The 281,333-nt window shown below is 49.3% G+C and overlaps 12 protein-coding genes across 27 annotated transcripts in view; 4 read left to right on the top strand and 8 right to left on the bottom strand.

The window, feature by feature from the left end:
* The window catches only part of WDR59 (WD repeat domain 59), a 50,238-nt gene extending 5,470 nt beyond the window's left edge, over positions 1 to 44,768 (bottom strand). For 3 of the 8 annotated variants that reach the window (XR_012652227.1, XM_075040380.1, XM_075040381.1), the window contains exons 1-21: positions 44,689 to 44,768; positions 40,660 to 40,709; positions 38,595 to 38,730; positions 34,994 to 35,079; positions 34,038 to 34,118; positions 32,031 to 32,068; positions 29,935 to 30,023; positions 29,382 to 29,498; positions 28,355 to 28,432; positions 27,164 to 27,320; positions 25,355 to 25,434; positions 23,027 to 23,159; positions 19,784 to 19,908; positions 18,742 to 18,906; positions 17,833 to 17,928; positions 16,282 to 16,438; positions 14,917 to 14,986; positions 14,492 to 14,645; positions 4,461 to 4,594; positions 2,981 to 3,062; positions 1,002 to 1,114 (exon numbers count right to left, since the gene is read on the bottom strand). Coding sequence is in view for 5 of the 8 variants with exons in the window: in XM_075040380.1 (XP_074896481.1) it covers positions 1,002 to 1,114; positions 2,981 to 3,062; positions 4,461 to 4,594; positions 14,492 to 14,645; positions 14,917 to 14,986; positions 16,282 to 16,438; positions 17,833 to 17,928; positions 18,742 to 18,906; positions 19,784 to 19,908; positions 23,027 to 23,159; positions 25,355 to 25,434; positions 27,164 to 27,320; positions 28,355 to 28,432; positions 29,382 to 29,498; positions 29,935 to 30,023; positions 32,031 to 32,068; positions 34,038 to 34,118; positions 34,994 to 35,079; positions 38,595 to 38,730; positions 40,660 to 40,709; positions 44,689 to 44,742 (2,195 nt within the window). In the remaining 3 variants the exon portion in view is untranslated. The other 5 variants (XR_012652228.1, XM_075040384.1, XM_075040382.1 and 2 more) reach the window with 5 other exon arrangements.
* A 477-nt stretch (positions 44,769 to 45,245) lies between these two features.
* On the top strand, positions 45,246 to 65,776 carry ZNRF1 (zinc and ring finger 1). Its single transcript, XM_075040379.1, has 5 exons — positions 45,246 to 46,202; positions 63,252 to 63,347; positions 64,053 to 64,158; positions 64,271 to 64,361; positions 64,503 to 65,776. The coding sequence occupies exons 1-4, from the start codon at positions 45,749 to 45,751 to the stop codon at positions 64,326 to 64,328; spliced, it is 714 nt and encodes a 237-aa protein (XP_074896480.1). The 5' UTR covers positions 45,246 to 45,748; the 3' UTR covers positions 64,329 to 64,361; positions 64,503 to 65,776.
* A 301-nt stretch (positions 65,777 to 66,077) lies between these two features.
* LOC142036785 (putative D-lactate dehydrogenase, mitochondrial) lies at positions 66,078 to 70,434 on the bottom strand. 3 transcript variants are annotated; one of them, XM_075040377.1, is made up of 11 exons: positions 70,335 to 70,434; positions 70,066 to 70,178; positions 69,154 to 69,295; positions 68,904 to 69,045; positions 68,089 to 68,248; positions 67,817 to 68,016; positions 67,611 to 67,739; positions 66,870 to 66,997; positions 66,694 to 66,784; positions 66,491 to 66,602; positions 66,078 to 66,403 (listed from the first exon to the last, which is right to left on the bottom strand). In XM_075040377.1, the coding sequence occupies exons 1-11, from the start codon at positions 70,395 to 70,397 to the stop codon at positions 66,238 to 66,240; spliced, it is 1,446 nt and encodes a 481-aa protein (XP_074896478.1). In that variant the 5' UTR covers positions 70,398 to 70,434; the 3' UTR covers positions 66,078 to 66,237. The 3 variants fall into 3 exon arrangements, with proteins under 3 accessions (XP_074896478.1, XP_074896476.1, XP_074896477.1); XM_075040375.1 differs by having other exon boundaries at positions 67,817 to 68,248; XM_075040376.1 differs by lacking the exon at positions 70,335 to 70,434 and having other exon boundaries at positions 68,908 to 69,045; positions 70,066 to 70,325.
* A 538-nt stretch (positions 70,435 to 70,972) lies between these two features.
* LOC142036267 (chymotrypsinogen 2-like) lies at positions 70,973 to 73,567 on the bottom strand. Its single transcript, XM_075039391.1, has 7 exons — positions 73,519 to 73,567; positions 73,275 to 73,378; positions 73,074 to 73,153; positions 72,882 to 72,960; positions 71,852 to 72,032; positions 71,422 to 71,555; positions 70,973 to 71,336 (listed from the first exon to the last, which is right to left on the bottom strand). Exons 1-7 carry the CDS (start codon positions 73,565 to 73,567, stop codon positions 71,175 to 71,177), a joined length of 789 nt encoding a protein of 262 aa, XP_074895492.1. The 3' UTR covers positions 70,973 to 71,174.
* Positions 73,568 to 74,303: 736 nt separating this feature from the next.
* Positions 74,304 to 76,856, top strand: LOC142036266 (chymotrypsinogen 2-like). Its single transcript, XM_075039390.1, has 7 exons — positions 74,304 to 74,352; positions 74,493 to 74,596; positions 74,718 to 74,797; positions 74,911 to 74,989; positions 75,797 to 75,977; positions 76,274 to 76,407; positions 76,493 to 76,856. Exons 1-7 carry the CDS (start codon positions 74,304 to 74,306, stop codon positions 76,652 to 76,654), a joined length of 789 nt encoding a protein of 262 aa, XP_074895491.1. The 3' UTR covers positions 76,655 to 76,856.
* Positions 76,857 to 77,394: 538 nt separating this feature from the next.
* Positions 77,395 to 80,612, top strand: LOC142036198 (uncharacterized). Its single transcript, XM_075039319.1, has 7 exons — positions 77,395 to 77,494; positions 77,651 to 77,763; positions 78,645 to 78,786; positions 78,895 to 79,036; positions 79,428 to 79,586; positions 79,986 to 80,042; positions 80,125 to 80,612. The coding sequence occupies exons 1-7, from the start codon at positions 77,432 to 77,434 to the stop codon at positions 80,610 to 80,612; spliced, it is 1,164 nt and encodes a 387-aa protein (XP_074895420.1). The 5' UTR covers positions 77,395 to 77,431.
* BCAR1 (BCAR1 scaffold protein, Cas family member) lies at positions 80,443 to 87,678 on the bottom strand. 3 transcript variants are annotated; one of them, XM_075040372.1, is made up of 7 exons: positions 87,482 to 87,678; positions 85,711 to 86,403; positions 84,223 to 84,384; positions 83,879 to 83,983; positions 82,272 to 83,420; positions 81,931 to 82,038; positions 80,443 to 81,574 (listed from the first exon to the last, which is right to left on the bottom strand). In XM_075040372.1, exons 1-7 carry the CDS (start codon positions 87,650 to 87,652, stop codon positions 81,059 to 81,061), a joined length of 2,904 nt encoding a protein of 967 aa, XP_074896473.1. In that variant the 5' UTR covers positions 87,653 to 87,678; the 3' UTR covers positions 80,443 to 81,058. The 3 variants fall into 3 exon arrangements, with proteins under 3 accessions (XP_074896473.1, XP_074896475.1, XP_074896474.1); XM_075040374.1 differs by lacking the exon at positions 87,482 to 87,678 and adding an exon at positions 86,890 to 87,358; XM_075040373.1 differs by having other exon boundaries at positions 80,445 to 81,574; positions 81,949 to 82,038; positions 87,482 to 87,667.
* Positions 87,679 to 95,039: 7,361 nt separating this feature from the next.
* Positions 95,040 to 162,118, bottom strand: CFDP1 (craniofacial development protein 1). The gene is made up of 7 exons (XM_075040371.1): positions 161,970 to 162,118; positions 161,773 to 161,878; positions 160,907 to 161,135; positions 158,875 to 158,993; positions 142,177 to 142,281; positions 101,429 to 101,587; positions 95,040 to 95,810 (listed from the first exon to the last, which is right to left on the bottom strand). The coding sequence occupies exons 1-7, from the start codon at positions 162,022 to 162,024 to the stop codon at positions 95,720 to 95,722; spliced, it is 864 nt and encodes a 287-aa protein (XP_074896472.1). The 5' UTR covers positions 162,025 to 162,118; the 3' UTR covers positions 95,040 to 95,719.
* A 346-nt stretch (positions 162,119 to 162,464) lies between these two features.
* On the top strand, positions 162,465 to 166,881 carry TMEM170A (transmembrane protein 170A). The gene is made up of 3 exons (XM_075040370.1): positions 162,465 to 162,634; positions 162,748 to 162,918; positions 163,545 to 166,881. The coding sequence occupies exons 1-3, from the start codon at positions 162,508 to 162,510 to the stop codon at positions 163,673 to 163,675; spliced, it is 429 nt and encodes a 142-aa protein (XP_074896471.1). The 5' UTR covers positions 162,465 to 162,507; the 3' UTR covers positions 163,676 to 166,881.
* A 587-nt stretch (positions 166,882 to 167,468) lies between these two features.
* On the bottom strand, positions 167,469 to 176,457 carry SLC12A3 (solute carrier family 12 member 3). 2 transcript variants are annotated; one of them, XM_075039389.1, is made up of 27 exons: positions 176,158 to 176,457; positions 175,705 to 175,851; positions 175,383 to 175,458; positions 175,127 to 175,222; positions 174,838 to 174,977; positions 174,512 to 174,622; positions 174,209 to 174,320; positions 173,824 to 173,954; positions 173,478 to 173,562; positions 172,923 to 173,077; positions 172,482 to 172,589; positions 172,102 to 172,225; positions 171,896 to 171,997; positions 171,646 to 171,801; positions 171,469 to 171,568; positions 170,936 to 171,047; positions 170,230 to 170,370; positions 169,945 to 170,051; positions 169,696 to 169,778; positions 169,439 to 169,510; positions 169,311 to 169,330; positions 169,144 to 169,216; positions 168,832 to 168,943; positions 168,441 to 168,527; positions 168,215 to 168,350; positions 168,050 to 168,117; positions 167,469 to 167,769 (listed from the first exon to the last, which is right to left on the bottom strand). In XM_075039389.1, exons 1-27 carry the CDS (start codon positions 176,455 to 176,457, stop codon positions 167,628 to 167,630), a joined length of 3,096 nt encoding a protein of 1,031 aa, XP_074895490.1. In that variant the 3' UTR covers positions 167,469 to 167,627. The 2 variants fall into 2 exon arrangements, with proteins under 2 accessions (XP_074895490.1, XP_074895489.1); XM_075039388.1 differs by lacking the exon at positions 169,311 to 169,330 and having other exon boundaries at positions 169,144 to 169,245.
* Positions 176,458 to 183,747: 7,290 nt separating this feature from the next.
* Positions 183,748 to 272,614, bottom strand: NUP93 (nucleoporin 93). 4 transcript variants are annotated; one of them, XM_075040367.1, is made up of 23 exons: positions 267,780 to 267,796; positions 263,156 to 263,264; positions 262,110 to 262,323; positions 261,456 to 261,573; positions 217,280 to 217,342; positions 214,764 to 214,892; positions 207,883 to 207,957; positions 205,621 to 205,710; positions 204,110 to 204,249; positions 201,783 to 201,915; positions 200,644 to 200,801; positions 198,775 to 198,940; positions 197,871 to 197,964; positions 196,610 to 196,801; positions 196,241 to 196,367; positions 196,056 to 196,128; positions 195,679 to 195,723; positions 193,916 to 194,032; positions 193,177 to 193,295; positions 191,098 to 191,215; positions 190,502 to 190,585; positions 189,012 to 189,140; positions 183,748 to 183,981 (listed from the first exon to the last, which is right to left on the bottom strand). In XM_075040367.1, exons 3-23 carry the CDS (start codon positions 262,286 to 262,288, stop codon positions 183,871 to 183,873), a joined length of 2,460 nt encoding a protein of 819 aa, XP_074896468.1. In that variant the 5' UTR covers positions 262,289 to 262,323; positions 263,156 to 263,264; positions 267,780 to 267,796; the 3' UTR covers positions 183,748 to 183,870. The 4 variants fall into 4 exon arrangements, with proteins under 4 accessions (XP_074896468.1, XP_074896470.1, XP_074896467.1 ...); XM_075040369.1 differs by lacking the exons at positions 263,156 to 263,264; positions 267,780 to 267,796 and adding an exon at positions 272,597 to 272,614; XM_075040366.1 differs by lacking the exons at positions 263,156 to 263,264; positions 267,780 to 267,796 and adding an exon at positions 268,662 to 268,706.
* Positions 272,615 to 278,990: 6,376 nt separating this feature from the next.
* LOC142036264 (metallothionein-1) lies at positions 278,991 to 280,480 on the bottom strand. Its single transcript, XM_075039387.1, has 3 exons — positions 280,281 to 280,480; positions 279,819 to 279,884; positions 278,991 to 279,231 (listed from the first exon to the last, which is right to left on the bottom strand). Exons 1-3 carry the CDS (start codon positions 280,309 to 280,311, stop codon positions 279,137 to 279,139), a joined length of 192 nt encoding a protein of 63 aa, XP_074895488.1. The 5' UTR covers positions 280,312 to 280,480; the 3' UTR covers positions 278,991 to 279,136.
* Positions 280,481 to 281,333: the final 853 nt, after the last annotated feature.

The raw sequence follows: 281,333 nt of genomic DNA, 5'->3' as shown, positions 1-281,333 counted from the left end.
GGCAACTAATTTCGAGCCTGTTGCATAAATCCATTTGGGTCACATTACTGCCCACAGGAGGCATGTGTGTTCTGCAGGACTGGGTTGTCTTTTCCTTCATACCTTTGAGGAGCCAAGTCGTCCTCCTGAAAACACTCGTGGCCTAACAGGTGGGGGAATCCAGCAGTACTTGTGGCCTGATTATCCCAAGTTTGCGCAGCTTCAGGAACAATGCCCATAGAACTGATTTTAACTGGATGTAATGCTGGAGCCATTAGACTCACTCCCAGCCACAATGTCTTTTTGACAAAACCCTCTACAAGCAAGCATCCTGCATCTAGATCACAAGGCAAAACCCCACCACACGTTTTCTGGATAGCTGTGAAGTTTCTGGATTGCTCTGAAGACTCAGAGTGACGAAGAACTACCTGTGTTCCCCCTCCCACTGCTGCCATACAGCAGGAAAGAGCTAGGTCAAGCAACAATATACAAAGTATACCACACAAATCCTGTACCTCCAAATAGGGTGTATTGACAGATAATATCAATTACTAATTATGTCCCCTCCTGAACAGATTCACTGGCAGGAAGACATTTGCAGCTAACACTTGGCTTTGAGACCAGCTGAATGATTTCCCAGTAATGCTATATGGCAACAGCGAATCTGGAGGTGAAAAAAGCAGCTGCACCAACATGCTCATTTAGGAGGTGGGGAGCACAAAACCAAAATCTCCAAGTCAGGCATTGTGGGCATGCTGGAAAGCAGAGCTCCAACTGCACCTGGCCTATTGCTCAATGTTAGCCAAGGAAGACCTGGGTGCTAGATGGGAGGCCAAATGCTGCCTCCTGCATGTCATAAACACACTTGCAGCTTCCCTTCTTGATGCATCTCAGGCTTGAGAGGGGAAAAAAAAAATACATACTACTCCAAATCTGAAATGATGCCTTAGAATGTACATAGTTATGGAGGGCTCTGCTTCAGCAACCATTCCCCAACCCCTCCCCAGCATTCAGACACCTACAAGGACTCCAGTAATTGGCGTCCAAATGGATGTTGTGCCCAAGGTATCTCCAAATCTGGGTCAGACTTCGGTCCAAGACAGAGATCAGTGGCGACCATGGCCAGTGACCAAACCTGGCAGACAGGAAGGAAAAGCATCAAAGCTACAATTAGAAATAACCACACTCCCAGGGCATAGGTGTGCACAAATTCACTCACAGACAGATAATAATGGAGCTTGCTTTTTTTTTTTTCTTTTTTCTGGCAGCAGGCAGCAGTTTCAGCCTCCGTGTCACAAATAACATGTAGAGTAACACAAAACCGAAGCTTTCCCTGTCCCACGTGCTTTGAGTTTGGGTTAAACTTTGAAGAAGAATTGTCTATAGTCTAACAGACGTATCAGGGTAGCCTAACAGACCTATTAGTGCATTTTATATTCACAAATCTCAAAAGGGTTTAGATTTGATACAGTTCTTGGGTTCAGAGATGTCTGGTGGCAGAAAGTTTACTGGTGAATGTATTTGCATGAAAAGTATCTTTTGATTAGTTTTGAGTGTTATTGAACACCTCTGTTCTCCTAGCATAGCCCAGCACAGACGGAAGTACAATTTGCCATTTCTACTCCAACAGTTTAACTGTTAGATTTCATGTGAAACTTCTCCTTCATTTATGATCCTCTGAAAATGGTTCCATCTTTTCAGTCTCTATACCACTGATCTAGAACTGTTTTTTCTTCTGTGCCTTTTAAAATGGGGCAATTAGGATATTCCAGGGAAAAGCAAAGCTCCTAGTTTGGCATGAAAAAAAGAGCAGGAAAGGAAAAGGAGCATAGTGCTGGAAAGACAGCAGAAATCAGAGAGCTGACAACGTGGAAAAGTAAAGAAAAAACACATGATCCAAGTACAAAGAACAGCCAGGAACAGTAGTCCCACAGCTGCTCACTGTGCAACCAGAGAGAAAGGAACAGGAGAGAAACTGATAAAAGGACAGGGCTGAGTACAAGAGAGCACAGAAAGGAAATGGGAAAGATGCCAATTCCTACACTGCTATAGAACACATCTTACATGTAACCTGCAACTCAAGCCTCCACGTCTTCTAGGAACAAGGCAAGCTGCAGTACAAGCTGGAGTTGCACAGGACAGGGAAAAACAAGCAAGAAACAGAGGTATCTCAGAGAATCTTGCTGAAGTTATTCCACCCAAGCCCTGGTCCAAGGTGGGCAAACCAGACAGCAAGATGAAGCACAAAGGGGAACTAGACCTACCTTCTCTCTCCTGGTCTAGCAGAACCAAGAAGCAAGACAACAGCTTGAGTTTGCTTCTGCTTAGATCAGGTAAGCCTATCCATGTTCCCTGCCCACGTCTAGGAAGAGCCAAACGCTCAGGAGAGGTGCACAGCTCCTCTGGCAGTGCCAGCTCCCATCTCTTTCAGGCACTGCTGCGTCCTCAAATGTTGTGCCTGTTGCAATGGACTAATTGCACAGAAAAGGATGGGCCATAACAGCCATTTTTCTCCTATTATTAGCTGAAGGCAAGTAGCCAACCCCATTCTGGGCCTGGGTCCCTGGGCTCAGACTCTCTTGGAGAGAAGCTAGCTGCAGTCAGCACCCAGTGCCAGCAGAGATGAATACCAAACAATGAGAACAATTACATAAGTAAGAAAAAATCACCGATCAAAATGCTGACAGCAGCTAGGCAACTCTGTGCACAGCTACTCCATTTGCTGACTCAAAAGTAGGCTGCATTCCTTGCTTTGCCTGCAGGAATTCCCTGAAAAATGTGCTTCACTCAGTTTGGCAAAGGGCATAACACAATCTGCTTGCAGCCCTAGGAAGGGATTTCTCGATGCCAAGTGTCAATGAGGTAGAAGTCACTGCCATGGCTGTTCAACAGGCTTTGGTTCACCAAGAACCCAGATGGCTCTTTGGGTATCAAGGTGACAGCACAAGCCATTTGAGGGTAGTGCAGCACGCTGAGGAAGAGGTCTGATTTAACGTCATACCTGTACGAGATCCCTCCGTCCCACAGCCAAGGCTGAGGCGGCATTCTTCTGGCAAGTCTCCTGGATATTATTCACATTCAGTCTAAAAAGAAAGGAGATAGCTCAGCTCTGGCTTGCATGTTACCTATGAAGGTGGGCTGGGATGGGGGCAAAGTGGTACTGGCAGCAGTGAGCAGCTCAGAACTTTCTGATCTATACGAGCATGCTAGCATGGCTAGGATCCCATCCCTTCCTTCTCTCTTATTCAGGGATCACCTCCATCCTTCTCCCACTATTCATCTTCACTAACACACCGCATATCAAGTCCAGTGCCAAACTAGCTGGGATTGATCTTAAAAAACACCATTTCCAAGGAGATATTGGACTAAACTTGTGCCAGGATACCATCAAGCCAAGATGCATTCTTGTCCCTAGAAGCTGGTGGTTACATGGTCCTGTTCCCCTTCAGCCTGTTGGTCTGCTCTCACTGACCTGGAGGGAGATGGTGGTATGCTGTGGAGAAACAGGTTGGTCTTCAGCCTATTCCCCAGTAGGGTAATACACCCACCGAGGAGTCTCCAAGACGCCAGCAAGGTGGGCTGAGGAAACCCACATGGGCTTTCCTGCTTATCGTGAGAAATCTTCCTGAGACACTTGACACTTTTACGGCTTAAGGTCTTACAGCAAATGGAAAAGAGTCAGGCTGTTTACACATGAGATATCCAGAGAAGAAAGGTCCAACACATCTTTTTAAAGAACATTCTTTTTAATAATATAGAAAAGAGAGAAGGAAGATTTCCAGCCCCCCTGGAAGAGAAGCCTGCTTCTTCCCTGAATGTCCACAGACTGGAAATTCTGTCAAGGACCAGACAGTATTACCAAAGCTAAGGAAGAAAAAATTTAGGAGATTTTGTAACTATCTGAATTAGATAGTTTGGAAAAATAAGCCCCACCCAACAAACACCGCACAGAACTTCTCCATCCTTTCCATTAAAGCAGAAAAACTTCCTGGACAGACACTCGCCTGTACAACCAAGTCTCCAAGTGAATGGGAGTTCCAAGTACTTCTGAAATTAAAAAGCCTTATGAGCTACTAACACTTTTATAGTTTGAAAATGAGCATTTATTGGGATTTTTAAGCCTGTGCATTTAAGTGTGGAGTTTAACATGAGATTTAAAAAATAATTTGTACTGATAATCTCTCTCTTTAGCTGGCAAAAACCTGAACCTGTAAGATTTGCAGTGATGATGCTGGAGCACCAGTTCAAACTGTGTACAATACCCCATCACAAACTTCTTCCATCACACTTTTCAAATTTATAGGAAGCAAGTGCCCTCTCACAGGCAGAGAGGGATACAGTAAAAAAAACCAGCAAGGCAAGAACAGAGGAAGAAGGTAAGGAAACATTCAAAGATCAGTGCTGACTGATTTCAGTATTAAAGCACAGCAATGCCAAAGATGGCTGTTTTCATTTGGGAAAGGATGCCAGCCTGTACTCACATGTAGAGCTCTCCCAGCAGCTTGTGGACAGGCAGCAAGCAGGAAATATCTTGGATAATAACTTTCCCAGCGGCTTTGATGGGTCGGTTGTTGGCATCTGTCCCTTCTCGTTTGCTTTTCCACCTCCTTGATTTCTGCAGAACAAATGGCAACGTGTTACTGGGGAGGAGGACAGCAGGCTTCTTGGGCCAGGGAACAAAGCACTAGGGTCAGGAATAATGCAAGCAGCACCCAAACCTGCCTTTCAGAAGGCTCTGTGTTACCCTGGAAAACATCCGTGACATGCCCAGGAGAACAAGCATCTCCATCTGTAGGAAGTGAAAAGCAGGTCAAGGCAGCGAGCTCAAGGTCAAACTCACTCAAAAAGTATTTTGTGAGTTCCCCTGTGAAAGCCAATAAGAGAACAAATCAGCATCGGGATGCCAATCAAACCTGGGCAGGCTTGGCAGGACAGCTCAATTATTCTCATTAGAGGTCTGGTCTGGGAACCCTCTGCACACAGACCACTGCTGACTTCACCCAACATCAGCACAGAGGCATGTGGGAGGCAGCTTCTGCTTGCCCTGAGTGAGCTTCAGGGCAAGCTGACAGCTCCAGACTGTCTCTTTTGGTCTCTTCTTCCAGTGTTTGAGTACACCCCTGTTTAGCACCAGGACAGGGCTCCCAGCTCCTGCTTTATCAACAGCTTCAAACAAACAATTGGCAGATGATAAAACAGGGCCCAAGTTTTCCTAGCAAGGATCCTTAGCTACCATGCTCACAGCTACTTACAGCTAGCTCAGGACATAAGGTGGGGGGAGAAGAAAGGAGAGGAATCAACACAAGGGAACAAAACCATGAAGCCAAGATGATTCCCAAATACTCCCAGTAATAGACAGAGGCCATCTAAACACCAAGCTGCATAAAGTTACTTGGCTGTATGAAACACCGTAGAGTATTTGGCTGGTATCCTGGCCCCTTCCAGCTCCACACTCTAGGAAGGTGAGGAGGAGGGATGAGAGGATGTGCAGCAGCACGACAGGCAGAAGGCACTGGAGCTCTACCGAGGGAAGCACTGGCTGCTATGCAGGGTTCCTAAGTGCAGCAAAGGATGCTTTGCAATGCTGCTCCCCTGTGGCGTGTTCCCTCACAGACAGACAGAGTCCACGCTCCTATGCAGAAGCGTCTCCTGGTCATACTGAGTTATGGAGAGTCTCCTGAGACACTTCTGATGGGGCTTCCTACACCCCCCGCTGAAGCAGAACAGTACCTTTGAAGAAGCCAGCAAAGCAGCCCTGTGCTGATGGCTCCGCAGCGCAGGCAGAGCTAGCACAGGCAACACATGGGTGCTCCTAAAGAGCAGGCTGGGCTACAGGAAGGGCAGGACTTGGACCTGCAAGCAGGGTCACTTCTACTGTGGACGTCGGGCCAGCTTTGGGATGGCTGGGTGCGAAACTGCCTTTGACCATGATCAGGCAATCCTATGAGAACCTGGCAGGCTTATCACAGACACAAAATTCCCTTAAAAAACCCAACTACTGACCTTAAGAAATTAATTCCTTCTTCACTGCCTGCCTGGCCCAAGCTTAGGCCCATGTGCTGAGGGAGGTTTTGCCGCACTGAGCGTACTGCTAGCACATGCCACAAGAAGCAAAAAGGATGTGCTCCTGAAGTCACTTTGGATGCTGGGTGACCAAGGCTCAGAGGCTCAAGCACAGGCTTGACAGTAAGTGAAGGAGGTGTTTCAGACTTGAAGGCAGTGAAGGTGGATTTTTCGAAGGATGCTTATGTGACAGAGCATCACCACGGTTCCCTTGGTCTTCCACCATTCCCCAGAGTAAAGAGAAGCAGAGTGTGCATGCTACCCAACATTCAGAGGTGCCAAATGCTGGTGGAAACAGGGCTGTCAGCATTCAGTGCTATGGAAAAAGCTGTCTGACTAGGGCATGATTCTGTTCTCTGCCACGTCCCCTCAAGTTGTAATTCATCCAAGCAGAATTCACCTGCACTATTTATCTGCTAAATCACTCCAAAGCTGAGCAGTGCTATGCAGTGGAAGGTGGCTAGAACATGGTCAGGTGGGAGACCAAACTCTTTTCAGTCCATCAGTTCCTAATTGAGGCGCTGCCTGGATCAGCTCTGGCTCTCTTGCCATTGGGCAGACTATACTTCTTTTGATAACACCTAAAGATGTAGCTAGCCTTCCTGTGCTGAAGGATGTGGGCTGTATTACAGCCAGGTTCCCAAATAAAAGCAGCACCTGTACCTCACTCCTTGTCAGGGCAGCCAAATGCTGTCTCCTACGTGCAGCAAGAAGCTGCTGATGCTGCCAAAAACAATACTTGAGCAAAGCTTGGGAGCCCCAGCACAACAACGTGCCATCAGGCAAGAGCTCAGGCACTGTCCTGGAAGGGCTACCAGGCATCTCACAACAAAAGCTGTTATTTGTGCTGTGTCTGAGCAGGTATTTGAACCCAGGCTTGCAGATGCAGAACCACATTCTGCAGGTCTATCACCAAGGGCTTCTAGAGCTCGGCAGGTAATCTGGAGAGCAACTTGCCACCTCCTGACCATCTGTAAGCCAGCTGTCCCCAGGACTTGCAGCCGACGCAGGTTCTCTGACCCATCATCAGCAACAGATTCAACCTGCTCCTGCCCTCTGCAAGAGCGGACTGAAGAAGCCTCCCAACAGGCATTTCAAAGACTAGAAACATGGACAACACATATCACTTTCCACAGGTAATTCAGTCACTTTTTTTTTTGGAGGAGAATGACAACAAATGAGGATGAGAATGGAAAAGAGATCCCATGAATGGTTTCCACTACTTGCTGTTAGCGTATCACCAGACAAATGAAGACACTAAATGTATCAGAACCCCCTGAAAACTTGGACTCACAACAACATTGTCCTGTTTTCTTCCTCTTAGCACTGCCTATTTACTGGCAAAGAGGGAAGCCCTAATTCTTCACTGGCGCAGCTCCTGGAGTAGAGTCAGTCGATGGCCATATGCCCTGCCAGTACTACACTTCCATGACCACTACTTCCTGCCCCTCGAGCTGTGACAGAAGAAAATCATAAAACCACATGTAGAGTCACCATTAAAGATGTCTGGTTTTTGCAATTCAGGTTTGCCTCAGCTACAGCAACAAAGTGTTAGAAAAAACTACGATCAGAAGTATGGGAAACATCATGGATGAGGTAAAGCTCATTGCCATTGACAGCAGAAGCTCTACTTTGAACCAAGTAATTGCTGGCGTTAATTACAGGAGTAGCTCTCCACCAGGCAGTATTTGAACACTTTTAACAGGGATTACCAGAGGCAAGGAGAATTGTAGCCTGGGTCTGTCTGGCCAAGGTCCACCACAACGTTCCTCCCTCCCTTCTGCCTCACCTCTTCTCCCAGAAGCAGCTCCCACTATGGTGTTATCGAAAGGTGTCACTGAGGCTCACGGGCATTAGGGTAGAACAGAAAATGTGTCTCTTCCTAGGGGCTGGAGCACAGGTCATGAGGGGGAGCAGGGAACATAACGGTTGGAGCTGAAGCAGAAATCAACATGCATGCACCAGGCTAACTATTGACAGCTGAAGGGCAAAGACATAGGTCTTCTGCACTGCCCCCAACACGTCTAGCTCTTTCTGCAGCCTAGAATCCATGCCAAGGAGAACTGCATCTACCCAGCTGCTCCTGAGAGTTTAAGGAGAGGAAGAAAAGAAAGAAAATAGCTACAGTGATAGTAAATTAAGACTCATCAGCTCCTCAGAGCACCAGAAGGAAAGAAACCAGAGCATTTATGACAATCATGGGGTTGGAGGTGATAGCGGGTAACAGCACTGAATAATGACTAAGAAAGCCAGCCTGCACCTGCACTACCATACCCAAGGCTGTAATTTGCTGCAATCTGAGGTGATAACGATGGCAGTAAATGGGTTACATGTAGAAACAGATAGCCCAAGAATAAGCCACCAACTGCTTCGTAGCAACCACCATCATCACTGCATACTCAGCAGAAGTAGTTAGAAAATGCTGCATGCCTGCTTGGAAAGGATGCTGAACAGTTGGGTATGTGTGTCTTTGGATCCTGCTGAGGCAGGCAGTGCCGTAAGTAGCATCATGAAATGTGAAGTGCCTGTTTCACATAAGCGTATGCAAAATTTCAGGGTTTGTGGTATAAACTGGTATTAGTAGGGCAAAGAGAAAGGTTGCGGACAGAAGGGAACAGACTTGATGCCGAAGATTAAGCTGCAATAAGGCATTTATGAAATAAAGAGTTAAACCTGCTAAAAGTCAGTTTCAAGCTGCTTCTAGTATTATTTTTTTTAGATAAAATTTAAAAATTGCTGGCTCCTTAGAGAAAGCTATGCTCCTTTATTCTGAACAACTGCCTACAGATTAACTCCCCCATGCAGGTCACGCAGCACTGCCTGGATTTTCTCTTCAAAATAATCAACATTTACTATTTCCAGCATCTCCCACAGTACCAGGCACCTTCCACAAAGGGGCTAAAAAAACAATCTGAGGCACTTTTGAATCAAGCACCCCACAGCAGGAATATTTCTTTATAGCTTACATCAATTAATAGCTGGCACCTGCCCTGAAGCACAGGGATTTCTGAAGTGGAGGCTAGTCATTACCTAGAAAGAAGGAGGAGATATTTCTTCTTCTAGACTTGCTAAGCTCTTGCTTCCCTGAGCACCTTGAGCAATGCTGAGCAATTCTTCCAGAAGGAAGGTCTGCACAAATAATCCACACCTCTCCTCGTGCATGCCCACATCTTCGCCTTGGGCACTATTGCCAGCTTTATAGAGCGTGATTAGCCTCTTCCAAAGGTTATCCACAAATACAATCAGTCCTTCAAGACTTGGACTAATCCATGTATCATTTTTAAGTATACATTACACAAAATTATAACTTTATCACATCGCTACTTGTTCTTCCTTCCAAGCCAGTGGTAAGGGAATTAAAACTGTGGCCCTTTGTGCATCACAATTTACCACACCACAAGCTGGCAAGTTCCTTGCTTGGTTTTCTTTCTTTCAGTCTGTTCCTGATCCAAGACAGAACTCCATTTCTTGTCTCCACTGCTCACATTTCTTCATTAGTTCTTTGCAAAAAGCCTTGATGGAGTCAAGTAAATTACTTCTGGTTTCTTTCACCTATTATTTGCTAGTATAGCCTTAGAGCTGTTGTAATTAGGAAGGCTTGATCCTATTATACCAAGTTAAATTAGGTGTTACAGGATTCTATTTTATTCCCTGCTGTCTTATGAAGAGATAGCATGAAGGACAGCAGCTGTGAAAAAACAGTTGTTCACACAGACATTAAGAAAAACGGATCTGAAGAGATCATCTTTAAATTGAAATGGAGTTTTCTAAGCTTTGCCTATGCTTGGCAGATGAGTGATGAGATAGTAATTGCCCAAATTTACAGCACAGCTTGAGCAATGCTGATATCATCAAGATGTTCACATGAATGATGTTCAAGCTTGAGGGACACGTGGACCTGACTAATGGAAAATGACTGTCAAAGCAGTCTCAAAAGGGCAGGTGCCAGCAGGAGGGACTACCTGCCAGGGTGGCTGGAAGTGCAACCACTCGAACTGAACGCAGGGTGGTGCGATTCCAAGGGCTGGGAGAAGATCACAAATTAAGGAGAAATTCTATTTATTGCTCCAGGAAATAAGACTTTATGGTGCATTGCACTGAGAATAGGCAGCTCATTTTAATGAGATGACGGATCATTGTCAGCAACTCAACCAGTTTGTTTCTTCCACAGCTCTTAAGTAATTCTCCCTCTTCAGCAAGGCTTCATCTTTTTCAGAAACAAGGTGCTCTAATGTTAGTCTCATCAGTTGGTTGATGATGCATAATAATCATTCAGCTCCTCTGCAGCGCACACTTTGTTTCTTAGAGGTTGATCTTTTCTTACACTTCAAACTACCCCTTGGCATCCTTTCCTGACTGCTAGACCAAGTAAAATAGGCATGTTGTAGGTCGGTATTTGTACCCTGCAAACTAGTGTCTGCTCCTGTCCACTTACGCGTGCATTCACTCTTACTGAAGCCCTGTGTGGAGTGCAAGTCCCCCACCTCTGTGCAGGTTACTCAAAGGCAGGCAGGTGGCATTTTATTCTTGGGCCTTGGGCAGAAGACAGGGTTATATCAAGGACAGTATTAGCACAGCGCACAGTACCGGGAAGTCGTTAATTGCTTGTATGGACCAACGTCGCCGGGCAGAGCGAGGAGACATCTGTATGTGAAAACGTTATACCCAGGAAAAGGGAAGAAAGACACCAAGAAAATTAAAGACAAAGGTAAATAAACTGAAATGAAACGTGCCCTGAACCAGCAGAGTAAAAGATACTGTTCCCAATGGTTCTGTTACACAACAAACAGTTGCAAACCATGATCCCCACTTTCATCCACACACAATTATACTATACAACATCACCTACAGCCCTGGCAAAGCAAGGGCTGCTGTGTCTGTGCTCCACACAGACACTGTGGAAGACTTTGGCAACCACAAATCGGAATAAAGTCTTCCACACAGAGTTATATTGCTGCAAGAAGCACTGAACTGCTTCATGTGACCTTGTTCATACCATGAATTGACAGCAGAGCAGAGGACAACACCCTGGTGTCCCACATGCCAGGCTCTTCTCTAACCAGTTTTAGTCCTCTTGGTTGAAGAGGAAGGCAGCTAAGTGCAGACTGCATTTAACACATCTGTCCAGCACCATGGCACAGAAATCTGCAGGAAGCTAAATAAACACTCCTGCTTACTCAGATATCCCTTTAACATCCAGCATCCTCCAGGACTTCATTCACTGGAACCTGCTGTAACTGTTCACTTTCATTTTAAAAAACAAAAGCCACATGTCAGGATATTAGAAGGATGTAGAGACCCAGCTACTTGGCAGGGCCATGTAGAAATTGTCATTATAGGTTGAGGAACTCATTCAGGTTGAGCGAGCAATCAAATTCACTGACTGTCTATGCAGAATAGGTCCAAAGTAGGCTTCCATTATGAACTTGCAGACATTTCATTAACTACTCAATGCAGTATTATAGCAAAAATAAATGGAAACCCTCAAAGCACATTACTGTGCACTCAGTTGAAAAAAAAATTCTGTTATAGTTCTGTAAGAGTCAACACAATAAAAAAGGTTATTTGTATTGTGTGCAATGTATTTTACATTTATTTCCAGCTGATGATAGGCAGTTAGGACCATCAGCCATGCCTTCAGCCTCTACCTTCCCTTGCATCTCACTGCTGGGAGAACCCTGCAGTCAGGGAGCCGAGGGATTAGCCTGGCTGCAGAGCTCTACAGAAAGAGAGAAGACTGTAGCCTTGTGCTACAGGGTCCTCCACCAGGCCTCACAAGAGAAGAAAAGGGTTAGTTGAAGGAAATGAGGTACAGTGAAGAAGAAACAAAACTAAGCTCAGTCCCCCCGGCAAAGTCCTGCTCTCCTGTAGGCAGCCACTGCTGTCAGACTATGCTCCCATGTGCTGTGAGTTTGAGAGCTCTGCAACCGGGTGGGCACCAGGCAAAGCCTGAGGGATGTCCTGAGAAGCAGCAGTTTCCAAGCCCTGCCAAATTCCCCAATGGGAAGCATTGAGGACACTGCTGTCACCACCCCTGTGTACAGCTGTCCTTCAGGCAAGGCTGAGCTGTTCCCAGGTCCCCACTGGCATGACCCTCTAACTAGGGGGGAGAAAAACACAGCCATGGCACCTTCTTTAAGAGACATCCAGGTTTGAAACACTGATGGCATTGCCACAGTAAAGATACAGCTTCTCCTTTCTGCTGACTTCTATTCTTTAGTGGTTTTTTTTTTTTTTGAGGAGTGAAAAAGAGGAAGGAAGAAAGGAGAAGTGTGCATGTGTGAATAAAAAGATATATATATATGTGTGTGTGTGTCTCTCCGTGTGTGTATATATATACACACGCATTTAAATGAGCACAGAAAGTCTCGTGCCAGATTTAGTTTCATTTTGGTTTACTAAGGAGATCTCTGCTGGGTTCAGCAGCTCCCCTGCCTTTATGGGAACATGACATATTTCCTGTCTAGCAATGGGGAAATTTCATTTGTTTGCTAACGGTGGCGATGCCTGTTGTTGCTACATGGGATTTAAATATCTGGTTATTGCTGACAAATTCAGTTTTGGGGTTGAAGTTATATAATATCAGAGTTTAACACACAAAATTTTAACTTTTATTTAATGCAAATATAAAATCCAAGCTTCAGAGAAAGGAGTCAACTAAATTCAGAGTCTGGGCTTTTTAAAATCCTCACAATGAAATGACATGAAAATATGTAGCATTGATCTAACAGAGGCCATGACATCAGCTCCTGAAGAATCAGAAAACCTTTGCTGAAAGGGGATGCATTTTGGGGTTTTTTTTGTTTTTTTTTGTTTTGTTTTGTTTTTTTTTTAAACTATTTCATCTGCAAGAACATTGGAGCTAGTTCCCTACTAGGGCCCTTAAACTTCTTCCAATCCAGCATGTGAGGAGCTAGCTTGGCAGGGGGAAGGGGAGCACAGGAATTTTCTCTGGCTTTCAGCAGACATGGCTAGACACATGCTTTGTTCTCTCAATTTTTCTTCCCCGTGACAAAAATCTTGTCGCCATCAATACAAGGGCTGGGGAGACAGGTCACATGAAATTGCACCAAGCTGCTTCCACATGTTATTTTTAGCCTTGTCTGTCATCTTAGAGAGCTGTGTGTCAGCGACAAGCACACTGCAGAGGACAGAGGTAGCTCTTTAAATAAACTCTCCTGCAAAGACTAGAACAGGCTGTAATTCTTGTACCAGGCAGCACCATTTTCTCTTCTCATCAAAAAGAAGTTTGTGTGGGGAAAAAAACCAGAATGAGGACTCTGAGAGTCTTTTGGGGTCTGTATGCAGGCAAAGCTTCCATGGGGACAGAGACTCTCCCCACAGCTGGTCGGTGTAATGACTAACTCACATCATGTAAGCAGGACAAAGTCCCAGAGGCTGTCATGTCCAGCACTACTGGAAAATCAAGACCTCTTTCAGTGCCAAGGAAGGATGAGAGCTCAAGGGTCTGACTTTCCCTCTGCTTCCGGGACAGGAGTTCCCAAGCTCCGCTGCAGCAGAGTGCAGGCAGCTCTCGGTTTTCCTTGGGGTACCTGGAAGCTCTCCATTGCTGCAGCAGATTAGTGCCCTCAGCATGGACAGTGGGCAAACTACGTGTACGCTCCAAATTCTCAGGCTCTTGGTAGAAGCTTACTGTATTTCTGAAAGCCACTTCACCCCCTGCTGAAGCATAGAGAGTTTGTTTCTGAGCAAGCTGCACAGCCTATTACTCCCACAACATCTGTTCCAGGCACATCGTGCCCTCAGCTGCTTCAGAACTACCCTACAGTCACCGTACAATTACCAACAGATCTTCCTCACTCTCTGTGTCTCAGAAGGAAACAATCCCACTCTCCCCCAAAGACTTGCTTGTAAACAGCAACAACAGCAAGACCTACACCTAAACCAGAAGTATGTGGACTGGAATATCTTTGAAGAATCATGTAGGAATTATTTTTATTTGAAAAAAAAAAAAAAAGTCTAAAGGGGCACATATCCCTGAAAGAAACTTGTAATAGAAATAACCAACTATACCCCATAACCCAGGAGAGGTTGCCAGTAAGCTGCAGAGAGCCACAACTCTTGGCAGTGAGGGAGTCAGGGAGTACTGAGAAAAGCAGAGCTGCCTACTTGTACTTATCTGGAGACTACAACTTCTTAAGTGTGAGATTTTAACCCTACGTAATGCACAGTGTAATGCACTGAAGGAAGCTGTGATGGTCAGTGTAGAGAAATATCAAAATAAGCAGGTCAAATGCTAGAGAGGATTAGTAAAGAAGCTACTAATAGGAGATAAACCCATTTGACATTTTTACAGAGCTGCCTGGAAAAAGATGCCTTCTTAAGAGGAATATGAAGGTTCTTTACTAGCAATGCTCACAGCTATATGGAAGGAATACAGATCACAAAAGCTGAAGTGTTAGGAAAGGTTTTTTGGTCTGGTACTTACCCTCTCTTTGTAGTAGAAGGAGCTAATGGAGACCTGTTCTTTCTCGCTGCGTGTCGGACTCCCACTGTACAAACGCAGATTGCCTGGAGTCTCTGTGCGGATCTTCATTGGAGTAATGAGGCCACTATGGTACGCTGATAAAGCTGACAGGGACCTAGAAACAAGAGAATACACTTTCAGGAGCTTTCACCGTCCAGATTGCTCTGGAGGCTCACACTGACATCATCACTAACCCAAGCTGCTAGCAATGTTTCAGGTGTTTTGAAAGAGTCTCTGCTAAGGGCCAGTAATAGAAGGGACCAGGCTCTCTGTGTCAAGGGCACAGCTAACACTAGAGGTCAGTAGCTTCAGTGCAGGATCTGATCCTCTTGCTGCTTTCCTGCCCATGACAGCAGCACACCTCAAATGTGACTTAGGGTACTCACCTGGGTGTGGGCTCCGTCGGGGACACTGCACGGTGCATGGTCATGGGTCTCGTGAAATACACCAGGTACCCTGAAGAGACAGGACATGGCATAAAGATCATGCAACGAGGAGCAGATTACCCAGGGGTGGATTACACAGGGAAACCCAGCCATTTAAGGTATCAGAGTCAAGGGGCTGAGTGCCCATCCACTACCCTGAGAGTTTTTAAACTACAAGTAGACAACCACATTTTCTCAACCCAAATCCACTCCCTGCAACCCCATTAAAGAGCATGTTTTGTTGAGATGATTGTCTTAAAAGCACCATCTCAAGTGGCTTACAGATGTTAGAGAAAAGACAGGAAAACAAAATTAACAAATACATACTCATGTTTTAACTCTTCACCAGCACTTGTCAAGCACTGATACTCCAGAGGCAAGTGAGGTGATGTTTGGCTATGCAGAGAAACCATTGCAGCTTGTACAACTCTCCTCTTCCAAAGGATAACCCCAGCCATCTGGGGGTTTCAAAGCACTCTCTCACAAGCCTTACCCCATTTGTTAACATCTCAAGTGTCTTCAGACGCCCACTCTTGCAAGAGTTTCAGGACTTAGGAGGTTTCACTGAGCCTATTCAACGCAATACTACTTTGTTTTACTTTTGCTGGGAATTTGGTGAGGCCTGTATGAAAAGTAGCTTTCAAAACATGCTCAAATTGGGATGCAGTCAGGCCTGGAGGAGGCATGCTTGCATCTGAAACAGCTCAGTGAAACTTAACAGCTCTTACTCAGAGCATAACCTGTTTTTTAAGGATGGTCTTTGCACTGTACACTCTCCTGGAAACCTGGACGTGATTGTACCCCCTCTCCCACTTAGAAGAAGTTTCCCAATGACCTTGTAAAAGCTATTTTGGACAACAGAAAGGGTGAAAAATATGAAAAGAGCGGTTAGTAACAAGAATATGGTTTCAGCAAGGGGTAAGTTCAACCCCAAATCACAGGAATTTTGTGAAGACTGAGCACCAGAATACGTCCAGCAATTTGATGCCGGTAGGAGAGAACTAGGCAAGGAAAATAGCTATTTCCAGTCTTCTGTAAAAGACAGGTCTGCCAATACCTCTGACATGTCACAAGCCAAAGGCCATCTCTTTAACTAGCCCTGGATTTCCAAATCCTAAAATCCCGCATGCAACACCAACTGCAAACAGTTGCTAACTAGTCTCATTATCTGTAAATTTATCACAACATCACTACTTTGATACCATTTCCTACTCCTTGCATGGCAGTGACCAAAGCCTCGTCTTGTTCAGAGGCAACTGTTCCCCAAGACATTGAAAGGACCGTTCCCCAGGTAGCTGTTGTAACATAATCAGCGATGGGGCTAACCTGCACCACAGAACCTGGCTCCAGAGGTCCGTGGAAATGGGATGTTAGAGTCCTGGTAGGAGCCATAGGCATTGGAGACCCGGGCGAACGTGGGCAAGGGGGGTGTTACGGAGTTTGACAAAGCGTAGGGATTGCTGGATGTGCTGTCCTCTTGGTTCTGAAACAGAAGTTACCCAAGAAGTCACACAGGAAGGAAACCCAGCTGGAGCACTAGGCATCGCAGGGCCAAGCAGCCTCACAGAAGGTGCTTGCTCTTTGAGCCAGAGCAGATCAAGCACACAGCATGGTTATTGCTCTGGCTGCAAAGGCACTTACAAGCACATTTACCTTTGAGGAAAGGGCTTCTTTCCCACCATAGCTATGTTGAAATACAGAGCTTAACTTAGGGTGAAACAGTGGGAAACTATACAGAAAATCTGACCTTCAGACTCTGGATATGAATCTCAAGACAGGGAGTTGAGCTAAACCTGATACCTCAATGATGCAAGTGAGACACAAAGGCTCCTTAAATAGGAATGCCATACAACTGCAGGGGGTCAAATGCAGGCTGGGAGTCTTGACGTGAGGAAGGCAGGTGGTGCAAAATACTGGGGGACCTCAGGCCCATCCATAGGAATTTTGGCTGAAATCTGCATTTATTTGGATAAAGAGTACTATGGCTTAGGTCTAAAGAATTCTTTAAAGGCAGCAGTGCATGGCTTGAGTCATCAGATTTCCATACAATGGAGAAAGTTCCCACTTTTACAACATTATTGCTGAAATCAAACAGAATTAAGCCTTTCCATGTAAAAAAAAAGCCCTTTATTTGTGATGAATAAACAAAACCTCTTGGAAAGGAAACCTGAGGAGACTCTCCAAGATTTTCCAGAATGCTAAAATCTCCCACTCTGACACACATCACCCACACACAGACCTAATACCTGACACAGGGATGCTGAGTAGGTATCACAGATCTCTCAGCTAAGGGCAGAGCGTGACTTGGATTTATCTGCAGTATCATCCCTACAAAACCTCAGCACAAGGCTTCAGAAAAAACAGACTTTCACAGCTTTTTTTTTTTTTTTCAAGGGAAGAAAACAAAGACCCTAGAATAGGACTAGCAGGATCTTTGACTAGAACTGAGGACGTAAAGACATCTGCCACTGCCTTTCAGACAAGAATGAGTCCATCAGCTCCCTGAGACCTCTTATCTTCTCTCACAGATGATAACCATGCCCTGGCACTCAATGAGATATTCTCTGAGCTGGGAAACTACCAAGCACCACTAAGAAGCTCCAACCCCCAGGCATTCCTGCTAACCTCAATATCAGTGAGCATGCAGAGTTCCCCAAAGCAGCAAATCTTCAGGGCCTGATTTTCAGAAACAAACACATCTAATCATCTGCTCAGTTTTCTTCAACATTAACCAGAAGTGCTTACACAAATGTAATGGCCAGTCACAGGGGTCTATTTACATGTCTAATGAGGCCGGACTCTCACTGCAGAGTCATAAGTGTGGGATGTGGGAGAAGACAACAAACTAGGGCAGAAAGCCCACGCAGTTCTCCATACCACAACAGACTCCAGCCAGGAGACCAGCTGACGCAGGCAGGGCTCCAGGCAGCTCTGGTTCCGCTTCACTTTCTGCAGAGAAGTGTCTTTCAATATCTGGAATTCATACAAGATGCAGCTTGAATCATGGTTACATCCACACCTTCCCCACATCCTTTTTGGTCTGTAGAGCAGCTAAGATGCCAGGATCCAGAGAGGCCAAAGACAACACCTAACATCCACTGGAGCCACACTGACCCACTGGTGTGCTGTTTGCTTTGAGGAACAACTGTGAGCTTTGATCAGAGCACCGAGGGTTCACCTAGATTCAGCACACTCTGAGCCAGGATTTGGGCTTCTATACTACTGTAGCCCATATGTTTCATAGCAGTTTGTGGCAAATTGGATCAGGAAGGAACCCAAATTGATCCATCTACTTACTGCTGGGGAAGGGATTTCATCAGCAATACAACTTCTTACACCAGATGATCAAACACCTGCTCTGGAATTAGCAGGGCCTGTGTAAAAAGTCCCCTCATTTTTAAAAGTTTGTGGAGGAGAGCAGGAGGCAACATCCCAGCTCAAAAATATTATCTTTCTGCAGCTGGATGCTTAGCTGGTCATTTTGTCTATTATGGTGTTGGAGCCAACTGCGTGAGGAGAAGGATGTTAGGGATCCTCAGGCAATACGCATCACACCAGAATAGAGTAGCAGTGAAGAACACATGTTTAAAAAGCAGCAGTGGAGAAAGGCAAATACTGGGATGCAAGGCCAACAAAAATCTCACCCTAGGAGCTCCACAATGTATCAGTTCAAAGCAACCTGTGGTGTGCCTTCAGGAAGGTCAGATGTTTTATTGTGTCAGTAATCTAGACATCAAGCGTCCAGCATTTATATATTTATAAAGACAGTGTATACTCCACACACACCTTCAGCAGCTTTGCTTTCATGGAGGCAGTGATCGAGGTTGGGTTGATGAACTGGAAGGACGGTGCAGCGTTATTGGGGTACTGGACAGGGAACATCACCAGCATCCTGACTCTGTGGTTGCCACAGTGCACTGACACTGTACAGCTACGACTCACCGCATCCATCTGTGAGGAAAAGCAATGGCTCTGTAGTTAGACCTCCAAAGACTTTCAAACTTATAGTGGCTTAAGTTCATGCTGAGGGGCTGATTCCTCTACACACCCATAAGATGAAGTCATGCTGTTTCCAAGGGTAGTGAACACAGTGACAGCAAAAAACCCCAGGCAGATGGGGACAGAGTCAGCTCACACCAGCAGACTGCCCATCCAGCATCCCAGCATCTGGAGACCACAGCCAGCCAGGAATTAGGCTCTACTCCCGACAGCCACTGCACCCCAGCCCACTTCACTTGGCCGTGGAGAGCTCAAGGCCCAGTGCAGCAGTAACAGGCACCATCTAAGATCACATACCACTGTCTCAGAAAACTACATCAGGATCATGTGGTGAGCTCTGAAACCACAGGGGTGGGGAAAGGAGACAGGCAGCTGCCTCAAGCCTCCCATCCCAGCACAGTGCTGTGTCTCCAGCCAGCTTCCATGCACAGAGGAGTATTTGGCGTGCAAGGGAGATGCCAAAAATGAGAGAGTGAGTGCAGCATAGGGAAGGCTCAGCAGATCAGGTTCATAAAGAGTTGAAATGAGATCAGCTGCATGTAGTGGAACAAGTCAGTTTCCACTCTGCCATTGAGGCAGAGAAGAGAACACCATCCAGCCTTCTCGGGACCAGCCAGTGTACTTACTGTGCTGAAACACCTCCCTCACTCCCAGTGTCTAGGATTATCCTCTTTCCTACCATCCCTGGCCAAGAGGATCTCTATGGCTCAAAATAAACCTTGTTTACAGAGAGCAGTCACTGCAGCAAAGAAGGTTCCCCTCTAAAGGCTCCGATGAGCCAGCCTGCCCACATCCCCTCCTAACAAGCCAGAAAAAGGAAACTCTTTACCTCCACATTGACATTTCGGATCTGCACATTGATCAGTGAAAACTCCTGCTGCAGTGTTTGAGGCAGTCCCAGTTGGTCCGTTTTCTCTCCCACCAGGGGGTCATTCAGGAAATCTTCTTTTAAGGCTGACAGGAAAGATGGAGAACAGGTTGAGAAAAGCTGTAATAGACAGACTTTTGGCATGCAATGCCAGGAGGCAGCCAAGACGGCAGGCTTTCCTCTGCTCTTCTGACACATGGAGGTTTGAGTTTTACCTGGCAAAGACCTGTGAGCTGGAGGGTCTCAGCTGTTGTTTAGAGGCAGGCTTCTGAGCCTTGCTCTTCAAAAAAATAAACCTGCCTGCACATAGGTTTCCAGGAAGTTTACAGAAGCTGCCTGTACTCTGTATAGCCCTAAATGGTCTGTCTCTGCTCATTTGAGACCCCTTCTCCTCCGTACACAGTACTGCCAGAGTCACAAACAGCTGAACTGGAGCCTCTCAGATCAGCAGGAACGAATTGCTGCCGAAGCAGTCTCCAGGAGGAGCTCTGGTCTTTGGGATTCACACCCCACTGCTCTTGGCTTTCATGGAATGCTTCCAAAGCATAATAAGGCTTTGAGAGAGAGAAGAGGGTATTTCTGGCCCTAGTAGAGGCTTAATTCATTTGTAGCAGCCGTTTGCATTTAACATCGCAAAGCACTCTAGTGTTTTAACGGTCTTTAACTCATCTAAATGTTGAGTCTAGCCGTCCAGTTCCAACAGTTTTCAGGAGTACAATAACCCCTGAAGGCCAGAATACATTTAAACAGCCAGGCAAGAGCTGCAGGACACAAGGAATTATGGTTAAGATAGCAAACTTGACTGAGTTTCAGAAGAACTGGTCCCTGCCTGTGGTCGTGCCTGGCTTTTGCCGTGTATCTTGCTATGTACCCCCATTAGGGCACGGGCAGCTCCTTCGGAAGGGTGTTTTGCTCTGGCACTACTTCTTAAGAAGAACAAATGTATTTTTTGATGATTGTTCTAAGGACACAAGGGAAGTCCCGATTATTCAGCTGTCATTCTTGAGCTTGCAATATCACATTGCAGACTATTCCTAGCAAAAAAATAAATGACAAGAAATGCAAAAAAAGCTATTCTTTTACAGGCATTTGCCTAAAAGTTACTGACTTTGCTGCTGGGACAAATATATCTCATTTTACTGCTGCCCAGTGGGTTGCTGAATTTGGATAGGTAGGATGCTTAGCTACTCATTCCTGTTTGAGATTTTATTATAGTGCTTAGATATACTTCACAAAAGGGAGCTGAAAAGGGGATTAAAGGAAGATCAGTAGCTCTCAGGGAAGATAATTATTTCTAGCTCAAGACACCACATAGCTTACTGAAAAGCCATCTCTGAGGTTCCCAGTATGGGCAGTACCCTCCCTTTGTCTTCTTCTCCCATTCCCTTCCAATTAGTTTCTAACCTCCCAAAGCCCACATATTTGTCTAGATTCCTAAAGATCCTTTATAGGCAGCAGCCAGTGAGGAGAGCTGTACACTGAAGACACAGCTGGTGGGCTTTCTGATTTACCTGCAGAGCACTGTTCTCTTCAAAGATCCCCCCAAAGTGCTTTACTAATGTAACACAGACTTTGCAGCTGAAATGCAGCCACCTCCAGGGTGAAACATCGACAGTCCACAACAGCTTTTAGGCTACAAAGAACTGAAATTCCTACCTAGGGACTTGCTTGTGCATGGATCCAGCAGTCATGGCACTTACAGCAAAATCTACCCTGCTACAGAAAAGCCATTTTCATTCCCTTTGGTGGCAAGGGAAACCCTACCAATCTGAACCACAAAGCCAGACCCACACAGAAACCACATAGGACATATGAATGTGACCTCATCAGGGACAGTGAAAGAGTTAACTCTCTCCTGTGGAAAAAGAGAGGTCAGGCAGCCAGAATGAGAACGCTTAATGCTCCCAGCTGCAGCAGGAGAGGCTGTGCTTCCCCCGCAGTACTGCTCACAGGGAACACAGATAGCCAGGGCTTTTTCTATCATATTATAAAACCCTCATGTAGACAGAGGTGCTGATGTCTTTTAGAAACTTGTTCTGCTGCCACATAGGACAGGTGGCAGAGAGGAACTTCACTGGGATTTGCTGGACAGGAAACTTTCAGTTAGGAAGAGATGAAATCCCTAAGGGACCTCACAGCTGGCTCCTTTATTCAAAAGGACAGATATTGGACCACTTCCTCCCTTTCTCTCCAGTTTGTTGGCAAGTCAACAGGAGAATCAAATCGCTTTCCTGTAAGCCCCTCACATGGGGATCCATTGTAGCGCCCTGCTACAGTACAGAAAGGAACCGTGAATTTAAACCCAAGCTGACACAAAGACATGGGAGCACCCAATTCTTCTTCCTCAGTATTAGATATAGAAATCTAGATAGCTTTTTCACATGCACGTCATCATCATGGATCTCAGCTGCTGCAATCTCTTCTATTCTGGTATTTACACCCTTCAAACATTAACACCCTGAATGTTTAACCTGGCCAGAGCCTTAACCACATAAACCCTCCTTCACATTTCTTCCCTGTATGCCTTCTCTTCCACAAAGCCAAATCAATGCTTTCTGTTAAAGCTTCTGACCCTTTCCCATCCACCCATCTGGTACTCAGAAGTCGGAAATACCATCCCTCCCCCTCTGCTCTGCCAGCCTCCAGCCACCTCTCATCAATACCTGAACAAAAATTCACAAGCTCTCTCCATACCACTTCTGATGGATGGGAGAAGACATCGATAAACATCTCCATGTTAGGTCAGTTCACACAGTGATCCCAGCAGAAATGTTTGGGTACCAGGTGTGATGCAAGCAACTTGTGTTAGAGTGCCTTACCCACACACTCTCCCCTTCTGTGGGCTCATCTCTCAGCTTAAACTAATCTACCTTCTTAAGAGCCAGAACTTGTGTTCTGATTGCCTTATTTTTGGCAGCAAGCCACAACTATGACCTAAAGAGAATGCAATTAAATAGCATTAGTGACAAGGAAGAGCTTCATTTTACAGCTAGAATCATTGTGTTAGAGGAGAAAAAACTTGGGAGGACCATCCTGAGGAACCCCTAGTGTTCTTCCTCCTCTCAGATGTGGAATCCATTAACCTTTGAAACAGCACCAGTTTGTGCTTTGCCTACAATGTTACTTTCTTATGCCAAAATGCATCTTCTTCCCAACACAAAGACAGCTGGTGTTTGAAATTCCATGACCCATCACTTGTCTCACCTTCCTCATCCCCATGTCCAGAGTTATGCTGGGGCTCCGAGTCCTGGGGGTGAAGGGTCTTGTCTGGCTCTGGCAGATGAGAAATCCCATCGATGAGGTCCTCAACTCCATCCAGGATATCGTTAGCACACAGCTGAAAAGAACAAACATACCCACATGCTGCACAACAGAAACCAAGCTGCGGAAAGAGCCACCACTGAACAACTCATTTGCCCAGGGAGCTGGATTTACAAGGTAGGTCTGTCCACGCAACAGGCATGACTGAGACCTCCACATTGTTTCTGTCAAAGACAGGTGATCTTCCACTTTCCAGCACACTCAGCTCTGTCACCTCAGACAGCCTGGCCAAATCTCCTGCTCACTTACAAAGCCACTTAATTGACAAGGCCAGTCTAAGTAACAGAGGTTTTACTTAAATCAAAACTAAAGCTGACATGATTTTAATTTCTTGAATTAATTTGTCAAAACTGGTTTATTTTTTTAGATCAGATATAATAGTAGCACACTTTCTGCTTTTGATATTTACACTCCAGTAGGATCTAGAGACCCAGGTACATACTAGGGGACTTAGTGTTCTAGGTCCTGCACCAAAAAGAGACCATGAAAACTTGTATTTTAAGTTCAGCACAAGAAAACAGGGAAGATGGAAGAGAAGAAATATAGGAAGGAGAAAGGACAAAGATGCAATGTAGCAAATTACAGCATTGGTCACCAGCAACATACCATCATGTGTGTAGTTTGATCCAGACAAAGACAAGGACAAAAGAGTGGGAGCCAGCAGAGGAAGAGTAAAGGCTTTGACATGGATGAACAACTGATTTAAAGACAAGAAAGAAATAAAATATTTGCAAATATATTAGGTAGCAGTAACGGGTCATTTTTCATAGAGGAAGTTTGTTACAGACCTGCAGGATTCCTGCAGGATCTGTGCTGGGACACATGCTTCTCAACATATTCATTAAAAACCTGGAATAGGAGGTGAATAGCGACATGACCAGGTTTGCTGATGCCACCAAGTTTTTCAGGGTAGTAACGAGAGTGGCTGACTGCAAGCAATCACAGAAGGACCTTACAGGAGTAACTGTATTAAAATGAAAGATGAACTTCAGTTCAAATAAATATAAAGCAATGCACATAGGGGAAAAAATGGCAAGTTCAAGCTGACTGAGGAAACAAGACATACAGGCCAGGCTAAGCTGATGTCTTCATGGAATTATGCCTGACAATTTAAAAAACAAACTGAGTACTGAGAATTCTTTGGAAAGAACAAAGTGCAGATCCCCATCCCAAGAAGTATACAGTAGAACTGAAAAAGGGATGTGAAAGGCAAAAGGACAATCTAAGTTCTCGTACAAAGGAGGAAGTAAATCAAGACCTTTTGACTTGAAAAAGGAGGCAGCTGAGGAGGGATATGATGGGAGGTCTACAGAATATTCAGCACAGACAAGATGGCTGCTCATTTCATCTTCAATGTAAAGAAACTAGCAGGTTGCAAAATAAACAAATGAAAGGAGCTGTTTTTCCACACAACATGCAGAAAAGCCATGAAACTCCTTGTTGATAGGATGTTTAAGATGACAAAAATTTAGACAGGTCAAAGAAAAGACAGAAGAAGTCTAGGGAAGTGAAACTCATCAAGCTCCGTCAAATACAAGGATGCCAGACTCAATGAGCCTCTAAGCTGCAAACTGCAGGAGGCTGGCAGGGCATCTGAGAGAAACATCACTCCATTCTTGCCTTATTCTTATCCCCTTCCAAGACATACACAGCCGAAGATGAGACAGAGCAATGTGGGCCATCGTGGCCATAGGAACCTCCGGTCTGACCCAGCATAGCTGTTCTAGTAATTGCATCAGCAATTTGTAACTGCTGCCAGAAAGCAGAACAAGATTTACACTGCCTGCACCAGGCTAAGAGGCTATGGAAACAAGGGGAGGAAGTGGAGGGCACAATCCCTACATTTACCTGATACCTAAAAGGCCAAGAGTCATACAGTCTTGCAGCCATGGAGGTGGCATCCTCAGAGGCAATGCAAGCTGTAACTGATCTCCACCTTCCCCAAATGACTTCTACACTTCCTGTTATACAACAAAGTGGCCTTGCACTTCCACAGAAGCTTTTGAGGCACAGACACAGAGAAGCCTCATCACAGGTCTCCCCGGGGATGTTTCTGGGCTGGGGCTGAAGAGGAAAGTGAAGCAGAAGCTGGCTGCAGCTGTGTCTGCAGCTCTAGGATACCAGACAAGTGACTGGGAGCACAAGGAAAGGGAGGTGAATCCAGCCTGTAAGAAAACTGTCTACAGTTCAAGAGCAAAAGTGCTTACGTACCCTCTGCAGCTGAGAGTCAATCCGCCACATCCGCAGAGTCTGATCACGGGACCACGTAACCAGCTGGTAGTCTTTAGAACCTAAAAAGGAGAGAAACAACTTACAGACCCCACTGAAGACAGAGACTCTCTCAGCCCTGTGTTTAGTGTAAACAGATTCAAGCAAGCCAGCAGGGAGATCCAATGGATAAGGCACTAAACTGAAAGGCAGAGTGAGTCCTCTTCTGCTTTGAATTGACCTAGGTGCATCAGCCTTTATGCCTCCCTGCACCACTGTTACCACACCTCTAAATGGGGTACAATCTAGAGGTGAAAAGCACAAAGTAAGTATAATGAACGTGATGCAAGTTTTCCAACAAGGAATTAACAAGATCTACTACAATACTTATTTAAATAGAACAAATAATAGAGTTGAGAAACAGATTTATTTTTACGGTAACTGTAAAGTTAAAATATCTTTTAGTTCATCATATCTGTTTCAAGATGCAGATGTTTTAAAACATTTCTAAGCTAAGAGAAGCTGGTTCTACCCTCCCCCTTTTTCCTTCTGAAAGGCTTGGATGATGCCAAGACAAGTTCAGGTTGTAATGAAATATATCTAGACACATACTATCTATCAACAGATAAAGGTACACAGACTTATTTATGCCCATGTTTAGGCCTTGTGATACAGTTTAAGTTTCCCTTGTCAAACAGCTGCTATACACTTAAAAATTTGCTGCTGCACAGCTGCTTCCTACAACTCTCTGCTGAGGCACAGGGGCTGTCTAAATACAGCACAGCAGACTCTATGGAAGGAGATTTGTGCTATCGTGGTTGTCTCTGCATTGAAGCAGACTTGGAATGCTTGTATGATTGATTTATGTTGCTTAAGACAAGCACAACTTCTGTCCTTGGATATATATCTATTAACTCAGCTAAGACAACACAACTGTGGTTCAAGCCTGGTTAAATGTTCATTCACAAGCCGTCTTAGACTGTGCCTCCAGATCCTAACACAGTTCTATATTGCTCTCCTCTTTCTGAAAGAGGAAAAACAAGGTATAGAGAAGAAGGCGACTTAACTAAATTGCCCCAGCAGCTGGTGGCAGAAGGTTGGACCAGAACTTTTACACGGCACTACAAAGCCATACCACAAGTGACACCAAAGCCAGACATGCATTTTCTGTCAATGGCAGCTGAGGTGCTGGAAACAAAGCTGTGGTCTGTGTGGTTATCCAACCTCTAATATGGAATCTCCTATATTTAGCTGCCTACGCTGGAAAATTCAGTCAGAACTGAACTCTAATAGCAGCCTCTCTATCCCACACTCTTCCTCCCCTGCCTTTGCCGGCACACAGATAAGGTGGGTTCGCTAGGTCTGTGGTCTGTGATATGCTGGCAGCTGCTGATCCAGGCAGTGATGTGAGGGGTTAACTGGTTAGCCTGCAGCTCTGAGCAGGGGGAGGGTGTCTGCACTCATGCACCCATCTAAGAGTTTGTACAATTTATTTTGAAAGATCCATTTAAAAATAGAGTCACAGGAGAGTGGAAGCAATTAAGAGTCACCATTGACCCACTCAGCATTAGGTGGATTTGCTTTGTTAGCATGGAAACAACAGGGCAATGCTTCTGTGGACAGTGCCATAAACCAGCTATAAACCAGCTATAGCTTGAGGGGAGGCAGGAAAGTGGGTAGGAGCTACTCCAAGGAAAGGCAAGAGTCAAATGGTGATAGCATAAGCAGTGCAGCCGGGAGCCAGGCCTCCGCACCCCTGGTTAGCTGATGGCCACAGCGCAGGGGAGAGAGCACATCCAGCCCTGAACTCACCTTCTTTCTGCTTCCTCCACTGAAACTCCAGCACCACGTCATCATGTCCCACAAAAGTGTGGACAGGCGTGTTCAAGTCAAAGACATTCCAGAGAAGGAGACTGTTCTCCCGACGGAGCTGAGGGACCATCACTGTCACCAGCCCATTGCTGAAAGGCTTGAGAGAGAAACACCCTTCCAGTTAGCCTTGGGGAGTTATGCTCCCATGCCACTGTTATCATGCTCTAATTTTTAACTTTTCCTACCAAGAACGTGTGGGTTTTAAAGGAGCTCATCACAAAACAGAACCAGGCCTAAAATTGGGGGGGAGGGGCAAGGCAATTGCTGTGCAAAACCAGTATCTTACAAGGGAAAAGATGTAGTACACTTCGAGATATTCAAGGCAGCTCACTTAACTATTTCTTTCTGCTGCTTCCTCACTTTTCAGCTGTGAGGCTGGAAGGATTCCACCCTTGATTTTTCCCATGGGATCTTTACTGCAATATGCCTAGAGCTGCAAGAACTGCTACCTGGGGATTGAGCCCCAGCAGCTGGTCAGGGTCACGACGCTCAGAGGAACACTGGAACCCAGTCCTACATCCTCCACCATGGGGACAAGAAAAGAGGATCAAAGATTCAAGGCCCAGCACTGGCTTCAAGCCACATTCAGACGTCTGGGGAAGAGAACGGATATGGCTGATGTTAAGAGCCTTAGCTTCACATGGCTGGGTGCTTGCTCTATAAAAGGCAACAGTTCTTAGATTTGATATGCTGTAAGAGCCCACTGTGGCACACTTGGAAACACTGGGAGTAAAAGAGGCACTCAAAGAGGGAAGAAGACCACTGCACTGCTCTGTGCAACAGGTACCCATACTGGATCCGAGTGGAAAAAAAGAACAGCAAGAGCAGCAGCCACTTTCTAAGCCTCCTGCTCCCAGAGCCAACCACCTGCACCTGGGTTTTCACCCCCCAGGAGGATGATACCCAAGACTGGGATCTCACGCTGCTAGTCGTTCCTTCTCCTGAGTGCCCCCCATTAAGGATGTTGCTTTTCTAGGCCTTTTAAGCACCAAGAGGGATTTTTAAAATCAACTTAATTATGTCCAGCAGTAGAACTGGTGAGAAACCCTTCAGCAGCTTTTCTTTATTTAATGTTCCTTTCTGCATTTGCTCTCACAGCACAAGCGGGGCTGGTGGGAGTTTCTCACTCACCGTGTATCTTGCCTTCCAGACGGGAACCTGGCAGGGAAGGATATTGAGGTATTTCCGAGGCTGACGGTAATCCCAGAACTTCAAAAAACCAAAAAGACAAGCAAAGGCAGGAGTCAGCTGGCTATACTTTCAGGCTGCAGTTTTCCATGTGGCTTGCAGGTATAACAGAGCAAAAAACATGCCAGGGTGCCCACAGCATCGTTGGTAATCCCATTCATTAGCAGCAGAGATGGCCCCAAAGGACAAATATCAAGCTACCAGCATCTGGCAGCATCCCTTAGACGAGTGACTTGGGGTCATATTCACAGTGAACATGGTTTGAGTAATTAGAGCAGGGAGACAGGCAGCCTGCTTGGGCTTTCAGAGCTACAAGGTACCCTGCAGGCTCCCAGCCAATATGCCAGTTCAGACTGGAGGCAGGCCCACCCTGCTGTTACTGCTAATTTTGTAATGAAGAATCTAACCTTTTGCTTTGCTAGAATACACATCAATTGCATTTGCCTCAGAGCTTAGCTAAATGTGAATGAACTCCATTTGGCTGACATACAAAGCACACTATTTCCCCACAAGTAAAAGGCCCGGCATAGCAATGCTTGCAGGCAGTCTCTTATTGATAACCTGATTTGACATGAGTTTGGGAACCCCAGGGGCTGGAGTATGTCTCTCCCCAGGTTGCTGTAATCAGCCTGAGACTGGCAACACTGCATCTTGGGGAGACGGCTCTTCTGACATATGTGGCCAGCCCCCTTCTAGCAAGCAACAGGCAGAGGTTGTTGTTTTCAGTTTCAGTACTGCCCAAACCACCACAGATATGTGGCAAACATATGTGCACCTATCCTGCAATTACTTCTCTGCCTGTTCTGTAAGCATACCTCTAGCTCAACAAACACAGCCTGCCAGAAACCAAAAAATAAGGGTACAGATCTTGCCAATGGCAAGCGCTCCCAAAGACTTCAGCAGTATTAGAAGGGGATCTGCTCCACCATCCTGACATCTCCCAAGCAGGAGTCCCAGAAGCAACACTTACCCTGACAGAGTTGTCCTGGCTGGAAGTGGCCAGCGTATACTCATTGTCAGGATGCCAATCCAGACCGTGGATTTTAGAGAGATGAGCTGCCAAATACTCTACTGCAGTGCTGGGTTTCTGCAAGGAAAGACATTTTCCTTTTCAGTACAGGACTCCCAAAATTTGGTCTAGTTCTTTGCCATAAAAAAGACACTTTAATAAGGGCAAGAGAGGTAGAACACCCTCCTGCTGGGGAAAGGCAAATAGCTCAGCAAAAGTAGTTGAAGAAAAGGTCCTGTGAAAAGTGTGGCAAAGTCCAGTCACCAAGTTCAGCCCTGAACCATACTTTTTACTCAGTAGAACAGTTAAGTACTATGAGATCAAAAGCAAAGTGTTAATGGGCTCAGCTCTCTTTAGGCTCATGGGCTCCCAAATCTCTCTAGCTTAAATCAACCCACAAGAGAGATTTGGGATGAAGCAGTACATTTTTCTCAGTATTATTCTGTGACCAGAGGGATGTCTGTATCAGGTAGGTGGGAATATGCATAGACTGCTCAAAAACCCCTCAGCTTACCCTTTTGTCCCATATTCGGACATCCCCATCGTGGCTTGTTGCTAAACAGTTGGTATTTTTCTTGTTCCATTTGACCTGGGAAGCTCCAGCTGTAGCACAAACAGAGCAGGTCAAAACAAGCAACTAAAAAGTAAATGGCACAGTAGACCCTTGACCTGGGCTTGGAGCTGCTCTTAGCACAGGAAAGGCAGTTCAGAGGAAAGATATCCCAAAAGCCAGCATGAAGGATGGCATGAAAATGACTAACTCCTGATTCCTCAGCTAGCATTTGTGTCCTGAAGACCTCAAAGCAAGAGCATTCCAGTTACATGCTTAGAGATCCTCATTGCAATTTCTAGCCATTGGCTGTACCCAATTAAAACACTCATGTCCATTAACTCAGATGGAGCAGCTTCCTCCAGACAAGAACTGCAGGTTCATCACCTCCCTCCCAAATCCCTTCTGTTTTCATTCAAGTTACTTCCAGGTGCTTAAGAATTGATTCATTTGTCTCCCCAACACCCTCTATACTATCTGATGCTATACAGGGAACCAGTGTTATTGATCTATTATTAAAATACAGGTGTAGGAGAAGGCTGCAGTGCAGGTGGTCCTTGTGTCTGGCCAGCTGGAGGTAGACTCACTGGGTGGACCAGAAGGCCCAACTGTCAAAATATAACACAGAAGTCGAAGACATCAATGGCATTGTAAAGAAACTGGAAGATGATCCAGATATGATTATATGGTATCATAAGGGACTCAGTCAAGTGCCTAAAATCAAAAGTTGGTTGGCTATTTCTAATAAGCAGTAAAATATAGTTTCAGTTGATGTGGATTGTTCAGATATTGTAAGAGAAATACATGTTCTGTTCATCCTTACTCTGTTAGTATTTTCAAAACATTTTAAGCTCATCAGAAAGGTGAGGTCCATGAGAAAGCTAAACAGATCTCAGCCTGCTGCTATTCCCGACCTTCACTACCCACCTGCTGCTGCACAGTGAGCAGATTCATCCTGACAACCTGGCAAAATACTAGTCCAGGGGAAAAAAAGCTGCAAATAGGCTGCCAGTTAATTGAGTTGATTCATTCACTGAAGGATACACAAATGCTTGGATCAGCACTAAACAGAATTGGGCATGGGAGGAAGGAAGCTTTCTGGGGAGCTAGCTGCTGGGCTGGCTCAGCTGACCCGTGAAAGCTCATCCCAGGCATCAGACCCAAATGCTGCTTCTCTCTGATTCACTAAGGTTTTTGCGTCGCTGTGATAGAGAGGTTTTCTGGCTGGGAGGGAAGGGGGAGCCACTGCAGATGTGTAGCCTAAGGAGATCCAAGCAGTAGAGCATAAGAGACATGTGTTACGAGGATTGCTGTAATACTGGGGGCAGTAACTCAGGAAAATGACGTTTTGCTCGTCATCCGTACTTTGCCCAGTTCCAACACACAGCCGCTGAGGACTGACACACAGCACCTGCCAGCAGGCGGTATTACAAGCGGCTGGACAGTTGCACTGCCAACAGCCATGACAAGTGCCTTTCCAGAACAAGCGCAGCCCAAAGAGAGCACCTTCATGTCACCTCTGCAGCTGTCTGCATGTTGAAGGTGCCCCAGGGAAGCAGATACAGCCGCTTAATGTACACAGCCCCTCAGTAAGTAAGGGGGCAGGCTGGCAGTCGGCAGCATTCAACATTGCTGCCTAGGGTGCAATTTAGTTTCTCAGCTGATTCAATCAAACATAAAAGGACATGGATAAATTACAGACAGGCAACACAGGACAAGCAGTGCAGCAGGGTGGTTAAGCAGGGAAGAAGCTATGTCTAAAAGGCACAAATGCCATGTGACTGTCCACCAATTTCAGAACAGCCAGTCCAAGTACCACCACTGTCCTCCATGCCTGGGAACCTCCAAGGGCTCCACATCCTCTCTGAGTTCTGCTCTTCTAAAAGGAGTTGTGAACTGCAGCCTCTCAGGCTGCTCCTACACAAAACAATCACAAGTGGTGGCACTTTTGTACTTCACCACGTTCAGCCTCGGAGTGTGAAGGGAGGGAGGAATAACAGCAGGGGCATACAACAATAGGCTTGTTTAATGCCTACCTCACACATACACGTCATACTTACCGACTGCAGAGAGTGAGACTGTAGGCTTCCTGGTGTCTCTGAAACACAACATGGCTAATATGAGTACCCACAGCATAGCCCAGCAGGTCCAGCCTACCCAGTGAGCTCCTTGCTATTCCAGGACTAATTTTATTGCTGCTTCTTGGGAGCTAATGCGCCTTCAGCTTACCAAAATGCACCACACTAAATGGAACAAAGAAAGAGGTGACCAGCTGGAGGACAACAGCCATCCTGTCTTGCCACCACATACAGGCATCAAGTTTAGGACACAGGATGGAGTTGGAGGGGATTAGAGGGAGGAGAAACATGTGCAAAGTGTGGCATGTTGCAACTGGGCAGGCAAGGAAACTGGGCTCACAAAGTGTTGCTGCAGAAAGCAATAAAACAGCCTTTCCCAGGAGGATTAAAAGGAACAAACAGAGCTGTGAAAAGACAAAAGCCACTGATGTGTTTGTCAAGCTTTTGCACACCCTGATTCAAGGCAGATGGAGCAGTGACTTCAGAGCAAAGACTTCATGTCTAGCATATAACAACAAAATTAGTAAGAAATAAGCCCAGCTGTGTGCAGACTCTACAGACCAAATTCTGTGGTGGTGGAAGCCAGTCCAGCACCATGACAACTCCTAGCAGCCAGGGCATGGATCAAGGCAATAATTCACTCCTTGACCTTGCTCCTCAGGAATTCACCTGCCTTTTCATAAAAAATGCCAGTGAAAATAAGGAATATTGTCTTCAGCTTTTTGTGTTTGCCGAAAAGCAGAACATTTTCTGGAATGGACTGCACCTCTCCCTCTAAGAATTTCTGCCTAATCAAAAAGTTATTTGGTATGAAAAATCAAGTGGGGAATTTCCAGCTGCCCTTACCACAGGGCTACCTCCCTAGGGTGTCATTAGAGACAGTCACTTCAGCAGGATGTTCATTTGCTGGAGGCCAGCAGCCCCAGGACCTCACTGCCCCAGCAAGCTCAGAGACCTTACCAGCACAAGTGGGATGTAGAGGCTAGTCAGCACAAGTGGGATGTAGAGGCTAGTCAAAGACTGCCTAAGCAAGCATTTCTGGAGAAGCAATACACACAGACATAAAATGATGGAAGGGCACAACAGAGTTAAAGCAGGGCTTCTGATAACAACCTTCAGAGAACTCTATTTTTTGCTTGGCACTAAGATAGTATCACAGGAAAACACAACCAGCAGTTATTGTCTCTTCATGTCTTTTAATTACACATTAATAATATATTGCCATTCTCAAGCACCATTTAACCAAGGATCTAAGTGCTTCATAGGAGCTAAACAAGCCTCAGGGTAGCCTGGTGCAGTGGGGTTATATAATTATCCTCCTATTATTACTGAGCAAGGGAGGCAGAGAGGAACAAAGTGACTTGCCGGGGGTCATAAAGAGTTGCTGTACAGCCAGCAAGAGAACCCAGCAGTCCCAGTGCCAGCTCCTTGCTTCTCAGCTGTAAAATATGGGGTTTTAATATTGGTGGTTTTGGAAAGATCTGTTATCCTGAAATTACTCATGATAGAAAGCACCAGGAATCAAGGGAAGGCACAAACAGGAAAAGGTTCCTGAATACCACTGCGAGTCTTCTCACCAAGGGAGAGCCAGCAACAGTCACTGAATTTAGTGGAAAATGGCTGCAGGATCATGAAATGGTGCTCATTCACTCAGCTAAAAAAACCAAGAAGTTGAGGATCACCCCTGGATTCCAGGAAAAGCTCCCGAGGAAAGATGTGAACAAGTAGCGAGTGAAGCCAGTCAGTACTTTTTCCAATCAGGAGCATGACTGTGGCTTAACTGTATCACTCTACTGTCCTTCATTGATTCTGAACTGGCTTGAAAATAGGGGAACAGAAGCCATCTTTGAGATTAAGGGAAGCAGATAAAGCCCCTGCAAGCACAGCTGAAGAGCAGCACCCATCAGTGCACACTTTGCCCTGCAAGCTGCTAATTATGGAAAAGAGTGCAATGATTTCCCTGCAGTGCAGAAACATACTGATTCTTACTTGATGTCCCAGATGTAGATGTATGTGTCAACAGAACTGGTGACCAGCAGGTCTGGCTCAAACACCGCCCAGTCCAAGTCACTGCAAACGCAAAATCATAGTAGGTCAGCAAAGAAAAGTGCACACAGTTTGTATCAACTTCTCACAAGCCCCCAGTACATTTCCCCAACAAATTCATGGTCACTCCATGAAATCTACTGAAACTTTTAAAGTAAAAAGCAAGATCTTAATCATTTCTCTAACTAATTCCAAGAAGCAATTAAATGTTTCTAAGTAAATTCCAGTGAAACATCCTCCTAGCCCTGAACTTTACAGCTATCGTGTGTGCTCTTTCCTCCCAGTTAACACACATTCTTGACATCAACACCTCACTCTGGGATGCCTTCCTGTTGGGCTCACCAGGAGCACCTGGGACACAAATAGCTTCCAGTCAGCCCAAACAACTGCCATTTCAAGGGCTGTGATTACTTTCCACAGTCAGAAGCTGGAGTAAAAACAGCGCTTCACCTCATTTCCAGCCCAGCAATAAAGTGCACCCCTAGAACCAGAGGTAGAAATCTCCCCTGCACCACTGTAACTTGCTGTGAACTTCATCTTTGGGATTACCTGCTTTAATTAAGCTGCTATCACACAGAAACACAGTAATAAACATGCTGCTGTTTCCCAAATGATGGTTGCTGTTCATGACATGACAGCAGCCTATGGCAATGACACTTGAGCCATCAAAGGCTAACTTGATATACTGGGGGGAGCCATGAGAAGGTGAGCAGCTTTACATCTCCTGTGTCACCTCCAAATGGGAAGGCAGGACAGAGAGGCATGCAGTACAGCCCAGGAAAGTAAGTAAAAACAGGCTCAGAGCAGAGCCTGAGTGGGGCCAGGACTGAAACATTCATCTTCTATGAAACAATCCATTGTTTTGCACCCAGCAGTCTGCAGCATTGCTTGCTCCTCACCTGATCACACGTGTGTGTCCTTGCAGAGATGTGCAAACTTCACCGTTACCTTCCTTCCACTTATACAGGTCAACTCGCTGATTGCTCTGAAATTAGGTGGAAGAAAGGAGACAGTGTCAGGCAAACAAGGTAGGACAGGAACCCATGTGTCAGGACGAGGTTCCCTTCACTTTGAACAACCTCAGTTACTAGTGAGTCACACTGTGATTAGCAAAGTCCTTGCCCAAAGTAGGAGAGCAAAGATGAACCTACAGGCTGCAAGGACTCTTAAAGCTTACACTTTAATTACACCCACTTAAAATTGGAGATAAACAAAAATGGGAGAAAAAAAGTCATATTGCAAAATGTTTCCACGAAATGATGTTCTCAGGGCTTTTATTTCCTAACAACATGCTGTAACTGTAGGCATCAGGCAGCCAAATTCTCTCTGCAGGAATACCCTGCAAGTCTGTTCAGATTCACAACTGGAGTTTTCAGTGAGGGGGATGATGGATCACCACCAGTTCTCCTCAACTCTACCTCGATTCCCTTCTGGGATAATCAGGGCCATTGCCAAACATGAACAATACATTTTAATGGCTTCAAGGTCACCTCCTCAAGGGTACTTCCCTCCCTGCCAGCCCAGGAGAAAGCCTTAAGTGCTTATCACTAACTGTAAACCACAGAAGCAAACCAGATGAATCAACGACAACGTTATTTAGGGCTCCTTCTCTCATTCCAGGAATAAATCCTCCCCCAAATGCAGCCACACACAAAGTTACTTGAAGCTAGTTATTGTGCTTTAAGTTCATGTTCTGCCTCAATCAAGGTTCACTTCAGCCCAGGACGACTGTAATCTTTCTGGGGCAGGAATGGCCTTTTTGGGTGCATGTACAGCACTAAGCACAGTGGGTCTTGGGCCCTGACTGGAAATTCATGTTGATTTTGCAAAAACAGAAATAACACAACTTCAAAATCTGATCTTCATTAGCCCCTTGTTTTCAGACTTAGAGGTAGATGAGGGAAAAGATAATAGAGAAGAGACTTATTTCTCGTGGCAGTTTTTTGTGGCGGTGTTTTCTTTTCCTACCCCAAAGCTGCTTCATATGAATTTGAACTTGCAGATAGATAAAACACTACAGCCTTCCCTGAAATGGAAGGTCTCCTCCCAACTCAGCAATAATATATGGCATTTCTCTAACAGCTCACAGCAGGGCTGCACAAGAGCTTGGAGCAAGGAAAACTCCTTGCGTGTTTCTCATTGACAGAAGGATTTAAGGGGGTAGAGTGAAACTACCCAATGTGATTTCTCCAGAACTCCAGAGTTGATGCTACAAGATAAGGATCACCAGAAGCTTCTCAGACTCTTAGTGGGGCAACTCACATGGAAATTGTTGCCCCTAGCACCAGGTGTGGGGGAATGACAGCTCCTCCTATCAGGAGCATTTTCTAAAAAATGTCCTTCTCGTGATAAGTATCAGTATACACTTCCAACAATTTCATCATCCTCTTGTTCAAGCATTTGTGACCACACAAAAGAAGTAACAGGGATCTAGGATTGAAAACAATGGCATTTCTGAAACAACAGCTTAGGAGTCCTCAGAAATGTGCTTGCGCCAGAGGGCAGACACAGCCAAGCACAGCAAGAGGACGTTTCAGCTCTTCTGGAAAGAAGCTAAAAAAATAAGAAGCCCTTATCCAAACACAAGGAACAGACTTCCCCTCTGCCTGTACCACTTCCAATTAACGGCACTGCAAACTGGGTGAAGCTGTTGGCAAACAGGATGGTAGCCTTTCACACTCCATTTCCATGCACAGGGATGCAGAGGGATAGGACCCTCAGGGCTGCCTACAACACTTGCATGGTATACCTGAAAATACAATGACCTCAACAACAGACTGATGGAGGACTGACAGCCAGCTTGAGTCCAGAAGCAGCAAATCACATCTTCACAGTGCTGAATCCAAGCTGATTTAGCCTTCCCAATGCATCTTTGCCCCCTTAGTTATGGCCCTCAAACACATCCACACTGCCTCCAGACCTGACCTGGGACACAGAGGCCTGAGCACATGGTATAAGTGTGCTTTCCACCCCTAAACAAGACAGGCTAAATTCTAGTCCTAGGACGGGGCTGTAACGCATCAGCACCTAAATGCCAGCCAGCTGTGAGATGACTGGAAAGGAGGTGTTTCTGTCCCAAACTGGAAAAGCTGCCTGACCTCATCTTGGGGATTCCTCGCCTGATGCGTGTCAGCAACTACGTCTAAATCACCAGACCATCTTAGCATCCTCATTTATAAATAGGAGCAGCAAGGTTTGATGCCAGCTACACCTAGTTTCAGCCTGGAAAAAGATGGGTTCCTGTGTCCGCTCAGGGCAGCAAGAGATGGGAGTGCTCAGATCGGTGAGATGGGCACAGCTCCACTTTGCAGCAGGGTCCTGCTCAGGTCAGCATTAACCGACCACTGGATATTGCCTTCAGACTGTGTTTGAAAAGAAACTTTCTTGCTCTACTCATGGCCTGCACAGCACATTTCCTTATTTGGTTTTGATTTTCACAGACGGTATCCAGGAGTGGCACTGAAAGACACCTTTTTGCAAGTTTTACTAACTCTCCACTCAGAAGCAGACAGCTGCTGAAGGCACCTTTAAGATGTCGGTCATGTGCCAGAACTGGGAGGACACAGACTGGGGAATGTCAGAGAGCAAACAAGCAAAGGCTCCTAACTGACAACACTGGTCCACTTCTAAGACAGCCTTTAATTTCAGTCCAGGAAGCAAAAGGAACAAAAACCCCAGGAAACCACCTTCAGCTAAGTGTTTTCCCCCCAAAATAAATGAAACCTCTCCACCCCCAGCTATTCCAGGACTCTCAGGCTATAAAAGTAAATGCAACATGGCAGCAAAGGCACCTCGCCATGAGAACAGTCTGTGCCCCACTAGTGCCAGTTGCTGCAGCACTGTGGTTGATGGCTTAGACTGCTGCTAGCAGAAGCTCAGGGCTCTGGGTGAACAAGCTACAGAGCATTATAGACCAAGTAAAGATTAGAGCTAAAAACTGCGCTCAAGTCTCATATGGCCACTACTGCTTCTTCAGATCAGCCTATTTACTTCTCCACGCACTTCTCCTTGCTGACTCGGTCCCTGCCTATCTGCAAACCTAGACTGTTACAGCGGTGAGCCAGTATTGACTTGTGCTATTTACAGACTGCCTGGTGCACCACATCCCACCAGGAAGGCGGGAGGTGAAAATAAAACAGTACAAAGCAAGAAATTCAATAAGCGCACAAATCTCATAACAGAATGGAAGTTAGAAAGAGAGCATGTCCCCCCCTTCCTTCCAGAAAAGGACCATTTGGATCCCTGATTTATTTGCGAAGTTGTTTTATAAAAAGACAAGCAAGCAAAACTAGATTCAACACTGACCAACCAATAACTGAGAGACATCAAGCCAAATAGCTCACTGGCAGTAAATCAGAGTTAGGCCTTGATCTTGCAATGTGACTTGCAGAAGTCTGTGCTGCCTGTGCCAGCTCCATACAGCCTTCCAAGTCTGCAGAAGTCCACCCATGAAAGACCAGGGAAGATGACGAGTTACAGCTTTTAAACGAGTGAACTTACCGAAGCTGCAAAGTAGTAGGCATAGCTGTCATGCGGGTTCCATTGCACTGCCCCAATGTCCCACTTGCTCTGTCGGGAGATCTTTCGATGACCCTCATTTGGTGCATCCAGGTTGACTATGTAGAGGAAACGGCGGCTGCAAGACACACAGACACAAAGGGGCTGTATCGCACAGGACTGATCTCAAACCCCCAAGCTCACATGGAGCTCACAGCCTTGTGCCTAGAGGACCAAGAAAGAGAAGCATTTGACAAGACAGATGAAAATACTATTCCTGAGAAGGCTACGTTTAACCACGTACTTCAAAAAGGACTACATTAAAAAAAAAAAAAAGACACACTGAAATTAGACAGGATCTGCAAATGTAATGGGTAGCTCAGGCCGCAGAAAACACTGGATAACCAGGATACAAAAGGAAGTGTTGGGAAATGGTGCAAACACATCCAAATACACACTGCTGGCCTAATGCTGCAGCAGCAGAGCCAAGGTGGCACAGGGCTGGGAGTGCAACACAATAGCTTCACAGGAGCCAGCTTCAGGCTGGAGAGGTTACTCTGAGCAAGAGTTAATGAGCCTTGACAAACATAAGATGATTCTACATGGCTGCCTGTTTCCACACCACACTGTTTGGGGGGGGTTGGTTCCACAGACAGTACAAGTACACCCGCACAGAGCTAGCTCAGCTGCAGCAGCTTATTAACCTGGGTGGACACAGCACTGCACTGATCTGGTTATATTACTTACCTGAGCTAACCCTATACACAGCAGAGATATATTTGCATGATGCTAAACCTGAGCTCATACACCCTGCTGGATGTGGCCAACTCCCCACAAAGCTAGGCAAGGTATCACTCCCTCCACAGTGTGATTCATCTTACAAGCAAGATAAACCGCCCAGAAATAATTGTGAGCCAGCTGAACTCTAATGGAAGACCAGCACCAAAACATATTAAACCATATATAATTAACAACACCAGCATCACATATGTCAGCTGCATAGCAAGCACACAGCTGCTCTGAGCACTGTGAATTTTCCCAAGAGAAAGAACATAAAGAACATCTTCGCTGCTTTTCCAGACCAAAGTCCTCAGGGCTCCCTACTCTGAAGAGCGAAGATGCTGAGCCCTCTAAGACTCTCACACAGCTTTAAAAGAAAGGAAGCAAATCCTGAAGGGCTGCTGAGCATGCAGGAGAAGCTTGAAAAGCAGAGGGCCAATGCTGAATTGCAGACAGGCTGTCCACAGCTTGCTGTTGGCCCAAATAAGCAAGCTGTGAAACAGGGCAAGTGTAAGGAGGAAGAGGCATCAAGTTAGACCCAAACCAGCTGCTGAGCTAGTTATTCCTGCGCAGGGCTGCCAGACTAAGGGTTTACATGCAAGCAATCGGGCCTCTGAGTTGTATCAAAGGACCCGTTTCCTCTAAGGCTGACCAAAGGTCAGCCATACCCATGCGATCCTGAATTTGAAGTGAACATCTTAATTGGTGCAGTAATTGTGTCACTGACAGGGGCACAGGAATAGCGGTTAGTACTAAAAGGTGGCAGCTGGGCAGGCAACTGCTGAGCTGTTTGAAGACTTGCCCTCAAGGTGGCTACGTAATACCAAGCCCTCCTGGGAGCTCTGGCAGCTTGGAGTCTATGGCACCTACTGCTTCATTGAGTATCATCCTGCACTGAACCAGCAGAGAAGCAGGTGAGAGAGCTTGGCTCCTCAAGTACACCATGGGAATATTTGGGGCAAATTTTGTCTTAAGGAAATGATTTAATCTGTATTTCAAGTAGAATCCAAACAGTATTTCACGATGCTCCACCTCCCACACGTGGATTTGGGAAAGCGTGTATCAGGAAAGCCACAACAGTATTTTATTGTGCTGCTGTTGCTGACTTCCCACTCTGCATCCCATTGGAAATGTGACCCAGAATCCTCTTCATCAAGCCTTGAACAGAATTCAGCTGCACCTTTCTGAAACAATACATCAGCCCTTCAACTGAGGTCAGCCTGAAGGTTGCTGATTTGGCTTGTGGAAGTGACTGTCATACATTTCTAATGGGGACTGTCACACTCACCCTGAGAGTACCGCACGCTGTCCCAGGCAATCCACTGACATCGCAGTTGCCTGTTAAAGAGAAACAGAGAACAAAACTAAATTATACCTGTCAGGTCAGCTTCTCAGACAAATACACAGCTTTGGGGAGTTGTTCAGGAAAACCCGCCAGCTCATCTTCAAGGTATAAACTGCTATGGCAAGAGTCAAGGTTGGTTTCTGTCAGGGATGGCAGAAGTAACATCCCCTTAAAAAAGCACAGATGGGTGACGGGGTATAGTGGTTGATTTTGGGATGCAGGACAGCGCACGGAAAACATCTTTGCTAGAGTAAACTGAAGACAAGACCTGGCAGACACCATTACAAGCACTGAGACCTTGCTCCCTTCTCCCCACTATGGCAATCACAGCTGCAGCCTTTCAATCAGCAATCTCTAATAATCCGTATTAATCAGCCTCTGCTCCTGCTCAGGAGCTTTCTCAGTGTCTCTCTCTTCCATTGCAGGGCCAGATTTAATTATATATGTACTGGGAGATAGAAGTGCAACCATTTGTGTACGGCTGGTGTCCAAAAATGAGAGATGGCTAAGAGGCATCAGAATTTACTTTGGCATTGCTTGTAAAGAAGGCTAAGAGGTAACTTAAATGCCACAAGAAGATAGACTGTTTGAACATTATGTCCCCCCCTTTTCGTTCAGAATGGAATTGGCCAATCATCTTGTTTAATTGCCAAGAGAATAAAGGAAAATTTTACTTGGAAAGCTGAACAGTTCAGCCCATAAACATAGATATGACTTTAATGCAGTTTTTAGCATTCACAGTACAAAATCAGAATATGCCCCATATTCTTCAAACTAACTGCTGTCATGTTCAAAGCTACCTCTGTGAAGGCTCAGGATGTCTCTGCTGCTGTTCAGGATTCTGTTAAGTACTCTCAGTGTGGATGTAACAAGACTTCAGGATGTCCTACAACTACTACTAATAAGCATCACTAAAACCAGACAGACCATATGGCAATCCCACTCCATTTCAATCAGATTTGACAGGAGAATAACCATCAGAAAAACCTATTTTTTTCAACCAGGGCCCCATCCCCTGCTTGCAAGTACCCCAGCTAAGGGAAAAACAGCATTACGGGCTCATTCTTCACTAGAGACCAAGAGTCCACATGGCAAAGAGCTACAAATGCCTCAGAGTTTCAGCAGGAGTCCACAGTAAACCCCAGGCCTACAACCATACAGCAACCAAGCCGAGTTTCACCACTTTTGCTGTTCCAGGAACGAGCTGCTTTCATTGCTTTTTTCCAAGGTAGCAAAGCCAGCCTGCTGGCAAGGTTTTCCTAGTCCTAAAACTAATGCTGTGAATAAGAAGCTAGTTTTAAAATTTCTAAACGGTAAAGAAATAATTGCAGCTTCCTAGATTTCACAGCACCTTGCAAAACAACAAAGCATGCTACTAAATTTATAAAAAAAGCAGGCAGGAGAAGGAAGTTTTCCCAGATGATACACATTTCACTTCCAAGGAATTAAAATGAGGATCACTAAAGCCATTACTGGAACCAGAACCTTCTCATGTGATGAAGAGCTCATCAGCCATCATATTTCATACAACTGTGGCCATCTTTCCTCAAGACAGAAAAAAATTCATCAATTTAAAGTGATTGATAATTTCATATATGAGTTTATTTTTTCTGGTGTTGGCACCAGGATCTCATAAATCCTTACAAATTGTTTTTAATAATGAACATTGGTAAACTGTTTTTCCAGGCACGTCATAAAATGTAATGAGTAATTAGAATGAAGCAAAAAGCGTCACACGTCAGGCTGCTACTTCGGTGGGCCACAAAGTCATTTTATGGCAATAAACAGTTTCCTACAATACTACAGTCTTATCTGGGCAACAGGAAAAAAACCCAAACAGCTGTCATTTAATGTGCTTGTGTATATTGATATGTCAGTCTTCACAGCACAACCTTCCAGAAGGGGGGAGTTGAAACTGAACAAACCAACTTGAAAGCAGTTTTTATCCTATAACAACAATCAGGACAGCTAGAATTGCTGTTTATGAGTAACAGTTATGTGAATAAGCACGGTAGGAGTACTGCACATTTGAAAACCAGCTCTGAGCCCACAGCCCAGGCAGCATCTTCTCAGACTTCAAATGTCTAGTTTGGCATCTCACTTGATTTCTGCTAGGCAAGCCAAAGAAAAACACCTCTTCATGTCTGAACTTCCATTAGTTTTGAATCTAGCTTCATTCTCTCCACCTGAAAGGCAACAGACCAACCCAATCTGCCAAGGCTATACTGGTTTTCAAGAGCTGCAAACTCTTAGCAAGAAATACCAGTTCCCTGCGTACCTAACTTCCCGTCTACACGCTGAGTTGCTACAAATGGTGCTATTTCACCATTGGACGTGATGAGCTTTACTCTCCTTTTGATAGCGCGGACAGCCTGACAAGAGCCTGTGGGTCACGTCTAAACCAGAAGAGTACAGAGACTGCCACCTCTGTCAGCTTTACAGAAAGATGACACTTGTAGGCAATACTGGCCCCAAACTACCTAGATATTTTCTGAAGCGTTACAGGTTGGTTGCTGTAGTTTTTCACACGACACACTCTGGCATGATGAACAAACACAGCTGCAGTGCTTCCAGACATATACACACTATAAATGCAATAGCTGCCCACTCTTTTGACTCTTGCTTCCATTTAAGTTGGTTTTGGGATAGGGATTTTGGAGGTAACTCGGCCTACAGGCAGAGCTCAAGCCTAATACAGGATGATTACAGCCAATGTGTTTCAATTTCTCAAGCTCAGGTTTCCCATCTGCAAAAATGTTCGTGCAGGCTCCTAAAAAAAGCTCAAGTACAAATACATAAATGAGTTTAGCTTGAAGCAGTAGTCTAGCAGCCCCAGCCACTGAAGCTCTCTGGTTTCATACGAGAGCAGGCAGGTCAGAACGGCTCTAGAAAGATCATACCAGAATACACCAAAGGACCGAAATACCAGTGGTTAACCTCTCTATTAAGGTATACGCCTGCACAAGTGAGATTGAAACCCACTGCTGCAGAAGGGGATGGAAACACCTGTTCTCTTCCCTCTCTGCTCCCACACACCAGCCATTATGAATAAGCAATCAAATCATGAGGCCACATATCTCCTGAGCCAGATGCAATCTGAATCTGTGCTCTAGAAAGACATACCTTCATATCTCATTACCGGTTTCCCGAGAGCAAATCTTCAGCAGCAGACAAGGCTGCTTTAACATTTCTTCCAGGAGGAAAACAAAACCAATATAAAGCTTTTGAGGTATAAAAGCAAAAAGCTTTGTGAGCTTGCAGAGGACAGGCTGGATATAGCACAGAGGATTCAGTGCCCCTATTTGCAATGGCAAACACAGAGCTGACATTGCTCCAGCACAAGAGGACAAACGAGATGAGAGAGTTTGCAGACTTTTTTTTTTTTAACCTTTCTGGATTTCCTGCTGAAGTAGCTCATAGTTCACCCACCATATCCAGCTTTGCTAAGCAACAGCCAACAGCCTAAGAAAAGACACATTTCTTAGAACGGCTTCTAAGAAAGCACGTAAGCAAGCTCTGAGGGGAGTTCTGTAACCAGCAACTTCAAAACAAAAGCTGACCTTTTTTCTATTTTAAAAAGACATAACCCGCTTTTCCTGCTAATCGAGGAATACTCAACAATTTATATTGCAACTAAGAAAGTAGCTATAATGGTCTCAGAGGAAAAATGAGGAAAGATGCGTGGGAAGTGGTAATGACTTCTATCAGGTCTGCCAGTATACTTAAAAAAATATCCAATCCAAGATCTAATTAAGATTAGAAATAAAGCGCCTCGTGAATTAAGGCGTTATCTCCGCGGATACGGCTCCGACACCGGCTCAGCCCCGTCCGCAGCCGGCGAAAGGCCCCGCGGGGCCGCCGAGCCCGCCCGGACCAGGAACCCCTCCCGCTCCTCACGAGAACGGCCCAGCCCGCCCGGGACGGCCCCCCGAGGGCCGGTCAGAGCGGCAGCCGCCCCCCTTCCCCCCCGACCTGGGAGTCGCGGAACTCCACCACCACATTCTCGCTGCTCCAGCGCGCCGCCATCTTGGGCCGCCCCAGCAACCCCCGACGCCGGCGGGGCAGGGGAGGAGCCGGTGGCAGCGCGCCTGCGCACGGCGGGGGGGGGGGCACCGGCCGGAGGCGGCTGGGAAATGTAGTCCTCCCCTTACACCCCCCTCACACCCACCCCCACCCCCCGGTGAACCGAGGGCAGAGCGTCCCGAGCAGCCGGCGGGGCCTCACGGCCCGGGCAGCGCAGCGGGGCCCGCGTGGGCCAGGTCTCCCTTGAGGGGCTCGCTGCGGCGGCCTCCGGGCGCTTACGGCCCGGCTGCAGGCCCTTGCGGGGCGGCATGTTGGGGGGGGGGGGGGTCGAGGCCTGTGCTACGCGGGGCAGCGCCCACCCGGGCAGCGGCGTCTCCGTGACCCGCAGGGCCGCGGCGACGAGCGCAGGCCCGGCCGCGGCGGCCGGCAGCAGCGCAGGGGTTAAGGGCGGCGGGCCGGGGGGGCCGGGGGCGGGAGCATGCGTGCTGCCGGCCTCTATTGTCTCCGGCGCGGCGCCGAGCACCCAGGCGGCTGGCGGCGGCCGGCAGCGAGGCCGTGCCCGGCGCAGCGCAGCGGAGCGGAGCGGGGCGCGCCGCCCCCGCCGCCCCCCGCCGCCCCATGGGCCGCAGCTGATCGTCGCCCGGCTGCCGGCCGCGCCCCGGGCAGGAGCGAGGCGGGCGGAGCGACCCGGCCGGCGTCCACCCCCCCCCCCTCCCCTCCCCCGCCATCCCGTTCCCCCCCCCCACCCTCCTCCCCCCCTCCGCGGCCCCGGAGCCCTCGGCGGCCCCCGCCGGGGGTGACGGCGGCGGCGGCGGACTCGGGGCGCCCTCGCCCCTGCGGGCCCGGCGGGGGGAGGATGCCTGGGGCGGGGATGGGTTTTCGCCCGTAGCTCCCCGCGCCCCCCCGCTTCCTTCCGCCCCCTCTCGCCTCCCAGCGGCGGCGGGGGCGGCGCGGCCCCGTTCCCCGCGGGGGGCTGTCGCTCGGCTCCCTCCGGCCCGGCGGCGCCCATATGGGGGGCAAGCAGAGCACGGCGGCCCGTTCGCGGGGCCCCTTCCCGGGGGTGTCGACGGATGACAGCGCCGTGCCGCCGCCGGGAGGAGGGGGGGGCGGGCCGCCCCCCTTCGGCCATTACCGGGCGGGCGGCGGCGGCGGAGCCATGGGGCTGCGCAGCCGCTCCGTCAGTTCGGTGGCCGGGATGGGCATGGACCCCGCGGCGGCCGGCGCCGTCCCCTTCGGGCTGTACGCGGCGGCGGCGCGGGCGGCGGGGGAGGCCGAGCGGGCCCCGGGTGGCGGCAGCGGCGGCGGCGGTCCGGGCTCCGACTCCACGTACGCCCATGGCAACGGTTACCAGGAGACGGGAGGCGGTCACCATAGAGACGGGATGCTGTACCTGGGCGCCAGGGCCTCGCTGGCCGACGCGCTGCCCCTCCACATCGCGCCGCGGTGGTTCAGCTCGCACAGCGGTGAGTGCCGGCTCCCCGGAGCCTTCCCCCGGTTTCCCTTCCCTCCGTGGGTACGGTTCGCCCGGCGAGGGGGCGGTGGGGGGCTGCCTCCCGCTTGGCCGGCCGGTCAAGCCCCATCGTGCCAAGCCCGAAGGAAGGACCCCCCCGTCCTCTCCCCGGCGTGGACGGGTGGGTGAGCGCTGGGGCTGGCGTCTGCGTCAAGGTCAAGGGAGGAAGGGGCTGTGGAGGGAGGAGGCTTCCGAAAAGGGAGGTGTTTTGGCTCTGGGGTGCGAAGCAGTGGATGTGGCACCCCCTGCCCCCCCCCCCCCCGACTTGGGGGAAAGTGGTCTGAGAGCGCTGTAGCTCCAGCCCTTGGTTTTGAAGACGCGGCTGAGCTCCTCGTGCCTCTCCTGAAGGGGTTTGGAGAGCGCTGGTCAGGTATAGCGGTTCCTGTGCCTTAGAAACTGGGAAAGGGGCAGAGGCGGCCTTTGGAAGCGAGGTGTGGGAATCTTTTTCCCTTGTTTCGTCTGATAAAGGGCTGGGGAGAGGCCAAAGCAGGTTTTCTCATTCAAGCCAGCTGGCACCGTTGCGGTGCCGGGGAGGAAGCAAAGGAGGAACTGCCTGCCTCTTTAACAGGGCTGGGGAGCAGGCTGGGTTCTCTTGCAAGAAACGTGTCAGGCGAAGGGAGGGGGCAAGGTTGCCCGCATCCTCACCCTTGTGGCTGGACCCCTCCGTGTGTCCTGGTGTCTGGAGAGGAGCCCTGGCTGCGCGCAGGGCTGTGTCACTGACCTAGTTTTGGCTGGGTACAGGGAGCGAGGTGGGAGGTCCTCCCTTCCCCTTCTGGCTAGAGGGGAAGTCATTTCAGGGATGTCTCCTTGCGTTTCCTGGAATAGTCTGGGATTTCTCTCCCACCCAGCCCCCTTGCAAAGGCTGTTAGTGTTCTCCTTGCATGACGTGGTCTGGGAATTTCGTAATATGCCTTGGGACAATGCCTCATTTTCAGGAAGGCTTGAAACTGAACCAGTGGGCAAGAACAAAGTGCAAAATGAGGCTTGCAGGGCCCATTTTCCTACTTCCGTCTTGGGATATTTCCTCTTTACCCAGTCTCCGGGGGCTGCTCTTCTCAGTTAAATCAAAGCTGTATGTCTTGCCTTACATCCTCAGTGGTGGAATGCCCCAGGCCAGGTTCCTCTTGATCCAGATAAGCCAGGCGCTTGTAGTCCTCCCTGGCAGATAGGGAGGGCTGGCTGGCATGGGGCACTGGCGATGAGACCCAGCGCCTTTGCAAACTTTCTTGGTCTGTGACCTTGCGCGGACTGTGCCGCTACTCTGGTTTTTAAACACAGAGACTAAGGCGCAGCGTCCTTCCAGGTATTCCACAAGCCTCTGTGCGAATGAGTGCCACGGGGCCTTCTGCTGCACCTGGTCCTGGAGCAAGGAGGGTTTCGTTTCAGAAACACCCCCCCCAGCTAATCTGTACATAGAGGTGGTCGGTCAGAGACTATCAGTTACATTAAATGATAGTTCTCAAACTGCAGCACTGAGAAGCAAAAACCTGTTCATAAAAATAAACCAGCTGCAAAATGGAGTAAGCTTTTTTCGGCTGCTCAAGTGAGTTAGTGTGATGCTAAGTTAAAGCTGGTGCCCTTGGAAGATTGCAGTGTGAGCTATGGGAAGCGCTGCAAGAACTGGGTTTCTCTGATGCCTCTTTTGGGGCTCTCTGAGAGCGTTTGAGCTGTGCTGAAGCGTGCGCGGGCAGCAGCGAGAGTCGTTCAGTCTGTGCTGAAGCCTCTCCCGATGGTGGTTCTTCCTCGTTGCTAATTAATAGCAAAAGGAGCAGTGGATGCTTAAAAAGCATTCTGAAAACTTGTCGGAGCTCATTAAACTTTCGCGTTCTTCTTCTCAGTGTAAGTGGTTAATGGAGGACTTGGAGACCGAGAGGAAGGGGAAGCAAGCCACCTCAAGATTGCTAAAATTCCTGCTGATCTCCCATTGCAGCTGGTTAATGTATAGCAGGGCTACTTGCTTCTTCCCCGCTGCCTCCCCATCAACCCGCTCCTCTTGCGGCACTGAGCCACTCCATTAGCCACTGGGAAGTGCTGAAGCAGCAGCGCTCCGGTAAATGGAGAGGAGCTTTGCCATTGCTGCTTGTGACTGTCCCTGCTCCTTTTGAAGGATGTCTTGAGGGTGGGGATGAGGGGACCCGCCGACACACTGAACCCACTCAGGAGGACACGTGCCTGGGGGTCTTGGGTATCTGCCCAAGTTGCTGTACTGCTGCAAGGAGAGGAGTGCCCCAAATTCTGTGGCTAACAGGTCTGGAGAGTGGATCCTTGCGCTGCCTGCCCTTTCCTCCTGCCTCTGCACAGACTGGAGACCTGGACAGTGCCGATCTCGGCACGTGAGGAAGGTTTTGTTCGTGGGCTTGCTCTTCCAGGAGTTCTTGGGTTTGGGGGAAGAGCCAGGATCCTCAAAGTGCAACCTGGGTTCTGCGGGGACCTCAGTGGGACAGTGAGGAGCCCTGGCTTAACGCCAGTGATAAGGTGCTGTCGCTGCGGCAGCATGTCCGTGATAACAGGAGCACACAGATAGGCTTGGTGCCTTGTCGCTCCCTTTATCTGCGATGCTGATTTTGTGTGCCTCTCCGGCTGCTTCGTGGCTCATCTGTCCCCTCAGCAGGGACCCCGAGGAGTGAGCTGGGACACGCTGAGCTTCTTTTCCCCTGGCTAGTGTCATTCCTTCCCTTCTCTGCAGTCGAAGGCTTGTGGAAGAGCCAGGTGTGCCCAGGAAGGGAGAGAGGAGGGCTGTGCTGGGAAGCCTGTGCAGAGGGAGGTTACAAAGCGGTCCCCAGGGCCAGCATGTGCTGTAGCATCACTGTAGGGTGCTGTGCGTTGTGACGGTCGTTGAGAAGAGCCCGCTGCCGACCGAATCCCTCTGTGCTTTGCCACGGCTGCTGGGGTGCAGGGACAGAAGGAGTAGTTACGTACTGATGGCCTCTAGCCCTTCCAAGGTCGGGGAGGAGAGCTGCTACTCTTACGAATAGCAAAGCCTAAATGCATCTTTCAAACAGGGCGAGCGAGGGGGCTCTGACCTCTGAGGTGGACCTCGTCGTTCTCTCCAGGGGGACAGCACCTCCCTGGGTAAGTGGATCCTCTTTCCTGATGGATTTTCCCAGGCGTGTCCGCCATCCACGTGAGCGACGTAACTGCTCCGGCTCCACCTGAAAATGCTCTGGGATTTCCCTGGCTGCCCAGGGTTTCTGAGATCTGCTTCCTGACCTATGAGGGTGGAAGATGACAAAATATCTTTTGCAACTTGGGAGTATGTCTGTAGCACTTGACCCTGTCTCTGTGGCTTCATGGCCAATTAGGACTTCTCAGCAAAGCCAAGGCTAGCAGGAAGAATGGAGAAAATGGAGACATGTGGTTTAATGCTGCCTGTCTCCAGCTTTGTATGGTTCTCTTAGTATCACTCATGTTACTCATCTTCATCAGAGGATCTCAGAGAGTTTGCAGAGGCTGTAAGTAGCTTAAAGTTTATCTGGAAATCCCCCTCATCACTCAAAGCCCTTGAGTGTTTGAAGCACCAGTAAATCCATATCTCCTTGTCTGCTGGCTAGCCCAAGGAAACACCTAACTCATCCTTCTGTGTGGTGCCATCAGGAATGTCGCAGGCTTTCCATGCACTGACAAAACAAGCTGTTTGTCCTGGATACTGGCAGCAGTAAGGTCGGGAGGCCTTCTTTGCCAAGTGAGCTGCTGCGTTCTCACCAGTGCCTTGCCCAGAGCAGGAGGGCCCAGCCTGGGGGAGAGGGGTGTCTGGTGCGGAGGTGGCAGCCAGGGTACTGGGCTGGGTCCTTCTCCAGACAGGGTTAGAGAGTGAATCGCGCTGGAAGCACTCTTTGATCCGGCTCTGGAGTCAGGAATGTGAAAGGATGTGTTGGAGGATGAGGTGAAGGGGTGTGTGAACATGCGCGTTGGGCAGCCCCGGTCTCTGCCCAGCTGGGAAGAGGCATGTCTGTGGTGTATCCTTGCTGTGCTCTGACAGCTTCAAGTCCTGAGCTTTTTCTTGCCGGTGCTTGGTAATCCTCACTCCTGAGCCAGTCCTGCCATTGCGGTCTCTACACCAAAATCAGAAGGCCTAATTCTAGCTGGCGAGCTGCTGGAGGGAGTCCACTTTCAGCCCTGACTTTCCTGCCACCAACTTTTCAACATGCAGACATCATATGTGCTCCCCTCCCCCCTTACAGGGGCTAGGCCAGGGGAAGGGCACCCCAAGGTCTGCAGGAACTTGCTGTTGTGAATCTGGTTTTGCCAGTGGAAATTTCCAAAGGAGACTGTCCTCAAACCGTCTTTTTGTGGGTTTGGTGCTGGTGGCTGCCTGGCAGCCAGGTCAGGCACCCGCAGCATTGCCAGGCCTGTGGATCATTTGGGAATGGTCCTGATGACTTCCCCGGCTCATGATATTCAGCTGTTGACCCGAGGGGTCTGGAGGGGTTGCTCTTCCAGTTCTGCCTTCTCCGAGCTGGCTGCAGGATAGCATACACCCGGGGCCAGGGGAAGAGGCAGCAGCACCAAATACCAGAAGATGGGAGACTCAAAGGCAGCTTTAATGCATGCCAGACCCGCAGCCTGGAGATGAAGTTTAAGTGTGTCAACGTTGGCGTTGTGCGTGAGAAGCCGGCGGCGGCGGTTATCTTCAGTCTCCGCAGCGAGAGCTAGCGCAGGCTATCGCTGCGCTGCCTTGCCACTCCAGTGCCCTCTGAAATCTCTTGGCCGCCTTGCCCAGGAGTGAGGCACTAATTGCTGTGTGTGCTAACTGGCCTGGCTGGGCTCGTTCATCTCTAAACCTGTGCATAAATCGGCGCAGGGGAGCCGAGCGCCCTCTCCCCCCTCCGCACACATACACTCCAGAGATACTGAGAACGATGCTCTTGTGCTCCCTGGGCTGACCCACTTCCCAGCCAGGGTTGTCTTCCCGGCCCGTGACGTAAGTTTATCCCATGCTGGTTTGTTTTGCTGAAATGTTTGTTCCGGTGACTGGAATAACCGTAAAGGCTCCTCTTATTTATTAATGTGCTATTAGGGCTGCTCTCCCTCTCTCTCCCCCTCTCTCCCTCTCCCCCCCTCTCTCTCGTTTGCTGGCCAGAGGATCAATCGGATGCAGCCGTCTTTGGTGGAGGAGTGGTACCAGGGCTGGCACCCGGCCAAGGGAGCCGCGGAGAGTCATGGGAAAATGCTGCTAAATGCCGAAAATTAATTTCAAGAGAAGCGCAGGGAGGGAGAAAAACCCACTTTGGGGGGGGGGGGGGGGAAGAAAAGAAAAGCTTTTTTTCCTCCGATGTAATCTCCTGTGTGACAAATCAGACAGGCAGCAAAGAGCTCTTTGAATGAATTCCCTCTGCAGAAACCAGTCCCGTGGCACCCCAGCGGGTCAGTGGGCAGCCACGAGGCGTGTCTCATTGCCTCTGCTGCTGGTACACCGAAGCCTGATGTGTCAAATACTTGGGTTTGAGTAAACGTGACCTGGCTTTCTCCTGCTTCCCTTGAAAATTGAAATCGTAAGAACTTGCAAGTGATTTACACGAGTGGCCGAGTGATGCTATAAAGCAGCAGGCCCTGATGCAGTGTTTTACGTGCCTGCTCTGGCGTGGCTGTGTATCGGGGTACAACAAGCCTCTCTCTGTAGCGGCAGACCCATTTTTTTATTTCAGATAGAGCAGGAGTGGTTAAGTTGGGCCTTAGATGTCTCACCTTCACTGGTCCCACCAGGCAGGTTTCACCTGCTGGGGGCTGGGGTCTCCCCACCCAGGGATTCTCCCGCTGTGCCTTGTGGGTGCTGTTTGGCCAAATACTTTTGGTTGGTGCTTTCTGGTGGGAGACTGTCGGGAGGTGCAGCTGTAGGAAGCTCTGCTGGCCTGGGGCCTCTTCGTGTGCCGCTGCACTGTGTTTCCCGTGGGCAGAGCCCGGCTGCCGGTGGGTTTCCTGCCCTGCCGGGCTGCGGGCAGGGGAGGGGAGTGACTGCGGCAGGGGACAGAGCCTGCTTTTTCTCTTGGTGTGGTTTAGCTTTCCAGCCTGCTGCGGGGCCCATGCAGCCCAGGGTTTTGAGGAGGGTGGCAGGAAGAGCTGGGGAGCCGCCAGGCGGGTCCTCGCAGCTGGTCTCTGTGCTGCCAGGATGGAGCTCGGTCCATCGGTGCTCCCTGCTGTGGTCCCCGTGCCTGTGCGCTGCCGGGTTTGTGCCACTTGCGGCTGGCTGAGCTTGAGCAGATGCATCGCTCGGTGCTGGTGTCGTCCTTCCCCAGGCCCCAATGGCGAGTCTATGGGCAGCTGGAGGTGTTTGATACAAGGTGTATTTTGCCGGTGGGGATGGTGCCTTGTTGTTGGAGAGGCTCCAGTGCACCTCCAAGATGGAGCTGACTCTTCTTCCCCACGGAACTGACCTGCACTGGCCAGTGTGGGCAGCAGGTTGGCCCCTGGGGCAGCTGCGGTGTTGTGCTGCTCAGGAGGGCGCAGGCTGAATTAGCTTGGGAAATTCCTGGCTTTCTGCACTTGTGCACACTCGTGCAGCTGTGGGCCTCCCATCAGCGGCACAGAAACGAGACCGTGTGCCTTGTGCAACTGTCTTGTGGTGCTTTGTACGGGAGCGGAGAGATGCAGTGGAAATATTTACCCTTTTGCTAGTTTTAGCAATGCTAGCAGAAATTTCACAGGGCTGTATATTCCCAGCAAGCACTCATTGAGGCTGCGTCAGGTTGTGGCCACGGTTCCTGAGAGACTGTCACCTACCAGGCACAGAAATGGGGCTGGGACAGGTCCTGGCGAGGGAAGCACAACGGCACAGATGAAGAATTGAACTGAAAGCCGCTCAGAGCTGTTTCCTGGCCCTAGCAGGCAGGACAGCGTGACAACAGTGGGTATTTTTAGAGGCCAGCTGCCTGCAACGCGAGAGAAGGAAAGCAGCAGTCAAGCAGGAGAACTGAGTGATGCTTCCCCTGTCCCGCATCCCTGCCCAGCATTTTACTTCCTCCCAGGACGGGGCTGCTGGCATTAAGGAGTTTCCACATCCTCCATGCCTCTTTGCCTGTTGCCGCCTTGAAAGGCGGCTGGCTTCATTCTTCCCTCGGCTTTCGCCATGGCTGCGTGTTTCTGTTTCTCTGATCACAGCTCCGCAGCTCGAGGGTGGTGCTGGGGGCTCTGCTCTTCGCTTCCCAGACGATTGCATTACAACTTGGTGTGGTGGGCGTTTTGGGGATTGTTTTTTGGAGAAGTCTTTGTCGCCAGGGAGGGAAAACCCGCAGTTTCTCCTGCAGCCGGGGTAATTGCAGTAATTCATTTGGGAGCTCTCCCTACAAGGCGATGGAGCTGTGTTTCATCAGAAGTGCTGCAGGGGAATTAGATCCACCTTTCAATCCATCCATCCAAGGCCTGTACATCTGTAGCTGGGGAAAATGATGGGGGGATTGGCTCTAGCCAGATGGCTTAAATTGCCATCTGCAGGGAGGTCAAGTCAATATGGGTTGAGATCAGTTTTGGGGCCAACTTCTGTTAAGCTGGTGCTGAGGGGGACAGGGTGAGGCTGAGCACCCCGCCTGAGCTGCCTTGGCATTTCGGGTTATCCCCACCCAGATCTTGCTGCTTTGAAGCTATTGTCCGTCCGCTTATTTATTGCAATGTTGATTTCATAGCCCTTGAAGTCTGCTATTTGCCTGGATCTTACCCTTCTGAGGGTGGTTGTAGATGCCTTTGATTTCTCTTTGCTCCCCGTAGACAGGTACAAAGCAGGTAGCACCCTGTGGCCAGCCCTGGGTGAGTGTTTCACAGGGGCACTCTGCTTCCCAAGGCCCTGCCCATCTCTGGAAGTGGGGATACACTGTGCTCCTCTGGGTGTTGCAGCGGTGTTTTTCCTTTCTCCTGGGGAAGGGAGAGCTTGAAATCCCACAGCTGGGATTTTTGTCATCTGCAGCCCCGCTATCTCCCTCCTGCTCCCAGTGCCTGCTGGCTGCGAGACAGCTCGGCCTTTCTGGTGTTTGAGGGCGGCACATGTTGAAGTGAAGGGGAGGCAGGAGTGGAGAAGGTGGGACAGCCGGTAGGGTTGTTCCTGCCTGTTGCATGGTGGGCAGGCCCTCCTGCTTCCGCTGGCAGGATCCAGCGTGGGCAGACCCTGCCGCTCACCGAGGTGTTCATTCTTCCGAAATGTTGTGCTTTGTGTTTTGGAGGTTTGGCTCCTGGAGCTGCAGAAAGCTGGCTCTGTCTGCCAGCCACCTCCATGCTGCAAGGGCAGCCAGGAAGCACACAGCGCAGGGCTGCTCCAGAGCGAGAGTGAGTTGTGTGATGTGGTCCCATTCCCGGCACGGGGGTATCTTCCAAAGCCCCAGCCTCTGGCTGGAGAAGGGGAGCTGATGCTGCCTGGCTAAGCAGCTTGGTGCTGTTGAGCATCCCTCCCCTCCCGCACCATGCCCAGCAGAGGTGTGTGATTAAACTGCAGGTCTGCACCCCACTCTTTCCCTTCCTGCTGTCCTGGTAGCCTGGGGAATTCACTGGGCAGCCCTCAGCAATTGCAGACCCTTCTGGGGAGCACGGAGATGTTCTCTGCCATGCATCTCTTCCTACCACCCAAGGGGCATGTGAGGTTAGGGCTTGCTCTGCAGTGTGCTCCTCCCTAGGATTTTTTTCAACAGTGTCTGTCTTTCTGCAGAAACAACCAGTGTTAACTGGCCATAAGCATTTCCCAGCCATGCGCTGCCTGTGGGTCTAGCTCTGTGTGCCTTTTGTGCTCTGTTTGCTGCCCACTACATAAAAATTGCCCTTTCTCTACCCTGAAAAGCAGTGCTTCGTCTTTCCCACGCACCCTGGAGGCCAGGGGTCTCGCACTGATGAAAACCAGTTGCCCCAGTAACTCCTGCCACCACGGCCTAGGCATCAAGTGCCATGGGAGACCCTCCACCACGTTGTTTGTGCAGTGCTCCAATGCCATACCCAGGGAGGAGGTGTCCCAGGAGCCGGATGGGATTGCTTCCCAGCAGGAGCGGGTACGTGGGTGAGATCAGTGCTCCCTCTGCCAGCATTGCGAGGCCAGGGCATGTCATTTTGTGTCTCTGGAGTGTCCCTTCATCCTCCCAGCGAGATCAGCTGAAGCTGAGGCATGACGGAGCCAGGACAGCATCAAGGCACGAGTTTTCTGCTTTGGAAAAACCCAGGGGTCAGGAGGGAGGTAGCCAGGGAGCTGCCACTTCACCCCACGGGGTCAGATCCGGTTGCGTTTGGGAGTGGCTCAGGTCAGGCTTTTGTGCTTAAGCCTTTCCGAAAGTGGGAATTCCTCTGGCAGCTCAGTGGCGGCTGGAGCCTGATGGCGGGGACTCCGTGGGTGCCTCCCCAGCGGATGGCTTAGTCAGAAGTGACTCACCCCGTCGGTCCCCGCGTGACGTTGCCTCGCTGCTCCCTCCCAGCCACTGCTAAGCCAAAGCGTCCAACTTTCCCCTTCTGCTCAGATTTCCCAGTCGCCTCATCCCACTGTGCTGCTGGAGGATCCCTTGTGCTCCTTTATTTCGGCACCTGGGACGCCCCCCGTTGCCCCGTTGGCTCCGTGCATGTTGTGGATGATTGCTGCCTGCAGCAGAGCTCACGGTTGGGCTTCCTCCTTCGCACAAATATTCAGGAAGAAAAAAGCAGGCACACCCTTTGGAAATTCCCAGGTATGCCTGCAGGATCCCTTTCCTCTCTGGGCAGTGAATTTGAAACCCTGAGCATCCCTTCAGAGGTGGGGAGGCAGCACCAGGGCATCCTTGCAGCACTTCCATGCAATGAGATGGCCCCAGGCTGGTTTTGTGACTAGCAGGAGCCCTGAATGAGCTTGTAACTCGGTAAATTCAAGCCCTGCAGCCCAATGAAAGGAGTCTAAGGTGTTAATGCCTTCACTGGGCTATCGCCCAGGACCCCTCTGCTTAACTTTGCTGATCTCCGGGATGCTAAAATTAGCTTTGGGCTACACACTCTTCCTTATGAAGCCTGTTCCCAGCAGCTGGGGGAGTGTTTCTGCAGTAAACTAGGACTAGCTGGAAGGCAGGGTGACCCCGGGAGGTTGCCTTTCTCATCCAGATCTGGGGGAACTGATCCTGTGGCATAGCCTGGGGATGCTGGGGAGGGAGATACTCTCTACCTGTAGCATAGGTACTTTTGTTCAAAAATTACAACTGCAGCCACAGAAGGGGCAATACTCAAAACAGCAACAGCAGTGGGGGTGCTTGGGGTGCAGAGGCTGTTTGCACATCTTCCCTAAGGATGTGTGTGCAAAGAGGGTGGCTCTGGATGTCCTGCGACTGTATAGCTGGGCCTCTTTGCCCTCCTGCTTCTCAGTGTTCATGGGCTGTGCTGGAGGTGTCTTGTAGGGCTTTGGTGTGTTCGTCTGCTGAGGCTCAATGGCTTTGGGTGCTCTGGAGCAAATGTCCCTGTGGGTTCCCTCTCTCGTGTTTCCTGCCCTTTCCCAACTCTTCGGCTTTCCCTAGCCCCAGTATTGCAACCTGTTCTTCTTCCTGTCCTCCCCTCCAGCCGCATAAGAAACCAGCTGGCTAAAAAAAAATCTCTGCCTCCTGGCTTGCAGCAAGCCAGCCCTGGTCTGCTGTGATGTGATGCTTCCCAGCCCCTCTGCTCCATGGCCTGCATCCCTGTGGCCCTAGTGGCTTCCCCACATCCCACCTGGAGCACTGATGCCTTTTCCTTGCTGCTGCATCTCCTCTTCATGGCTTGAGTAGGGTGGGAGTGGGCAGAGGTGTCTCCAAAACCCAAGACCTCAAGCGTTAGGGCAGTGCTGGCCTTGGCCAGCTTCGTGGTCCATGGCATGTCTCTGCCACCCTGGACTGGCATGTGGCTGACCTGACAGCAAACACCTGCAGCGTGGGGGCTTTGCCAGGAGCCACTGTGAACTAGAGACAGCTTTTCTTCAACGTTGCACAGGAGTGGCTTCTTTTTGGGGTGCTGCTTTATGTGCCAAACATCTATTTTCTCCCAGCTCAGCCAGCTGAACTGACTCAGTCAGCAGGGAAACAGTGGGGGGGGATGGGGATGGAGCAGGACCATCTCTCTGCCGAGGCAGCAGCCTCCACTGTTGGGTTTCTCCCCAAGCACTGCCATCCAGGGATGTCCCATCCCAGCCACGTCCCTGCTGCCTGGCTGATCATCTGGGGCTGGCCTCCTGGCATCCCCCAGCCCTGCCTCCCTTCTGCCCACAGGAAGGTGGGATGTCTTGTTTCTACCCTGGACCCATCCTTTATGCTCTCTCCACTTCCCTGCAGCCTTGAATTGGGAGGAAGGACACTCGTATGGCCCTTTTTTGGAGCTAGTAAATGAGGCTGCTTAAGTGCTTTACTCCTTCCTGCCTACGTGTCCCCGCTCATGTCAACCCTTGTGCTGCACAATAGCTGAGCACCGTCATGGCATTCAGCCGGCACCTTGCGTCCTGCTGGGGCAGCAGGCCGCGGGCTGTGTTGGACTTTGGCTTCTGCATCTGCCTTGTGCAGCTGATGCCATTTCCTTCTGCAAGGGGAAGTTGGTTCAGGCCTGATCCTGCTGGGTGCCCTGGCGTCCAGGCACTCAATGAAAGCACTTTGCTGGCAGAGGGAGCGTGGGATTCCTTTGGGGTCCTTGGTGGGATGGGTCCTTGGCGCAGCTGTAAGCTGCCTCCTGGCCCTGGTGCGAGGTGGCATCGCTGGCTGTATCACTCAGAGGCTGGTAGAGTGTCACTTCCACAGTGGGTGATGCTCTCAGAAGAGAACACCTGTGGAGGTCCTCAGCTACCAGGTCCCTGCCATGCCCAAGTGCTGGAGATGTGCTCTGTGCACCCCATGTGCCATCTCCAATGTGCTGTCCTGTGTGACCATCACTTTCAAAAAGAGGCTGCTTTAAGCCAGTAGGGTATTTATTCTCCTGGAGATGTTGGGTCTGAATATCTTGGCTCTGCAGGTTTCCTTTGCTTGGCTGGCGAGGAGGACAACCCCTCCGTGATCCCTTCCCTCCTGGGGCTGTGCTGGAGCCCATGAGGGCTAAGGGAAGGGGAGGACTTGGACCCCCTTTGCCTCACCCAACCCCACATGCTTCTGCTTCAGTTTGACCAACTGGGCCCATAGACATGGTCTTTCAGTTTTTCCCTCTTCTCTGATCACTAGCATGGTTTTTTTAAAGATGATCCATCTCTTCCAGCTTCCACCTGGTGCCGGTTCAGTTGGCGATGTTGGGGAGCCACGGGGGGAGTTGTGATGCTCAGGGTTTGCTCAGCAAGGAGAAGGCACCAGGGCTCTGCTTCAGCTGCATGCTTGGACCAAATATTCCCTGCATTTGTCTTGTGCTTGGATGCATCCTCACCTGGTGTAAGCCAGCTCCCTTGGCTGGGTGCCCAGGATGCTCTCTGGAGGCAGGGAGATGGGCTGTGCAGCTGAGGTTTTGGGATCTCCCATGGACGTCAGGCAGCCTGGGGCTTACCCCTGAGCTACCTGGTGCTCACGGTGTCCCTCGCAGGCACACTTTGGCAAGTTGGTGTAGTCGCTCCCACACGCAGGGCTCCTGGCTTATCCTGCTGCAGTAGCAGGGCCCTGGGCAGTCAGGGATCCCTTTGGTGAATGCTACTCTGTATGGGGTGGGTTGCTGGGGTTGTACCCGCTTGCTTGTGCCTGGGCTGCTGCTTCTTCCCCCTGCCTTCAGGGCATGTCATCCCCCACTGGCCTCTTCCTCCCACCACTGGAGGTGCCGCACAGCAGTGAAGCTGCTGCTCCCTGCATTTCGGCCATCTGCTAGCAACAGAGCCAGGGTCTTCTACCGCTGGGGCGATGCCAAGTCTCCTGGTGGCACCACAGCCTGTAAGGCACACCGAGTTAGCAGAGGGTTTGGTGAGTGAGTGAAGAGGTGGCACATGCCTTTCCCTGCCATCAAGGACAGGGTTGCAGCTCCTGTGGACGCTGTCTTGCCTGTCCCCGAGGCAAGCAGTCGTTTCCACTCCCAGGACATGGCGTGGCTGACCTCGCTGTAGTGCTCAGTGGCTTCCCCAAACCACAGAGGTTGCTGCGGACTTCACTTGTAGACACAAGTGATGGCAATTTCCTATCCCAGCTTCAGAAGCAATTCCTAATGGGTATGGCCACGGCTGTGTTTGAGGCCGTGATTACAGATGGGTTGGAAAAGTGTCTTGACCCTTCTGCCACTACCAAAGCTGCCCCGGCAGCCTGTGTGGTCATGGTTTCAGCACTGTGAGGGTTAACCATGGGGCTCTTTCAGCTTGCATTGGACCTGCTGGAGGTTTTCAGAGATTCCCAGCTCTGCTTCGCCTGGCTCTCTAAAATTAACCATGTAACCTTCCTAAAAATACTCAGAGGGCAGTAGCCCCCGGAGAGCACCAGCACTGCTTGCTCCCAGTTTCTAGACCAAGCCATCGGAGAGATGAGATCACCTGCCAACATGTGTCTTGCAGCCCTGGAAAGCCCTTGGCTTTCTCAAGTCTCCTGCAGGATACAAGAGTCCAGGTCTGGATCTGAACCTGCCTTTCCAGGCCAGCCCGCTTCCCGCATCACCCTCCTCTTCCTCGCGTGCTCCTGGTGAGAGGTGGTGCCTGCCTGCACATCTCTGCCTGCAGTGAGAGTGCCAGCTTCAGGTTTAATGTGCTGCAGGCAGGAGCATCCATTGCCAGCTGCCCTGGGTGCCTTGGGAGGGAGGAATGGTCCATGGCCTTTCTTCAGAGATCTCCCTAGCCTCCCCGTGGGTGTGGGAGGCCCAGGCGAGGAGGAATAGCTGGGCCCTTCCTCTCTCATGGTTTGTTTTTTTTAGGCATGTGGGAGGAGGGCGGAAAGGGCTCGAGGAGGAGGGAGGGAGCTGAATTTTCCATGAGCAGCTGTCAAAATGTAATCTCTTGCATTGCTTGGGCTGGCAGCTTAGGCAGGATAAATTAACAGGGATTTCGGGGAACGTGGAAAATACCATGGCCCGGAGGGGGCCGGCCGCGTGGGGAGCGGCCCTTTCATCTGCAGGACCAGCTCCGGGCCCCAGCACCTTCCTGAACCACAGAGGGATGCTCTGAGACGCTGGGCTCGGCGCCTGCCGCTGCCAGGTGCCGGCTGTCCCCTGGCCTCAGTGGTTTTCCACCCACCGCCTTCTCCCAAGGGTCATCCAGAGAAGGGGTGAGGGAGCCTGACCCCCTTCTCTGCCTTCCCTTTGCTGCTGGCAGTGGGCTCCCCACGGCTCCAGTGCCTGCAGTGGAGGGGGATGCAAGCAGTTGCTCTTGCAATGCCAAGTATTTGTGCCGACAGCTGGGATGGAGGGCGGCCCCCCACCCCGGGGGCCTTTCCATGACAGCTCCTCGCTCCCGCTCAGACCCAGGAATGTATGCAATTGCATTTTCATGATTTTTCCCACCCCCCTCCATCTTGTGAAATGCAGAGCCAGGAAAGTGTGTGTGCTTCTGCGCTTGGCTCAGCCCCCAGACCCGTGTGGCAGCCAGCGTCTGTGGCTGGAGCACACCGTGCACATGCTGGGGTTTGAGCCCGGGCCCCTCCGTCTCTGCAATGCCCCCATGTCCTTGGCACGGGGACGCGATGGCGCTGGGGGTCCCTGTCCCCCAGCCAGCTGCCTGGGGAGCACCAAGGAGCGTGACGGGTGTTCGTGCTGGCTATTTATAACTGTGCTAAAGCTACCCTAACTAGCAAAGAGGTCTGGAGATATGGCAACAGCCGCTCACCAGAGCCTGCAAAGGGCCCTGCTCTTTCCCTGGCTTCTGCTGCTTTGCCGGCAGTCGTGCCCTGGCAGCTGTGGGCCAGGCAGTCTCATCCAGGGCCCTCTCCCTTTACCCTGGTTGCACGTCTTGTAGGATCCCTTCGGGTGCTGCCGGAGCCGGCAGATCTGGGGCAGCTGTTTAAAATAACATATTGGCACAGAAAAAGGGGGAACCGGAGAAAACGAGGTCTTCCCATACGGTGCATGGGGGACAGTACCTAACCTCTGCAAATGCCTTGCCCTGACACCAAGTTTGCAGCCAAAACCCTTTTTCCAAAGGGAGTCTTTTACAGCTGCCCTGTGCCAGGGGCTTGCTGCTGGAAACTGGTCCCCGGACCTTCCTCGGTAGGGACCAGCACCCGTGGTGCTGGCAGACCGTCAGTGTTCAAGCAGGTTCAGTTCAGCCGGGGACAGGGGCAGGCGGGCTGCCAGGGCAGCTGGCGGATGGGAAAGGTGTCTCACAGGGGGAGGCTAGTTGGGTCTTGCAGAAGGCAGGCTGGGACGCTATCTGAGCCCGCTCTATAAATACACCAGGTGGGTAAACACTTGGGAGGAGAAAAAACCCAACTATTTTAGCTAATGGGCACTGCTGCCACAAGGTATAAATCGGTCACGAGTAAAATTAGGCTGGAGCGGAGAAGGCAGATTGGTGCTGCTGCCCATGAGTCTTTGGCTGCCAGTGCTGTCCTTTCGGCCGGGGCTTGGTGTGATGGGGCTGGATTCGCAGCAGAGATTCTGTGGCTCGGCCTGGTTGGGACAGGGATGTGTCTCTGCAGTGGCACACTGTGGGCCAGCCTGACACCCTGCTGGAGGGGCCCCTGGGCTCAAGGGCTCCTTGTTTTAGCAAGTCCCTTTAGAGTCAGTCCCCAACCATCCACGACAGTCATCCTTGCTGTGCCTTCCTGGGAAATAACCACGGCGGGGCAGGAATCGGCATCCCTATCCTAGGCTTTCATCCGGGGAGCTGGGATGTAATCTGCATTTATCACCACTGCTAATGAGAGGGTGCTCAGGTGTTGAGCCGTTATCCTGGCTGTTTGCACGGCAGAGGTCTGAGCTGCCTCCCGTTAAAGCCACCGGCACTTTCTGCCTTCCAGGAAGCAAAAAATTTCCCTTGCCACATCCATCTGGTGGCAAACAAGAACCTGATTCATTCTTAGATAATTCGTGTATGTTCCTTTTCTCTTTCCTGAGCAGCCTTTGCGTATATATGAAGAAAGCTCTTAAGCGGCACTGCAGTCAAACCTGATCTGCTTTTAGAAGACAGGTCCTTAAATTACCCTCTCCCTCTCTGCAGGCAGGCAACTGCTAGATATTCTGGTGCAAACCCATGGTGGTGGTGGTGGCATGCGCATGTTCGGCTGCATCGGCTTGAGCCCCACTGCACTGGGCAGTGACAAACCGCATGGCTTCAAGCTGGCTTCAGTGGGAGGCCAGGGAGTCCCGGGTGGGTGACCTGCAGGGCTGGTTGGGGATTTGATCCCTGGGAGTTTGGGGCTTGGAAACCTGGGTTTGGGGCAGCCTTGCTCGGTGGTGCTGGGGACTATGTCGTGGCGGTCTGCATGGCTCGAGCAGGTGGTGGCACCGGTGTGATACCGGGGCCCCATCCTCATGCCCAAGCAAGGATGCAGAGTGGGTCTGGACATCACGGCCAGCTTCACCCAAGAGTCCGGGTCACCAGGCAGGTCCAGGTGACAAGGCAAGGTCAAGCTGGGACGTCAGTCTGTGGGGTCCCCCTGCTCCTGGGGCTGCTGGCTGGCATCAGAGGGGCAAGCACCCACCTCATTCCTGCAAAAAGCTGGAGAAAGCAGCAACTTGGGCTCGTGGCTCCGGCCTGCCAGTCCTCTGCTGCGGCCCTACAGAAAAACCTCCTTCCTTGCAGCTTTTCTGGCTCAGCCATGCAGGGCTGAAGTACAGCAGCGGGGACAGCACCATCCTGGCACAGGGACATGCCCCTGCGCTCACCAGCCCCGGGATTCTGCATGCCCTGGGCTGCTCCTCGCCCTTTAAGGCCCAGCAGCAGCTGATGGCCACGTGTGTGCTGCCTTGGCACACTCTCCGTGCCCTCTGTGCGACGGCGGGCACTGGGACCACTGGCGCGCCGGCTCGGGTGGCTGTCCCCCACGCCGGCGCTGCTGGCGGCCGGCACAGGATGAGCAGGTGCCCGGCGGGCGCTGCGTGGGGTGCGTGCCACCATGCAGGCAGCAGGTGAGGGGCTGCCCGCTGCCGTGCCCCGCCATGGCCTCGGGGACTCCCTGGGATGCAGGATGGGCTCTTCTCCTCCTCCCCTTGCTAAGGGCTTGTCTCTCTGCTCTCCCTCCAGGTTTCAAGTGCCCCATTTGCTCCAAATCCGTGGCTTCTGACGAGATGGAAATGCACTTTATCATGTGTCTGAGCAAACCTCGCCTCTCCTACAACGGTAAGGGCCGGCAGCCAGGCTGTGTGGGGACACGGCGTCCTGCAGGCTTGGGATGGCTCTGGGCAGGCTGGAGAGACGCTTGCCGCAGGCTGTGCGGGCAGGCGGCTCGGCTGGGCTTGCCAAGAGGGCAGTGCTCCAGCGGACCGGTGCAGCTCACGGTCCTTGCTCCTCTCCTCTCCCTCGGCATGGCTCGACCCCACCAGTTTTGCCTTTGGGACCCTTTGTAACACAGCCCCGTCCCCGTGTTGCTCACCCCGGTGTGCTGTGCTGGAGGGAGCCGTCCTGGCTGGGTGTCGTGCCCAGTTAGGGCAGGGGACGTGTCCTCCTGGGCTGCCTCTCTGAAGGGTTGCTGCCTTCCTCCCCTCTGCGCCGGCAGTGAGGCTTACTGGGCTGAGCACTGGTCTGCAAATGCCTGCATCTCCCATCCTCCCTCCTGACCACTCACCGGGGAGTGGTGCTCACCTCCTACTCAGTGGTGCTTTTTTGGAAGCCAGGGGTAGGGGGTATGTTGGCTGCAGCCGCCCCAGCCCCACCTCCCCACCGTGCCTCCACCTGAGCCTCCTGACAGTGCTTGCTGGCGCTGCTGCCACTTGGCTGCCCCATCCCGGCTGCCTCCGTGGAGGTGGCCATGGGCTCCCCTCCATCCCGGGAAGGGGAATGCCACGGTGGACTGTGTCTCACCGCTGCCCTTGCCTCCCCTCCCAGATGACGTGCTGACCAAGGACGCCGGCGAGTGCGTGATCTGCCTGGAGGAGCTGCTGCAGGGGGACACGATAGCCAGGCTGCCCTGCCTCTGCATTTATCACAAAAGGTACTGCATGGGCACCGGGAGCGAGGGGACACAGCCAGGCAGGTGGCAGGGGGGCAGGCGGGGACAACCTGAGGCTCAGCAGCACGGTGGTGACACACTCTCCTCTTTGCAGCTGTATAGATTCATGGTTTGAAGTGAACAGATCTTGCCCAGAGCATCCTTCTGATTGACCTGCCGGGCGTGCTTGCTGACTTCTCTCTAAGGTGAGCCTGTGGCGGGCTGTTCTGAGGTAATTTTCCCGTGCTGGGTTTTTAAATCCTGGGCCAGGAGGGTAGGATGGGGTGGGATTGGGATGGCCATGGCTCCTGCTCCTCACCTGGGATCATCTCTCTTTGCCTTTGCAGGGCACCTTGCTATACCTGCTGTACCTCCTCTCCCTGTCCCCCCCTGCCCCGCCTGGAGTTTTGGGCTGACTTTAAATTCCTCGAGAAGACAAAAATAAAACCCAGAAACTTGAATCCACTTGGGACAACAGCGAATTTTTTTTATTTTATTTTATTATTTTTATTTGTTCTGTTGTTTGGGGTTTTTTTTGTTGTTTGTTTTTTTTTTTAATTTAAATGAATATAAAAAAAAGAAACATCCAGGAGAAGACAGTGTGAGAAAAGCAGAGCGACCTGCTCTCCCCTCCACAGCCGCTGGTCACCAGGAGAGCTCAGCCTGCCAGGGAGGCCCCAGGGACACCCTTGGCCAGAACCCTGCCATGATGTTTGGCTTTTCTCCCCAAAACGAAGGGGAAAGCTGCCGGGGGACAGCCGGCCAAACGGAGCACGCAGCATTTCTCACCGGCAACCCCCCCACCTCCCACCTGGACTCGCCCGGGGGCTCTGCTCGGTTTTTTTGCACTGACTAAATGGGAATTTTCTCTTCTCTCCCGTCTCCCTTTTGGAGATCTCCACCCCAGCCCCGGGAGCGCGAGACGGGGACTCTGCCCCACGCCGAGAGCGGGGCCACTGCTCCCCCCTGCTGAGCCGCGGGGGTCCGTCTTTCAAGTGTTTACAACGAGAGAAAAAAAAAAGGAAAAAAAAAGAAGAAAAAAAAAAAAGAGAAAACCGAAAAAAAAAAAACCAAACCACAACTGAAGCTTTGTGTTGACTGGCGTGTTCTTCGATTTGAGCTTCCCTGCCCCGGTGATGTTTACAGACTGGTCACTCTTTAACTCAGCTATAACCACTCAGAGACTGGAAAGCCGCAGCATCCCCGCCGCCCCCTCCCGCCGCCCCCCCCTGCCGGACTCCTCTTGCCAAAACCACCCCCCTTCTTTCTTTCCATCGCCTTTGAGTCAAACCCTTTTGGGGAGGGTATGGGGAAGGCCCCCGATGGCCCTCTGGCCACGGGGGTGGCTTTGCCAGAGGTGCCAAGACGGAGTCATTTCACGGCAGTGACCCCCTCCCAGCCCATCCCCGTCCCCTCCCGGCACGGCGGGCACGTTTTCGTTGGTGAGACCTCCCCTGCTGGTGGCCGTGCCCCTGCGGGAAACCTTTCTGTATTTATATATTAAAAAAAAACGGGGGAAAAAACCTAAGAGTTCAGAGCTTGGGGGGAGCTTCCTTCATTAGTCAAGGTGTTTTGATATGGTATTAAAACAATGTTCAATAAAATATTCACTGTTATTTTATTTCACTGGCTTTCTTGGTAAAGCAGACTATGCCTGTGGGGTGCCGGAGCCCCCCCACGTGCACTGATGCCCCTTCTCCATGCCTGCCTTGGCATGGGGATGGCCATGGTGGTGCTCAGCACGTCCCAGAGAGCTCCCAGCCCTGCACTGCCGGCACCACAGCTCTGGGGATGTGGCTAAACTGGGATCCCGCACTCCCCCTTCCTTGTGGGTGTCTGCGTGTGCACTGCTTGGGAGAGGGACCCCTGGGGAGGGGCTGGGGTGTCCTATCCCCCCAAAAGACATCATGGCGCATGGAGACTGCTGGTGCAAAGGGGTTTATTGGGGGTTTGGGGGTCCCCGACCCACAGAAGTGAGGATGGAGGGATTTGGGGGAACATGAGGGTGGCAGTGCAGGGCAACCCAGCAATGACTCTGGGGGCTTCTGCCCCCCCACTGGCTTGGTGTCGGTGCCCCCCCCCTCAGACCACCTTGCCGGGGTTCATGAGGTTGTGGGGGTCCAGCGCAGCCTTGATGCGGCGCAGGGTGTCCAGCCCCTCCTGACCCAGCTCCTCCAGCAGCAGTGCCCGCTTGCCCAGCCCCACGCCGTGCTCCCCGGTGCAGGTGCCCCCTGCTGCCAGGGCCCGCCTGTGGGACAAGGGGGGGGGTCAGGGGATGGCATGGGGCTTTCCCCCTCATCCATCCCCATCCCACCCAGGGTGTTCCTGTCCCTACCTGCCCAGGCGCTGGGCGAAGGCATGGACGCGCTGGGCTTCAGCTGGGTCCTGGGCGTTGAAGATGAGGAGGCAGTGGAAGTTGCCGTCACCCACGTGTCCCACCATGGGGCCTACGGAGCTGTGGGTCAGGTGGGGTGCGGTGTGGAGGACGCCAGCCCCCTAACCACCACCCCTGCCCAAGGGGGCTGCGGCCCCACTGACCGGTAAGGCCGGAGTCCTGCAGGTCCCGCTTGGTCTCCACCACCACGTCGGGCAGGCGGGAGATGGGCACGCAGACGTCTGTGGAGTAGCCCTGGGCCGGGCAGGGCAGAGCCGTGGCACCCGCAGCTCCATGGGGCGCTGCCGCCATTGTCCCCATCCCGCTCCCCGTCCCTCACCTGGCAGCCAGGCCGCAGGGCCAGGGCAGCGTACCAGGCACTGTGGCGCATGGCCCAGAGCCGCCCACGCTCCTCCGGCTCTTCCGCCCAGGCAAGGCCGGAGCCGCCGTTCATCCGCACGATCTCCTCTGCCGGCAGCCAGGAACCCTGGGAGGGGGCCGGGACGGGACCCGCAGCAGCCCCGGGCACCCGGCCCTCGCCCTGCGACCCCCAGTCCCCATCCTGAGCACCCATCCCTGCTCTCCCCATCCCTGGTCCTGGGCACCCGTTCTCATCCCCAAGACCGCCGGACCCTCAGTCCTCAGCTTTGGGCACCTGTCCCTCAGGCCCTAGTGACCCCCAGGCCCCCCAGTCAATGGCCCTGGGCACCCATTCCTCATCCCAGGACACCCCTGGTCCCCTGTCCCTGGGCACCCAGCACACACCCCAGAGCCACACCATGGCCCCCCCAGCACCGTCCCTCACCCTGGGACACCCCTGGTCCCCCTGTCCGTAGGCACCCATCCCTTGCCTTGGTGACACACTGGTACCCCAGCCCTCAGCTCTGGGCGCCCATTCCTCACCCCGGTGACCCTCCAGGTCCCCCAGATTCCATTCTTGGGCACCTGTCCTTCACCCCAGGACACCCCTGTCCCTGGGTGCGCATCCCTCACCCCCGGGTGCCCACCACGTCTCCCCCAGCCACGCTGTTCCCAACACCGGTCAGCCCGTCCCTGTGCTGGTTGCTGGTGACATCCCTACCCGTCTGCTGCTGCTGCTCGGCCAGGCCATGCTGGGAGCCGTGCAGCTCCAGGAGGAGTGTGGCCGCCACCGGCAGCTCCAGCCCGCTGAAGCGGCTGCAGGCACCCACCATCACGTCGTCCAGGAACTCTGGGTGGGAGAAGGTGGCGCTGAGCCCCAACGACGACCCCCAGCCCCCGGCCCCACTGCCAGCCCCTGGCACCCACCAATGCGAGCCACGGGCACAGCGGCCTGCAGCACCTGGACGGTGCAGGACACTGCCGCCCGCACGCTGGGGAAAGTGGCGGTGGTGGCGGCGGTGGCCTCGGGCAGGGGGTGCAGGCGCAGGGTGGCCTGTGTCAGGAAGCCCAGGGTGCCCTCAGAGCCCACGAAGAGCGAGGTCAAGTCGTAGCCGGCCGCACGCTTCCTGCAAGGGGCCAGTGAGTGGGCACCCACATGGCCCCCCCACCTGGCACAGCCCAGCCCCTCCGGTGCCCACCTGGCCTGGCGCCCGGGGCCGGCAGTGTGGAGCAGGCGCCCGTCTGGCAGCACCACACGCAGGTTGAGCACGTTGGGCCGCATGGTGCCGTAGCGCACTGCATTGGTGCCTGAGGCACCTGTGGCTGCCATGCCACACAGCGAGGCATCTGCCCCGGGGTCTGCGGGCAGGGGACGGGTATGGGATGGGAGTGGGGACGGGGCCCTGGGACGTCCCTTTGGGACCCTACACCGTGCCCAGCCGGCACCCTGGGAACCCAGACCCATGGCAGCCCCAGTGCGCCCCTGGGACCATGGGGACCCCAGCACCCCTGGGACTATGGAGACCCCAGTACTCCTGGGACCATGGCACCCACTCCCCCATTGACAGCCCTGGGACCACAGCACCTCAGTGGGGACCGCCAGCACCCTTGGGACCACAGCACACCCATGGGAACCCCCCAGCACCTCTGGGACGACAGCATGGCCAGTCCCATGAGGAGCCTGGCACCTCTGGGACCATGGAGACCCCAGCAGCCCCAGCACCCCAGCAACCCAGCCCCATGGGCTCTCCAGCATCGCCTGGGATCACGGCACACACATGGGCATCCCCAGTAGCCCTGGGATGATGACAGCCACAGCCCGCATGGGACCCCAGCCATGGCACCCCAGCCCCATGACCACCCCTGCTACCCCCCTGGGACTACGGCACCCTTGGCCCCATGGGCACACCCAGTGCTCCCAGCATGCCCAGCCCCACAGGTGTCCCCCCACACCTCCGGTGCCACCACCCCCAGCCCCGGGGCCCCCCTGGTTGCTCGCTGGTGCCCACGGTACCGACAGGGAACCAGAGCCCGGTGCCACGCAGGTGGCTGTTGAGGGCCTTGCGGGTGACGCCGGGCTCCACCGTCACCGAGAAGTCCTCGAGGCTCAGCTCCGCGATGGCGTCCATGCGGCTCAGGTCGAAGCAGACGCCGCCCTGGCACGGGGGCACCGGCGTGGCTGGGCACCGGCGTGGCTGGGCACGGCCGGCCGCCGAGAGCCCGCGGGCAGGGGCCGGGCAGGGGGTGCCGGGGGGGGCCTGTACCTGCACGGCATTGACGCCGCCCTCGAGGCCGGTGCCGGTGCCGAAGGGCACCATGGGCACGCGGCAGCGGTAGCAGAGCGCCGCCAGCTCCTGCACCTGCCCCACCGCCTGGGGCCACACCACGGCGTCCGGCGGGGCGCAGCTGAGGGCACAGGGCGGCACCGCTGCCCCACGGGCCTCGCCGTCCCCGAGACCCTTCCCCTCCCCAGCCTCTTCCCCCCTCCCGTGTCCCTTCCCCCCCGCAGACCCTTTCCCTGCCCAGACCCTTCCCCTCCCCATGCCCCCTCCCGGCCCCACGGCCCTTCCCCAACCCAGACCCTTCCCCAGCCCCGTGGCCCTTCCTCTCCTCAGACCCTCCTGCTCCCCGGACCCTTCTCTTCCCCACGGCCCTTCCCCGAACCGGGACCCTTTTTTTCCCTGCCCATGGCCCTTCCCCAACCCACACCTTTCCTCTCCCCAGACCCTGTCCTTCCCCACGTCCCTTCCCTTTCCCGTGGCCGTTGCCCTCCCCAGACCCTGCCCTTCCCCACGTCCTTTCCCTTGCCCGTGGCCCTGCCCTTCCCCACCTCCCTTCCCCTCCCCAGACCCTGTCCTTCCCCACGTCCCTTCCCTTTCCCGTGGCCGTTGCTCTCCCCAGACCCTGCCCTTCCCCACATCCTTTCCCTTGCCCCAGACCCTGCCCTTCCCCACCTCGGACCCTTCCCCTCCCCAGACCCTGCCCTTCCCCACGTCCTTTCCCTTGCCCCAGACCCTGCCCTTCCCCACCTCGGACCCTTCCCCTCCCCAGACCCTGCCCTTCCCCACGTCCTTTCCCTTGCCCGTGGCCCTGCCCTTCCCCACCTCCCTTCCCCACCCCAGGACCCTTCCCCTCCCCAGACCCTGCCCCCTGGGGGTCCCAGCCCTGGGACCCACGCGTGCATGGACTCGTCGTGGCCGTGCTGCTCGCGCACTGCCGTGGCCGTGGAGACGTTGGGGCCCCCGACCACCGCCCTCAGGGCCTCCACGAAGTCGGGGGGCAGCGGGCGCTGGCGGGGGGCGAGGGCCCGTCAGGGCGCGGGCAGCAGGGTCCGGCCCGGGGCCCAGGGGCCCAGGACCCCCCCTGCAGCTGGGCGTGCGGGGCCACCCGGGGGCCCCCATCCCGCCGTGCCCCACGGGACCCCCCCGCCCCCGCCCGGCCCCACCTTGGAGCAGCAGCTCCGGCGCCCCAGGGCCCCCCCCAGCCCCAGCACCCGCCGCAGAGCCATGGCGGGGACGGCCAGCGCCTGCCCGGGGCCCGGCCCCCGCTCCCGTCCCCTCCCGCCCCCTCCCCTCCCGCCGCCACCGGCACCGCCACCGCCGCGTTAAGGTGGCTCCGGCTGGCGGGGCCGCGGGGCCGCGACGAGCGTCCCCTCCCCGCCGGGGGGGCCCTGCGCCCCCGGCCCCCGGCCCGGGGCTGTTCCCCGCAGCTGGCCGGGGGTCCCCAGAGCCGGCCTTGTCCCCACGCGTGCGCCCGGCTGCCCCCGCCCCCCCCCCCGTGTCCCCGGCCGGGGCAGGTGCCCCCGTGCCTGGCCAGGTGTCCCGCTCCCCGGCCGGGTGTCCCCGTGGGAGCTCCCACACCCGGCCTGGCCCCACGCCTGCTCTGCAGCCGGCGTCCCCGAGCCCGCTCAGGCGCCCCTGCACCTGGCCGCCCGCCCCTGCCTCGCTCCGGTGTCCCCGGAGGAGGCCACGGCTCCCCAGGCCTCCCGTCCTCCTTGGCCAGGGGTCCCTAAGCCCGGCCGGGTGTCCCTGCAGCTGGCCGGGGGTCCCGACCCCCCCCGCGGGAGGCCACGCGTCCCCAAGCCTCCAGCCCTCCCGGCCAGGTGTCCCCTTCCCCCCCGTCCACCTGTCCCCACGCCCGGAGAAGCGTCCCTAAACCCACCGCGTGCCCCTGTCCCCAGCCACGCGTCCCCCAGCCGCTCGGCTGCCCCGCGGCCCCTTCCCGCCCATCCCGGCGCCGCAGTGAGGAAGCAGCGTGGTGAGTTTGGCAGCGTTTATTGCCGGCCTCAGTTGGCCGCCAGGATGGAGTTGATCCAGTTGCGGAGCTTGGTGACGCGGGCGTAGACACCGGGCATGTTGGGGTCGCAGGTGCTGCTGCCCCAGGAGACGATGCCCACCAAGTTCCAGACGCCGTCCTTCTGGCACACCAGCGGGCCCCCAGAGTCGCCCTGTGGGCAGCGGGTGAGCGCAGGGGCTGGGGGGTGGCGGGGGTCCGTGGGGCAGGAAGGGGCAGGGGGAGCTGGGGGCACCTACCATGCAGGAGGAGGCACCATCAGCACCGGCACACACCATCACGTCCGAAATGCGGTATCCCCAGTACTGCTTGCACTGCGGGTTGGTGAGCAGGGGCAGGGCTGCCTGCTGCAGCACCGTCGGAGTCTCCGAGGCTGTGGGCAAGCGGGGCGGTGTCAGCGCCGGGGACGGGGACGAGAACGGGAACTGGGACGGGGATGGGGACTGGGATGTGGGAAGGTATGCGGAGGAGGATGACCACGGGGGTTGGGATGGGCGTGGAAATGAGGAGAGGAATGGGTCAGGGTTGGGGACTGGGGATGTGGATGAGGAAGGGGACAGGGATGAGAATGGCGATGAGGACAGGGATGGGACGGGATCGGAATAGGGAATTGGGTTGGGGCTGAGGATGAGGATGGTGGATTGGGATGGAGACAGGAAAGTGCAGTACCATTGGGGTCAGTGAGCCCCCAGCCGGTGGTGACGCAGGTCATGCCCCCTGGGAAGTCATCGGTGGGCTGAGGCAGGCAGACAGGGGACACGCGGGCCGACAGCCGTGCTGGGGTGGCCAGTTTGAGCAGAGCGATGTCGTCGCGGATGGTCAGCATGTTGAACTTGGGGTTCTTGAAGACCTGGACAGGCGGCACCACTCCCAGTGCCCACACCCTCGGCCAGGGCGCTGGGCACTGGGGACTCCACAGGGACTGACGGGGACCGAGAGGGACCCCGGGGACGGATGGGAACCCCATGGAATGGCCCCGTGGGTCCCAGGCTGATGGGGTCCCTGGGGTGCAGATTCCAGCCCCTGGGGCACAGGGGAGCAGGGAGGCGACAGGGACTCACGGGGACCCCAGGGAGCAGACCCAAATCCTGGGCTGAAAGGAACCCAGGAAGCAGATCCCAGCCCTGGGGGCAGATGGGTGGACACCCCAGGGACACCCCAGGGACACCAACAGGGACTCGGGGGGATCCCCAGCTGAGGTGCCCCCAGGGAGCAGGTGACAACCCCAGGCACCGACGGATGCCAGGGACCAGGGCGCAGACCCCAGTCCTCAGGATGATGGGGTCACCAACGAACCCATGTCCCACCCGGGGTTGCTGCCGGCCGGGGACCTTGGGGCTGCTCAGGGCTCCACAGGGACACCCCAGGTCACACCACCTGCTGGGATGAGGGGACCCTGGGGGCCTGACCCCATCCCTTGGGGGTCCTGGGGATGGGGATCCTGACCTGAGGGATGAGGGAGAGCAGGGACGCCCCAGGGGACCCCAGCCCAGGGATGCAGGGCACCATGGACGCCCTAGGGACCCTGACCCTCAGAATACGGGGAACCATGGACGCCCTAGGGACCCTGACCCTCAGAATACGGGGAACCAGGGACCCCCTGGGGACCCGAGCCCCAGGACAAGAGGACCCAGACCCCCAAGGTTCCCCGTGGTGACTGTGGGACCCCACAGGCACACAGCCCCCACACCGGTGGTACCTTCTCGATGGTGAGCTTCTGTTCATCAGGGGTGGGTGAGGCCTGGTCATATGCGCCCACCACCACAGTGTCAGTGGTCCTGGACACAAGCAGGTGCTGAGCACCAGGCGCTGGCACAGGGATGGGGGGTTCCTTGGGGACCCCGTGCCCACGCCCAGCCCTGCGCCAGCCAGTGGCAGAGCTGGTGCCTACCTGACGCCGCAGTGGGCAGCGGTGACCACCCAGTATTCGCTGATCAGTGACCCGCCGCAGAAGTGGAAGCCATTATAGCGCTGGTGGGGAGAGCTGCCGTCAGCACCGCCGGCACTGCCGCCGGGGTCCTCTGCGCCCAGCTCCTGCCCCGGTAACCATCCCGGCACCCAGTATAGCACCCGCCCCACCTTGGGCACTTACCTGGAGGGAGACCTGCCACGGCCAGGACCCTGGCACCGCCGGCTCCCCGTTGACGATGCGGTTGTAGCCAGGGATGACGGGTGCGATGGCGGGCACACCGCAGCCTGTGGGGCACAGGCAGACGTGGGACGGGGGCGCCGAACGCCCCAGCCCCATGCTCCCCCGCCGCCGCCACCCCCCTGAGCCCCTTGCCCACCCCCCTGAGCCCCACAGCCCCACGCACTGTCCAGGGAGAGGGTGGCACGGGCAGAGCCCGCAAGCGCCAGGCAGCTCAGCAGCCACAGCAGAGCCATCGCCACTCGTGGGGACAGACCCTGCCTGGGGCCCAGTAGCTCTTATACCTGCTGCTGGGCACGTCCCTGCCGCTGGCCTTGCCGCCACGGCCTCGGGAGATAGCGTGGCGCCCGGCACGCTGCTGCCAGCACAGTGCCAGCCTTGGCATCGTGGCCATCACCCAACCCCTGGGAGATATGGAAGGGACAGGAGCATCTCTGATGGCAATGGAAGGTGCAACAGGACACAGCTAGGCTGTTTCCACTGGTGCCCAGTGCCAGGACCAAAGGCAACGGGACAATCTGACAGGCAGGAGAGTTCCTCTGACTGTCAGCAGACACATTGTCACTGCAGGGTGAACAAGCACTGGCACAGGTTGCCTGGGGCGGCTGTGGCGTCTCTGTCTGTGGAGATACTCAGAAGCCACCTGGATACGGTCCGTGGGTGGCCCCGCTGGGGTTGGACCAGGTGAGCTCCAAGGTCCCTTCTAACCTTAACCACCCTGTGACAGCTCACCCCGTGCACCAGGCCAAGGAGCATGCTGAAGCCAGAACTTAGACCCCCACCAGCACCACCCCATGACCCAAGCCAAGGCCACCGGGTCCAGGTGCCATGCTCCCAGGGCCTGTCCTGGCACTGTGCCGGGCGCCACGCTATCTCCCGAGGCCGTGGCGGCAAGGCCAGTGGCAGGGACGTGCCCAGCAGCAGGTATAAGAGCTACTGGGCCCCAGGCAGGGTCTGTCCCCACGAGTGGCGATGGCTCTGCTGTGGCTGCTGAGCTGCCTGGCGCTTGCGGGCTCTGCCCGTGCCACCCTCTCCCTGGACAGTGCGTGGGGCTGTGGGGCTCAGGGGGGTGGGCAAGGGGCTCAGGGGGGTGGCGGCGGTGGGGGAGCATGGGGCTGGGGCGTTCGGCGCCCCCGTCCCACGTCTGCCTGTGCCCCACAGGCTGCGGTGTGCCCGCCATCGCACCCGTCATCCCTGGCTACAACCGCATCGTCAACGGGGAGCCGGCGGTGCCAGGGTCCTGGCCGTGGCAGGTCTCCCTCCAGGTAAGTGCCCAAGGTGGGGCGGGTGCTATACTGGGTGCCGGGATGGTTACCGGGGCAGGAGCTGGGCGCAGAGGACCCCGGCGGCAGTGCCGGCGGTGCTGACGGCAGCTCTCCCCACCAGCGCTATAATGGCTTCCACTTCTGCGGCGGGTCACTGATCAGCGAATACTGGGTGGTCACCGCTGCCCACTGCGGCGTCAGGTAGGCACCAGCTCTGCCACTGGCTGGCGCAGGGCTGGGCGCGGGCACGGGGTCCCCAAGGAACCCCCCACCCCTGTGCCAGCGCCTGGTGCTCAGCACCTGCTTGTGTCCAGGACCACTGACACTGTGGTGGTGGGCGCATATGACCAGGCCTCACCCACCCCTGATGAACAGAAGCTCACCATCGAGAAGGTACCACCGGTGTGGGGGCTGTGTGCCTGTGGGGTCCCACAGTCACCACGGGGAACCTTGGGGGTCTGGGTCCTCTTGTCCTGGGGCTCGGGTCCCCAGGGGGTCCCTGGTTCCCCGTATTCTGAGGGTCAGGGTCCCTAGGGCGTCCATGGTGCCCTGCATCCCTGGGCTGGGGTCCCCTGGGGCGTCCCTGCTCTCCCTCATCCCTCAGGTCAGGATCCCCATCCCCAGGACCCCCAAGGGATGGGGTCAGGCCCCCAGGGTCCCCTCATCCCAGCAGGTGGTGTGACCTGGGGTGTCCCTGTGGAGCCCTGAGCAGCCCCAAGGTCCCCGGCCGGCAGCAACCCCGGGTGGGACATGGGTTCGTTGGTGACCCCATCATCCTGAGGACTGGGGTCTGCGCCCTGGTCCCTGGCATCCGTCGGTGCCTGGGGTTGTCACCTGCTCCCTGGGGGCACCTCAGCTGGGGATCCCCCCGAGTCCCTGTTGGTGTCCCTGGGGTGTCCCTGGGGTGTCCACCCATCTGCCCCCAGGGCTGGGATCTGCTTCCTGGGTTCCTTTCAGCCCAGGATTTGGGTCTGCTCCCTGGGGTCCCCGTGAGTCCCTGTCGCCTCCCTGCTCCCCTGTGCCCCAGGGGCTGGAATCTGCACCCCAGGGACCCCATCAGCCTGGGACCCACGGGGCCATTCCATGGGGTTCCCATCCGTCCCCGGGGTCCCTCTCGGTCCCCGTCAGTCCCTGTGGAGTCCCCAGTGCCCAGCGCCCTGGCCGAGGGTGTGGGCACTGGGAGTGGTGCCGCCTGTCCAGGTCTTCAAGAACCCCAAGTTCAACATGCTGACCATCCGCGACGACATCGCTCTGCTCAAACTGGCCACCCCAGCACGGCTGTCGGCCCGCGTGTCCCCTGTCTGCCTGCCTCAGCCCACCGATGACTTCCCAGGGGGCATGACCTGCGTCACCACCGGCTGGGGGCTCACTGACCCCAATGGTACTGCACTTTCCTGTCTCCATCCCAATCCACCATCCTCATCCTCAGCCCCAACCCAATTCCCTATTCCGATCCCGTCCCATCCCTGTCCTCATCGCCATTCTCATCCCTGTCCCCTTCCTCATCCACATCCCCAGTCCCCAACCCTGACCCATTCCTCTCCTCATTTCCACGCCCATCCCAACCCCCGTGGTCATCCTCCTCCGCATACCTTCCCACATCCCAGTCCCCATCCCCGTCCCAGTTCCCGTTCTCGTCCCCGTCCCCGGCGCTGACACCGCCCCGCTTGCCCACAGCCTCGGAGACTCCGACGGTGCTGCAGCAGGCAGCCCTGCCCCTGCTCACCAACCCGCAGTGCAAGCAGTACTGGGGATACCGCATTTCGGACGTGATGGTGTGTGCCGGTGCTGATGGTGCCTCCTCCTGCATGGTAGGTGCCCCCAGCTCCCCCTGCCCCTTCCTGCCCCACGGACCCCCGCCACCCCCCAGCCCCTGCGCTCACCCGCTGCCCACAGGGCGACTCTGGGGGCCCGCTGGTGTGCCAGAAGGACGGCGTCTGGAACTTGGTGGGCATCGTCTCCTGGGGCAGCAGCACCTGCGACCCCAACATGCCCGGTGTCTACGCCCGCGTCACCAAGCTCCGCAACTGGATCAACTCCATCCTGGCGGCCAACTGAGGCCGGCAATAAACGCTGCCAAACTCACCACGCTGCTTCCTCACTGCGGCGCCGGGATGGGCGGGAAGGGGCCGCGGGGCAGCCGAGCGGCTGGGGGACGCGTGGCTGGGGACAGGGGCACGCGGTGGGTTTAGGGACGCTTCTCCGGGCGTGGGGACAGGTGGACGGGGGGGAAGGGGACACCTGGCCGGGAGGGCTGGAGGCTTGGGGACGCGTGGCCTCCCGCGGGGGGGGTCGGGACCCCCGGCCAGCTGCAGGGACACCCGGCCGGGCTTAGGGACCCCTGGCCAAGGAGGACGGGAGGCCTGGGGAGCCGTGGCCTCCTCCGGGGACACCGGAGCGAGGCAGGGGCGGGCGGCCAGGTGCAGGGGCGCCTGAGCGGGCTCGGGGACGCCGGCTGCAGAGCAGGCGTGGGGCCAGGCCGGGTGTGGGAGCTCCCACGGGGACACCCGGCCGGGGAGCGGGACACCTGGCCAGGCACGGGGGCACCTGCCCCGGCCGGGGACACGGGGGGGGGGGCGGGGGCAGCCGGGCGCACGCGTGGGGACAAGGCCGGCTCTGGGGACCCCCGGCCAGCTGCGGGGAACAGCCCCGGGCCGGGGGCCGGGGGCGCAGGGCCCCCCCGGCGGGGAGGGGACGCTCGTCGCGGCCCCGCGGCCCCGCCAGCCGGAGCCACCTTAACGCGGCGGTGGCGGTGCCGGTGGCGGCGGGAGGGGAGGGGGCGGGAGGGGACGGGAGCGGGGGCCGGGCCCCGGGCAGGCGCTGGCCGTCCCCGCCATGGCTCTGCGGCGGGTGCTGGGGCTGGGGGGGGCCCTGGGGCGCCGGAGCTGCTGCTCCAAGGTGGGGCCGGGCGGGGGCGGGGGGGTCCCGTGGGGCACGGCGGGATGGGGGCCCCCGGGTGGCCCCGCACGCCCAGCTGCAGGGGGGGTCCTGGGCCCCTGGGCCCCGGGCCGGACCCTGCTGCCCGCGCCCTGACGGGCCCTCGCCCCCCGCCAGCGCCCGCTGCCCCCCGACTTCGTGGAGGCCCTGAGGGCGGTGGTCGGGGGCCCCAACGTCTCCACGGCCACGGCAGTGCGCGAGCAGCACGGCCACGACGAGTCCATGCACGCGTGGGTCCCAGGGCTGGGACCCCCAGGGGGCAGGGTCTGGGGAGGGGAAGGGTCCTGGGGTGGGGAAGGGAGGTGGGGAAGGGCAGGGCCACGGGCAAGGGAAAGGACGTGGGGAAGGGCAGGGTCTGGGGAGGGGAAGGGTCTGAGGTGGGGAAGGGCAGGGTCTGGGGCAAGGGAAAGGACGTGGGGAAGGGCAGGGTCTGGGGAGGGGAAGGGTCCGAGGTGGGGAAGGGCAGGGTCTGGGGCAAGGGAAAGGACGTGGGGAAGGGCAGGGTCTGGGGAGGGGAAGGGTCCGAGGTGGGGAAGGGCAGGGTCTGGGGCAAGGGAAAGGACGTGGGGAAGGGCAGGGTCTGGGGCAAGGGAAAGGACGTGGGGAAGGGCAGGGTCTGGGGAGGGCAACGGCCACGGGAAAGGGAAGGGACGTGGGGAAGGACAGGGTCTGGGGAGGGGAAGGGAGGTGGGGAAGGGCAGGGCCACGGGCAAGGGAAAGGACGTGGGGAAGGGCAGGGTCTGGGGAGGGCAACGGCCACGGGAAAGGGAAGGGACGTGGGGAAGGACAGGGTCTGGGGAGAGGAAAGGTGTGGGTTGGGGAAGGGCCATGGGCAGGGAAAAAAAGGGTCCCGGTTCGGGGAAGGGCCGTGGGGAAGAGAAGGGTCCGGGGAGCAGGAGGGTCTGAGGAGAGGAAGGGCCACGGGGCTGGGGAAGGGTCTGGGTTGGGGAAGGGCCGTGGGGCCGGGAGGGGGCATGGGGAGGGGAAGGGTCTGGGCAGGGAAAGGGTCTGCGGGGGGGAAGGGACACGGGAGGGGGGAAGAGGCTGGGGAGGGGAAGGGTCTCGGGGACGGCGAGGCCCGTGGGGCAGCGGTGCCGCCCTGTGCCCTCAGCTGCGCCCCGCCGGACGCCGTGGTGTGGCCCCAGGCGGTGGGGCAGGTGCAGGAGCTGGCGGCGCTCTGCTACCGCTGCCGCGTGCCCATGGTGCCCTTCGGCACCGGCACCGGCCTCGAGGGCGGCGTCAATGCCGTGCAGGTACAGGCCCCCCCCGGCACCCCCTGCCCGGCCCCTGCCCGCGGGCTCTCGGCGGCCGGCCGTGCCCAGCCACGCCGGTGCCCAGCCACGCCGGTGCCCCCGTGCCAGGGCGGCGTCTGCTTCGACCTGAGCCGCATGGACGCCATCGCGGAGCTGAGCCTCGAGGACTTCTCGGTGACGGTGGAGCCCGGCGTCACCCGCAAGGCCCTCAACAGCCACCTGCGTGGCACCGGGCTCTGGTTCCCTGTCGGTACCGTGGGCACCAGCGAGCAACCAGGGGGGCCCCGGGGCTGGGGGTGGTGGCACCGGAGGTGTGGGGGGACACCTGTGGGGCTGGGCATGCTGGGAGCACTGGGTGTGCCCATGGGGCCAAGGGTGCCGTAGTCCCAGGGGGGTAGCAGGGGTGGTCATGGGGCTGGGGGTGCCATGGCCCCAGTAGTGCTGGGGTCCCATGGGGATGCCATGGTCCCTAGGGGTGTTGGTTTCCCTATGGGGTGCCATGATGCCAGGGGCGCACTGGGGTACCCAAGGGGGAGTGAGTGCCATGGTCCCATAGTTCTGGGTTCCCCACGGTCCCCGGGGTGCACCAGGCCCCTGTGCCCAAACCAGCCGCCCATACCATCCCTGTCCCCTGCCTGCAGACTCCAGGGCAGACACCTCGCTGTGTGGCATGGCAGCCACGGGTGCCTCGAGCACTAACATGGTATACTACGGCACCATGCAGCCCCATGTGCTTAACCTGTCTGTGGTGCTGCCGGATGGGTCCCTGCTCTACACCGCCAGCTCTGGACCCAGGCCAGGTGGGCACTGGGAGGCTGGGCTGGGTGGGGGCTGCAGGGGCACCCACTCACTGGCCCCTAACAGGAAGCAGGCTGCCAGGTGAGGGATGGGCAGTGGGACAGGGACGATGGCAGCAGCGCCCCATGGAGCTGCGGGTGCCACAGCTCTGTCCTGCCCAGCCCGGGGCTACTCCAGACATCTGGGTGCCCACCTCCTGCCTGCCTGACGTGGTGGTGGAGACCAAGCGGGACCTGCAGGACTCCAGCCTCACCGGTCAATGGCACTGCAGCCCCCTGATGCTGGGGGGGTCTAGTTGGGGGCCTGCCATCCTCCCGCACACACCCCATCTGACCCACAGCCCCACAGTAGGACACAGGGGTGACAGCAACTTCCACTGCCTCCTCATCTTCAAGCCCCAGGACCTGGCCAAAGCCCAAAGCCCAGCACGTCCATGCCTTCACCCAGCTCCCGGGCAGGTGGGGACAGGGACATCCCAGGTGGGATGGGGACAGGGCAATAGATGCCCCCATGCCATCCCCTGACCCCTCCGTCTCACAGGCAGGCACTGGTGGTGGGGGACACCGCAGTCCCCATGTGCCATGCTCTTTGTGGGAACGGACAGGACGACGACACACACAACACAACAGGATACCCCAGCGGCTCCCCAGGGTGTCCCTCCCCCCAGCAGGCACACGCAGATACCCAGCAGAGGTGGGGGGGCTTCTACGCAAATCTTTATGCTGCTGGGGAGGGGCAGGGGGCTGAGTTTCAGGGGGCTGCAACTCCATAGCTCTGGGAACCAGCAGAAGCTTCCCCTGTGTTCAAAAGGCACCAATTTCGGTTTGCGTTTCAATTACAGCTGGTACAGTAGCAAAACCCAAGACGTGAGAATGCACAGGTTAGACCTCTCCCGCCGCAGCCCCCACCCCCCCATCACCCCTTACCCTCCTGGGGACGCTTACCCACAGCCCCCGGCACACAGGGGGACAGCACAACCCATCCCTGCCCCACTGTCCCACGCCGAGGGGTGGCTTCCACACCATTAAAATCTGCTGGCCACCAGAGACTGCTCAGGAGCCCCGCCGAGAGTGGAGCAGCCACAGCATCGCCCCAAATTGCCAGGTGCATCCCTGTCTCGATTCAACAAGGACATGTCCCCATGGCCTCCAGGCCAGGAACGGCTGCCAGTTTTGTACGGCGAGACGACAGCAGGGAGGGAACGGGCACAAATCCACCTCCCAGCTTTGCTTCATTGTGGGCACAGCTCCGAAACCAATCCTGGCCTCTGGCTGGAGGGAGGAAGAAATAAGAGGAAGGGGGATGATGGCCACAGTCCCTCACCCCTCTACCAGCAGAGCTCCAGCCCCCCGGTGCGCATGGGAGTCTCTATGTACATGTCCGCTTACACCGGGCAGAAAGGGCTCTCATGGAACAGGATGCATGTCTAGGGATAGGATGGGGGCCATGGGGAGGGAACAGCAACCCAGGGCCATCACATGGCTGCCAGCTGGCCCAGCACCATCCTGAACTGCTGCGTGCTGTTGGCAAGGTCCTTGACGCGCTCCACCATGTCCTTAGAGGCAGCAGGAGAAGGATAGTGGAGGGCGGCCGCCTTGGTGGTCACCACAATCTCCTTGAGCATCTCGCAGAGGAGGTTGCTGTAGTGCATCACCTTGTGCTGGACGTCCTGGGCCTTGGCCTGGCGGGACAGCGTGTCCCCGATGAAAACGAGCTTGTGGGCACTGAGGATGACGAACTTGCTGTGGGCCACAAAGATCTTGGGGGGTTGGTTGGTGCTGACAGCGGTGAAGAAGGCGTCAACAGCATTGGTGAGCGTGGTGAGGTTGGCCTCGCACTGCTCCAGGTAGAAGAGGAGGAGCTGGCGGTCGGCAGGACACAGGGCCCCGCCACCCCGTGACGGGCCATAGTGCTGGGGGGGGCTCCAGTTGGACAGGTCATTGTCAATGGGGCGCGTCACCTCCTGCTCCAGCCGCTCGAACTGCTTCAGCTGCGGGAGGGATGGGTGTGAGGCAGGACAGCCATCAAGCCAGCACCCACTCCCCTCCCTGGAGCCACCAGTACAAGTGGCTGTGGCCACCAGCCCTGGGTGACAGCTCTGCCCTGGGGAAAACAGCAAGGGACAGTGCCAGCCCCAAGACAGTTGTGCCAGGCTCCTCTCCAGGAACAAGGCACCGATGCCCTTCTTTGCTGGCACAGCGCTGGCATGGGGAGGTGAGCCAGAACCCACCGTGAGGACAGCCATGCAAGAGGGAGCTGTGGTCCAGACCGGTGGCAGGGGGTACAAGGGGAGCAGAAACCAAAACCCTGCTGCCCACTCCAAGAGCTGTGCCCAGCAGCACCCACCTGCCCTGGCTCCGTTACCTGCTGGTGCTCCAGCTGGTCCTTGCTCTGCCGGATGATGTTGCCTTTCTCCAGCAGCTCCTTCTGGGTCTTCTCAAACTCCTCCTTGCCCTGCAGGGAAGGAAGGGGCACGACACAGGGGTCAACAACACCAGCTTTGCTGGGAGCGAGCCCCTGCCTGCCCTGGGACACCCCTGGTCCCCACAGTCCTCAAGAAGGAGGCTAAAAGCAAGATGTGGGTGGCAGAAGCACCACCACAGCCAGAACTGCCCGATGCCCCTGTGCCGGGGAGCCACTGGCACAAAACCCACCCATGAGGAGCAGCCCCCCCTGCCTGCGCCCACCTGGAGATGAACGTAGTCGTAATCCTCCATCCAGCCGCTCTCGCTGTTCTCGTAGGGCCCATCGGGCGACTCCTGGGCCAGCAGCTTGGGCGGGGAGGGCAGGGGCCGCGACTGGATGCTGCTGGCCTTGTCGGAGGGGTGAGGGGGCCCATGGCCACCGCTCTCCGCCACCGGCTTTGTCCGTTTGAAGAGGAGGGAGGCATTGCCATGCAGGAAGGAGGCTAACTGCTTGGTGTCATCGGGGACGCCACGTGAGTGCATGACAAAGTGCTCCAAGTCATCCGTACCCGGCTTGCCGCCGGCCAGGGCGCTTGGGGCCCAGTGGCAAGCATCCAGTGCTTGGCCATGCCGTGCCAGGGCCTGGTAGACCTCCTCCATCTTCTGCAGCTGCTTGCTGAGCTTGGCATACAGGGAACGGTCAGAGGCCTGTGCAGCATTGCCCACTGCCCCCCGGGCAAACTCCAGCAGGTCCCGGAGGGCCGTCCGGACACCCTCGGCTGCCCCGCGGATGCTGGCGGCATTGGCCTCCATGTGCTCAGGGCTGCGCCAGTTGGCACCGATGAAGGACATGAGGTAGGAGACGGCGCCGCCGACACCATGCTGGAGCTTGGCCAGTGTCTCCATGGCGGCGTCCAAGTCCAGGGAGAACTCTTTGCTGGCTCCCTTGGCCGGCTCCTTCACAGGCACCACGTCCAGCGAGGATGTGGAGATGTTGCTGCGGGTGCTGCCTGTGCTGGAGGCCGAGAGGCGTTTGGCATCAGCTCCCTTGGCCTCACGGTCCACTTGTGGTGGGACATCATAGATGTACTCGCCCTCTGTGTCCAGGGAGCCCTTGCCTGGGGCGTGCAGGTCTCGGGGCACGTCGTACACCTCCTGGGAGGGGAATGCCGATCCCCCCAGCTTCTTGAGGCTGGGGGGCACGTCGTAGATCTCATGGGTGAGTGGTGGCTCAGGGACACCTTTCCCGGCTGCTGGTGGCACATCATAGACATCCTCTGGCAAGTAGGGCTCCTGCTGGGCCAGGATGAGGGGGTGGCGGGAGGGGTCAAAGGCTTTCTGCTTGGCAAAGGCAGGGGGCACATCGTAGGTCTCCTCCCGTGCCGGGCCATCAGGTACGTCCTTGCTCACCGATGGGGGGACATCGTACACCTGTAAGGGCAGTGGCATGCACCATGAGCGCTGCTGGGAGAGCCAGCCTGGGTCACGCATGGATGCACAGGCGAGCTGCAGTGCATGTAAGCACCAGCTCCAGGCATGCAAGACGGCGCTGGGTGAGCACCGGGAGCCATGCACCCCGGGGGTGCCCCTGGCCCCATGGAGACTGGCACAGCCCTGTCACAGCACCCCCAGCCTCCCACATCCCCTTTGGGGTGAGAATCAGAAAATCCTAGAGCAGTCCAGGTTGGAAGGGACCTCAAAAGATCATCTGGTCCAAACCCATCCCTTAGATAAGATCATCCAGCACACTGTCCCCTCACATCTTGAAAGCCTCCAGTGCCAGGGACACCACCACATCCCTGGGGAGGTTGTTCCAGTGAGCAATTGTTCTCACTGTAAAATGTGTCTGTCTTATATGGAGAAGCTGGGACCTTCCCAGTAGCACTTACAGTTTGGTGCAGGTTCTTCTCCACACTGGGGGGCACGTCATAGATCTCCTGCCCCGGGTCCTGCCCGTTGGGACCCTTCACTGCCATGGGGGGAGTGTCATAGACCTGGAGGGGGGAGGGGGACACATAGGATGGTGTGTCAGTGATGGCATGGGCACCCACCTCCTCCCAGGGACAGGCAGGGAAGGACGGAGGTGCCAGAAGCAGCCCCGAGGCCCATAATGTGCCCAGCTTTGGGTGTGATCTGCCCAGGTTTGGATCCCAGGCTGTGCCGGAGCACCTCCTGTGCCAGGGGATGGAGCCAGTGCCCCCCCCCCCCCCGCCAGCCCCCTGACCAGCCTCACCTCCTGGCTGAACTGGCTTGGGACCCCCCCTCGGACAGGCGGCACGTCATATATCTCCTGGGAGCCCGCAGAGAGGAGGTGACGAGGGAAATCGTACTCATCCTGCTCGCCCTTGGGGGAGTCGTAGACATACACTTGCCCAACGCGAGTGGGTACCAGCACCTGGCAAGAGGGAAAGGGATGAGGTGGGTACCGCCGAGCATCCCCCAGCCTGCCCCCCACCCTGCATCATCCCCCTGCATCACCCCCCCCCCCCAAAACCCAACGATAGGGCTGGAGAAAGGATGGGTGCCAGATCTGGTACCAGACTGTCCAGCACCGGGCAAGCCAGTGCCCACGGGAGGGCGCTCCCCGGCCGGGTGTGCACGCTTCTCGCAGCAGCGACGCCGGGGACAGGGGATGATATCACCGGTTATTTATAGCGGCGAGCCTCGGTGAGAGACAAAGCCCAGCCGGCACAGCCACAGCGTGCAGAAGGGAACGGCCAATTCGGGCACGGAGCCGCGGGCAGGGATCTGCCAATGCCCGCAAGGCATTGGCAGATCCCTGCCTGCAACTCTGTGCCCACCTTGCTGTACCCTGGGGACACAAGAACTGCAAATAACCAAACCCAGAGGGACATGGCACCCTGCCCAGGTGATGCCGGAGGCAAGAAGGGCTGAGCAACTGGCAGAGATGCCAGGCTGTCCTCTTTTTTTAGGATGCTCGCTGTGCCCTGGCCATGATTTAGCAGCCCCCCCCGCTCACCGGCTGCTTTCCAGGCGTGTGAGTCAGGGTAGTCTTCCCGGAAAAAGCGATGCCGAAAGCGCCTTGCTCCTCTTCCCCAGGATGACGTGCCAGGGAAGGGGCAGAGCCGGGAGGAGCCCGGTGTCCAGGATGTAGCTGTTAGGCTGTCCTGGACAGCATACCCATGCTGGGGACAGGCTGGTGGCTCACTATTGCCTCGCCGGTAAACCCAACTGGCAAGCACTGGCAGGCTCCCTGGCATGGCCAGGACATGCTGGTACCGGTTGCCTACCCCTGCCCACGTTCCCATAAGTAAGAAAACAGTTCAGCATCACACGAGGTACCACAGCCTCCTCCCTAGCTGCAGGGTCTGGCCAAGGGGCATCTCCAAGCAGCTCTTGGGTTACCAGCACCTCACACCCACCTCAGGCACAGCTGCTGTGCCCTTGGTGATGCCGGCAGAGCCCATGTGAGAGACCAAGAGGACCTCAGTGCTGAACACTGTGCCAGCCCCGAGCTGGATAGCCCACACCAACAAGGGCACCTCAGCCACCGCAGGGACGCCCCTGGCATGCCCACTCCTGCCAGTGGCGTGGGGAAGGATGCCCATGCACCCCCCACGACAGGCGCAAGGGCTGCCTGCTCCAAGAAACAGTGACAGGCAGATAAGCCAAAGCCCCACAGCTCTGGCGCACACTCGCCATTGTGGACCACAGAGCACCCCGCAACCATGCCGCCACCTCCCCAGCCCACCTGTCCTACCTTTCCCTGGGGCTTGTGCCCTTCCCAGCTCCTCATGTCCAACGACGGGGGCACCTGGTAGATGTCTTGAGCCTGACTGGCCGAGGGAGGAACCTGGTAGACATCCTGGGGGGGGCTGGCAGAACCCCCGGGGTACGCCTCTGCTGCTTGGCCCAGGGAGGGGGGCACCTGGTAGATCTCCTGGCCAGGGCTGGGGAAGGCGTGGGGAGGTGTCTGCTTCGGGTAGGCGGGCGGCTGCTTAGCCGGGGCAGGCGGAAACTGTCCAGTGGGCACCGAGCCAGGGTAGAGACCCTGCTGTCCCTTGCTGGGGACCGGCATCAGGTAGACGTTGTCCCCTTGAGGGGCATAAGCAGGGTGCATGGGGGTGTACTGCGAGGCGGGCGACAGCGGGGTGTAGCCCCCTTGGTGGTGGTAAGGCAGAGCCGGCTGGGGCACAGGCGGCTGCGGCGGTGCCTGCCCCTGTGCCGGGCCAGGCGCTTGCTGCTGCTGCTGCTGCTTCTTGTCGTACATCCCCACCAGGATCTTGAGGCGGTTCCCGGGGACGATGCCCTGACGGCCGTGGAGCGAGCAGAGCCACCAGCCGTCCAGCCCCTGCGTGTTGCGCTCCAGCACCGTCATGATGTCGCCCTTGCGGAAGGAGAGCTCGTCCGGGGACTCGGCCACGTTGTCGTACAGCGCCTTGGCCAGCACGTTCTGCAAGAGAAGCCCGCGCCGGGGCGGTGAGCCGGGCCCCGCCGGCCGGTGGGGAGTCATGCCGGCAGACGACGGTGCCCAGCGCCGGGCCGGAGCCCCGGGGGCCGGGGGGGGGGGCTTCGCCGAGCGGGTCCCACCGGCTGGATGTCCCCGCTGCAGCCGCCTTTTCCTTCCCCGCTGGAGTTCAACCCATCCTTCCCGGAGGTGGTGCTAGGAAGGGGCCGGGCCCTTCCGCCTCCCCGGTTTCGGGGGGACCTCCTCTGCCTTTCCCTCCCCTTCCCACCGCCGCCGGGGAGGAAGTGCCAGGGCGGTGAGTCAGCCGCAGCCGTAGCCATCCCCACGCCAGCCACCGCCGGGCCCGGGCCCCTTCCAGCCCACGGTGCCGGCCGTCCCCGCGGCGGACGCGGGTTGCGTGCCACGACGTCCCGCCCGGGCCACGGCCCACGGGCACCTTACCGGAGCTCCGCGGCCTCCGCCGGGACTTACCGGTGCCATGGCGGCGGCGGGACAGGCCACGGCCTAGCCGCGGGTTCCCGCCGCCGCCCGGGACGGCGGGGCTGAACCCGCCGGGCTCTCCCGCCTCCCCGCAGCGGCCGGGCAGGGAGGCTCGGGCCGCCTGCTCCTGCCGGCTTCCCCCGCCTGCCGCCGGCGCCCCCCCCCCCCCCCCGCCTGGCAGGCGGCCCGCGGCCCGGGGAGGGAGGCCTGTGGGGCTCCCCGGAGCTCCCGGTCAGCCGCCGGGCGGGAGGGCCGCCGGGCAAGGCCTCACCGCCGCCGGCACGGCGGGAGCCGGGCCAAGGTCAGGCGAGGGGGCCCGGCCGCCCCGGGGGGAGCCCTGCCCGGGCTCGGAGAGGGAGGTGGGGGGCCGGCCCGCGGCCTTCCCCCCCCTCCTCCTCCTCCTCCACAGCGGGGCAGAGGCCGGGGGGGGACCGCCCCGCGAGCCGTTGCCCCGGGGCCCCGCGTCCTGCCTGAGGCGAGGAGCGGGGGGGCCACGCGCGTCCCCGGGCCCCGCGGGGAGCCTCGCCTCGCCTCGCCTCCCCACCCCGCCCCGCCCCTCCCTCCCCGGTCGTCCCCCGCTCACCAGGTAGTTCATCTTCCCGCGGGGCTGCTCCGGCCCTAGCGCCGGTCGGCCGGGGGCCGGGGCCGGGCCGGGGGCGGCGGGGCGGGCGGGCGGCGCGGTGGCGGCGGCGGCGCCGTAGGGATCATTATAGCGCGGTGCCCGCCCGGGCCCGGCGGCCCCGCCCGCCCCCATTGGCTGCGCCCGCCCGGCGGGGGGCGGGGCCGGGAAGGGGCGGGGCCGGGGCGGGGCCGGGGCGGGCACCGGGGGAAGGCGGGGGGACACACACACACTCACGGGCCCCCGCGGGGGCGCGCCGAGGGGCAGCCGGGGCGTAACGGGGCTGTAACGGGGCTGCCGAGGGTAAACGGGGTGTAACGGGGGTGCAGAGGGCGAGCACAGGGTGAAGGGCGTGCAAAACGGCCGTGCAAAGCGTGTGCGGAGGGTAACGGGTGTGCAACAGGGGTGCAGGGGGTGTGCAAAGTGCGGAGGGTAACGGATATGCAGAGGGTGTGCGGAGGGTAACGGGTGTGCAACAGGCGTGCAAAGGGGGGGCAAAGGCTGGGCAGAGCGTCATAGGTGTGCAACAGGAGTGCAAAGGGTAACGAGTGTGCAAAGGGTGTGCGACAGGCACGAGGGGGGGGAATACTGGGGTGTATTTGGTGTCTAACAGAGATGCCGGGGAGGGGGTGCACCGGAGGTGAAACGGGGGTAAGGGGACATCTGATGGGTGTGGAACGGGGGTGCAATGGGGGTGTTGTAGGTGTGTAACGGGCAGGGGGTGCTACAGGAGTGTTACAGGGGTGTAACGGGCAGGGGGGTGTAATGGGGGGTTACAGGGGTGTAATGGGGCTTTGCAGGGGTGTAGCAGGCAGGGGCGTGCGTTACAGGCGTGTAATGGGCTTTGGGCACATACGTGTGTGTGTAATGGGTGTGTAAGGGGGGAGGTGTGTGTGAAAAGTGTGCGGCAGGCATCTGTGCAACAGGCGTGCAGCAGGTGTGTAACTGGGGGGTGTTCTGGGCAGGTAATGGGTGTGTGACGGGCAGGGGGGCATAAGGGGGCTGTAAGGGACAGGTAAGGGGTGGGTGCAGGTGCAATGGCTGTATGAGGTGGAGTGTAATGGGTATGTAAGGGGGGGTTAACGGGTGTGTAAGGTATGGTGTGCGTGACAGATATGTAAGGCGGGGGGGTGATGTGTGCAATGGGGGGGGTGCGCAAGGGGTGTGCGCAGCAGGGGGGGCACAGTTCGGGGGGTCAGCGGCGTTGCTCCCCCGCAGCCCCTCACCATCCCCGGCTGGTGCAAAAATGAACCCCTTGGGTTTAAACCTTTCTGCCCTCTCGCTTGTCTGTTTTCCCTCGGCTGCGTGTCGCATGCCAGTCCCGGTGCTGCTCTGGGGAGGCGGCACACCACGACACATCATGGCACACTACGGCACACACTGGCACACCGCAGCAGCCAGCAGGCTGCTCACCTGGCCTGTTCCAACAGCCTGGCCACGTGGCTCACGGACGCCTCGACGGCTGGCGAGCCCGGGCTTGATGCCGCTGCACGCTGAGCCGCAGTCCTTGCTGGCGCTGCCGGCATCTGCGTGGAGCCAGGAGCAGGCTGGGAGGGTGGCTGCGGGGCTCCCTGCGAGCTGGCAGCTCGTGGGAGGCACGTGTGCGACCTGCACGGATGTGTGAGCTGCAGGACATGTGCGAGCTGCATGGGCCTGCACGACCTACCAGATGTGCAGGCTGCGTGGGCATGCACGAGCTGCAGCACCCCTGCGAGCTGCATGGGCCTGCACGAGCTGCAGGACCCCTGCGAGCTGCACGGAGGCACACGACCTGCAGGACACACACAAGTCGCACAGACCCGCGCGAGCTGCAGGGACGCCCACGCCGCTCACCGAGCGAGCGCGGCCCAGCGCAGCGGCGCGCAGGAGCCGGGTGCGTGTGGGCAGCGGGGAGCGTGGGACCGCACGCGAGCGTGCCCGGAGCAGAGGGAGGGGACGTGGGGGTGCCCAGCGAGCGTGCGAGGCCCGCGCGCATGCCTGGCAGCCACGTGGGCCCACGTGCGAGCGGGTGGCGAGCGAGCCTGCGTGAGAACCGTGGGGCCGGCGAGCGGGCGGCGCTTGCGGAGGCAGGCCAGGAATGCACCTCTGCCTGTGCCCGTGCCTCCTGGGCCACGTTCCCCCGCCATGGCATTTCCTCTCTCGGCTGTGCTCGCCCTCGGGGATTACCTTTGGGCCACACTGGTGTGCGGCGGTGGAGGCACGGCCAGATCGCAAACACATGCCCTTCCCTAAAAAGCAGGGCTTGTTCCACTCCCCAAGGACCACCACCGCCGTCCACTGGCACCAACAACCTCCTCGCACCGTCCCCTGCTCGGAGGCAGGTTCCCCAGTGCATCGCTGGCAGACGGGGAAACTGAGGCACAGCCGCGGGTAGGAGATAGCTGGCAGCAGGGACTGCGGTCACACCCGCAGACCGCAGCCACCCCGGCAGGCGCAGCCGGAAGACCGCGGTTTCCTCTTGTCGGTGGCAGCGGTGACACTGCCAGCACTGAGCCCTGCGGGCATTCCCAGGATGGGCTCCGAGCTCTCCGGCCCCTCTCCCGCCACCACAGCCAGTCCCATGAGGCCACGGTATGTTCGCTTCGGAGACCCCGAGCCCGGCGAGGGCCCACCCGGCCAGCAGCGAGGATCTCCCCTGGGATCCCCGGGGTGTCCCCAGGGTGAACCTGCCCAGGTGCCAAGGGGCCGCAAGCTCCCCACTTTGGTGCTTAAAAGCAGCAGGGATTTTATTTTTCCCGCTCCCCGTGGCGACACTCAGATCAAAGCATCCCCCATTGATACTTGATCCCAGCCATTTTCGGTGCATCAGAGCCAAAATTGCTGCTCGCATCTGCTGAGTGCCCTGAGCTGGCAACGGCTCCTGCACCCCCCTGTGTCCACAGCCAAGTGCCTGGGGGGGCGACAGGTACCAACAGGTCTCCTTTTGGCTTCTCCCACCTCTAAGGAAACGAAATGCCAAAAAGAAGATCAAAAGTGGAACGTTACGGGGGCCCTGCAGCGCTTGGGATGCTCAGAGCCAGATCAGCGCAGCCGGAGCATCCCTGTGCTGCTGGCAGTGTGATACTGCGAGGCCCCACCGGTTCTGCACCGTGGTTCTTCACTGGCTCCAGCTCCGGCACACTGGGTGTTTCAGGATGGATGCTGCTCAGGATGCAGGTTGCCCCAGCAACGGTTGCTAGGGAAAACACTTTGGCGGCAAAATATCCAGCCATATTCATGTGTCCGTCATTGTCTTGGGGAGAGTCCCTGGCGTCCGGCGAGCCAGGCACGGCCGGCTCCGCACCGGGCAGGCTGCTGCCATGTCTGCGGGGGACTGTCTGTGCTGGGCCCGGCTTTTCCCGCTGGGTCCTGGTATGGGAAGGTGTCAGAGGACCCCAAAGGGGGGGTTTGGGGGAGCACGGTGGATGTGCATGGGGCCGGGGGAACAGGCTGTGCCATGCCATGTTAATTGGCTAATTGCCGATTAATGCCCTGTTGGCCCCGTCATGCCCCAACAGTCAAACAAGATATGTTTTGGTGAACACACGCAGGGGCACAGCTCTGGGACAGTGGGACGTTTCGGGAAAGGGGCTGGCACTGGGACACTTGTAGGGCTGGAGCCATCCCCAGCAGGGACCAGCGGATGGGGCTGCCTGCTCCTGCCCGCAGCACCTGCCTGCAGCCCTGCCAGGGCTGTGCTTCGGAAAGCCGCCTCCCATCTCCTGGAGCAGCAATAGGATTACACGGGACTGAGTCTCCTAGCAATGAACAGAGAAATAAATCCTATAAGGCAGGACGGGATTTATTAGACTTCAATATTCTGGAAATAATGAGGACATTTCTCTTGGCTTGTAATATCACGGGACCCAACAGGATCACAACAAGGATTTATCCCCATGCCTTTCTGTGGCGCTGGGTTGGTTTTTAGCTGCAGAGAGGAGATGGAGGGGGAGACCGCTCGTCCTTCCGGAGAGCAGGATGGTGGGGCGCCCCCTCATCTCCAGAAAAGCTGAGGCGGAGCACAGGCCTCGGGCTGCCCCAACAGTAGCAGCTCTGTTCATATCCCCATTCATCCTCCGGCGAGGGCTGGCGCTAATCCTCGCCCCCGGCCGGGGCTGGCCGCTGGGAGTGGGAAGGGCTGGCTGTGCCACCACCGCCAGCTGAACTTCAAACGCTGGTGCCAGCACCCACCACTGGCATGAGGATGCCCCGGGGTGGGGACCCTCGCTCAGATGGGGTGGGAGACCTGCAAGCCACCCCGTTACTCCCCATTAGTCCTGAACCCACCACAGCCAGAAACCCTGCTCTGCTGCCTGATGGGACATTGCTGTGAGGGAAAAAGGTGGGAGAGGCTGAAAACAGCAGCTTAGAGAAGAGGATGAGGTGCCCCCAGCATCACCTCCCAGGCATCAGCCCTTCCCGGCCCCGGTCCTCGCAGGGAACTGCTGCCGCAGCTGCGGGGAGATGCGTCCTGGGGCCAGCCCCACGCTCTGCTCCCTTATTCTGCCTGACAGCTGTGGCATGGCACACCATCACGCTTTGCCCCATAGTGGCTCAGCCAGCCCCGAATCCCATTACGGTCCTTGGGATAGCCCGGCAGGGGCCCACAGGATGCAACCCCTCGGCAGCCAGCTCTCAACCTCCTCCCTTGCCGAGAGCTGGACATTTATTCCTGCATCCCTATCACCGAAGCAGCTTTAAATGCACGGCATTACCTCCCTGTCCGCGATTCCCGTCACCCAGTAACAGCCTCCCCTGGGCGGCCTCCCCAAACCCCACCGAACAGCTCAATAAAGGTGAGCCCGTGGGCGTGGGTTGGATGTAGCCGGTTTTACCACAGCTCTGGAGCGTGGCCGCCGTGGCAGAAGCCCTGACTGTTGGGGCACACAGACACAATCGCTGCCTTGTTCGGGGACCAGCCACACAAGGGGCCCCTTCAGGCGGCCAAGGAAGGGGGAGCTCCTCGGGGCGAGGTGATGCTCGGGCCATGAGGGACTCCTTGCAGCACCAAAATTATCCCAAACAAATGCCCCGAGTGGGTCCTGACCCACAGAGGATACGTGAGCTTCCCAGAGAAGATGGCTCAAGGTGGGAACATCTTAAAGGAGGGACTTGCATGTCCTGGGAGATTTGCTTCTTCCAGAAAGCTCAGGGCTGGTGGGGAAGTCAAGGGCTGGTGGGTGCTGGGGCCACCTCCCCTTCATGGGAAGGCGGCTGGGCAATGGAAATAGCAAGCGGAGAGGGGTTTGGGCTTTTTTTTTTTTTTTTCCTTCCTAAGCAGCCAAGCTGTGTTTTCTGGAGACCTGTAAATCACTCCTCATCTTCAGGAAAGAGAGGCGAGGAATACATGATCCAACCAAGCAAAAACGTGGGACGCTTGGAAGTGCGCATGGTGAAAGCCAGGAATCAGCCCCAGGCTGGAAGCTGCCTCCCGGCCGTCCTGCCAAGCCTGTCCCAGCTTGCTGGGCCGGGAGCTGGCACCGCAGCCCAGTGTCCTCGAGCTGAGCCGGGCACACCACGCTGCCACGAGCCAGGGAGCCCAGTGGAGAGGGGAGCCGAGGCTCTCGGCCACCACCGTTAAACTGCACTTTTCCAGCAGGTCAGGTTGCTTCCAAGATTTCAAAATTTTCCACGCTTGCTCAGCTGAAGGAGAAACCCCAGAGAAGAGAGGCTGGAGAGTTTGTGGAGAGCAGAGCTGGGGCTGCCAGGCAGGATCCCGTAAACAGGAGGTCACTGATTTTCCCAGTTTACCAGTGTGCCAGTGGAGGCTGTGCTGGCCAGATCCCACTAACACACCATTAGCGTGCATGTAAATCCAAAGCCATCTCCCCAAGCCATCCAGAACCCAATGCTGCTGCAGGGCCTGGACATAGCCTGGAGCTCTTCAAGGCTTTTAAGAGCAGGGCTGGGTTTGGTGCCTCTGGCCTTTGGGATCTCCAAAGATTCCCCTGTTGCATCAGCTCTCGCTCATGCTACAACACACAGAATTATCTTCCATTTCTAACCTACTTTTCACACCAATGCAGCTGCACTGGAGACCCGACACAGCAGGCGGCCCCCAGCAGCAGCCTGGATGACTGTGCCGCGGCTAAGATTTCAGACGGCAGTCCCTGGAGAGCCAGATGCCACAGCGACCCAGCCTGTGTGTGGGTGACAGGACCCTTCCCCACCTCAATTCAGTGTGCGAGGCCCCAGGACCACAGTCATGAGGGGACACAGGGCAGAGAAGATCCACAATATCCCCTCAGCTCCTCCTCACCCCCAGCAAAGTGCAGCAAAAGGCAAATCGTTTCCCCTGCTGCCTGCTCAGCACTTAGAGCGGGCCCAGCCCTCCAGCCCCACTTGTGGCCGCCGTGGCTGAGCTGCTGCCCGTGCATCTCACCGTCAGCGAGGATCTACTGCAAAACAAGGCTGGGTTGCCTTGAGGTCCCTGCTGGGAGGGACCCTGCAAGCAGGGCAGGACCTGGCTGCCTCCCCGGCCCAGCACATGGGAGGAGAGAGGGGGCCAGAGACGGTCCTGCACTACCACCCTGAGCAGGACAGCAGCCCAGCTACCAGAGCACCACCTGCCTTACACCGCAGCCCCCTCCGAGGTCCAGCCCAGGGCTGCTCGCTGCCAGGCAGGAGTCCTGAGCTGAAACCTCCCCACAACAGTGCCCTGGCCAGGGACTCCAGTTGTTTTTGCAACCAAAGCCAAAGCAGCAACTGGCTTGGAAGCGTTTGGAGATGAAAACATGTCATCACCCCTGTTGTTTTGTTTCTGTCCAATTTCAGGCTCGTTTAAGCAGGTCCGTAACAGCTGATTCTGTACATAACAAGGCACCAAAGGCTGCAGCTCCCCCTGAGCACGTGGTGTTTTGTTCTCGTCTATCCCGCAACACGGCCGCAGAGCAAGGGCTGACTCAGCAGCTGACACGTGAGTCCAAAGCTGAGACTGCGCTCAGAGCTGTGGGCAAGGGGCCAGTGGCAGCATCGCTTGCCCCGTTAGCAGGAAGGTTGGGGCTTGTGCCGCTTTCTGGCTTGTGTGCCACCGAGCAGGCTCAGAGCACCCCGTGGGGAAAAGCCAGTAAGCACCTCTACTCTGAGGATGTGCACAAGCCAAACATCAGGAGCTGCTGAACTTGGTCAGCACCAGACAAGAAAGGACAGCTGAGATGATGGTGCGTTGCTGGCCTCCAGCTCTGGCCGCTTGCTCCACGCCCAGGCGCCTTGGTCTGCCCTCCCAGGCAGCTTAATTTGCTGAATGTCCCTGCATGGTCATGCCTTGGGTGGGTTTCCTTACTCCTGCAGCACTGCTACAGGAGGACTACATTGTCCCCTTCGCCCCCCAATCCTGGATTTAATCCCACTGCCAGCCCCAGTACTGCAGAGGGAAAGCGATCCAAGCACTTGCTCTGACCCTTAGGCTGCTATCAAGACAGACACCGGGCACCTCTGAGCATGGATTTTCACAATCACAGTCAGACACTCCTTACTGTGTGTGACCCTTAATTTCTTTGTCCTCTGCTTCCCGCATAAACGACGCTGCCAGCATGCCAGAGCATTTGGATGGAATACTTTATTCATGTGAACACTCAGATCCTGGCCTGTCCTGCCTGCTGCAGCTGCTCCCATCTTCTTGAGAGCATGAACAAGGAAGGATTTCTTCATTGGCTTGCTTAACCCCCCCCCCAGCATCATCAGACCCCACAAACAAGTACAGACAGTTCGGCTTTGTCTGGGCAAGAGCACAACGCAGAGGGGCAAGGAGCACTGAGGGGCTGGCAGAGTGGGGAGAAGGGCTCCAGCCCACAGCTTGCACACGCACAGCAGCCACAAAACCTTCCTGCAGCTCCATTCTCACAACCAAAAATGCCAGCCGAGCCTTAACCCAGGCTCCAGCACTCTCCCAGCTTTGGCGGCTCCTCCTGCTGCCAGAAGCACCCGGGGTTGGCAAAAGATGGGTGCCACCATCTCTTCTCCTTGGAAAGCTGCCTGCCAGAATCACACCAGTCCCTTCTGTCACCTGCTGGGCCATTTAACCCTCGAAGAGCCCCCTGCCCACTGACAAATACCCTCCCCAAACTATTACAGTAAAAGGAAAAACCTGTACATTGAGACATACAGGCTGAGTCTTGGGTAGAGAACGGTTTCCGTGCTTGGTGGTCAGGCGGTGGCTGGCAGCCCCCAGCCAGTGCTCAGGCACAGAAGGGAGCAGGGTCCCCCGTGGCCACCCCCGGCACATCAGGGCTTCATCCTGCTCAGTCTGATGTCACGTTCGATTTCAAACTGCCTGTGATCCACGCGCTCCAGGAATGCTTTCCTCTCGATGTACCTGCAGGGAGGCAGAGAGGCAGAGGCTGTAAGCAGTGCCCATAGCAGCCAGTGCTGTCCCCAGGCCGGGGCAAAGCTGACCTGAAGGGATGAGCAGCCTCCCTTCCTCTCTCTCCATGAGCTGATCACTGCACTGAGCATCTCCTATGGACACCAAAACTGCTCTGTGGCCTGCTGGGTGTCTCCTGGGGGACTCACAGAGGTCTGGGGTGAAGTGTCCCTGCAGGCTAGAGATACGGGCTGGCTGCTTCTGGTTCCAGCTCTTCTCTTATGGCTGAGAAATGACCTTCACATACAACTTGAACAGGCTCAGGGCAGGTCTTCGGCAGGAGAGGCAGCTCTGACACTCCTCCCTGGCTGCCCAGGTGACGCTGCCCAGGTGACCCTGCCCAGGCACCCCCCAGCAAAGCATCTCAAACCCAATGACAGCAGCACAACCCACGATACAAGCTGATAACAGGCACAGGGAGCATTAGGGACACAAACAGCATCATCCAGCAAGCCTGCAGCAGCTCAGGGATTCAGGTCAGGGGTTTCCCAGCCACAGACCAGTTCCTAACCACCGCTGAGTATTTACTTCTCCCTCTCAGCGAGGCACCTGAGTGCTTCAAGGAAGAAGGCAAGCATGCCTATGCCTGGAAAAGCACCTTGCCACTCATTAATGGCATGCAGCTGAATTTTAATGTACTTTGATGCAAACCCTTGCCACAGATAGCCCAGGGCTGTGCTACTAATTAACCTACAGAGGGAGCGAAATTGCAATTCAAAACAGGAGCTGTAATTGAATCATCACAATTGTTTTGCATTTGTTCCAGGGTGGCAAACACTTGGCTGTCATGACAAGGTCATTACGCTCGGCACCGGCACAAGACGCACAAACCACTGCATTCAGCGCTCTGCCGGTCACTGCTTTTCCTGCACCGTAGCTGGTGCCTGCTAACCAGAAAAGCCCATTGCTTGAAAGCAAGACCGCAGGCTGCAGGAAAGATGAGCACCATAGGCTCTGCGCGTTTTCCAGGCTCCTGGGTGGCTGGCAGCGTGCATAAAGATGCCCAAGACCCAACCTCACGGGAAGGTTGAGGCCCCCTCCCACCACCAGCTGTGGTCCCTCTAGCACAGAGGGGCTCCGCTGCCTTTGGTGACAAGGTCTCTACTTTATGCTGCAACTATTGAACCAGCACTGAATGTGCTCCCAGCACCAGGGTGCTTTCGCCCTTGCTGCAAGGGACAGCCCTGACACTCCTGCCCACCCAGTCGTCATTGGAAATGAATTAATCCAAATTCATTTCAGTGAGTGATTCCCCTGAGCGGATGAACAGCGCCGCACATCCCTGCTGCCACCCTATTCCCATCGCAGCCTGAGCCCATCTCACGCTGACACAACTGGGTCAGCTCATCTCCGCCGGCTGCGAGGGGCAGGGGCCCAACGTGGCATAACGCAGACAATGTGCTGGCTGTGAGGAGGTATTTTTCTGGCCCCCTGCCTCTCACTGTCAGAGGAGGGCTGTGCGACAAGGCCCCCTCCCCACGCTGGCTCAGGAAAGGCGGGCAGGGGAGTGTCGCTTCCCTTCATCCCAGCAAGCAGGGAGGTGACCCGCTCCCGGGGCCGGGCTCGGAGAGGCCATGGGAAGGAAGTCGGGGGGGGGGGGTCACATTGTATATTACAGTGTGTCATATTGCTGGGTGTGTGGTTGTCCTCCCCCTCTGCTGCTGAACACCAGCCACAACCATGGGTGGGAAGGCAAGGGACAGGGGTTACTGCCATTAGCCTGGGAACACCCCAACTGCTTGGGCAGCAACAGCCTGAGCTACTGAATTTGAAGCTCCTTCAGCTGCTCTGCGAATCCTTTCTCCCAACCCCAGCAAGGGGTCAGTGCCTTCCTCCTCCTCCTCCCCCCCTCTCCTACGGGCAGGCACTGGCTCCTGGGGGATCGATATGGATCATGAGCCAGGAATGTGGTCTCACGGCCGCAGCCAGCGGCTCTGCATGGAGGAGGAACCATGACGTTACCCTATGGCGTTGTCCTTGGCCAGCCACAGAAAAATGCCGCAGGGGCCAGAGCAGACCCCGGAAGGCACTACCCGTGCATACGCTGGGGTTTATGGGGCAAGCAGCCTGGGAACAAGCCTGGCTGGCTTGTACTGCATGCACATGGAGGCTGGAGGTGCTGATGGACACAAGCAGGGAAGTAGCAGGTCTGCAGGTCAGCACAAGCCCCCCTGCCCCACTGCGCCCCAAACCGTGCACCCAAGCTGCGGCTCTGGCTCCGGCTCCCAACCTGGCCCTGTGCAGCCGATAGCACGGTGCTGCCAAACTGCAGTGCAAAGTGCACAAGCAAGGCACAAACACCTGTCCTGTGCTTGTCTAAATAACCTTTGCTACCTGAATCAATACCCTCCTGTAAATTATCAGCCCGTGCGGAAACAGGGCAGCTGTGATCCACAGCAGAGGACGGTACATTTGTTGGGAGAAGAGACGGTCTCTGCTAACGAGGGCAGCTGTGAACTGCTCTTGGGAGGGTTTCATTGGTGCTGCCTGTCCCCTGCCCATCACCAGTAGTCACCCAGTGCACAAGCGCACAGGGCCAGCCCGGCACCCAGAGCAGGGCTGCTCCCCCACTGGGCCTGCCCTACAAAGGTGGCCCAATTAAGAGGCCACTACACCTTTCCATTTATAAAGCACATCAGAGAGATCAACAGTAAAGTGGATAGCTGCCTCCACTCCTTACTTCAACCCCTCCTGTCAAATCCAGGACAAGCCCTCAGGATCTGACACAACCAGGCTGCAGAAGCCCAGATCCTGCTGCTGGGGAAATGCAAATCGCCGTCTGGGGCTGGTGATAGGAGAGGCGGAAAATCAGAGGCAAAGGTGGACACAGCCATGGGGCAGCATGTGTCCCCTCTGCCTCGGGAATCCCAGGGCCAAGCTGCAGCTGGCTGATAACCGGCATCAGCAGAAAAAAGATGCCAGGGCCCCATTGCTCAGCTGGACACCAGTGCACTGGCTGAGCACATATCACTGCTGGCGAAGGGCTGGGGAGGTCCAAGGCATGAGGAACTCTGGACTGTGAACAGCAACTTCTGCAAAGTTACTGCAAAAAAGAGAAATTCAGCCTGCCTTCCCTTCTGAGCAAAAAGAAATGCCTCCTGCCTTCCTCGAGACACACGTGGACCATCTCTGTAGTGCGCAGGCATATGTGGCATTGGGCAGATGCTTCCAGGAGCATGTTGTGGCTTTCCTCATCAGGCAGACATTTACAATTACAAAGCAGGACATGCGGGGACCAGAGGTTTCTAACGCACATCAGCACCAGGGATAAAGGGAGCGCCCCCCGCTCCCTCCTGCCTGGGTTGAAGGGTTAACAACCACTCATTACAATTTTTATAGAGATGTGTAAATGATTGTCCACTGAAGGGTGAGCAGAGCCTACATTATTAAAGGAGAAGAGGCAGCTGCGGAAAGGACAACAGGCTCCTGCAAAACGACCTGAAGCCGGCAGCTGCTGTGTCTGCGTGACCTGCCCCCGAGCAGGCTGGCTGCTCTGTAATGGTGCAGCACGCTTCACACCATGAGCATTTACAGGTGGCCTGTAAACAGAAATGCAGTGGGCTGCGCATCCATTGGTGCTCCTCCATTCTCCCTTCCTTTACCTTGAAGGTGGAAGTAATTCACAGCGAGCAGATACTCGGTTGATCCCCTCACACTGCATGTCTGACTAGCACAAACAGATTTGTAAGGAGTGTCTCAAGTCATCATCGCACCACGTTTCTCATTTGTTTAAGGACAAAAACAGCTTGCCAATAGCCCAGTGGATTTTCTAGCCTGGGATGTGACAGGCAGCAAAACCCAAAGCTGTCCAAGCTTACAGATGCTCTTAAAATTGCTGCTCTGCTTTGCTCATCTTCTCAATGTGCTGATCTGTTTTTCAGCCTTCAAGGACCATTACGTTAGCATCTCTGGAGAGGTTTGCCAGGCATCAAGAGTGAGCTGTCCTGCTTGTATAGGGTGGGAAAGGAAACAGCACTGGCCAAGAAAGGTTGACATACTAGGTTTGAACAAGCAAGTGATGCCACAAAACGCTCATGGAAGGCAGCCTGGCCTGTTTGGGGTGTGTACAGTCCAGCTGAGAGTGATGGACGCTGATTTAGGCTGATTCCACTGACTGTGCAAAGAAACAGTGTGTCCTAGCAAGCGGCAGGAGATGGTCTGGCTTTTAATGGTGGTACTACCACCACCAGCCCAGTCCAGAGCAGTGAAAGCCCAAAGCTGTTAACATACTTGGCAGCTGCTCAGATGTCTGTGTAGGGGAAATTCTCACTCCACATCCCATCGGGACGAGCCAGCCAGGTGCCACAGACAGAAACAGGACCCTTCCCTGGAGGTGGGTTCTCCCAAAGCAGCCTGCAGCTCCTGATGGGGCTCACCCTCCTCCTCCTCCTTCTCAGACAGAGCCTGGTACACAGCCTGGCTCTGCTTCCAGATTCCTGGCACGGGCCATTTCAATGGAGACTCTCACGTACAGGGCTCTGACCATGACATTCACCATGCTGCAGGTGGCATCAGCGATGATTTGGTGCACACGTGCTCTGCCACACCTGTAAGCAATGTAAATTGCTCACCTCCCTGGATTTCAAGGATCTCAGAGGAACGCCCTGTGCCTCTCCAGCACTCCTACTGAATTGCTCTACTTGTTCAAGAGCAAGTGTCCAGAAACAGATCAGGGCAGATCTGATGGCGAAGGGGTGCTGTGGAAGGGTGCAAGGCCAAACTGAAAAAACCCACCAGTTATAAAATATCTATTTGAAATACAAAATCCAATCTGTTGGAATGCAGAAGCTCTGAGTTTTTACCAAAGAGTAAAAGAACAGCTTACAATAAAAATACATTTTATGAGCTGTCCAGTAAGCCGGTTACGTTTTCCCAGAGCTTAGCAAAGCACTTGAGTGGAAATGCCGCTTCTGATCTTATTATCCTTCCCTGCAGTGCATGTTATTAACTTTGTTTTATTTACAGCGTTGCCATTTACTTTTACGATACTTCCATTAACTTCATCGGAGTGAACATTGCTTGATGCACACAACCAACGCCCAGTGCTGCCATAATCTTTAACGCACCTTGCCAGCTGTTCTGGGTTTGCATACATCTTTACGCAGGAGGAGGGACGACAGATGCAGCTGGAACATGTCATTTGAAGAACGGAACAAAAACCATACCTCCTTCCTTTTTTTTTCCTTTTTTTTTCTTTTTTTTTCCTTTTTTTTTCCTTTTTTTTTAAAGAATACAGGACAAAGGCAATTGTGTTTCCTCATGGGAGTGCTGCATTAGACCGGTTCACGCTGCATCTGTGCCACTGGCAGGAGAGAACATAAAGCACAGCCAGACTCTACTTTAGCTGGACTTGAAGAACTCATGAGGTTGTTAGCAGGGAGACATAGGTGCTTGCAGACTTACCTGTCTCCCTGTGATACCTAGCGCAGCTACTGGTTTTATGTATCCCTAGGATAAATCCTTAAGAAATCCCATGGGTTTGCTGAACTCTCTGTAGCAAGTGATGGGGCTCCTACATGTATAGGAAGCGGTGGGAAATGCTTGACTACTATTAGGTAAAGTCCTCTTACCCGTCTTTCCCTCGGTTATGGATTGCCAGCTCCTCCACAATCCCCTCCTCCTCCTTGAAGTTCTCCCAGTCCAGTTTAGATTTCTCCAGTGTGCTCATCTTCTGCTTTTTGGAGCCAATCTTCCCCAGAAGAGTGCTCATACCGCTTGGCCTCCTCACCCTGATGGAGATAAGGGAGCAAATGTTACTTAAATGCAGAGAGACAGCATCAGTTAGCAATTAAAAACGGAGCTGAGAAACATCACACGTAAGAGTGGTGGCCTTGATGGTAGTGAGCCACCACCACTAAACAGATGGCCACCAACTTCAGGCAGCCTGCAGGCGGCAAGGTCACGCTTCCTGCAGATCCTGCTCTGCCGTTCCCCTGGAAGCAGCAGAGTTCATTACACACATATCTCAAGTGCCTGCTTTTTGTGAAAGGGCTTTTTCATCTATCTTCTTAAGAGAACAGAAAGCTTTCAGGCCAAAAGAGATCATTAAATCATCTAGTTTGACCCCTTGTACATATCAGGCCAAGCCCTTCCACTGATCACCTCTGTGCTAAGCCTGGTTCTTTGTCTTCAGTTTAAAGTGTTGTTTTCTGGAAGGGATCCAGCATCAGTGCGTCACCAGCACTGACAACACATCTAGGAATTAACCATTTCGTTGGTATCAACATGCCTGTTTTCAACTTGATTCTGTCCAGCTTTAGGTTCTGGTTGCCACCGCTTATTCAAAAACCAAGAGAACTTTGGTGCCCAGGCAGGTCTCATTAGTAACGTACTCATACACCATAATGAACTTGCATCTGAATTATTTTTTTTGACAAACAGATGGAGCTCTTTATGCCTCTCATTGCAATGCACTTTGTCCCAGCCCATACGTCATTTCTAAGGTTTTGTCTCCCTGCTTACGTTTTCAACGCTGTTTGAAGATGGGGGCAGCAGAACCATGTGTAACCCCCACCCTTCTCCTGATCAAAAATATGTTTCTGTCCAAGGATCGCCTAAATCCCGTTAGTTACACCATCATGCAACACGTTGAGTCCCAGTGCACGTGCGCTGTGATCCCACGCCATCTCCCAGGTCCCTGTTTAGCAGGAAGACCACCTCGGTCTTTCATCTCCTTGTTCGTAAGAGGACCAAAATCCCACCCACGTGGCAGGGCCCCCAAATCTCCCCTTTATGCTGGGAAATGCACACACAGGGATTCGGCTCAGCCAGGTTGCCCTCTGAGGAAGACAATTCTCAGGGCTAGGAACACGTAAAACAAACTCATATTAACCCTTCTTAAACCCCTGCAGGAGAGGGGGGCAAACAGCATCCCATTGAACTCGGTGTTTACACACATTCCAGAGATAACTTCAGGTCTGCAGGGCTTTTGCCTCTGCAAGAAGCCAGAGAGGAAATGATTCTCGTTCCTGAGAGATGGAGGAATCTTGGGGGAGGTGGGGAGAGGCAAGGGAGGCAGCCAGGTGAGTGCCACAGACTGCTCTCCATCAGTTCTCCTCAAGCACAGTCCTGCCCAGGGGTAGCCATTCTTGGGAACATATCCAAAGCTGTCCTTATCGGATCATTAGCGTGGTTTATGCTTCCATAATTCACAAGCCTCTGAAGGAAAATAATTCCACAGTTTATGTGGAATTAAATCAAAGAAAATGACATCTTTGTAAGCCTCAGCCAGAAGATTCTCAACGCAAGAATGGCTGGCCATGGTCACTTGGGGTTGCAGCTTCCTGACGTAGATATATTTGGGGTACAAACCGTGGATTAAGGGCATCCTGGCAGGCTCCATAGCCACCAAACAAAGCTGCATGGCCCTCCTCATACTGCCCAGCCAGATGAGCAGAAATGTCCTAGGACCTGGCCCTCTTATTTCTTTCAGTCCCTGCCCACTGCTGGAGAACGTGCCAGCAGCCCACACTTTTCACCCTGTGAGGACACAGAGCAAGCTGGATGCTCTTTTATTCACCTTTATCCCTGAATGTCTCATCAAGATGTCTACAGCCCTTACACCACCATCATGCAACAAAGCCTTGATCCTTGCCCAGCCCCCAATTCTCCCTTACTTTTCAAGACATGATGGTTCTGTATGTCCCTATCTGCAGGTAGCAGGAAGTGGTGCAAGGGGTCAAAACATGCAAAGATGTTCTCAGCACAAGATAAAATTGGAAAGATTCGGTTCCTACACCTGGCTATCGAGGACTACATGTGAGCCTTGTGCAACCACTGAGCCCAGTATCAGATGCGTGTTCAAGTTGCGAGGGAGTGGGAGGAGAGGAGATATGACAAGTAAGAAGGCAAAACCAAACAAAATATTGGGCAAGCATCCCCCGTGGCATTCCCTGCTGAGCAGCCACCTGGACGGCAGAGCCTGGTGTTCATACATGACAGTTCCTTATGCTGCACTGGGACACCTTGGGGTTTTAGCACAGGACTCAAAGTAAAGATGCTCTGAGACAGATCTTGAGAAGTGCTATGGCTGATCCAGCTGGCAACGCTCCTCTCCCCCCAGCCTGGCAGGCAGAGGGTGTTTAAATTAACACAAGGTATTCACATTTCTCTGAATACACTTAACTTTCCAGACTCACTTGTGCTTACAGATTTGCCCACCTTTGAAGCAGGAGAAGCAGGGATGCAGAAATGGAGAGAGTTGTCTCTTGCCCCTAGATGTCTCCAAAACAGTTTTTGGGGCAAAGAACCCTGATGGCATGAGAGCCATCTCACCTGTTCAAGCACACTCACAGCTCACCTGCATCCACCAACTCTTCCGTGGGTGGGAGCCTCCAGCCACTGTACAGCTGTACTACAGACCGGCCTGACTCTGCAAAAGACACAGCATGCACCTGGAAAACCCACTTGAAACCATTTCAGGATCTCTCCTGGGTGTTAGAGGAACGTCTGCCCTGCAGAGTGACAAACAGGCTCAGAGGCAGGCTCGCACACGCCGAGACTGATGCCTTTTTGGCTAAACTTCGGGCTGTCAGCTGCCGGTGGGGAAGAGCTGAGTTGGGACAGGGGCCAATCGGCCAGGCTGGGCTGCTGCACAACATCCCTGCATGAAACGCAAACTGGGACATACTGACAGGCAACTGCTGTCCCCAAACCACACTGGAGGATATACACGAGGGAAGGGAACCAAAGGCAAGATGGTTTGTGGCCAGAGGTGGAAGCAGAGGCGGTGCTGGCTTCACAGCAGGGAGCAGGGACGGCAGGCTAGATGAAGGTCGCTTGTCACACATCTTTTCTCCCGTGGTAATTCCTAGCATAAATTAATAACGTCTACATGCACACATCCATCTGGAACAGTGCTCAAGGACTCTGCATCTCCTCTTGGCCATGCATCTCAGGAATATCCCTTAAATTACACAACTCACCCCATGTTTGAAGCTACAGAGTCTCTGTTATGGATATGGACCTCCATCAAGGGCTTCCAGATAGCCACAAGAATACTTGCAAGTCAACAGTTCCCTCAAGGCAAGGGAACCTAACGAAACAGGGCAGGCCATGCTGCACCCTCGTGTTGATGACTACTCCAAAAATACTGCTAATATCTAGTGTCATCCCCATGCTGGGGATGGGCCCTGGGCTGGGTGATCTGGCTCTACTCCTGCCTTGACAATTCTGTGCTGTTTGCAGCAGGACCAAGCCTGGGCCAGGCAACGAGACAGGGCCAGGCACAGGCTGAAGGACATGTTCAAGTCTGCTGCTGAGTCTTCATTCCACGCTGAGCCTTTCATCACCCTGAATAAATCCAACAGCAAACCTGGGGGTGGGAATTCCTATGCTTGTGCCAAAATGAAGTAAATGAGAGACATTAAAGTCCAATTAAAAACTTGCTTGGCCTTAAATGCCTCATCTGTTTAAAAAGCCAGTAAAGGGGCCTGATTAATTGCATTCAGTGCCAACAAGAGGAATTATTACCCTTTTTGTACTCATTAAGGGTATCTGCTGTGGCATCTTTAATCACTAAGGCATTTAAAAGAGAGAAAGTAATTTGCTAAGACATAATGGATCCCGGGGATGAGAATCAGGACAATCGCCTATTTAGGACACAAAGACACGCTCTCACTTTCCACGATTAAAAAGCATGGCCCAAATCAGCCCCTGAACCAGCAAATTAACGTGCTGGTGAGCTCTGCCTTGGCGGGGGCATTCCCCTGCACCCATCTAGTGTCTTCAGGACAAGGACTGTGCCTGTGCAGTACGGCCACACACTGGGACAAGCAGCAAGCCAAGGACTCCCTTGCTGTCCTACCAGAGGTGAACACTCTCTGTATTCCTGTCCTCAACAAAGAGGCTTCCCCCCTTCTCAGTGTGAGCCTGCAGCCTGACCAGGACCTTGGAGGATTGCTGCTATACCAACAATAAAGTGGCATCATCACATGTAATCCCTGCTGTCTTGTAACGTGAAGGTTGGCAGCACCTGGCAAATACGCGCCTGCCTCCAAAGAGGGAGACTTCATCACAAGCTTTATGAAATAATCTTCAAGCAATAGGAAAACAGGGCTACAAAGGTCTCGTAGTGTGTTCTGACAGCCAAAGCAAGATGAGTTCCTCTCCCACCCACCCAGAGATGGGTGCTCCGAAGGCCTCCTGACACTGATCTCACGTGCACTGGAGGTTTCAGTACTTCATCAGCCTTTCACTTATGTAAGTTTTCCCCAATGACTAAATTTCCTTGCTCAGCCCATGTACTTGTTATCTTATTCCTAGTAGCGACTAACAACAGATCATTCAATTTTCACAGCAGCCTTTTACATCTTTGAAAGCTTTTCATATTCCCCTCCCTGCTCAGCTTGGTCTATCCTAGACTAAACAATCTGGAGTCCTTTCAAGCTTTTCTCATTCCTCACAGTTTCCAGCCCTCTGACTGCTCTTGCTGCTCTCCCTGGACTCTCTGCTATTGACCCACAGCTTCCTCGAAACGCAGCATCCAAAATGGGAAAGAAAGGGCTCCAGCCACGGCTTTACCGGCACTGGGAGCAGGAGGAATACTTAGAAGCCTTACGAAGCATGCAACTCTTTACACGGCCTCCTATGACGTGTGCCTTTTTCACAACCATGTGACAGCGTTGACTCATGTTGAGCCTGTGATTCACTGAGATTTTTCTCTGCTCCGCTGCTGCCAAGCCAGTTATTTCCCTCCTCGATTGGTTCAGATGATTACCACTACCCAAAGGCAGAGCTTTGCACTGGTCCTTCTGTGCTGTTCCTCCTGTTTGCCCTCATGTTTCCCTCGACACAGCAGATCCTGGATGTCTTCGCAAATCAGCCTCTCCTATTCACAACACCAATGCTGCAGCTGTTAAAGAGTAACACTGGGGAAAGTACCTCCTGTCTTTGTGAAATACCTACGGAGACAATTTAGCAGCTGCACCAGCACCAGCTGGCCAAACAAGATCAAGCTGATGGCCAGAAGCAGGCAGGGACCAGCAGGGTCAGGCTGCTGGAGCTGCTGTTCACGTTGTCCGACTCCAATGAACAAAGGGTGCCCAAAGGACACCTACTCACATGTTGATAAAGGAGCCAGCAGCATCCCCAGCTCCAGCCTGACCTCCACCCTTGGCGATCACAAACCCTCTGCTGCTCTGTTTCTGCTAGCTCTGCAGGAGGGTGCAGACCGCAAACCCTGTGCTGCTTCTCCATCTGCCTTGTATCATCCTCCTTGTTGTCGATAACAACAGCTTCTGTAGCAGGAAGATACTACTTCTGTTTCCTATCAATACTTTTAAGAAGGGCTCAATTCGTAAGAAGCAAACACTGAACACAAAATAGGATGTTACTAATGCTTAGCTAACACCCCAACACTCCCCCACCCCCCTTCTTGTTATGTCAAGTTTTGGGGAAATAGTGTGAGCAAAGGCACTTAAGAGGACAGTCACTGATGTACACAAATCACGAGCGAGATGCTTGCTTTCCCTCCCTTAATGAAATCCAGCCCCCCAAGCCCCTGTTAAACAGAGTGGCTAATAACCTATTTTGTCAATGAGGATCTTGTGACAAAGTGGCTGCTGCTGCAAGACTTGGACCAAGCAGCACATTTTTTTAGATGATGCTGATTCCACCAAGGCATCCTGCACACCCAGCAGCTATGTGGTGGAAGAGACAAGACAACAGAGTGGAGCATCTTCTCTGGCCTTATCACAGGCTTTTGCACCTCCCAGAGCACAGACAATTTGGTGCTGGGCACTCTATCACCTTCCAGCATACATCCAAAAGATCTGGTGACTCTCCATGAGGCACTGCAGAGCAACCTTTCTTTTTGCAAAAATAAAACTGGACTCACAGAGATGATGTGATTTCATCACAAGGAAATCTTGTGAGGCCAGGAAAGACCCCATATCTCCTACCCCAGCTTTTGTACAGCGATTATCAAGGAAACCATCTTTACCACTTACCATTAAAAAAGGCAGGTTACACATACAACCTAAAAAATCCACTCTCAAGGAAGGTTCAGAAGCAAGGTGGATAGTTTTTGTTGCACGTTAAATGACGAGACCATTGCAACAGGCAAGGGTGCTTATGCTGTCTGACACAAGAGGACAAGCAGGACGCATCCACTCAGCATGGCTGAATGGCTTTGCAAATCCTCAAGCAGAAGAACCCAACTCAAACCTAAGCTATAACACAAACCGCTTCTCTGCTGGCTCCCTGCAATGTAGAGCAGCACGTCAGATGCCACTATCAGTGAGTAAATATCACCAAATGCAGAAAGATGGCATCTCAGGCCATGCAGCCCTGAAGGTGCCACATTCATCATCAAACCCTGGCTCTCCTGCAGCCCCTCTCCTGCCCACCTCCCTTCCCCACTGGTGCCTGTGATATTTACTTGCAGCACAGCGACAGCAACTCTGTTCCTGTCACCCCAAGCACTTCAATGCCAGGGATGCAGGTGAGAGTCTGTCACTCAGCAAAGAGAAGAGCACAAGGTTTTGTAAGTAGTAGCATCTATTCCTGCCACGAACTGCTGTAAAGCTGAATAGTTTCCTTAACGGCAGGAAATGGTTCTCATACAAACTAACCACAGCTGGGCAACTTGATGCAGCCAGTAAATACTTTCATTTTAATAAAGTGGAAGATTCCTGCCACGGATCACCCGCGCCGCTGTCCTCCCTTCCAACAACAACGTGCACGGGTGTGTGAAGGAAGTTGCACAAGGAGGATGTATGCAGAGACCTAGCTGGTGGCCTGTGTGCCAGCTCTGCTGTTCACTCCCAGCCTCTCCAGACCATCTTCCTCGACAGAGGAGCAAAAAAGCTGGAGAGGAGGAAGAGGGGCATGTGGCAGGAAGGGAAGTGCGGTGCCATCTGCTCCTCAAGGTCAGGGTGGTCTGTCTGGACCGTGCAGGCGGCAGCAGAATGATGGTGCCCGGTATTGCCAGCTTGCAGGAACCTTCTCCGGAATGATAAAACAGGTCTGCCTCTCCGGACCCTAAAACTGACCCGCTTTTCCCATTCCTCATCCTGTGTAACCAGCAGAGGACAGAAAAATCTCCCAGGCCAAACCCAACTGCATTTCTTTTTTTGTTCTCCCACTTGGCATCATTTCCCAAATGGGCTCTCCAATGGACATGGAGAGCAGCCCAGCTCGTTCTCAGCCCTGCCTGTCACAACAGGTATTTAACAAAACAAACAAGAAAGCCTCCCCAGTGCCAAACAAACAAACATTTAAATCCCAGGTGGAAAAAAAAGAAACCAGGAGAGGAGGAAATGAAGATAAAAGCAGGGTGGATGCTGCTGGAGGGCTGGCAGGGTGGTGATGATCCTGTTTGGATGGCAGCGCCCAGGACAGCAAATGCGGGGCAGGCTGGCAGGAGAGGACCACCTGATTCCCACTGCCTGGCCAGGGCAGCGCAGGCTGAGGAGCTTGCTGCCAGCTCAGATAGCGGTGCCTGTCCATATGCTCCGCTTGCTGAGCTGGTAGCAGATACCCTAAAGCATGCATAAACTGAGCCAAAGAACCTGCCTGAAATGCTCTAGGAGTAGCAGTGATTTTTGAGGCAGGGTTATAAACCCGTATCTTTGTAGTGAGGATCATAAACCTTCTTGCACTCTGAAGAGCGATGTGCACCAGATCACCATGGAAAAGCAGTCACGACTGGGGCAACACCCATTTGGCAGTGCCACAGGGCACAATGGAGCATGCAGCGCAGGCAGCTACATCCAAAGGTAGCAAGAGACACAAGTACACTAGCAAAATGCAATTACCCTGCCTGCAATCCTGCCAACAGACTGAGGCAAATTTATTTCTACTGCATGGAGGTCTTCGCTGGCAGGAGCGATCAGCAGCTCCCAGTGAATGTACAATTAGCCTGCAGAAGGTGGCTTGGTCTGACAGCAGCAGGGCCAGCCTGAAATACTTAGAGTAACAACAAGGAAATGTGAGTTAACTCTTCTCGAGCTTTTGTTCAGGCTTGCCAATCCAAGAAAACCCCAAGCTGCTTTGCCATCACTGCTGTTGCAATGCAAGCTAGCAAAATCTGAAGAGCTAAGCCAAGCCCCAGGTCCATTCTAGTTTCTGACGTCACCCCATGCCTCCCAAGACTTCAGGACAGCCTCATGGTGAAGACCCCTGCATGAACACTGTTGCTCACAGCTTCTTTCCACTTGTAGGAAGTCTTTGACTCGGCTGAGCTGAGGAGGTAATCCAGGATCACAGCACAAAGCAGAACTATTGTTAAAATAAGCAACGTGTCAGACACATACGGAAGAGAAGGTGTAACCTCTCAAAAAGCGAGAGTGATAGCTCTCCTTCCCACACACCTGCCTGCCTTCCTACAGCCAGGGTCTACAGGGAAAAGAGTTTAAGATGGAGATAAAAGGCACTGCCAGGCAAGGACAGACAGACTGCTACAGCCTGGCAGCCCAGCAATCAAAGTCTGGCCAAGATGACGTGGTTTCCATCAGCATGGAGAGGCAAGGGCAGATGTGACAGAGTAAATGCATGCATGATGCTGCCCTGGTGAGGGCTGCTGCAGGCAATGGCAGAGCTTGCCATGGGCACAGTTAATTCTGGATGTATTTGTGTCTAAATATAGTCAGTGGGGGAACAGAGATTTGTCACAGGGGAAAAAACATGTCACTCCCACCTCCCAGCAGCAATGAGCAACGGCCCGCCAAAGGGCAATGCTCTGGTATTCCAGCTACTGTTTTACTGCTGGATTTGTTATTAATCCAGCACAGTGAGTTTCTGTGTGACTTCACAAGCTGTGCAATGCTGCTCTGCTCTGGCAGAGTGTACCTCACCTTCAGGAGGGAAATAAGTGTCACGGTACCTGCTTATGAACAGCAAAACTGTCACAGCAGGTGGTGAAGGGGCTTACACAGCATCACGCTATGGGGTGCCAGCGGAGATCCCAGTTAGTGACTTATTTTCTCGTGCAATCTCTAAGACATACAAATACTTCATGCTCATCTCCATGTCGTGAATCATGCTTGATAGGCCTTTCCAAAGTGCAGGGCTGAAAAAACAGACCTAAGGGCTGCCTTGCTCCAAAACAGGACAGCACAGATAGGGTACCACCTTGTTCTTCAGTCTGCTTTCCAAACTGGGGAACAACCCAGGTATAAATACACAGTAATACTGCACACACAAATATAGTTATTCCAAGAATAAAATCAGAGTTGGGTCTCTACATGCACCAAGAGCCAAGTCTGCTGAGCAGGGAAGAGATGGGATGCTTTGGCTCAGGAACAACAGAGAGCAGCAACAGTAACACAGGTGCACAGCTCTGCCAGAGCTGGCCTTTCCTCAAGCAGGTCCCATCCCATAGCATCTAGGTCTGCACTCACCTCTCTGGAGGGCCTGGTCGGCAAGCATGGGCTGGAGTCTCATTTTACAGGCTTTGGAGGACACGCTCCCCAAGAAGCACATCAGTTCTCGCGGAGCTGGCTGGCTCAAGCAGAGCCCCTGACCTGCAGGTCCCCTTATCATCAGGAAGGGCTCATTAGGGAATGGACCAGGGTTTCCTGCTCAGGACCAAACTTTGTGAAGGGACTGCTGCCATGGACAACCTGCTTCCTAACAGCCAGAGGAAGCAAAATATTTTCCCTGGGCCTCTGAGACAGAGTTGCTATGGGGTGGTTGTCAACAAAATAAAGTTGCACTTGTGGAGCTGGGCAGCGCACGCCATGCACGGACTGTTACTGCAGGATAAAGGTATTCCCAGCAGCATCACTGCCTGCCCCCAGAGCCAGGGACAATTCAGAGTGGCATAAGGCCCCTCTGTACCAGTATAACTGCAGCTGCCCTCTGGGCTGTACTGGCAGAACTATTTTAGCAAAAACAAAATCTCACACCCTCCTAATCAGTATGACATTGTGTGGAGACCACGGCTAGCTCTGGCTCCTCTCCAGCTCGGAGCACAGACAGAGGCTGTTTCAGAAGCAGACTCTCCTAATGCATTTGCAGCAGGCCAGCCAATTATGTTACAATATCTGCGTATGGAGCTCAACAGGAGCTTAATTGAAAGAGCTGTAGCATTCAAATGACTTTTGATACTATGAAGACATTAATGATTCTGACCCAGCACTAACCAGCCCTGTCTGATGCTCGGCTGATGGGTAAAGACCTGTAACTCAGGGCTTGATCTGCAGCCAAAAGCTACACCCCTATTAACTCAGCACAGCACTGCAGCTGCGGCCAAACGCTGACAGAGTTGCCCCTTCCCAGCTGGCAGCTGCAGCAACTCCTCATGTGAGCTCTCCTCTGCCCAGGGCATCCACACAATATGAAACAGACGTGCTCCTGCCACTGAAGGACCATGTACATGCACCAGAACTCCCAAAACTGTTCCCATATGGACTAATTTGAACCTGCAAAGCACTGCTTGAATTTATTCTTTTTGTTGAAAAATATCATGCATGCTCTTCATACTTATTTCATGTTGCTCTTAAGTTCTGTCAATGTTTTGGGATAATAAATGTGCCAGTTTCAGATGGATTTTGTGACACCAGCACAGAACCAGTACACCTACCCCACTCCAAGGTGGTGGGCTATATTTAATTTGGTATCTTATCTTAGTGCTGCCACTGAGAAGTGGCCAGAAATGCCTTTTATAAAGCTGTAACTGTCCACACTGTGTACGTGTGTGTGTGGGGGGGTGTCCTGCTTCTACTAGTCTCATTTCTGATCCAATGCACAGAAATCAGCAAAAATGCACACACACAAATTGCCAGTGAGCTTACACTCCTATGTGGCTGTGAGGCATCTCACACCCCAACAGCAGGCAAGAGCAAAAAACAGAAGTGAGAAGACATGGTGCTTTTGGTACCCACGTCTAACATCTAACAGATTGATTGACCTGAAAGCTGCCAGAAGCTACTGCAAGTCAGTAGCTGTGGCATATAGCATGTTTGCCGGGCTACATCTTGGGTCACACGCTGGAGCATTTTAGAGTAACACCCTGTATTACGCCCATATTTAGCCATGGTAATAAGTGTGACGACTTTCAAACACTTGCAGCTCTCACTGACTTCACTGGGTTCAGTTGAGACGTTTCAAATAAAACAATAATGACCAGAACTCTGGGCTGGGACAAAGCACAGACCATTTTTATCTTAAAAGGCATTTGTTTGAGAACATTTGGAGCTGCTAGAACCAACAGCACTGAAGTTATTTCACCATGCAACCTTAAAAACGTTGACAGCTTTGTCTGCAAAACAACACGGATTAATTGGTGACCAATGCTTAAAAAAAAAAGAATAGTTAGAAAAAAATTGCTGGCAAACAGAGGAGAAATTCTTCCTCTCTTCAGAGGCTCACTCCTTCCTCCTTTGTCTAACAGCAGATCTTTTGTTCAGGATTTCAGTTGCAAGCAGCCCCGAGGTACGTGGGGAATGTCTTGGTTATGACGAGCCCTCCAGACTGCTGTGCTGACTCGGTTTTAATCGTCAGAGAAACCACTCCAAATCATGCCTAAGAAGTACTGCTAATGGAATTGTTCCAGCACTAAAGGGATTTCAAAGTGAATGAGTGTGGATAGCAGAGCAGCTGGTGTGACTCCCAGGTTGCTCTTTACAGTGCCTTGTGCCACGCAGGGAGGATCTAACAACCCAACCACCCTAGCCTTGAGAAAACAACTCTGTGTCCCCCCCAGCAATGTAGAGTCCCTGGCTCTGTCCCTGTGATTCGCAGACAGCCCCAGCATTTAGTCCTGATTAGCTACCCACTGTATCGGATCAATGCCAGGCTTTGATCAAAATGAAGTGAGAAAGGCAGGACAGAAGTAGGGAGGGACCCCCCTCCCCCCCAGCAATTAATCTGACAGCTTTAAGAATAGTTCTGATTAAAACAAACACACCTCCTTCCACTGGCAAATGTCTGCAAAGCTCAGCAGCCTAGGACAGGGGAAAGTTCCCAGAAAATTAAGTCAGGGTAAACAAGCGTCAGGGCTCCCTGGCACAAATGCATCACTACAATGAGCAACAAGCTAGAGCCCAGTGGAGCAGTTGCTTTGCAGTGTCATGCAAGTTAATAAATAGCATGAATACAATGTATTGTCTTCCATGGAAAGCCTCGCCTGGCAGCATGTGGGACTATGGGGGACAATAAACATTTGGGCACTGCTACAAGCAGCCATAAAACAAGAACGAGGGTTTGATCACATTTAATTGCTTTTGGGAAAGGTAACATTACTGGGGTATCCATCACAATTACCTTCCCTTCCCCAAAACTGTTCCATCCCAGACTAAGAGCTGGCCAAATGATCCAGATCAAAGAGGGTATTTCAGGGGGTAAAGGAGGGAAATACCCTAAAAGCTTTAAAGATGTTTGCCATATAAAACCTGAAGTCCAACCCATGAGAAAGCAGGCAATAAAAAGTTACCTGATGAAAGGATGTGCTTTTCTTCTCAACTACAACTTTCTAAGGCTGGTGACTGAAAAAAAAAGCTCAGTAACAAACCAGAGGACACCGCAGAGAGCCCAAAATGTATGTAAGAAGAGAAACTAAGATTATCCCATGTTTTTTTTCCAGGGCTTGACTGAAGTGTTTTAAATGCCTGAGGCTGGCAAGGCTACCTCTGAGTGCCTTCCAGCTTTGGCAGCAGCCACTTAGAAGAGCTGCCCTTCCTCCTCCCAGGGACCCACCTCACTGGAAATAGATTTCAAGTCCCCAGAGGAAGAACATGGAAACAGCTGACTTCTCCCAGCCACAAGCTCAGTTGTCACCTTCCAGCTGGAGGCAGGCAGAGGGGTAAGAGCAAGGGTTCCCTTCCGCCCACGCAAAGCGAGAGGTTCCCAAACAGATTTTGCAGCTAACATCCACCTACCAAAAGCTGCTCGGGAAGCCAAAGCTCTCACTGAATGTGGGGACTGCAACCCGGCAGGGCTCCCACTACCTCCAGCAGCCCCATGCAGAGGGGGGTGGCAGGGCCAGCGTTTTCATGACACACTGTCTCTGGAATTTGCTGGTGAGCATCCCACAGCCTCTGCTTGGTACGATGCCAGAGCCATTTCTCAAATCCTGCGTGACCTACCAGCTGCTGAGGGCAAAACAGCAAGGCATATATCATCCAGGAAGGAGTCAAGATCAGCAGGCTGCTGATGAATGAACAGACAAATGCTTCACAAAACTCACTCCCGTACTCTTGTTTGGAGGGAGCAGGTTCAGGTCCCTGGCTCTCCTGGACAGCCAGCATGACCCCAGGCAGGTCATTTAGTTCCTTTGTAGCAAGACTTTTGTCTCAGGAGGCAGAAAGCTATGCAGCAGCACTGAGCAAGGCAGGCAGGCTGCCAGCTGAGGATTCAAACTCCTTCAGGGAACTGTAACAGTTACGCAGTAAATGCATTAACCATGGGAACAGCTTCCCAAAGGATGTGGTGGATCCCAAATTGTAAGTCTTTCCATTGCAAGTGGATGCCTCTTTCAAAAATGCAGGCTGTAGTTCAACCACAAGTGCTCACAGGGAGCCCTGAGGGAAACGCCATGACCCCAGCAAAGGCAGGATCTCAGACTGGGCACCCAAGCAGCTGCTTCTGACCTTCAGCTGCAAACCTATGAAATCCCTGCCCTTTGCACGCTGCCATGGCAATTCAAGACACCTCCTGGCTATGCTCTTTCTTTGTGTCTCTGTCCAGCCCAATTTTCGGCTGTTTCTGTGATCTGCCCCAGGCCACCTAAATTCCCTTTTACTCAACCTGTTGAGCAATCCCTCTAAACCTTGTCACCCCTCTAGCTGGTTTTGTTTGTTTGTTTTTTAATTACAAATCAGATCTCCTAGTGAAAGTTTCTCTGCCTCTTTGCTTCAGATTCTGTTCCCCCAGCACCAGTTTCTTGGTGAAACTCCCAGACGAGGACTAGCGAAAGCCTTCACAGCATGCAGTACCCAATGACCCACACTTCTAGAGACAGGTCCTTCACCATTCTGCCTACTCTCAATTCCTGAAGAGTATTCCTCAGCAAGAGAGAGAAGAGATTGAGTGTCACCCATAGCACAAGCCCTCATTTTCTTTAACTTCATCCGTGACAACTGCATCAAGTGTCAAGGCTATCATACTTTGCCTAGGAGCTGCCTCAGGATACCCCAACACATGTACCGCAGTGTGCCGTATGATGCTAAGTACCCAGTTACATGTGTATTCAGAGTCCTCTCCTGCCAAACCAGATACCTCAAGCTGCTCCAAAACATTTGGTGGTTTCCAGTGGTTTGCAGTGGAGAATCTGCCTGTGAACAAGTCTGATGCACTTCAGAGGCTACTGTTAGCAAACAGGGAGAAAAATACATTTAAAGGGAGGAGAGAGGTAGATGCATTGCTCCCTTGGACTAACCAGGCCCATGATCTCCTCTCATCCCTCAAGCAGGGATAACACTTCACTTTACTGAAGTCCACCTAAACCAGCCTGTGCTTGTCAGGAAGCTGTAGCAGCCAGGTGCTGTGCCCCCCTCCTGACTGCAAACCACACTGCAGTGCTCTCCAGTGCCAGAACCAGGCTCTGCAAATAGCCAGGTGCAAGGAGGTCATGCTGAACATCCCAGGAGACCAGCAAGAAACAGGAAACTTTCTGCAGGAACAAAAAAATTCCTTTATCTGCCTCAATCACAGTAATCTTTGGACAAAGTGTTCTTGTCTGTATCTGGACTGTAATCTAGTGTTTCAGCAGGCCTGCTCTCAGGTCTCTAGCAACACTCAGCTGATCCACACGTGTACCTTGGCAGAAAAGGTTATTGTATCATGTACAAAGTTGTTTCTCCTTTTCTTATCTCTGGGGTTTTGAATTTCTAGTTTTATTCAGGGTCTATAATCAGGGATTAGAGGAGTTATTTATTCCCAGTAAAAAGTCATAGCCCCCTCCAGGATATCTCTGCTACAGCACTTCTTCTGAGACTCTTCCTTCCATTCACCAACCTAAACTATCTCCATGAGCAGAAAAAAGCCCAAGCAGGGTAAAGCCTTGCCAAGAGAAGAAACTCTCCCATTATTCTCATCCAAGAAAGTGGCACAAAGGAAAAAAGACCAGAAGAGATGGCTCACATCCCTGGGTCATGGCAGAGAGCTGGAAGAGGCTCATCTCCAGGAGGACAGAGTGCCAGCACTTCTTTTTTTAACTTAGCCAGCAGCTGCAGAATTTAAGTTTTATTAAAAGCCTATTTTGCCCTTGATGCTGCAAAGGAAACCATCTCCCTCCTCTCTCCTCTCAAATAAAAGGCCAAAGTCTGCAGACAGACATCCTGTAATGTCACCTTAGAAAGGGGTGGCAACTTGACTCATCTCAACGGGACATGCAGCATGGAGCAGCTTTACTTCCACTTCAGGTTACAACAGGAACACACTGCTCCCATGGCCAATCCTTGCTTTGAGGTTTTATTATGAGCAATAGAACAAACCTTCAATATTCTCTGATTACAAGTGTCTGGAGCAAGAAAGGAAGAGATAGGCAGGGAAAACACGCAGGCTGGATTTTGAGGCTCTAGGCACTACTTCCCACAGTCTCCCATATACTTTGTCTGCAGTGCTGCTGCACACAGAAGCCCTGTCTCCTAGAGATACACACTGCATGACAGGTCAGAAAGACCCCATTTAAATGGCGTTCCTACAATCTATTTTAGTATAACACAAGAGGCCACGTTATTTGTCAGGTCAGAACAACAAGAGATGTAGAGCACTGAACTAGATACCATTTACTAAACACTGTTCTCCAACAGCAATTCTAAGCCTACCTCAATTTATAGATTAATCTGCTGGATCAGTAATTTAGACTATTTGATGGTTAGCATTCAGAAGTGCATGTTTCTGGGAAGGCTGAAAACCTGCTTGTGATTTACAAAATTACTGCAGGGTCTCTAGTGGCTTGGGGATTTGTCAGAGGCAGGTGTTCTGTGTTAGCCACATTCTCCCTTCTCTCCCCTCATCCAGGTTTAATATCAGCAATGAAATACCAACTGCTCCTGCAGCATTTACTCTAAAACAGCAGAACAAGTGTGAGTCTTGTCCCCCTTCCCATTTCTAGCCTGCTGCGTCAATTGCCACGCGATATTAAGGCTTTAGGATGATGTATATCAACCAACTGGGGTGGGGGAGAATGGGACTGGAAAGCATCCAAATAATGTGTGCTCTCCCCACGCCCTGGGGAGGGTGCCCTGAGCCTCCCAGGGCAAGGAGCATTCCTCCCCTGCACCAGTGCTTGCAGAGGTCAGTGCCAGGGGCTGGCCTAGCTGAACAAAACAGAGCAGGATTTGAAGAGGGAAAGAGCAAGCCTGCCTCTGTTTGCAGCTAACCCCTCCTTTTTGCCCAGCCCTTTCTGACTCCAACCTCAAGCTGCTGCTATCTTTCAGGCCTGGGTTGGGATTTTCTCTGGAGTATGTCAGCAGAGTTCTTTAAAATGGCAGTGGGAATCCTCACTAAACAACAGGACTAACTGTCCTTCCTCAAACACTGAGCACATCAGCTCCAAAATCCTCCTGGAGTCTGCAGTGTCTGCGAAGGGAGCTGTGAGTGTTACTTCAGCTGGCTCTCAGTGTAGCCCGTTTCATAACACAAAAGGAAACTCGAATCCCTCAGGGCTCAGAATTTTTCCAAACTGGGTAAACACACGCAAACACACATTATTTGCATGCACAGCAACTGGGACAAAGGATCTGTGGCCAGGTAGGTGTCTAACCGGTGGTCCAGGCATGCAGTAACATGTGTGCAATCCTAGAAATCTTGAGCTAAGAGACTTACCTCTAGACTGACTCTGTGCTGCTTCCAAGTCTCGCTTTGAGATTAAAAAGCAGCCTTTGTTGTTTGGAACATTATCATTTCAGATAACACCCACCCGCGCTCGGCCCCCCATCCCGAGGGTTTGGTTTGTAACCCAAAACATTGGCGCCTTAATACCAGAAGGTCAAAGCCCTGCAGTCATTAGGCAGATTATATTTAAGAGCCCTATGTGCAGCTGATCAGAGACTTATTCCTTAAAGGATTGAAACGGCAAGACAGCACACCTCAGCAAGCAATCTCGTTTAATAGTCAATTAGCAGAGATGTACTCTTCTGAGCTACAGATCACTGCAGACAAAAAAAATGCACCACCATCAGCTTTCCTCTGCTTCTGCTATTAAATCAAGACAGCTGATCTACTCTTTCAGCCCATTGTTAACTGGCAAGACTGGGATACATCTAAAAGTCACCCAGCAGTTTTATCCCAACCAGGACAGTAATATTCCTGATAATAAACAATATTTTAGACTAAAGGGGGAGTGGATGGACTCAGAAGCCAAAAGAAAAGCCCCAACTTTTTCATTAAACTAGCATGAATTACAATCCTCCAACAGCAACCCCCCTTGCAGATCCAAATACCTAAACCTCACATGCACTATCATACATCTGGGAGAAGGAAACAGCTAACTAAAGGCAGATTTGCATTGGGTTGATGTATTAGCACCAGCCAAATTACAGATGAGGGCAGGCCACCTACATCCAGCCACATGTTGGTAACAAGCAATGCTGCGAACCAGAGCACACACCCAAATTTCATAGGCACACGGACATCAGTGTAACCAAGAGCACATGGGAGCTCTTCTCTAGAGCTGCCAACCTCAGTGTTCAAAAGCCATGAGTCAGCCTCTGCACCCCCTCCAGTTGAGGTTAGCTTAAAAGCGAGACATTGCAGAAAAGTAAGAAAATCAGAAACAGTATTAACCTGCCTCCTGGTTTCTAAGCCTTAGGTTATGCCAGCCAGAGTGGCTGTCCTTTCCTTCCAGCCATTAGAGGCAGAAACTTTCTTTTCCTTGCTGGAAAACTAAGGTTCTTACCTGATTGCTTTCCCCCTGGACTTGAGCATTAGTAGGAAAATTTGCCAAATATTTTAAGACTTTGCAGTTCATTCAAAGCTACCATTGCCCCCTCCCACAATCAATCAAATATGACACTGGGTGACTTAGGATTTGCAACAAGAGGCTTGTGCTAGCTGGTTAAGAGTAGAGGAGAGCTGTCATCCACAACGCAGCCCAGACAGTTTGATGGAAAGGTTTATGCCACCACATCAGTGCTCTTCACTGAGTCCCTTTTTAAGGGTTTCAGCAGGGAGACTAAAAGCTTAAACTGTTCAGGGACTCTGAATGACCATGTTCTGAGCACAGATCCTCTAAATGACCTTCTAAAATCCTCTATGTTGGAGAAAGCACAGTGCAACATCACGCTGCAGAAAACCAGTGCAATCCTCCAAGAAGCAGCAAAAGCAGGCTATGAAAGCTGTCAATACCAGCACAGCAGTATTGACAGAAAAGAAATCCCGGAGATTTCAGAAAAACATTCCTCTGATGCAATGTGAACAACTGGACACAGCAGAGCGGCAATATGAAAGGGTCTACGTGTCCAATTAGGGTTCCTCCTAGCTTGTGGGTTACCACAAACATCTCTGCAGGCTGAAACCTACCCTGGGGACTCTGATTTACTCTCCTGCCTTGAAGAGCAGAGACAACACAAAGATAGCCAGTCTGGTGACAATGTGCAAGGAGAAATCAAAGCTTACTTTCTCCTCTTATTGCCATGCTGACTCTGCAGGGAGGTAACAAAAAGCAAAGCAAGACTGCCTGAATGTCCCTTTTCAGCAGTGGAGCTAAACAAGGCCAATTCTGAATGGCAAAAGCCTGCAAAGTGAAGCTGCCACTAGAGATGATCATTTTTCACAGTATACCCTTGCTTGAATGCGGCAACAAGAAGAATAAATTCTGATGGAAGAAAAACTGACAGCTCTTGCCATTTGAATATATGCCTAAAGGCACAGCTTAGAAGCAGGATTCTTATGTCACGAACAAAACACCCTTTCAGTTTTATTCTCCCTCACAGTAAAATCCTACAGGAACGTCTCCCAGGTGGGGTGATGCTTACTTCAGCAGACCCTGCTGCATTCAGCTCCGTGGAGAACAGAGTAGATGAGAAAGTCTGCGTCGGTACAATCCCAAGTAACCACTTCAGAAAGCAAGTGTTTATTTTACCTGGTTCCTCTGCTTTATGAGTTTGAGGCAGAATTTCCCTGCTGACTTCCTGACCTTGCACATTTGGTTGAGATGAAGGCGTGAAGTGCCAAGCACTTCTTTCACACTCAGGAGGAGCAAAGGACTGCTGGGGCATGAACACATGAGCAGAGGGACCAAAGTTACAGGTGATGCTGGTTTATACCAGAAAAGGTGACCTGATGGTATTAACTCTCAAGGGTTAAACCATCACAAGAAATGATGCTGCATTTCAGAAGAGGACAGACACAACCCCTCAGCCCTCGGGTGTGAATGAGGTACACCCTGGGACCTGGGCGAGACAACAGTGGTATGGAGAGATGAAGTCTCACAGCAAACTGCGTACTGGCTCCTAGCTACACCCAGCTACCAGGATCACCTCCCTCTTCACCTCGCACTTCTTGCCTTCAGGCCCTGAGGCTATTACAACTGAATAAGCTAAAAAAGCAAAAGGAATCAATGCATAGCAACAAAAATCCCCAATCTGGATTAGGCACGCAGCTGAGTTACTGACATTTCCACAGCACAGCCAGCCAAGCTGCACATACAGGTAGGGTACAATCCAAATGAAAAATCAAGACAAATAAAAAAAGGGCACTCTTAGCTGCAGGGTCTCCCCAACACCTTCACTGGCTGTACCCAGAGCCACATGGAAAACACAAGCTGGCTTGCAGCATGCCAGATTCACTCTGTGTCCCCAAAGCAGCGCTGTGCCTGGGCTGCTTGACACTTCGACCACCCTCCACTGTTGCAGACATGCTGCCTTAGTTTGGGCTGAAGCTCCCCATATCCTCCTCAGTCACATCACGTGCAACTGGTGATATAGAGGGTGCTGGGTCTGGTGTGCCCAGCTCAGCACCACAACTCCCAAGTCCACTGATCATGAAGTCAGAGCTTTCTATGACCAGTCAAGCTATTAACAAAGCAAGCATCTGAACACATCAGTTAAGTCTGCCATGCCACACACAACCAGCTCGCCATCAAATTCCCCTGAAGCAACTCCATCACTTGTTTCAACCTGCTGGTGTAAAGATGAACGGCTGGCAGGAGGACATTAAATACTGTTTCAGGCTGCTTTTGAGAAGGTTGTGTGGGAACTGTTTACACCCTTCTCCTGAGCACATGCTGGTGCAAATGCAGTCTGTACACTACTCATTTCTATGATGACGTAGCTACAGCAAGGGGAGCATCTTTGTTCCTACCACATGTGTCTGCCTTAAAGGGGACACAAAAGCTGCTGGCTTTGTTCTACATTGGGATCCATGCCTTTCTCCCCGCTTCCTGCATTTTTCAATACAGACAGCCAGAAGCCCTTCTCCAAACTATTTTCCCCTGCTTCTTTCTTTTTTTGTTTAGGACAATGCTAATCTGGTCCTCTCTTGATTTTGCCAGATAATTTTCTGGAGATCTCAGGGATGGTTATTTTACGATTGAAGGGCTAGAGCACCACAAGGCTAATAAAGACATCCTTTGCCCAAAAAGGGTTTGATAGTTAGTGGAGACAGCAAAAGCAAGTAACTACAGGAATCTTTCAAAGCTTCTTGCATTACAGGCAGAGAGAAGAGATCATCCTCCCCTTTGTTGTTCACGTTTAAAGCGTACAAAGCCCCATATATTTAATTCCCACATACATTGCTCAGTCTCCTGCATTGCAAGCAAGACTATGTCATGAGAACTCCAGCACAGCACATCCTTACCCATCAATTTTGGGAACTGGGGCAGGGCTGTGGTAAGCAGCAGACCAAGAGGGACGTGGTTTTATTCCCTGTAGGATTTCCACACGTTCCCCCACCCCCACCCCACTCTGAGGAAGCAGCAGGGAAAAGAGGAGCATGTTAGACGCTTCAGTCTTTGGTCTTTTTCATATCTGCAAATACAAGTTTCTTATTAAAAGATAAAGAAAAAACCCTTTCATCTTCTACGCCCCAACCTAATCTTTAAATACCTAGTGAAATATAAGTAATTGAGAGATGCTTTTAGCAGCTGTGGGCTCAGTCATCCTTTTCATGTACATAGAAGCTGAGTAGGACTAAGGGTTGCTTAACTTAAAACTGACAAAGTTTGATCGCTGTGCCTGGCAATGAATATTAAAAGCAATGACAAGATTGACATTATCTAGCTGCACTGTAGCTTCTATTTTTTTCTTTTTAAATGCTCCATTCCTCAGTTCTTACTGCAAGGATCTGAGTCAGGAAAATACAGCTCAGGCTGACATCTTCCAGAAGTGCCTGCTAAAGCCCAACTTTCAGGGTGCCAAACTTAAGACACTTAAAAGGGCTCAGCTTACAAAGCAACACGATTTCCTGAGAACACACACAAATAAAAACACTCTTTGCATGTCATATGCTGCACACACATTCGAGGCTTCAAAGAGGCACTGCTTGATTTTTCTAGATGTAGGACAACGTTGCTAAACCACCTTTTCTTTACCTTTCACAGCCAGCTCTGTTCTCCAAGAAGTGTCTGCAGAGTGGCAGTAAGGAACTGGAGCTCTCCCACACGCTCCAGGGACTGCGTTAACGACAGTTTCTGCTCCGAATGATGACAGATGTTTCCCTGAATGTGTAGAACTCATCTTTTCCCCTAAAGAAATGTCTTAAAAGCTGCTAAGTGGCTCTAACTGAATGAGTGGTGGTTAAACTAGGGCATAAGACAGAACAAGCAAGTTGCCAAAATGCTTTCCCTCTTTAAATAGGAGGGCAAGGCACCATTGCCTGCACAGACTTGCACCAAAGCCCAAATTGCTCTCACCATGAAATGTATACCTTATTTCTAGCTCCAGCTCTTTCAATCACTGCTTACAGTTGCTTCTTGGTGGGCTGGATTAGAGCACCTCCCTCAACTGAGAATGATGTCCTTGTGCAGAAAACTACAGGCTAAGGTCAAGTCATATCCTACAAAATTCCTTCTAACCCGTAAGTCATACTTCAGCTCTCATGTTAATCAGAGCCACCACGTGATCAGATGACAACTTGTGTTGTATTTTGTAGTGGAGGTGGGAGCTGTTTCCAAGTAACAGGGCTAAAACCTTGGGCTGCCCAAGGTCACATAGGATATCTCTGCTGCAGAGCACGCTTAGGCATTTCTGCAGCTGCTGCCCTGAACTCCACAGAGAGCGTACAAAGCCTCTCAGGGGATCCCCTTGTATGTTAAACCTGGGCCAGCTGGTTTCTCTGCAGCTGCAGAACAAATCTAAGCAGAGCTCTCGTGTGCTGACAGCCCCACCTATTCTGCAGCAAGGATGCAGGCAGCAGCAGCACTGCTTGCCTCTCCCCAGTCAAGATGTTCTCCCCCAGCTCCCCGGGTTTCGCCTCTCCACTGCTCCTGCCACACGGTGATTCATGAGCATTGCTGGCAGGCTGGTCCCACACTGCCACCAAGCCTCAGTGCTGTTCTAGACTTACCTCTTCAGGCTGCCTCATGGTACCAATTTAATCACTACAACTCCAGAGAGGCAGGGTCCCACCCCTTGCTACCTTTCCCCTCCCACCCCATCCTTCAAAGAAAAAAAGACATTTGCTATCAGTCAACCAAGAACAGTGTTTTTGTCAGCAGATATTCTCCTTGAGCATCTTGTCATCATAGTTTGTGCTCTTAAATCTTTCTTAAGTAACAAGATGCTTGCTGAAAGCTGATGGTCAAGCACTTACACAGCAATATCTAGCTTGGCCTGGCCAATTTGCAAGTAGGATATTGTTGTATTGTACATGAAAAAAGAAAGAAAACCCAGCACTGGACATAAACAAGCTGACTGTACATAATGGACATTGTTAGGTGTCTGAATAGGTCACTGACTCAAAGGAAAGTTCAGCTCCACAATGCAGGTCTTGAGCTCTGAATACCAAGCAGAAAGCATCCCTGTGCACTCATGCCCCATGCATTCAGCGCAGCTGGATCTTTTTGTATTTCTCACTGTCCATTTCCTCCTGAATTTCCCTAGTTTCCTTCCATTCGTATTATGGGCCTTTGTTCTTTCTCTGCTCTCTTCCTCCTACTATTTTGAAGTGTACAGACGGAGTCTAAGGGTGGGGAAGCAAGCAGAGTCACAGCACGTTAGAAAAACAACTTTCGCAGCTTAGTAAAAATAGGACAAACCAGCTCTAGCACTGTATAGAAGTAGTGACCCCTGTTGCAAGAGGTAGGACCCTGCCAAAATGCAGCTACAAAGAATTTTGTATGTTAAGAAGTTAAAAATAGGACCCTTCATGGAATTAATTTCATCCTAGTATTCGCTAGTTGTTCAAACTTTGCACAAGGAGCTTTCCCCCAGGACTCCCATCATCCATCACGGTGGAATATTCTTCTTCCCATCAACAGGTCTCAAAGTATCACAGTACTCTGTGCAAGAGTAATCCCAACTTTAAACAAGGCTTACCTGAGACATCCTGAGCAACCAGTCTGAGCAACCCTACAGTCCTTCAGCATAGGAGGAAGGTATTCACACATTGACAGCCTGGGTTTGGGTCTGATGCAGATGAGCTTCTCTATTGGACTCAAGACAAGTCACAGATTACCCACTAATGACACAAATGTTCTAAGAGGCACTCACTGGGAAAAACAAACCCAGAAGCTGGAGTCACTGATGCATGGCTTCAGGCATGTGCACTGGCATTGGAGAAGCCCAGTGGGAGAAGGACAAGCTGAGAGAGGTACTCACCTCAAACGTGGAGGGTTAAAAAATAGCACTAAAGACAGAGCCAGGGAAATGCTGAAAACACCTACAGAAGGGGTTGTCTAGTTGATGTCAGCCTTGCTTTGCTACAGATTTCATGACTAGAAGTGCTCCCCACTGAGGGCCAAAACACCCTGTGATCTTAGGGGTGCTCTGGGACCAGGGTAGGTCCTGCCCTGACAGAGCAGTGCTAAGCACTTGCACCAGCGCAAACGAGCTTTGTATCTTGCAAGTTTTCTACAGCCTTTCTTTCCAAATATTCAAAGACAGCCCACATACATTACAACTAGCATCAGGACTTCTGCAGCACTTGAGACTACCAGAGCTGTCAGCTTTCAGCAATAATCACCTGTCAAAAATGCAGATCAGACTGGAGAAGAAATAAGGGTTAAAAGGAAAAAAATATGAATAAGTACCTGGAGCTGTAGCCAAGGCAATCAAGAGACTGAATTCAGCTGCTTTGCTAAGTACCTTTTAATGCAACATGTTCTTTCTCCAGTGCAGGGGTCCTGGGGTGACTCCACAATAGTTTTGTGTCTGTGGCTTTAAATTTGCTAATAAATAGCCTATGCACTCACGCAGATGATAGATGTGGGGGAGGGAGAAAAGAGAAAGATTTCAGATTACAACAAGAACAGCATTTTGTCACTTGCTTTAGATGGTGTGAGAGGCAGTTTCCAGGCTTTTGGACTCAGGAAGAATATTTTCTGTTCCATTCCTGATGTGCTTGGCTGCCTTCTGCCAAAACCTGTTTTAAATCCATTCATGAAACTAGGCCGAGTCTGCAACAACTTCTTAACTCCCCGGTGGAAAAAGGGCACTTGAGTATATTTCCGGGAATGACAGACACCCACAGTTCTCACCGTTGTCATGCGAAGCACTGCTCTCTGGCCACCTCCCCCCTCAAAACCCACTTTCTCCCTGGAATATCCCCCCAAGTTGTCACTGATTGCTTTATGAAGAACACTGGAACTTGATGAGATTTGCTTTTGTCTTTATAGCAGCACCTCACTACAGGCTAGTCCAGCATTGTTGCTGGTTTTGCATCCAGTTTCATACACATTAGCGAGATTGCACTCGGGCACATGGATCAGGTCTTGACACCCATCTGCTCTGAGGTCGCGAACTGATCTGCTCCAGGTAGTAAGGATGATGGGAATGATAAGGAAGGCTTTTTATTCCTCTGTTGCCCTGTGCCGGCTCTAAAGGGACCCACCCAGCACCAGGTCCATGCCCCTTCTCCTCAAGAGAGGAGGCATACAGAAGAGCAGTGATGCATCCCTACAGCTCCACACAGTGTGGAGGAACTAGGGAGATGCTCCTAGCAGGAACTAGGTCTGGCAGCTCCAGAACTGATCCTGCTTCCAGGAGCCAAAATGGTCCCCAGCAGAAAGCTGGTGAGTGGCTCTTTGTAGATCCGAGCACAACCTGGAGAAGTCCCATGGGGGAGAGAAAGACCTGGTCTACAGGACTGCAGGCAGCCCTGAATGTGTAAAGACACACCCATGGGCTGACATTCAGTTTATAAGCAAGGCCCATTTACTTCCATACAGCAACTCCCAGGACTTCAGTTTGCATGCAGTTGAAATCCTTTAAGGACAGGGGCCACTGTTGGTAGCAACATGAGCTGTGCCTAGGACACAGCCTTTCTCCAGAGATCTGGAGAAGAGATGCCAAATGCTTCTTATAGAAAAAACAGAATTATTCTAGCATGTGAAAAGAAAACTCTCTTTCCCAGAGTGTTAAGGCACAAGTAGGCTACATTCTTTAATAAACCAAGTTAAAGGACACAGCAACAGCTAATAAAATGGGCACCAGTTCCATTAAAGCAGCAGTATTTTTTGGCAGAAGTGTTTTAAGGCTAACCTCCTGTTCCATGAACAGCAGCAGCCTAAATGGGAAGGATCGCTGAGTCAGCTTTTGCTTTGGGCTTCACAATGTGATCTATGTTTTCCAGCAGGCTATAATCTACTAGGGAAAGCTGAAGTGGGGGAAGAGGGTGAACATAAGAGCTTTGAAGAAATGTGGAAAGGAATATATGAAATTCAAGCCCCTGTTTAATTAAAAAGCTGAAGAAAATGGTATCGCGGTGTCGCAGGTCTGAGTGAGCTGTGATTGCAAAGACCTCGGGCACTAGCAGTTGCATGTATGTGACTGCAGCAATGCTCTGTTGAGACATGAAATATTTTTTCTTGCAACTCTATGCAACAAATAATGTTATCCTAATAGACACCTTAATATACATGCACACAGAGCAGCTTTCAGAACAGGAGATACCGCAAGTCACCCGTTGTCCAAAGGTCGTGTCTAATCCAGGACCTTGTCTCTAGCACTGCCCAAGAGCACGCATGTAGCAAAAGATTAAAGTTGAAGTATAAAATGATCCTTCCTCAGTGTACCTTCCCTGCCTCGGGAAATCAAGCTCACTTGGGAAAGATGAGGATCTTTAAGACTGAAGTTCCTTCACAATTTAAACCCCATCCACCTCTTCCCTGACATTGGCTCCAGCACTCAGCTGTTGCACAGCTGTTTTAGCATGCAATGTTGGCAGTCAGGCTAGTTCCAGCTAAGTGCACCAAAATAGCTCAGCAAAAGATCCAACAAGCATAGATGTTAGAGGAATAGTGGGAACACAACAGCCAATGGCCACATCTTCTGGCTGACACTGCAGTGGAGCCTCAGCCTTAAAGGGGTGTCATGCACAGGACCAGTCTTCTACAGTATCTTTTGCAAGTAGCCAGGAAAAGCCTTTATGTTTAAATAAAGGACTTGGCAGAGAAAAATCACTTCCTCTCATTTACTCTCTGCACATTGAGTAAAACTTCAGTTGAATTAAGAGACTGGGTTGTTGCCCCCCACCCCCTGCCTCTCACTGTGGTTTGCTTTTTTACGTGAACCAACTAAACATACTAAGGCACTCAAACTCTACAGGGCAGCGGATGCAACTAGTGTGCACACTAACTTATGACAACGTGCTCCCATGTCGCTACCTGGTACACCAGATGCTAAGACCCCTGTGGCACAGTACAAAAGGCAAGTCCACTCCTGCACAGCTTTACCTTGCCCAGATGAGTCCCAGCTGTGCTGTGATGTTCTCTGCTACCCTCACCAACAAATACCCCTATATTTTGAACATTTCTCCCAGCAAGGGCTATACCCTACATTGGAACAGCCTGCAAAAATTAAATAACCATAGTTTACTAGTTATGTTGTAGACTACACTTATTACAACCAGTTAACATAAAAGCCAGCACTGAGATGCAGAAAATATCCTACAGTCAGCTCCCCATCTTCACAACAACAGGGGAGGAAGGGCGGGCTGCAATGCCCAGACAAAGCACCGCTGCTATGCAGCCAGCCTGCGTGCCTCGACAGGCACTACCCAGCAAATCCCATTCGGAGAGAGCGTATTAGACCAGGCACAGCAAGGCACAAAGCCAGCTTGGATTTGGAAGCAGCGCAGCTCAGCCTGCACAAAGCTGTGCCTTTGCTCGTAAGTCCTCCAAGAACTGGCAGGTATGGTCTGCACGGAGCCAGCTCAGGGGTCTGCGGGCCCCTGTTAACAGTTTATCCACAAGCCACGTGATGGGTGCCTTGATGGGGAAGGGGCAACTGCACACACAGAAACCCAGCGTGTTCTGACTGTGTATTAACTCTGCATGTGGCTCAAAGTCCTAAAAGGATCAGAGAGATGAGAACAACACTGAAAGTTACTTTAAAAAGTTTCTCAGCCCTTATCATGCCTTCCGAATAACTGTTCAACTTGATAAGCTGATGAAGAACCACACAACAAAGCTACTTGGTACTCTCTGAACTGAGGCTCTAGAGATGACGACGACCTACCACATCCAACTCGCCATGCCTCGAGCATTTCCAAGGAACAGGGTCTTCACCTCTTCCTCCACAGCAATCAATCCATAGGTGCCTGGGTTTCTGGGCAGCTGCCTTCTTTTCAGTTACATCACAAATCAAAGTAAATAAAAAAAACTCTGTCAGGGGCCTCTTCCCAAGGCTCAGGCTGAATCTTTCCTTTCCCATTCTCAGCCCCACATATCCACAGCCTGTGGACCCAAGGGGACCCTGGTCATTACTTCTGCATCTGAAGCATGTTATCGCTTTGCAAAGTCCTTTCTTTTATTTTGCACAATAATGAATTCCCCACGGCATTCAGCATAATCTCTGAGCTAATGCTTCAAGGGTCCCAGACTGCCACAGCCACAACCTTGTTATACTGGTGTCAATACTTAAAACCAAAAGGCCCTCTTCCTCCAACATAATCTGCATTTCCAAGTTTATCACAAACAGTAAAAAATGCATGCACGTACTCTTGGCTCAAGGTGCACATAGGAAAACAGATTCACTCATGCATTGGGCAGACAGCTGACATCCATCCTGACATTTATCTCCATGTACAAGGAGGAAAGATGAATCGCTCACAGCTATATGGCCCTGGAGTTTGCCCTTGGTCAAGCTGGTAAATGTCATAAATCAGCCACTGTGCATCCTCAAATACAGAAACAGGCACCTAGAGAGCGCTAGAGAGCAGGAGGGGCAGCAGCAGCCTCTTCTGAATTAAACAGGCATAAACACAACCATGTCCTTGTGACACCTAAATAAAACCCATGAGAGCAGAGCTCAAGCAGTTTGCTGTATTCTGGGAAGTTCTGGTGTATTTGTAACTTTCAAACAATTTGTTCAAAAATTAGCTGCCACAGTTAACTAACCTCAAAGAAAGGGGAGGATACTTCATTTATTGAGGTCTTCAACTCAAGATTAGCTAAAATCCTTAACCAGAAAGGCCAAAGGCGACTGGTTTGGCACAGGGGTGGCCGGGGAGAAGTGTGCCATGCAGGACTTTAGGCCAGATGAACTCATGAGTATTTCTGGCCTCCAGCTCTAGCAGCCAGGCAGAGGTTGTAGCTGAAATTAGTTCATTAAGGAGCTATTTTGCAGGTCTGCCACACTGGGCATGCCCAATTCAGACCGGGTTTTTGGAGGTTTTGTTATTCTATTAAAAACCTCTTTCCATGTACACTCAGACTTTTCACGTAAAAGCAGCAGCATTTAATCCAGCAGACACAAAGGCTACCTGGAAAGCAAGTACTATAAGAAAGGCAATCCAGAAGCTTGGGATCAGCCTCAGATCTGGGAAACCTCATCCGCCAGACTTTCCAGGTAACCTCAGGCAAGCCAGCCTGCTGATGCCTTCACTTCTCCATTTAACGGTCAGGATGAAGACATTAGCCACACCACAGTGATGAGGACTAGGTAAAGGGCATCTCCAGGGGGGTACACAAACAGGACAGTTTGTCCCAAGCTTTTTTACCCATTCCAGTAACGGTTTCAGTACCTTCAGCACACATCACAAACCCACTTATTTTGGCTCAAATTGCCTAGAGAATGATGCTAAAGCCTAGAGTCCCTCCTGCAAAGCACAGCTCCTGGCAAAGAAAGGACACTGAGGGTTTGCATTTTTTCATTGCTACTCAAGAAAACAGCAGCAGCAAGAGGCCAAGTGGGCCCGTAAAGGCACCATGTTCCCAGTGCAGCTGTACATACTGCCCAAAGCTGCTTCAAGGCTGAGAAGTCTGCAATGGTTTAGTCTGCCAGTGTGGACAAATCTGGATGGCACTCAAAGTTGTCCTTTCATTTCAGGAACAGATCTCACTCCAAATAATCTTCTAGCGTGACTTGGAACCCTGCACTTTTACTGGCTAAAAAGTATACCAGCTGATTGAGGTCCCCATCCCAACGTAAGCAGGGTTTAGGATTCACCCCACTGAATCTCCAGCTACTGAACTCTTGGGGCTTCCAAGGGGATGAGGGGCTCGGATCTTCTTCTGGAAGCCATCTGTCCTACAGAGCAGGTAGTGGCAATAAATCTGCATGCTGTGAAGGTTTTTTTTCTCCCATGTACTATACCTAGCTGTAAACCATGAAGCCAATCCACTGACAACAAATGTACAGGCACCCTCAAAGGTTTCCTCGTCACCTTGAGAATGGGATTGCTGGAAAGCTCATCCTGCTTACCTTGCCAGGTCTCTAGTTCAAGGTTGTGCCCCATAGTAAAGTTACACCCAGCACACAGTGGGGTTACATTAACTGGCAATCAACACCACAATGCAACACACGATGTGTGGAAGGGGGAGGAAAAGCATAGCAAATGGGAAAAGAGACAACTGCAGGGTTTGCTTTGGGAATCCTGGATGGAGCGTTACTTGGGAGTTTCCAGGACCATCCCAGGCTCCCTTGGCTTGTAAGTTTGATACAGAAAATGAAGACTTTATAACTGCAATGGCTGATATCCAGCCACTCCCCTTCCCAGCCTGTCATACATCAAGCAAAGCAGAAGCTCTGGCACATAGACGAGCGCATGTAGGGAATGTGCCAATTTCTGCCTGGGTTTTAAGCCCCAGGACACTGCACTCAAGGTCTTCCACAATCTGTGGCAGAGCCCACATGGATTTATATTCTCAGTCCTGTCAATATGATCTCATTGCCTCCTAAAGAAAGAGCGTGGCCAGAAATCCTATGGCCAAAGACAACACTCAGGTGTCTGTGGTGCTAGTGCTGTCCCTCCCAAGCTCCCCCAGACCTGACACTGAGTCCCATACTCGTTAAAGACAACTTCAGCAGCTAAGGACAATGCAGCACAAATACCTACTGACCTGGCACAACATGAACACAGCAGGTCGTGGAGCAGAAAGGTATCAAAGCTGACCAAAGGATCCCTGTGCCACGCAGAGACAGGAAAGCACTCCTTGTAACAGCAGTGCTACTTACTTCCCATCCAGCTCGCCTAGTGCTAAAGAAAGGAGGCAGAAGGCAGTTTTTTTTCCCCAGGAGACATTTGTTTGTAACAAAGGAAGTTGAAGACATGCAGCTCTGTAGTGTCCCTCAACAGTTATGACCAACAACCTCTTACTAATATTCACCAACACACTTTTACTCCCAAAGGCTTTGGAGAAAAGCCAGTATGAAAAACCCTACCCATTTGTCTGAGTGCAGATATTCTACCCCCATAAAAGATTCAAACCCTGCCCTGCAATCACAGCACTGACCAGGGGAAAGCTGCTAAGCATCTTGACTGTCCTGTAGGACTAGTAAGCTGATGCTATATTACTCCTTCAAAGGTTTCTTAAGAGTCCTTGTTAAATGCAATGGCCATGAAACCATAAAGCGAGGAAGGAGATGGCTATCTTGTACAGTCTTCAGAGTCAGCCCAAAGCACACGACCTGTTTTGTACTGATCTGTTTGCAGAGGCCATGTAATTCTCTAGAAGTGGTTCTGTTTCCAAAACAAATGTTACACACTCTTCTTTGACTTGGGAAAGTAGGAAGAAAAAATCCCCTCCCCAATGCAAACAGCCAAACAGTGCTGGCGAGGCTCGCAAGTGCACGCGTGTAAGCGGGAAAGGAAACGGAGAGCCCTTCCAGCTTTCCAGAGGGTTATTGCAAACAGCAGGGAGGGAGAAGGGATTTTACACATTAGGAAAAATACCGTGATGGTGCTTGTCCTTAAAGTGAACGCTGCACAACAAAAGGCCCTGGGCTGTATTGTCTGTTTAGCACTTCTCTGATGCAAAATGTGCATTATAGAGTGAGATGGAGACCCTGGTAGCAGGGTGTATGTCACAGGAACTGTTCCTGGCTGCAGCACAGGTCAGCGTGCTGGGTGCTGTACAAACCACTGCTGAACCCCCTTCACGTTTTACTGGCCTAAGCAACTTTGCTGTGCATCATCCAAAGCCTACAGCAAAGCCAAAGACATCCCCACGTACCAGTCTCCAGAGAGTTAGAGATATTGCATGTACCAGCTGCTTCCTCAGCCATCCTGCAACGGGAAATCTGCAGGTCACAGATGAAGAGGCAGGCATGCTGCATACCAGCCATAGCGTAAGGAAACAGCACAACCACACTGGAAAATGACTCTTTCAGTGCTCTCCCAAGAAAGTTTAATAATATCATCTTTCACACACTTAGGCCTCTGCTGGTTTTTTGCAGACCTTCCCTGTGCAAGCCGTACTGGCAGGGATGCAGCTCCAGACAAGTCAGGAAGGTTAGCCTGCCTCTAGCAGTGGGGAAGGGGGGTAGGGGGAGATGAAGCCTTCGGCTGAATTCCCACTGGCTTTGCATTATGAAAGCCATGAGCTGCAATCAGCCAGCCTTCGCGGGTTTGCTTTAACCCCCTCCTTGCTGCCACACAAGCATCTCAACAGACCTCCTAACAGCATACATATACTGGTGACGCACAGCAAAAGCATATTCGCCTTGTGGTTGAGACAGGCAAGCACCTAAAGAACAGCCATTTGCTTTCTTTCAGTGAGTATTTTCCAAAAGGTGCAAGTTTCCTCTGCGCTTGCATTCATGGGTGCCATGACCCAGCCTGCTGCTCTCAAGCCTGCAGCTTAAAGGAAGAAAAAGAATGCTACAATCCAACCCTGCACATGCCCAGGACTTGTTACTTCAAGAAATGCCATCATTGTTCTCAAGCCAGGCAGCTGGGTGATGAACAGGCGTCTGTATTGTCCACTGGCTGCCTGGAGGCTTATAGCAACAGCGCTGAAGTACGAGTTCCTGAAAGGGTATCAAAGCTGCTGCGCAAGGTGGGATCAAACTCATATACCCATGACTGTTTGCTGATAATTGATAGTAGATGCTATGAGAAGAGAGGGCACAAAATGCAAAAATGCATCTTCTCCTGGGATTCCCAGAAAAAAAGAGCAGTCTCCAACAGAAACTTCAAATAAATCAGTTCCCTCCACTCCCTGCCTCAGTGGGTACAAGAGCATCTCACACACCCAGAGGGATGTCTGCTGCCAATGCGACACCAGTTATCTGCCTCTGCAGAGGGTCCCACAGTACAGCAACTGCCACAAGGACTGCGGTAGCTCTGAAGAGCGCAATGGCAAGGGCTCCAGGGCAAAGCCGACTGGGCTGTAACCCAACGCATTGGAAAGGCTTTGAAACTCCTTGGATAGGGAAATAAAGTACTCCATGGCTTGGCAGACTGGATTAGAGCACCCTGGAGAGCTTGAGACAGTCTGGAGCTTGTTAAAAGGTGCCCTTTTAGCTCAGCCCATTCACCAGTTCACTCGAGGCTCAGGGTTTCAGGTAGGAAAAAGTAAGGGAAATGCAAGAACTGGGGGGCTTTGCCACCGCCACACCAGGACAGCAATAGCTGAAGCAAACCCCAGCCATGCCAATCATCCTCACTGCCAGGAATGGGCAGAGGAAATCCCTATGGCCAGGGCAGACACTTGCTCAGCCTCTCTCCGGCTTTTTCTGGAAACAAACAAAAGAGCAGTTGCAGAGACTGCTGCCAACCAAAAAGGTTGGAGCTCTGAAGAGAGACCATGTGCCCTTTGAGAGCTCAGAGTCACACCAACATCTCCTTTAAGACAGGAAGGGAGAAAGCCAGCATTTGAGTTGGTAACTAACCCTAATTGCTTGACTTCACATCTTGATATCAAGCCAGCCAGCCTGGGCATGCCTGTTTTCTGAGCCTAGTCCTGCACGAGGCTGACAACCTAGCATGCAGATCAAAGTTTTGGCTTACAAATGTGCTGGAAAATATTGGTGTGCTGATTTTCCACGAATGAGGCCACCAGTATGTGATTTTCCATGAATGAAGCCACTAGTATGTGAAAAGCCTGGGGCAATAGGACTGCCTGAAAACAGGGAGCATCGCTCTACTCTGACTGCCCCTCCAGCCTTACTTAGCTGGTTCATATTTTATGAAGAATGATTCAGCTGAACTTGTTCCTTGATGTGAGAAAAACAGAGGAACATGAGTGTGGGAAAGCAAGAGGATGTAACACAAGCATCTGGTATGGGGGAGACACTCAAGGGACATGGTGCAGCTCAGTTAATATGCAAGGAGGCACTATAAAAGCAAAATAAGACAGGAGTGGAAACAATCTTCTTGGTAGACACACCCCCAAGCCACAGCACAGCTGGCAACAGGAGCTCTTAGTATCCACCTCCAATCCCAGGCTTTAACCATAAAGCAAGGCTGCCCCTCTCACTCCAACCAGACCTAGTCTAACATGGGAAGATACAGGGGTTTCCCTCCACGACCTTGCAAGGGGTCTGGAATAAAAATACAGCTGGCTTCATTCCCCATTAGCAGTTAATTTCCTCAATCATTTTCACAGAGGGAGAAAGAGAAATGCTCATGATCTAAGAGATGAAAGCAAATGAAAATAAGCCTCATAAAACCTGTACTGCCCTAAGGGAAAACTGCCCCACAACTTTCATTGGGGAATTATCAAAGGCCCCAGACTGGTGGGGGGTTGTTTGTATTTTATAAGACAGATGCTTTAGAGAGTATAAGTCCTCAAATAGCTGAGATTCCATTCTGCTGAACCTCCAATGAGACTAGAAAAAGAAACAGCTGATCCCAGTTAGTCTGGCCCAGGGATTCAGCTTAGCAACATCAAGACAGAGGACTGCAGCAAGGCACAGAGCCATACAGGCACCACTAAACTTCTTTCCAATAAGATGCCATTGCCTCAAGCAAAAGAAACCACATGCATGCTAGCATGGCCACAGGAAAGTGTAGAATGGAGCTAAAAAAAAATCTCATTCATTTCTATTGCAAAATAGAGGCTGGGGTAGAAGGCATTGACTCATTTAGCTGAGAACAAGAAAGGATTGCTCCTGAGAGACTAGTTTAAAAGAAGGACGTTTAATGCACGTTTTGCTTTGAGTCTGGGAGAGTGGGTACGAAACCTCCCACACTCAGAGCTCTGTTTCTTATCGGAAAAGGCTTAACATAAGCTTAAGAAGAAGAACTGTTCAGAGAAGGGGCAAAGACCCAAAACGGCAGAACTCTCCACAGTTAAGCTTCAGAGGTGACTGCAGCCCTGGATAAGCCTGTCTTGCAGGTAGCGGTCAGGTCCCCAGCACGGGATCTGATGGCAGTGCAGCCATGGCTCACAGCTTGGAAAGCCCGACTTACTTTGCTTCTCAGCTGGGCTGCAAAGCCCATGCCGGTGCCCTTGCTGCTGCCGAACCTGTGCCAGCCAGAGGTCTACATCCTCGCTGCTGTGGGCTCTGCAAGAGGTCTGATTTCATGTGGCGCTGGAAGCCTCAGTCCACACTGACTTCAAGAGGGGAGGCAGATGTTCAGAGGATAAGGTTATTTGGCATGCTTTACAAGTGTGCAGCGATCAGCATCTTATTTACTATGGCTGATGGAAACCCTTCTCTTCAATACTGAAACAGCCATCATTTTTCCTAATGATAAACCTCCCCCCCTTCCCCACACAAACACACACCTTTCCACACTCATCCCCATGGGGTAATTGATTTCAGTCACCCTAGCAAATAAAACCAAGATACTCCAAAAAAATCACCCAGCCTTGTTACCACGTTGATTCAAGGAGTGGATATGCATAAGCCAGTAGAGACACTAACATAAATAATTAAAACAAAAACAAAACCAACAAAGGATCTAAGACCTGAAGAGAAATTACTCACTTGGAACAGCTACCACCACATTTAATCTTTCACAACCAAAGTGTATGAATAGGAAATAAGTAAAACTAGCTCTAGGGCACATGAATATTGCCCCTGGCTGGTTCATCTTGCTGTGCACAGAAAAATATGTCATGTACTACTCACACCCAGACAGTTGGCTATGGTGCAAGGGGCTGGATCTCTCCATCTGGGAGAACAGCACTCTCTGGAGCACAGCAAGGGAAGAGCAGGAGAAAGCTGAGAAGCCCTGAAATCCCTAGCAAGAACAGAGCTATTCAATTGCTTAAGTGACTACTGAAAAAACCCCCACCTCCAGATCCCCTAAAGGTCTTGATTACTTGCTTTATTTGCATTCTTGTTCAGCCAATACTAGCAAAATGTGCAAGACTTTTAGCTAAATAACCGCTTGCAGCTCACGCTGAGCTGAAATCCAACTGTAAATTCCTGCTTTCTGAAGAAAAAAATCCCAATCATGGAATTGCTGTGAAATGAAATTGGTCCCTGCAGGCATGCAAGTGCTGCAGCACTTGCTCTAGATCATCTGAGGTTTACAGAAGCTGAGAGCCTGTGCCCATCTCAGTGTCCACTTAAGATGTCAAGTAACCAGTTTTCGTCGTGACAGCAAAGGGATCCAATTAGCTTCAGACAACTCATGCAGAAAGAGCATCTTTTGTAAGAAAGAGCTCTGGATGCAAAGGAGGTCCTACAGGTAACCAGGCTTGAGGGGAGAAGTAGCTTAGAAATTACAGTAACAGGTCAGGATGCTGCAAACAGGCTCCAGGTTCTTCCACCATCCACATCCTCCCACAAAGACTGCTACCATTCCTCCTCTTGCACATTAAAGATGGGAGAGAAGCCATGGACAGATGTCTTCCGGCTAGAGTCCCTCTACTCCAACATTAGCATACAGCAGAGTAAATGACTTCTAAAAGCAAAGGCCTGAAGCTTTTCACACCATATAATGGTCAGTCCACATGAACTGCTCTATTGTAGACTAGGGAAGGAAAGCATCCATGGTGAATGGGCTAGAGTTTATCTTGCTTACTTTGTTCAGGACAATTATGTGTCTCTGGGTCAGAGCTTTCTTGCAGTGCCTCTTCCTGCCAGGTCTTGCACCGAGGTCCAAACCCTCGCAGACCAAACTCAGCCCCGGGGTTGACAAGCACCTGCACCTCCTGAACTCCATGGGAACGGTGCCTGCTTGCTTCAAAGGCAAATTTTACCCTGTGTTTATACCAGCCTATAAGGCATGAAAAGGCCTAGGAGGTCACACATCCACCACTGTAATTTCAGGCAGGATCAAACAGAAAAGCAACAGCTGGGCTGAGTGAGCAAGTCCACATTTAATTACAAACGGTTTTGGTAATAAGCAAAGGCAAGAACAAAGCCAGTGAAAAACCTCCCTTTTTCTTCCTGGCTCCTGTTCAGGCTGTGTAGAAACATCTGCCTAGAGGAAAATCTTAAATGAGATCCACCAACTACATTTTTTTCATTTTCAGGACTGCTACAACAGAACTGTTCCCTATGCAACACTGCTGTGCTCTGACGAGTGTCAAGGACCTATGGGCAGATCACAGCTGCTCACACCAAAGGGCTCGGGTCTGTGCAGGTATTTCCCAGCCTATAGCTCAACCCCCCTCCACTGTGTCTCAAGTCACACATGCACAAGTACACGCACACAGTCATTCTGCAGTAAGCTGCGTGGAGGATTTCATTTGCTTTAACAGCCTCTGAATATGAAATAATGGTTGCAAAATAGGATTACTAGGGCAGAGGATTATGGACCCAGCTCATGGGTCCCGCCTGGCCTGGGGAGGTGGCAGAAAGCAGCTCTCAGAGCAGCAGGGATGCCCACAGAGCTGACAGACCCCCTCCATCAGATCATGCATTTACAGCCAGGAGCTACTCTTGCTGCCCCCCATAAGGCCCTCGAGCAGTGGTAAGGATAGGAAATGAGCCCTAAACCACATAGACAGGCAAGAAGGCTTAGCAGGGTGGGTGGAGGGCTTTTTTTGAATGCTGGGAGCCTTCCACCCATTTTTTTGTGACAGCAAATTAGAACGGATCAGTGGATCCACCTCATCACATCTTATACCTCTGACAGCATCAGTGAGAGCCTAACACAACCCAAGAGCACAAGAGAAACACGTCTGGAACAGAGTATCAACCCCAAACCCCTCCAAACAAACTGCTGACAGACCACTGCCCAGCTGGGTGTCACAGGGGGACACAACGGGAATAATGGGAAGCCTGGAAAACCATCACATCCCTGGGAACCAAGGGCTTCTGACCTTTCTAGCAAAGCCTGCTGAGAGAACTGGGTGGGTTGTTTTGTACTCCTGGCTTTAATTACAGCCAAGTGTTTAAGTTATTCTCCTCCAACCACCCCCACATCCCTCACAAGCAAAAATCTAGGTTTTTTATAGCACATCCGGTATGGATGTTAAACACATTCAGGAAATGCACTTTCAGCCCCAAACAGCCCTTCCCCTGGACCAGTTAGGCTGCAAGAGTTTGTAACGTGGAGATGTGGAACCGGATGTTTGGTTTTGTGACCACTGCTTTCCTGGATTACTTCTGTCTGTTTAGAGAAGGGAAATTAAATAAATGCAGGGAGGCTGGTTGCATCCAGAAATAATGCAAGCTGCTTGCAAGGTGAAGAAAGAAAAGCCAGATGGAGAGGCCGCTCTTAGCTGCTCAAATCCCCTGCACACAGGACAAGGCTTTTTTTTTTTTTTTTTTTTTTTAATAGCTGACAAAGGTCCTGGGGGCTGACAATGGGCATCCACAGACAGGTCTATGATCCCGAATCACATGTTTTTCACTGCCTTCTAGTGATACTGACCTAGACTGCAGCTCTCCAGTAATGCACAAGAGAGAAGTGCACCCTGTCCCCCAAAACTTCTATTTTAAGTAGCCAAAGGGCAGCAGCAAAGAACCATCAGGCAATGCCAAGCTCTGTCGGTCCCCAGGTGCTGCTCTGGCATGTCACTGAGGCTTGTGGCTCTTTGCTCCAGAGGAACAGGGCTTGGACAATAGCTTGGCTCCAAGTCTAAAACCGGACCTTTGTAATTTTCTTAACATAAGGGACTCGCCTCTGGCTTTAAGGAACACTGCAAGCCTGTTAGTGATTTTCTCACCTGAAAATACCCTGGCTAACTTCCCAGCTGGAAGCACCCTCCTAAGCCCAAAGGCAAGCATGTTTGCTGGCAGTCTGAAGGATCAGTCTTGGATACTATCCCAAGGCAGAAGACTCCCTGGAGCACTCTCAGTCCAGAGGGCACATTCTGGCCAGGCTGCCCCAGACAGTCTCCTGCTAAATCCTCAAGAGCACTGGGCTGTTCCACACATTGATCAAAATACCACTGCTATGCCTCTGCTGTAGCATCACTGCACAAACCCAGGATATTCTGCAGCAGGTTGCAAAAGGGAAGGCACTCATGGCTGCACTGCATCAGGGTTTGCTGCTCTGAAAGAAGGCAAGACATGCAAGCCCAGGGTATTTTTCCCCTCCCTTCCCCACAGCCAGGCCACCTCATATTCTGGACAAGCAACTGTCAGTAGGACATCACACATCAGCAAGGTGAATGATGACCTAATTAAGCTGCTTCCAAAATAACAACACTGGAGGAAAGTTAAAGGAGTCCTTGAACTCATTATTTCTTATATTGATTTATATTCCATTTTTTCCATATTTGATGTGGATTCTTCACTTCAGATATCTGCATCGTTAACTCAAACTGGGCTCTGGCTACTTCTCCTGAGCAATCAGAGCTCCAGCACAAGCAGCCGTGCACCTTGGTAATGACTAGGCTGTGCAGGCCCACTGGCCATCCACCTCCTCCCCTAGGCCAGTAAGATACAGAAGGAAACACAGATCTCAGCAGAGCAGGAAGGTGAGCAGCCTGTGGGGCTTTCCCAGTGGGCTACCAAACCTGCCAGCACTCAGAGCAGCAGGACATTTGCTGGGAGAATTAGAAGGCAGGTTTGAAGACATAGGACCACCAGCAGTGTGCACAGCAAAGAACTGCCCTAGTTTCAGCTGCCACCTGAACCACCTCTTGTGGCTGCCCAGATTGAACAAAGAATGCCAGTCCAACTCAAGGCAAGTTTTTCCAGCACAAAACCTCATATACAACACTTAGGTTACAATTAATGAGCTCTGCAGGGACAAACCCTTGCGCAGCATGAACAGCAGCAACAAGACTGTGCTCATCTATGCATTCATTCATCTCAGGGAACAGCAGCTGTCAAGAGTCACACACACACATACTATGCTTTCACTACACTGATCTAACTACAAGTTATGCAACACTTAGCTGGAAAAATCAGTGGCAATCCAGCTGCAGCAACTGAGTAACAGCCTATCTTGGGGAAAGGCAGCCTTAACTCACACTGGAGAATTGCTCTTCAGGAGATGGGAAGGACAATGTATTTATTTCATGGGTGTTGCATCTATGTGACCAAATAATACGCAGCTTATGTCTTTCAAATATAAATGCAAATAACTGACTTAAAAATCATTGTTGGAACACAGAAGCATCTCCTCTATTCCTGAGAAGCAGGTGATCTCCCAAGCTCATCAAGAACCACACAGAGTGGCATGTCATATGCACAGGGGGCCTGACCTCTTTGTATCTTTGACAAGCATTATGATAATCTCAGAATTAGGCGTTAGAGCTTGAACAGAAAGTGACAAATCCACACCAAAATGATACTAGAGAACATCAAAGAGGCAAAAGCTTCTCTCATTCAAATGCTCCCCCAAAGTTTATAAGAAGCAACAGCCCAGCTTGTCATGGCTTTTTATGGTCCCGAGAAGCACCTTTCAAAAGGAACTGCAGGCAACCTCAGACATGTTCCTTGGCTACCTGCAGTTTCATCAGGCTGCTCAAGACATCCAAAACAATATTTCCTTACTAGAATGAATGATTTATGAGGATTGAGAAATTCAAGCCTGAACCTATGAAGTGAGTCATGGGACTCATGGGTTGCTTCCCCCACTTCCCTCTCCCCGCAAATCATCACACCTTCCAGGCCTAGTCTTGCTCTCACTGAAGTCCTGCAGAAAACAAATGCCCATTAGCTTAAATACCACAGAGCCTATATTATCAGCTTGAGTGCCATCTTTCTCACTAAGAGTCCCTACCCAGGCAGAGAAACCACATACTCACCCAGAGACTGTTGGGAGGGAAGCTGGAGCTGACGACTGCCATTTCTCTTGCTGCTTTAGAAAGGATTTAGCTTCTTTTGAGGTTGAGTCCACTTCTTTAGTCACTCTGTTGGAAAAAAAGAGACAAACCAGAGCGTGAGGAAGAGCTGTACTCACAACAGCAAAAGCAAAGCTCCAGCAAGGAAACACAGAAAACAGGTGAGTCTCCACACCACCTGCACACAGGTTACCTCCACTAGCTGCAAGCTGAAGAACATGCGTCTTGTTAAGATTTCATTCCAGTGACAAACCCTCTATATTCATGGCAGAAAAAAGGAAAAGAGTAGCTAATTAGAGCTGGGGGAGGAGGGGATTTTTTTTTCTTCAAACAAACAGGAATGCTTATTCATTCAAACAGGCCTGTCTCACTAGCAGCTACTAAATGCTCTGCTCAGGTCACTGAGGGCAATTCCAGGCTCTTAATTGGGCTCTTGATTTCCTCATTTGTTGGTCAGTGAGGCAGCTCTTCTGCCACAGCTGTTCTGCCACCCACATCTCGCAGCCCACGGCACACAGGCTTGGCAACATCTGCAACCCAAACCAGAGTATGGAAACTGGCTCCAAGGATAGGGAATGGGAGAGAAAGCTCTGACAAGACAAAATGCAGAAATTTGCTCTCATTTTCTAGTTAATTTTTGTTTGAGGCCCTGAGGGCACAAATATTGAACTTCAAAAAATTATAAATCAATACAGCATCTACAGCAGGGAATGAATTACAAACATGAGAAAGAATCTCTAGAAACCCACTCAATAATTAATTGTTAGAAAACCCCAGCTACTTTAGTCCCCTCACTTACAATGACCTGCCTCCAGCAACATGCTTTTCATACTCTCAGTAGGTCTTAATGAGGTTGCCCTGGTTTGCCAAGGTAACAATTTTGTTCCCCTGGAGCACAAGCCCGTGAGCCTCTCTGGGACCCTACAGCTCTGTGGGCACAGAGGCAGCCCGGCCCACAGCTTGGCCAGCCCGACCCACAGCTTGGCCAGAAGGCATGGTCCTCCATCCCACCCTCCCACACTCTGGGCTTCTGGCTGCATCTGCTGCCAGCAAGGGTGTGCAGGCTCATCCCTGGTCTAGAGCATGTGCCAATGAGAGGCCAAAAGCCTCGCTGGTCAGAGGATCTGCCCTCGTTACAAGTCAGGCTCATAGCTGCTTGCCTCCTACCCACCAACCTGACCCTGCAACTTCCATGTAGAAACTGGCTCACGGACATGGAGAAACCCAAAGAGCTGCAAACCCAGTTGGGTTACTGCTGGATTGGCGGAGAGGAAAGTGCTGTGGAGTTACTTGTTAAGCCTGGAGGCATTGACGCCCTGAAATCCCACTTGCACGCAAATAGGGCACCCATGTCCCTGTCCTGTCAGTGAACTGTCAGCATCTGAAGAAGCAGTTAGGGAAAGGAAAATATTCTTCCTCCTTTTCTGCAGACTGCAAATACAGTGGAAAAGGCATGTTCAGAAATAAGAATAAATTCTCATGCTGTACACCCCCTGCACAGCCTTGTTCAGCCAGTGCAGGAGGAGATTAACCCCATCTCCCCCCTCCATTGTCACATGCCTTTCAAATCAACAGCAGTCATGTGGATGGAGACAAATCCCACATTATGAATATTTAGGAGTGTTTGCTGATCAGATTGGAAAGGGGTGGGGTGGGAAAAGCAGTTCAGGAAGAAAGAAAAGCCTTGCTGCAACATTGTCACAATTTAGGGCACCCCAAACATACCACCCATTCACAGCCCTCAGCAAGGACAGTCCCATCATACAGCAGTCATACATCAAAGGTTACTCTACATCCGTGAATCTCCTTTGACAGAATAAACTTGGTGTCTTTATGCATCAATTAGCCAGAACTCCCCATAGAGACCCTGGAGCCACGAGTGCTGGCTTCAGATTAATACAATCACACAGTTTATTTATTTTCAAACACAGTATCCAAAGAGCCGGCTCCATCCCCTACCCAGCTGGGGAGCAGCACTGTTTCTCATGCACTCTGCAGCACTGGCGCCCGGCGTGGTCCCCCTCCTCCTGTCACCTCCCTGCACTCTCGTGCCATCAGGGTCCACCCCTGGCGCGCAGGAAATGCGTGAGCTGCCGTGAGAAACATCAGGCGGACCCCGAGCATGCAGGAATTTTAGAGGCATAGCATAGTAACCACATGCCCTGGAAAAAAAAACCCCTCTGTGCTGGCCTCAACACAGCCACAGTACCTGCTCCTGGGTTAAACCCAGGCTGTTACACCCTGCACATTTCTGGGACTTGAAGAGTGCAGGACCAAGAGGAGGCAGGAGTTGGGAAAGGAAGCAGCGGTTACAGAAAGCACGCCTTGCCATTAACTCTGCTTGTTGCGCTAAGAGATGACAGGTCAGTTCAGCTCCCATAAACCTACAGGAATCTGGCAATTAAATAGCTTACGGGATCTGGACATGCACAATAGGGAGCAGGTTTTCAAAGCCTGTGGCAGAGCTAGGATCTAAACATAGGACCCCTTGATCTTAACTTCATGACTACCTTCAGTCTTCTCCAACCCAGAGACAAAACTGAATGTTGTCCACCAGCTGAGGTAAAGGAAGGCAAGAAGCTAAGATATACATGAAAAATGGCTCCAGGGATTTGCCAGCCTGTAGTCTGACAGAGGTAGCATACTGTTGGTTAGACCAGCACTACAAGCCACAGCTCTCAGAGCAGGAAGATGGTCAGTCCCAGGAAGGGTGAGAAAGGAAAAAACTCTATCTGCTGTGGCCACTCAACATGATGTGCAGGGAAGGTTTGTCACAGCCCTTCAATGACACTCAGTTCAGCAGCAAAGAAATCACTTTGCTATCCAGGGGCATGAGACAGGTTGCTACCAAGGTATTACTTAGGCTTTGATACTTGCTTCCTCCATCACCTCAGCGTACCAGCAGCAATGGCTGGGCACAGAACATTACACTTTGTTCAAATGTTTTTGCCCCCTTTGGCCTGCCAGCAGCTGCTCTAAAGTATATTTTTCAAGTTGTCCACTGTAGCAACAGAGCCACAAAGCTGCAGGCAACCTGTTCCATCAGGACTGCCCAGCTGGGGACAGAGGAATGTGTCAGAAACATAATTAAAAGTGACCTTTCAAGGCGATTCCATCACAAGACCCACTGATTGCCTCAAACTGAAACAAAAGCAGCTCTGAGGCAGGCTGCTGCTGGGTTGATGCCAGCAGTGACTCCTGCATCACTCCAACCAAAATGACAAACGGAAGAATATTAAAGGGCTTTACAAGGTATTAATTCAGGTTATGCATATTTCAACCTTTCCCAGATCCCAGGCCAGGAAGGAAAAAAATCCTCTGGTCTGCATTATTATGGGAGACAATAACTCTCCATGTAGAAACCAAAACACTTCTTGTTCTTCATGGGAGCAATTAATCCAGCTGGAAGAAATCACAGTCATTACTAAGGAAAATTACAAGACCTTTCACTTTTAAATACTTGATAAATAACTATTTGCCTGGCTATTCATTGGGATGCTATTCACACATTGTAATCCAGGAATAAACATGAAAATAAGTATATTGTCAGCAATAAAACAAGTAGCTAGTGTCTCGCCCACTCACAGACCCTGTAATTCACACACAAAACCACTCGCTCTCATCACTTTCCTATAAAGATTTCATTATACTGCTATGCTATTAAATTCCATAGTAAGACTTCCAAAATGCAGAACAGTTAATTTTTTTGGACCATGCTGGAGCATGGTAGCACAGATGATGCTACTGTACAAGGTGCTGTGCAACTGTAAAATAGAAAGGTCTTCCCTATTACAAAGTTATTACAAGGAAAACATGCTAGACACTAGATCACTAAGTGCCTCTAATACTTACAGGTGTCGTTCTTAGGACCCTCCATCTCTGCACCAAGCTCAAAGTGGTACCCAAGCATTAAAGCATAACCACACCCACCCAGCCTCCTGTTTTGATGCCCAGCTGTGGATACGTTACTTCCATCTTCCACTGAAGAATTTCTCACCCTTCCCTTTACATTTACTAACTGAAATGCTGCGACCTATGTGCACGGAAAAGGCCCCAGTTATGTATGCTGGGCACCAAACCACATGAAGACAACGAACGTGCTGTCACAGGCTGTCCCAGAAGTTGTTCCACAGAGCACGCACTTAGAGTACTGAACTGTAGCATCCTAATTTAAGAACAAGTGTTTGATCTGCTCCCAGCAAGCCCCTTAGCCGCATAAACAGCTAAATTTTCATACTTCAGTTCAGTGGCAGAGTAAGTCTAATACACCAGCTTTTCTCCTGTGTTCTGGTCTTACACCAGGTGCAGAGTTACCAGGTGTGAAGAGGAGGGTCCCAATCCATCACATCATCCCACTCCTGCTACCATAGCAGAACACAACACCCACACCCCATGACTCGCCCCAGTGCAGTGATCAGGTGTCCCTACTCAAGCACAGCTGAGTCCAGTCCTGTTTGCAAGAAATGGAACTAAAATAAGGGATGCCAACAGTGCAGTGTTTCAGGAAAGTGCACAGCTCAGCAGCAAGCAGCAAGGTGCCCTGCAAGCCCTTACAGAAGCACTTCAGCAGAGCCACATCCTTGAAAGGAGGGGAAAAGGAGGCAGGATCTCAGAGGCAAGATAGGGGAAGCTGGGAAAGCCAAACAGCCACATCAAGAAGGCTTGCAGGCTTCTGTCCATAGTCTACTCTGTAATAGCAACCTTATGCATTCCAAGTGCCAAAACCCCTCCAACTTACCCCCAGGTGGCTCAACACAACTGCATTTTCCTAATCAAAATGCCTGGTGCACAATCAGGCTGAAAAAGCACATGTTGGTATTTGGGTATAAGGGGCCTTGGAGCTGAGAAGATAGTTAAGATCCCTAATTGCAGCAGCACAAAGGTACCATCTCCCCTGACCTCCATGCTGAGAAAGGGAGAACAAGAGTGGAAGCTCTGGAAAATACCAGCTCCTTACCACACATACGTGGGACACTCAGGCCTCACTTGGGAAACCTGCCCCAGTTTAGACCTGACACAATTACAAAACTTTCCACATTCTCTTAATGTTGTTAGCTCCGGGGAATTACAGACCAAGGGGGGGAAAATGAGGCTAATTATCCTTTTTCAATATTCCCCATCTGTGTCTAGCCTCATTAAATAGTCCTCTAGCCTTCTGGAATGATCACTTGAGGAGCAAGCAATACTTACCTAGAGGGGTTTGTAAAAAAACTTAATCCCTTCTGAGTCAAGAGGAATATTTTGTCTAAATACTTTTTTGGTGGACTCTTGTGCTTAAGCTGCCATGTTCTGGGTGCCTTCCACAGACAGATGCACTGTACAAGAGGCAGGTGCTCCTGCCTCCATGAAACTGAAGCCATAGGAGTGCATGTGTTCAGCACCTTCCAGGAGACAATTAAGTCCTCACACAACTGAACCTCCAGGCCACACCTACCTGAATACTGAGTATGTATTTATTTTATGCTGGATTACCTGGTGTGAAGCAAACAGAGCTAAAATTAACAAGTCCCCATCACTTCTCTAATTTCAAAAGCAAACAATTAGTTTTCTCCCTTTCAGAAAAAAACCCCCAACATTCTCCAAACCTTGCTCTTCAAACCAGGTAGGAGAAGCTGTTCCCTGGGAAACTGAGCCTATTCCCTGAAGCAACACAGGCAAGACCAGGCTGGAGTGACTGATAATTTTGCGGGCTGCCTATGTGCACAGAAGCTGCTGGCTGGTTCTTAAAAAGAAACAAATCTGATCAGAGCTCTCTTGGAGTCAGGCAAGGGCCAAGCTGCCTGCCTGGTGCTGCTCTTCGCAGCAGGTGTGTGCTGCTATCCAAGCAGTCAGCCCAGGCTGCACCTTAAACCAATTCATCTGAAAATAAGCAGAGATGAATGGTATTTTAACATCAATAATGCATAAGTAGTACTTTTTGACATCCATGTCCTAACCTCGTAAGCCTTGAAGGAACAACCAATTTTCCATCATCTCCTGTATGACAAAGACTCTGTGACCGATGTAAAGAAAACACACGGACAGTGCTGCCACCTGAGATGCTACCCAAGCTGTCAGGCCCCTTTTGGACTTCTGCTTGCTACTTCCTCAAGACTCTAAATCCAAAGGGAAGTAGCACTCCAGTTACCAAGCTTCCGCTGGGGCTTGCAATAGGTGGAGCTCATCAAACACAGCTCTCTGGAGTAGCTGACCCACAGCCAGGGCACAAGGTTTCACCTCCTTGTTGACTGCAGCTTTATCCACCCCAGTTTTAAGTATCTCCAAGCATCAGATCTCTGCTTTCTTCTTTGGATAACTATTCCTTCGGCCAGCCCCATCGCACTGCCTCAAAATCCTGCCATGCATTTAGCATTTCAGTCTTTGAGGCATCCCATCCTTTTTATTTGTATCTCCCAAAAGGATTAACTTCAAATTATGGAACACACCTCTGAGTTGAGCAATCCAGGTGAACAGATGCAGCTGCTGTACACGTGAGCACAACAGTCTTCTGACCCTGTAAGCCATGACTTGCAAGTATGCTGAAAGCAAGATAGATCCCTGCAACACCACAGCTCCTGCAAAGCAGTGCAACATTTGCGCTATGGATCTCTTCTCTTGCTGAAGGAAGGAATATCATAGGTCTTAAGAGCCAAGGGTTCAAAATTCACTTACTGCAATGAACACTGGACACAAAGGTTACACAGATCACAACAGGAGCCAACACACACTACAAAGCAGAAGCGTCCCCATGGGGAAAAAGCTAGACTAAGCTTGACTCGGTTTGTAATGCGTTAATGAGATAGTAAGGCAGAGAGCAGCTTTGCCTTCCCTTCAGGCTAGCACAGAAACCCTCCTGCTTCAGCATCTTAGTTAAAAAAAAAAATAAAAAAATCCATCTTGCAAGCTGTACTTTCCGGCAGGGAAAACCCCAGGCCCAAGGGCTGCAAAGCAGGCTCTGCTAGCATCTCCCCAGACATCAAAAGCCCCTTTCTGAGCCTGGAGCTGTCAAGAATGAGGCAGCAGCTTGGAAGCAAGGGAAACAGGGTGAGCCGCAAAATGCTGGGACTGGATCTGAGGCCCCTGTGATGAAGGCATGAACAGAGGGACAAAAGATCCCCTTACTAATAGCAAAAGAGCCCCTGTGAAACCTGACTAGGTCATTAAGCACCTTCTGTTTCCACATTTTTAAAAGTCAGGAAATTGTCTGAGAGCCAGGTACAGAAACAATGTCTCCTTCCTTACCTACTGGGGAAGGGTGGGATTTTTACTTAAGTATTTCCACACTAACTACACACAACACAGGCAGAAAACACTTGGAAGAACCTGAAAATGGGAGAATGCAGTTGGTCATCCAGTTCCCAAAGCTGATGCAGAGCCAAGATAACACAGGTTTGAAAGCCCTAAAAATGCCCAGGTTAACCTGGAGGTCAAGCCATCATTTTGGAGATGCTTTGAGACTCCTCCTACCTTTGGAGATCCCAGCTGAGCCTTCTGTTTCATCACACTGATTACCAGCAAAAATGCACAAATAAAACCAGCACACATCAATTATTTCCTTAAAAGCATCAAGCCATATTAGAAGCATAAGATGACTTTCAGATGGACATCTGCTCAGTCACTTTGGGATTTTCAAAAGCGTAGTAAGATAAAGGAAGACGACAGGAGTCAGCATGTTGGCAAATGCCAGATAACGCACTGGACAAAGCTGGCACTACTGTGTAACACTTTGCAAGTCACAGCCCCTCTGTGCTTCAGTTTCCCCATCTAAGCAGAAGCCTCATCTGCACATCTACTAATGAAAATCCTGAATAGAAGCTGTTTGTTAGGCCATTCCCCTTCTCAAGGCACATTAAGCAGGCCATAACATGATTTACTTTAGAAGCAAGTGGCTACTTCTAAAGTAGTGTTCTAGCTCGGTTTGTCACACTGTTTATAAAGTTTTAATTTCTGCAGCTGCCTTTGAGAAAGGCAAATGCCCAGCAAGTGAACCAGCACACAACACAGCTCCTGCTCACACTTAATGAGCTCATCTCTGGGCTACTGTCATGCCAATCAGCATTGTATGACGTTAGGATTCCCCAAGGAAATTCTGAAGCATCAGGGAATGGACACACACAGAGGAAAGGTTATCAAAATGTGCCCCTGAGACCCTTTCATTCTTAAGCATCTTTTGAAAGGTAACATTTTCACTTATTGGCTTCCAAAAAAAAAAAAAATCAATGGCCATTTTTTAAATTGGAAAAAGCCAATATGAACTGTGGATAACTGAGGCATGCTCTGACCTCCAAGAATAACAACAGCATAAAGACAGGAAAAGGCTGCTGCCTACACTCCATTATGCCAAGATCAGCATTTTGGTGCTTGTCTGTAGAAAAGCAACCAGTCACTTTTTTTAGACTGACACCTTTAAACAGCGGTCACATTGATATTCCATGTCATTCTGGGTGGTGTGATTTGTCTTATGGTTCCATGGCATCATCCCCAGGCTCCTACTGCTCAGATGAAATTTCTGGAAAAATCTTAAAAGCCAAGGTTTTTGCACTGTGCAGGCCTCATTGAGAAGTGGTACGACATTGGAGAGTGGCTAGAATACATTTCTTTAGAACCTCTTAGTCAAGAAGGACTGAGGATAAAACCCTATGAACATCTAGTATCACCAATCACCAACACAAAACAAATGTCCTCAGAGAGGCTGGAGTTTTGAGTGGCTTTTCAAGGGGTTACTGAAATTCATTTGTCTTACTTTTCTTAATACTTCCTTGCTGCTGTAGTCAAAGCCATTGCAGAAAGCCCACCAAAATACAGTGAGTGGTTTCTTCCTCTGCTCCATTAGTTCAGTTCACTGTCTTCCATATCTGATAACACCTGTCTACCTCATCTGGTGTAAGCTGTGTATCACTTGCTATCCACCTGGATAAAAGGCAGGGCTTTCCAAATATAAGACTTCAGCACACAGATTCTTGTAACGCTCACCTGCCTTCTCACTCACATGTATAAGCAATACAGCAAAGGCTTTTGCAAAAAAAGCACACATGGAACATGTCGCATACACATCAGCCTTGATCTGACACACACCACACTACCTACATCAGTAAGAGAAGCTCACCCAAACTACTAATCTTTCTCCTGATTTTAAAAGCAACCGTCCTTCACTCAGCATCACACAAAACCCATGAGCACAAAACAAATGACCAAGATTCATACCCAGCAAGAAGTGTGAGCATGCTGCCAACCCCTTGCTATTATTCATCGGCTGAGTTTCCTGAAAAGCATCACAAGGTAAGGAGAGAGTTAATGGTATTACATGTTCTCTCAGTGCTAATTAGCCTAACACAGCTGACTGAGCCATGCTGAGACCACAGAGCAAGAACACAGATGGACAATTACATGTTTTTAAAATTGTTCTCTGTGCCAGCTCTAAATCTTGAGACTTGTGGAAGTAAATTCCCTCTTTTTTTCCCCTTCCCCTTGAAATACATTAACTCTATCAGCCTCAGCATTTGTCCCACTCCTGCTCAGGGCTTGCCAGAAGAAGCAGAAGCAGCAGCTACTGCTCAGACAGCTACCCTAACTGCCTTCAAAGCAAAAAAATAAAATAGGTGGTAGTCTCCCAAACTCCTTGACTTACACCCCCTTTGTTTCCCAACTTTGTCACATTTTGTCGGTCTCAGTTGTCATGTAAGGAGCAGAGAGGAGATCACAGCCACTGAAAAGGAAATCAGCGGCTGAACAAGGACTTTGGAAAGCTCTGGCTGTTCTCAGATGTCTGATCTGCTTCTCCTGCAGCCACTTCCACCTGCTCTCTCCTAAAAAGGGTTGGGATCAAGGGGCTGAAACTCTGGAAGAGGACAGCAAATCTGGGGTTAGAGACAGTGAGCAGTCGAGGACATAGGTGTCTATTCAACAAGCACACAGATGAGCTAAAATTAAAAAAAAGAAAACCAGTATTTCACTAATGAGAGGCAGCATCAAGAAATCCCCAAGAACCAGCATTGTACAACTGCAGAGAACTGAATTATAACCTCAGCTCTGCTGCACACAGGTCAGCACTTCTCCTTGCCGCGAGGGAATAAATCAGTCCTTAACCAGCTCAGCACAGCTCTCCTGAGTAGCTCACCAAGGTGAAGAGTCCAGCAGCCCAGCTAACACCAGACTGGGCTCAGACCTCACCACCCCACTCAACCAGACCTAAGTTAAAGGATATGTTGACCCTGATGACTTCATGGGACACCAAAAAAAAGAAACTTTGGCCACGGCCTGTAGCCCTGCCTGCACAATTCCCATCGTCAACAGCATTCTTGTACAAAGCAGATCTGCACTATTGGTCGAGAAAGGGCTTTTATTAGCCCAGGCAAGCCTCCTGACAAGAACCTGCCCTCAGCCACCTCACTCAACCTTTGCTTCTCCTGCTCAAAAGGTCATGAATTTTACCACCAAAACCCACTGATCCAACTTAAGGTCCTTAAGTTCCAACTTAAGAACAATCTCCTTTGAAAAATCTTTTCTTCTTGAATCCTTAAGGTAGGATGAAAACCTGTGAAGCAGCAACACAGAATGAGTAATAAGTTTTTTTTTTTCCAGGAACATCCTAGATGATAACCATTTACAAACAGTAACAGATGAAATCAGGTTCTCTTTCACCCCACACTTCAACTGTGGCAGATGAAATATCAGCCTCAGCCAGTAAAAACCCCAGTAATTACTTACAATGATTTAAGCTTATAGCTATTTGGTTATTAATCAGATACTCTATGTTCCTCATTAAAGCTTTGTATTTTGCTTTTAAGATGCAACAGCCCCACTGTGAACCATCATCTTCTCTAACCTAGGATAAAAGCTGTCTCTCAACTCTGTTCAGCACACATAGCCAGCACAACTTGTTTCCTCGCAGCACGGTGGACACACAAATGAAAGCAGTCAAATTGTGCAAGACCAGAGGCTATTCTAAGTCACAAATCTGGTCTCCTACAAGAGTCAACAGTGGGGAGTCCTTATCCAGAGATGGAGTTCTTGTCTCGCATATAACAGCCCAGACAAATTTTTCTGACATGAGTTTTGCCCAGTTCCTTCTACAAAACTATATGAACTTTTAAGTATTCATTATATCCGGCAGGAAGTCACACATGCAGCATGACGCTACTTATTGTCCAGTATGTTTGGCACTGGCCCTTCATAGTTTGATTTGGTACATGCAATGCACGAGTGAAGTTTGGACCCCTGGGGATCCTGAGCCATGAGATCCAGGAGCCCCAGTCAATCAGTGGATATCATCAACTCTGGCATGCCTCGGTTTTCATATTCCCAGATGGGGAATAACAACACTTCTTTAAAAAGTGCTTTGAGCTGCATGGACAGAAAGTTCTGTAGGAAAGCTAAGGATTTTCCCTCTTTACATCTGTAAAGACTTCAACGACTTCAAACACATCAGAGAGCTTTCTGCTCCTTTGTATATACCTCTAGACTAAATGCCATATTAAAACCCACCTAAAAGCAATCTTAAAAAAAGCACATAATGTCCCTGGAATTGGGTCATCATCTGTCCCTTGGAGCAAGAAAAAAAGACCACCATAAATTAGATGATTTTCACGGCTATGAATTTAAGCTGAGAGCTCTCCCAGCGAGAGCACTGTGCAGGGCTTGCTGCCCCACCAAACATGGGCATTCCAGCACCGAGTTCAAAGCAACAGTAAGCTTTAATCAGGCAAACACTGAAGAATACTTTCAGAAGCAGCCTGAATTAATCAGGAAACAGGCACTTAAGAAGCAGATAAAGATTATGGAGCTCAACCTGAAAAGATGAGCTTCAAACTCAGCAAAATCTCACCCATCTGCTCAGCCTTCAAATATGAAAGTAACCAAAGAGTTCACTGGACAAACATTTACCCATTATGCAAGGTCCCACAGCAAAGCCCCAGCTCCCTGGCTGTAAATGCTTCAGGTTCAGGGCTCTGTGGTCTGGCAATTTCTGACATAGCAGTAAGAATGATGCCTTCAGCACTTACCAGCTGCTCGGCAGGAGGAAGACTCACAGCATGCAAGAAAGTAGTGGCTGTATCATTGCACTCACTTATCCCAGCATCTAGACAGCAGAAGGGAGCTCACACTGCAGATATGGAAAGAGGATCCTGAAACCTCTTCCTGAAACATTTCTACATGGATCCAGGCCCACCATGCTGCCAGCGGCCATGCAGCTTGCATGACAATTCTGGCCCCAGATGTGGCAAGAAGCCAAGAATTACTTACATCACAGGAACACCTGCCAGACACACAAGAGGGCTGAAAGAAACAGATTCAGAGTATGCAAGCACAGTGAAGAAGCTCAAGAAAAAAGCTCAAGAGTTAATGCAAAATCTGATCTGCAAGTTCTCCAGAGGTCAGCAGCAATTGCCTCTAAGAAGTTAGCTATTTGCCACCTATCAGCAGTGAGGACTGGGCAGGAAGGGACCACAATGCAGAGGTCTGAGGCCATTGCTCAGCTTGCTGGGAGTCTTTCTGGATCCCAGACTGACACTCCTGGAAAAGACAGCCTTGTGGGAAAGTAAAGGGACCTGTGACAGGAACACCTTGCCAGATATCAGGAAAAGACCAGGGCTCTCCCCAGTGACAGATGGAGAGTAGAGTCCTGCTACAGCTTTGCTTTGGCTTGGCTGCTTTATTCACACACACGGGGAAGTGGCTGAGGGTCACTGAAGCAGCACGAGCCACAGTTTTGCCAGCACAACACAACACTATCACTACAGCATGGCAACTCTGCAGTACCAGAAAAGCATTCCCACCAGAACACCAACCTTGGCCTGTAAAGCTTTAGATTTAAACCACATGAACAAAGCACATATGCACAGAAATATAAAGCTTCTAGTTTTGAATCCTTTACTTGGAATTTGCAATGTATGAACAAAGCAGGGTGTCAAACACAGGCCTCCCATTCCTGAATTAGCACCCAAGCCAGACACAATCACTCCTCTCGACTTCATTTTGCCTCCCACAAGCCGAATGAAGGTACACAGAAGATGTTTCAAACTAAAACCTACTCCTGCTAGCATTCAATGACCCGACTTTGCTCTTCCCTCACAAGTTGTTACATGTGATTGACACCATGGGGTTGGGCCAGCTCCGTGTAAGTGAGCTGCATTCTGCTGCAGTCCTGGATGAACAGAGTTGACTTTCATGGAAGGAGCACAGAAGAACCATTTTGATACACTGAGCACAGCAGCGGTGTAAAGAAAGCCAGCAGCCAAAGTAGCTTGGAGTGCCAAAGAGAAAACAAGCCTCATCATACAGCAATTACATTTTGCAACAGATAAACCCTGGCAACAGGGATCGATCCCCTATTAATGCAACCACACATCCTGCATCATGAGGCAAGTTTAGAAACCAGAGGCTTAAAAGGAACTTCAATCTCTTCTGCCACTGAGAAATGACTTGAACTTCCATTTAGATGCTGAACTGCCTTTGCAAATTGCTCCCACTGCCCACAATTACAGCCATTTGGGTGACAGTCACCTGCTGCTCCTGGTCTATTTAACACCAGGGAGGAATGAAAAGCAGACAGAAGAGTCACAACTGGAAAACACAGAAATCAGTTAAAGATTGTTTCTAGTTCCAGGATTCAACAGCTTTGCTTTTACAAGGTATTACTAAATTATGTATTTTATAAAATTAAAAGCCACTAAATTTAATACTTGGTAATTGGCAATTTGTAATACTCTGAACCTGAAGTTCAGTATTAGCAACTGATACAAGCACAGACTAATCAAAATGGACATTAAGGGCAGCAATAACCTATAGGGGAGTTGGCAGCTTAAAGAGGAAGGTCTTTCACTCTTCTAGTATAGCCCTGTAGCTGGAGATCTCTTTCAAGAGACTTCTGCTACTCCAACCATGCACGAGAGATTATACCATCTTCTTACAGAAGAAAATAAATTGTTCTGCAATGTGAGATCAGGGCTAAATGATCTTCTGTCAAGAGCTTCAGCGAGCAGACTGTGGAAATTTGTGCCCTGAATCTATCAGTGCTTAAATACTGATCTAAATTCTTCTCAAGCTTTCAAAAGAGCAACACTTAAAAGTAGCCTCAAACCATTTAGAAAGGAAAGCAACAGAGACAGCTCTCTCATTCCAGTTCTTTCAGTCCAGAAACACGCGCACACACACACAACTACCGTGTGTTGTCCTTTGTAACCAACAATTTGCCAGCTGCTTCCCCAGGCAAGGAAGTCAGTGTTTGGTATTCAGAGCATTTGCAGACGTCAGGGTCATGCAAAGACAACCTCCTGCTAGTCTAAAGAAAAAGCAGCCCTCTGGTCCTCACCTACTGCTGTTGCAGGAAAGGACCAGTAGCTGTAAGCAGTGATAACTCCTTATATCCTACCCATAGCTAACAATGCATTTAGAGATGCAAGATGTAGCAAACAACACAAAAACCTCAGCTTTGAATATCACAAAAATCAAGGGGGCAAAAAACATTGAAGGATTTTCTCAAGGAGCTAAAGAAAGTAGCATGTTGTAACTCTGGCATCAGCAGAAAACAGTCCTCCAGACCTCAGTGCAAGCTTTCCATTGCTGGCTCTGCAATCTGTTGATACAATGGCTGCTGTAAACAAAAAATACGTTAGCCTTGGTGGTTTGCAGGATTACAGTCTCACTGTTACCCAGGCTCCAGCTTTTGCCTATTTGATCAAAAATTAGTAGAAACTTGTACTGATTCCTTTGCAGTTCCCCAAAGGAAACTTCAGTACTGAGCAGTACAAAGGACACTAGAAAAACAACTGGTGCAAAAAATAAGCCTTTCTCTAACTTAGCTATAGCTATTAAAAAAATACAGATAAGATACTGATGCCAAAAGCACAAACTTGGCATCTTAGGAGCCCTGGACAAGTTCTGTTCACATAAGGCAAGCCACTTTTTGAAGGACAGTGAAAGTTTCCCTGACCCCTCCGACTAATATTACCAATAAAAGCAAGAGCAGCACTGCTAAAGCTAATCTGTAATCACCACAGAAAATCTAGAATGCCAGAATCAGAACAACACCTGGGTAATTCTATGCTTAAATCATAATTATCTGGGGCTTCTTTTCATAGGTAAACAAGAAGCTTCAAAGCAGATGTTTTTATTGGCTTCCTACTTTAAAGGGTCCTATAATTCACAAAAAATTGCACAAAAAACTTCCTTTCCACAAGTGGAAGACTCATGGTCTGAAGTAAGCCTACAAGGCAATTTTCCCTGTAAATCAACCCCCTCCTTTAAGTGATACACTTCTATGCTCATGTTAGGACATGACACTCACCTACAACACACAGATGGACATGTCCAGACTCCAAATAAGATTGCATGCTGATTTCATTGAATCCCAAAGCACCACGAATGCAGTTCTGCCATATGCCATCTGATGATATGTCAGAACCCAAGAAGGCTTTTGTACAACAGCCCTGCAATCCTATAGCTTCAGCTATTCTCACCTGGCAGGAAGGACATCACGTTTGAACCAGAAAAAGTACGGGAAAACTGGGGACAAACAAGCTGGCTGCTGAGAAGGAGAGTGTGCATCAGAAGACAAAATTTCTGTCTGTAATTCTGCTACAGATTTTTACCTGTCCACAGGAAAGACTTAGCCTCTCCTTTGTAGAAAGGGTATGACACATACTCTCTCTCAGAACAGCTGCAGTTGTACAGTTCTTTGCCATTTCTCCAGTGAATGAAGGGTATTCCTACAGCCTGGATTGTGCAGGGAAATAGGGAAGTCGCTACTATGACTCATGGCTCTCCTCAGATTTTTCAAACAGCTCAGGCAGCAGTGCTGACATGAAAAGCAAGGGCAGCGGAAGCCCCTGCTCTCCGCTTCCTCCTCCAGATTGAGGCAGCGTGGGTGTTATTGCTGGGAACTGCTGCCCTCTGCTGTCACACAAAATAGAGGCGAAATTCTCATCTGACAAAACAAGGTTTACAGCTACATATAAAAAAAAAATACACCATGGTAATAAACATAAGGTCACAGTGCATTCAGATTTCAAGTGGGTTCACCCAGGCCCCTCAGTTCTGGTCTTACACATTTATAAAATGCCTGCCCCTTTTTGCAGCCCACCCTGAGAGGCATCTTGGAAGCCAAATTCAGCCTAAAGGATGATTTTACCTAGCCCATCACCTTTGCGGCAGCTGTTTCAGAGATAAAAGCACTCAGCTATTAATCCATTCAGCAAAACACCTCTTACTGTCTGCAGATCTTTGTAGTAGATTGTGAACATCACCAGGGAAAGTGCCAGCAAATATCCTGCCCCCAGCACAGGGCTTGGACTAGACTGAAGGAATAAAATACATTACCATCATCCCTGTGGGGCCATAGGCGGTTCTCTCCTTGTCTCAACATTCACAGAGGCAGTGCCACCGGGAAGCTTTGCCAACCATTTTAAACACTGTCCAGACAGGGAAGCCTAAGTGAATTTACAGGCATATTTTGAAGTTGAGTAAAGACTGAGGTCTGCATATAAGGATACTCTGCAGCCCTCAGGCAGAAAAATCTTGGCCTCATTTTCCTTGAGGTCTCTATGTGCTCATGATAAAAAAAAAGTGTAAAGGAAAAAGGAGAAGATACACCATGCTTCACAGCAGATCTCCAGCCTGCCTGCAGAAGAGCAGCACCCAGCTTGCTGTCAGCCCGCAGTAGACACATTACATCTGCCAGCTTACCTGACTTCCTCACCAGCGAAATCGAACACTTTGGTGATTGTCACTTTTCCTGAATCTTTTGGCTTCTCAGACTCTTTTGGTTTCTCCTGAAGCTTGTTCCCACTCTTCTCTTCTTCACCCTACAAAATACACGAAGGAGAAAGCAAAACAATGCATTTGTGGAGCCAAGCCAAATTATCACTCCAAGGGGCCAAAGACCCAACACAGACCTCAGGTAGGACTGCAATTTAGGTTGGCTGGTCAAAGCAAGTCACCCACAGACAAGAAAAAAGAAACAAACGCCCCTGCCACCAGAAGGAAATTCCCCACTTTGGTTTCAGGCTCTCATTGGAGCTCAAGGATCAAAACAGACCCAAACCAAGAAATGAAATTGTAATTAAGTGTAGGAATGAGCAAGCATACACTGCTGTGGTTCAGAAAGTAAGCAAAAGCCTGAAGACTCAGTTCTCCCAAACTACACACTGCCAGGTGATAAAGCTACCAGAGTAGATTACACAGAAATAGGTTTATTTTTAGTCAAGAATATAGAAGAACACAACCCATCAGCAGGAGAAGCAAGGCCGACGTTCACAGAGAACCCTGACAATATTAAGTTACTTGTCAATAACATCTCTCTATTTTGAGAGGGGAATATCTTTATTAAGCAATTTGTCAACAATGCCTGTTAATTTACCCAGTGACAACTACAGCTTTTAACAGCATACATAAAAAAACTCAGACCCTATAAATAATCAAAACAAAACCCAAAATTCTGGCTCTACATCAACCACACACCAGAGAGATCTTCAAGCAGACAACTTCAGTCCAAATTAAGAAGTCCACAAAGAGAACTGCATCTCTCCATAAATTATTCTAGGCTATGGAAGAACTTTCAGACACCATTCATGTTTTAGCAATCCACTCATAAAAGTACAATTGCTCAGAAGAGAACTTTTCCTCTCTCCTTCTCTCTAATTCTACCTGCAACCATCTCAGCTGTTTGGCCAGTAACTACCGAGGTGGAGAGAAGCAGGAAAGTTCAGATGAAAGGACTCTTCTTCAAAAAGTTGCAAGCAAAGATTACACAACTACACTTGTTCTGCAACCTTCCAACAGTTGTAGAAGGAAGCTTCACACAGCGAGAAGAACTTGCCAGGCAGCACTGAGTCAAGCATCCAGACTTTTGACACAAAATACTTTTTTGGCTGACCGCTAAAAAAAAAAACAAAAACAAACAAAAAAAACCCCCAAAACCCAAACAAAACAAAACCCAATTCTAGCAAGAGAGGGTCAGTTTTGGTACCTTCTTCCCTTTTACCACCTTCAGCATGAAAGGCTTTGGCAAAGCAAATACATGCATTTGGTTTTATTAAGAACCAAATCTTTTTAAATAGGGGATTATGCACAGAATTCTCTCTACAGAAAACCTCTGCAGACAGAGAGCAAGAGCATGTTAATGGGGCTTATAAAGGAAACTAGAGAAAGCTAGATTCATTCTTCTTACAATCTCCATCCCAACATGCAGCCTCTTCCAGACCCCCCTCACTGTACAAGGATAAAAGGCAAGGCACAGAGATGTCAGCACAGCACAGGTCTCTTCTGTTTCCCTACTCGCACACACAGAGTCTCCCCTTTTTTTTTTTTTTTGAGCATCAGGGAAGGCAAAAGCCCTAGGGGAGGCACAAGCCTCAGGGGAGAGCTGTGCCCACAACTACAACTCAGACCAAAGCTCATTGTGCTGCTCCTACATCACAAGGAGAATCCAGGACCAGAAAGAGAAGCCAACAGGGCTCTGTGGGACACTGTGAGATGCTGACAATCAGCTCCAAAAACAACACTGCCAGATCACAGACCTCCGCAGCTGGAAGGAAACCAGCAGCCTATAGTTTGCTCCACAGTGGGGCTCCAGGCTTACAAAACAGATGGGGCAGGAGTAAACCAAGCCTCTTCCCAGCTCTGACTGATACCTGGTACCGGCTAGAACCAGCGCTGTGTGCTCTAAAGCTTAAGGCCCTTCCCATACTCCCCAGGTGAAGGCCCAGGCCCCTGTTACCTTTTTAGTTTGCATCACTTGTGTGGCAGCCACCGCTTTGGGTTTCCGTCCCACATCACTAAGGAAACTGGCCCAAAGAGCATCCTCTTTCTTTTTTTCTTCTTCTTCTCTGTTTCTTTCCACCTGCTCTACATTATCTACTTCCTCCTCTTCCTCCTCTTCATTCTGCTGAGCCTTTTCTTCCTCTTTGTCATCTGGCTCTAGCAAGAGACCTCCTTTCTTCCTCTTCCTGGAAGCAGATGCCAAACAAAACAAAAAAAGAAATACTGAGGTGCTGCAACACTATTCCAGAGCTGAACGGTAAGCATCGGTGAAACAACATGGTATTTTGTATTCTCGCCAAGACATTCTACCTGAAAGGTTCCCCTTAATCTTAGGGGTGAAGCTACTTAATTAAAAGATGACGCTGTTCAGAAAACACAGCGAGACTGAAGCAGGCAGTCCCCATGAAGTGGACTGGCACGTGCGTGCGTGTATCTGTAAGTATATAACGGACTCTGGGGTACTGCAGGAACCACGAGGGGAGGAGAACTTCGCCTGGAGAGGAAACAACCTTAAATAAACTGAACATGTATGGGTTTTTTCTCCCACCGAGAAGTGCATTGCTCTTAAAAAGGCTTACTAAAAGGAAAATAACTAGCTCCTGGGGAGGGTCTTGTAAGCCTGAGGATCTCTGCCTCTGACGCTAAACCAGAACGAAGAACAGCGTTTCTCGTTTCTCAAGCCCTCAGGGCTGCCCCAGGCGGAACGCGCACGGCGGAGGCGGCTCCCAGCCGGGCCGGGCTGAGCTAACGCGGATTCTCCCACCCGAGAGAGGGGATACCGCGTCTGTGCGGAACCGGGGGCGGCTCCGCCCGCGGCCGTACCTGCTGGCGGGGCGGCGGGGGCTCCTCCTACCGCGGGGCGGCCGCGGGCTGTCCGCCGCCTCCTCCCGCACCAGCTCGCTCACGTCGTCCTCGCTGTACTCCGCACCTGCAAGCACAGCCGGTGAGGACCGGGACCAGGACCTTCGCCGCCACTACCACCACCGCTCCCCCCTCCTCCCCAGCCCGCCGCCACTCACCTGAGGGCACGTAGTCCTCGTCCTCGGCCGAGGAGTACTCCTCCGACCCCGACATGGTGCCGGCCCTGCCGCTGCCGCCTCACGCCCGGCGCCGCCGCCGCCGCGGCCGCCTCCTCCTCCTCACGCGCGCCCGCCGCCGCCGCCCAGAGCGTCGCCGCCGGCCCCGAGCGCCCCCTGGCGGGGTGGGAAGCGGCTGCGCCTCTAAGCCGGCGGCGCCGAGCACGGGGAGCAGCGACGAGAGAACAGCCAGCGGGCTAGAGCGCCCTTCCAACCCCGGCCAATGGCGCGCCGAGGGAAGGTGGCTTCCGTTGCTAGGGTGCTCCCGGCGTTCTTTGCGGCCGACAGCCGTTCCCATGGCAGCGCGGGGGTGGGGACGGAGCCCGGCTGCCCCGACGCTCCCTGGCGGGCGGCGGTTGGCGGTAGGCGGGAAGGCCTGCCTGTCACCGCGCGACACCTTCCATTGGCTGAGACGGGCGGAAGGGGGCGGGCGGAAGAGGAGCCGGCCGATGGCGGCGGCGGCGGCGGGGCCGGTGAGGGGATGGAGAGCGGTGAGCCGGGCGGCGGCGGCGGCGGGGGGCTCCTGCAGCAGATCCTCAGCCTCCGCCTGGTGCCTCGCGTGGGAAACGGCACCACCACCTACTCCAGCCCGCTCTCCACCTTCCCAGGTACCCCCCCCCCGCTGCGGGGCCTGCTCCGAGCGGGGCCGTCCCACCGCCTCCGCCGGCCTCGCTGGGGGCCTGCGGGCCCCGAGCCTGCCTGACGGCCGTTCTCTCCACAGAGATGTGGTACGGCGTCTTCCTGTGGGCCCTCGTATCCTCCCTCTCCTTCCACGTCCCGGCAGCTTTGCTAGCGCTCTTCACGCTCAGGCATCACAAGTACGGCAGGTTCATGTCCGTGAGCCTCCTGCTGATGGGCATCGTGGGACCCATTACCGCCGGCATCCTAACAAGTACGGTAGAGGCTCGAAAATACCGAGCGGGTGGCTCCATAGTGATCAGAGGTTGCCTTCAGGAGCGCATCAAACCGCGGCATTCCTCAGAGTAGAGAGGAGATGAATGTTTTGGCTATGTTTCCCCCCTTGCCCCACGTTTGAAAGAGTTGGACTATCCCACCTATCGAACCCTTTGTAAGGGGTACCAAACGTGCCCATCAGGTGCAGAGCCAGGTGGGCTTTCAGGTTTCTGAGCACTCGGAGAAAAAATACTTACGGGTTTGGTGTCTGTGCCCAGAACTGGGTAATATTTGTGGCTTGTGGGCTGTGGTGCAGAGGATCATGTGACGAGAGAATGTCCAAAGCCGCCCCAACCTCCACACCTTCTAGAGGCCTCAGCAGAGTTTCACCACCAATTTACACACTGCCACCAGCACGCCTTGGTTAGTGGCTGAGGTTTGCCACGATAAATCATTTCTGCCATCTGGTGCACAGGGGTTCAGGGCCCTCTCTCACAGACCCCCGTGTTCTCTGCCCCAGTCTCACATCCTCTGAGACTTTCCCCTTCATCCCTGTGGTACAACAGCATGTGTCTCACGTGCGCTGTCACGCATTCATGTTTTGGCTTTTTCCCTTCTCCACAGGTGCTGCCATTGCTGGAGTTTACAGAGCTGCGGGGAAAAAAATGATTCCCTTTGAAGCCCTCATTTTTGGAGTGGGCCAGACATTCTGCGTGGTGGTGGTTTCGTTTCTACGGATTTTAGCCACTCTCTAGCTCTTCTTCAGATGCTAGAGATCACAAATCGAAGGAAGAGCAAAGGAGCTGCCCCCTGCGCCGTCTCTGAAACAAACCACGAAGGAGCACAACTCGAGGCGTGCCTCGGTGTGTGCTTTCTCCACTGGTTAAAGGATACGTGAGGGCCTGCTCCTGCCTCCAGCATGGCAGGAAATTAAGCTAAAAATTGTGAATTTTGTTACTTTTTGGTAACATTAAGTGCCAAGTGAAACTTTAGTTCTCTGGAGGATAGGAAAAGGGCTTCCAGAGGAGGAGGCCCACATACCTTTTACCAGTGATGAATTCTTGCAACAGGACGTAACTAAGATGTGACACTGGCTGTTCTGGGGTAGAAGCAGTACTATAGAGTGATGTGATGTCTTCGGAGCTCACTTAATGCTTTGACCTCTTGCTGCTTTGTTTGCAGGGAACCTGAAGCTCTTTTAATGTGATTTTTTTAAATGAGAAATTTAATTTGTTTTCTTCCTAGTCCCAACTTCCTAGTACCATGTCTTGGTCACAGTGAATTTGGGAGCAGCAAAAGGAAAAATCATTTTAGACAGATGACAGTGAAAATTTGCGACCAAGAGCTGTGACTATGAATGCTGCAGCAGGGGAAATAACCGGCATAAAAAGGATCGCTATTTTTGTGAATTTTATTATGGTAAAGCTCTTCTGGCACTGTGTACCTTCTGCCTGAGAGGCAAAGCACAGCTGAACGGGCGCTACGTCCTGCTGCCCATGCTAGAAATCCCAGGGCACATGTGTGAGCGTGTGCTGTTGCTTCTCAGGCTCTGAAGGAGACTCGTATTTTTAAACTTCTCCTTTTACTTGCTGATCATGTTTACATTGGCATGGCGAAATTGGTTTTTTTCACTGATATGTAAACATCGCTGGCCAGCTTATATAAAATTCAGCATGCTGCTGCTTCGGTGACTGCGCTGGTGAGAACCGCGCAGCTGGCACTGGGTTGTTGTGACTTGGGGCTTGCTGGGTGCAGAGGTGGGGAGCGCGCCGTGTTTTCGGCATCCAGCCCACAGTGTGCCAGTGGGTGGGATGCCTGTGAGGTCCCGGGAGGAGGCCTGGGTGATGCCCATCTCCATCAGGGACAAGCCGTGTGAACACAACCCCGAACCAACCCCTACCAGCAGGCAGTATGGTCTTTCCTAATGAATTGTTTTAGTTTGTTTTGTTTTAAGTGACTTTTAACTAACTCATACCTGCCCTTTTGCCTGGAGGCATGCCACACGGCCGGTGCTCTCGGGTAGTTAGCTGGGCGCTTTCTGGGGGCTTGGTCTTTTGGGGCTCTTGGGGAAGCTGAGGTTGAATCCCAAGGATGTGGCTGGGCAGTGTAGCCAGCCCTGTGGCTTTGCTGAGGTCCTTGTTTGTTTATTACCAGCTGACATGCCAAGGGAAGGCACTGCCTATGTCCAGCCTCCCAGGACACACATCCCATCTGTGTTTTTGCTGAACTCGTTCGGTTTCCAAACCAGCTCGCCTTTTGTATCTGCAATATTTTGTAAGGCCAGTTAGCCGCCATGAACCCCGTGTCCTCTGTGCTGAAACAACCCTCAACAGGGCACTGAGTTGATCATGAAAGTGAATTTCTCTCTATGTACTAACTACTCCAGAGTGGTCTGTTGACAGCTGATGGCGAGAGGTGTTTTACAGGAGCTACTTACAGAGATTACTCTAAATTTTAGCCCATGTTAATTTGGGGAATAAAGCTGTGCATTTTAGGAAGGACTTTAATGTGAATCCTTCTCCTTAGGTGGGTGAGGTCCAAGCGGTGTAACATGTACTAAACCCTGGATCTTCGGAGTGCCCTGTGTGCTGTGCTGCTTATAGAGAGCCAGTGTTCTACCGCGGCATTCCCCGGGGGAAGGTTGGGCTGCTCCTTCCCTCTTTGCTTCTGCCCCCAGTGAAAAAGCAGGAATAATGATCTCTCTAGATGTCTTTCCCGCTTCCCACTTCTTATTTCAAATGGCTGCATACACAGCGCGTGTCAGGAGTGCCTGGTTTAATTCATGTGAATTATTCTGCATTTTCCTGGATGGATTAAAAGTCTCTCATGGGACTTTTAGACTGGGAAGGTCTGGCCTTACCTTTCAGGTGACGCTAGAAACCAGTGTCCTGGGCCCTGCTGTGCTCCCCTTTCCCCCTGCCCCAGTCACCCCTCAGTAGCAAGGACTAAGCTGATTGCAACTGGGAAAGCACTTTATCAGTGTGCCACGTGCTATGGCACGAGGATGATTCCTCTGCAGTAATGGGGCTGGGGCATGCAGGACACAAATCCGGGCTGTTAAGAGCTCAGAACAAATGAAAAAACATTGCTCAATAAAATCACTTGGTGCTGGACGAACTGAAAACATCCTGTTTTCTACCCATTGTGATCTCCCAAAGTCTGTTTTGAGGCGGCGGTCTGCTTCACTTGAAGAGTTGGCAGCTTGGCCACTGTTTGGAAGTCAAGTCGTTGAAGCCGGTGGTGCTTCTGTGCCCAGGTGCTGTAAAATTTTCAGGGAGTTCTTGCATAAAAGGTGAACAATCAGCTGCTGACTTGTCTTGACAGGTATTAGTGCTGGGGACAAGTTATTTGTGTCACCTTGGTACTCGCAGAGCATCCTCCGCTCCCCTGGCTGCCTTCCTGACCTCCCTCTCCAGTAAAACCGGATCCAAATGGGAAGGAGGAGTAGTCTTGAGTTGATGCACCAGATCGGTCACTGCCAGAAGTTTCCTCCCCTCTCACTGCATCGGTTTGGTCTTCCCTTTGTGTTTCTTATCCTGAGTGAGGCGAGCAGAGGAATCCTTTCAGATTTCAGTGAGCGTCGGTAGACTTTGCTCAGCCAAACTTGCCAAAAGCTGCAAAGAGCTTGCAAAAATGTAAATGCTGAGGTGTCCCAGGCTGGGCAGTGCTGTGAACCCCTGGCTGGGGAGGCCAGCCAGGAGTGTCAGTCAAGGAAACACCTTGCAGAGAAGCCGCCTGCCCTGGAGAAATGTCCTTGCTTGAGCTGAGACTCGTGGCACTGCTTTCTGTGTGCGAACTTCCTCTGTGCTGGGCTGATTTAGATACCGCCCAACATCCTATCTATCTAGCTAGCGACCACGGCTGTCGTGAACAAATCTTTGTATGATAGAAAACTCTGTAAATTTTATTTTTCTACTGACACTTCTAATCCTGGTGGTGATTATCAGTAAATTCTGTAACGATCAAGATGAACGAAGTTGTGTGTTCCTCCTGCAGCACGACAAGAGGGCCTGGGTTCTGCTTTTAGAAATGAGCCTTGCTCCTGCCTCTTACAGGTCAGGTTTCTCTTGCCCAGGGCCACCTGGACCAGGAAATGTCCTGGTTCTGGTGGTTAATTTTGTCTCCGTTTGGAGCTGGACCCATGCCTGCAGCCAGGCACCGCAGCCCAAGATGACATCTCGCTGCTGCTTGGCTACTGGGGACGGACTCAGCCTATTTCGCGGCTGGGAGTCCCCGTCCCTGAGCAGCCATACAGGGTCCCCACAGCCCCTGGGCTTGATGCTGACCCGCTCCTGTCCCCCTGGGGCAGTTCTCACCCTGGGACAGTGGCTTTGCCAAGGCCATGGGTCAGTCCCTGCACATTGCTTGGGCTCTGCTGGGGGACCAGGCATGAGGGTCCCACTGTCCCCTTGCTGCTCTCAGGATGGTGCCCCACACCTCACCTGCATGGCTGTGGCTAAGCCCGGGGCCGGAGTGATGCCTGCACTATGGGACCTGCGTTATTTTATATCCATATTCAACCTACAAAGACCAAGATCAGCAAAACAAGTCTTTGTAAGAGGGTGGCAGCTGTGTGTGGTGGACATTTCCCGAGAGCTAGTGACCACCTGCCTTCGCTGCTCCCCCAGAGCCCTCAAGCGAGCATGCTCTGAGATCAAAACTGGCCTGAAAAATTCACATCCTGAGTCAGCAGGGATCCAGGAACTTTTATTGGCAGTAAAAGGTCAGCACGTTCTCTTGGTTTCCTCGGGTGAGGATGACGGGGGGTCTCAGGTCCTGTGAGAGGGTCTCGAGCCAGGCCATGTAGAGGGAGCTGGGGCAGCGACCCTTCCTGCCGATGGGCAGTGTGCTGCAGTGGCAGCAAGGGGCCAGGTGAGCCAAGCTCCATCCTTAACCCTTCTCTCAATCCAGTGCTAATTTTGAGGTAATTTCCCTAAAAAGGGGCAACACCATGTCCTCCCCCCCCGCCCCCCCATTAAGACTTGGACTGGACCCCTTGGTGCCTTCCGAGGGCTTTTCACTGCGGTGCGGCACCGTCCCAGGATCTCCCCATGCTGGGGGGAGTGAACATTCAGAGGGACTGTTTCCATGGGGCAAGAAACGGGCGTGAGGACATTGCTGGCACCTACATGGCTATGAGCGCCGCGTCCCGTGAGTAATCCAGCAAAATCTCATTCAGCCTCACTTGTCGGAGCGTCTGTGGAGCAAAGAGTGTTGACAAATGCAAAATAATTGTTGCCAAAAAGACTGAATTTTGTCTCAAAAGCAGGAGACCCCCCTGGCACTGGTGGTACCTTGGCTCTGTTTTTGTCAACCTCCTCATCAGAAATCTTCCAGGGACAGTCCTGCCTCATCTCGTTCACCGTGGCCTCATCTTTGAAGCCGTCATTTAGTCTGAAGGGAGCGATCAGGTCATCGAACCTCTTGATGCTGCAAGACACGCAGATGGTGCTGGGGAAGGGGGTCTGGGTGGGTTTGGGGGTGCTGGGGGAGGGGGAGGAAGGGGACGGGGGTGGTTACTGCTCTGGCCGGGGTTTCTGGTTGATGTCAGGGAGGATGTGGACCTCGTGGAAGCCGAGGCGGAACTTGCTCAGCAGAGAGACGATCCTACCAGAGGTAAATTGACACATTTTTTTCCAAAAATTGCACAGCCGCCCTGGCAGGGAGCTGCCCTGGCAGAAACCCCCGCCACCATCCTCAGTTTGCACTTGTTTTTTTCCCACTCCAAAATCCCATTGATTTTTGGAGGAGTGAGGCAAAGCAGCCAGGTCGGAGCCCACAGATCCCATTATGGCAAAGTCTGGGGGGCTTGGGGCGGGGAGGCAGCTCCTGCCACCCACCCATGGGGAGAGCAGCGGTGGCCACGTGGCTAAGAGGGACTGCGGGGGTGTGAGTGGCTGCCAGCACTTACGCCTTCCTCTCCTCATCCATCCTGTTGATCTGCCCGCCGACAAACACCCGGATTTTGCACTTTCCCCACCGCTTCTTGCGCCCCAGGAGGTAGGGGATGAGCAGCGTGAGACCTGTCCCCAAAACACCCGATGGGAGACGTGGCGGCGGCAACCCCATGGGCTCGCCAGTGCTTTCTTGACCCCAGATGCCAGGGATGCCCTGGCACCATTCGGCAAGGACTGATCCCTCCTGGGCACCGTGATGGAGGTCCTGGGTTCACATTATCTGGACAGATGGACGGTGAAGAGCTGCAGCCAAAGGTGAGGGTTACCTCCATCATCGAAGAGCCAATAAATGTCGATGGTCTTCTTGCCCTGCTCGCTCTGGAAGATGGTGCTTGCCTGCTGCTCGCCGGCCAAGGTGGTGGGGTCCACTGCCGGGGCAAGAAGGTCCTGGTGTCAATGCGGGGCACTGCTGGCCACAGATTAAAGGCACCACTTCCTCCTGGTCCTGCAGCCCTGCTCCCCGTTGCTGCTTGAAACCCACACCCCCGCCTGCAAACCTGGCTCCCCGAAAATAATCCTCAGAGCTGGGAATGCTCCGGGTGGACCGAAGACAGGACCAACCTGTGCCTGGGGCTGCTCTGCCACCAGTGCCATTCTCCTCAGGGTGCTCTGCTGCCTCGAATGTGGGGTTAACTGGGGAGGGAGGGGAAGAGCACGGGCAGCTGGGCAGCACCCTGCTGTCCCCATGCCCTTCGGTCCCAGCCCAGGAATGATGTCCCCCCAGGACTGTGACCTTCACCTGGGGACACGGTGCCAGCTGGCATGTCCTACAGCTCCGGCACATCTCTGAGCATCTTCAGCTGCCCAAAACCGCTTACCGTGAGCCTGCATCACTCGGGAAACATTCAGCCCTTCCTTCATTCTCATTAAGCACATGCCATACTTGAAATCGAAGGCATCGCTGGAAGGAGGGAGGAGAAGGCAGTTAACGGTGGCCAGCTCGTGTTGGGCAGCACTGCCAGCCCGGCTGGACCCTGCGCACGTGGCCACAGTGTCCCTGCACCCAACTGCGGGGCCACTGCCGGGTGCTGGCATCCCCGCGGGGCAGAGGAGCCGCATGGCCGTACTGCAGGATGCCCACGTAGTCCTCCAGGCTCTGTGGGGACGCTGTCTGCCAGTTCCTCTTGTAGCCCAGCACCAGGATGTTGGGTCTCATCTTCCCGAGGCCGGCAGCCTACGGATAGATGTCCCTATGAGACCCCTCTGCAGGGACAGACAGACACAGATGGTGTCAGTCCACCGGAGAGCGACGCAAACGGGGATGCCTGGAGGTCAGGGAGGGGGGTCAGAGCCTCCTGAGCCATGATGGAAGGGGAGGGATCCTGATGGTCAATGGCCAAGGATGGCTCTACCTGGATGAGCATTTGGACGCCGCTTCTCAGATCCTCGGCCACCACATCCGTGTAGAAAGCCTTGATCTTCCTCTTCATAAGCCACTTGGTGTGGCCATCTGCTGTCAGCCGGGACTCCGGCATCTTCTGCTTCCGCGGTCCCTGAGGGGACAGGGGCAGGGGCTCAGGCACAGGCAGCCCCTTCCAGCTGGTGGTCTCGCCACCGAGGACCTCCGGCTCCTCTCTTCCCAAATCATTGGCAAGACCTGGATGTAACCACTGCACACATGGGAGTTTGCAATCACAGCAAGAAAACCAGTGAATTTTGGGAGTCAACAGCCAACACACACGATGCCAGCAGTCCCATGGCTGTGGATGAGCTGGCATTTGCTGCACCGCATGTTCCCAGTTGCCCTTGAGGCTTCAGGGCTGCAGGACCACCCAGGGTTGAGCAACCACCTCGTCCTACTGCATCTTTGCTTTGGCAATTAATTGGCAAGAGGAAGCTATTAGCCCACAGGGACATCCTGGTTCTTCATAAATATTGCTTAACAAGCTGGAGAGCCTTCCAGACAAAACATTTCATCATCTGGTGGCACATAAATGGGCACATTTCAATCCCCACCCCGTGAGCCCACCAGGACACATCTGGATTTCCCAGCCCACTGCCCACGGGTGGCTGGAGCCCCCAGGACAAGGAACCAGCCAGCTTTTGTAGGTGACTCACGATCAGCACATTGCCACAGAGCATCAGGCTGAGGTTCTTGGTGAAGGTCCCCACGAAGTCCACCAGGGCTGGGCGGAAATTTGGAGGGCCAGTCAGCACCAGGCACTGCGGTCTGCAGGTAGGGAGAGAAGAGGGGGCACAGGCTGGTACTTTGGAGGCACCGAGCCTCTCTGGAACGTGTCTCTTCTCCCATGCCTGGCCAGAGGCAACTATAGGGACCATCTTTAGGATGAGACAAAATCATGCGGCTGATCGTCCAGCCTCACTCTTTGATCTTTTTATATCAGATGAGACCAACACATCTGCATCTGCCTGGCATGGGGAAGGCAAGGTTTGCTCTGCTTTCCACCTCTGCCCACACAGCAAAGACGTCGGATTTTGGAGACAGCCACATTTTGATGGGGCTCCCAGTTCCTGAGGTTGGTGGTGAGGACATGGCCATGGGCATGAAGCCATCCTGAGTTTGCTGGCGGCAGCGGCTGGCTCTGCATCCCCCTCCCTCTGTGCCCAGCACCACGCTGAGCCGCCCTTGCCTGTAGTTCTTGATGTGATCGTCCACTTCGCTCAGCCCCACCGAGTAGTTCAGGGCCATGTTGTATGAGCCGGCTTGCATGGAGGAACCCCAGTTGACATCTATGTGGGGAAGATGGATTAGCAACAGGTCCAGACACCTCCTGGGGCATCACTGGGGCCAGGTTACCGCCACACACCCGGCTTTTTGTAGAGGACGTATCCCAGGAGGAAGATGACAATGCCGAAGGCAATGAGGGCCGCCCACCATGTCAGCAAGAACATGATCACCACTGAGACAGCGGCTCCAAAGAGCGCAGCCCACTTGCTGTAATACCGAAAGGAGGGTCGCCAGCCTGCACAAAAACACACACAGCGGCCGCTGCCGGGACGGGGAGCCAGACGGGAAGCCGCCCGCTGCATGGCACTGCACAGCGCGGCACAGCCCACCTGGAGAGTTGGTGATGGAGGCGTGAAAGCAGCTGAAGTTGATGAGGGCGTAGGAGCAGAGGAAGAAGTTGGAGATGATGGGGGCAATGGCGTTGAGCTCAGCTGCGGGGAGGAGGAGGAGGAGGAGAGTGAGCTGTCGGCAGCGGGGACCGAGCCACGTGGCTGATGGCAGGCACTAGGAGGGTGCCAGGGTGGCAAGCACCTACCGATGAGGATGAAGCCGACGGCGATGATATAGGTGAGCATGTAGCCGCGGATGGGCTCGCTGTTCCTCCCATAGCCCTTCCCGAAGAAGCCTATAAGAGGGTAGAGCTGGTCCTTGCAGAGACACTGTGGGGAGAGACGAGTTGGGGACAGTGGGCTTCACCGGGGACGTGGAATGGCAGTGCTGTGGTGGCTCTTGCACCCATGACAGCAAGGGCTGAACTGGCCTCGTGCCTTCACCGATGGCAGCAGCATCCTCATTCCGGAGCTGCTCATGGCCGCAAAGCCCGGCAGTGCTGAGTGCACACCCAGGAGCATCGCCTGCTCTCACTGCCGGGCTCAGGGATGGGAGCTGGGGGACGTGGACGCACCACCTTCTCACCTGGAAGACTTTGGGCGCTGAGACGAGGCAGGCCAGTGCTGAGGAGAGAGTAGCGCCAAAGATCCCGGCCGTGATGAGGGGGCCGAATCCAGACACCATGCTCATGCTCTGCCCGAAAACCAGGCGGTCAGGAACCCCGGCACCCCCAGCGCATCAACCTCCACCCTGGCCCTAAGGGATTTCCAGCCCCCGGGCCCCATCCTGCTGCCCTCAGTGTTTTTCCATCAACATTATCCAGGCGGCAAAGCTCAGCCACGTCCAAAAGCCCGAGGAAGAAGCGCTTCCTGGTGCATCCCCGTCACATGGGTGCTTTAACAGCATGGGTGCCTCCCCGGATGCTGGGGGGATGCCGGGCATGGGGCTGCCCCGGGAAACCCATCCCTTGCAGCACAAACCCGGCCAGGAGCAGGGACCCGGGTGGGCAATGGCCCCGAGCAGCACCTGGTAGTAGTTGCTGAGCCCGTATCGGCAGCTCTGCCGCTGGGCGCAGGCGGTGAAGTTCCAGCCGAAGCTGCAGGCCAGTCCCTCGCAGCCCGGTGAGCCCACTGCCACGCTGTCGTTCAGGCTGCCCGAGGCATCCCGGACCACGCAGGCACCTGGGGGGGGGCAGGCAGCACCCACTCAGTGCCTGCTCGCCTTCTGCACACATGCCATCCCCACAGCCCCGTGGCACGGCTGGAGCGGGGCTGGCATCTCTCTGCGGTTTCACGCAAACCAGCCCCATGTCCCTTTGTCTGCGACGTCCCCCAAATCCCTGCCGTGGGACTGCCCCACTGCACGATGGCTATGAGCAATGCCATGAGCTGCGTTGCCCACCCAGAAGGACTTTGGTCCCCCAGTGGGGGCAGGAATGAGGTCTGGCACCTGCGGCACTCGCCCTGGGGTATCAGTGCTGGCGTCCACGGCTTGCTCTTGGCTCCCACCACCTGCATTCTCCCAGGCCACCCATTTTGGCAGGGAAGTCCTACCCAGCTCACCCAAGGACGTGCCGCTTACCGATTGTAGCAGAAAGCACCAGGTAAGACACGGTGGTCCAGAAGATGGCCATCAAGGTGCCCTTGGGGATGGCCACGGCGGGATCCTGCCCGAGGGAGTCACAGAGAGATGTAAGAGAGCTTTCCAGCAGCACCGCTAAAATAGCATTTTAATTGTGGCTGCTATACAAGAGGAATTTTAATTAATTGCAACACAAAGCCGCAGAGCATGTCCTGGCTGAGCCTTCCCCAAAGTTCCCAGAAGAAATAAAACAGTGTCTAAAAGTTGGTTCAAAACCAAAGCCCCAGGGAAAATGGGGCTTCAGCCCTGAGAAACACCAGCTCAGTCAGCAACAGTCAAAACTCACCTTCAGGTCACCTGAAATGTTGGCCCCAGCCAAGATGCCGGTTGCAGATGGGAAGAAAATGGAAAACAAGCCAAAGAATGAGCCCTCGGGTCCACGCCAGTTGGGCACGAAGTTCTGGGCAAAGATGTCGGCTGGGAAGGAAGCAGAGGAGAAGCATTTGGGGCCTCCCAACTGCCTTTCTCCTGGCTGAAGCATCTTAGTGCTGGATGGAGGCACACCACCGATGGTAGGTAACCCATGGGAGGAAGACACCATGCTTTTAATGACATCTCTCAGTGAGGAGCACTTTCCCATAGCAAACTTCTCCCCCAACAGCAGCAAAGAGCCGGCCTCCAGCTATGTGCTTGGACCTGTTGAGCGTAACGCCAACCCATCACGGACCCACCTCGGTAGCTGAAGAAGCCCTTTGCTTGCTTCTCGGCAGTGGCTGGGATTACAGTCCCCACCAGGTAATTTATGAAGGAAACCAAGATGACCAGGAAAAACAGTATCTGTGCCTGCCAGACCAGAAAGGACTAGCTGAGGGATCAGGGTTTGGGTGCCGAGAAGGTGAAAAACTCATTAGGAGAAACCCTTGGCTGTTTTCAGAGAGCTACGGGCATCCTCCGCTCCTCAGATGCCTGGTGGGCAGCGGGGATGGCTCTTACCGGCCTGAGGGAATAAGATGAGTGGAAGAAGTGAGCGTTACCTTGGCCTCCCACTCCATGCCGGCCAGGGAGATGCCCAGCAGCACTGTCACGGTGACAACGCCAATGATGCGGATGTCATTGGTGGGGTCCACGATGAGGGAGTTGTGCTCCTGAGGAGGGGGAACCGTCCACGACACAGAAATAACTCTTTCCCTTACCAAACCACCAGGATTGCCACGAGTTTTAGCAGCTAGTGGTTGATTATCCGTGGCCCGACATTAACACAAATGTTGATAATTAACGCAGCTTAGCTTGTGCGGGGAGGAGGTGGGAATGGAGGAGATGGAGGGGACGGGACCTGGAGGACACAGAGCTGCTTTCTTACCTGCAGCAGGTCCCGGACAGTTTCGGCGAAGCCCACCGTGTGCATGGCTACGGCCACCGCGTTCGCGAAGGCGAAGATCAGCCCGATGGAGCCACCCAGCTCTGGCCCGAGGCTCCGCGAGATGAGGAAGTAGGTGCCCCCTGAGGGGGTGGGAACACCCCGTGGGGTTAACTGCCTCCCCCACAAGTTTTCAGGGGTCCCCCTGCACCTCACAGCCCGTGCCAGGGCTTCATGTCCACAGGGCAGCCGCGGGGTGAAGACCCCCCGGGGTGGCCGGGGGCCGTGCTACCTGACTTCACTTTGCCGTTGGTGGATATGGCGGAGATGGACAAGCCAGTGATGGTGGTCACTGTCACGGACATCAGGATGATGAGCCACGTCAGGGCTGCAGGGAGATGGCACCGCTTCATTCCTGCATCCCTCCTCAGCCCCATAGACCCCCCCGCATCACCCCACACTCAATGCTGCCGGCATCCCCCCTCCCCAGGTGTTTTGGGCCACTGGTGTTGCCATCCTGCCTGCCCACTATGTGCCATGGCACCCACCAATTCCCGCCTGGGCGGTGATCCAGGGCAAGCGCAGGTAGAGGATGACTCCCCAGATGTTCAGCATGCAGCGAATCTGGGGGGACAGAGAGGGGGACCTGCCCTCAGCGTGTGGGCACCTGGGGACAGCCGGGGGCACGCCGGCTTTCCTGCCCCTCTGAGCTAAAACCAACCCGCCAAGGAGAACTAGGAATTATTCAGAGCACAGACACTTGCAAAAAAAAAAAAAAAAAATTAGGAAAAATGCAATGACGAGGGGCAAATGCTCGGGGGCAGGGGGGGAAGGCAGGAGGATGCTCCCCGTGGGACAAGTCGCACTCACCATCACGCCCTTCACCCATCCGAAGCGGACAGGCTCTGGCACAGGGGCTCTGCCCGGCTCCCCCGCTGCCTCCTCCGGCCCGGCCTCCGGCAGGCCGTTGCTCCGCTGCGGGTCGGACACCGGCACATGGAGGCGGCCTGGGTCAGGCTGCGGGGACAAGGGGAAGGTAGATGAGGGCAGACAGGGCTGGAGGCAGCCAGCCACCCCCGGGGGTGTGTGTGTGTGTGTGTGTGTGCAGGCAAGGGGAGAGCTCTGGCTGAGCACACAGCTGGAAACAGCTGGGTTATCCCTCTGGCTTCTGGGACCTTCCCGCGGATACGCACATCAGCGCGGCACCAGTTACGGCACCAAGAAGCAGGAGACAAAGTGCCACGCCACAGACACATCGCAGGGACCAGTGGCACGGCCAGGGGATGCTGGAGACGCCAGTGGCACAGCCGAGCCCCACCTTACCTTGAGGATGGAGTGCAGGTCCGCCAGCGAGGGCCTGCCCTTGCCGGCGTCGCCCACCCCCTTGCTGTTGGCATAGTGCTCGTAGGCGGGCACCACGTCCACTGTGTTGTAGCCGAAGGTCCTGGTGCAGAGGGTGCTGCCGGACAGGTGGGTGGGCTGGGCGCTGTCGCAGCCGGTCCCCTCGGTGGGCGCGTAGGGACCCCGGCCACCCTCCTCCATGCCCAGGAGGGTGCTGATGGTGAAGCGGCCGCTGCAGCGGGCCAGGGCAGTGGGCAGCTCCGGGACGGGCAGCTCAGCCATCGCCTCTGCCCAGGTCGCTGCGGGGCGAGGGACAGGGTGGAGAGGGGCTCGCCTGCTTTATACGCAGCAAAACCGGAGCGAGGCAACCGGCACCCACCCACCGCCATTGCTAATGGGGGAAAGGAATTGGCTTGAACCACCCTGAGCTGGTCAGGGGGAAAAAAATAGCTGGAAGGGATATCAAAACCGCTGTAATCGGTATCGCTGCCTCCCAGCGCTTGATGGGGGCGGCGATAACAGATTTGAGATTAAGTCCCAAGGACAGATCGGCAGAGAAATGCAGCGCTGAGTTTGCCTCCGGCTCCAACCCGGGAACATTCAGTTCCCACCGGGATTTATTATGGAAAATGGGACCAAGACTCCCACGCACCCTCGCCTTCCCTGGGATACTGCCCCAGACCTGGCAGATCTTGTAAATCATCTGAGTTGCTGCCTGGGGCACTGAGCTGTGCCAGCCACAGGGAGGGAAACGGCCCCTTTATCTCATGGTGAAACCAGGGGAAAGGGGGGGAGTTTGACATCGAGGGATGGAAGGGATGTCCCTGCTGGGACTTGGATGCCAGGGGGCTGGGAAGGGGGCTGGAGAGGCCGGGGGACATGGAGTGGTGGCAGCCACAGTCCCTCCAGGATTGCCCAGGGCTGGGAGCTGGCAGCTCTCCGGTGCCAGGCAGCAGAGACAGCCCACAGTCCTAGAGCCCCATTCCCCTCCCAACCCCAGGGAGGGGGAACTGCTGAGCACCCAGGGTTCAAAACTCCCCCAAATCCCATCCCTGATTTAATAATCCACTTAAACCCTTCCCCACGTCACATAAAACAGAAGCTGAGGCCGCACTGCCGCTCGGTATTCAGCCTACAGCCACCAGCAGGCGAGGACAGGGGGAGGGACAGGCATCTTTTATACCTCTGCAGCCTGGTGTCACATGCGCTCTTAAGAGCAGTTACAGATAAGATCGCCGAAGACAGCAGGCAATAAAATTTGAGGGCAGCACCAGAGCCCATTTGAATTTCAGCCCCCTGTGCTTTGCAAGTTAATGGAAAATTCGGGCCGCCTGCCCTGCTGCCTCTGGCTGTCTTTTGCATTCACACACAAATTTTAACCTGCTTTTTGAGGACTTGCCACAGCCCCGTTGTATTGTTTGTGCGCGAGCAGATGCCCTCCACAACTGCATAAGCCCCGCACGGGCCAGCACGCACCCGCTTACCCAGGAAGCTGAGGGCAGGCAGCGCTGCCTGCAGCGCTCGCCTGCCTGCATCTGCACAGCTCAGCCCCCCAACACCCGGGCATCACCATGCAAAATGTGCCGGCACAGGTGGTGCTGCTGCCATTCCCAACACCCGGCCTTGCGAACAGGGAGAAGGGTGAGATGGGGATGAGGAAAATGCCTCGCCTCAGCACCTTGCACAACACCTCCTGCAAGGTAGACACCTGCTTCCTCTCGCAACAGATGCAACAACAGACTCATGCCCAGCAGAAAAGGCTTTATTTTAGAACCTCATTATTTGACCAAAAAATGCTACCTTGCCCAAACCAGCACAAATCACGGAGTCTCTTAAACAGGTGTGAGTGTGTATCTGTTAAACACAGCACAGTCAAAAATGCGCCGGGAGGGACAGGAGGACTGCAGACGCTGGGCGAAGAGCGAAGCGAGTGGTATGATGCAACCCTGGTGTAGTGAAATAGCCGGATAGTAGGATGCGCTTGTCGTCGGCCTGATTCACAACACCAGCTGCAGCAACAATACCGGGGCCGTCCGGCGCTGGGAGCAGGAGAGGAGAGCTCTGCGGCACATCCCTCCAGCCCCTCCGCTCACGCAGTGAAGAGGTGCCAAGTTGGTTCTGCAGGGCTTTCCCTCGCTTCCAGCCAATCCCCCACTTCATCCTGCCCATTAAATGCATCAAATGAACCTGAATCGAGTTCGGCAGAGAATAGTGCAATGCTTTACATACGGTTTCTTTTAAAGTTTGCCAAAGCACTGTATTCTGATAGGCCTTTAATGATGTTTTAATTATGCTGTTTCCATCCCTGTGGAAGAGGGAACCTACCACCCTGGATGACAGGGGCCACGCAAATGAAGCAGGGGCTCAGCGCTGCAAACCCACCATGCGGAGCAGGACTCAGTTTCTTGGCGCTGCAGGGAAGGAAGCTTGGGAAGGGAAAATAAGATGGTTATTCAGAAAACTGCCAGCAACCTTACCCAGTGCAGGCAAAGGGATCATCTCCCATCCTCTTCCAGACATCACTTCCATCCTTCGAACCTCAGACCCAGACAGAAACAGGACAAAAATACTGGTACAGGGACACAAACAGCAGCAGTATTTGAGCGCTGTCCCACCTCAGGGACACAGAACTAGAATTAACAGTATCCCCTTCTTTCCTCCAGGCTGGAAGGAAAGCAGCTTGGTTCCTTGAGAGGCTGGGGTTTATTAAGGTTGGGGAGACAAGTGTTGAGAGGGTAACAAGAACAAAAAAATTAAATTCATTTTTTCTGAACACGATTCCTTCAGCTCCTGCAAGCAACAAGATCCAAGGGCTGTCTTAGACAAACCCAGCAGTGGTGGGAGACTGTTGTGGAAAACAGAGAAGCCACCTCATTTAGCAGGTCTACTCCAGCCAGATGGTCTGGAAAACAAAACAAAAAATCAGGATCGAGATGCAGAATCTGCAGTCAGCAGGGAAATCCAAGAAAAGGCACAGGAGCAGGAATGTATCTGGCAGGCTGTAGGCAGTAACCTGACTGTACGACCAGCTAAGCCAAGCATACGCTGGGGTAACAGTGCAGGCACCACTGTGAAAATACTTAGAATTCATGTTGTTGTGGGGATAAACCCCACCCCCCCAAACACCAAAGAAACGAAGCTGAGAAGACAGGACCCATTGACACCAGCTCCACGAGTGTTTAGGAAGGGCCCTGGAGGCACGTTTCAGCAGGTTTTCTGCTTGTTGGCAGAAAACCTGTTAATTCTCACATGAGCTGGCTGTTTTCCATTAGCTCAGTTTAGTTTTTACCAGTAGCCCAAGGTTAACCCCTGGGCAGAGCTTTAACTCCCCCCCCGCCCCCCGATAGGTAACATAGGGCAGAAGTTTACAATGAGTATTTCTAGATTCCCCTGCAATGCCCTTGTAAATGCAGACCACATCAACTCGGACCTCATTCGTCGAAGGACGTGCAGACTGTAAAGTTTTAAGAGCTGCTATGCCAATACCGTGGCACTTGTGGTTGTTTCACTACTGATGAGCCATGCAAACCATGGAAAACAGACCTGGAGACTCTGTGTCTCTGTTACATCCATACCAGGACAGAACATCACAAGGCAAACACTTTTTCACTTTTTCCTCAAATCTCCTCCAGCCACACAAGCATGAGCTGCTGTCATGGTTTAACCCCAGCCAGTAACTAAGCACCACACAGCTGCTCACTTATTCCTCCCCCTCCCAGTGGAATGGGGAGGAGAATCGGGAAAAAAAAGTAAAACTCTTGGGTTGAGATGAGAACAGTTTACTAACTAAAACAAAACAAAATAAAAGATTTAAAATATTATAATAACAATAACGATAATACAAATATAATAGTAACAATAATAAGAATTGCAATTAAAAGGAATATAACAAAAAAAGAGAGAAGTTAGACCCAAGAAAATAAAAGTGATGCACAATGTAATTGCTCACCACCCACTGACTGATGCCTGAGCAGCAATCGGCCCCTCCTGGCCAACTCCCCCCAGTTTATACACTGAGGATGACGTCCTATGTTATGGAATATCCCTTTGGCTAGTTGGGGTCAGCTGTCCTGGCCATGCTCCCTCCCAGCTTCTGGTACACCTGCTTGCTGGCAGAGCATGGGAAACCGAAAAATCCTTAACTTAGGATAAGCGCTGCTTAGCAACAACTAAAACATCAGTGTGTTATCAACATTATTCTCATACAAAATCCAAAACACACTGTACCAGTCACTAAGAAGAAAATTAACTCTATTCCAGCTGAAACCAGGACACCTGCATTTGACTCAAACTAGTGAGCCACCCTTAGGATGCATCTCATCTACCTGGGGGATCTTTTTTGCTGATGATTAGTCCTGGAGCAGGAAAAAGCAGATGGAATTATCCTAAATTTAACCTGCAGCATTCATCTGTAGTTTTTTCTTGTATAAAGGGGCAGGGGTCCACTGACTTAAGAGATTTGTCAGTTTATACTGACATTTTATAAATGGTGTAACTGTATGAACTGACTGCCAGTTTATACTAAGAATAAATTCAGCTCAGTTGAACATCCACAGCTCTGCTGCGAACTGTGCCTGGCAAACTACAAACACTAACTTACTCAGATGTTGCTGCACGCTATCACGGTTTTCAATATGACCTGTGCAAGGCTCTCCAAACAGACAGAAGCCCTTTGTGCACAAGGAAAACGGAGGTAGCTCTCGCTATGCCCTTGACAGCACCACGCTGTAAAAGCGAGCACTACTCCCATTTGTAAAGGGAGTGCTTAGTGACATCACCTTTGAGCAGGCTGCGCCAAACATGAGGTATGAATTTAGTGACACCCCAAAAAGCCCTTCTAGCAGATGAACTATTTAGAAAACCAAGGCTAAGCCTGCACATTAGCAAAGTTGGAGTGCGACAGTAGAAAGGGTTAACGAACTTCACTCCAGCAGCAGCAGGTCTGCCAGTCAGAAGCCTGAGGGAGCAGAACCAGGTTGTTCTCTCCAGCAGAAAAAGCGTGGGGTGGAGAGAAAACAGTGACATCTGGAAAACCACAGGGGTGCCTTATTCAGTGAAGCACCAGTATGTGCGTCAGCATCTACCTCAATGCAGCAAAGCCCTTGAAGTTGTGCAGAGGAGACCCAGGTTTGTCAAAGCCAGGCCTAGGCACGGAGCTGGAACCCGCTGCTCTTGGGAACGCGGGAAGATGGATGGTCTGCAATGCTCACCACCTGCACAGACCTAAGAAGAAATCACAGGGCAATCAACAGGAAATAATTTAATTCCAACTATTTGTGACACCTTCTGTTATACCCACTACCTCTCACATCTTGAAACAGGGCTAGGTCTTACCTTTCCAGGGTTAGTCTCAGGGCTTTGACTCCCTGGGGTTTATTTCCTCTGTCCGTCCATCACAGAAGGACCATCTTGGTTTTTGAAAGTATGAAATAATTCAGTTTCTGCTTAGCTTAGAAGGGACCTGTCCTGGGTTCGGCAGGATCAGAGGCTGAAGTCACAACCACTGAGCACAAAGGGAGCAAACTACATCTGGCCGTCAATTTTCTTTTTTACTAACACCCATGAAGGCTAAGAAGCACCAGGAAGCATCTGCTACAGCTGTCCTCAAAGGGCAGACAGAGAAAGGGCAACTTGCTGTTTCTAAAAGGTCCCTAGGTCCAATGTTTGACATCAGAAACATGCCAGTGAGGCAGCATGACAGCTCAGTTGAGCAGGGGATGGGCAAAAGACAGGAGAATAAGGTCCTGCAAATGGCAGCAGTAAGAGCTGAGCCCCAAAGGCCTTCTGTCCCCACATGAGGGGTGGAGCAGGGAGAAGGAATCACAGCAGGGAAGGTGGCCTTCACCCTTCCTGAAGAGACTCCGGCAGACACTGTCCCTCTCTTGCTCTGATCAGCGGTTGCCTGAGGACAGGTACAGACTCACCAGCCTCTCTGTATGTGAGGTAGTTTGATGCTAGGAGTAACCCAGGGACAGGGGCTGAGCGCCAGCAAGGAAGACACAAGAGCAGGGTTTATCCTGCAGGACTGTACATGGGGCAATCCTGGCCCAACAAGGACTGTTTGCAAGTATCACGAAGATGCCTTGCTCTGCCACCTAATTTTTGGTAACCTGTTCTCCAGGGGATTGGATGAATTGTCAATTGAGACATACCAAGAAGCATTCCCACACCAATATGCCAGAAACATTAATAGCTAATAAAGCTTTCCACACTCACCTGTTGACATTTTGCTAGGCAACTCAATTCCCCTCCCCAGGTAACTCACCAAATCCCCTTTACTTGCAGGGTGTTGTCCAGGTCTCTTTGAGCCTTCAGTTGAAACAATCTTGAACATGCTATGGGACCACTCAGTGCCATACACAATCCCTAGTTCTATCGCCCGGGAGCCTCAGCAGCCAGTTTGCTAATGCTGAGACACATGGGTTTGGGTGGCTCGGCAAGCCACCCCTTTGCTTCCTGTCCAAAAGGCTGACAAATTTATGCTACGGCATTTCTGGTGGAAAAAGTAATTAGGAAATGGTCATCAAGTCAGTCAAATATCCCTCTATGCCGTTAAGCTTAGACATTGCAAAATGGAGATGAATTCTCTCCCACGATAGCTATGAACATGCAAAGCTTGAAATCACCCCTATGTTTTGTTGCCTGTTCTGTATCCAGAACTGTACATGTTCTCATATCCCAGTAACACAAACAGTGTGAGCGCAAGACAGCAGCAGTACAGAAGGGCACGTACACAGGGAGCAGTAAGAGCAACCACCAACATTCCTCCCATTTCCTTTCAAAGACAGGCAGCTATATTAAAAAGAAAAGCTTATACTGTAACATGCTCCTGGGCTTTCACACCGATTTAATTGTAGCTCAAAACATTTAAAGCTAACCATTTTTTAATGTCCCTCGCTTCAATGGAATGCAGGTTTCCCACTAAAGCAAGAGTAATATCCACCCGTGCCCAATGCATCCACACTTGGACTTCTCTGCTCAGCTTCCTTACTTCTAGTGAACTTGATATGGGATCATTTATGGATGCAACTGGCTAAAAACTCACATGTCGATCACAAAAATCTCTCCTACTAAAATATACCTGTTTCCAATCCCAGCTGCTCCTGCAAAAGCTTCAACTGAGCTCCAGGATATGCGGAGCTGTGTACATCTGAGACACTGACCCAAGAGTTTAAACTTCGTTAAATGAAAGGAGTCTCTGCAGCACACTGAGCTCATTTGCACTGCATAAACACATACACCACACAAGACAACATTATGGACTGACAGCAGTGTCATGTGTGTGGTGTATCATAAACAGCTTTTCAACATTTAACATGCATTCAAAAAACAAAAAACCTTAAAATTTCTAAGCTGGATGTTCAGCGAGCAATAAATCAAAGTTTTCTTCTCCACTTCCTCTTCTGCTATAGAATTGCTTGTTCACCTCCCTACTGTAGATCCATGACTTCTTTCTCTGCATAGCCCAATAACTAATTAAGAATAATTCTCTAAATATAAACCAATTTAAAATAAAATGAATAAAAACATAAAAACGCAAAAATCAGTGAAAATGAAAATGTCAAAAACAAATAGAAATCAAAGAAATTTATTTCCATCAACAAAAATACAGAATACAAAATGATACTGGTCCCACCCTCTGAACGTACTAAAGACAGGCATGGGTTGCTGCAACCCTAAGCAAAAGCTTCTCTGCTAATTCATAAGGACCTCCATTTGCACCAGTCTTGCGTTCGTGTCTCCCGATGTTCTGTAAGGGATCATTCCAGCAAACGTTATCAGTGCACGAGCTTGAGATCGAAGTTGCTAAAAAACAGAAAAATACAGTACAATTACTTCAGTACCAAAAAACCCACAATGAAAGGCGAGTTAGACATGAGTTAAACACTTGCCTTTTCAAACAAGCAAATGTAATCTTTATTTCTCAGAGCTGCTCTCTGGATAACATATCTCCACATTTGGAAGGAAATCCAATTATTTCCTTTTCCAACCATTAAAAGCATGATGAGCTACCCTTTTGCTTAAAAAAAAAATAAAAAAAAAAAAATCCCACTTATTTCAAATTACCCAGGAAAAAAACATTTTCAACAATGTGGGGCATTCCTGTACTGCAGCAATCTTGTAATTTCTGCATGAAATGGGCTTTCCTGGGGCAACAGGATTCTTTCCCACCTTGCAAAATATTAAGTTGACCCTGCTGAAATGCAGCATTAACATTCTCAGAGCAGAAGCACTAGAAACAAACCGGCACCTGGACGTCTCCAGCATCACCTACAACATACTAACATCCTTAAAGGCCCTTCATTCCATAACACAATGGAAGTATACGGTACCAAGTACATTCAGAGACCTTTGCCTAAAATAATGAAACCCCTTATTGCACACCAGAAGGCTATGTAACAGCTGAAGGAATTCAGGAATAATTTGTTTCATTTGTTAAAACTGTTAGTAAATCAAAAGGAAAATCATTCTGATAACTGGTAGAGGTCAGGAGAATACAGAAAGCCTGAATCTTTATGGAAGACTGTACAGACTGATGGTTTTGATTCCTCACAGTGTCATCTTCTTAAATATTAAGCATCTCTAAATTACTGTACTAGAAGATCCCACCGTTAAATCTTCCTTTAATCTGCTGACTGCAGGGAAAGCTGAAGCAGCTTTGGTTGCTGTGGGCATGCGGATGGTAACTCTGACAGCAGGAACTTATAAACTGAGAAGTGACCAAAGCCCATTACATGGCTGGGAACACTTATAAACACCATCCCTGATGTCCATCTGGGCAATTCTATCCCCTTCTCAGGGTGCTGTTAAACCAGTCAGTTATTCAATGGCAACCGAGGAGCTTTGAAAGCTGACAACAGAAAAGCTGGGATGATCATATGCTTTTTTTTTTTCCAAGACACTGTCTAAATGTTACTGCTTCAGCTGTGCAAAAAACCTCCAACTTAACACATGGGGCAGAAAAGTAAGTTTTCTTTAGCACTGAGATCCCAGCCATGAAGGCAGTGCAGCACATCAGTGGGCCTCTGGAGTAAGCAGCAAAACTGAGACTGACCTAATTGCTAAAAGCTCCCAGGACAGTTTCCCTAGCTCTAAGTTACCACCTAGTTAACACCAGTGCATTGGTTACTTAACAAGGTGGCCTGAAAATTACTTGTTCAGTTCCAGTCACAGTCAACACTTCTAGTCTGCTTCCAAATCTGTTACACAATGAGGTCGTGTAATTATGTCTGACCTGCTACTTTTTGGTGGAGGTCAAAACAGGTGGTAGATGGAAAAAAAGCATGTCAAGGTGTCTGTCTGACTCTTTGGAATTAAAATAGTAAGAGGCAAAAACTCTCACTGTGACTAAGAAAGGCTGAGGAGCAGTGCGAGTTACTGTTCTCTTTACCTTTTCCATAGCAATGATACTAGAGCTGGTCTATTTTTAAAAATCAAAACAACATGATAGGCTGCAATGCTTCAGGAAGAACAAACAGAGGTTTGCAGAGGTTAAGAGCGGCCTGGAGGTCTAGATGTTCTATTGGCTGTAATTACTTAATGAATGTTAGAGTCACTTGTGATTTAAAATAAGACCACACATCAAAAAAAAAAAAAGAAAAAAAAAAAAGAATTCCACTCCTTTCATGACCTAATTTTGCTGCCCAACTAACACCCTCGGGCTGCTCCAGAGAGTTCGCCACCCCGGATTGGGGCGAGGAGCATATGACATTGCTGTCATGCACTCACAGCATCTGGGTCAGGGCTGTCACTGCAGCCACGGTTGCTGGTACTGCAGTCTTGACTTGCTGCAATCTCTGCCTGAAATCTGACAAAATGGATCAGACCAAGTGGGACAGGACTTTTCTCCCTCATTCCCCAAACTAATTAATGTATATACATTAAAAAAAACGAAAAACCAAACGAGAGAGAGAGAGAGAAAGAGAGAGACAGACAGACAGACTCAAAACACAGCTTAGGTAATTTCATTCTGAAATAAACAAAATGCATAAAGCCCAGCTCTGACTCCGAACCTGATCATTTCTAAATAAAGCCCATTTCATCTCTGAAGTGGGACAGGAGATGTTTTAGCAGAGAGCATTACTGGGTTCAGGGAGCTCCAGAGGTACTGTTCCTCTCCATCCTGCCTTTGCTGCCAGGTCCACACTGTTCCTGCCAAAGCCCCTCTACTCCCTACCCATTACAGCAGGATCCTGCTTAGGGCAGTCAGCAGACCAGTGCTTGGCACCAGAAGGCAAATTCAAGAGCCACGTTTCTGGGGGACTCTGTTCCCTGCTACATGGAATAAGCCTCAGACTTAACAAACAGCTACTGTCTCATGTTTTCAAATTCTTCTGATGAACAGAGGGATTTGCACCTGTCTGCTCCGACAATCTAGAGAAAACCCAGGGAGTTCAAAGACCTATTCAAGGAAAGGTCATTTTTCACTTGCACTGTCTACTGGGCAATGCGCTGAGATAGTTAAAGCTTCTGGAAGAGGCTGATTTCACCTAAAATTTGCTTCCCCATGGAAAAAGGAAAAGCTACCTTTCTCCCAGAGAAGTTCACAAGAAAAACTCCTGTCAAGCACAGCCTGCAGAAGCTCATATCTGCCATCTCTGTTCAGGTAAACAGGGACATTTTGCTGAAGAAACATCTCTCTTCTCACATTTGAAATGCCCTCATTTCTTCCCACCACTAAAATTGCCCAAGTTGCTTCCCAGACAGGAAAACTGAAGCAATCTAGATTCCCTGCTCCCGCAGTCTTGGAGGAAATTCTTCAGGGTAAGAAGAAAGGGGAACATGTGCTAAAGCTATTCTTACCCTACCTGCCATGTGCCCATGCCTGGTATTCTTCTGCGCATGCAAATCTTTAGGCAGCCGGGAGATACAGGGCTGTAGATTTTTTTCCTCTCTAGCTAACCCTACATTACCAGATTTATGCTCCTTTCTGACATTACAGTCACATAGCTATTATTCTCTTATCGCCTCCCTGACTGCAGAGACAGCAGGCACTTGTCCCCTCTGACAGTTAAGCACAGCTTTTATTGCATACAGCAGCCAGAGATCCATGACTCAGAAACCCCGTGTCTCCAACACCACTGATACCCTGCTGCCATGAGATCCCACCACAAGGCCAGAAGCTTGATTAACAAAAACTTGAAGCCTGAAAAAAAGTGTCAAGGGTTTTTAGCAAGGTATATCATCAGCTGATCTCCACAACTGTAACAGCATGAGAGCACAGAACATGTTTATGAAGCATCTCACACTGAGCATGCTGTGGTAAGAGGCACGCTGTTGACATGATACGATGTCACAGTGGCTTCCTTCTACACAAGCTCCTGCGAGCAAAGCTGCTGATCCCGTCGCCAATCAGCCCGACGATCTTTGGCAGGCCATGGTCATGGTATTCATACTGAGATGACACCTGACAGCATTACACCCCTATGGAGATGGTAAATGCTTCTACACAAGGCACAAGACTGAAATCACAAAACCAAAATAAACGGCTCCCTTGGAAAGCAAGGAGATAAGGCTGTTTGCTCAGTGCCAACCTTGCGAACACACAGAGCAGGTTAACAGATTGCGTTAGCCTGAGACTTCTTCACATATGCAGAATTTAAGGTGGGAGAAGCCCAAGCAGCACGTATCCTTCTCCAACATTGCCAATCTAGAGTACAAGCATAGTTGCAAGGCAGGATCCCATAGCTCACACACAGACGGCACCCCAAAGACAAAAGCTGTATCATTACTTGAGCCTTTCATTTTCTGATATATTTGAAAACGCTAAGACTTTTACCAATATTGCAATTTACAGATCAAAGGCACTTTTGCAGATGACTAAAGCCTGGAATAAAGCTGGCTGTGGCCCAAGTTAGTTTTCATTCTCAGAAGGAGTTGATATTTATTTCCTAATCTGTAAGACAGGATGAGTGGTTTGGCCTTGGTTTTCAAGTGCCTGTGGCAGGCAGCTTTAACTTAATAAAAGCTACAAGACCAAACCCGACGACAGCTAAGCTGAGTACCCTTCTGCTCAACACAGCATGTTGACAGGCAAGTGCCTGCAAATCTAGCTGTGTCCTTTAAGTGGCGCCTATTTTGAGGCTTGCTGAAGGTGTAGGGTCCTATCAGTGGGTGGGGGAAATGCTTCAGCACTGACTGCAGCAGTGAAGTCAAACCCACCCTGTTGGCCATTCAAACCAGGCAGCCAAGACCAAGCACTACCGTATCTGGAAGCTGCCCACTCTGCTGCAGAGGCAGCAGAACGACACTGGCAAACAGCTACAGCCATTCACCAAGACAATGTACTTGAGCATCTTGGTGTGTTGCCCAAGGACACTTTGAAAATGCCAGCCCACGTCACTACAGAAGCAAGCCAAGGAGAGAAGTCAAGCAAGGCCTTTCCACCAGAAATCAGTTTTGCATGAACAGGGCAGTACTCAAATGAAAGGAGTGAAAATCAGGTTCTTCTAAAACAACAGCTCAGTTGCCAAGGCAGCAACACCAACCATCCTAGAGACATCGCACTGTCCACTTCCGTTAACTAGTTAAGATCCCACCAAGAAGCAAACTGAACACTTGTTTTCTCTTGCTAGGAGGCGGATATATGGTGTAGTAGATCTTAATTAGCTCAATGCCATTTAGAGCAATATCCTTTCTTTACACAAAGCTGAAGTTATGAGAGACTAGTCTCAAGACTAAGTAACTGAGGAAATTGAGTAGTTTAAGACTCTAAGTAATTGAGCAAGTCAAAAGCAAAGACCTTTAGAGATTCAGTCATTTGAAGCCCAATCCCTTGAAATCAGGGGAAAAAGGAAGTAGGAAAACTTGTCAAACAGCAAGGATTGTAATCTTACCGAATCTCTGTCTTCCATTACCCGCTGGGGTCTGGCAGGAGTGGCTGGGCTTGTGCCTTTCATCCTCTTATACTGGGTGAATAAAATATTCATGGTGGCAAGCAGGACCTCAGATAAATTGTGCCTGATCTACACAAAGAAGGGGGGGGAAAAAAAAGAAGGACATACTGCAATGAAGAACAGGTTGACAGAATCATTAACCTTGCTATATAACATCAGAAAACCAAGCAATGATAACTATGGTCGATATTTACTCCTATAGTCATACATTTAATGGTCACCCCTGCTGTGACTGCACCACCTGGCAAAAAAACAACTTACCCAGAGTTTTGAGACAGACATGCATAATGGCTGCACCTTCATGTTTGCTAACAGGTCAGATAAAACCCAAAGCACCTAAATACAATAAACTCCAAAGCACTCAAATACACACAAACACTGTCTATAAGAGAAGTGTCATCCTCCAGTTAAAATAGTTCAAGAGCAATAACAGCCTTCCATTATGCTTCATGTGCTTCATCTGCTAATAACCAAATACATGAGTTCCTCTAATTTGGAGGGAAGGAAACACAAGACCCTACAAACGCTTGGTGACCATTAAGAGCGTGGAAGAACTAAGTCAGCAACACAGCTGAAAGCTTGAATCAAACTCAGTAAGCTCAGGGAGATTCAGATCTGCAGATGCCTTCTACAAAATGAAGACAGGATTTTTGGGTAGGGAATTCTAGTGCTCCAAAGAGGAGCACTAAGGAGAAAAAGTTGCAAGCAAAGGTCTACTTGTACGAATGCAAAATAATTCCGTTCTATTTCCCTGTTAATGAATAAGAATAATGAGATGACACGGTTTTAAGATCCTTTTAACAAAGTGTCCTGGTTTCAGCTGGGATAGAGTTAATTGTCTTCCTAGCAGCTGGTACAATGCTATGTTTTGAGTTCAGTATGAGAAGAATGTTGATAACACTGATGTTTTCAGTTGTTGCTAAATAACGTTTAGTCTAAAGTCAAGGTATTTTTCAGCTTCTGATGCCCAGCCAACAAGAAGACTGGAGGAGCACAAGAAGTTGGGAGACGACACAGCCAGGACAACTGACCCAAACTGGCCAAAGGGGTACTCCATACCATGTGATGTCATGTTTAGTATATAAACTGGGGGAGTGGGGGTGGGAGGGATCATCGCTTGGAGACTAACTGGGCATCGATCGGCAGGTGGTGAGCATTTGCATTGTGCATCATTTGTATCTTCCAATCCTTTTATTATTACTATTGTCATTTTATTAGTGTTATCATTATTAGTTTCTTCTTTTCTGTTCTATTAAACCATTCTTATCTCAACCCATGAGTTCTACTTCTTTTCCCAATTTTCTCCCCCATCCCACTGGATGGGGGGTTAAGCGAGTGAGCGGCTGCGTGGTGCTTAGTTGCTGGCTGGGGTTAAATCACAACACAAAGCAAAAGGCTTTTGGAAGCTAAAATCAAGAGACATTACTTACTTCATCGCTGAAATTCCGGAAGGCAGCAACTCTTTCCTCTACGCAATCTTGGCTAAGAGGTACAAGCTTTAGGCGTTCAATAATCTTCAAAAAGAAAAGCAGGAATCAGGGTAGATAATCAACATTCTATGTACCATATACTACTGAAGTATGTACCATGTACTACTAAAGTATACTAAAGTATACTACTTAACTATACTAACAAAGTACAAGCTTTAGGCGTTCAAAAAAATGAAAGCAGGAATCAGGGTAGATAATGAACATCCTATGTACCATATACTACTAAAGTATGTTTCTGAAGTGTTAATGAAATGCTCCTGAATGCATTCGAGAGAAATCATTTCACTGTTATTTATTGGTTTCTCTCCTCACTTTGTTGAGTAGCAGGAATATTTTGTTCAATGTCTAAAAAATAGCTCCAGAAAGATCTTCCCGATTATCAAGCAACAGGGAAGAAACAAATTTTTAAATTCCTATAGCATTGCAGCAGCTTCTAACTCATTAAATACAATATTTTAAGTGATGTTATTTGAGACATTCTGGGCTTTCAAGGGCATTAGGAAGGCTGCACTTCAAACAGAACTCTTGAAACTTACATCAAAGGCCCTGTCAATGTGACCAGCGTGATATTCATCAAAAAACGTTATTAAGTCTAGCAGAAGGTAGAACGTGGAGTCAACGGATTTCTTTGCACTTATCCCCTGAGCTTTGTACCTGAAAGACATTGTTTTACAATTTTATTGTGCAAAATGACAACCATTTATAAACGTGCTCTTACAATTCTTGGAAGCAGAAACATCGAGCACAACAACAGAAGGCATCTAACAAAGGACAGCTTTAATTTCCCTTAACCAGGAGGCAGAACATGGCTTTTTTAAAATACTTCTATTCTCTTCTAGTTTTCCATCAAACCCAGCATTTATTTCCTTTTAAGTGTTTACACTTCCCATATTCATGGGGAAAACAGTGACAGGAACCAGAGACTTGCAAGGCAAGCGCTGTACATGCGTGTTTAGCATGCTGTTTTACAGAGGACAATTCTACAGCACAACTGCCTGCTTCAGGCAAGAAGTTAAGACTTAAAAATTGATTAGACACTTCTGCATGCTCTCTCTAGCTACACTTGCTAGGAGATGAATTGGAGGGCTGTCTGCTCTCACTCCTAACAGCACAAGGTCAGAAAGGAGCTCCTTCCTCAAAGTAATATTGTAAGAGTGGTCAAGTGCATTGTACACACCATGCTGCTGCAGAGGAGGAAGCCAGACAGGCCTTTTCTGTTGGGTGTTTCCCCTGTTCCAAAAACATCACAAGAATGCACAGGAGGAAAGCTGCATCATTGCAGTACTGTCTGCAGTACAGTACATGAAAAAAAAACCACCTTGTATTACATTTAATTGGCAAGAAAATGAGCTAACCAGAACTGCTCTGGCTTTGCAATCATGAAGGTTTGCAGCTGTAAAGTGGCATTATTGAACAGTAATATTTAGCACTGTCATAGAGATCAAAGCAAGTAGCAAAACAAAGCCCATCATTGCTGAAGCTTAAAATCAAGCCACAGGTTTAGTTCTTAACATCTGCTACCAAATGAGTCTCTTGCTAAGTCAATATGGCACCAATTTTCACTCAGTCTGCAGCCTGACTAAATGAAGGGCTGACTGGAGGAGTGACTGCCACTTGTCAAAACAAGAAAGGCAAAGGCCTCTGACTGAAATCAATACATTTCTGTATTTGTCTTCCCAATTTCAAAGTGCGAGCAAGTGTGCTTTGTTTGTTTTTATTCTCTCCCCACCAGAATGGTTGAAGAAAAACAGTACGACATTTCTCACAGGTACCCACATTTTGCTCTAGTAAAATATAGGAATCATCCATGGTGGTCACTGTGACAAGCTGCACCAAAAGATGATTTAAAAAAATCCCAAAGCTATTTTGCAATTACAACCTTTCAGAAGCAGGTTAGTCCTAACTTCTAGCTGCTAATGAATCTTGAGCACTGATGTCTCTAAATGCATATCCTAATTAGCATACCGACACTGCAGGTGACATTCCTTTTGGTCACTTCCATTTCTCTCTCTTTTCTAAATACCACATGGCACTTTCCTAAAGTAACAGGCTGTAGAAGTGAGGGCTGCTGGTTACATTAGTGATATGAACACCTCAGCTTAAATGTTCCTTTTTTAGCTTTCATTAAAGCAGCAGTGAAATACCGTTTTCAGACAGCTACTGAACTCACTGCTCTGCTGTTACAACTCAGAATTACTGGTTTTGTAGCACTTTCAACACTATTTCAAACAAGTGAATTGTGTGTAATGAGTCTGCAACTGTTGTGATATTTGATATAATCTAAAACATGTAATTCATTACATTTATTGCTCTTTACTAGACTCTGTGTCTCCATTTGGCAATCCTGCAATTCCCTTTTCCTGATTCACCTACAGATAAAAGCTTCTTGGCAAATTTACCTGACCTACCACTGAAGATTATGTTTCTGGTTTCAGTACTACAAGCCATCATGAGTAGGACAGGGTCAATTCTGACCTCTTCTCTGTCTTCCTGAATGCATTGCTGCAGATGCCATGGTCCAGCCAGCAAAAACAAAATCAGGAACTAATACCCACTGAACTGACAGTCCAAGGTCAGGTCCAGGCAAATCACCCAGTCCTGCCCCCTTGTCTTACCTCTCAGCAATGGAATGAGCCATATTCTTCAAACGCTCTTTATTTGACTGGGGAGTGCCAATCTGGGGAACGACAGGACTGAGGAGCTTGTTCATCAGTTCTAAAACTTTGTCAGGGTTCTGTTGGTATTAAAGTTACACACAAATAAAAGGAGCATGATGGGACTTAGTGATTTAAACTCACTGAAAAAGCAGAAAGGTGGTGCCTAGTGCAAGTTCAGAGATGCCTCCCTCCCATAAAGAGTCAAGATCATATTAGCTGTGAGCAACATAATGCTGCTGGCTCGTGTGAAAAAGTATTTTCCCCTAATTTTCCTCTAAAACAGTGGCTATGGTTGTATCCACTTTTATTTCAAATATATTTCAAAAAGGAAACAAGAATACTCACTATAAAGCCCAACTATTTTAGACTTTAATTCAACATCTATGAAATTGGAAGAGCACACTCCAGGTAAATAACTTCACTAGCCAGAATAAAATCATGCATGGGGCAATCTCTTCAAAAGAACCAGCATGTCTTAAATCAGAATGGGTTAGAGCACAATCAATCTGGGTTTGCCCACTGAAACACCTCTCCATGCAGCCAATGGCTCTGCTTTAAGGGCAAGTAGAAGTAATCTGCTTGAACAAGGGCAATTCAATCTCCAAGATTAAATTTGACCTCCTAATTACAGGGAGAATGTTTGGAAAAAAATGGTCAATCAGGTACATATTTAAGGCAGCACATAGAGGATATTTACCTTTGCAAGGTCATAGAGTTTTGCAGCTTCTTCAAACAATCCTTTATTTTCTGCTGCAGAAGCCACTTTGTTAATAATGGGTTTTGTGTCACTTGTAAACTTGTCTATCACTCCAGGCTAAAGAGGTGAGACAAAAAAAGGAAAGGTGAGAAGAGAATACAAATCAGAATGCTTAAAAACTCCTGAATATTCTGTCAAGGCAATGAATATTTTACATGTTGGATTACGATTAGAACGGCCTGCACATTTCCATGGGAACGCGCAAAAGAGACACATTAAAAATAGAAAGAGCTCTTGTGAGAGACTTTCTCCAGAACGGAGACAGCACTGAAACATCTGTGGTTTCTAATTCATTCAAAATGACCCAGATAACAGGTCAAATTCTAAATTATTTTAATTGCTGATGACACACATTACAGAGGAGAAGAAAACACAAAAGACTTCAGCACATAACATGTCAGGGTCTCTAGGGATGCTGTTTGTGTATATTGGCATGACAGGTTGCAAGTGAAATCTTACACAGATAAATGCAAGGGCAACAAGAATTTTAAAAGAAACAATAAACACAAGAAGAATAAGAGAGAGGAAAGAGTCAAGGATATCTGGAAAGGATTTTACCGTAGTTGAGGATGTAAAAGTAAGACTATATCATCTAGCAGAATTTATTTTAAAGCTAAGATTGCTGGTTTCATACCAAAGAAACACAATAATACAGTTACGTTTAAAAGGAATTTAATAAAGTCAAGAAAACAGGATTCACCACTGATGGTAATGTAAAAACTACCTTACAAAGAACGGTAAAATGAAAAAACATTTGTAAAGATTACCTTGCTCTTGTGTGTGCAATCTCACTGCTTTTAAACTGACAGAACAAAAACATCTAAAAGGAAATCCTGCCAGAAATAACTTTTTTTTTTTTTTTTTTTTTGACAGTAGCAATGATTGCAGCATGAGCCCTAATCTTGAAATTAAGATTTAAACGATTCTGGAGTCTGCTTTACACAGAAAGCTGCCAAAGTTGCTGCACTGAACAGAAAAACTTCATTGACTATCTAAAATTTTAATCATTTGCATGCACTCTCCTCTTCTCAAGTAAAACCTTAGGGTTTCCTTTATCTTCTGACCACATAAGGTTATGTTTTACTTTTAGATTACTGTTTTTACTGCAGAAGTAAGATCCTTCATAACTAAAAATGGCTGATCTTTGATCCAGTACTTACCCTCGCCTATATGGAGAGGGCAGATCAGTTGTGGCGATGCCTGTGGTCTGTTAGCCTTTGCTCCCTTAATTACAAGAATATTTAATGGGCTGCAATACATTTCTCCTCTGAGGTGAATGAGGATAATGTCATACAGACAGTTTTTACACACCCACCTCAGTTCACACAACAATCTCACGCCCACTTACAAGCATGCCATTTTTACTAATTGCTTTTTACTAATGTGCACTAAATTGCATTTCCTACTGTAAAGGTGAAATTCTGACCTCACTGAAGTTACCTGATGGCATTTGTTTCTTTAGTTACATTGGCTGTCTACAGGGACATAGTTTGCCCTACAGCTCCTGATCTGCCTTCTGTTAGGGCAGGTCATAAATTATTCTGTAAAAGGACCTCATACTTGGAGAACTTGTATGTATTCAAACACAGTAATAATTTGGCTACTGAAAAATGAAGAAAAGCAATCTAGCTGCATGACTACTTAGGAAATCACACACGGTTTTTACTTTTTATGTAAAATACAAACATAAATTGTCAACTCACCTTCCTACTACCATCGTTTTCCAGCTTTCCAAGAATCATATCAAACTATATCCACACAGATGTAAAGTAAGAAAAAAGGAAACAAAAATAGAGAGATGAGTTGCACATATTTCAGAACATATTTACTAAGTACAAAGATGCAGTCATGGATGAATGAAAAATGGTGATCCATGTAAAAATTATTTGTATATAAGTAACAGGCAAAAAGACATGATTAGACATCTTAAACATATGGTCATTGCAAGATCTCCCATCATCTAGGTCTGCATCAAACAGAAAGAGCAAACAACTGTTTAAGACTGTCCTGCCTAATAAAGATTTCAGTGAAGAAATGAATTCCAGTTTAAGTGAGGAAGGCAAAACATGGCCAAACATACCTCTCTGCTTTCAATTACTAGTTCACTAATGCAGCGCAAGAACATATTCTCTCCTTGGCTGTCCTTCTCATTCCTACAAAAGGAAGGGAAGGAGGAAAGTACTCCTGTTTCTGAGGACTTCCCAGATAAGAATAATTAAGCACTAGTAACTAGGAGAAAATCTAGAGATATATATTAGCTCCTACCTGAGAAAGTAAAAATACTGCAGAGCTTCCCTTGGATCTGTTGATTCAAACTTACGGGTGTAAAGCATCAAAAGCCGCACAAAATTTAGACGCCTGATGCCAGGAGGGTCACCAGCCTCATGGCTTACTGCAATGTCAGAAACAACAGTATCAGAAAATCTAATGCCAGGAAACATTGCTCTGATCTTCATCTCAAATTCGCCAGAGCCACGATCCAGAGCTCTAATACAACTAAAACAATTAACTTTTAGGAGACTGTTCTGATAAATGCTGCTTGTTTGATCAGTTACACAGACCTGTAATGTCTACAGGGTGTTCTAAGGGCTCAGAAAATATTCCATTATTGTAAAGTAAATATGCAGGACTTACATAGCTGTGCACTCTGACCAGAAGATTTCAGGAGCAATTTTAACTCAAACAGGACCAATGCAACATGAACAGCATGACAACGCAAGCGCTCTGTCCGGAAGAGAAAAGCAATTGCAGCTTCAAACTGTGCTGTCAAGAACAATACTTGGAAATAGAGGAAAGGCTGCTGGTTCATTGCAAAATGTGATTCACCTGAAAAACAAAACAAAACAAAACAAAAACCAATAACACATGCAACAGAGCATAAGTGAAAATGATTTTGCAATCAGAGATCACTGACAGTGGATACTTCCTGTCACAGTGCATCACTATTGTTTATTCAGTGCCAACAAACAAACACACTAGACAAAACTGAATACCTAATCACACATCAGTGGCTTATCTATAACTGTTTCACTGCAAATATATCACAAAAAGCCACAACATAAAGACGTATTCAGGAAGTGAAAGAGAATAAACAGTTGCTCAAAAAAGTTCCTTTGTTCTTTTCAGACAACGAATCACCAACTCTGATAGACCGCAATAGATTCTCTAGAGACCACAACTTTATGTCTTCATTTATACTTAATGCCAAGTGGTACAAATAATGTTAAAAACCTGGATTTTCCTATTCAGTGACACCAATGGTAGCTTATTGTATTTCTTTTCCACTCATTTTTATCTGGGTGTGAACGATGCTACAAACTAGAAGGCTGTGGAAACGAAACTCTGTTTTGGATAGTCCAAGTGACCTAATTTTGATTGACTGGAAGATGATTACAGCAAAAGGTACTCTCTTGGGCTGTGGATGTTCCTACAACTTCCTGTGATTTGGGTCCCCAGAAAATTGCTTGAAACAGCAATTTAAGGGAAACAATGAACAATGGATGTGCACAGATAAAATACATGTGGTAATGATTGCTTTTCTGTTCCGTATTCCAAAAGACAGAAGTTTTGCTGAAAGACCTTAGCGTATTTATGGTGAGAGAAAACAATGTGTAATTTAGTATGGATAAAGTACAAATAGCAGCAGTGTTGTTTACAGATGACTATTCACTCTCTGGATTGCTGGGAACACACAGGACTCATTCGCTGTGTCTTACTGAATTCTACCATTACTCTAGGGAAGCAGGCTGTCCAGAAACACCCTAAAGATGCCTGCCACTAGTGGAGAGCTATAAGGTTTTTTATGTGGAGTCTGGGGTTTCTGCAATAACAATTGGAAAGTGCACTAAGCCGAAAAGCAGAGCCCCAAGTAACACATCTCTTTGTGGTTTCTTACCATAGTCTTCCAGCAGCTGCTTCTGGAACTGTGATAATGTTAGTCGGTCTTGTGGAGAACCTGCACCATTGTCATCAAAACACACTTGGTTCAGCTAAAAAACACATCCAAAAAAAGAAGCACAGATATTTCAACTTCACCTTGCACAAGGGATGTACTTAGAAGATACTCAATCCATCTGAAACCCCTCCTAAGATTTCACCAGCTGACTAGAAACTACTTCTAGTCACAACATCAGGTCCATCCATTGCTGGGAAGCAAATATCTCTAACACTGCAACAGCAGAAATCCATGCAGACTCAGGGGTCCTTTTGTATCTGTCCATGCCATCAAACTCCGATGCTGGGACTCTGAATACTCACCAAGCTATAATTAAAAGCAATATATTCTTTACCCAGTCTTAACAAATACATCATTCTACTCCCTCTTTCTGATAAAGGAGAGAAATGGATACTGACTAGTATCTATCATGCCCCCACCAGAACTGTAAGGACTTTGGACTATAAAGACATTGACAATGTCGTCTTCTGCCAATTGACACCAACATTTCACCCATAATCCAACCAGAAAGGAAAATTCAAAGGATCCTCATTGTAGCAAGCTAACACTTGTAAAATCAGCTGGCAAAGATCAGTGTCATATGAAGAACACAACACTTCCAAAGACAAGTGTCCCCAGATTAACACCTCACAGTACAGAGGGTAACAAAGCAGCCCTGGGACTCGGGTTCCCAGCCCTTCACTATCTGCAAGGTCAAGTCACATGCACTACATTGATGCAAAACACCAGACCTAGAAGTAGGAAGGTTAGCAGAGCGGTGCAGAAATACAATACCATTTAGACCTGTTCTTAAAAAACAGAGAAAAACCAACAAACACCACCACAATTCCAACTCCACGCTTACTTTTAGCCAAAGATAATCTTCTGTTTTATCAGCAACTTCACTCTGGTTATCTGTAATGTCACAACGGCCAATAATACAATAAACAGCCCTTTTGTACGGGTCCGTATTATTTCTCAGAGCTCGTCTGTAATGAAGACGCAGTTTATTTTCTGTGGCAGGAGACAGTCTAAGAAAAAAAAAAGATTGGAGGAAAAGACATAAAACCCCTCCTTCCTTGTATGAGGAAACCTAGATACAAATCAGTGTAAATATATGCATATTCACAGCAAAGGCATAATGACATTAAGCACTGGCCAATATTTCTTGCACTTTCTATTTATATCTGTAGGTAATTTTGCACACATGAATTTAAACATGTAATTGAAGTTATGGAGAATCATCTTCAAATACCCATTGCAGTGGAAAAAAACCAAACCAGCCTCTTTAGGGGTACATTAATATTGTGGTAGATGAGCTATTTTTGTCTGACTGCTATTTTGTAATTTCAGAAAAAGAGAGCTCACAAAGTCTTTGGAACTCTTTCAGTTAGTAACTAACAAGCGCGCAGGTCATTGTACCGTGAAGTTTTAGGAGAGACACTTTCATCCTTATCACTAAATACTGTCATAATGTTCTTTGTCATTCTATTTCTTGTACCCTCTTGTATTTACAGAACTGAATCAATAAAATGTTCTCCTAGACTAAGACATTGTTTGTCAAATCTGTAGGCAGAGTACCTTTTCATAGCTGTAACAAAACCAAAATAAATCAATTATACTGTATCTCATTAAAGTGTTTGTAATGAAAACAATGACAGTACCTTCACTAAAGTTTCTGGAACAATCTTATTCTAATGAGCACTCCTAGATATTCTCTACAAACCAGGTTAATTTATAGAAGAATACATGGCACACACTACTCAGTAAATTGCACTTTGATTTTTTTTTTTTCCTCTGAGTTTGTCCTTTTTTTAAGACATGCAAACTGATAGGTTCTTGCTCACATTTTCATACCTGAAGTGCCCTAATACCTTCAACATATTGCAGGATGAGGGATTCCCACATACGAATGAAATTGTCATAGGCTGAGGTGGGATATTACTGGTTCACATTCTGGCACTTACCTGGGCCCTCTGGTTTCCCCCAATTTCAGTCAGTACCTTAGCACAGTGCCATTCCCCTGAAGGGAGCACAGCTATAATGCGATAGCTGACCGTGTGCTTGTTTGAAATTCATTGCAATTGGAAAGATAAAGAAAATAATCTAAAACACCGCAGCAGAGTTCCGAGCACACCGTAAGATGCACTAACTCAACTGCTTGCAACTACACAATCAGTAGTTTGGCCAGAGGCCTCTGTCAAGCGACAGATAGCAAAAACTGGAAGAGGAGAATAAGCACAAGAATGAGAGTGAATGCCTCTAAAGGCCTCTAACAAACACTACTTGCTTTTATTGTGTGTCATTCTTATGAAAACAGGTGTAGTAAAAGCATTCCCCAAAGGAAATTCAACTAAAATAAGCGGCAGGGGAAAAAAAGACACAGGATTCATGACAGCAGACTAAATCTGATGTATTGTATGCAGTATCCTACCATTACAAAGGGACGATCCTACAGTAAAAAAGCAAAGCTACACCACTATATTATTTTTGAAATGTAAATTTTTGCATGTTTTCAAACAACTCTTTCTCTATGGAGATTTCTAGACTTCAAAGCCACAAATTAAAATATGCAAACTTCTTACATGTAGTTTAGGTAGGCAATATAAACACCAGGCAGCCATCACCACCAGAAGAGACCTGAGCTTCTTATATTTCTACCAAGCCACTGATTATTTCACCACTCCACAGCAATTCCCATCCCTCACAAAGATCTTTCCTAGTTCTCAATTACCTTTTATCTTTACTGTGCATGTACTCCTGGAACCAGGTTTTAAACTCTCCCAGCTGGTGCTGTGCCCGTTTCACCACGTGCATGGCTGCAGTCAAATCTCCACAGCGCATGCAGTAGTAAATCAGTGCCCAGACAGGATGGCCTTCCACCTCACCATCCTGAAAATGAAGTAAGAAATAATATTATTTTTTTTTTTAAAGCAGCATATCTGAATTAATTTTCTTTATCATTTGCCTCATTCATTGTCTCTGCCCTTATGCGAACACACCCATTTTGGTAAAAAATTCTGTTTGTGTTACAGAAGCCAGAGGTCACAAGGTTTAAGTCCTGTGGAAGCTGTGCACATCCTAGCAGCAAAGGATGGGACTCTCTTGCTTGCCCAGGTTTCAGTTCTGAGTGAGGTTCTGACAAACCCAGAACTAGCATACAGATAGCCTCTCCACCCAGGAGGTGGACTTGGATTAGACCACTGAGGTATTAAAAATATTTGTATTGAAACAGAAAGATACCAAACTAATCATGGATCTCAGCAGGTAAGAAAAGGACAGCTAGACTCAGCTATGTGCTCTCCAATGCTATAATTTATTATTTCATTTAACTTTTAACTTTAATTTTTCAACCCAGCCTGCCTGTTTATCTGGTAATTTTGCAGGTGCGCAACAATGCACTATTATGTGCAGGTGAACAGGACTTTATTCAGATTCTTAAATAAAAGGCTCAGGCTACAATTCAGATTAATTAATTACATATTTAGTCATCAACAACTAGTGTCACCATCTTACAATAAGTGCAAAAAAAGGAGAAAAAACAAAGCAGGGAGATTACATCATAACATATTTTAATACTCACTTGTTGACCTCTAAAAAGACCACCAGAAGAGACCATAATTTCTAGAATTTAGAACTCAACACTACTGAGCACCACCATGCTTTGGGACTAGCTCTGAGCTCAAAGTGATTTTGTCTACTATCTTCCATTTTCCTAACGAAAAATTCTAGAGAAGAAATAAGAGCCTGCTGCCCTAAAAGCAGTTTAAACAGTAGAAAAACCACTGGAGGCTGCATTAGCTTCATGGCTGTGCTGGAGCAAACAGATTTGTGTTATTGTTTCAGCTCAGTTGCTAAAAGCGATGGACATACCTGGAGACCAGGGACAGGTGCAGGGAGTTTGATGTTCAAGAAGCTGCGGACTAGTTGGTAGGTCCCTGGGACTCCACCCAGCTGAGCCTGGTGCAAGTTTCCAAAGACTGTCACAAAGGTGTAACTTTTGTAACTGAAAAACAACACAAACAAAACAAACGTGAACAGACTGAAATATACTTGCTACAAAAACATCCACTGCCTTTCAGATCCAACAGAATTAGGCATTTAAAGCAAATTACCTCTATGTTCAAACATTATGGTTACAACAAAATGAGGCAAAAACTCCTGTCAATTTAGGAAGATCCTTGTAGTCAGCAGTCTCAACAGGCACCATGTTTGGAGTCTGTGGTGTACTGCTCCAGGTTCAACTCTGTTGTGAAGTTCCTCTCATTAGGTTCTCCTAGTACTACATTAAACTTAATTACATAACTGGCAAAAAGCCTTTCCATCCTAATGCTTTAACTCTCAATCCTGTCACAAAAGAACAGTTAAACACCACAGATGTGTTTGTCTCTCCTCCCTGCCCTATAGACAAATACAAACCTTAGGGCCATGGACTTACCAGAAGAAAATCACAGAGAAAAGGGGAATTTAGAGAAAAACAACTGGTAAAGGCAGCTTTGAGAACATCTTCTAAAATAACCCATCAAAGCCTTTAATCAAAGCAGATCAATTTAATATTCATGTTTAGAAGCAGGAGTCTTGGAAGTCTGTACACTGAAGGAATACCTATATAAGCAGCAGCAATAAATTACATGAAGGTGGGTTTTTTGGTTTTTTTTGGGTTTTTTTGTTGTTGTTGTTTTGTTTCTTTCAGCACACAATAGACTTGTGCAACAACAGAATGCAAAACTGAAAGGCTATGCTAAACATAAGCAAGTATCAGCATATCTTGATAACTAACGTTATGGCTGAGTTAAGCATATGCTCCTTGCTCCTCAGGGCTTAAGATCACTGTTGCTCCAAAGCAACTAATGCAAGAACAGCTGTGAGCAGCATTACATCTCCTCCTCATACGTGTGACAGGCTGGTGAGGCACTGAAACACCCCAGTATTAGCCAATTCCTGCTAGGAAAGAAAAGCTACAAAGCAAGGCACAGTTGTTTGGTGGGGTTTTTTTTTTGTTTTGTTTTGTTTTTTTAAATCAAGCCTGAAGGGCCCAATTTCCACAGTTGGGAGGGTCATGGGGGAACTATATGTAACTAATTCCTAATTTCAGTTAGCAGTTAATGGCACCGTGCAAATTTAGCAAGTTGGATATTTGGCAAATCAGCTTAAGAGTCACTGGCTCATCGCACACTGCTGAGACCGAAGAACTGGAAACAGAAGATCCTTCCGATGTGTCAGTTCATCTGTGCACAGGCAGGCATGCCGCCACCACCCCTGGGTGACAAACAAGTGCTGATGAGGTGTGGCAACCAACTGTCAGGGGCCAAGAAGAGGCTCTGCCAGGAGATGAAAACATCTCTTCCCAGTGTGCTGTATCAGAGCGCAGCACTTTCTGGGCTCAGATGGCAGATCTGTATCTGTAACAAATGCCCACGCACTACACTGCAGCTATTGTTTGCTTTCCACTGCTGAACTAGCCTGCTGGCATTACATCGGCAGCTACTAGATAAGAGACACTGCAATATCCACATGCGCAATGAATAGGTAATACAGCCATCCAGGGATTCAGCTTTGGGCTGCTCCATAGCCTGCAATTCTCCAAGCATTTTCTTGGCCAAGGAGCTTAGGCCCCCCTGATACTTGCTGATACAGACAGTAAACCACCTTCCCAAGTCTGAAAATCATTGCTAGATATCCCAGCTTCAGCCTCTTCAAATTTTACAAAAACCTTTCAGTGTAGAAATGACATGATCAGAACCTGACTCGTTGCACCAGATTTGTCCCCAGTGTTGTCCTCACTTCCTCCCAGCGCTAGCTCCTGACAGTGATCAGCAATCAGAAAGGGACTATACAAAAGGGGAATTTTTTTTTGCAGAGGGGAAATAGATCTTACAGCACAAGTGAAAAATCTTTACATAAATATTCTATATCTGTCACAGTGATGAGGGCAACATAGAAGAAAGAACAAAAAGTCTTTGTGTCTTTTAAACAACCTCCCCACAGATTCGAGGGCTTTTTAACTAGAACAGTTTTTAACTAAAACAGTTTTATACTCAAGTGGCTGCTCTAAGCCCTGCAGGAAAGACAGGCAACAAGACACTTCTGTAAGCAGTGAGAGGTAGCTGACTCGTTAATATGTTTGTGTGCATTACAAAGTCATTCTGGCTTATTATTAAGGAACTCTAAAACTGTGCTACCCAGAGCATTCACCTTACCTTTGTTCTAAGTAGTGCAGAGCCTGCCTCACGAACTCCATACGCACCTCCAAGTTGGTCCGGACTTTCAAGGCATCGCTAGCAGGAACCAGGGTAACATCGGTCATTTGTTTCACCATGGCCCACATCTCAGAGATGTTCTATAAACGTGCCATTCCATACAACAGCCATTAGTACAGAGACAAACAAGCAACACCTTTTTGAGCTACATGGTGTTTTGATGCTTAAAAAAAAGCATAGAAACACAAGAGTAATGTCTATTTAGATTTGTAATGGAGATACTGGATGCAGTCATGAAGGTAAGCCACTTCTGTCCTGAAGAATTCAAATTTCCCAGGCTTCTCTGCATAATTCTTGTGCAAGACGATGGCTATAAATATTGTACCTACAATTGTCACCCAGGATCGACAATGATTTCCAAAACTAGGCTAGGTACTTGTTGCTCAGACTCCTTCCCCATTTCCAGCTTGTACACACCACTCAATAAATACCACAACAACATCAGCTTCCATATAAGCAATTGCTCTGGCTGCCATTGGAAAGCTGTGCAATCAACTGTGATAGGAAATATCTGAAGGACACTGATCACTTGGACAAAGACTCAGGTCTGAAAAAAAAGCTGAAAGCCATCCAGGTCTGCTCATTCATAAGGACAAGATTGTATTAGTATCTCCAGGACTGGAGTATCCCTGCTGAAACAGCAAAATACTGAGAAGTAACAGCACTGTTAGCTCCAGCAAGGGCAGGCGTTTGATCTCAGTGCTTCAAAGCAGCAGGAACATTCAAACTCACCACGTTGTCCCTAGCAAAATGAACAGAGTTGTTCAAAGCAAAGATGCACACCTGTAATTCAGATTTGACTGAAGCATTTGCCCCTCAGCTTCTGAACAGCTTTTTGCTCTCCCCATGTGCAAAGCTTTTTCATGACTTGACTCTCCCGCAGTATTCTCCTCCAAGCATTCTCAAATGTGGCCAGGTTTGTACATTTGTTTTTTGGGGGTGGATCAAAGCAACGCAATTAAAGGAGTGGGAAAAAACCAAAAGCAGATCATTGGTTTAAAGTCACTCCTAGGGGCTTTATGCTTTGCTATGGGAGCCTGCTTCAGATCTAGCAGGGTCTGATAAAAGACCCTTCACCTATAGCTAAATACATTCAAAGGATATTAGGAGACCACATTTTGAAAACCAAACACAACAGAACCCATTTAAAATGAAAAGCAATTTTTTTCCCCAACAGCTCATCACTCGTGATGGGACACTGCAGTGAAACCAGGTTCTTTTTTTCCTCACTGTGTTAAGAAATTTTCACCATGACCAAGTTCATCACAGGTGGCCCCTGCTGTACTAGAGAAGACTCCAGTACTGGCTCTGTGTTTTCTGTGGAGCCATGCCTTTTTCTTTTTTTTTTTTTTTTTGGCAATATCAGTATTTTTTCACCAATGTCAGCAGGCTGTTAATCACAGCTGAAAACAGATTAAATACATTTCCTTATGTTAACTCACTGGCAGTACCTTATCATCCAGTTCTGCAACAGCAGCGCAAAGGTCCACCAGGTTAGGCTGCAGATGTCCATTCACTATCTTCTCATTATAAATATAAATCTGAAACATATTGAAAGTAAGCAAGCTTAACAATATGTATTACTCTCCTTCCCCCTCCCCAGCCACAGCAGCAAAATCTGAACCAGGCTTCAGAAACAGAGTGCCCCCAGCAAGTCCCTTCTGCTTCCCACCCGCATTAGCCGCTTCTAATACAATGCAAGAGGAATGGGCATCAGCACCAACCCGCTTCCACAACACACCAAATCCCCAGGCCTGCCTGAAGGTAGCCAGCAATCCAGCTGTTGAGGGGTCCTGCATCGCAAAGCACTACACTGAATGCCCTGTTAGACTAATTACAGGTAATTGTTGGAGGACAAAGATTCAGAAGAGACCTGACAACTGGAGGCTGTGATATTCCCCTACATGGCAGCCTCCTACCTGCTGACATAAAAGAAACAGAATTTTGCTGCTTTCTGGCAGTATCCAGGGAAATATGACACAGAGGAAGGAGAACAGAAACCTGGTCTTTCAAAACCTGCCCTTAAATGTATATATACATGCACACACCCATTTTGATTTAAAACTTGGTCTTAATTTAGCTACTTCTACTATTGCTTATTCTACTCTCAGCCCAAAGACCTTCTAGCTACATCTGAAAATAATCATTCTCAATGCTAGAAAGGCAGTGCCATCATACTTTAAGTCCCTTTTGCATGCACTACTACTTCAATGCACTCAGCGTGCAAACAAGCTGCAGAGCTCAGGACTGTGACCAGAATCTAGCATCAGTGAAATCACACATGTGAACTTCACCATGTTTCAGTGAAACAGTTTGAACTATCCATGAAGAACAATTAGTCATTTCAGTGTGATTAAAACGCATTTCATGGCCGATAATAAACTGAAACAGCATGGACTGCCTGATCTCCAGGACTCCTAACTACCAACTGAAACCACAGGAGCCCCATATCCAGTGCTGAAACCCAGGTATTTTTGCACTCAAGCAAGATGATGTCAAGGACAGCTCAGCCAGGCCAGCTTCTCCAGAGGGCATGCTGGGAGCACACGGTGACTGCACCAAGTGTTTTGGTAGCAGAAGCCTGGCCGTGAATGCCACGTTTCCATGGCACATCACAAACAGCCTGCACACAAACCATAAACGTGACGAGCCCACCTGCCCATCCATGGGGAAGACATGGTGACTCTGCAGCTACCCCTGGAACTAGTACTGCCAGAGAGGCTGGGCTTCCCATATTCACAAAACATCAGGGAATAATGTTGATAGCCTCAAACTACAGACATAATTATGCTATAAGGAAGACCCTTAATGCAGGTATATTACAGTAGATATGAAACAAATTAGTGTACTATTAACAACCACTAAATCAAATGTACACTTTATGAGCACAACCATGCACCTTGTTTTGCAACTCATTTCTTCACAGTTACCATAACTGAATGCAGCCATAGAAAAACAGATGTACAAGCTGCTATCTGGCTCAGCAAAGACTGAGCCAATGTACACAATAACAGTAATTGTGTGCAAATTAGCAACACTTTGTCTCCGCTGTTTCAGATATTCCATTTTGAAAAATCAAGTCCTTCTCTTTCATTTTGTTTCCACCAGTACTGGTAAACAGATCATTTCAAATAACAAAAGTAACAAAATGGTTATGTAAAGGTTTATCAGTTCTCCCTGAAAATTTTCAGGGTCTAACGCTACCAGACATATTAATTCATAGCTGATGCACTAAAACTTCTCATAAGCAATGCCATTAAAATGGGATATAATTTGACAAACATCAGGACTAAGACTTCAGCATGTTTCTTTTTACATGCACACATCAGAAAAATGATTTTCCACATGTGAAAATAAAGGGAATAGAAAGTCTTCATTTGCGTACAATTACATGTTGACATGAATTTAAAAAAAAATATTTTTTTGAAAGGTTAAAAGAGTTTCCATTTACTATGAGCATAAATTATTTGTACAGTCATATATGGTGTTCAGGATCTCCTTTTGACAAGAAATATCCTGTAGCAGACAGATGAGTACACTTCTAAAAAGTCAGGCTAAATTTCTGTATTTTTGAATTGCGTTTTAACTCCAGGCAGACGTTTTCATGTTTTACCTATCATATCTTTTTACACACTATGCTCACAGATCTTTTTTTCCCCACCTCTCTCTCTCTAGAAAACAAAGTTTAACTATGTTTTTTCATTTCCACTCACCTGACGAGCATATGCCATCTCCACATTGTCCAAAGAGCTGCGACCTGGAGGACCCAACTCACCAACGTAGCTAGGCTGTTTAATGAGAAGCGTGTAAGAAGATATAAGGTATAAAATTACTGCAATGCATTTTACGGATATATCTTCTCCTAAAGAACCATGTTCCTGACAGAACTAAGAACAGGGTTTTGGACTATCTACAGAGTAAAATGCATAGTCTCACTGCAATACCCCGTTATCTTCCCAATATAGCTTAAACTTTTTAAAGTGGCAGAAATCCTCCTTATTCACTGCACAAACCAACTATTAGCTCTCTATAATTAGGACATCAGTGTCTCTTGATAGCATCTTATAATTTTAATTCTCTCCTTTTATTTCTTGAAAGGTTGCTTATTGTCACATTAGTGTCTTGCTGTGAAGCAGCTAGTCTGCACCTCCATCACAGCAAGGACACAGAATTCAATGGACCAGCTCAAATGGATCCAGTCTAGCAAATCTGACACTCCAGTTTTGTCCCAGTACCATGGCACAGACACAAAATGGGACTGCAGCATTCAATTATTTGCTGAAAAGTGCCGGTCTGCTGCAGGAGGAAGAAGGATGCTGGCAATATCCTGACCCGAAAAAAAAAAAATCATCTTTCTACCCATAGAGACTATGCCAGGATTGAGATATCTTCAGCGCAGAGCAGGGAGGGACAGCTGATCGAGTCATGGCATGGAGAATTCGTACTCTTTTATAAAACATAATAGTCTAATGCTGCATAAAGCTATTCTTCTAAGTATTCGCTACAAATCACAGGTATGTTTTCAGTACAGCCACCACTGAACATGGATGTTCACCACTCTGGAGGAAAGAATACTCCCAAATAAGTATGCAATACTCTCTGATGTTTCCTCCTTCCTAAAAATGTAATTCTTCACTTCAGCATCAGCACTGCAAGTCTTGGATTTGAAAAATAAAGTGCAATCATATTAAAGACAGATCCCTTCAAGGTAAACAGTCCTTTAATATCAGCTAGCTTCATAAGCAGTGCTAGCCATGATGGTCTGAAGATAAAAGACAAGCTCAGTATAGAAGCATAATATTTATTATGAAGCCAACTGACACAGTTGGGGCAAGCAAAGAGGAACAGACAAGCTTTCAGAAAAGCAAGTATTTTTTCAGGTCTGAAACTGAAGCAACAGCCTTTGAATTTCAGGCTCTGAACCCAAAAGCTCATTCGACTCTCCCAGGTGTAGTTGGTCTGATAACAAGATGTCACCTCTCCGCACAAACCTTGCTCAGCTTACTTCAGGTGTGTAGCTTTGGCACAGCTATGAGGATCTAAGATGGTTGTTTACTTCTACCAGGAGAGAGGATGCAACATACATAAGCTAAATACTGAAAGCGGCTGAGCAAACACTGAGAAGGGGCATTGCTATGCCATGGTTTGTTACTGTATAACTCAAGTCCATTGATACGCCTCTAAAGTGGAATCAGTAACTCTTTCCAAGAAAGAGCAGGTAGATCTGCAGAGTTTTAAAATTAAGCTTTTTACCATCAAAGTCAGTTATGGCTAGCTGCACATCCTCATTAGCTGTTATACTGCACCTTAGCAATACTGTCAAATAGCTTTACTGTTTCTTACATCAGTTACCCAGAAGGTCAGTACTTTATTTTCTAGATAGGATCACCTTCGAGTATTGCTTAAGGACATGCTCTAGTCTTTCCTGGAAGAGTTCAGCTAAATGTGACCAACTTGCTACCTGTACAAACAACACAAAGCCCAAATGCAATGGAAAAAAATCATTGTTCTCACTTTCAGTTTAATCAGCTTTAGACTTCAGCTTTGCTGACACCTGTCAAGCCACAGCACAGCAGGACCAATGTTCCTGCCATGACCTGGCTTGCGTGGATTTCAGGAAAAGATCCAAGAAATGGGTAGCTTTTCTGCAGATGGTGTCATCATTCGGTTTCTTGTTTCAAATGAGGATGAAATGCTGACAGGGTCTTCAAAAGAATCTCACTTTTTGAGAACTGTATCCCAAACTTGGAATGAAATAATACAAACATATGAACTTCCAGACATGTTACCGATCAGTCTATGACCGAACAGTCTCTCAGTCATTCCCAAACACTTATAATTTTAATTTGATACCAGTCTAAGCCAGGTTATCTTCTATTTCTTCTGTTGTGTAGGACCTCCCTTACATTCATGAGCGTATGTTCTTGCAAAGACTACACTGTCCCAATCCAGGAGTTTTGATCAGGAAAATTTTTGCAATTTAAAATTTAAAGACAAATAAAGTGACACAATTGCAATGGTCAAGAAGCTGTTCCGAGTTAGCTAGGAATTTATATATGAAGATAAGGGCATTGACCTCTACTGAGAAATTATAAGAACTTTGTGATATTTGTGATTACTGCTTTCTGCATAGCATACAACAGTTGATTAGAGAATAAAAAATACTCAGTTGTGTCTGTCCCTGATATAGTGAAATATAAATGAATGAAGGTATCAAAGATGAACCTGGACAATCCTTTTAAATTGTTGGAAACAGTTTATTACTGCATTAATTTCTCAGTAATAGTGCTATTTAAATTATGTCCAACCTGATTATAAAATCAGGCAGATGCATTTAGACCTTAGGCAGTATAAAAATGCCTTACAAAAAACCCCAGAGAAATCCCACTTTTTCTTTTTGTAACTGAACTTACACTAAAAATATTCTCCACAGTCAGTCTTAATGGATACTGATATTCGGAAGCATCTGCGTTTTTCTTTCAGTGCCAAATCATCTGACACAAATTCCTTTAAACCCACCTAAAAAATGACAAATTCTTTGTTCTAAAGAACAAAGAAGCTGTTAAAGCAGGTTTCCTGGGAAACAGACGTGATGGCAGAAATAGCACTTTGCAGCCTTCCCCTATGCTGTGCCAGATAAATTGCAGAGTTATTTAAAGTAACACTAAATTATGGACGTTGTCGTTAATTACTGATCAGGTTTCATCTTCTAAAGCAAGTGAAGAAGGGTACATTGTGACTTAGCATCACTTTTCAACCAGTGCCCAAACACCAGAAACATAAGGACTGGGGCTTTGTTTTGTGAATCTGGTTCCTTTTTCTCCTACTGCTGCTTTGCAGCACCAAAGAGCATCCACATGGCTGCCAAGAGAGTGCAGCATATGACTGATGGGTTAAAACCCACAGGTAAGAGTCTGAATTCAAAAGTGCACACCTGAAACTAAGAAATAACTGCTCTGGGGTTTGGGTTTTCCTTTCTCCAATTTTAATTTTACCCTAACCATTATGATTTGAGGATCACTTATTAACAACCTGCCACAGCTGAGAACTGCCACATTGAAATTAAATTCTTTAAATGCCCACTGACTTGGCACTTCAGCAAAGAAAAAAAATCAGGAACTCTGGAATTTGTCTTGCTTTTCTTATGCTTTTCTTTCCTATGCCAAGAGCCATGGAAGCAAACTTATTTCCTATTTTTTCCATCTCATACTTGCATTCTGGCTTTATCTTTGAATTATTAAACTGAAAAAAAGCACTAGCTCACTGAACTATCTCATGGCTGTGCTAAAAGGAAATTTCAAAAGGAAAACTAAAGCATGAGTCAAAGCGGGGAAGGTCATTTCCACTCTTCACCCTGAATTGCAGAAATGGAGAGTTGTGCAGGCAGTCCTTCTGTAGCTGGCAACCAGAGTCTGAAGAGGCATGCCCTACAAGGTAAGGGGGGGATCTGGGGAAGGGAGGGGATATCCTTTGGTGGCAAGTCAGAACTTATCAAATTTTCAAGCAAGGAAAAGGTTATGAAAGATGTGTTGAAAACAGCAGCTAGGTGCATACGAGAAGAATTGTGTTTCAGGTTAGGTTCTTAAGCTTAACTGGAGCAGCAAAAGGAAAAACAGAAAAGTGGGTAATGCACAAAGGACTGCAGAAGTGCAAGTACACACACATATTTTTCTGCATCTCTAGTCTGATATTGCTTAAATGGCTTGTGCTGTTTTTATCAACCACATTTATTTCTCCCTGCTCTGAATTTAGGTCTTTCCAAAGTATTCTTCAGAACTGTAATATTTATTCTGAATATTATCCATTCGTGAAAGCTGCAGCTATACTGCACTGCCATCACATTTTTATCTTTTAAATTCATTTAGCCTAACGATGCTGCTTTTCAAAGGAGTCCTTCTTCATTTGTACTCAGCCAAGCATTCAGCCTCACTTGCACACCAAACCGTGTGCATACAAAGATGCATTATTCATCACCCTCATATGCATATGCACATTCCTCAGCAGAAGTCTGGGCAGACATTTTGTCAGCACTCCAAATGGCTTGGCCAGTAGATGCAGTGAATAACTAGGCAGGAGACCAAGCTGGAGAAACACCATCAATATACACTGAGGTGCAGCAGGGGAGCAGACAGCATCTTGGTGTCCTTGGGATTTAAGGGATATGAAAACATGATACAGAGGGGCAGAATGGAAACCAAGAGCGACAGTGTGTCTCCATCACTGCAGGAGCAGGTTGCTTGACAGCAGGAGTGGAAGAGCTTGGGGTGGGGGTGGAAGAAAGAAAAACATGGAATAAAAGGACAAAAGAAATGCCTCGGCACCTAGTGGAACAAGACTCGGAAAAAATGCCATGAGAGCATAGCTGTTTGATACCTTGAAAACAAAACTGAGGCTTTCCTTCCTCTTCCCCCCCAAGAAGTACCTTTTTATCAGCTCTGTTTTTCCCTTACGGGGAAAGAGGCCAGGCTGGAGGACAAGGGGGAACAGAAAACCCTAATAGCAAGTCCTGCGCTAGGTTCTTTGAATCATGAGCTTTGCCTGTTAATTGGTCTTATTTCCATGAATAATGTGTTGGTATTTCACTCTGCCCAAATTAGCTTGCCCAAAGCTTGAGAATTGGCTCGCAGGCAGACTGGCCCCCTGCTGCGTTTGGATCTGTGCCTTTTCAGTTGATTCTCCATCTCCAGAGGATATCAATTAAGCCTCTACTATATTCTACAGGCTGTGTCTGTTTGTGTCACACACACACAAAAAACTTATTTGACTGGAACAAGGCTTTAGAAGAACAACCTGCTGTGGGGAGGTTAGATAACAGGCTTTTAACACAGTAGATGCACTTCAAACCTCTCAGACCTTTGACTTCTTGAGGCTAAGACTAGAATATATCAAGGATTTTAAATGCTCTTGAAATGACATAGTGATACTATGAGGGCTTTGAAACAGAGAGTGGAGTATTACTGAGTGATAGTGTACACTGAGTCATTCATGAAAAACATTAGAGGGGTGGGGTTTTTTCCCCTCCTCCCTCCCACCAACTTCATGCTTGGCATCTTGAGTGCCATGGACTGGGGATAGCGTCCATTTGACACAAACATCAGAAAAGGGATTTTACCTTTTCAGAGTAGGTTATTAAATTGCTTCTCCTAGCAGTTAATATCCACACTTCGAAAGGAAAACCCCACACCAGTAACTCACACAAATCAAAGATGTTAGAAACTATCAGAATAGCTGCCAAGTCTTCAGACTCACATCCTAAAATAATGGGATAGCTGTTCCTAGTTTTAAATGAATTCAGCCTGCATTATTTAGCATTTCTAATATTGAAAAGCTGGACAACCTTCCAAGGAGTCACAGTAAAGTATCAGTAAAATACTTTCTGGGGAAGACAGCTTCTATAAAAAGATGTATGCTAACTGGGATTAACCTATATTTAAAAGAACCGTAATCAGAAAGGGACATTTCATTAACAACTTTAATTATTTCCAAATCCCTATACAGGTCATACCCCATTAACATCAAGTGCTTCTTTTATTTTAATGTACTGTGCAGCTCTATAAGTCATTCCAATGAACAAGATTTTTTTTTTTTTTTTTTTTTTAAAGGGAGGGGTGTGGAAAAAAACCCACAGAACTGGGCCTGTTCTGTGGCCTGAAAGCACGGCAACTTGCACTCCCCCATCCCCTATCACATCTCTTCTCAAGGTTGCAGTTTTCACGGAGCATTGTGCAGGGGCTGTGATGTAACTTTGTGCTCCAGGGATCTCAGCTGATGTCTGATGCCTCTAGCTCAGAGGAGCAGAGTTCTCAACTCTGCACGTAACTGTGCTTTACTCGTGTAACAAGCACTTTCTTTAAAAGAATAAACTGTAAAGTTTTAAATTCTAACAGAAGATAAAGAATGTTTTAAGTTGCTAGTCAATACCTTTCCATGTTAAACATGGGGTCAGTCTTGCCCAAAGGATTTGGTCACTACTGGATTAACCTCGAATTGCAGAACACTAGAGGTCTTAGCAGCACAAAATTTTAATCTGCACTGCATGAGACAGCAAGGTAAAAAGGAAAGCATGCTCTTTTTTTGTTGTTGTTGTTGAATATTCATTTGGTACTTCATCAGCCTCCTAAGAAAAGCCATAAGTCCCACGTAGCACACAGTGGTAATAGAAAGAGACACTCTAAGACCTATGTGCGAGCGCAGTTGCACTTGAGAAACTGTCTGGTCTCATTAGCATTGCAAAGGTTTCCTGAAGGTGAAGTTCACCCCAATGTGTTTCCTGTCCCCTGGGTATATTGACCTAATACGTGTTAGTGTGAACCAAGTTTCCAGCTTGCATGTATGTTGCTTAAAACATAGTTTCAGCAATAGGAGCTCCATTGCCTGTACCCATTAGTCAATAAAAACAATCATAAAGGTTTGATATTTTGCTAGACAATGCATTCTGCTAGTCACAGCCATTCGGGAATTAGAGATTTGATATTTCTCATTTTCACACAGTTGTAGCTACAGAATAATCCAGAGGTGGTTTCAGTAGAGCTGGAGTGCCAGCTGTGTACATGCTGTGTATGACTACGCACAGTGTTTAGAAAGACCGAATTACCTCACTTTCTTGCGTGAAATCAAGAGCATCTTCCCCTGATGCAAGCAGAGTATGAAGAATCCTTTGTTTCACCTGTTCCCATTCAACCAGCATTGATTCTCGGTGATACTCCTCAGCCATAGCAAAAGTCTGTTGGTGAAGAAGAACCAGAGCTAAGAAACATATAGAAACACCAAACAGCCTAGCTCTGCTACTAATAGACCAGCTCAAAAATGAAACAGAAAATAGCAACTAGATAAACCAACCAGGTCAGCCCTCAAGAGCTAATGATGTGCTGCATATTATTTTAACAGCCTTCCTGTTCAGGTACAAAGGGATTCAGAAAATAGGTCTGTGTGGCATTAAGACAACTCTCACATACCCTGGTATGCGAGCTGGTAAAACAGGGAATCTGTGTCTCTTCCATGGTACTGCAATACACACAAAACTCAGCAGGTTGGAAATTGATAGGCTTCTTTAATTTAGCAGCAAGCACAAAATATCCAGGTCATCACTGATCCATGTGGTTTCTTGAGACTAACTTTTCTAATGGCAACTAGTTTTTCACCTCCCTGAAGGCTATAAAGATTTGACTTACTGCATTCTTAACAGAGATGTGTGTTTATTGCCCATATTTCATTTTCAGGTCTTTACCAGCATGTTTTTCTTTTAAATGGGAAATAGGATAAAAGTACTGAGGAAAATTAACAAGTGACAAAGAATCAGAAAGTCTCTCTCATCAGGAACACAACTCAGAAAAGCACGTAGGAAAATCATATCCCAAAAAAACCATCCTTTTACCTTTAAAATGGCTTATGTGCTACATTGTCTTCAGATCCAGTTGGGGCACTTGTGGAAGGAAACAGCTTTTCCCCTCAATATTCCTTATTTTGGCAATAGCATTATGATAGAGAAGATGCTTCACTACCTTTCCTGTTACTGTTGGGGTGATGCTAACTAGTAGCCTCAGGTATACCGGGACAGGAAATAAAAATATTTCCATTAATTCTAAATAGACAATAAGCTATATTGGATCTTCCACTACTTTCCCTTTCCCAACTTTCTCTGTCTTTCACATAGCTTTGTGCTGCATTGTACATAACTAAATATCTTGGTTGGCTGAATAAGTTTTTCATCTCATTACAGCCCACTGTTAGGATATTGTCAATTAAGGGGCAAAACGTTCCCCAGTATAAATGAACTGAGAAGAGATAGTGACATTTGGAAAACATTTAATTATGGTGCATGCATGCAGCTATAGCACAAGATTTGTGTTTCTTTATTTTCTTACATAAATCTACTTTATACTTTCATGGTAGAATATAGGTCTTATCCTTACCTTCACTGTAATCATTTCAACAGGGTTTTAAATATGCTTCAATAATTACAGTATAATTATATGTAATTAAAATAATTTAATAATGCTTAAGTACTATTTCTTATCATTTGAAAGAAACACAGGCTCGGTTCTAAACCTGATGCCCCAAGTGTACATGGAGGGAAACAGTCGTAACATAAGCACTAGGAAGCATGCAATGACATTTCCAAGCAGCAGTTTTAAGACAAACAACAGGAAGCATTTTTCCACACTGCATAATTCAATTGTGGAAATCATTGCCCCAGAACATGACAGATACCAAAAGTATAAATAGATTCAGAAACAGGATGAATTTCACATCAGAAAACAACTTCCAGCTCAGAAAAATCTTCGAAACAGCTACTTGCTTGGAGGTGAAGAGACAGCAGATGAACGGGGGAAGGCTAACTCTGTCTTTTTTTCTTACAGACTAAGTACTTCCTTTCAAGGGAAGAAAACTGGACTCAGCAAACCCTGAGCCTAACTGGTAACTTTTAGTCAGCAAACCCTGAACCTAAGTGACAACTCTTACTCTCTTATTGTAGCATTTTCCTTTGTACTGCTTAAAAAAAAGCTTCCCCCCCCCCCCCCCCCGCTTAAGTGAGAGATTTCCTTTGGACAATGTGATGCAGTATGGCGTTCTGGCTCTTCTACAGACACAAGATTTAAACCTTGCAGCACTTCTGCTGCATAGGCCTGAAAGTGGTAATATGTACTTCAACAACTCCTGTAACCTGGCGAAACAGCTACAATAAATACATTGAGTATCATCACTGTACGGGAAGCTGGTGCACAAGGCACTTCTTGGAGCAAAAAAGGAAATAAACCCCATGTCCTAGGCATTATCACCTCTAGAAAAGGCAGCATCCATGTAGAGAGGGAGTTGGAGTAAGCGTGCTGTGCCTTACGAACAACAGCTCCTCTGTTCAAACAGATTTAACACTGTGAGCCGCCTGACCCTACAAAATACTGCAGTTGAAATAAAGCTGACAAGTGTTTCTTCTGGAAATTCTAAGCAAGTATTTCCTAATGTCTAATTTTTCTATATTCTCACTATAGTCATCTTAAATTCCAGTAGTTTATTAAATATCTAATTTATTAACTCCTTAGGGGACCCCACTGGGGTTTTTTTTGTTTTTGTTTTTTTTTAAGGAAAAAATAGTGCTTGCTTCCAACTTACCCTCTTCCTAGACTCTTCAATGGCTGACAGCAATGCATTATCTTTTTCATTCTTCAGGAATCCCTGCAGAAAAGGGGAAACAGAGCTTCAGTCAAAAAAATCAGCCTTGCACTAACATCAGATACATATTGTAGTACTCAGCTCTTCCAACTCTGAGAAGTGCTTGCAGCTCTCACCCCAATCCACTCTTCAGAAGTTTAAAGGTCACTTTACTTCACCAGAGGTGCAGTAAGATGCCCATACAGAGCAATGTGAAAATGAAAATGCATTAATCCCCTGTTTCAATATGCATTAAATCCTACTGAAATGTCCTGCTTCTATTCTCTTTTATCTCTGTGTCCCAGCAACTGCTTCCGCTTGCTCTCCATTTGAGGGAGCTAGGATGAAAGCTGGTAGGAGTGATAAGCCAAGATAAGATTGTTGGACTTGAGTATGTTGGGGGGGAAAAAAAAAACCAAAAACCAAACCCAAAACCCACACGTTTTGACTCAGCAGCTTCAGGCAGGAGTGGAGCTCTTGGAGGCCCAAAAGGAACTGTAAAAAAGAGCCTTAAAAATAGACAGTTGAGGAAGGATGGAAATAACTAAACAGTTGGAAAGCATACAGTAAAAGTTTACCGCACAGCCTCTCTCCATGCATACAGCTGCAGTGGGTGAAAAATAATATGTAAGAATTGTATTTTTAATTTTCAGTGTATCAGTAAATCTCAAAGAGGTCAGGTGTACATGAACAGACTGATTTAGATGAGCTGTTAGCTCCTCATCCCAAAGGTTACTTTTGTGACCCATACTAGGAAACGTATGATATTTTGAATTTTAAACAAATAGCCATGGGGTAAACTGCAGTAACACACACAGACAAACAGGAAATGTTTGTTACACCCTAACCTGAATATCTTTATTTTGCATTTTCACTGTTACATTGCCAATTAAACAAACCAAGTTGATTTGTACTCCCAGACTTCAACTTGATCATTATTCAAATCATAAAAAAGGAAAAGAAGCCTTTGTCTCCCTCTGAAGTGATCAACTATAACATTATCAACTCCATTAAGTGCTAATATCTTAAGAGTCTGCATGCTCACTCCACAGCTCTAAAATTAAGAGCCACTAACAAACCCAGGGAGTGGGAATTCAATGTACCATGCTTTATGCATTTACAACAAGGATACCCAATTGCAGCAGAGTCCAACTGAAGTTGGCAGCAATCAGGAGGCTTTCGTGCCCTTCATTCCCCACATCTTCCTGCAAATAAGCGGTTCCTGCCCCAATAATCTCACAATATGTAGTGATCCATACAACCTAGGCAGAGCTTAGGATCTCCAGAGGACCATAGATCCTGTGGCAGGACAGAAACTTGCTGTCATAGGGATTTGAACCTTTTGGAAAACATATTTACGGTAGGTCTTAGAAACAGTACGGCAGCAGTACTACACGAAACCACAGGTATCACAGATTGCTACTTAGCTCTGGGAGGTGAAAAGGGTTTGAAATCTCCCCAAACTGAAGAAATCTGACAGGAAACTCTGCCACATAGGTATGCTGTCTGCCTTCCTGCTACCCAGACCTAGTATGTGAAATAAAGGGTATTACACCCTTCCTTTCTGAAATATGTAGAGCAAAAAGCATTTGAGGTATGGGACAGACCGTGACCTCCTGCAGCTGGAAATAGGAATGTCACCCCTTTCGATATACCAGATAGAGAATGAACTGCCATCCTCCGAGATGAATGTGCGACGTGGTCCCCCCAGAAACAGTCCTTGAATTATATACAGAAGAGAGCAGCTACTTCTACACAGCCTATTCTTCATTTCATCGTCCACCATGCCCCGCTTTATTTTTAGACAATGCCCACAGAGGAAGCGCAGTTACAATCTGAAAAAGGGAAGCTAAATCCAAATCCTTGCACATGTCTGGGGACCAACTATTACAGCAGTTGTCACCAAGGCAAGGGCTGCCGCAGTCACCTAACCGAGCCAAGACCTGAACTCAGCTCTGCGCAGGAAAGGTGGGGAGGGATGGAGACATGGTTTTGTAAGGTTTGTCCATGTCTGCATGGGTGGAAGGACTCTGGCAGGGCAAGAAGGTGGGTTTTTTTCCCAGTTGTTTTTTTATTTTATTTTATTTACCTGCCTCCAATCTGAATTGGAGAAAAACTATCTGGAATTATAACAAGCAGTGATTCCAGACCTTCAGAGCACACCCCAACATATGAGCAGAAGACACAGCCATATTTCTGATGGTAGGGATCTGAAGCCACAGAGAAAACTGTGTGTGTGCCGTATCCTAACAACGCTGCTAATTTTACAGGAAAAAAAATGCCCACCATCTCCAAGACACAGCTATCTGGATGCGATGGAAGGTGCTGAGCACACCGAGCCAGGCACCACAGCCTGCAAAGGTCCTGGGTGGCCTGGCTCCCTGCTTGCTCTATGAGCACTGGGCTCCAGAAAGCCCCAAGAGATACAAGTCCTACCTTACTGCCCTTGGTCCTCCCCTCTCTCCTTGGTGAGATGTGTACCCTGAGCTGAGCAGGTACCTGCCCAAAAAGTTACACAGCAATGATGGTAATCGGCAGAGTAATTTAAGATGTGCTTGAACTTCCCTTGAAGTCAGTAAATCCAGGCTGAGTATCTTTCTTAATGAATCCTCCCAGCTCCCAGAGAGTTCACTAGGTCTGTTTAAGGGATTACATTACACCAAATGCCAATTAGGTGATGATAATTGTCTTTTTCAATCTCAAAAACTACTCCTTCAGCAAATTAAAATCCTCACACATTCCAAATAATATCTGTAATGCCTCACTGAGGAGAGGTGTATTTTAAAAAGGTTGCCCTATGCCTTGTGCTAAACATTATGCCTGTAGCGTGACAATTGCTGTTTCAGTTAATTACAGCCTAATTGTTAAACCTCAGAAGAAGGAGTTTCAGTAGCTGATGCTGGGGCTCCTGCTACTGCTCATGAGACTGCTTCTGCTTAGTTAGGCCAAAAAAGAGCTCCAGGGTTTGTCACTCTAGGCTTTGGTGGCCAAAATTTCACACGTTAAAGGGAGGAGTGTCCAGCTGCTAGAACAGTATTTATTCCCTGAGTTTATTGCATTGCCACCTAGTGGTGCGCTATGCTTTGGTCACTGGAAATTCAGATTTCACAGAACACACACAAGTGTCCATCCACTCTAAGAAAAAGCAGAGCTCTCTGGAACAAGGATGGGCAGAAAGATAGAAAAGATGTGCTTTATGCTAGAGAATTTTGGTCCTCAAAAATCCCAGGCCACATAAGAGCTTTAAGGGTTCACCTATCTCTTAAGTCTTGGCCTTGAACAGTTCTGGTTGCGCTCACTGAGTTACATGTGCCCTAAAAGCCTTCTGCAATCCCAGAGGCAAAGTTTGACTTTGCCACGAATGCTTGCAGACTGCAACAAGGATACAGAGGTACGGTGTTCAGCACGCACAGGGACTACACGACCCATATCGCACGAGCCACCCTCTCTGGGGAGATGCTACTGATTGTACAACGAGCAATGAGACATTGCTTCATATTCAGTATCCAAAGAGAGAAGCAGGAGGAGAACAGAGATATTGTTAGGAGACAAAGGGCTATTTCACAGTGACAGATGGCCAAGATAGGAATAGCTAACGTGCATGGAGAGCTGTAAGGTGAGGATTCCACCTCTGAGGTTTTAGCGATGCTCAAGCTCTGCCATTGCAGGGATCCCAATGTAGCCTGGATTTTGCTTGAAAATGAAAATCTATCTTACTTCCTCAAGGCAGGTTTACACAAAAAGCTCACAGAGCCCTAATCACGCTGTCCTGCTTTAGTGAGTGGCATTTAATCTTCCTCTCTGTTACTGTGGGACTCCCACACATTCTTCCTGTGTCTAGTTTGGAAGGAAGCAGCACAGTCTTCTCCATCACAGGTTCTCTGCAACACTCACTGCTGAATACTTCCTACACACGCTTTGTACGGTATCTGATGAGATGGTGTTTGCAAAACAGGGACACAGGCACTCTCCCACTTTCAGGTTCCCATTTTCCAGCAAGTCCCACTTATTCTTGCATGTCTACTAGCTCTCAGCACCTTTCCTTAGCACATTCCAGTTCCTCTTGGATCTCTTACCCCTTGGATTCCAGTCTGATCTTCTCACACCCTCCCCTCTCTGCTGAAATCCAGTCCCACTCTGCCTTGCGCAAGGATGGTTTACCACTGGAGGAGCAGGACCCCTTGGAGGCCATGCCATTTCCCTGTTCTCACCATGCTTCTTGCTCCACTGTCATCTCTCATCTCAGGCAACCACTGCCTGACACAGGCTGATGTGACAGAAACCGGCACCTGCCTTGCTCCAGTCTGAATTCCAGCAAGAAAGTGTTCCAGTAGCTAATTCATTATCAGTACGAAAGGGCATGCACGCACTGATGGTCTCTTTTTGACAGGAGATTGAAAGTCTCTTCCATTTACCGCAGTAAATGAGGTTAGTAAACTCTCTCCTGGCTGATAGAAGTCTCTTAATTACTCCCATCAGCCAGGCCATACTTCTAATACTTGATCTTAGTATTCAAGCTGTCAAGAGAAGGCAAATGTTGCCAAATAGTATACTGAGGCCTTGGATGTTGACAGCAATGCTTACTTTTTCACTGGCAGGGGAAGAAAGGAGAAAATGAAATGAACAATCTGGGGCCATTTCAAGTCAATTGCTCTTTGATTAAAATATTTCAAAGTGCTAGATTTCCACTAGATCCAGTGAATCCTGCAAAGGACCAGCAGGTATAACGATTATACAGTTAACAAAAATCACTCTTTGCAAATGGTTTGGGAACAGTAGCTCCAGATGAAGCACCTGATTTTATTATCTCTACTAGCAATTTTAAGAAACTACTTGCTAAACACAATCCTTCTGCAAACGTGCACATGTCTGAGCACACTCTCTGGGTGGTGCACCCTGGCACAGCCCTCCTGGCCATGTTCTCTCTGGAAACAGAAAATGAAGGAAAACTACCTGGAACACACTGCCACAATAACATACCATACCATATATTATTGCTTTTTTAATCCAAATTATTGTTTATGCTGACACAAGCATCAACGCTTACTGGCTGGCTTTAAACAGATAAGCCGATGGGCCCCTAAGCAATGGTGTGGCCAACTAATGTATTCCTGAGGAGGGGGACATCCCAGTGCAGCACAGGTAATATTTTTCTCTATTCAGACTCTTCTTTTGCATGCATCACACCAACATCTCTTGGAAGCTTCTGTAGGTCTCCTAAGATTCATTTTGCAGAAAGCATCAGCTTTTGCTAAAAACATGCAGATAAGCAGCTTTACTACATACCTTGGCCTGTGCAATACAGCGTCCTTCAAAGCAGCAAGGCAGCTGCCCAAGTATCAGCTGCGGAATGCAATGAGCTAAGAGCATTTGTGAAATTGGCTCTCTCCTTAGAAGACTTCAGATGGCAAAATTTCTATGGAGCCAAAGCAGACTGAGGGCACAAGTACACAGATCCTCAAGAGAGGACAAGAACCCAAGAAAGGGTGGTTTACCAGTCAGCATCGCTTCAAAGCTGCATGAGAGACAGGGAATCAATTGTTGTACACAGACAAAGGTCCACTGAAAAGCAAGGTCCAACGAGGCTCATCCCACGCTTGTATACAGTGTTCAGCTCAAGGATTTAACAATACAAAATTTTCCTAGCTTAAGACAGCTGAGCTTGTCAAACTACAATACGTATTTCTCAGGTTCCTTACCACCATGTTTAGAATGGGAAATCCTGCAACATTTTTCTAAAAAATTAATTCACTGTTGACTAAATAGGAGAAAAAGCAGGGAAAAAACAGAAGGGTTTACAGTTTGCTAAGACCCAAGAGCCAGTTGCTGCATCAGAGACTTTCAAAGCAACAGCCATGTTGAAGCTTAAGAGGGAAAAACATGCAGACTAATAGCTCTAACACAAAACTGTGATAATACAGCCAAACACTGGGCTGGGGGAAGAGCTGCTGCTCCGCTACCTGCCTTCACACAGGTCTCGAAGCACATCCGCCGACTGCACCATGACTGTACTCCACACTTGTAGCCAACACTCACATTCAATTTGTTTGAAAGCCAAGGTAGGAGAGCTCTTCCCCACACTGCAAGCAGAGAGCGTTTCAGTGGCAGTAAGTCATTAATATATACAAACCCCGGCCTAGTCTCTGCTCCATTGCGTGACCAGGAACAATTTTAAAGATTATTTCACTCTTATTAAAGCAGCTTTCTGCTCCAGCAAAATCAAATTTTGCAGAGCTGCAATACTGTCACCTTTCATGATGGAGAGCAGCAACATGGACCTCGCTCTGGCAGCAAGAGTTGATGTACACCATGCTAGAGCCCGAGTGTGTTGGCAATGCACACAACTCCCCGCGCACGCTCAGCAGGCAGCAGCACGCATTGCGGAACGAAAAGGAGGCACCGCCATTTGCCCGCAAACCTTCTTCGACAGGTTGCGTGCATCGTGGAAGATGCACAGCAGCAACCTTCACTGGAGACAAGTTCTGGGGCAGGAATGGGGCTTCCCTGCCCCTCCATCAGCATGCCATTGATGTAATGCTCAGTTCTGAATACAGCCTAGCCTTTAATCTGTGTTGCAGAGTGAGCCTTAGGCAAATATTTACAAAGTGCTCTCTGCCGCAGGTTAGTGCCGGCAATGCAAAAATCTACTACATTCTTCTGTATTATTTTACTGTTTTAGACTGTTTGATCTGTGAAACTTACGCAGTTTTCACAGTAATCTTCAGACCGTATCCAGGAACACTGGATTTTGCTGTGTTGGATAAATATCATTATTCCTTCTAGCCGTGACAGGAAATACTCAAACTGCCGAAAGAAGCACTCCTCAGGAAATCACAGATCAGTTCCTAAGAGAAGCAGGGGCAGATGGTGCATGCGCTTGCTGGGACCGTGTGGATCTGGCAAGTGAAGATTGGAAATGTGTTTCTTAGATGTACAGGCTTTGAGGGAAGAAATACAAATACCTCTTAGCTCCTGCTTCAGCCAGGACCGTCTGTTAAGCACCGAATGCTAGTATCAAACCATCAGTTAACATCAAACCATTCCCCAGCACCGAGAGGCACCATCATATCCCACACCCAACTGCAGTCCTCCAAAATGCATTTGCAGCGTGCGGCCATCAAGGAGAGTGCAAGGTGTTTGCAGCAAATACAAGCAACTTTTATGATGAAACATACAGGGAGCACAGCTTTATCGCACTGGAAACATCCAGAAAAATACCACTGCTCAGATTTCCTGCTAGAATATTGTGCCAGGTGCTCACACAGCAGCCCCAAAATTGAACTCTCTCTGCTATGCTACATGGCACTGCTTGTTCTGCATATAAACGGAGATCATCACTACTGGCACAAAACATGGCTCCACTCAGTTTTAGTTTCTTCTGATTCAACATAGGATGCTCAGCAAGTTCAGGCTTTCATGCATGATGAGATGTCAATTTCACTTAAAATTGTACTTACAAGGAGCTTAACTCCTAACATAACATGGCAATTCATTGCAGTGTTCCTATGCATTTTAAGATTTTACAAAATATGTCAGAGAAATTTGCAAGCTTTAACGAAGCCAAGCATAATGATTGAGTGAAGTAGGACACTCGGTTCTAAAAACCACCAAAACATATCAGCCATCGCAATATATGTAATTTATATATTACTTATACAGTGTAGCTAATTATTAAAATATTAGTAATTATCCATACTATTTGTTGTGCCTTTCCCCTTCAGAGTGAAACCAAAATAACTTCAATTACACAGATTAGTCTCTCATTCTGAGGCTCTGAAAATCTTTGCCATGTCATGTTGGGCTGCACAGCGCACAGGAACGCTGTGACAAGTGGGTTTAGTAGGCTTTTTTCAAAGTCAAACACTTTAATGGCATAACACTAAGATAATACCTTTTTTAATCTAAAATTTTACAGCAAAGGTGCTCAGAATGAGGGTCTCTTCCACATACAATTACCAGTCTCCATGGCACAGACCATTTTTGACAGCAATTGTTAATACAAACAAAGAATGTAAGCAACAGTGCTACCTTCTTTAGTGATCCTCTCTTCCTCCCCAGGCATATAGTCATTTTCTTTCTCCCTACAATGCAACTGGGAGCTGTTCAACAACAATTCCAGGTTCTACCAAGCTACAAAGCACCAAGGAAATTTGTGCAATAACAAAACAGAAAGTCTTGAATAACCCTAACCCGTTTGGAGGTCATGCAAAGAACAGAAGGAAGAAAATCAATGAAAAAATAATAATATCTGAACTAGAGAAAGAAGGTGGACAGGCTCTTGCCAGTCAATTACAGCAGCAGGAAACATTACTCCAGAGCCACCAGAAGGAGCTTGTTCAGCTGGCTAGCATTGGTACATCACACCTGAAAGCATCTCAAACAGCGTTTCCATTTGTCTTAATAAAGATAAAGAAACCAAAAATGTCACAAAGGCAATTAAATGCAATGTCACCTCACTTGGAATACAACTTCTTCAGCAAGGGAACCTCTCCGCACAGATCAGGCCAGCAGGAGCAGCAGCAGGACCCACGGGAAGCCCATCTCCTTTGGCACCAGCGTTTCACCATCAGCAATGGCATCAGCACAGAGTGAACGAACCACACAACCTGAAATCTGAGCTCGTTTGTCAAGTTTCTAAATACATGGCTATCTGTTTTTCTCAAGATTTTTAAATGCAGAGGGATAACCTTGGTGTGGAGCTTCGCTCAGCGCCATGACGAGCAGCTAGTCTCTCCCCTGCACTATAAACATCCCTGTATTAGTATCCCAATTAAAAAATACAACCCTAGAAAAATCATAAATGCATCAAGAGATTCACAATCAAAACAAAACTCAGGGCTTTGGCTCTTTTTTGGAGTTTAATTTAAATAAATTTAATTATGAGGTAATTCCAATGGGCTTGAGATCCACAATGCAACCCTATATTAAAAATATTTATAGCATGCAAACAAAGATAATTTCTGATCATCCACTGGAATAAGCTATTATATCCACCTCTCTGATATCGCGCTTTTTAAGGGAATACTGAGAAAAAACTACAGATTTAAATGACTTAAAAATCTTCATTATATAGTCATAACTAAGCCTGTAACGTAATACCTCTTGCTGAAAACATCCTCGCATCAGGCAGGATGCCCTCAAATCAAGCCATCGAAACTAATTTCACTGATGACGCCATTTTCTTATTTCTTTCGCTGCCATTTTAGCATCGTGGTTATTCCACATTTTCTTGAGAAGTAGCTGTGCATTCTTCCCCCTCTAAGAGGAAACCATGCTCAAATACGCAGTGACAAATAAAACCTGTATGTTGAATTTCTGCTCATGTCATGTCCTTGCATGGCAGGGGCAGGGACGAAGACACAGTTGCCATTGCAGACCACACCTCAATTTACTGTACTGAGAGCTGGTGAGGAGTCTCCCGAGATGGTGTAAGCTGAGAAACCAGCCACTGGAAATCTGTCAGCACCACACGAAAAATTGATAAAGCCAAGGAAAGGGGAGTGTCCAGCCCTGTAGGAGGATAGGCTTCTCTCCGAATACCACAGAAAACACTAGCTAATAAGGGAGTAGTTTGGAAAGAAAAGAAAAGAAAAAGGCATAAGGGAGGCATACTGACAAGCTTGCAGTGTCTTGACACTGGACTAATTGTACATTAGCATCAACATATAGGCAGATACAATAACCCACTTAACCTGGCAGCAGAAAATTCATTTCTCAGGATCACATCCGAAAACCAAACTGCTGTCCCTATCAGTCAATGAAGTATTTCCCAGCCTGAAACTGCACATTTCTGATGGAACACCGGCAAGAAGGACAGATTATTAAACAAACCTGCTAGTCATTAACACCCAGTCTCCTCTAACCCACTTCTGCAAATTTTAGTGCAATCCTTCAATCTCCCCCACCCCAGTAAGTGCTTTATCCTTCTGCCTGTCTGGCTGGAAGAACATAACCTTGCTGTTTGCAAGAAATGGGGATGTTCTCAGGCTTTTTTGGAAAGCAAAAACATTATTGGTATTTGCACATCTCTTCCTTCACAATTTCAGATGTGTAAGTACAGTTAAATGCCTTCAAGTTAGTCTGAAACTGTATGTAAAAAAATAGTAATGAAAAAAATTGTTTCTCTTTACCTCCTCTGGATGCAAGCAGCGAGCCCGGCAGTGCTGAGCCTGACACTCTCCCTGTTCTCGGGCTGACTCTAGCAGAATGATTTTGGCTGCCGTGCCCCTATCCCACAGCTGAAAGCCCACGTACCACCTTCCTGAACATTCCTCGGGAGCACTAGTTATCTTTCTGCTTTGGTTAAAAAAAAAAAAAAAAAAAAAGCCAAGCAAAAATCTTCCAGCCTCCATCTGTATTTCAGACACAAAGTGATGCATGCAGCAAATGCTCACTGCCTCGAAGGGACAACGCCTGGTTTAGAGACATCAAAATCCTGTCAGCACTGTAAATGCGATAACCAAGTTAAACCAGGATGCAAATCCTCAACCCCAGCATAGGTGGCTTCCCTCAGTGCTGCACCTCCACAATGGGGTTTCCCATAACATTTCTATTGCAATTTGAAGTCTCTCAGAAAAGCCCACATGGGGAAAGAAAACCTTTCCAAAGTTAAATCTACTTTATTTCGCTGATAGTGGCTGGCTAACACTACAAAGAGCGAGCAAAGATTACATGCATTGTAGTGTGAAGAACATAAGCTTTTTTTTTTAAATACACATTGGAATTTCAAGAAAATGAGAAAATTTGAAGTTCAGCCCTCTTAAATAACATGAGATGATTTGGCAAAATCATCTACCTGAGTTAGAAAAATAAGCCCAAATTAGCTAACCCATTCTTCCTAAATATCTATAAATAAATCATAGCTACTTTGTTCACCTAATAGGTATTTTCAACACGGCAGTGTGTCCCTTGGAATAAACATAAATATTTTACTGACAGTGAAAAGCAAGCAATTTGGAGTTCATACATGTCATGATATCTTTAAATCCTTGATTTAAACATGCGTAGTCTTTAAAAATGGTGTTTCCTTACTACATTACTGATACATTTCACAAAGTTAATTATTTAAATTACCTATGAATTATTAATTACAGATCATTAAAATAAAAAACAGAAGTCTGGAATATGCCTGTTATAATGATACAATTTATATTTTAAAACGTTAGGCATTATAAAGCTTGGAGAGAAAGGCATGTATTAAAATTCTTTTCTGCAACAAATGGTATGTGATAATAAACACTTTATTCTTTTCCAGTGTATTTCTCCTATTATGTAATAAACCTAAGGTTTAAACTTTCCAGACTTGGGGCATGAGACCAGCGTGCTGAGGATACACCAGAGACAAAAGGTTTCCATTTTTCTCCTCCGGCTGTACTCCACCCTTGCTAAGGAACTCTCTAGCAGTGCATGCCTTTATTTGCACGTTGCATTAACAAGGCACACAAGCTTTCGGACTTCAATGTAAATGAAATGCCAAGTCCAGATGCTGCCAACAGATATCATGGAAAACCCAGCTATAAGAGACCTACAGCTAATTATTAATTATGGTGGCTCAGTCATTTTTCCATCCATAAATTTATGGAGCTTAGTTGAACTCTGTCTCCCACCCACTTCAGACAAAGGAAAATAATTTGCCACACTGTACCAACTGCAAAGATAATTGAGCCGTCTCCCATACGGGGTCAGTGGAGATGGCTTCCTCCACCTTTTTACACATGCAAACCACACATTTCATTGTCTTTTACTTGATTTCTTGCTGAGCTGCTTTTGTGGCAAGACCCCCCTTTGCACAGGTAATCTTGTTTAGAAGAGGCAACTTTTCGGCCATGCTATGCCACTGTTCCCATGTCTCCCCTTCTCAGCAGTTCAGACATTTCTCAGTTGACAATAGGAAGAGTGCAGAAGATGACATATAGGCACCTTAACATTTGGGGAGGGAGACCCAAAGGAGGCAAGTCATTCTCTGCTGCAAGACCCCAGGCGCCGTCCCAGCACAGCACATTTCATTAACCTGCTTTTCTCCATATAGAGAAATAGAACTGAAAGGAAAGCAGCAAAAGCAATCCACCCTATACTTTGTCCCCGTACCAAAGCCAAGCACAGTTTCCAGTTTGCATGCAGCCTCCGAGTCCCTAGATCTGAGAGTATTAAATCAGCTGCCACCCACCCAGATAGTCACGGCCACCACTTTTATATAAATGTTAATTCCCTGACTGCTTCCCTTTACTATGATTTTACTGGCTTAACCCCTTTCATAACATATCCTATTCACTTGAAAGAGAGGTGGGGTCTAGGCTGCAAACTCCAGTTGACTAAGCAAATACACTTCACCACCTCATTTAGGAGACAAAAAAAGCAAATCTCCAAGTGTCTTCGTTTACTTTGGGAAAGTAGAAATATTTCCTATTTTATTTTCATTTTCGTCCTACATTTGAAATCCTTACTTCAAAATAAAATTAAAGAAAGTTTAGCGGGTCTTCTAAATAAATCATAAGTGCATCTGTAGGAATAGAGGAAACAGAGTGGACCAGTATCTTTGCACCACAATGAAACCTAAGAGAAAAAAAAAAATCATATAATCAAGTAGCATCTTTATTTTTTGTTTAAAATACTTCCGTAGACATTTCATAGCCTAGGGAAGAGAAAACAGGAATAAAGGCATTCAGAAAGTTATGCTACTGTATTTCTGCTTAAATGAAAAGCAAAGTCAGCAATGTCAAGAGGGTCTTTAAAAAGGCAACATGACTGAAACCCAAAGCAGACACTGGACTGCCCCACCCAACAGCTGCTCTAGCGAAGAATCTTAGAAGGTAAAGGCACAGACCTTAAGGTTTCTTTTCTGTGAGCAAAGGATGATTTCTCTAAAACTACCCACCTGTTCTCTTTAATTACTCACCTACAAATTTAAACAACCTGCAGCAACAGCACAAAGAAAAACCGCCATAGAAGACACCTGAAGGAAAACTCTCTCTTATCAAAGCAAGCTTTTTACCTTCATTTTATATATTTTTAAATATATACATTCCTACCTGTAGATCTCAGTACTGAGGAGTTACAAACCTGTTAATGCTGGCTGTAACTGCCACACTTCAGTTGCCTGGTATTTAGGCTTACACAGCTTATCTCTCTGCATTAATGCTCAAGTTTTCTCATCTTTAAAAAAAAATATATATAAATCAAACCTGCAAGTCCTGAAATGGCTGAGACAGTCAAGAGTCCAGCAAGACAATAAGAAAGCAGCTGCTTTCCACGGCTGAACACCACTGCCTGTAAAGCATCTATATATTTTTTTTCCCAGTGGTGCTTTATTCAAATTCTAGGGAAAGCATCAGTCTGAAACCAGTAACTGATGGGAGTAACAGTTTATAGGTTACAGAAGGATATTTTATTGTTAACGGACTGTACCATGTAAGAATTAGGAGGGGGTGAGGCGGCAGGCAGGCAAGAGGAGATGCTACTATTTTTTTTCCCCGAGCCACTGCAATTACTCTGATGTGAATTTTTGATGACTTCCGACATATTGCATGGTTAATAATCGTTTCAGCTGTCATGTTTGGTTAATGTGGAAAATGCATTTGCTGCATTGTGATGCAGCACTCCAGCCACAGACTGTAACACCAGTTGTGAAGCTATTCCCTTAACTGAGCTGCATGAATTTGCACATACCATGAGGCTGAACTAAATGGTAGTTTGATTTTTACACAGCAACAGAAAGCTTCTGCCATTTTAGACCTGCAGAGCTGTTGAAACAACTTGTACAGGCAGATAATTTTACTGCATATTAATTGGTGTCAATGTTCTTTAAAGGAGAGCTTTGATTCTCTATTGTTTTGCTGGGTTTGGTTATTTAGCAGTTAAAAAGACTTAGATACTATTTACATTAAACATCACTCTTTTTTGTAGCTTTGAACAGGTTATATAATTGTAAGCATATATACCTCAAAGAAACTGTCAGCAGAAATGCAGCCCTGTTATTAATACAGGCTTAGCCTAACTACTTCTTCCTCCATATGATACTTATAACATGTTTTTATATATAACGTTGTCTTACAAATGATTTCACAAGGGGTGAAAATATGCTGCTTACAAATAAAGAGGATTTTATTTGCAAAGTACCACTCCTTCACCTACACTTTACACATCAAACAAAAAGTATAAGGTTACGTAAAATACTAACATGTGCCTTTCATTGTCACCAATAGAAAAACAATGCTGCAAGCAATCGTGCAATTACAAGAGGAGATGTAAAACAGCAGAGATGAAACCATGCTAAGAGCCAGTCACCCGATGATTAAAGTCAGGCCAGTATATTCCAGCAGTCAGGTGATGGTGCCATCATTACAGTGCAGAAAGCCAGAGAAAAATCGAGAAACGGACCACCCCCATCTTAAAGAAAAAAATTAGAAGCACCAAAGAAATAAGGAATGCATTCAGTAATACGCAAAACATACAACCATGAAGAAGTGTTTCACAAAACATGAGCGTAACACTATCAGGCAGTTACCTCCACAGGTCCCGAGTGCACATTTAACCCACGGTGCCAACACAGCTCCCCTCCGCCTGCAAACTGCTGGTGACACTCCCAAATTCAAAGTTGTTTCTTTCTAAATCCCAGAATGACAGCCCTGCTGCAATAGTACTGCATTTCACAATTCAATAGTTCTGCTTACCAAATGCACATCTTGTATTTGCAAATACACATACACAAAAAATCCAGACTTGGGTTTCTACGTCTAATTTAATGAAGCACAGAAAGCTATCAGGAGAGCGTTTTACTGTGCATTAACATTGACGTATCTGCAGAATCACCACCAATACCACCAATTCATTACTTCCACTTCTGTTTTAATTAAAACAGCACTGCAGGGGTATTGGTTGGACACGAAGTACCAGTAAAAATGGTGCAGCATATTTTATATAGAGAAAAAACTAAGTCTCTGAATTAACATTGTAGTCTCTGGTTTGGGAGCAATTCCCATTAACAGCGTTACGTCTGTACAAGGTGCTCCATGACTCGGGCTTACCTACCCCAGAGGCATCAATGGGCACCTTGCACAATTCAGAGCTTCACAAGTGGCAGAGTGGTCTCTTAAACACAATGTATTCGGCTTTGAAACTAGCAAACTCGATCCTAAGGGTGATTTTCCTCAAACCACTGCAACGAGCAAACCCTCCCTGCTTGTGACCAAATGAACACTGTACTGAATACCTGAATCCTTGTACCAGGAGTCTCATGATTGGAGAAGACAGGTCTGAACCCACCTACGTTCTTAGAGGAAAACTGCAGTCAGTTGCATTGCAGGGAAAACCATTGATCACAACCAGCTACACCCAAGAGTGCAAGCAAAGTCCCTTTCGGCAGAGGAAGGGTATACACTTGCAAGAATAATTTAATTCTGGCATCCCTCCTGCATTCCTGAGTATCCATGCCTGGTGGTATGTCCCTGCAGCCATGCTCGCCTCAGTAACTTGCCACTCACCTCACACACACTGCTCTGGTTTTAGATGGCTACCCCCCCCCCCCCCAACTTACCTCTGGTTTTCATAACCTACTAGTGGTACAGAGCCAGGAGCACAGAGAATACATAGAGTTTTTGCTTTCTAACCAAACCTTAAAACAGGTAAAGGTACCTGGAAAGACAGTTGGCTCTTTGGGACAGGCTGTAGCCTTGTCAGGGATTTCAGGAGCGTAATGATCTGTCTGGAGCTGCTAGTCACAACTTTAAAGGTGCTGCTTTTATCAACAGACATTCTCTGTTATTTTCTGGCCATGTAATGTTACTGCAGAAGCTACTCCCAACTGCAGAACTACACATTACAGATCAGCATAGTTTATATATATTTTGTTTGTTTTACTTATTGCATTGCCAGCTCACAATGTTGCAGGGAAAGCTTTCCCAGTGTGGCTCAGCACAGCACTGTATCCCCTTACCTATAGATTTCTTAAAGCAACAGCTTTGAGGTGTATGAACAGAAACTACTCACCCCAAATGGCTGTTAGTGTAAACAACTCTGAGTAGTAACTCAGCTAAGATGTCGGAACTGCTATCTGTTTCACTGGCAATCAATTTAGTGGAGTGTTCAGTCAGCTCATGCATCAATCACTTCTGCACTCAAATGTGACTGTGGGAGAAGGGAAAAAACTACTGTTCAGGGCTGCTGGGCCTCAGCTAAAGAAAACCATAAAAGTTTGCCATCCAGGTAGAAAGCATCATATCCCTAAGAGAATGATGATGCAAAGATCATGCAGAAGCCACTGGAATATTAATACCTTCCTCTGTGTCAGGATCACTCCCTCTCTCCACCTCTGGGTGTCTACAATGACCTTCTTCCCCCTTAGGTACAGCTGCATCTCTGGAGTGAAGGAGATTCCTTCACCATAACCACAAAAATCAAAGATGCTATCACCCTTACCTTAAATTCAAGAAAAAACCCTAAAACATGCTAGTCTACAGTCACTGTAATCTCCCTTTCTTTCAGTCTTGCACTGGGCAGGAGTAAGGGGAAGAATATGAACAGCATCCCTGGATCTGCTCCTATTAGCTCCCTTTTGAAGTCCTACAGCTGTGACACCTGCTATCATCAGCAAGCATTAGCCAGCAAAAGTAAGAGACCACTGGCAGCAAGTTAAAACAGCAATAGGTAGCTCCTTTCCCAAAATCTTGTCTTCTCTGCTTAATCCAGCGCTGTAGCAGCAGCAAATACTGCACTGTCATACTGGGTCTGGAGAGTGCCTTAAAGCATTAGCTCCCTTCCTCTCTGCGGGGCTGGCAGGGTGATTATCCAACATTAATGACACACTAGGTCTCTTCAGAATGGAGGGCTATCATACCCAGCATGTTGCCTCTGTTTTCAGCTCTGCACACTCATCCTCTTCCTTCAGAGAGATGCAGAACGAGGAGCTGGAGGGTTCAGGAGTCTGATTCAAGCAGGTTGCAGTAAAGAGGATAGGAAGAAAATCCAGGCTAACACTTTCACATCAATACAGTTATGTATTCACATACAAACAGCGCAAAGCAAAAAGTGAGATGGGCTGAGAGTATTATTATGCTACTGGCCTACCTGGCAGGGAATTTGAGCTTTGCAGAAAAGGGCTAACTTTCATGGACTAAGAGAACATGAGTTATCTATAGCCAAACTAAAAACTGTAACTGGGAAGTGACCAGCTCCAGGAACATCTAGTACCATCATCACAGAGCACGCTCTTCTTGCAGGGGAAAAATAACCAACTCAGACTGGGAGTTGCTGGCTTATTACAGAGCTCAAGAGAGACCTGAGTTTCAACACAACTTTCTGGGGCTAAATTTGCACCAAAAAAGAGGCAAGATGTAAACGCACAGAGTGGGAAACATCCTGACAGCACTGATTGAGAAGCACTGCTTCTTGTGACCAGGTGGATGGGGGGCGAGGGGAAGAGAAACACAAATCCTGTAAAATTAGAAGAGTGACAGTCCCAAGCAGGAGAGAGGAGGGGGAAGCCCAGCCAAGCAGAGAGGATTAGCACCAACACTGGCAGTGCTGTTCCTGCCATCCACACCCCACACCCCAATTAACAATATCATTTGTCAGGATGAATGGAGAACTTGCACTCAATTCAGCAATTTGACAGAGTGTCACTGAACTACCTCACGTCCATATTTATCCAAGAGGCGAGAGCAGGAACCAGTTTTAATTAGAGCCTTTTTAACAAAGAACCAAGGGTATTACCCATGCTCTCACCATCAAGCGATAATTGAGATGTAATCGTTTAAACAAAGCGCAACAAGTGTCCATTTACCCAAAGCCATTGTTAAATATCTACTAGGAGATTATTTTCAAAATTGTAATGTGCCATGAATATGCAAACCACTTTCCATCTTTAGCATTAAAAAGAATAATCACCTTTTTAAAAAAAAGAAAAAAAAAAAACCTGGAAGCCAAACAGCTATTTCGCAGCAGAATTTGAGGAGTGTTTTAAACATGCCAATGCTAATTTAAAGGGCGGGGGGGCGGGGGGGGGGGGAGAAGTGATGGCTCTGCTTTTGGGCCATTAAACTCTGCCTGGAAAGCTCTCTTCTGTACAGCATTAGTGCGTGCTGTAAGTCTGTAATTATACAGAGAACGTGTTAATTTTTAATTCGGAATGCTAACCCCTTTTTTATATACAAGCCCCGAATGTCAATCCCTCTCACAGATGACTATAAGAACCGACATGACCAAATTCAACTCTTGGTGGTAAAAGCACGTTCTCCCTGGGAAGTTAGGCACTGCGCGTTGGAAAGCAACTCAACCCTGCAGTAAAATAGCTCTTTTGTAAAACTGTCACCTCAGCATCGTGGCAGGCAAAATCCTCTCAACCCCACAGCCTATTAAACCAGAACCTTATGGTCACTGATATTCGCACCTTCATTTCAGCATTCTTCTGTATAGCTACTGAATTTCTTAACACAATTTCACAAAAAGCTGAATTCCCACGTCCCTCATTCCCAAACACAGGGAAGCACAGGACAAGGAAGTTCACCTAATGCTGCCTAGAGGCCCACACCAAGTTAATGGCTGTCAAACTCTAAGCCCATCTTCCCTCTCTTCTGACTCCTGCTGATGCCTGCAATCCACAGAGGGACCCAACTTAAGAGCACGCTTTGACACAGTCCAGCAATGAATTATTAACTCCAGCGGAAGCCGCAAAGCATCAGCTAGTAGCAACCATGATCCTTCTACGATGATTAACCAGAATGCAATTATCAATTCTCCTGCTTCTCACAAAAAGTCTCTGCATTCTCCATTGCACAAAGCCCAGAAGGCACCATGCAGGCATGCACACTCACACATATGAAAGCAGAAACAATTCTGTGCTTTTACCTTTGTTTCTTCAGGGTTATATTATCAGTTGCAAATGGTCTGAGAAAAGAAAGCTCTGCCTTCCCCCCTGCATTACAGCAATTAAACATGGACTTGCATCACTGGAAAAAGAGCGACATATGCAGAATCAAGCCCATATTCTTAATTTCCACAGCAATTCAATCCACACAGCCACAGAAACCTGCCAGCAGTTTCAGAACCATCCTTTCCCATGTTATATCATGTAGCAGAGGCTGTTTCCAGCCCAAGGCCCAACTGGGCACACGTACACATAAGAAGCTGTGACTCCCAGCCTGCTCACCAACAGTGGACAGATGAAGATAGATGCATTCAGCTCTTACTATGACAAGTGCTGCCCAAAAGGGCAACCCTGGCCTCCCTCTGAAAGGCAGGCAGATAGGGGCCACCCTGCAAGTTGGATGTAGGCCTGTGGGCCTCCAGCAGCATCCCAACATACAGGAAAAACAACTTGCTCAGCTCTCTGCCAAAAGAATCCAGACAGCTCCCAATATTAAAGCAAAAGGTGCCAAGAGGCAACAAACACTAGTCATGGACCTAAGAAGACCTGCTGAATCCTAAGATGCACAGGGATGTTTGCCTGGGATGGGATACCATGCAGTTCCACAATTAGCAGCAAAGAGGCAGGGTGAAGACAGCATTTTAGGTTTTCCTTAGCAAAGAAGCTAAATTTGTGCTTTTCCTTTAATTACAGCTGCCAGCTCTGAAGGAAGTGGCACTAGAACTACTGGCCTGCATGGGAAATGAACACCCACAGGCACAATGGTTAAAATCGACCACAGCATTGCATGCCTGCTTTGTCAAACCATCCTTGTATTTTTCATAGTGAAAGTACAACTGAAATCAGTATTGGCATCTCAGCAGGCTTAATTAGAAGTCAGGTCTACTCTGTTCAGGTCTTTATACTTTGCTCAGAACATTAACGTCCAAGTGCTTTCCAGCCCTGCATTAAGTGACTTGACTAACATCTGTCACGTGTTTGTTCTCTTCTCCCTTTCCTGGAGGAGCAGAAATGCAGCGTTCAAGGGGATCACGAAAGAGCCAACAACTGGGACAGGAGATTCTTCCAGCCCTGCCTCAGCCGCCTCATACAGAGCACATCCCAGCCATGCCTGCTTGGTTAATGGTTTAATATTATCTTCATCACTGTAATGATTAAGAAGCTGTACATATTAAAAGATGGGTTAGCACCAAGTCTCCTCCCAGTAACATTTCTATGCAGAATTGACAGAATTGGAAGACAAATAAAAATCTGTCCTTTGCAGACCATATCGTCATTTGGAGTTTTATCACTTCATTTCTCTGCCTAACTCTCCTTGCCTTGTCATTTTACATTAGACAATACTGAGGATACAACTTCCAGCAGAGGAAATAAAAGTGTCCATCTCGAGTTTGACTAAAAAGGAAGACGAAGGCATGAACAGCTTATCCTGCCTTTAAATCCCTTCCATAACACAGGTACAGAAGTTTCACCTGCAATATCAAAACTAGAAGACTGAAGTCAGTGATTTTATTTCTTTTGTGCTCATATGCCTTTCACCTTTCCCAATGATCCTCCATCTATACATCTCTAGCCTTTTTATGTTGAAAAGTACTTACATCACCTTGCTTCTGAGTTTTCACCAAGTAATTCTTTGCAAAGACAGTGGCAAGTACTGAGATAGCTAGAGAACGGGAAGAGCTAGAAGGAGAAAATTGGGAGGGATCAAATCTTAGAGCTCAGTCAAGATGATGAAGGATTGACAATGCTACATGCCTTAAGGTCAGCTAGCTGTGATTAGGCAGACACTTCGAGTAGAAGCAAATGCCTGGAGAAAGGTCAAACTCAAGAAGATAAACTTGGTACAGAGATTTGGAAACAATGGGCTGCTGGGGAGGAGATCCTCACCGCCACCTTCTCCCCATCTGTCCATCCAAACCCTCCAAAACTGAAAGTAACAGAAACCTGAGTTACAAACTGTCAGATTAGAAGAGAAGCAAGGACTCATTCAAGGCAAGTGAGGGGAATACACACAGCTTTCATTTAATGCAGTGTGCATAGCGTACAAAATGGGGATTAGTCTTTCACAAAAAAAGAGCAACCTTTTCAAGTGTATAGATAAAGAGACTCTCAGGAAGGCACAGAGGCTGACTCAGAAAACTAGTAAAAGGACAAAGTGACTTTCAAATAGAGGTCACTAGTTCAAACATGAACTAGACCAGTAGTGGTCAAGACTAAAGCATCTAAAGACTGATTAGCAGTTTAAACAAAAATATGTTATTAATCTTCCTTCAGCTCCTGCTACACAAGTGCTTATATCGCAAGTTCACTGCGGAAAGTAACACAGAACTTACTTTCTGTCCCAGCACTGCAGGAAGAGCCAGAACGTCGGTGGGTACCCAGAGACCAAGTGCCTGTCACCACAGTCACTGCAGAAGCATGAAGGCTGCACTGCTCCATTTGCTCGAAATGGATAAGTTATTTCTTTCATTTGTGACTCTCTACCTTTGTGTGCTCACTCCATATACTATGTTAAGCAAACACTTCCTTGTGGACCAGCTGTTTCAGTAGCATGGTAATGATAAAACACATCAATGCATATTTTTTATATAAAAATATTAGATGCTAAACAATTATGATGTAATATATTATTCACGTACTATTACTGAACTAGGGTCTTGCAAGTAACATTAATTCCTGTGTATATTTATTGGAAGTGAGGACATGCTGGAGGCAGAGATAAAGAATACTCGATTCCTTTTTTAAAGAAAACTTTATTAATATTTGCTCCAACCAAGATCTTCCAGTTGCTGAAGTTTAATACTACCCAAAATGCATTTTCCCTAGAGTCCTCCATTATTAGCAAGGGCCTTTCTTCCAAGTCCACATGTTCTTTCAACAGATTCTCTTTGCTATCCAATTTGAGAGCCTTAGGTGTTAAGCATTCAAGGAATGCAATCAAATCCTGCCCCTTCCAGGCCTACTGGGACACCTATTAATTCACCCTCCTGTAGAGAGAGAGAGAGTTTATCATCTCTTGCAATTGCTAGTATCTAAAAAAGTGGAACAGGGCAACTTAAATTGGCATTGCAATTATTTAAGGTCTATAAATAGCTGTTGCCACAGTGTAAATTAAATTGCTATAAGGTAACGTCCTTTCTTTTCTACCTTTGAAAGCTAAACTGATTAAGTCAGGTAAGCAGGGACCATGCCATACAAGAGTCAATGGAAAGAGAATACAAACACTTAGAAATTGTGTTGTACTCCCCACAAAGATGAGCTAAAAATCCAAAGTAGCTTAAGTTCACTCTTTCTCACTTAGTAAAGAGAAGAGACTAATTTCCAAATTGCCTCATCATCTGTCACCCAAACTCAAAACATTTAAAAGTCACCATAAAATTCCACAGACCAACCACAGTAATTCAGTGGATGTGAACTGCATAGCCAAAGAAAATCTGAAGTTCTTCTCCAGCACCTTTGTATGTTTTGGAAAGACAGCTCAACAATGACAACTGTCTTTGCACAGAATGATCAGATTTGGCAGGCTACTGAAAGAGGGGAATGGAGAAGGTCACATGGGTGGGGAAAGAAACACTGAGCCCAAAAACTTCTCTGGCAGAAAAAAAAAAAAGTAGATTTTAACATGAATACCAGCACAAGCTTCATTTGGGTAATCGCACCACTCACACTGGCATTTGCTTCAGAGATAGAGCAACCGCTACTTCCCAGTGAAAGAAAAACATCTATTTTTTTGGCAGAAGTATCATACTGATTTGTTTTAAAAAAGGTAGACTCCAACAGGCAATAACCCTACCTTACACAATCTTATTATTTAATGGAAAGCTGAAATGACAGGAAAGGGACTGCAGCAAGTCTTGGCTACAAGTCTGTGTGAGAAAGATTAAATAACACTCAGGACAGTAGCCAGAGGGCAAACTCTTGGCTCATCACCTTTTGTCAAGTGTTTCCTCTCACATTTGGTAGAGCAGAAAGCTGTTTCGGTCTCCCTTAATTTCTAGTACTTGTTTCTAGCTGTAACGAAGTATTTAGGCTTTGTGTAATTACTGTTCTTCATGGCAGGTTCTAACAAACAAGCAATACTGCCTGATAGAACCAGATAGCTGAAACAATGTAATTTTCCACCAGAAGCCTGCTCATGTTGCCCCCCAAAACCAGAGACACACATAAACCAAAGCAAGCTTAATCCTTTTTGTTTTGTGAAAGTTTGTATTTTCATAAAAGGGAGACAGAAGAGGACGGAGAAATGGCAGACGGAAAACTTTAGGTGTACCTGAAGGAGCACTGGGTACCTGTTCCAGAGAGCAATTAGAACAGAAGGGCTTGGGGTAACTGCTGGCTCACTACAGTGGCAAACAATTCATAGCAATTAAAGTTTCCACCCCTGTCTACCTTACCAATACAAGAAAACCACCACCGTAATCAGGACAGCTGCTTTGTACAAATACTTTTCCTGTACAAGAGCAATAGCATCAAGCCTTCCATATCTCTCTCTTCAAAACCTGATGCAGCCTTTTCTACAAGCTAGAAAGCTGTCAAGTTCGTAGCATGGCCCTGAGACCTGAGCAGGGGGGACCAAGTGGAACATGTACCATTAAACAGTTCAGGGAACCACTGTTGGGAACTGAGCATATATTATAGATGGTGCTGCAGGGAAGAGAGAGCAAGCCCTGTCTCATATCTGAGAAGAATTACAAGATGATGACAGGCATGTTTTTATGGGCAGTGCTACTAACATGCAACACACTTGTGAAGCAATACAAACAAAACTTTCCTCTAAAACTAGTATTTGTTTTTTCTAAACTAATAAATTAAAGAGTCAGTAATATTACTCTGCATCCCTTGAATGTCTGTCAGCAGCTCAGCAAGCACTGGGCTTCTCAAAGATAAAAGGTGGAAAATTTTAAGAGGCACAAACCTCAAAACATCAGGATTCCTGCCTGTCTCCCCTGTCTTCTTTTTAGCATCTCCTACTTCAGAGGTTCATTTCAGTATGTAAATGTTAACAAATACAAAACAACAAGGGAACTCAAGACTTGCCTATTTATCTTTTTTTTTTTTAAACCCAAACCACATTAGTACTTTTGGATAGCCAAATTAGATTATAAAATGCAGGACTTCAACATTCTGGCACCAAGCCAACATTTTAATGGACATTCAAACACTAAGGAAATGGTTGTGCATTAAGCCTACCAATAAGTCAACAATCAATACCTCAGTATTACAGTAAAAATACAATGCACCCTTTATAACTGCCTCTGGCCTCATCCTTCTTTGCCAAGCTCAGCTCTAAATAAAAAAATATAAGGGAGTCTTGAAGCAAGAAATGAAGTACATATTATTTCACAGCCACTGAACATTTATCTCAAAGTCTGGACCTAATTGGTCCTCTGGACTGTACAGATTTTTTTTTCAACTGTGTACTGACAGGGCAGAAAAGTCAGGAATAAAAAGCACAGAAGTTCAGACACAAAATTAATCAAGCAGGTCAATAGGTAAGAGCAGCAAAATAAAGAAACCTCAAACAGCTAAACCCCAAGCAACTGCAGATTAGGAGCCTGGTTCCAACTTCACCTCCTAAAAGCATCTCAAGTCAAAAGAAAACAAGAAAGAATCGCATCAAAGTATACTAACATCTGGGTTTTAATCCAATTCATAGATTTTAGTTGCCAGCACAGCATCAGTCCTGTATGTCCCCTCTCAACGTATTCTATCAGTTTGATCAAATGAAGCCAAAGGCAAGCTCTGCAGAGTACGAGACTTGGACACCCTCTGGAAAGCATGAGCATCAGGCAGTATTGCTTTGCAATAGAACAAATGCTTTAAATTTAGTTAACTCTGGCTTCCCGTTCTGACCCACGGCCATAACGCTGAGCCACTGCTGTATTTCTCAACAGCAGAAAAAAACCCAAGGTTTATGGATGCTTGGAGCAGCTGTGTATGTCCACAGAAAGGTTCAGGGTAAGCCTGTTTTTCAGGGAGAAATGGTGGCAGGCAATGATCCAATCCTGTGAAACCCGAACGTAAAAACAGGAGAACAAAACTAATCAAATTGATAATTTTTATCTCCACAGCCTAGTAAGCTCAGGACTGAAATGGAACTTCATCATGGAACGGTTAAGCCAGCGTAATAGCTTAGGTAAACAGGCTAACTGAATTCTCCATTTTCTTCTCCGAGACTGAAAACACACAGAGGGAAACAGAGAATGACTGTTTCAGAAATCCCTCCACAGATCCCCTACATTTACTTGCTAAAACTACCTTGCATCCCTGGAGTTTCAGTTATAAACAAGCGCACAGCAAGGCTAGGAATTTGGAAAGACTTTTTGCTCCTGTTTTGAAGTTTAGGCATCTGCACCTTGAGGTTGAGCTCTGCAGAAGGACCCAATGCTGCAAGTCCAGCAGCCAAGGAACAGGGATACACAAGTCCTCACAGACCACAGAGCAGTTCACAGGAGCATGACCCAAGCTCAGCAGCTGGGTACACATCCAGCAACAGGCTAGGCCAGACCTCTGCTCGTTAGGTTTTGCTACTTCATCTCACTCTCTCTACAGTCAGGCATATCCTAAATAATCCATCTCAAGCGAGAGTTGCCACACTACAAAATCCTGCTGCATAAAATTATTATATTGGGTAGCAGGCAGTAGCAGTATTGACTCAAGTTTTAGCCTATGACTTTAATGAAACGCTAGCTTAAAGGTATGCATGGCCACAGTTCCAGCTCAGGGCAGCAACTAATAGCAGTCTTAGCATAATTTTATCTCAGAGAAGCTGAAGATCTCCAGCCCAGACTGGTGATAGCCACTGCAGGTGTCTTTACAAAAAAAGGGTGGTTTCAGCAGAGCTGCTAGTGGATGGGTGTTTGCAGCACAGCTTCAATTTCCTGTTTCAGGTGGGGAAAGGAGCTCTGCTGACAGTCACTGTACCACAGAGGCAGCCAAGGGCTGTGCTTCTCAGCACTGCCAAACCAGAAAACGACTGATGGAGAGAAACAACCTGATTTTTTATAAGGTCTGGTGTCTGAGGGAGGGGAGGTAGAGGCCAGTTAAACACTGTTGAATACTGATCAGGACCACGAACAATAAAGAGGTCTGAGGAAATAGTAAAAAGGAGAACATCCGTATAAGCTTCTACTACAGAATCGCAGAGTCTTGTGAGCCCCAGTGCTACATGCAACTTCTATTTCTCAGGTGAAGAAACTGATACATGGGAAGGCATTTCTTGAACTCAAAGTCAAGCATAAAATCATGACAAAAACTGGATCAAAATCCACCTTTCCCGATTTCCTGCGCTGAAAAACAGCTGCCATAGAAGGCTGTTTTCTAAGCAAATATACCCATCATGGGGTGCCAGTCAGGCAAGGATCCAAAAATTCAAGGGTCAGGCGCTATTCAATATTTGAATCAGTGTAATAAAACACTACATAAATATTTAAACTGGCACTCACGCTCCAAAATACTCTTGGAACATATTTCAGCCGCTTGCTTTCAAAGTTTGTAACAGACATTCCCTTCTTCCTTCTGTCCTGTAGAACCTCTGAAAAAAACCCATTCCCTGCTCATCCACAGTACATCTGACAGCAGTTTGCTGGTTTGTTTTGAATGTGCTGCTTTCAGCAAGTACAAATGGATAAATCTGAAGTGTTGAAACCCTACATCCTTGGCTCTTTATGAAGCCTTGTTCTAAACTCCCCCCCCAACAAAATAAAACCAAAACAAAACTCCAGAACACTCTAGATTTTAATATCTCATTTATAACCTCTGGCTTCAAAAGCTAAATGCTTGGGCTACATTTTAGCTGTTCTCACAATGTGTGCTATAAAATAATCTAAGGTGCAATTTGTCATTAGACACAGACTATGGAAGACACACAATATTTGCTTAGATCTGAATACAAATCTCAAGAAGTCAAAGCACAGTGACAAATGCATTTTGATATTCCCTGTGCAATTGAATCTCTTAATAGTTTTCACTTGACCAAAAAATAACACCAGTCATTAATGTAAGTTATGATTATGAGATTGTAGGGCAACGTTTTCCTATTATTAGTCATTACCTGTGCTGCCCTGCCCAGCCCCTACTTTTAAACTATTCAACACTCAATGAGATAGAAGTTGCTGTAAATGGAGGTAGAAGCTATGCAGATGCATACTGCCGATACCCCACCTCACTGCACACTCTAACAATCCAATCCATTGAATTGCAGCTCTGCTGGATATTCCAGTCCTGATATCTCCACAGTTACACTTAATACCGATTAGCATCATTTCCCTGTGCGTGTATATCCTAGGTCTGTCAGTGAAATTGTGCTCCAAAACAGCTGAAGTTTCTCTTGAAAATAAAAGTTTAAAACTCTGTTAAAATATATTTCAATAACACCTACATTCTAAGGATCACTAACGGTTTTTTGTAATAAACACATCTAACTACTGGTCACAGAAATTTGACATAGCATTTGACATCTGCAGAGTTTTGCTTCTCCTACTGGTAGCAATGGCTTGTTCAGCAGATGCTCCTAGTAGCACCTATGCAAGTCCTCCAAGAGTTTAGTAGTAAAAACAAACAAAAAACCAAAACCAAACCCAAAAAAACAAGGAATGAAGGACAGCTCTTTCTTAACAGTTTTAGTTTTGCTGGACTATCAGAAGTAACACACAACTAAATCTTTGGTATTAATGCAAAAGGAAGACCCGATGATCTTACAGGTAAGACTACTCTGTCAGAGTGTTCCATGGTGTATCAAAAGGTACTGCTTTCATACAAACACTTTGAAGGGTAATGCTGCACTTGAATCATTTACACTCATGATGGCCTTGGAAAGGAAGAGTCCAAAGGAATAAGTATGATCAAATGGAGTATGATAAATCAGTAAGCTCAGGAGTTGTGTTTAAACTCTGAGGTCCTACCTACCCTGCCCAAGAACAAAAGCCTCCATGAATTTACACATTTAACAGAATTCAGCTTCTCATGGAATTGCATAAACTACACATTCAGCTTACAAAAATAAATTGCAACACTTGCTGAAAAATAAATTGTGAAAGAAACAGAAAGCCCTTTTCTTTAGTCACACGTGACAACAATTCAATTTCACTGTCTACTGCATGCATTTTATATAAGGCAGATAGGTACAGGATAGTTTTCAATTTATCACTCTGGAACTTCAGTTAGAGAAAGGATGAAATCAAGCAAGCCATTGCCTTTGACACTAGCAAAAGAGCCTCACTAATGAGAAAGCACAGCCTGCCTGGCTATCTACGCTCTTCAGTGGCATGTACAACCAGATTGTAACTGTTGCACCAGATGCAGTGCAAAAGTGATCCTTTGCCTGTTCAAATTGCTTAAAGTCAATTAATCAGCATATAAAATAGTGCCAGTAAAAAACACTTCCATTGTTAAGTGGTGGCTATCCTTTTCCTGCTTCAGCATCTGACTCTTTCCAATTTCAAAGTTTCCGTGGTAAAGGTTCATAGAAATCAGAGAAAAATTCTGTTTCAAGAAACCAGTTAAACACTTGCTCCTACAAAATGAGACACATGTGGCAATGGACCAGGCAAAGAACATATTCTGCACAGTATATTAATATAAAGGATACAGGCTTTAGAGAAACAGGGGAAAAGCTTAAACCATCTTCTTTGGTGTGAGATGGCCATAACCATCCAGCATGCTCACAACAAGACAAACACTGAATTTGCATATCCCAGTACCAGGTGTGCTCTTTCCTGTAGATGACAACAATCAAGAGTGCTAAAGGCAAAAAGATCCACCTCAGAGGTCTGCATAAAATCAATGTATTTAGAAACTCCTCTGAGGTGGCAAGATGAACCTTCTCTGGATCCACAGGGGTACTTCCCACATGCAACATGTTCTGCCGAGCCATCTCTGCAACAACATGAGTATTTGAATTGTGCTTCCCACCTTCCTCTCAGAATATGTCATTTCAAGCAACATTTGTTGCCAGGATGCATTGCTAATACATAATATATTGGCTGAAAATTAGTATTTCATCTCAGAGAGAAAATGTTACAGGCACGTCTTAAGAGGCAATGAATACATAAGAGTTTGAGGAAGAAATCTTGTGAGACAAACAGAGCAAACTTATAATGAAGAGAAGATAGATCTATTGAGACAAACAACTAAATCCTGCCCTTTAAGACAGACTGCAGATTCAATCCCCAGTGCTCATTTTACTGCTGGAAGGAGATCTGTTCTGCTATTCTGCTGCAAAAGGACATTATTTCTCCACAAAGCTTAGCTTTGGGTATTTATTATAGGGATAACTTCTGACTGAAGAAAAGCAAGACTTGCTTCTTTTTTCCTGGTGATGCTTTGCAAAAGGCATGCCATTTCTGGCATTCCTAGGGATGGATGGCCTCACATTTAATGTTTCCTCCCCAAACCCAGCACCCCAAATGTCAGCAAGAACCATCCAGCCTTCAAAAGAAGCCCCAGATTCTTTTCACTTGTAGGACTGCCCCACTGACTCAGTGGACCTACCATAAACAAAGGGGCAGGAGAAAGCCTAGACATCCCTAGCTGCCTTCTGACAGCTTTCAAATGACACAGCATAACACACCTTACACGACTGAGAGATTCCTCTGAAAGAAAATGCAAAAGTCTCGGACAAAGCAAGCAAATACAGTAAACCAGAGGAGAGAAGGAAAGTAGTTAACAATTCTGCTAAGGTGACTAACAGGAATATAACTGAATGACAAGTTACAGATCAACTCTTAGCCAAAGATTTTACACAACTAGTTGATGGTAATCCCTTCCCAGTTCAGCTCCCTCCCTGTTCTAGCAACAAGCCACAAGAGGTGTCCATCTTGAGTGCCTATTTCCGTAATTCACTAAATAAACTTATTAAAAACAGAAAGCATTGAGAAGACACAAAGTTTTTCCTCAAAAGAGAGGAGGAGAAGAAAAAAATAAAAATCAAGAGGACACTAGAAAATGTAGAGAATAAGGTATCTAAGGGTATAAAACCACAGACAAACAACAAAATATTTACATCCTACCAGCAAATATGAAGCCAAAACATTAACCTCAAGTCAAATAGCAAAACAAAAATAAGAGAAGTGATATTGATTCTCTGTATCTGATGAGTAATCAAGCTTCTTACCATTAGAAATGAGCTGCAAATTTTCTGGATAAGCCATTTTTAATCTTGGAAAAATGAAATCAAGTTAGAGGCTGAGAAATACTGCAGGGTTAGCTCTCAAAAAAAAAAAAAAAACTCTAACAAAAAAAACCCCAAACAAACCACAGAGTACAGTGTCCAAATGTGTAATTCCACAGCGAGGTGGGTCTTTGCATCCAGCTTCCACCATTTAGCTTTCACTACGACCTCAAGATGGGCATGGTCTCTTTTAGTCAAGAAAATGGTGGTCTTTTGACTACTGAATTAGTGCTTATTTCAGATTCATTAAAGCCTTTAGGTTTTTGTATCTACTTAACAGACAGAGTAAAAGGATTTAAACATGCCATTTTCTGTTACAAGCCTTGTGGCAGGAGAGGAAAGAAATAATGAATGTTTCAGAGTTGCTATATGGTAACCATAGCAGGCAAAATCAATTACTGCTAAGAGGATCTGGAGATAACATACAGGTTCCCACTCATCTATTTGAAATGTGGTTTTTTGTTGCCTTTTTTTTCCCCCTCCATTTCCTACCCCACTTCTCTTCAGAAATGTCTTCCCTCATACATTACAATCTGGCCTAAAGAATCCTACTGGCTTGCAAACACATTCAGAGATAAGGATTTGTCATGATACTGTACGGTATCCCCACCTGTGCACTTCCACTTATCTGAGATTAAAATCAAATCCTTCACAGATTCCTACTACTGCCTTTCACACCAGGTTTGGCTACACTGAACCTTAGTATCAGAGAAACCAAACAATGATGTGCCTTTATCCAAGAACACTATGTAAGCTGGACAGCCATCCTCAAAACTGCAGGACAGATTTGGGGAATTAGCAAAAGCACGTACACCCCCTCATGTGACATGAGATGGGAACGCTTTTGGGATGGATAACATCAAAAAAAGGAACCAAATAGGAGCTGGTACTTTAAAAGTCTGAAACAAGTGATCTAGAAAGGGCAGATCCAGAAATCCAGTTCACACAGGTCTGAACAACAAGAAAAGGATATCTGTTTAAATTATGCCAAGCTCAAAACCAATAAAAGGAAATAAACTTTAACATGATCTGTAATTGAATTGTGGAAGTTACTACCACAGGAAGATGGCAAGACCAAAAACATAATGGGATTAAAAACCAACTCAGTATGTATATGGATATTGACAATATCTGGAGTTGTGTTTAATGTTAAACTTGTGGAAAGAATTATTATCCCTCATGCTTCAGGGTTTTAACCAATCTCTAACCACTAGAGAACAGGGTAAAGCCTAATAAAGCAAGCAGATCTCCCCCTGAACACCTTTGTCAGTGTTTCTCCTCTGAATTACCCAGTGCTGGTCATAAGCATATAAAGGGAACTGAATAGATGTGTCCCAAATCTGATCTACTAAATCAACTATGACAAATTTAGTTTCAACTAATCCCACATCTCTGATTCAAGTCTAGAATAGCCAATTGAACCATTCAAAAAGGTTTAATAAGGCTGCTGAAATTGAAGTTAAGCACTGCCGTGTTTACCACAGTCTTTCCTCATTCACCAGCTTTTGAACAGCACTCATGTAACACTAGCAAGCCTCCCCTCTGCTCCCTCAAAAACGCCCCAAGTTAGAAAATCTCTCTCCCCTTCCCCACCTCCACTCCACAATAAACACTGAAGATATCACATAATCCAGAAATTGGTGCTACAAAAGCTGGCAACATGCTATTTTATACTCTATAAAGTTATTTTAAAATTAAGTCTCTCCAACCTTCTCAAGCCATTTTTACCAAGCAACAATTAAACATGCTGTTCCAATTAAGTTAAAAAATAATCTGTTAGCCGTGGCTCAAAATGTTGCATAAGCAGATCCCTTCTGGTGGAAGCACCATGCATCTTGCATGCTTGCTGAGATACAAATAATGGAATGGTATAGAAAATTTCTAACTCCTCTCCCTAAGCTTCTTTCAGTCATTTCCATGTACACAGAAAACCAACATGAGACATTTTGCAATAACTGCTTTTTACTTAAACAAGAGTTTAATGATTTAGCTCAAAGTAAGTAAATAATCCTCTTGCACCCAAAATATTGTCAAAGTACAGACCTGAGTAAAGTTGGCAGGAGACAATAAATGAATGCAAAGTAGGAAAGCAAAGGGAATAAATACAACTGGAGTAAGAAAAAAAAAAAGTATCCTGGTTTCAGCTGGGATAGAGTTAATTTTCTTTCTAGTAGCTGGTATAGCGTTATGTTTTGGATTTAGTATGAAAATAATGTTGATAATGCAATGATGTCTCTAGTTGTTGCCAAGTAGTGTTTAGACTAAGTCAAGGATTTTTTCAGCTTCTCATGCCCAGCCAGCAAGAAGACTCGAGGGGCACAAGAAGTTGTGAGGGGACACTGCCAGGGCAGCTGACCCAAACTGGCCAAAGGAATATTCCATACCATGAGTCATGCCCAGTATATAAACTGGGGGCAGTTGACCAGGGGGGATGGATCGCTGCTCAGGAGCTAACTCAGCATCAGTTGGTGAATGGTGAGCAATTGCATTGTGCATCACTTGTTATTTATATTCCAATCCTTTTATTATTATTATCATGATTATTATTTTCTTCCTTTCTGTCCTATTAAACTGTCTTTACCTCAATCCACGAGTTTTACTTTTTTCCAATTCTCCCCCCCATCCCACTGGGTGGGGGCAGTGAGCAAGTGGCTGCGTGGTGCTTAGTTGCCAACAGGGGTTAAACCATGACCGAGTGGAAGAAAGATGAAAAATAAACAACAGGAAAGAAAACAGAAAGGAGGCAGTGAGAACAGAAGTTGTGCCAAAAATCTAAATGAGTGAAGCAAATGCACGTGTCCTTAGTTCCACCTCAAAAGGCTGCATCAGGAGCCTATCTTGGCAGGAATAAGAATTCATTTTGACTTCAAAAAGGAAAGTTAAAAAACATCTATACACACCACCCAAACATTTCTTCTTTAAACTGCCAAATCTTCAGGCTGCTGTTTTGCATAGGGAAGCTTAAGTACATCCACAGTTTGATGCCCAGGCATCGGTAAACAGCTTACACACTTATTAGTTAGTGACTATTTTAAACCAAAGCTTGATAATGCCTAGGATTAAGATTTTGGATGTGGAGTCAAACTGACTAATTACTACAGCAGAGAGGAGGGCATGCACAACAATACACTACGGCCTTTCCCAGACTGCTAAATTACGCAAATGGTTTAGTAATAAACCCTGGTGGAATTCATCAGTGGAGTAACACTTTCAGGACGCCCAAGTAAATTAGGGGGGCTTGAAAGGAGGGGAGGGAGTCGAGAGCTGCAGCAGCTGCTGGTTTTTCTAATAGATTTGATGAACAGCCTTGCTGGAAAGAAAGTGTCCAGGGTTTTATGGTGTTTGTGACCACAGGAGTTCAGTGAGACAGCCTGGCCTGCTCATGTTACAAACTTCCCTTGTGAAAGAGTGATTTGTTTTGTACAGCTCACAGCACCATGAGATTAGTTGAGAAAGATGCTCAAGACAATGCTTAAGTAATGAAGACACTAGCAAAAAACCCTGCAAAAACAATAGTTCAGGAGAAAGGTAACCCACCTCTCTTTGTATAGGTCAGCTCCAATCCACTCTGTCCCATTTCAGAAAAGTTTGCTGAAGATCAGAATTCTTTTTTTCCTATTGTAGTCGGGAAATTTTCTTTATTTCTCCTTTTCAGAAGTAAGAACTGAAAAGCCATACTGACTAAAATAAGTAAACATCCATTTTCCAATCCCAAACCTATAGCTTAAATCAACCCACTGCAACACTGGGACTGAAAGCTTCTGCCATCTGTGAAAAGTCCCTGCAACAAGACCTCTTCATAACTATGAACAGGGCTTCCCAAAGCCCAGTGTCTCTGTTTCCAAGTTCCACAGAGGCACTAGAAGGATATAGCATGGTCCACTCTGGAAAGAATTGGATTCCTTCAAAAATAAATACATTAAAAAGAAAAAAACCCCAACCACTCCAAACTGTGGTCTTATGCTGTTACTATCCAAAATGCTCTTAGTACTTTAGAAACCTAATTTACCTTCTTGTTAATTTTTCACTTTTTTTTTTCCACCCTTAAATGCAACAAAGATGAATTGGGTTCACTTTCGTGTATCACCAGTCCCACTGTTAAATTCCAGCAGACCTGCAGCTCTTTTATTTCAGAGCTATATATAATCAAGGTACTAGAAAGCTCCAAATCCTCTTCTGTAAAGTCAACACTTTTTTCCTAATGGTTTCAAAATTGATGGAAATATCAATATTTTACAAAACAAAATGGAGTGGTGCTTTGCAAAAGCTACATTTGAGCCTCAAATAAATAAAAACATCTCTTTAGCCCAAGTAATTGCTCTATCACGTGATATGTGGAGGTGACAAATTGCCAGGTTGCAAGAATTTGCATCTCAGCACTGTTTCTGCTCACCAATGTGTATAACCAAAGAGATGAAACCGTTATACTAAATTTTTCCATCACCTTGAAAACACTAATTCTGATAGTTCATTTGCATATGCTGAGCACACACTGTCTAGGTCAGTAGTCAATACAAGACCTCAGCAAGCACTAAATTAATGGGATGGCGTGACATTAAGAGGTACCGCGTTGCCAGAAGTACCATCCTCCTAGTAAGATGCAACATGGATCCTGAAAGTCATTAATGATTCCACAGTATTTCTTGCAATAGTAACATTGCTCCAAGCAGGGTCTTGGTGAAATTCTGACTCAGATAATCACATCCCACCAGCTGAGGTTTGCTCTACAGTTTCAGCTACACATGGTGTTTTAAAGGGTCCTGCAATGCTACTGAGAGAAGCAGTGATGTCTACACCTCAGCACAGGAGAGTCTGCATTTTGGATATGTGATTTCCAAACTGCCTTTTATACCATATTCACCTTGTCACAGGGGTACAAGTTACCATTCAATTAGGAATTGGAACAATTTTCGTTAAAGGGAAGAGCTAAGCACCATAAGGAAGAAAAAAAGGGAGTGGTGGGAATGAAGTCAAGTGTTACAACTCAAAATCTGGTCTCTGTTTTATGACAGGTACTTCAAATATGTTTATTAAAAGTCTACAGTTGTACCTATTTGAGATGCAAAGAACATATCTGGATTAAGCAGACAGGAAATATAAAATATGCCAGGACATAGCAGAATTTAAATAGATCAATAAACATCGCTACTAGAACAAGAGTTCTCAATTTTTCCATCTCATGACCTTGCATTAGCATAAAGTTTTGAAATGTCCCTTTCATACTCCCTTGTTTACCCATGATGAAAAGAGAAAGGCAGATCATGTCTCTTCTCTCCCTGAATCCGTGATCAGAACCATGATGAACTGGAAGATCACCACATAATTACTCCAGTTAGCATGCAACCAAGCAAACAAAAGAAATTTGAAATAATTCAGTATCACAACATTTATTGAGTGACTAATCTGGCCAACTAACAAAATGCCATGGAGTATTCTACATTAAATGTGCCACAGTTTGGTTTTTTGAGGGCTGCGTGTGTTTGTTTTTAAGGTTAATAAGGCCAGGGTATTTTAAAACAGCACTACTAAACCATGCTATTACCCCAGTAATGAAACCTAGAGAAAACTGCTGCTTAGATGTTGTACTGGATCCACGTGGCAAGGTTTTGGTAGCAGGGGGGCTACAAGGAGACTGTGAGCCCGTGGGAAGCCTGCACTGGAGCAGGTTCCTGGCAGGACCTGCGGACCTGTGGAGAGAAGAGCCCACAAAGCAGGTTTTCTGGCAGGAGTTGTGACCCCACAGGAGACCCACACTGGAGTAGTCTGTGCCTGAAGGACTGCACGCCATAGAAGGGACCCATGCTGGAGCAGTTCATGAAGAACTGCAGCCCGTGGGAAGGACCCACGTTGGAGAAGTTCATGGAGGACTATCTCCCATGGGAGGGACCCCGCTCTGGAGCAGGGGAAGACCGTGAGAAGTCCTGCCCCTGAGCAGAAAGGAGCGGCAGAGACAATGTGTGATGAATGGATTGTAACCCCCATTCCCCATCCCCTTGCACTGCTGCAGGTGGTAGGTAAGGAATTCAGGAGTGAAGCTGTGCCTGGGAAGAAGGGAGGTGTGGGGGGAAGGTGTTTTAAGATTTGGTTTTATTTCTCATTACCCTACTCTGGTTTGATTGGCAATAAATTAATTTTCCCTAAGTTGAGTCTGGTTTGCCCTTGCTGGTAGTTGGTTGAGTGATCTCTCCCTGTCCTTATCTCAACCTACGAGCCTTGTTATATTTTCTCTCGCCTGTCTAGCTGAGGGGGGTAATAATAGACCAGCTTTGGTGGGCACCTGGCATCCAGCCAGCATCAACCCACCACAGGTGTAAACTAAGCACGTGAGGGAAAAAGCAACAAGGAAAAGAATAATACCCAAACCCCCAAATACATTCCCAATGTTTTGGGCTTCTCTCCCCCTCCGCCTTTTCTTTTTATACAGTGTCATTCACTCACCTACCTGATGCCAAAAGAAGTTTTGGGTTTCTTTCATTGTTTTTTGGTTTGGTTTTTGGGGGTTTTTTTGGTTTTTGTTTGTGTGGTGTTTTTTTTTAACTTAAAACCACAATTAAAAAAAACAAAACAACAAAACTCCCACCCTAGCCATGAAATAGAGAAGCCTGCACTCTTAAACCCCAGTTACATCCCACTCTATGCACACCTCGGCGTTTCCCAGGGCAGTCTTTGATCAGCACAGGCCTTGGGAGGCTCGGAACCAACCTGTTCACTCAGAGGGCCCCTGGGAGACTATCAGCGTCAGGAAGGTGGCAGACAGGCCACCAAACCCCCGGCTGCCTCACCAAGGCTGCATGTTGTGGCAGCCTTTGCAACTCTCATCACCCAGCAGAGCGCCACAGACAGGCTGTAGTTTTCTTTTAGAGGTTTACGTGAAATTGTTACACATTACCTGAAAGAAAGGAGACATGCAAACACATCAGAGATGAGGAATTTTCTGTAATTTATATTTCTAAGGTCAACATCCCTTTACTCGATTTGCTGCATGTCAAAATACTCATCCATTCCACATCACTGCTTTCTTCAATTGTGTTAAAACTGCCTCTGGCCACATTTAATTAGCAGGATATTTATATTCTTGATTTACATGGCTAAACATATACATTAAGGGTCAAATCCTGAATTAAATCAATGAGACAACCTAAGCAAAGAAGATAGCAGGGTTTGATACTAACATGCACTAGTAATGGGAGGAAAAAAATGACTTGAGAACCTTTCCAGAGAAGTATTTTTGGAGCGTAAGATTTCTACAGCTTTTGAAGAATTCGCAACTATGACCACAAATAATACTTTTCATGTGGACTGCAGCAGTGCAAAGAAACCAACAGCTAACGACCGACCCTAAAAAATACACGGTAGAAGACTGTCCTCTTGCATTCACTGTCCTGGTTCTGCAATGGTTAAAAGGTCCCCACAGCTGTACTGGCATCATCGATTAGGGTGAACAAGGAAGCAACAGAAAAATAAAGCCACCTTAATTTCAAGCTCCATTAGAACTGAAGGAGTTGGGGGGAAGGGGAGGAGAAATCAATGTTTGGCAAATGGGAAAGGAAAAAATCTGCAAAAGGAAAAATGCACTTTCAGGCTAAGCTAATGCAAACAATGGATGGTGAACAGCACTTGAGGTTGCCCCTTTAAGGTTGTGTCAGCATTTCCATTTATAAACTCTGATTTTAGTTACACTCTAGTAGATTACCACAGGCTTTGGTATTACTCTAGCAGATACCACAAAGTGTATCACAAATGGTAATATAAAATAGCAGTAAGAGCTCACTGGTTGAATAATGCACCCTTTCGGTACCTGATGTCAGAGTAAATGTTTTTAAATTATGAGTCATATGCATACATACACACAAACAGAACATACAGTGCTGGGGCAAGCATCCTGGGACCGATTCTACCAACACTAAAACAGAAGTCAAAGCTGCATTTGATACGAAGCCTGTTTACAGTACTCTGAAAAAAATGAAAATATCCCAGATACTTAATTTCAGTCTGCCTCAGTTGCCACTTGGACACATTTCAGTCTAACCTTCTGCCCTCATTTAGATAAAAGCTCTCATTTCTGTATCTGGACCTCCAGAGAGCTACTCAGTCAATACTCTGAACATCCACACCCAGAAATCAAAACCAAACCCTGGTATGCAACCTTTAATTTCAGTTCTGCCTAGTTTGGAAGGCCAAGGAGAAACTGTTGTACAGATGAGAATTCAATAAAATTTTCCTTCAGTGTAATGGAGCCAGGACTTAACTGCTTAGAAAGTTTGAGGTAAAGCAATGTATGCAAGGAGAGCTCGTGTCCATTTCTAGCATTCACTTCACAGATCTGCAGAGCAACAACACTTCTTAAAACTACCACCATGACTCTGGGCTTAGACATTTCAAAACAAGCATACAGGGGGGGCTAAATCTAGTATCTCTAGTATCAAGCCATTGCGACATATTCAAAATACAAAGCACACAGTAAAGCATAATGTATACTGTAATCAGTGAAACTATCTTAGTAGGTATAAATCAGGCCTTGATCCTGCAACTAACCCCTACCAGGTACTCCAAACAAGTTTACTTGAGCAGCACTGAACCTCTGACATCTGTACATAAACCAAACCGCACATGTGCGAGAGCCAGCTCCTAGCTCACATTACAATAGCACAGCCTTCCCATATACTTGTAATAATTCCTCCTCCAGCTGCCATTACTGCCACCTGAGAGGGTCTGCTACGACAGTGCTCACTAGAAGGACGTCATAGTTTGCATCTTGGGAATAGTGAAGAAATACCTTTTCTAAACAGAATGTCAATATTATGTTTATACACATATACCCCATCTTTGAGATACCAGCTTGCATGATCAATGCCTACCTGGGATTTTTAAAGCCACAAAGAAACAAACAAAAAAACCAATATGCATTTATGTGTTAAATATGACATCAAGAACATCAAGAATCACTTGACTACCATATTCAATTTTGAAAAGATTTTGCCAAAATAGGGCTTTTTGACAACTTAACAAATGCTTCTTGCAGCAAATCCAGTTCATAACAATTCCTATGTCAACAGTTTATAAAGATCAATATTTTTTGTGTTGCATGCAATTTAAGAACACAATCTTTGAAATTAGAGGAAAAATACAAATTCCTATAATTTAATGGCAAGTCTAGAGTCTTTTTCATAATCTTCCCAGCCTACTGCTCTAGTGGGAGACATTTCCTGGATACACAACCCTTTTACGTGCAAGCAATCTACATTTTACAACTGATAAATAATTCAGATAATTAATTGAGCTGCAATTTGGTGCACTTCTTTTTAGTCAGCACTATGGAGTACCATTTAAAAGAGGTTCTGTACAGAAAGTCCCTCTTGCTTGTTAACCCAAGCTGAGGCTTCTATTAAGGTAAATTCCTAGATTCTCTTAACACTTTCTGAATGTCTCACATCAGCGTCCTGGGACTTCATGCTCTAGGATGCTCCCCTCTGATTTTTCTTGCTGTGTTTTACTGTCTATATAAGAACAGGGTATTTCCTGGAATTCTCCTTCCGCAGTGCTGACTGCCGCCATTTGAAAGATTAGATTCTAGCATATCTCTCTATGCTGCCCACATACAGGCTGCTAGAATAGACCACAACGTAAGAAGGAACAGATACAGTAAGTAAATATTTTAGGTAAGAAAGCTGGAGAAGCTCAAGCAAATTGTCAGAGAAATCACTGGATGCAAAGGAGCAATGTGGGAGCACATGGCAGGAAGTCTAAGAAGTATTTTCATGCTGTAAGAGCTTTGATAGAATTTAAAAGTCAGCAGATACGATTAAATCTTTATTGTATGAATTTTAGGTATTCATAACCCTCACGTAACTGCAAGAGTCAGCAAAGGCTAAGCATTAGGTCTCCGCCTCTGGCGCAAGGGCCCACATTCACCTCCAGAGGTACCACCTTCTCCTGTGCTGTGGTGTACATAAGCTGTACCAATGTAGAGTCCCACCAGAGCTTCACAGGGAGGAAGAGTGCAAGGGCTTGCAGTTTCAGATGCATACCTAAAAAAAGTTTCAGCCTCTTAATCAAATGATGCTGTCAAGTATTTAAGAACTGATAACACTACCTGCTCAAACCGAAGCTTGAGGGACACCACACATAGAAGAATAATTAAAGTGTTAAAGAACCTACAAACAAGAAGTAAGTTTCAGACAGGATTTAAGGTTAAATAAATTTGCTGCAAACTACACAGGCTTGTGAATATGTGTGTTGAGCATCAGGAAAAGACAGGACTGAGAAAGGACAGCTGAGCCTACAACAGTGATGATAAACTGTGAACCAAGTTAATTTAGTATTTAGGAAGAAGTTTTTGTTGGTTAAAAAAAAGAGGAATGGTAATGCTAGGAAGTGCAGGCTTGATGCAGAACAGAACAGCCCTTCCCAGTCCACAGAATTAAAGCCTAGCAGTATGTCTGTGTAAATACTGAGTAACAGTAGAGGAATAGTAAAGTCCTGTAAAACAATAAACCAGATCCCTTCCTTATATCACTCTGCACACTGCCTTCCAGGATACAATGGGAGCAACTTACAGAGGGAGAATTCTACACAGTGGAAAGGGATAGCTACGTCTGACTCGAAATAAACACAACAAGCCTGAAGAAGCCTTATGAAGCTAATTAACTAGAAAGAATGAAAATAAATCTCAACAATCATCAGAAGGTATAAGAAAAAGTAACATAGGAAGAAGCGTTTGTAGCACATCTTTATCTAAAGCATCAAATAATTTTAAAACCTACTTGGTTAACAGAACTAATTAGAGGACAATCAGCAGTGTAGAACTCAAAGGTCCTCTTACATAACTAACAATAAAAACTACTCTGAAAGGCCAAGATCCTGTTGTTGATGACTGCATACCAGAACCTACAGATGAGTGCAGAGAATTATCCATATTCTAAGCAAGTTACTTTCAGATAATGTCGACCATTGTCGACATTAACCAGACAGCTTGAGATTTGACGGCAAATAACCTCAGACAGAGCACAGGATCATGTTCTGCAAAACAACATAAAAATCCTTGCACCTGTTAACTGCAAAACAGGGACAAAACATTTAAAACTGGCACTTCACTCATGTGCCTGCAAGATGATCCAAAATGGAGCACCTTGCCATGCTTCCCACTGCAAATCGGTTTTAGCTAAATTACTATGAATGTTTTCTGCGCATGGCCTGCAAAAGAATTTAAGATTCAAAGCACCCATGTATTAGGCCTCAGACATGAGTAGTTAGATTTAAATTAGAGAGTGATCACTGATTAAATCACCAGTGTTAATCATGATTCAAAACAGCAAGCAGGAAACTTTGATTTAAATGATTGATTTTAATCCTGTTTTTCATTTGTACTTTTTAGCTGTTTTCCTAAAGCAAGGGCTGAATCTCATTGGCTGATTTGGCCATTTAAACACATTGATTTGCAATTAACCACTAGTTTTATGCTACATTTGAAGCTTTTCCTAAACAGGAGGATACAATTGTATCTAAATTCACAATATAAACTTATTTAAAAACCATAGTATTTATTCAGAATCTTAAACACTTATTAAGCTTGAAAACAATCAGTGAGAAGTTTCTTATTTACTAGATGACACACACACTCTTACTCTTAAACATATGCTTCGTGTCAAGCTCCACTAGGATGGACTAGAATCCTATGAGAAATAGACCATATAGAAGTGTTCAGTCAATTAAAATGCCTCATGTAAAAGTAACCAGGCTGTATTCCAAAATGTTTGCATTTCAAATTGTCTCTGTGAGACCAAAGAGATTGTTAACTTTAGTAGCAAAAAGGTTGAAAATGATGGCTAGACACTGAGGCATTTCAGCACCTAAACACGCAAACAGACCAATATTTAAGAAACTTTCAAGAAGGCCTACACAAGGTAAGCACCCTGTTCCCACAGAAATCACCCATAGTTGAAATCAATGGGTCTCGGATACCACATTTGTTTAAGCATGGCTGAAAATCTCTTGATTTCAGGTGGTAAGATATTTTAAAAATAGAATCTCCTCCCACATCCTTCAAGCTTTTTCAATTACAAAATCTCATCTGTCACTTATTTTTTGTTTAAAAAATAAGTATGCTTACTTTTAAATAGCTTCAATAGTTTATAGCAAGCTTAGTCCATAATGTCAACTGCCATGAATTCAAACTTAAACACTTCCTTTTTTAAAGAAATAAATGCATTCCAATGAAAAACATTCAAATATGGTCATGGGTCATTAAAAAAAAAAAATACACTGGAGGTGAGAAAATATACTGAGCAGATCACTAGAATATACCAGAATCACTGTACCACATAAGGCCTTGAGATCCAGTATAATTAAGAAAGAAGAAAGCCTTCACATTTTGGTTAGGTAACTAGTAAAATAAAGTAAAATGTGAGTATTTTGCAGTCCTATACATTTTCTCATATGCCACAAATCTCAGAACCAAAGAATCAAGAGATTCACTGCTTCTGGGCTCGAGAATCTACAATAAGATTGTTCTTAAAGCAGAAAGGAAAAACACCAGAAATCAAAGAACTAACAGCAGCGGTAAAACCTAAAAAAAAAAAAAAAAATCTTGGAAAAAAATCTGGACAGAATGGGGTCAAGGAAGACATGTACCAAGTTTAACATCACCAATTAGAAACACAACAACATCAGAAACTGGAACAAAGGAATAAAATGAGACAAGACAAAGTGAATAATGCTAGTGGTTTAGAGCTCTCACTCTGTGATCATGCAAGAGAGAAAGTCTCCAGAGTACACTGTTTTTTAGTGAAAAAGAGGGGGAAAATCATCTGGGGAGGGCGAGAGAAGATAGCCAAATACACTAGGAATTGCCAGAAGGTGAAGAGGTGCAAAGGCACAAGAAGAAATCCCATCTTAGAGACACATGTTAAATGCTCCGAGTAGTCAGTTCTCACACAGTCACCCCTCTGCATTCCCAGCCCAAGAGGACTGAAGGCAGCCCCAACATGGAGGAGTACTGCTTGCACTGCAAGGAAACATCTCCTTGCCATGGGCACCAGGGCACACACATAGCCTACTGGAAAGGCTATGAGCCTTAGAGAATAGGGGATTAAGTAAATCTGCCTGAAGACAGGAGACCACAGGGCTCCTGACACTAGGATGAGACTAGACTAAGGGTCCATCCACCCAAAACGGACAGCACCAAATGCTTAAATAAAACATACCATTAGATAAAATGGAGTAACTTCACACACCTCCCTTCCCTCCCTTTCCCTTCTAAAGTTACATAGTTTAGGGCATACTACTTCTGTGAAAAAGACTTGCAACTCTTTTGACCCTCCTAACTTAGCCATCTGCCAGTAGAGAGAGAGAATATAAGCTTCAAAATGATTAACCAGTAATTCAGACTGTTATCTTCAACACAACCCACAACATCAATTCCATAGCCAGCTCTTAACTGAGAAATGAATACCACAGGTTTCTTCATCATGAAGGCATTCTACAAGGGCAGGCAACTATCATAAAGCAAAAATAGATGGGTCACATTAATTTCTAAGACACCTGGGGAGATGATCTACAGGAAAATTTACAAGATTAAATCACACTGGCAAAGCATATGAAACATGTCAAAGTCAGTCTACCCACCAAGACAAGGTTATGACATCTGAGATAGAGTGAAAGAAAAAGCTATACTCACCTCTTTTCCATGTTGACTTAAATGCCCCCTATTCCAACACCTCAAAATTGCCAAGTGGTTCCACATGTGTTCTTCATAAACATAAAAAAAGGTCTCAAAACTATGAGGGAGAGGTATCCCTGTGCAATTTAGGCTCGCAAAGCCAACAAAGACAGATTCACAAAGGCAGTAAGTATGTACCTAGTTCCTCTTGCCTTCAGCAAGAGTTTGGAACTTAAAGTACTTCTGCCATCCTGGTATTTAATGCTGCTTCTGGTGGCTAACTTAAACATCTTTCATCATTGAAAGCAGCATCCCTCCTCTGTACTTCCTCCAGCCAGTGAATTGAACACAGAGCAAGACTATTTCCACAATGGCCTTAGAAGAGCTTTGAATCACAACACAGGAATGGCAGTTACAAGGGCAGTGAAATTCACGTCAGAAATGCCCCTACCTGGATATCAGTGTCCTTCACCGGTTCAAGAGGCTCAAATGTAGTGGCTGCACTTAGACTCTCTAGTCGCTGAGAAATGTGAGATATATCAAGCCCTCTAGACCCAAGAAGAACAGACCTATAAGGAAGAAATTGTACAGGTATGAAATTAGTATTGAACAGACAGAACTCTAAACCCAAATTCATTGCCAATGTTTAGGTCAGCAGCTAGCCATGTACAGACAGTGCTCCCAGCTGTGTTATGAAAACTGCACAAAAACCAAACTTTGAACAGCCCTATGTGTATATCTAACCACCTCAGCCCTGCTGAACTCTTCTCTTTCTGCTGTGCCACTGCAGTACTGCACAGCTGCCAAGTCCTTCCAGATAGAAAAATTCTATAGCATGTTGGCAAATGTCTTTGGCAGCGGCCAGAACAAGGTACTGCACTTCTTGGTTTTAGTGGCTGAAATCAGGAATGGTAGCTCCTCAGACAAATCCTTCAATAACTTAAAGAGGAAAAAAAAAAAAGTAAGAGTGGGGGGTGGGGGGGAACCCAGTTTTGCTGTTTCTCCTGGGCATGTCCTCCTGGCAAGTCTCCCCAAAGGGTAGAAACCAAACCTGTCAACAGCTACCCTCTGCATAGAGCTTCCAATGCCAGTGCTCTGTACTTACGCCTTAACATCTGCAGTCTCCTGGGAAGTGCGGGTCAGAGTGCGGGAACGCAGGCGCTCCCCAGCCTGCTGGATCTCCTGCAGGTTGCGTTCTACATGAGGGAGCTCAGAGATGCCTTCTGTCTCGGCTGCAAGCTGTTCTGCCTGCTGGAGAAGCTCTCCAAAGCCTTCAGTATCCATCTCTGTTGCAGGTTTCACTCAAGATGGACAGAAACCTTCAGAGAAAGAGAAAATTCTTGCTCAGCTATAAACAGTTTCTATACCTACAACGGCACAGACAGACCAGCAAGAGTGGGTCTTCTCGAACAGTATACTCTTCTGCCCATTCTCCTCAAGCACTAAACATCAAGGAAATACTTTCAAGTGGTCTCAGAGAGCTTTGCCTTGCAGGACTACGTTCTTAAGGCAGTCAGCAGACCTACAGACCTGTCAGAAGCGGGATGCAGATGCCATATGACAGTTTGTATATTGCCTTCATACAAAGGAGAATGAAAGCAGGAGTCCCTGTGAGGAATTTGTTGTTAGTTTAGCTATAAACTACTTGTACGAGAGTTGGACTCGATAATCCTTACTAGTCCCTTCCAACTCAATATATTCTATGATTCTATGACACACACATATGCATGCACAGGTATATATGTATATATGAGGGCTAAAAACACACACAACTTGTTAATTTAACCTCATGTTTACAAGACAGGCAAGCATACACATGTACAGACACCCACAACTAGCCACCTATTAGAATGCATTAATCCATACGTCATTAACCAGCAAAGCCAAAAGAAATAAGTACATGTTGTTCCAATGTAAAAGACATGGTGTCTAACTTTGATGCATGCAGAACGTTTTACCAGTGTTTGTGAGAACTGCTTGCATAGACCAAATGAGAGAATAGTTAAAGAAACTACGCAGCATAAGGCAAGGGTTGTAACAGAGGAGGTCATTAGTGCATCGTGCAGTTCCAAATTCAGAATGGAGCTTGTTATTTTTACAGAAAGGACAAAAATGTACATGCTTGGGATCAATGTGGAAAAAAACATGTACCTGCAATGGTGTCCACATTCATGGAATATGAAACCCAAACCCTCAACTTCACACTCCAAATCCATGATTTGCAGCTAAATCAGCTACATGTTAGAAGCACCTGGCACCTCTGTAAAGCCACAGGAGAAGATCACAGAAATCTAGTCTTGCTGAATGGTGCTACAGACATGGGAATCTCCAGTACAATCTCTCTCTCATAGCATTTGCACCCTAACCCAGAGTGCCTGGGATCAAATAAGACAAACCAGATCTCAAGCATTAACTCCAGCTCTTTATCCTTTACTCAAAAGTAAAATCAATGGAGACTATCTAGTTCAAGGGAGCTCACCAAGAAGAAAACCGGGCATTTCTACAAACCAAAAATAGCCTGCAATACAATTATTTCTTGGTACCCCTCAACCATACCAAAGCAATTTAACAGTACAATTTTAATATTCCTCACATTCTCACTCTCACCACCATTCCCAAGTACAACTACCAGTGGCAACAGCACTGCTTTCGTCTGTCTGGACAAGTGATTTAAAAGCACTGCATGATGATTCATTCAGACATATGCAGTTAGAAAGAGAAACTGATCCACACTGCCTGTGTGCCAGGACAAACCCTAACAGCCGGCATCCCGGAATGGAGAATTTCACAAGCACTCCCCACCCACTTCTGGAAAGCTGGGAGCTACTGGGGGAGGCAGCAATCATATTTGCACTGACTTGTTAATCAGGTGAGATAGCAGAGACTGGATTTGTTTGAACAGATTAGTATGTCACCAAGACAGAGGGGAACAGGGTGGGGGGGGTTGGAAATAGGCGGTTTCATGCCCTGCAATGCAGCACAGAACATCTTTCCAGTGTTTACTTGTGATAACTCAGGTACACTCCTGCCAGAAGCAGCCTCTGTTGGCAAACACTGACCAGAATAGCCACACTCCCACACAGTTAAGAACTGATCAGATGCTCCGGGAGCAGCGACTGCAAGAACAGCACAGATTTCAGCTTGATTTGATCCAATCCGGTCCACTTCCCCTTTTCATTACCAACAAGATAAAATGCTGGGAGTGTAAGGCGGCACTAACTTCTCAGAGCACTGAAACCAAAAGCATGGAGAATCAGCGCACTATAAAACTGCTCCCAAACCTGCACTTTTTAGCCGTAGACTCCACATCAATACCATATAAGGTCTGTCCCATAACTTTGCTGATGTAGGACAACTGCAACAACTCTGTGAGATTGAATTGAATTCAGCAAACATGGAACAAACTAGTTATTTTGGACCAAGTTAAACTACCTGCGATTATAACCAAGCACTGGAAATGACAGCTCAAAACTTATCTAGAGAGCCAACACTAAACAGCTTTTTCTAAGCAACAGAATTCAAATATTTAGACTGAGTAACAGCACAAACAACTTTGTCTCCACCCTGACAGAATTTACTGCATCCAAGACACTGCAGTCTGACTCTTAATGCTGCTGTGCAAGATGGAAACTGCTACCACAGTAACAAGCAGAGCGATGGCAGATTTTCATGTCTGGCTAGGGAAGAAGCAACAACTGACACCTAAGGGAAAGAAAATACATCAGAAATTAAACTAACTTCTGTGAAACCAGATTGACCTTGGGCTAAAAGCCAGGACTGAAAAGGCTCTTCTGTAAAACACCTTTGATGACTTATCAATAGAAGCTGCTGCATTAGACTACTATGCCATTAAACCCCAGTTTAATGTTTCCCCAACATTTAAAACCACAAATAAACGCTATATATTGTACACGTTGACTGGATTTAAGCCAAAAAGAAACTAGAAATGATGATGACAGGTTTCTTAAGTCTATTCAGACTGATTATAAATAATGATTTATTACCTAAATCCCTAAAAATTCCTCAAGAGCACTAGAATGCTACCTAATGAAGAACACTGTAGCTGTAATACTCCAAATATGGCCACGATTAATGTTTTACTGTACCAGCTTCAGAAAGATGCAAAGCTGAAATACTCTAATGTGTGCGCAAGTGTCTGTTGTACTTCACATACTAACAAGTTTTGTGTCATCAAATTAATTAGCTTTGAGAAACAGACAAAAACAAAAAAATCAGATTTTTCCCATGCTTTGAAAAAAAGAAAGGAGGAAGACTTCACAGGGGAGAAGGAAAGCCTCACCCGCTACATTCAGAATAGCTGATGGACCAATACAGTTCCACAAGTTGCAAAGAGATTCTTCAAAATAGGAAATGAAGAGGAAGAAATCCAGTGTTGTCCTCTTGCAGAGGCTCCCGCCCCAGAGTGCTCAAGAGACCCGGTCTGACAAGTCAAGATCAGCTTCTTTTGGAAGGAAGATGCAAGAGCACACTAGTAAGAGAAAGTAAGCAATTCTTTACTTGCTGCAGCCAAGATCTGAGGCAAAAGTGCTTTTTTGACAGGCTCCAAGCCTGGGCTGCTACAGATAGTATAGCAGGTTCTGTCTACTAAGCTAAACATGAATAAGTAAAAGGCCTATTCTGCAGGCCTGGGGAATTCTGTATGAACAGCAGTAATAATATGTAGCTCTTGCACAGCACTTTGCATAAGCAGACATCCAGACATTTCAGAGAGGAAGTCAGCAACATAATCTCCATGTTACAGACAGGGGAACTGATTAAGAAATGCAGAGATGGAAATCAAAGAGCAGGTGGCCAAATTTTTGTTCGTTTTTAAAGGAAAGCACAATGACATTTATAGGATATTAGTTAGACACTGAAATAAGTTGCCTTCCAAGGATGCTGACACTCTGCCACTGGAGCTTTTTAAGAGTAGGACAGGCATAAAGCAGAAGTGGTGTAGACCTACTGACCCCTCACCAAGAGCAGACATGCATCATTGGGGTCAACTTTGAGGTCTCTTCCTGCCTTATTTTCCATGTTCCACAAGTGGAAGTGACCAAGTACAACCCAAATATCTGCTGCACATTTTCAGGAGATCACCCTCTAGTATGTAAAGCACAATAATAAATGTTTAATCAAACCTAACAAGGGGAAAATTCCATACCCTAGCTACACTAAAAACACATGAAATCAGGATAGGCCAGCTTAAAAACAAACACCTAAAAGCTCCAAGCTACACTTGGTACTCCATCTGGTACAACAGCCCATTCCCCCAGCAACAAAAGGCTGATGCAGGAAAATCCTGAACAGGCCACACAACAATCTTTCAAACTTACTGCTTCTTCTACCACCCACTAATTAATCCTCCCCTGCCTCCCCAAAAGAGTTTCAGTCCTGTATGTTTTGTTCTTCATCTCATCTATAGGTAGACATGCAAAGGTCCAGTCTTTTATGATCTCAAAGAGCTCTTACAGTACATATGTTGAACAAAAATGTTTTTTCAAAGTTTTAAAGGCAGTATCATTCATTTATTTGCTTTTGTACTGAGAGAAAGGACAAACAAGGGCACGCGACTTCTCTATTCTGTTGATCATTTAACCTGGAACCAAACAGTAGGCATTTTAAATTATTTCTTCCAATATATACTATCATGCATTTGTCAACACTGCTTTTTATCTGCCATCTGACTTTGAAGTTCCTCACAGTGGTCTCAAGCCCCCACTGTCCTGAATAACTGACTCAGATGCAGTTTTGCCATCTTATCACTCACCCTCTTTTCCAAACACTTAGTACTTATTTTAAGCACCTGACTCTCACCCAACTCAGCAGGGCACTAACTTCCACAGGGTAGCAAACTGACCCTCATCAAATAGAGCATTTAGTTTTGTATTTGAAATTCCTTACATGAAAAACCAGATCCTCCCCCTCACTGAATTTCCTGTGATATTATCACCACAGGAACATTATGGATTTAGATGACAGAATCACATACATCCTCCAAGCAAGTTTTACGCTTTTCCTATTTGTAAGCCCCTAGAAGTTTTCCCAAGGAGTCAGAAACCCTTTTAGAGACACAACGTAAGCAAACAGCAGTAAATCACACAGGAAGTAGCTTCTCTTTGTTACCCTCACCTTGGCTCTCCATGACCTAACTACTGTCCCATAAGGCAAAATGACCAAATTGAAGGAGGAGGGAAGTAGCCCTTGTTTGCACTTGGACTTTAATTCAACCCCTTCCACTCACTGTTAATATATGCTGGTTTAGAATAACACTGGGACACAGATGGCACCCAGCACTCCACAGCAGCTGCTAATTAAATACCGATACCCAGTGTACCCACAGCTCAAGTTTTAACACAAATGCAGTTCAACATCATGTCACAGAAGTCTGGCTGCAGTTGGGACCAAACAGCCAGAGTAAGTTACTCTGTACACTTTATGATGAATCCAGGAAAATCAAAACTGTAACATGGAGTGAATCTTGCCTAGGAGGGACTAACAAATAGCATTCCTTAGGTTCAGAAATAGAGTTCTGCATCCAAGATGGTCTGTAAGAAATCCTTATACTCATTTTCACCTGTTTTGCACAAGAAGTCAGCACTGCTGTTGGTAGACAGGACTTGTGAGCTGGGGTAGGGGGAAAAGGCTAGTCATCATTCTCATTCAAGGACAGTCTGAAGCATCCATGTTAAGCGTTTAAAGATAGCTATCCTGTCCTGCATCGAACTTACTGATCTGAAAAACACAAAAGTCCTGAGTATTGCATACGGTTTACCTTCTGCATTCAGAAGTCTTCTATATCCTGACAGGAATACATAAAAGCAATGCTCGGCAACTCCGAGGTCACATGAGCTTACCAAAATCTGCCACGAAACAGAAGTTGAGCCAGCAACAGCATAGAGAACACTGCCTTTCATGAGCTCCCACCACTTGATACCTGGCAGCAGGTGCTCTTCCCCCAGTCAGGAACCAACCAATAAGCCCACTGTGGCAAGGAATGTCATCCCCCCCCCCCCCCCCCCAAACTTGAAACGGAGACTCCAAATCACATGCATACACAGACCCACCATCCTGACACCTCCCCAATCAAACAACAAGCCTCTGCTTCCTGAAGCACCAAGACAGCACCTTGGTTAAACGCGAAGCTCCCTTATACAGCTAGGCTTTGCACTGCCGACCAGCACAAAACAGCTCGGATGAAGAGACTACTCCTCACACATTCAAGGCCAGCCCCGCTACTTTAAGGCGGGTTACTTTTCGGGCAGATATATACAGAAATCCCGAGGAGCCCCAGAAAGGCCCACGGGGAGGCCTGCGAGTGCTCCCCACCAGCCTCGTGCCGCAGCGGCCTGCACCGCGACTGAGGCACCCGTCAAGAAGCACCAGGGGCCGTACCGCTGCCCGGGGCTGCTCACGTCCTGCCACAGGCAGCCGCCTCCCTGAGGGGGCTCTTCTCAGGGGAGGCCCCGCCGGAGCACCCCACCACGGGGCCTGCCCGGCGGCCAGACAGAGGAAGCCCCGGGCGAGGGGAGGCTGCCGAGGGCTCAGGACCGGGCAGGGGGGAAGGTTAGAAGCCCGCACCGCCCTCCGAAGAAGGGAGAGGAGGAGGAGGCAGCGGCGGGAGGAAAGCCATGACACGTCCGCGAGGCGCCCTCACCTGCCCGCCGCTCTGGCCGCCGCGCCTGCCGTCCCCGCGCCGCGCGCCCCTATTGGCCGCCCTCACGCCCTTCCCCGCACTCCCATTGGCCGAGCCGCCACGCTTCCCCGCGCCGCGCGCTTCTATTGGCCCAGCCACCGCTCTTCCCAGCGCGTCGGCTCCCGCCCTCTCGCGACAACAGCTTTATTGAGGCGCCCAGAGGCGGACACGGACAACGTGGTGGGGGGGCGCGCTGTCTCAGGAGCGGCGGGTTCGAGACTGCCTCCCACCTCTCCGCACCGTGTGCTCGGCGCTGCGCATGCCGCACCGCGGCGAAATCACCCCCCAAAAGAGAAATACAGAAAGAAATAAAGCGCATGGGGATTTTCCTCTCTGTCCTCCCTCTCCCTTCACAGTCACCACTAACTCATGCTGACAAACGCCACCTGAGAGCTGATTCCTTGGGAGGTGAAACAAGGGTAATGAATTCATCTCGCTTTTCCCTCCTATGGCCAAATAGAGCAGCAAACAAACCCACAGCCAGCAGGTACTCTCTCCATCACCAGTGGAATAGTCTCCAGAAGGTATATAGGGATACGCTGCCTTTTCATCCCCTCATGGGCACACGCGAATAACAGTGGGGGAAAGACATTAGCACAAGCCTTAGAGCAGAAATTGCTGATGACCCCGGATTTGTAGGGCAAGATCTGGGAACCTGGAAATTTCATGGACTCTGACAGGGCACACGCAACAGCCTGCTTATATAAGAATTGATGGATGGACCTCGTCACTGCTTCAAAACATCACCCATCAAACCTTCAAAGTCCCTCCCTCATAACTGCAATTGTGTTTTGCCTTTCCTAAGGCTTGTTTTAACAAACAGCAGCAAGAAACACTCCCCCACTCCCCTTTGCCCAGCTCTTTCCATACCCCACTGCCTTTCTCCCCAGTGAAGAGTTATTCCTGCTGAGGAAATCCCTAGCACCATGATCCGGCTGCAGTGACCCCCTCGGATCCCATTTCATGATACCCAGCAAGGGAAGTGGATGCAGCACCAAGATTTCCTACAGCCCTTCAAAGCTGACGGGATTTTCCCATTAATACAGCCTCTATTTCCAAAATTTCCCATGCAAAAAGCAGTTCCTGTGCCTAAGACAGCTCTGAGCCCAGAGGCAGCACTGGCACAGGCTGCAGTCGCTACCCCCTAAATGCTAAGTGCAGGCAGGGGGATCAGGGTGCTTCCCTGCCCATCTATTCATGACCCTGCCCACTGGCCAGAGAAGCAGCTGTGCAGAAATTTGCCCTCACCAGGATGCGCTTGGGCAAATTACACCCCAGCCCATCCCAACACCAAAATCCAGATTTTCACAAGGGCATCTCCTTGCATGCAGGATGACAAACATCAACACATGGCTTTCCTCAGAGGTTCCTGGGGCTTTTTTTTCTTTGCCTCACGAAATACAAGTTTTCTCAAGCCATCAGAAAACATCTCCTGCCACTTCATTTTTTCCTGGTTTCAAGCATCACTTAGGGCATATAAAACCACCCAACATGGTTCTAAAATGTAGCTAGCTGGGGAGCTGCCTGCCTCGATGCCCGGACCTGCCCATGCCCCAGCCCCCCAGGGCAGGAACATCTCTAATGTATGGCAGAGATTTAAGACCCCATCAGAGTGCGAGGCAGCCCAGAAGCACTTCTGCTATAAATTACAGCCCTGCGGGGGCTGCCCCAATTCCACCGGCCCTGCTTCAGTTCTCTGAGGACGTGAAGGTGACTTGCAGCCATTCCAGCTCAGGTGCCTTCCCCAGAAAAAAAAAAAAAAAAAAGGTGCGAACCCCCAATTTTGTCCCTCCAAGGCCATTAGGTTGCTCTCCCTGTGCTGTGACACCTGACGGTTGTTCAGTGGCTGGCTAGTATTACCAAAAAATCAATTTTTTCCAATGCTGGGTGCCTGCCTGGCTCCCTGCAGCCTGTGTTCTTTGTAAACCTGTAGTTTTAACTCTTTCTGATGTATTTAGAACTGCACGCTGAGACCTGGCACATATAAAGCATGTTTTTCCTCTGCCATGGGCTGAACTGTGCCCTGGGGTCTGCTGCGTTTGGACTTGGCCCCAGGCTGCCCAGTTACATACTCCATGGAATTTAATCCCAAAAATTAGCAAGGGGAGAGTGCTTGTGGCACTGGAGCGTTTGGGGCAGCCACTTTGAAGGGTGCGCTGGTCCCTGGCAGGATGCCCTGGTGGATGGGTGCACTGATGGGATGGATGGGTGTCCTTCTGAGATGGGTGCTGTGGTAGGATGGGCATCCTGGTGGGATGGATGTCTTGGTGGGATGGGTGTCCTGGCAGGATGGGTGCCCTGGTGGGATGGATGTCTTGGTGGGATGGGTGTCCTGGCAGGATGGGTGCCCTGGTGGGATGGATAACCCGGCAGGATGGGTGCCCTGGTGGGATGGTCGTCCTGGTGGGATGGATATCCTGCTGGGATAGGTGCCCTGCTGGGATGGATAAACTGGCAGGATGGGTGCCCTGGTGGGACGGGCGTCCTGGTGGGATGGCTATCCTGCTGGGATGGCTATCCTGCTGGGATGGATATCCTGCTGGGATGGGTGCCCTGCTGGGATGGATAACCTGGCAGGATGGGTGTCCTGGTGGGACGGGCGTCCTGGTGGGATGGATATCCTGCGGGGATGGGTGCCCTGCTGGGATGGGCGCCCCGCTGGGACAGATGTCCCGGCGGGATGGATGTCTTGATGCGATGGGTGTCTTTGCGGGATGGGTGCCCATGCCACCCCAGCTCGCCCTGAGCCTGCCCAGGCTGCCGGGGCAGCTTTCCAGCGGGAGGAGGAGGGCCCTGTGGTGCCCGAGGACAAGCGCTGGTGCCCCCCGGAGCGGCCTGGGGGGAGCAGCCGCCCTGCAGGGCCGGTGACACGGGGCGGGGAGCCAGGCACAGGCCGGGAGAGCGGGGCTGGCCGGGCGCCGGTGCTGCGGGGCGGCGCTGGGACCGGGCAGGCAGGTGGCAGCAAATCCTTATGGAAGCGCTCGGCTGCGGCCGGCCGGCGGCTGCCTGCCCCGGGGAGACGGCTGCTGCGGCCGGCGGGCAGCGTGCCCGCTGCGCGGGGTGCGCGGGGTGCCCGCCCTCTCCGCACAGGGTGCGTGCCCGCTCTGCGCTGGATGCGTTTGCCCTCCGCACAGGGTGCCTGTCTGGTCTGCACTGGGTGCCTTTCCTCCCTGCGCTGGGTGCCCAGGGTGCCTGTCTGCCCTGCACTGGGGGCACGTCCGCGCTGCACTGGGTGCTCAGGGTGCCCGGCCCCTCCGCACTGGGAGCCTGTCTGCCCTGCACAGGGTGCATGTCCGCGCTGCACTGGGCGCACATCCCTGAGCACAGGGTGCCTGTCCCCTCCGCACATGGCGTATTTGCCCTCCGCACTGTGCGCATGTCCGCCCTGCACTGAATGCCCAGGGCGCCCGTCCCCGGAGGACAGGGTGCTCGTCCCCCCTGCACTGGGTGTATTTACTCTGTGCACAGGGTGCTCGTCCCCTCTGCGCACGGTGCATGGCCCCCTGCACTGGGTGTATTTACTCTGTGCACAGGGTGCACGTCCCCTCTGCACTGGGTGTATTTACTCTGTGCACAGGGTGCACGTCCTCTCTGCGCACGGCGCTCGTCCCCTCAGCTCAGGGCGCCTGTCCCGTGCAGAGGGTGCTCGTCCCCTCTGCACCCAGCGCGTAGCTGCTTTGCACAGGGCACGCAGGGTGCGCCTTCCCTCTGCTCAGGGCCGTGGACACAGACGCGCCAGCTTCGTGGGGCTCCGGCAGAGCCAGAAGCGGTGCTGAGCACAGCCCCCCGGGGTGCTGCACCCCGCTGCCGGGCTGCCCGGTTGGGTGTGCGCCCAGGACACCCCTGCCCCAGCTCCCCCGGGTGCCCAGGGGAGACGCGCAGCCACCTCAACTCACCTCTGCAAGCTGAGCTGTGCTTTTCTTTGAGGGGCTGCATAAAGCACACCGGCCTCTTCTTGCATCGAGCCTTTATTCCCGTCACCCTCCGGCTACGCGGAGCTGTCTGCAGGCTGAGAGCAGCTCCCGCTTCAATAAAAAGTAGGTTTTGTCCACAGAAAATGCTCCCGAGGGGACCAGAAAGCCCCCAGCCACCTCACTGAGAGCAGCTACAGACAGAGCCAGGCACTGGGCACATCCCAGGCCAGCACCTCCCATGGGTGCTGCACCCATCCCACTGGTCTTGTGGCTTTCCTCACCCCAAATCACACCTGGCGAGGCTAGAAAGGGCATTGAGGCTGGGGGTCCACAGCTCTCAGGTGCAGGCAGAACCATGAGCAGGCAGGAGAGGCTGGCAGCGGCACGGTGCGGAGGCAGGGGAGGCTGGCAGCAGCACGGTGCGGAGGTGCATGCCCACGTACCACCCTGGCATGCCACTGGGAACGGGGAGCAGTTGATGCCCAGGGCGCTTCCTGAGAGGGGAAACCCCATCCGTGCCCCAGCTTTGTTTCTGGTGCAGGATGCGTGTACCTGGCCCCAGTTAGGGGGGGCTCAGCCCACAGCCCCTCCTCTGTACAGTCCAGGGTCGCAACCCTGCTGCACCCAGCGTCAGGGCTGCGTCAGCCCTCTGGCAGTCTTGTTTTCCAGCAAAGCATCTTCCCATGAGATTTATTGGTTTTTTAAATGCATTTAGGGCAAGGCAGGCCCTTAAACTCTGTCTCCAGCGCTGAGCCTCTGTTGCAACAGGTAGTGCTGGGAGGCTACTTAAGCAAAAGACACACTAATGCAATAAGGCAACACATTTAAAAGGCAAATGGGTGCCGAGCTGGGTGTTGCTTTTCTCAGCAGCGAGGCTGAGTGCTGAGCAGGCTGGGCACCCACTACAGAGCCATGTGCTGAAGCTGGGCAAACCTTTGGGGAAGGGGCAAGCAGCTGCCATGGGTGCCTGGAGCATCCCCAAGAGCTGGTATTGCCATGCTCCCCCCTTGCAGACACCCCACCTTGTGCCACCCAGCCTGGCAGGAAAGGACTGCGTGGCTATCCAAGGGCCTCCATTTCAGGGTTGCCCCAGCTGGTTGCTTTTGAAATTCATCCTGTGCCTGGCCACCCAGGGTTGGAGGGGACATCCCTGCCAGGCTGAGCTGCCCCTCTGCCCTGAGAGACAGGGAAGGGGTGACAGCAGTGGGATGACGGCCCTGGCAGCACGGCTGGGAACCTGCCTCCACGGCAGGGCACACCCAGGGGACGTGTACAGGCAGGCAGGGGCTCCTGTGCATAAAAAGTGACTCTTTCACTTGGCAGAGACTTTCAGAAGCAAAACACAGCCCACACACCTTCCTGTCACTTCCTCACGCTCCCAGCGCCCACCGCTCTGCAGCCATGTGCTGCATTTAACCCACGCAGGGCTTATTCAAGGCTATGGTCATCTGCCCTCCTGGGCCTGGAGGTCATCGCAGATCCAAGCAAGGTGCTCCCCAAAAATGGGCTGGAAAAAAAGTGCTCAGAGATCATGCCTGTGGCAGGAGGAACCAGGCACCATAGCTGGAGGTCTTTGGCATGGGGAGGCTGCAGGGAAAGCATCCCTTTGGGGATGGATCTGCTCTGCAAGTGGATTGGGATTTGCAAAGCCTGAGCTCTTGGTGGGCAGGGAGAGGCTTGTCTCTGCCCATGAGACAGCCATGTCCCCACTGGGGTTCAGCCAGATGCCTTTCAGCAGCAGCTCAGGTCAGGCAAGATGCCAGCCTATGCCACCCCCCACACTTGTTCCCACAAGCTTTTTCACCCAGAGGAAGCCCCGGGGTGTGGGAGCCCAGGATGGTGCACAGACACCTGCCACAAAGCCAGAGAATGGCAGGACAGGGCTGGAGTGCCCCCTGCCCCACAACCCCCAGCATGTCACCCCTGTCCTCACTAGGGAACCAGTACCTTAAAAATGCCCAGAACCACCCCACATGGAGGATGAGGGCTGTCCCCCACCCAGGGAACCTGCTTTTTTCTCCCCCAAGGAAGTGCAGAGCTCACTCAGGGAAGGCCATGGGGGTGTTCCCAAGCAGCCCCCCACCACCCCAAGGCAACAATTCCCCCACAGGAGTCACAAACAGCAACAGTGCTCAGCCTCCAGCCCTGCCCAACAGCAACACTCATACCTCCAGTCAAACTCCTTTATTTCCATCCAGTTTCACCACTGGTACAGAAGATACAAAATATGAAAAAATAGGCTTTTTTGTGCCCCCCACCCCCCCATCCCTGAAGCATGCTGGCTATTTACAGGCAGAGGTGAGCAGCTCAGTGGCAGCAGCTGCACTTGCTGCTAGCCGGCTCCTTGCACACGCAGCCCTTGGCACAGTTGCTGCAGCTTGCGGGGCAGCAGGAGCAGCAGCCTGGGGGGGATGACACACGAGAATTAGGGGGTGGGTGGGAAGAGATGGGGATCCCATGGGGCAGGGGCACCCTATGGAGAGTGGGACACCCCCCCCTCCATGGGCAGGGCTGTGATCCCCATGGGGCAGCGGTTGGGGGTTCTACAGGGCCGGGGCACCCCCAAAAGGGGAGTGGGGGGAGGTCTCCAGGGGACGGGATCCCCATGAGGGTCCTGCAGGGCAGGGGCACCCCGTTGGGGAACGGTGGGGTCTCCATAGGGGATCCTACAGGGCAAGGGGGGGATTCTCTATGGGGCAAGGGTGAGGCAGCCCCCCCTCCGGAGAGACTGGGCCCCCCACCCCCGGGCTGAGCCCCCCACTCACTCTTGCGGCAGCTCCGGCAGCGGCAGTTCTTGCACTTGCAGGACCCGGCACAGGAGCAGGAGTCACCTGGGGCGGGAGAGCGGCCGTTAGCCGAGGGACAGGACGGGACGGGACCGGCCGGGCACAGCCGGGACGAGGCACTTACCGGCGGCACACGTGCAGTCCTGGGGATCCATGGTATGGTTTGGCTTGGCTTGGTTCAGTTCGGTCGCTTCCCCCTCGGTTAGGCTGGGCTCACAGCGGTACGGACGCCCTCCAACCGCGCGGTATTTATGAGGTGAAGGCGCGGGGCGGTGCTCGGCGCTGCGCACGGCGGGGCGGGACCGCGCTCCCGCGGGGCCGTGTTCAGCGCGGGGCCGTGCTCAGCGTGGGGCCGTGTTCACCCCGGGGCGGTGCCGTGGTGCCGTGCTCACCCGGGGCCGGGCCGTGCTCAACCCGGGTCACAGCACTGTTGACCCCGTCGTCCCCACTCCCCCCCCCCCGGCTCCCAGCCCGTTGTGGGGAGGCCAGGGGATCCCACCCGCACCCATTTCTGCCCCCCCCCGGCAGGGTGGTGCACCCTGGGGGGCCGAGATGCTAGAAGATGCCGGGGGGAGGGTGTGACAGCGCTGGCATGGCACTGCCACCAGCTCTTGCACATTTGGGACAGCCCCGCAACACTGCCTGGCCCTTCCCAGCCGCATGTGCCCACCGCCGGGGTGCAGCTGTGCCGCCCATGCTTGGGAAGGCCGTGGGGTGTACGTGGCTGTCCCCAGGGATGGGACAGTCTCAGCATCCTGCCGGAGAGTGGAGTGGGCCTGGGACAGCCCCCGTGGGGCTGGGGTGCTAGGCTGGCCCCCCAGGAGGGCTGAGCACTGGGGTGCAGCATTGGGATGCAGGGTGGGAGCGTGGCACGGCCAGCTGGGATCTGCTGGGAATCATGGCTTCGTGGCACTGGTGGCACCTGTGCGTTTCCCCTTTGTCACAGCGTTTAAGTGCCAAACCGGCTTCCACCGTGCCCACAGCCAGCTCGGCACACGGCACAGAAAACTGCTGCTGGGCCAGGGACAGGCTGTCCTCACGCCTGTGCCCGCTGCTCTTAGTGGTGCTGGTGTTGCAAACAGGGCAAGCCTGGGCTCAGAGCTGGCGCTGAGGACGGGAGCCGTCCCCGTGGAGCCCAGGCCAGCGGGCCCTGGGACCGTGAGGGGGTCAGTTGCTCTGGAAGGTCGTGCCAGGGAACGGCTTGTGCTTGTTTGCAAAAACACAGAGGTGGTTTTTTTTTTTTCCTGGCAGTGTTTTGCAGGCAGCAGCAAGGCAGTGTAAATATGAGGCTGAGCCAGCAGGCATCGCGCTCGCCGCTGGCTGAGCGGGACAGGAGGAGGGGTGAAATCACGGTGCACGTGTGGTCTTACCGCTCGTAAACATGGGTTGTGAAATCGCCTCCCGGACACCGCCCCCCGCCCCCAGCACGGTGCTGCGGGCCGGTGCTGCCCCCCCCAGCCCCGCCTCTGGCAGGGACGGGCTCTACTGCACCCCTCTGGAGGAAGGAGAGCTCCCTGCCACCCAAAATGGGGACGTGGACCCCAACCCGGGGCTGTAGCGAAAGCAGGGGGTGAATGTGGAGGGGCAGGGCTGCAGGGGAGGAGCAAGAATTCCCAGATTTCTGGGAATCCTGCATGTCACCCATGGAGGGGCTGTGCCAGATCCCGGGACACGTCGTTCCGCCTCCCCCAGTCACTGCGAGCAGGAAGGGGCAGCGCAGCATCTCGACAGGACCGTGCGTGGAGCGGGGACGGGAAAAGAGCCCAGAAAATGCCCTGTTTCCCAATCGGGGCATTTCCACTGAATAATGAAGTCACGCCGCAGCAGGACAGGGAGGGATGAGCCATGACTCCCCCGAGCTATACGGGCTTGCCGAAATGCCGGGGTGCAGGGCACGTGCCAGACATCAGCGGGGAGAGGGGACCTCGGGGGCTTTCCCCACGTCACTGCTGGTGCTCCGATTTCCCAAGGCTGGCAGGGAGTAGTTAATCCTGAGGCTGTGCCCTTGCAAGAGGAGTGCCAGGTCTAACTCTGACTTTAGAGCAGCCATAAAGCGAGCAGAGGAACCGCAGCTGCCCAGCACAGGTCTGAGGACTTGGAGCTGGGCTGCTGGGACCCCCGTCTACCCCCCACTTCCCACGCAGACAGGGGACAGCATCTGATAGCTGCCCTCCATCATGCTGCCGTGGGGCATGGGGACAGGCACAGGGCAGAGCCGTGGGGCAGGACCAATGCAAACCCACCAGGGACAGTGAGGCTGGGAGGATGGTGTGAGCCCTGCTGGTTAAACCACTTGTTTGGGGATAAATCCCATTAGCAACCTCTCCTTCCTGCTTGTTGTAGGCTCACCAACAATGTTTTTGCATGATTGGTGCTTAAATCTCTCTGGGTAGGAAGGAATAAAGATAACCCTGCTATTTGCAGAATGGAGTTTAGTTTGAAGCTCCAGAGCTGGTGCTGCACCCTGCCAGCAGCATTCCTGCCCTGCCCTACATTCTGCTGGCGTTGGGATGTGCTTCACACCCGTTGGAAGTGTGGGGTGATGGTGACATCTCAGGGGACACCCTGGGGGAAGAGCCCTCCAGGAGCAAAGGGGTATCCCCTGGGGATTGGCACCACGAGCAGATGGTGGGCAGGGGTGCCCTTGGCCGTGCCAAAACCCTGGCTGAGTCCTGGCAGCAGTGGCTGGGTGGCTTGGGAATGGTTTTGCAGCTAAAAAGAGGCCATGAAAGGCTGCGTTTGGGGAGCACAGGGGCAGGCAGGACACCTCGTGTGTCCTGGGAAGAGCACGGTGCCATGTGGCACCTGGGGTACAGTGTCATGGCAGCAGCATGGCTGCGCTTCGGCAGGGTGAGCATCACCCCCTGGCATGGGCATCGCATCCCATTGTGGGCATCACACTCTAGCATGGGCATCGCAGCCTTTCACAGGCATTGCACCCTGGCATGGGCATTGCGAGCCATTGCAGGCATCGCATCCCCTTGTGGGCATTGCACCCTGGCATGGGCATCGCATCCCATTGCAGGCATTGCCTTATGTGCACTGCACCCCATTGCAGGCATTGCACCCCATTGTGGGCATCACACCCCGTTGTGAGCATCCAGGTCACCTGGGGCTCCCCACAGAAGCTCCCTGCCAGGCTGGCTGAGGCGGTGGGGAGGATAAGCAGGGTGGTTCTTCCAGCCAGTTCAACTAAACTGCCGGGAGGAAAACTAAACCCGTTCCCCCGCCACCCAACCTTCCGTGGAAACGTTACCCCTGGAAATGGGCAGGGCTGCAGCGGTTACTATGCTGTCAGTGAAGGCTTGTAATAACGAGTTGCTCATTAGCCCCGAGGATTTCTGGTGGAGGAGAGAGCATGGGATTTGCCCTTGGGTAACAACAGGGCGGGGAAAAAAAACTCTATAAAATACCTTCTTGTGCAGGGAAAGTGTAAAAACAAAGAGTCGGAGCTGCTGGTAGGGAGGGCAGAGCCAAGATTGGAAAACAGGAGCAAAAATAAGATGCAGGCTCTTTGCCATGACCCCCCAAATGCACTGCCCTCCCACTCCCCAGGGAAACTGCCCCGTCCAACAGAAGTGCCAGCTTCCTTATAGACCTTTATATACACATCACTTTATTTAGGTCGTGCATGACAAACACTAAAGATATCTGAACACATATATAAAAAAAAAAAAACCAACATACACAATAAGGTTATTCTTCTTCGGCCCCCCAGATGTGCAGCTGGGGGTCCCTATTTGCAGCAGCTGCACTTGGCGGAGGGGGGCCCCTTGCAGACGCAGCCCTGTGCACACTTAGCACATCCCGCCGGGCAGCAGGAGCAGCAGCCTGTGGCAGAGAGAAAAATAAGTCAGGGTCGTTCGTGGGGGGGTCTCAGGGTGGGGTTTGGGGGGGGTACCATGGGGGATGGTTGGAGACCTCCCACTGACCCCGTCTCCTTGCCTTTTAGCAGCATCCCCATTCCCGGTGGCATCTCCTGGGGTGTTTTTGCATCCAGGGTCAGCACTGGGGAGGCAGCAGGAGGGTGCGGGACTCCCAGGGGCTCACCGGGGGCCCCCCAGCCACTCTCTGTGCAAACCCTCCCACACATGGCTCTGCCCGGGGGTGACAGCATCAGGAGCAGCCGGAAGAAATCCCGGTGCTGGTTTCCTCCCGGGGCATCCCTTTGCACTGATCCTGAGGTGCCAGTGAGGGGGTACACTGAGTTCTGGGCTATACCAGGTGGCTTGTATTGCCTGGCGGCTGGGGGGGGGGGCGGAATTCACCATGCTCCTTTGGGGGCAAAAAAATATGGGAGGAATAAACTCAACTCTGGCCATGCTGAGCCTGATTTGATTCCAGGTGCCCAGGCATGTGTAGTGAAAACCCCCATGCGCGTTTCTGCCCACCCCATGGGGCTCGGAGACCCCCCTTACCTTTTTTGCACGATGTACATTTGCAGTTTTTGCATTTGCAGTTGTCCCCGCAGGTGCAGGTGCCACCTAAAACACAGAGAAAAGGAGAAAAAGGCTTGAGAGGAGGTGGTGGGAGGGGATCCCCCCATCCCCAGGGCTCAGCAGGGACGCTCTGGGGCGAGCGCTACAGGGAGAGCATTGCCATTCCCCCCGAGCATCCGCTCTCCGGCAGCACCGGCTGGCCGGCGCTGATGCTTCGGCCATGCTCAGCGGGAAGGTCACAGCATTCTCGGCCGCTTCCCAGCGAGATGCTCCAGGTGTGACGCCACCACGCTGGGAGAGAATTTCAGCAGCCGGCCCAGCCAGGATGACAGCATCAGGGATGGCGGAGGAGGCCGACAGGCGGGAGTGTCGGTGGTCCCACCGGGATGCTCTGGCTCCCGAAGCCCCCCGGGGCTGAGGCAGAGGGAAGCGCTGGCTTACCCGCGGCGCAAGGGCAGTCCTGGGAGTCCATGTCTGCCTGGGCTGGCTGCCGGCGGTCAGACGCGTTGGGCTATGGGAAGAGCGGCTTTGGCAGGACTCGCAGCCGCCTCCTATTTATCCTTGGCCGGGTGAGAGCGAGTGCAAAACCTCCGCCCCTCGCAGCCTGCGCACGGCTCAGCCCGGCACCTGCCCCGGGCGCTGCTGATTCACTCCCTGGGTGGCCGGGCAGGACCTGGGGCTCCCATGTCCCCCCTCCCTGGGGTGCCGGTGGCAGCGGGGAGGGCCGTCTGGGTGACCGCTGCTCTTTGCTGAGATGTTGGCGGGGGTGCAGAGAACGGCCAGCTCTCATCACAGGGATGGCACCTGCCTTGGGAGCGCTGCTCTGCTCCCAGGAGCTGGGGGCTGGGGGGGTGCACCCAGGGAGGCCCCCACAGCCCAGCCCTTTGCCAATATTAATCTGTCAAGCCCCCACATAGCTCGGGGGGGTGCACTGATCCCGGGGCTGCCACCACTGCTGGCAACTCTCAGCCCCCTCCTCCCAGAGCCGGCATGGTGGGGTGACGGGGAACTGGCACAGCGGGGTGACAGGGATGCGGCCCCTGCCCCAGACCCCGTCCGATGGCTCCGACACCCTTCCCGTGAGCGGGAACAGCAACAAGCTGGACTGGCCTGGCCAGAGCCTGCCGTGCCCTCCCAGCGCCCCGGGACAGTGGCGCCCACATCCCCTCGGCGCCGCGCATGGCACCTTGGGGGCCTAGTCTCCTTCCCGGCTGTGATGCTCCGTCCCACTCGTCTGAATTAATTTCTGTGCACCATTAGCTGGGTGTGCAGGGGAGGAGGGTGGCGGGCGAGCTGCCATCACCCTAGTCAACTCCTCCGGCGGGTTTTACCCACCCACTCAAAAGAGCAGTGAGGGTTTGGGGTGGAAGGCGTGAAAAAAATGATGCTTTCTGAGGGTTTGTGCGCAGGGAGGGACTGTCCCACAGCCGGGAGGCATTGCCAGCTGTGGAGCATCCTTCCTCCTCACCCCTGGGTTTTTTGCGTGCTCCCCTG

Source organism: Buteo buteo, chromosome 11, assembly GCF_964188355.1.
Source record: "Buteo buteo chromosome 11, bButBut1.hap1.1, whole genome shotgun sequence".
NCBI lineage: Eukaryota > Metazoa > Chordata > Aves > Accipitriformes > Accipitridae > Buteo > Buteo buteo.
Note: the sequence above shows the minus strand (reverse complement) of the source record. Positions and strands in the feature narration are given on the sequence as shown.

Excerpts from the sequence above, each read along its gene's own strand:
- LOC142036264 (XM_075039387.1), bottom strand. The coding sequence starts at position 280,311 with ATGGACTCCCAGGACTGCCCTTGCGCCGCGG. Across the intron at positions 279,885-280,280 it reads GGACTGCCCTTGCGCCGCGG|GTGGCACCTGCACCTGCGGG; the intron begins GTAAGCCAGCGC and ends TCTGTGTTTTAG. Across the intron at positions 279,232-279,818 it reads ATGTACATCGTGCAAAAAAG|GCTGCTGCTCCTGCTGCCCG; the intron begins GTAAGGGGGGTC and ends TCTCTGCCACAG.
- BCAR1 (XM_075040372.1), bottom strand. The coding sequence starts at position 87,652 with ATGGGGGCGGGCGGGGCCGCCGGGCCCGGGCGGGCACCGCGCTATAAT. Across the intron at positions 84,385-85,710 it reads GGCACAAGCCCCAGGGAAAG|GTGCTGGTACCCACTCGCGT; the intron begins GTAGGACAGGTG and ends CCCTCTTGCCAG. Across the intron at positions 82,039-82,271 it reads ACGACTACGTTCATCTCCAG|GGCAAGGAGGAGTTTGAGAA; the intron begins GTGGGCGCAGGC and ends CCTTCCCTGCAG.
- LOC142036267 (XM_075039391.1), bottom strand. The coding sequence starts at position 73,567 with ATGGCTCTGCTGTGGCTGCTGAGCTGCCTGGCGCTTGCGGGCTCTGCC. Across the intron at positions 73,154-73,274 it reads CGTGGCAGGTCTCCCTCCAG|CGCTATAATGGCTTCCACTT; the intron begins GTAAGTGCCCAA and ends TCTCCCCACCAG. Across the intron at positions 72,961-73,073 it reads GCTGCCCACTGCGGCGTCAG|GACCACTGACACTGTGGTGG; the intron begins GTAGGCACCAGC and ends GCTTGTGTCCAG.
- NUP93 (XM_075040369.1), bottom strand. The coding sequence starts at position 262,288 with ATGGATACTGAAGGCTTTGGAGAGCTTCTCCAGCAGGCAGAACAGCTT. Across the intron at positions 200,802-201,782 it reads CACCTGTCCCTGGTCTCCAG|GATGGTGAGGTGGAAGGCCA; the intron begins GTATGTCCATCG and ends CTTCATTTTCAG. Across the intron at positions 194,033-195,678 it reads AAAACGATGGTAGTAGGAAG|CCTGGAGTGATAGACAAGTT; the intron begins GTGAGTTGACAA and ends TCACCTCTTTAG.
- LOC142036198 (XM_075039319.1), top strand. The coding sequence starts at position 77,432 with ATGGCTCTGCGGCGGGTGCTGGGGCTGGGGGGGGCCCTGGGGCGCCGG. Across the intron at positions 78,787-78,894 it reads GCGGCGTCAATGCCGTGCAG|GGCGGCGTCTGCTTCGACCT; the intron begins GTACAGGCCCCC and ends CCCCCGTGCCAG. Across the intron at positions 80,043-80,124 it reads TTCACCCAGCTCCCGGGCAG|GCAGGCACTGGTGGTGGGGG; the intron begins GTGGGGACAGGG and ends TCCGTCTCACAG.
- LOC142036785 (XM_075040375.1), bottom strand. The coding sequence starts at position 70,397 with ATGGCTCTGCGGCGGGTGCTGGGGCTGGGGGGGGCCCTGGGGCGCCGG. Across the intron at positions 70,179-70,334 it reads GCCGGAGCTGCTGCTCCAAG|CGCCCGCTGCCCCCCGACTT; the intron begins GTGGGGCCGGGC and ends GCCCCCCGCCAG. Across the intron at positions 67,740-67,816 it reads TGTGCCCGTGGCTCGCATTG|AGTTCCTGGACGACGTGATG; the intron begins GTGGGTGCCAGG and ends TCTCCCACCCAG.
- LOC142036266 (XM_075039390.1), top strand. The coding sequence starts at position 74,304 with ATGGCTCTGCTGTGGCTGCTGAGCTGCCTGGCGCTTGCGGGCTCTGCC. Across the intron at positions 74,597-74,717 it reads CGTGGCAGGTCTCCCTCCAG|CGCTATAATGGCTTCCACTT; the intron begins GTAAGTGCCCAA and ends TCTCCCCACCAG. Across the intron at positions 74,798-74,910 it reads GCTGCCCACTGCGGCGTCAG|GACCACTGACACTGTGGTGG; the intron begins GTAGGCACCAGC and ends GCTTGTGTCCAG.
- ZNRF1 (XM_075040379.1), top strand. The coding sequence starts at position 45,749 with ATGGGGGGCAAGCAGAGCACGGCGGCCCGTTCGCGGGGCCCCTTCCCG. Across the intron at positions 46,203-63,251 it reads GTGGTTCAGCTCGCACAGCG|GTTTCAAGTGCCCCATTTGC; the intron begins GTGAGTGCCGGC and ends CTCTCCCTCCAG. Across the intron at positions 63,348-64,052 it reads ACCTCGCCTCTCCTACAACG|ATGACGTGCTGACCAAGGAC; the intron begins GTAAGGGCCGGC and ends CTCCCCTCCCAG.
- SLC12A3 (XM_075039388.1), bottom strand. The coding sequence starts at position 176,457 with ATGGCTGAGCTGCCCGTCCCGGAGCTGCCCACTGCCCTGGCCCGCTGC. Across the intron at positions 173,955-174,208 it reads GGGCTTCTTCAGCTACCGAG|CCGACATCTTTGCCCAGAAC; the intron begins GTGGGTCCGTGA and ends CTTCCTTCCCAG. Across the intron at positions 170,052-170,229 it reads GCGTCCAAATGCTCATCCAG|GCTGCCGGCCTCGGGAAGAT; the intron begins GTAGAGCCATCC and ends ATCTATCCGTAG.
- CFDP1 (XM_075040371.1), bottom strand. The coding sequence starts at position 162,024 with ATGTCGGGGTCGGAGGAGTACTCCTCGGCCGAGGACGAGGACTACGTG. Across the intron at positions 161,136-161,772 it reads CCCCGCCGCCCCGCCAGCAG|GAAGAGGAAGAAAGGAGGTC; the intron begins GTACGGCCGCGG and ends ATCTGCTTCCAG. Across the intron at positions 158,994-160,906 it reads AAGTGATGCAAACTAAAAAG|GGTGAAGAAGAGAAGAGTGG; the intron begins GTAACAGGGGCC and ends TGTATTTTGTAG.
- TMEM170A (XM_075040370.1), top strand. The coding sequence starts at position 162,508 with ATGGAGAGCGGTGAGCCGGGCGGCGGCGGCGGCGGGGGGCTCCTGCAG. Across the intron at positions 162,635-162,747 it reads CCCGCTCTCCACCTTCCCAG|AGATGTGGTACGGCGTCTTC; the intron begins GTACCCCCCCCC and ends TTCTCTCCACAG. Across the intron at positions 162,919-163,544 it reads TACCGCCGGCATCCTAACAA|GTGCTGCCATTGCTGGAGTT; the intron begins GTACGGTAGAGG and ends CCTTCTCCACAG.